This window comes from Eubalaena glacialis, chromosome 3, assembly GCF_028564815.1.
Source record: "Eubalaena glacialis isolate mEubGla1 chromosome 3, mEubGla1.1.hap2.+ XY, whole genome shotgun sequence".
Classification (NCBI taxonomy): domain Eukaryota; kingdom Metazoa; phylum Chordata; class Mammalia; order Artiodactyla; family Balaenidae; genus Eubalaena; species Eubalaena glacialis.
This window is the reverse complement of record NC_083718.1, coordinates 27,163,244-27,406,842: the sequence shown is the minus strand read 5'-3', so window position 1 is coordinate 27,406,842 and position 243,599 is coordinate 27,163,244. Positions and strand designations below refer to the sequence as shown.

The 243,599-nt window shown below is 39.4% G+C and overlaps 1 protein-coding gene, 1 non-coding gene and 2 pseudogenes across 5 annotated transcripts; 3 read left to right on the top strand and 1 right to left on the bottom strand.

Moving 5' to 3' along the window:
• Positions 1–3,357: 3,357 nt before the first annotated feature.
• On the top strand, positions 3,358–3,698 carry LOC133086938 (keratin-associated protein 3-3-like; annotated as a pseudogene).
• A 71,023-nt stretch (positions 3,699–74,721) lies between these two features.
• On the top strand, positions 74,722–201,371 carry EFCAB2 (EF-hand calcium binding domain 2). Of its 4 annotated transcripts, none has more exons than XM_061185388.1 (8): positions 74,722–74,872; positions 78,514–78,672; positions 144,007–144,091; positions 180,860–180,932; positions 195,863–195,942; positions 196,778–196,820; positions 196,930–196,996; positions 200,953–201,364. In XM_061185388.1, exons 2-8 carry the CDS (start codon positions 78,642–78,644, stop codon positions 201,066–201,068), a joined length of 495 nt encoding a protein of 164 aa, XP_061041371.1. In that variant the 5' UTR covers positions 74,722–74,872; positions 78,514–78,641; the 3' UTR covers positions 201,069–201,364. The 4 variants fall into 4 exon arrangements, with proteins under 4 accessions (XP_061041371.1, XP_061041369.1, XP_061041368.1 ...); XM_061185386.1 differs by lacking the exon at positions 74,722–74,872 and adding an exon at positions 78,168–78,306; XM_061185385.1 differs by lacking the exon at positions 74,722–74,872 and having other exon boundaries at positions 78,347–78,672.
• LOC133087774 (small ribosomal subunit protein uS8-like) lies at positions 131,731–132,190 on the bottom strand (annotated as a pseudogene).
• LOC133089233 (U6 spliceosomal RNA) lies at positions 171,489–171,594 on the top strand. Its single transcript, XR_009700614.1, has one exon. It is a non-coding gene; the product is annotated as a U6 spliceosomal RNA (small nuclear RNA).
• Positions 201,372–243,599: the final 42,228 nt, after the last annotated feature.

Here is a 243,599-nt window from a genome sequence, read left to right as displayed (position 1 = left end):
TTGAATTTTAAACTCGGGAAGGGCCTTCCTTTTGTCTTTCCCATGACCCCTGATGCAGGGTTTGGGAGATTAAAATGCTTGCTTTTGGAACGTGTACTCCACTCCATACTGCAAAGCGTATACTTTACAGGCCTTGTTATGGCACTTCTAGCCAAAGAAGTCATGTAAGCCTCAGAACTGCAATTCTGTGTTTTCTTTACCTACCAAAAAGATGGATCACCTTTAAGATTTATTCTGTCCAATTTAGGACCTGGTCATCCAGTTACGAAGTCCCCGTAGTTAACAATGAGGATGAGACCCAGCTAGGTCACACACTTTGATTCTATTACTTTTCCTATAGGAATACTTCTGGCCAAATTATGATGAAACCCTCATAAAAGCTCATGAAAAATAAAGGGCTGTGATTTTGTAAAAAGAAAACGATCACTCTCGAAAGAAATGTTATTTTGGTGTGTCTTAGAAGTTTAATTTTTCTCTTTACTAAGAGGTGTGTTATGTTCTTCAAGTTTTAGGTAGGAGTGCCAGAATTTAAATATGTGATAGAGGTGAACGTCTTAAACCCCAGAGAATCTGCACAGTGGCTTGCCAATGTTCCAGTCTAGTCTATCTCTGACTAAGGAGGTCAGCTATACCCACTGTTTGGTGCTTTAGCTGTCACAATAATGCTGCCCCAATTTTAATTCGAACTTTGGAAAAATAAGCATGTGAACTTTCTCCCATAGGTTAGTATGATTTAACTGATTAATAAATTTTATTTTTAAAGTTCTTTTCAACAGCTTTTAAGAATCATGTATTTTACCATGCAGTCATATATAAAGATGAAAGTTTAACATTTGCGAAATGATTTGAGTTGAAATTAATGAATTATGTATAGTACTAGTAATTCTCAGTTCAAGTTAATGAAGGTGGAAGGGATAGCACCCAAAATAGGAACTTCCTAATGGTGCCAAAAACTCATTTTAGCCCTTGGTTGTAATGTCCTTGGAGCTTATAAACAAGTGACAAACTGGAATTTGAGCTTTTCAAATTCTTTGCCCTTGTTCAAAATAGGAAGAGAACTACAGGGGGCTTAAATGTTCACAAACTGGATAATTAGTCCCCTAATGAATCAGAGTTAAATATAGTTATTATGATGGTCATTTAAGTTTATGTGTCCTTAGATATGATTTACAATTTTAAGTATTAGTGATATGAAAACAATTTCTATTTAACTGGAAAAAGCCTATGAAAAATGTATATCTAAATACCGATTTATAACAATTGTTCTTAAATCAGTTGTAATTATAAACATGAAATATAACTTTAGATGGGCATGAGAAAATTCCATGGCTTTGCCTCCAAGACCTTTGTAACCTGGAGATCATCTTCAGTCTGCTCATTTTATGGCCCAGGAAGCTGAGGTCCTCCCCCCACCCCAGGGTTCTTTCATCACAGTGGGCCTTCTTAGACCACATTTAACTGAGAAACAGTTTTTGTAAATGCTCAAACAGCCATCATCTTAACTGTTTGTCCTTTTTACAAACAGCTGAAATCTACCATTCAACATTTTATTTTACCACTTGAAAGTACAAATAGTGACTTCATTTTAATAATTGTTTTTTCTTCTTATACTTTTAATGCTGTTATGATAGTCCTGTTCTACGGAGACCAGTAAAAGTACAGATCACTTTCTCTAAATTGCTGAGGGACCTATAACGAACTTGAAATCCCCCCTTTTTGAAATCCTGGAGACTACCAAGAATACAGAGTGGAAAAGGGGGAAAATTAATTCTCAGTAGCAAAAAATGATTAGTGAATTACCCATGGGTAATAGACCTATGACAGGGCGTTAGAGAGTTACAGTGCTCAGAATATATAGCTAACATTTTGAGGTTGAAGCAAAGGCACATACCTGAATCTGTAGTTTGTCACATAATTCACTCAGCAAATATTTTTTAGCACCTTCTCTAAGACAGGCACTAGGAATACAGCAGTGAACTATGTAATTATGCCTTCATTCTCTTAGAGTTAGCCAATAAATAAAATAGAGACGGTAACAAGTACTGCAGGGAAATGTAAAACAGGAGAGGGGCAGGGTGTGCTGCAGCCGGGGGAGATTTTCAGTTATAAATGGGGTGGTCAGGAAAGCCTAAGAAGTCAGGTAACATTTGAGATGGAGGGAACAAAAAGTAGGCCTGAGGGGAAAGATAGACAGGGAGATCAGGCAGGTTAGGGAGAGGAGGGGAGATACAGATTGCCAGCAGCCTTGCCAGTGGTTTTGTAAGGACTTTGGCTTTTGCCTCCAGTGAGAAGGAAGAAACTGAAGGGTTGTTAGCAGTGAAGTGACATGAACTGACAAGAATGCTAAACTCAATGGACTCAAGATGCTCTTCCATTGATTCATTGTTTTTTGGTATACACAATCAATCCCAATTTAATAAAAGTAGCGTGAAACACACTGAGATATATTTTCCCATCTTCTTACGAAAATATGAGAAGTCACAAGTACCTCCAAATTATTAAGTATTAAAAGTACACTTTCATATAGACTAACAGGAAAGCATGATCAGAAGGGACGGTGTTTCAAATTCTGGTTAAAAGTACAAGGTTAAAAATCAGACAGACCTGGGTTGCAGGCCCAGCTAGACCACATAGTGGTTGTGTGATCTTGCACAATCTATTTATCTCTCTATACCTGAGAGTACTCATGTCTAAAATGATACCTGCCTCATGAGGTTGTTGGGAAAATTCAGCGAGATAATGTAAACTCTGAGTACAGGGCTGGAAGCACCGTAAGAGCTCAGTATATATTAGTCTTCATTAGCTATGTCGAGCCATTTAATGAACTTAAGAAAATCTAGAGTTGGATTGTTCAGTCTTATTTAGGAAATTATAACTACATATATTTTGTAAATTGTCAATGAATTGTTCACGGTGAGATGTCAGTCTGGGAAAAAGTGAAATGAAGTCTGGATAGGAGAGTGCAGGCTTCACTGCTAGGCCTGGCACTGTCACCAGCTGTGTGACCTTTGGCAAATTGCACCGTCTCCTCTGGATGTTCGTTTTCTCCTCTATAAATGAAGCAGAACAGACTAGAAGATTTGTAGAGCCTCTTCAGGGAGAACCTTCTATGAGTTTCCTCTTTGCTGACTCTAGACTGTCAATGGAGGAGCACTGTTGAACTTTGAAATATTGGCTATTCATATTCAGGTTTTTACTTGTTACATTAAAAACTTTGCATGAGAGTCTCAAAGCATTTTATAATTAATTAGTAGACATGAAATTTGAACTAGTGTATTACAGTTTTTGAATTTTAAATAGTACAAAATACTCCCATTTACTTTAGACTTGGATACCACAACAGGCTAAAATGTTTAAAGTAAATGGTGTCTCCAAAAGCAAACCAGAGTCCCAACGCCATGGCTTGCTGTGCTTCCGGTTACTGCCGCAGTGTCCACACCGGCCCTGCCACCACCATCTGCTCATCTGAAAAATGCTGCCGATGTGGAGTCTGCCTGCCCAGCATCTGCCCACACACGGTTTAGTTACTGGAGCCAACCTGCTATGACAGCTGTCCCCCAGTATGCCACATTCCTCGGCCCTGTGTGCCCACCTGCTTCGTGCTCAACTCCTCCCAGCCTACCCTAGGCCTGGAGACCCTCAACCTCACAACCTTCACTCAGCCCTGCTGTGAGCCCTGCATCCCAAGCTGCCGCTGACCGATGACTGCCTCGCTCAGTGCCTGGCGATAACACCGAAGCTATCTATTCAGCATTCACTTGCCTCAGTAGTTTATCAGATATTGAGGCAGACCAGATGGCCTAGATATGCACAACCTATCTTTCATCTTAATGGAAAGAAAATCAAGAAATTTTAATGGTTATTTGGCTGAGTAACTATTTGGTTCATTTGGGCAGGTGAATGTCATCTATTATCAAAAGTATTGATATCTATAAGACCTCAGACTGTTTGTTTGTTTGTTTGTTTTTTCTGGCTGCACAGCTTGTGGGATTTTAGTTTCCCGACCAGGGATGGAACCCAGGCCCTCAGCAGTGAGAGCGTAAAGTCATAACCACTGGACCGCCAGGGAATTCCCCAGACTGTATTTTGTTGGTCATGTTGCTTCCTAGATCCCATTTCTTATATTGAGTATTTTCATAGAGGAAAAATAATTTCTTGATGGGTTTTCCAATAAACTTTATTTCTGTGGCAATAAATAAATAAGTAAATGGTTACTGTTTGAATCATCTCGTCTTTGATGTTATGAATCTCTGTCTTCACATAAATTATATAGCTTCTGTAGAATAAGATGTGCCCATTAGAAAGCTGCAGGAAAACTAGAATAATGTAGTTAATAGTAAGATATCAGGGCTTTTCTGATAACTAAAATATTTACCAGGTTAAGACTAATTAACATTTACCAAAACTTATACCGAGGCAGGTTGAGCAATGAGGAGTTTATAGAAAGTGCACACTATCACACGTTACTGGTGGCTGGCCAGTATCACAGTACCTAATAAGAAAAGGTGAAGAAAATATTTAGACCATCCTGAGCCAAACCGCCAAGAATGAGATGAAAGACTAAAGGGATTATTACCTCATAAGCTCTCACCTTCTACTTGGGACATAATCATCTGTCTCAAAGTTAGTCTAAGTTCCTTGAGGGCAAGGAGAGGAACTTGACTTTTCCAGCACCTGTGCAGTGTCTTCCATCAACATTCACCGAGAGGGAATTCCCTGGCCATCCGGTGGTTAGGACTCCACGCTCTCACTGCCAAGGGCCCGGGTTCAATCCCTGGTCGGGGAACTAAGATCCCACAAGCCTGCAAGCTGTGCGGTGCAGCCAAAAAACAAACAAACAAACAACCCCAAAACATTCACCGAGAGCCTGGCACTGCACTGGGGAACAAGATGGGGGATCCGAAATGAAAATATCCTCTAAAAATGTGTGAACTATACTGCAACCCTGACTTGAACCAAAGGACTCTTGATTGTAAGAGAGAGTTATCAAAAAATCAAGCAGAGGCTGTAATAATAAATTTTATTCAGCAGAGTCTTCTTGGCATAACACCAGCAAAATAACTAAATAAATAACAAGTAAATTTCTTTGCAAGCTCGGCTTTCCACTTAGCTATTATTATTGTGGACACCATTAGTGAACACCACCAAGGTTCGTCAGTGATCCTAAACTAAACTCTCAGAACTACTGAACAGATTTTTTATGGCCCATAGATTTAATTACATGTCCAGGTCCTCCCCTCTACATTTATAGTGTACTGTACAATTGCTTCCATCTAGTGAAGCAGGATTGTGTTAAAAACGGATTTCATACTCATGTTTAGAGGAGCCAGGCCCAAGGCTGTGTAGTCTATTTCTCTATTTTAATGCTCCATCTTTCCTTATCCATTTCCTTGTTAGATAGTAGCAACACAAAGGTAGGGACTTCATATTCTCCATAACTCCAGCGGTATTGCCAAGCACCAGATGCTCAACAACTACTTTTTTACTTTATTTAGAAGGTGGTATTAGACTATTAAGAAAGTCTTCCAACTCCAGATATAAGTACCATGCAAAAGTATCATCCAGAATCTATCAGTTGACTATGATCTGGAAAAGCACATAGAGATGACACATAGGAGATTATTTACCAGCGTTAACCAATACAGTTGCCACAGGTAGCTATTTAAATTAAAATTAATTAAAATTAAATAAAATTAAAAATTCAATCCCTCAGTCACATAACCACATTCCAAATGTTTCGTAGCCATTGGTCTCATACTGGACAATGCAGAATAGAATGTTTCCATCATCACAGAAAGTTCTTTGGGACACTGCTGTTATAGACTGCTTTGAAAGTACAACTTACACCAAGGGACCAACCCTAGTCTATATGTGGCTCAACAGCCAGACTATATGGAAAGCTGGCCCCAGGAATTAGAGTAAAAGTGTGTGTGTGTGTGTGTGTGTGTGTGTGTGTGTGTGTGTATCATACATTTATAGATATATACACACAGAGTCAACTCCCAATTCATCCTTTTATCTACTTAACAAATATTTACTGAACACTTACTACGTACCAAGTAGTGTACTATGTTCAGGGAAAACAAATATGAATGACACGGTCCCAGACCTCCAGGAGCTTGCAGTTTGGACATAAATACAAGCTATAACCAGGATGCTATGGGACACTGGTACAGCTACATGGGAATCCAGCCATGTTGACCATTCGCTGAGCCACTGTCTATAGCGTTCCCATGGTATAGGTCTGTACACATGCTTGCCCACCCACAAACGTTCACACATGCGAAAACAAACCAGAACCTCACATACACCTTCAAGAAGTCAGTTGTATGACATTTGCAAGTAAGCAGTAATTAGCTAAGATTATCTTATATCATATTCACTATTCTATATACAGAGCTGCCTATCATTTGCAGACTTCTGCCAGATGACAATTAAATAAGTCTTTCATTAAAAGCTGTCAAGAAGGGACTTCCCTGGTGGTCCAGTGGTAAAGAATCTTCCTTACAATGCAGGGGGCGCAGGTTCGATCCCTGGTCAGGGAACTAGGATCCCATATGCCGCAGAGCAACTAAGCCCGCATGCCACAACTACTGAGCTTGCGCACCTCAACTAGAGAGCCCGAGTGCTGCAGAATACAGAGCCCATGCGCTCTGGAACCCATGCACCACAACTACAGAGCCCATGCACCCTGGAGCCTGTGCGCCACAACTAGAGAAGAGCCTGTGGGCCTCAACGAGGATCCCACGTGCCGCAACTAAGACCCCATGCAGCCAAAAATAAATGAAATAAATAAATAAATGATAAATAAATCTTTTTTTAAAAAAAAAGCTGTCAAGAAAATAAGTCCTGGGGATGTAATATATAGCATGGTGACTATAGTTAATAATACTGTATTATATATTTGAAAGTTGCTAAGAGAGTAGATCTTAAAAGTTCTCATGACAAGAAAAAAGATTTTTTTTAACTACGCATGGTGATGGATGTTAGCTAGACCTATTGTGGTGATAATTTTGCATACAAATATCAAATATATAAACTAATATCGAATCATTATGCTGTACATCTGAAACTAAGATAATGTTATATGTCAGTTATATCTCAATTTTTTAAAAAGCTGTCAGGTGTTTAGGGGAAAAATCAAACTAAAAGCACCTTCTGCGCTGTCTTAATTGCCTAGATACTGTGTGTATACTCTGTGTCTGTAAAACCTTTCCTTCTTTTCACTGCTTTCACTTTGGTCCACCCAAGCACACTTTATTTTTTTTAATTTGTTTAATTAATTTATTTATTTTTGGCTGGACTGGGTCTTTGTTGCTGTGCATGGGCTTTCTCTAGTTGTGGTGAGTGGGGGCTACTCTTTGTTGCGGTGCACGGGCTTCTCATTGCAGTGCCTTCTCTTACTGCAGAGCACGGGCTATAGGCGCGTAAGCTTCAGTAGTTGTGGCACATGGGCTCAGTAGTTGTGTCTCACGAGCTCAGTAGTTGTAGCGCACGGGCTTAGTTGCTCCCCAGCATGTGGGATCTTCCCGGACCAGGGCTCAAACCTGTGTCCCCTGCATTAGCAGGCAGATTCTTAACTACTGTGCCACCAGGGAAGCCCCCAAGCACACTTTAGTTGGGCTATCTTTTAAGGCTGCTGTATTTTGTCCTAATTCATTTATTTGTGATATCAACTGCCAGTTATTGAGTGCCTGCTATGTACCAGCCACTGTGCTAGGCATTTTATACAAAATATCTCTAATCCTCATAGTAATCTCATAAAGTGGGAATTATTAGTCTCAATTTATAGATATGGAAACTGAGAAACAGAGGGATTAAGGAACTTGTCAAGTTTAGTAAGTGGTAAAGCTGAGATATCAATTCAGGGCTGCCTGACTTCCATGCCCAGACTCTTTCCTACACCAGTGATAGAGTTTCAAAGTCACAACTGACATGTTCTAATTCCAGCAAGATTTCATAGTGTATAGTATAGGAGAAAGAGACAGCCAACAGTTATATTACAAGAGTAGTATATTATGAGAGTGCTACGATAGTGGTGTGTATTCACTTTGGGAAATGGGTTAGGGGGCTTCTTGGGAGAAAAGGCACTTGAAAAGGTTGACTCTTCAAAATTGAGGAGGTTGAGAGAGAAGGAAGGACACTCCAGGCAGTAGGAACAGCCTCTGCAAATGCACAGAGGTGAGAATCATTGCTATAGCTAGAATTCAGTATGGCTAGAGTATAAAGTTTGGGGGAAGGGGGCATGAGCAAGGGTAGGGGTGAAGGTAGGGAATGGTTATAGGGAACAAAGAGGCAGATTGAGAAGAACCCAGCCAAGCTAGAAGTTGGAGCTTCATCCACTGATAAAGAGGTGGGGAGTGAGGGCACTAAAGAATTTTAACCTGAGAAGTGGCATGATCGGGTCCAAATTTTAGAAAGATCATGTAAGGCAGAAGAGTATAGAAAACTCACATGCCTACAGGTTCTAGGCAGGATATATAAATGAATGAAGAGATCCAGGTGTAAGAAAAACTGCAGTCATGATGAGACACATAAGTGTCACTTGGTCTCAGGTCAGGGGCACCTTGGGAGTGATGAAGATTTCAGAGAACTAGAGCTAAGGACCCTATTTAAAGGGTCCCTATGACTCTATGACCATGTGGGAACAGGACTCAGGATTGCCAGGTTTTCCCATTTTTAAGGGACATGGGAAATCTTCATTTTTCTATGACATCCCCTGAATTTTGGAGGTGGCCAACACTATGCAGGCCAAAAAAAACTACATCTTTGTCCATCTGTTTGTAAGCCCTGGCTAGAGGGTCTTGAAGCGAGCATGGGCGAGAAGACCAGGTAGGAGGCTATTTCAAGTGAGAAAGGAGGAAGGCCACTCTGACAAGGTCAAATGGGTTTGTATAGTCTTGAGAAGGGTAAAGGAGCTGTGAAGAAAGATCACTTAAGATTCTGAGGGTTTTCTTAAATGACAGTGATGTTTATTTGGACTCTGACATGACCATGCAGTCTTGGTAAATATAACTATTGGGTTAATTTTCTAAACAGTGCTGACATTAGAATGGAGATGGAATATTTTGTGGGAGGGGGCACAGTCTTTACTAAGGGGGAGAAGTTGTGCAATGCCTAGCTTTGGGGGCTTTTGGGACAAGTATACATAAAGCATTCAACCTCTAACCCGTTCCTTTCATCCCACTCACTCCAAAAATGGTCACAAACAGATTAAGAGACACATGAATTAAGTCATAGAACCAAAGAAAACCTTAGCAACATGTCAGGCCTGGAAACTTGTTCCAATTCCCTCTACTTATTTATACCACTGAAACAGGGTTAAACTGAATACCCAGGAGAGTTCTGAAGAATACAGGATCACAACAGGAAATTTGTAATCCAAGGGGAGGTGATGTGTGGGAGGAAAGCAGGCAGCCTTGATAGGTAGAGCTTAACTGTCAAGAGGTAGACCAGTTACAGGACCACGTGGAGAGACAGAGACAGAGACAGAAAATGTATGTATGAGAGTCTTTACAACTTTTTGTTTCTTAGCAAAAAGTAATGATGCTGTATTTTCTACGGGTCATCTCCCTGAGTCACTGTCTAGCTGCATCATCGCATCATTTCTTAATTACTTATCATATATTACACATATAAATATTATATCATTATCTCACCCTCACAGTGATAATGAGATTGTATAAGGCTAGGACTTGCTTATTCTAATCTGTTTAAGATTCAGTATAGGTGTCACCTCCTCCAAGAAGATCTTCCTGATTGCCAGCACCAACCCCCCTCACCTTTTATTGTATTAGGTATGCCTCCCCGGAGCTTCCAAAATCTCCAGTGCTATTCTTGCCCCATGGTTTTATGATGATCTGTTTCTGTGTCTGTCTCCTACTGACTGACCTTCTCAAGGGGACACTGCTGTATGTCTAGTTCATTTTATGTTCTTAGATTAGCCTGAGAGGTAAGCATTCAGGACACATGACGTGTGGAATAAATGAGCCTTTGTAGATAGGCATAGCTCAGCAAATGGCTATATCCCTCACAAGCCAGGTACCTTAGGCAAAGTTGCTTCCTTCTTTCAACTTCAGTCTCTTAACCTATAAAATGATAATGTCCTTACAGATGGCCAGTAGACACATGAAAAGATGCCCAACATCACTAATTATTAGAGAAATGCAAATCAAAACCACAGTGAGGTACCACCTCACACCAGTCAGAATGGCCATCATTAAAAAGTCTACAAATAACAAATGCTGGAGAGGGTGTGGAGAAAAGGGAACGCTTCTACACTGTTGCTGGGAATATAAATTGGTACAGCTACTATGGAAAACAGTATGGAAGTTCCTCAGAAAACTAAAAATAGAATTACCATATGATCCAGCAATCCCGCTCCTGGGAGTATACCTAGACAAACCTATAATTCAAAAAGATACATGCACCCCTATGTTCATAGCAGCACTATTCACAATAGCCAAAACATGGAAACAACCTAAATGTCCATCGATGGAGGAATGGATAAAGATGTGGTACATTTATACAATGGAATACTACTCAGCCATAAAAAGAATGAAATAATGCCATTTGCAGCAACATGGATGGAACTAGAGATTATCATACTAAGTGAAGTAAGTCAGAAAGAGAAACACAAATACCATATGATATCACTTATATGTGGAATCTAAAATATGGCACAAATGAACCTATCTACAATACAGAAACAGACTCATAGACATAGAGAACAGACTTGTGATCGCCAAGGCGGGGGGGAAGGGAGGGAGGGACTGGGAGTTTGGGGTTGGTAGATGCAAACTATTACATTTAGAATGGATAAACAACAAGGTCCTAATGTATAGCACAGGGAACTATATTCAGTATCCTGTGATAAATCATAATGGAAAAGAATATAAAAAAGAATGTATGTATGTGTATTAACTGAGTCACTTTGCTGTATAGCAGAAATTAACACAACATTGTAAATCAACTATACTTCAATTAAAAATAAAATAAAATGATAATGTCCTATCTACCCCTGAGAGTACACGAAAATACTAAACTATAAAATGTCAATGTATGGTATACATGTAATTATTACTTACTTATGAAACATAGACTTTTGGGAAAAAAAGAAGGGGGAAGTTTTTATCTACCTATCTCAATCTGAAACTGAGTGGTAATAACATAATGTTTCTTGAGTCTTTACGATTTAAGTTTGATAGCTCTAGGAATAAGATCATGGTATTGGCTGGGTTAATAAGCTACCCCTCTTCTGATTGGGCGTTGAGACCACGCTCAGTTCATCTTTCTCCTGGAGTAAAGTCATATTTAAACAAATTGTCCAGAGAGATTCTTGACTCTTGGATGCTTATCTGTGCAAAGTTCACAAGCACCATTCTTGCTAAAGGAAAAAGATAACCAGGTGCCTTATTCACCTTACTTCTGCGGAAGCATTGTTATTATTGTAAAAAAATAAAATATTAAAACTGATAAGGCACTAAAAAAAAAGAGTGCAGTGCTTTAAAATGTGAAGACAAAGTCACTGACTGCCCATCCAGTGGTGATGAATGAGCTCGCCATCCACCTGGGATGGATATTGAGGCACTGTCGGCTGAGAGCTGCACAATCTAACAGTGCAGAATGGAGTTTCACCTCAGAGGCGCTTACCTTATCCACGTTTTCCCCTCCAGAAACTGAAATTCTGAACCTGGCCTTTATTACCTAAATAGTAGAGCAGGCCAGCAGTCCTACGACAGATGAGTTTGAAGCAAATTCACTCTCAAATTACGATTGATCATTTTGCCTAGGCAAGCTAATTAAGCACTTTGTAAACAGAATCTTAATTTACATTTGTCCAGGAGGAACTGAGGGAATTGACACAAATCCCCAAGTTGAGAGACGGCGGCCAGTTCTGTTTTAGGCTCACACTTTGTGTGTATCTGAAAGGTGATATGACTTTTTCCCAACCTAGGGGTGGTGTGTTGGGGTGCAAAATGAAACTAATTTCTAGTTTTATCTTTCATCAGACCTTGAGTCAGGTTATAGCGTTTACTTAAATGTGAATTCCCAGAACAGGAACTTTCAAACGCAAGTACAGAAAGATTTTACAATGTAAATACTAGTGGGTTTTCTATCACAGGTGTTCAAAGTTAGCAGTACTTGCCATCAGCATAATAAAAAAGAGCTGCAGGGAAGTGAATCACTCATTAACAATTCACAAGAATGGTGAATCTTTTTAAGGCACGGCTTAAAGCACTTGAACGGCTTACGGCTGCCCTGGAGATAGAGCGGGGAACCCTCCCGGGCCCTCCAGGAGGTGGCTCCTGCCGCCTCTGCAGTCTTACTTCGGGTTTCTCCGTACTTCATCGGCCTGGCGGGACCCATCTGTTCCCAGGGCCAGCCTCGGTGTCCTTCCCTGTGCTGGGAAAACTCTTGGCCTGGCTAACCCCCAACTCAAGTTTCAGGTCTCAACGTAATCCTGATGCCCTGACCAAGTTCTATCCTCCAGACTGAGCTTTATCCCCCATGGCGGTCGCACCTCCCTTGTCCTAACACTTGTTTGTAATACAGACCTACCTCAAAGGAGCACTGCCAATGCAAAGGGTCCGCCGAGTGGGGAGCGATGTTAGCCCCCCACCTGTCGTTACTGTCCTGCTAGTCTCCTTCCCTAGATTGTATCTGCGGGAGTGTAGAACACATCTGTCCTGTTCATTCTGTAACACAGACCTCCCACAATGAGGAGAATCGGGCTGAATTCTAGGTGCTCAATAAATATTTTTTGAATGAAGGAATACATAAAAATCTGTTGAATGGGGGGATGGGGAGTTATTGTTTAATGGGTACAGGGTTTATATTTGAGATGATGAAAAACTTCTGGGGATGGATGGGGGTGATGGTTGTACAACACTGTGAATTGTTTTTAATGTCACTGAACACTTAAAAACGGTCAACTGGTAAATTTTATGTTATGCATATTTAACCACAATAAAACATTTTGTTGAATGAATGCATCAGTAGTTAAGAATTTTGAAGCAGGTCCTATCCATCTCTAATATTTCAATTCGATAAATATTCATACAGTGCCTGCTACGGGTGACATAAAGGTGCACTCTTGGACTTATTTAATAGTCTGTGAAATACACTCAAAATTCAAACCAGCCACCCTTTGTATGTAAAACATGTTTTCACTAGATAGACTGGTCATATTTATCTTTGTATCCCAAGCAGCTAGCAGCACTTAATATGTGCTCAATTAATGTTTCCTAATTCAAAAATAGGACGTTGACAGTAACATAGTGTTTGTTTAGGGTTTTTCCCATGACCAAATGCTTCCACCAACAGAATCTCATATTATCATAGAGGCTCCTTCACTCTTACCCTTTCTTCTCTTTTCGCTTTCCTTCATAGCCTTCATGTTAACAGCCATCCCTTCCTGACTTTTTGTTGCCAGAATCAACACAGCTTTCTCAGTTTCTTTATCCTTGTTTTACCAACTATTTTCAACTGTTCATCTCTAGCTCTCATTCCCACATGTCCAAACAAATTTTGCTATTTTATACCTTCAACAAAGTCCAAGTCCTGGGAAAGAGTTACACTTGACTCTGGGGTAGAAGACACATTACTGGGATAAGGACAGCTTAGCAGAAGGTAGATTGGGCTCTGTACTCTAGAATCCTGAGAACCCCCTACCCATTAAAAAATCTTTTGAGCATCCTTGAGAGTAAATATTACATATTTCACTTCAAAAAGGAATCACACATTGTTTGTACATAATCTGAAATTTGCATGATGGTCATGTTTTCTGGTTTCCTCCATAGTTTTCCACTGAATAAATGTCAGTCTTTTTGTAATGTAAGGAAGTAGATAAGAAGATACTGTATAATGAAAGGAAACATTATAAAGAGAAGGGAACATCGAAAGTATGAGTTTAATCAGAGTAATAAATAATAATCTGGTTTTCAAGGTCTAATGTCAGTGTTACCACCAGGAGCAAAGTCTTGCATAGACCCTGGCTTTCGATAACAAACAAAATGGAAAGAAGTAGAGAGATGACAATAGTTGGATTAGAAGCTAGAGACCTCATTTGACTTCCGCCTACCTGATTCCTTTGACATGTGGGCAAAGTTTCCATCCTAATATTCCTAATAGATGCAATATAGCAGAGTGGTTCAGGGCACAGAATTGAGCCAGGCTGCTAGAGGTAGAACCCTTTTCCCTTTCTTACTAGCTTTATGCGGGGAAGCAAATTTCTTAACCTTTCCATGCCTGTTTCCTCATCTTTTTTTTTTTTTAGCCTCACAGCTTGCAGGATCTCTCCCCGACCAGGGATTGAACCCGGGCCACAGGAGTGAAAGCCCAGAATCCTAACCACTAAGCTACCAGGGAGCTCCCAGTTTCCTCATCGATGAAATGAGAATAAGAAGAGACACTTATAAAGTTGTCTTTCTTTCTTTCTTTGGCTGCGCCATGCAGCATGCGGGGATCTTAGTTCCCTGACCAGGGATCGAACCCGTGCCTCCTGCAACGGAAGCGCGGAGCCCTAACCACTGGCTCTCCAGGGAATTCCCTCATAGAGGTTTTATGAGCATTAGATAAACTAATATTTGCAAAGCACTTAAAACAATGGTAGGCTTGTATTAAGTATTATATCAATGTTTGATAAACAAAATCACAAATATAGTTAATTCACATCTCAGCACCTTATAGCTTGCAAAACAATTTTCATGTACATCATCTCATCAAATTCTCACATTCTGAGATAGTTATTATTACCTCCTTTTTATGGATGGGGAAATAAGTTTCCCTAAGTATTTTTTTCATTTGTTTTTTCCCTTAACTTAAAGGCTTTGACACAGAGTTGATCAAAAAGAAAAATGAGGGACTTCCCTGGTGGTCCAGTGGTTAAGAATCTGCCTTCCAGTGCAGGGGACATGGGTTTGAGCCCTGGTCGGGGAACTGGGATCCCACATGTCGCGGGGCAACTAAGCCCACGTGCTCTAGAGCCTGTGCGCCACAGCTAAAGACCTGACACAGCCAAATAAATAAAATTTAAAAAAAAAAGAAAAATGAGCATTTCATATCTTTTATTTCTTACCCTTTCTCCAAGGGAAAGGATCAGCTCTCTTCTTCCCTAATTCCACAGCAAAGGGAATGATGGTTAATCACTTAATTGTTATTTGATGGCTACGACAAAAAATAGAATAGTTATCATCAAAATAAAATATAGTTTGTATTCATGATATATGGCGTATTGCATGTCTAAGAACATTATCTATTGGTAAGTCCTTTGTTGCTTAAGGGAACAATATTAATTTTGTACATATTAGTCTTAATGATGTGTATTACACTTAGGCTCCTAGGTACAGTTCAGGCTATCAGCCTGTAGAGAGAAGGTCGCTGTACTTTGGATTGAGAGAACCTTCCTCTTCTTTTCCCAGTACACACCCATACCTGGAGTTATGTAAGAAGTTTATTTTCTGCTGTGCAGTTATTAGCATTTCCTACTTTTTTTTAATTTTTAAATTTTTTGGCCCTGCAGTGCAGGGCTTGCGGGATCTGAGTTCCCCAACCAGGGATCGAACCCTGGCCCTGGCAGTGTAAGCACGGAGTCCTAACCACTGGACCGCCAGGGAGTTCCCAGCATCAACTATTTTAAATAGGATACTATGCATGGGCAAAATTCTCAGGGTAGCAGGATGAAGAAGAAGGGCAAGATTGCCTTCCTTCTCATGCCCTGGGTGGCCCTAGACACAGCAGAATGGTGTTAAATATACAGACTTAGGAGCTAGGAACTGGCCCGTCTGATTTTAAATCCCAGCAATACCATTTTCTAGCTGTATGACTTTAGGCAAGACACTCAATCTCTCGCCATTTCCTCATTCACAGCATGGAGATAATGGAAGGATCTAGTGTATTGATAGTTGGAAAGATTACACAAGTTAATGAATGTTAAGACTTAGAATAGGTACACTCATGGCAAACATTCAATAAATGTTAGCGGTTAACATTATGTTCTATTTTGCTTAACATTCCTATCATCTTCTTGTCTAAGTCAATGGCTTTCAAACACTTTTGCCCATGACCCTCAGTAAGAAATACATTTTAAAGTAAGAGAGTAGCATTGACGTATATACACCACCAAATGTAAAATGCATGGCTAGTGGGAAGCAGCTGCACAGCACAGGGAGATCAGCTTGGTGCTTTGTGACCACCTAGAGGGGTAGGATAGGGAGGGTGGGAGGGAGGGAGATGCAAGAGCGAAGAGATATGGGGATATATGTATACATATAGCTGCTTCATTTTGTTGTACAGCAGAAACTAACACAACATTGTAAAGCATTTATACTCCAGTAAAGATGTGGGAAAAAAAAGAAAAAAAAAGAAATACATTTTATATCACAATCCAGTATACTCACACATAAAAAACTAAATTGAAGTTTCACGAAACGCTAATACTCTTAGTGTACACATTGTACTCTATTAATTTCTATTCCCCTTTAAAGTAAAAGTACTGGTAGTAGCCTATGAAATTCATTTCACAGCCCACTAATGGGTTCGTTTGAAAAGTTCTGCTCTTTGATACCTGTAATAGGCAGAATAATGTCTCCCTCACATGTCTACAACCTAATCCTGGGAACCTGTGAATAGGTTCCTTTAGGTGGCAAAGGGAACTCTGCCAATGTGATTAAGGTTACAGACTTTGAGATGGGAAGATTGGACTCTCCAGGTGGGCCCTGTCTAATCTCATGAGTCCTTAAAAAGTGGAGAATCTTTCCTGACTATGGTCAGAGAGAGATGTGATGATGGAAGGGTCAGATATGCAAAGAGAGAAGGACCCAGTGTGCCATTGCCAGATTTGAACACAGAAAAAGTGGCCATGAGCCTAGGGATGCAGGCATCCTGGAAAATGGGAAAGGCAAGGAAATAGATTCTTCCTTAGAGCCTCCAGAAACGAATGCAGCCCTATAACACCTTGATTTTAGCCAAATGAGACCCATGTCAGGCTTCTGACCTCCAGAACGGTAAGACAATAAATTTGTGTTGTTTAAGACACTAGATTTGTGATAATTTTTTAGAGCAATCATGGGAAACTTAAACACTACCTAATCCAGAAACCTTGACTTCACCTTTCACAACTCTCTCCTCCTAGCCCCACTCATTTCAACAAATCACCTATTCCTTCTGCTTTTACCTTTGAATATCTCTAAAATAATCCATCTGCTTTCCCAATTTTCATGGCCATTGCCCTCATTCAGGACCTATTCATCTCTCTCTTGGGCTGTAAAACCTCCTGTTTTCCCTACTTCTGGGCCCTAACCTGTCTCACAATCCCCTCCTTCTGGCTTTCATAGTTAACTTTTTTTTTTTTTTTTTGGCTGCGCTGCATGGCTTGTGGAATCTCAGTTCCCCGACCAGGGATTGAACCCGGGCCATGGCAGTGAAAGCCTGGAATCCTAACCTCTAGGCCACCAGGGAACTCCTCATAGTTAACTTTCTAAACTACCGATATGCTTACCTCTTTGCACTTTTGATGCCTCATCATGTCTACAAAATAAAATCTGAGGTCTTTAGAGTGATATTCAAAGCTCTTCAGATGACAAATCTGAAAGGAGACATTTCCCTATTACAATTTTCCCTATTCTGGCTCCTCAGAATATTATATTTATAAAGTTATTTTCCATCTCATTTTATTATAGTTGGTTGTTTAACTTTTTTTCTTTTTGTCTTAAAAAAATTCCTTCTTGGGAAACAAAGAAGGGAAAAGAAAGAGCCCTGCCAGTCAGCCAGCTCCTCCTGCATCCCAACTAAGACCTCAGAGTTTGTCATTTATATTATGGCTCTCCAACCACAATATGTTTTATTTTTTCAATTAGGGCATTGGTGGCATGGGGAACTGTCTTTGCTTGGGAAAAATAAACAAATTCACTAGGCATTATAGTCTTTACTTGCATCTTTTATTTTAACAAGTCTCATTAAAAATTTGTATCCATCTATGCATTAGAAAGGTCCTGCTGGACCTAACGTTAAAATGTGAACGATAAAGAAATGCATGATGTTGCCCCCTCCTGCCTCTGGGGCAAGAGTATGAAGAACTTCCTTTCAGTGCTATGGGTAAGAAGGAAGCCATTTCTCCAATGGAAACCAAATTCTTCTGTCTTGACCCTGTCCCTAAGGTTTCTCTGCTACTGTGCTTTTTCCAACGCAACCCTGTGGTTTAGCCAACAAAGTCAGATCAAGTACAGGGTTAAGTTTCACCACAGCCAGAGAGAATTTCAGATTACAAACTACACACCGTAGTAGTACGGTGTATTCATCTGCTAGGGCTGCCATAACAAATACCACAGACTGGGGGGCTAAGACAACAGAAATTTATTTTCTCAAGAGTTCTGGAGGTTAGAAGTCCAAGATCAGAATAGGTTCCTTCTGAGGCTTCTCTCCTCATCTTGCAGACGGCTGTCTTCTCCCTGTGTCCTCACATGTACCCCCTGGTGTCTCTCTGTGTGTCTGAACTCCCTCCTCTCATAAGGACACCAGTGAGATTGGATTAGGGCCCATCCTAATGGGCTTATTTTAACCTAATCACCTCTTTAATGTCCCTGTCTCCAAATACAGTCACATTCTGAGGTACTGGAGGTTAGGATTCCAACATATGAATTTGGTGGAGGTGCACACAGTTCAGCTCATAACAAAGAGCGTGGGTATTACTTCCTGACACTCAGCCTTGCATAGAGTTCTAACAAATTCCCTCTAGGTGCACCTCAAAGCCTCTGTTATGGCCCTTCTGTTTGCGTAGTACATCTCCATTTTCTAGTCTCAAGGCTGGGCTCTACGCCACAGCCCTGACTGGTCTCTCGAGGAATCACGTCTTTTCATGCGGAGCCTCACACGCCTACCCATGTTCTTTGGTTATAACTGCTTCACGGTCACAGCTACCCCATCATCAACTCAGCTTGCCTAGCACTGCCCTGGAACCCTGTTTTCTCTCCCTTCTTTCTGTCATTTTGACCTGGATTCTTTTGAAGGCTATCCTAAGCCCTTTTATTTGCAAAGGGCTTTCTGAGATTTGTGTTCCACTCTTTCCTGCTTTTTTTCTCTATACCTTTGTTTTCTTTAAAGCAGCTTTTAGAATTACTCAGTTCTCTGTCGTGCAGTCACTTAAATCCCACTCACCTTCACACAGCTTGAATCCAGATTCCCAGAAACATTTTCTTTCTAATCAGAAACTCATAAGGATCGTTTTCAATGAAGCAAGCAGCACTGACTTCCATTAAATATTTCAAGAATATAATTTGGGAACCCTTCCTCTTTTTCCTCCTGCTTCAATTTACAGCTCATGCTGCTTTGTTTTGTTTTGCACGAGGCACTCTTGCTTCATAGACCAGGTTCAAAATTGAGCAATATTCTTGGCTACCCAGGAGTGATGTCCTAGTCCTTGGCTGTGGTCTGGGAATAGCAGTAGCTCTTCAGAAGGAGTGACTCTGTGGCAGAGCAATGCAACATCCTGGCAATGGGAACAGATTTGGGCAATCACAGGCCCAAGTTCAATGTCTTCTCTCGGGAAATTTGTGGTTTGTGCAGGTAGATGTTTAGAGGCTGGACAAGGGTTGCATTACTGGCAGAGCCTATTTTAATATTTATTTTCTTTCTTTCTTTTTTTTTTTTGGCTGCGTTGGGTCTTAGTTGTGGCATGAGGGATCTTCATTGAGGCACGCGGGAATCTTCCACTGCGGCGCAGGCTTCTCTCTAGCTGTGGCGTGCGGATTTTCTCTCTCTAGTTGAGGTGCGTGGGCGCAGTAGTTGTGGCGCGTGGGCTTAGTTGCACCGCGGCATGTGGGATCTCAGCTCCCCCACCAGGGATCGAACCTGCGTCCCCTGCATTGGAAAGCGGATTCTTTACCACTGGACCACCAGGGAAGTCACAGCAGAGCCTTATTTAAAAGACTTTTGTTTTTGTTTTGTGTTCTAGCCTGGCAATTGTGTGTGTGTGTGTGTGTGTTTTAAGTGGGCATTGAAAAGTCCCAGCCTAAGGCAGAATCACGCTAAAGGACACTAAGTGTAACTCCAATTCCAGGGTCTATCCCCTGAAAAACCAAATTCAATTTTCAGGTGCCTGAAGCATCATGTTAAGCATCGTCAGTGCCTGCTTTGATCTTGCTTAGTTGAGAGCTGATAAATTGCGTTCAAAGTCCTACTAATATTCAGGTAAGGCTAAAATCGCTGAGGCTGGAGAGCCAGTGCACTTGTTAACTATTGTAATTGAGGTAGACTGTGATCATTAATATAAACAACAGTGACTCTCCTTGGTCATCTGGTTAGCAGTAAAGCGCTCTGAAGTAAGAGCGAGGGGTCCGGTTGAAACCCTAGCCCTGTCTCAGGAATTCTCTTCATCTCTCTGACAACATTTCCCTCATTTGCTAGAGGATAAGAGTATCCTCGACACTTAATTTGGATTTTTATAAAAATAACACACACACATTGTTTGAATAGTCAAGTAATACTACAAGGCTTATTACAAAAGACAGCAATTCCCTACCTGTGATGGATTGTATTTTCCAAAGATGGTCACAACGGTATCTCCTATCCCACAGTGCTCTTCTTCCAATGAGACCATGACATTCCCCCCAGAGAGTGGTGTCTATGCTTCCTGCCCTCTAACCTGGGTCGACCCTTGTGACTGCTTTGACTGGTAGAGCAGCACGGCAGAAGTGATGCTGTATTAGGGTTCTCCAGAGAAACAGACCAATAGGGGAGATATATATATATTTATAATAAGTCATGCATTTACAATAAGTCATTTATTTATAATAAGTCATGTATATGACTTATTATAAATTATGGAGGCTGGGAAGCGCCTCATCTGTTGTCCAAAAAATGGAGACACAGGACGGCCAGTGGTGTAGGTGTAGTTCAAAGGCCTGAGAACCAGGAGCTCTGAGAGCAAGAGAAGTTCAGGCCGTCAGGCAGAGAGCAAATTCATCTTTCCTTTGCCTTTTGTTCTATCCAGACCCTAAACGAATAGGATGATGCCCACCCACAATGGCGAGGATAATCGACATGACTCAGTTTACTGCTAATCTCTTCCAGGAACCCCCTCAACGACACGTACAGAAATAATGTTTAACTAGGTTTCTGGACATTCTGTGATCCAGTCAGATTGACTCAGAAAACTATCATAGGTGCCATGTGACATCTTGCTCTCTTGGGACACTCACCTCTGGAATCCTGAGCTGCCATATTAGCCGTCCAAGTGCCCTAAGGTCACCATGCTATGAAAAAGCCCAAATTAGCTGCCCTGGAGGGATCCTGTAGCGAAGCCGAGATGACAAGAAGGCAGAGAGAGATACCTGGCCAGGCCCCGCTGCCCCAGCTGCTCTAGCTCCAGCTCCAGCTCCATTTCCTGCCTCTGATAGCACAGCTCAGGCTTCATCCGCAACTGCCCAGCAGAGCCCTTACTGAAACCCCAACCCACAGAAACCGGGAGAGAGAATGCAGAAGAGGGTCATTACTGTTTAAAGCCACCAAACATGGGGGTGATCTGTTACCCACAATAGTAACCAGTAGACTTCCCAACCCTTCTAATCTTTCAGTTTCAGTCTTCTGAGAGAAAACTCTTTCCGTTCTTTTAGCTGGCTCTTCTCACTGTTTATAACTCCATAAGAATTAATATGCTTATACCGCTACACACCTCAGACGTATTACAATTGGACTTTATGATTTTGGAAGATGAAGGTACCATACTCTTATATTATCCCACCTTCCCTCATCTACTTCCAGAATCACCCAAACGTAATTATATAAATGTTCGTTAAGTCAATATTTTTTGCCTTATTATTACTGTGCAAGTCTTATTTACTGTTGAGCCAATTTATGCATAACCATTATATTCCCTTTCTTATACTACTTAATTTCTCATTTGCTCAATTTCCCATATTATTATTACTACTTCTTTCCACATTCTCCACCTGAATTGAAAAGCCCCAGAACAAGATTTTCTACGTGGTCAAATGCATCAAGTTAAGTCTACCTATTGGTGTCCCTTCTCCCCTGGATGTCATCCTGCTGGCGCCTCTGCCCCTGGGCTACATGGGCTGGGACTCCCCAGGGGCAGCTTCTGTCCTGAGGCTTTCTTCCTCCTCTCTCCTGTGATGGATTCCTTTTTTCCTGACTTTGTCTCCTACTCTTTCTTGGGTTATGCCCTCATTTCGGTGGATCTTATCCTCTAGCGGCTTCCTAAGGAAGGATGTGCAGGAACTAAAAGTGTTGAGATCTTGCTTGGCTGAAGACGTCTTTTTAAACAATTTTTTAAACGTTACATTGGAGCATAGATGATTCACAATGTTGTGTTGGTTTCAGACGTACAGCAAAGTGATTTAGTTATACATATTCATATATCTATTCTTTTTCAGATTCTTTTCCCATATAGGTTATTACTGAGTATTGAGTATAGTTCCGTGTTATACCGTAGGTCCTTGTTGATTATCTATTTTACATATAGTAGTGTGCATATGCCAATCCCAACCTCCCAATTCATCGCTCCCCCCCACATTTTCCCCTTGGTAACCACAAGCCCACTCTCTAAGTCTGAGTCTGTTTCATTTCTGTAAACAAGTTCACCTGCATCATTTTTTTAGATTCCACATATAAGTGATATCATATGATATTTGTCTTTCTCTGTCTGACATACTTCACTTAGTATGATAATCTCTTGGTTCATCCATGTTGCTGCAAATGGCATTATTTTGTTCCTTTTTATGGCTGAGTAATACTCCATTGTATATATGTACCACATCTTCTTTTTCCATTCCTCCATCGATGGACATTTAGGTTGCTTCCATGTCTTGGCTATTGTAAATAGTGCTGCAGTGAACACTGGGGTGCATGTATCATTTTTATTTAACATCTTTATTGGAGTATAATTGCTTTACAATGGTGTGTTAGTTTCTGCTGTACAAAAAAGTGAATCAGCTATACATATACATATATTCCCATTTCTCCTCCCTCTTGTGTCTCCCTCCCACCCTCCCTATCCCACCCCTCTAGGTGGACACAAAGCACCGAGCTGATCTCCCTGTGCTGTGCGGCTGCTTCCCACTAGCTATCTATTTTACATTTGGTAGTGTATATATGTCCATGTCACTCTCTCACTTCGTCCCAGCTTACCCTTCCCCTTCCCCGTGTCCTCAAGTCCATTCTCTACATCTGCGTCTTTATTCCTGTCCTGCCCCTAGGTTCTTCAGAACCTTTTTTTTTTTTTTTTTAGATTCCATATATATGTGTTAGCATACAGTATTTGTTTTTCTCTTTCTGACTTACTTCACTCTGTATGACAGTCTCCAGGTCTGTCCACCTCACTACAAATAACTCAATTTCATTTCTTTTTATGGCTGAGTAATATTCCATTGTATATATGTGCCACATCTTCTTTATCCATTCATCTGTCGATGGACACTTAGGTTGCTTCCATGTCCTGGCTATTGTAAATAGTGCTGCATTGAACATTGTGGTACATGACTCTTTTTGAATTATGGTTTTCTCCGGGTATATGCCCAGTAGTGGGATTGCTGGGTCATATGGTAGTTCTATTTTTAGTTTTTTAAGGAACCTCCATACTGTTCTCCATAGTGGCTGTACATTTCCACCAATGGTGTAAGAGGGTTCCCTTTTCTCCACACCCTCTCCAGCATTTACTGTTTGTAGACTTTTTGATGATGTCCATTCTGACTGGTGTGAGGTGATACCTCATTGTAGTTCTGATTTACATTTCTCTAATAATTCGTGATGTTGAGCATCTTTTCATGTGCTTTTTGGCCATCTGTATGTCTTCCTTGGAGAAATGTCTATTTAGATCTTCTGTCCATTTTTTGATTGAGTTGTTTGTTTTGTTATTGAACTGCATGAGCTGTTTGTATTTTTTGGAGATTAATCCCTTGTCGGTCGCTTCATTTGCAAATATTTTCTCCCAATCTGTTAGTTGTCTTTTTGTTTTGTTTACTGTTTTCTTTGCTGTGCGAAAGCTTTTAAGTTTCATTAGGTCCCATTTGTTTATTTTTGTTTTTATTTTCATTACTCTAGGAGTATCCAAAAAGATAGTGCTGTGATGTATGTCAAAGAGTGTTCTGCCTATGTTTTCTTCAAAAAGTTTTACAGTATCAGGTCTTACATTTAGGTCTTTAATCCATTTTAAGTTTATTTTTGTGTATGGTGTCAGAGAATGTTCTAATTTCATTCTTTTACATGTAGCTGTCCAGTTTTCCCAGCACCACTTATTGAAGAGACTGTCTTTTCTCCATTGTTTATTCTTGCCTCCTTTGTCACAGATTAATTGACTATAGGTACATGGCTTTCTATCCTGTTCATTGATTTATGTGTCTGTTTTTGTGCCAGTACCATACAGTTTTGATTGCTGTAGCTTTGCAGTATAGTGTGAAGTCAGGGAACATGATTCCTCCAGCTCTGTTTCTCTTTCTCAAGAAAGCTTTGGTTACTCAGGATCTTTTGTGTTTCCATACAAATTTTAAGATTTTTTTGTTCTAGATCTGCAAAAAATGCCATTGGTAATTTGATAGGGATTGCCCTGAATCTGTAGATTGCCTTGGGTAGTAAAGTCATTTTGACAATATTGATTCCTCCAATCCAAGAACATGGTATATCTTTCCATCTGTTTGTGTCAGAAGATGTCTTTATTCTATACTCTCACTTGAGTAAGAGTAGAGTAAGCGCGTTTGTTAACTATTGCACAAAGTTGAGAATTCTAGGTTGAAAGATCACTTTTCCTCAACATTTTGAAGGCATTGCTCAGTTGTGTTCCAGTTTTCAATGCTGTTCTTGAGAATTCCACTGCCATTCTGATTCCAGAATCTTTATTCTGAGATTTATTTTTGTTGTTGCTGTTCTATAGAGATTTTTACTATTTGTCTTTATCTTTGGTGTTCTGAAATATTACAAAGATATGACTTAGTGTAGATCTTTTTTTCATCCATTTTCCTGGATGGGCCCTTTGAATCTGGAGGCCTGCTCTCTTATTCTGCAAAATCCTTTTCTCTTATTTCTTTAATAATTTTCTCTTCTCTATGTTCTTTTTCTTAAATTCCTATTAGTTAGCCACTGGACTGTCTGAATTAATCCTCTAGTTTAAAAAATCATTTCTCTCTTATGGCCCATCTTTCTATGTTATGGGAAATTTCCTCATTTAAAAAAATTTGCTAACATTTTATCCTATATCTCTGAGGATACCAATTAGTTTCTGAGGGTTGTTTCCCGTTTCCTGCACTGCCTTTGTTTTCTCCAAGTTTTTTCCCCTGTTTGTTTGTTTGTTTTAGTTCCTGTCTTTAATGTGGGAGCCTTCACTCAAATGTCCAGGAATTCTTGCATGACCATTTGCATTAAACGTTGACGCACTAAAAAGGTGAAAGGAAACACAACTGAGGCTTGGTAATGTTGAGCTTTGCTAGAGGGTGATAGGACCGCCTCTCCCCACCAGCAATTTAGTATTTTAGCTGAACAGTTTCTCCAAGGAGGAGTCATTCTGCTACTGAGGATGAGGGTGAGGCTATTACACTCCTGGATGACAGCATTGTGGGAACAGGTGGGGGCAGGGCCTTGATGCACTGTCACATAACCCCCTCTTACTTTTAGCCCAGTGCCTCACTCCTGCTTTCCAGCATGTCAGCTAGTCCTGAGTCTGGACCTCTACAGTTCAATTCCCCAGAAATCAATCTCTGGACTCCTGGGCCTCGGGGCTGGGGCAGGGTAAGGAGTAGGATTTTTCACCCAGCTATGTGGAGTAGTGGAGGGGACATGACAGGAAATCTTTTACAGATTTTGAACCAGTTCCTCTGTTTTCCGCCCCACTCAGCAGATGCTGGTCTCTGCCAGTCCTGAGCCTTTCTGGATTCTGCAGAGCATATCAGTACCCTCCTCTGACCTAGTGCTGCTTTTCCCTTTTGATGTGAGTCACCTCCCTTCATCCAATTTCCATGTTCACAAGATGTATTGCCACCTCTCATTCACTGTTATTTTCTCTTCTGTTCTCTTTGACCCTATAGGTTTATGCTATTTTCATTTCTTTTCTGTCATTTAGCAGAGCTTCAGGAGGCAGCGAAGATGAACCCTTGTATTGACTGGGCTATGTTTAATCAGCAATCTCCCTACCTACTTTGTAAGATTATCGTGGGTACCAAATAGGACAATATATGCAATAGTGCTTCGCAAACTCTTAAAATGTCATACAAATGTGATTTATTATCATTTGGTTCCTAAGATACCTTGATAGATTTTTCTGTTGTGACTTTCTTCTCGCTACCTTTGACAAAATGAGCACTTTGGTAATGGTAGCCACCCATTTAGCAATAATCCTTAAAATCTTAATCAAGATGAAAATAAGTAAAATGCTCTCAATTATATGTGTTATACAAAATGACTTGAAAATACAATACTCATTTGTAACCTGAAGGAAATGCATCGTGCTGGGAGTTCCAGCAGAAGTCTCATAGACTCAGCTCAGGGCATCTGCTCCCAGGAGCCCACCTGAAGCCCTCAGGCGAGTGGACTGCTTCTCCCTGTACCTCATGGCCCCATGTGTACAGATTCCCTCACAGCACTTCCTGCCCTACTGAGCTTGCTTGTTTTCTTGTTTGTTTCAGCCTCCAGGTATGGAATGTGTCAGGTATGGAATGTGTCTCATTCATCCCTTTATCCCCAGCACCCAGCACAGGGCCTGACATACAGAGGTTCCTGAGTGTTTGATGAAGTGAAACACTGCAGACAAACTCATTCAAATATTACTTAGTCTTAGGGGAAATAGTTCCAAGGGTCTGACTAGATATTCCACTTTAAATATTAAGAAAGCAAAAGTCAGAAATTCTTCCTCCCTTATAAAGACAAAAAGGAAATTGTGGGTATGTCTAACAGATTGCTTCATCTCTTCATGCAATGGGAAAAGAAGGGTAGGGAAATAAACCTACAGCCCTGGCAGCACCAGACAGCCCAGACACAAGTGTTGAGCCCAAAGGGGGAGGCAGCGTGGATCCTGGCAGCTCTCGTGTTCCATGAAAAACACCTGCTCTGCTGGCAACCGGGAAAGAAAGACCCAGAATAGCACAGGCACACCCACTCGAAGAAACACAGGAACTCCCCTGTACTGTAGGCAAAGCGGGGATATCAGGAGAGAGGTCTCGCGAAGCTGACTTGAAAATTTTAACCAACACCATTAACAGGACTTGAATTTCCTCTACAATGTAGAAAAAATGAATTTCAACCCCTCTCTTTCTCAGAGTCAGCGAGGCAAGCTCGGGGCTCACAAAGTGGGTATGGCAAGCTTGTGGGACGTGTATAAGCATGCAAGTTACTCAGCTAGGACCAGCCACACATGAAGCACAGGGCCAGGAGGCCATTGAGGGAGGCTGTCGTCACCACACAGGGATGAAACTGCCATCCCTCTCTTGCAGACACCCCACGGTGAGCACTGCACTCTCAGTTCTAGGGGAACAGGCCAAAGTTTGGAGATGATGGTACTGGAGGCGATGAGAGCCGCAACCAAAACAAGCAAAAGCAAGGAGGCCACGAATAAGGAAACAAGGGGACAGAGGCAAAAGCTGAGCCTGAAGACCAGCTAGTTAGCCACCCTGAATGACTCTCCCATGTCTTCTGATTCGTGTCCAAAACAGTCCTTTCAGATGTCCCTTAAGAAAAGGGTCCTGTGGTCACGGAAGTTTGGGAGATGGCAGCAAACAGGAAACCCCCTTAGGGATTCACAAGGAACATTGGCATCTGCAAGGCCCGGAAGTGTTCTTCATGAAAGGAAAAATAACAACAACAGCAACAACAAAATGTTTTACTTTCTATCTCAGGGTTTCCCAAACACTCTCTTTCCAGTAAGACCTATTCACATCCTGCAGACCTACTGCTCCGTCAACCGCAGAAGGAGACCGCTGTTATACCCAGGCCTTGACACTTGAATCTTGCCTTTGGTACTGTCACACTTTTCAGAATGTTATAGTGAAAGATGGGTTTAGTTATAAAATTCACACTGTGAAGTTTTAAATCTCCATTCCTCAAATAACGTCAGAGTGGGAAATTCACCAAGTTTCTTAAATGTTGTTTTGTTTTTCCAATTAGCTTTTCCTTTAAAAAATAAATTTTATTTTTAAGGGCAGTTTTGGGTTCACAACAAAATTGAGCAGAAAGTACAGAGAGTTCCCATATACCCTCTGCCTCACCCACCATCAACATCCTGCACCGGGGTGGTACATTTGTTACAATCAGTGAACATTGACACATCATCAGCACCCAAAGTCCACAGTTTACATTAGGGTCACTCTTAGTGTTGTACATTCTATGGCTTTGGACAAATGTAAAATGACATGCATCTACCGTTGTAGCATCCTACAGAGTAGTTTCACCGTTCCCCTCCTCTTCATCCTTCCCTCCCACCAAACCCTTGGCAACCTCTGATCTTTTTACTGTCTCCGCAGTTTTGAATTTTCCAGAATGTCATAGAGTTGGAATCCTTGTAATTTTCTGTTGTTGTTAAATCTTATCATATTTCTAGGTAAAAGGACATTTTTTTTAAAAGGGGGAAATAAAACTTCTTCTATGGCTGGAAGATCACTGGCTTATTCTTTACCTTATAACAATCTTGACACAACTGACATCTTGGACAGATAATTCTTTGTTTTGAGGGGCTGTCCTGTGTATGTTTATGTTATATGTTTAGTAGCATGCCTGACCTCTACCCACTGTATGCCAGTACGATTACCCTCCCCAAGGTGTGACAATCAAAACTGTCTCAGACGTTGTCTAATGTCCCCTGGTGGGCAAAATCACCCTAACTGAGACCCACTGGCCTAAAGTGGACACCTACACTTCACCAGAAAATCTCAAAAGTATTTTATACCTGACTATTTACCTCTGGTAAGCATTTGGTCACCTATAATGTTTGGTAAGGAGAAGCAAGACTAGGTGTAAAGACCAAAGAGTTATGGAGTTTCCTCAAAAAATTAAAAATAGAACTACTGTATGATCCAGCAATTCCACTTCTGGATATTTATCCAAAGAAAATGAGAATACTAACTCAAAAAGATACCCCGATGTTCATTGCAGCATTATTTACAATAGCCAAGATATGGAAATAACATGTGTCTCCTGATGGATGAATGGATAAAGAAGATGTGGTATGTATATATATATATATATATATACACACACACATACACACACACACACACACACACAATGGAATATTACTTAGCTGTAAAAAATAATGAAATCTTGCCATTTGCAGCAACATGGATGGACCTTGAGGATATTATGCTAAGTGAAATAAGTCAAAGACAAATACCATATGATCTAACTTACATGTGAAATCTAAAAAAAACAAACTGAACACAGACAAACAAACCAAAAAACTAAGCTCATAGACAGATACAGAGAACAGATTGGTGGTTGCCAGGGATGGGAAGATGTTGTTGGGGGACGGGGGGAAAATAAGTGAAGGGGGTCGAGAGGTACAAACTTTCAGTTATAAAATAAATAAGTCATGGGGGTGTAATGTACAGCACAGTCACTATAGTTAATAACACTGTTTGAATATTTGAAAGTTGCTAAGAAAGTAGATTTTTAAAGTCCTCATCACAAGAAAAAAATTTTTTGTAACTATGTACGGTGATGAATGTGAAATAGACTTATTATGGCGATCATTTTGCAATATATACAAATATTGAATCATTATGTTGTATACCATATAATGTTTTATACCAATTATATCTCAAAAAAAAAGAAAAAAGATCAAAGAGTTGCTGCAGAAACCTACAGTCTGACCAAGAACATGGCTTTTTTAACTCACATAACAAACTGTATGAGCCTTTGCCTGGGACAGTACATTAGTAAGTCAGATTATAAGGTCAAAGGCAAAAGAAGAGACTGTTTTCTCCCTGGAGCTGTTAAATACTCGAACTCTTATTTTTGGGTTGTTTACATGTCTTCTCTTGATTTGAAAACAGTTTGGTTCTATTCAAGTGTTCTTTTAAATGTTCATAGAGGGGAAATATTTGCTCTCTTTAAGACTTAAGATGGCCAACAAACATGTGAACAGATGCTCAACATCACTAATTATTAGAGAAATGCAAATCAAAACTACAATGAGGTATCACCTCACACTGGTCAGAATGGCCCTCATCAAAAATTCTACAAAGAGTAAATGCTGAAGAGAGTGTGGAGAAAAGGGAACCCTCTTACACTGTTGGTGGGAATGTAAATTGGTACAGCCACTATGGAGAACAGTATGGAGGCTCCTTAAAAAACTAAAAACAGAGCTACCATATGACAAAACAATTCCATTCCTAGGCATATATCCAGAGAAAACCAGAATTCGAAAGGATTCATGCACCCCAATGTTCATTGCAGCACTATTTACAATAGCCAGGACATGGAAGCAATCTAAATGTCCATTGACAGAGGAATGGATAAAGAAGATGTGGTACATATATACAATGGAATATTACTCAGCCATAGAAAGGAATGAAATAGTGCCATTTGCAGAGACGTGGATGCACCTAGAGACTGTCATACAGAGTAAAGTAAGCCAGAAAGAGAAAAACAAATATTGCATAATATCACTTATATGTGGAATCTAGAAAAATGGTACAGATGAACTTTTTTTGTAAAGCAGAAATAGAGTCACAGATGTAGAGAACAAACTTATGCTTACCAAGGGGGGAAGGGGGAGTGGGATGAATTGAGAGATTGGGATTGACATATATACACTACTATGTATAAAATAGATAACTAATGAGAACCTACTGTAGAGCACAGGAAACTCTACTTAATGCTCTGTGATGACCTAAATGTGAAGCAAATCTCAAAAAGAGTGTATATATGTATACATATAACTGAGTCAGTTTGCCGCACAGCAGAAACTAACACAACATTGTAAAGCAACCGTACTCCAATAAAAATAAAAAATAAAAAAAATTGGGACTTCCTTGGCGGTCCAGTGGTTAAGACTCCATGCTTCCACTGCAGTGGGCAGGGGTTTGACCCCTGGTCAGGAAACTAAGGTCCTGCAAGCCATGCAGTGTGGCCAAAAGTTAAAAAAAAAAGAATTAAAAGCTAACACTTGGTATAACCATCTTAGACTATAAATTTAATCTGAAAAAAGTCTACTAAAAGAAAAAGAAACCTATTGGAAATTTTGGGTGAGATACTTCTGGTCTAATAAAGTGTAGTCAAGGGAGCGAGGGCATACACTAAAAAGTGGACAAACATCCAAGGGGAGTCTCACTATGCCACTCATCAAAAAAAAAACAAACAAAAATTTTTTTTTTCATGGTATCTCCTTGTTCTAAAAGTCCAAAATCCTTAACCCTTAACATGGCCTACCAGGCCCTGCATGACCTGACCCCTGCCCATCTTGCCAGCCTCTTTTCACATCCCTCCTCCCCACCCCCATCCCCGTTTTTCAGTCAGGTTGGACTTCACTCCACCTCAGGGCTTTTGCATATGCTATTCCCAATGCCTGGAACACACTTTCCTCCTCTCGTCCCTTTCCTGTTGCCTTGAGAATTCCTGCAGCTCCTTTAGCTCTCTGTTTAAATGTCACTTCCTTACCCCCAGTGTTTAGGTACATCTGTTATATTCTGGTAACACCTGTACTTCCTCATCACAGTAGTTTGTGTACTTGGAATTAACTAATCATTTAGTGATAATTTATTTAATTTTTTTATCTCCCTCACCCAACTTTAACCTCTGTGTATTAGTTGTAGTGTGTTCCCAGTGGCTAACAGTACCTGGCATATAGTAGGTGTTCATGATGCACCTGACTGATGACTTAGGTCATTCCTCTTTGGGCTTCTGGTTTTGATTTTGGCTAAAAATGTTACAAAAGTAGATTTTTCCCTTATTAATTCAACGTGTGTCTATCTAGCTTCTGACTCCAGATTCCTGATTTTTCTCTATTTCCTCACCTTCAACTTTTGCCAAGAAACTTCTTTCAGACCAAGGACTGTGTCCCTGGCCTCAGCCCTTAATTTTTTTTCAATCAGTACCTCTGAACATTTCCTACCTGGTTTTTGTACTCTCTTTGGCAATGGCAGCATAGTATTTCACCATGTGGATGGTTTATGTAACCATTCCCTATTGAGAAGCACTGGTGGTGTTTTCAACTTTCTAATCATACGAAAAATGCCACAATAAAGATCCTCATACATAAATTTTTCTATATCACTGATTATTTTCTCAGGATGAATTTCTAGAAATGGAACTAAGTCAAAGGGTATGAAAAATTTTTTAAGACTAAAGGCATATTTTGTCCAGTTTTATTCCATTATAGTAAGCTTGCTTTTCATACTTCACTCAGTGTTCATGACGGTTATCCTACTGACTCTCTACCCACCCTTTACTTTTTCTCATTAGGCAGCTCCTTCATCTGCCCAATTTCCTGGATTTTTTACTGCTTCCCAGTTGGCAGCCGCGTTGCTTGATTTCCATGTCTCATTATTTTTTTTTCTTTAATTTTATTTATTGATTGATTGATTTTTGGCTGCATTGGGTCTTCGTTGCTGCACGCAGGTTTTCTCTAGTTGTGGCGAGCGGGGGCTACTCTTCATTGTGGTGCTCGGGCTTCTTATTGCTGTGGCTTCTCTTGTTGCAGAACACGGGCTCTAGGTGCGCGGGCTTCAGTAGTTGCAGCAAGCGGGCTCATTCGTTGTGGCTCGTGGGCTCTAGAGCGCAGGCTCAGTAGTTGTAGTGCACAGGCTTAGTTGCTCTGCGGCATGTGGGATCTTCCTGGACCAGGGCTCGAACCCGTGTCCCTGCATTGGCAGGCGGATTCTTAACCACTGTGCCACCAGGGAAGTCCCCTCATTATTCTTTTGATTGATTTGTTCACTGAATAAATATTTACTGAACTCCTACTATGTGCCAGAAACTGTCCTTGACAAAGTGAAGTAAACAGCTAACCAAATAATAACAGAAAGTGGTAAGTGCTCTGAAGGACTTTAACAGAATGCTAGAACAATAAGAAAGAGAATAAACCTTCTGTCCTTAGATAGCTTGTTAGCAAAGTCCTTTCTGAGAAGATGAAACCTGAAGGACAACAAGTAACCAAGTAGCCAACAAGTACATGAAAAGATGCTCAACACCATTGGTCATTAGGGAAGTGCAAATCAAAACCACAATGAGAAACCACTTCATAGCCACTACGATGGCTACAGTAAAAATAAATGTGGGAAGGTGGATGGATAAGAAGTGTTGGCAAGGATCTGGAGAAATCAGAAACCTCATACACTCCTTGTGGGAATGCAAAATGGTACAGCTGCTGTGGAAAATAGTTGGGCATTTCCTCAAAAAGTTAAACCTAGAGTTACCATATGACCCAGTAATTCGACTCCTAGGTATACACCAAAGAGAACTGAAAACATACATTCACACAAAACTTGAACACGAATGTTCATAGCAGCATTATTCATAGTAGCCAAAAAGTAGAAACAACTCAAATGTCCATCCACTGATGAATAGGAAAACACAATATGGTCTATCCACACAATGGAATACTACTGAGCCATAAAAAGGAATGAAGCACTGACCCATGCTATGACGTAGATAAACCTTGAAAACATTATGCAAAGTGAAATAAGCTAGACATAAAAGGCCACATGTTGTGATTCCATTTATATGAAATGTTCAGAAGAGGCAAATTCATAAAGACAGAAAATAGATTATCAGTTGCCACAGGCTGGGGGAAGGGAAAATGGAAAATGACTACTTTTAATGGGCAAGGCATTTTTCAGAAGGTGATGAAATTGTTCTGTAAATAGATAGTGGTGATTGTTGTACAACATCGTGGATATGTTTTTAAAAACCACCAAATTGTACACTTTAAGATTGTTTAAATGATGAGTTTTATATTACAGAAATTATTTTTTATTGAGGTGAAATTCACATAACATAAAATTCACCATTTTAAAGTGTACAATTCAGTAGCATTTAAAACATTTATTAAAAAAAAATAAAAAATAAATAATAAAAATAAATATATAAATAAATAAACAAAACATTTACAAGGAATATGAGGGAAGACTATACTCACATGTAACATGTGGAAAGAATGTCAACCTTTCTGTTGCCATTTCACTCACTTTTTAAAAGAACTTTCTGAGAACGATATTACAAAAGATTATTGCCAGGATCTTAATTTTGCTTACATGTGGTAAAAATTGTGAAGTTGTAATACCAGTCCATTTGGAATTATGTTATGCTGTTATGAATGAAATGATCTTTTAGATATCAAAAGTGCAGAGTGGGTCACCGTCAATCAGAAACAGCACGGTACGTCCAGAGTGACAAGGGCTTTTTCACCACAGCTGAGCTGAGCATGGGTGATGCAGGAGAGTGAGGCAAATGGAAGGAGCAGGAGCCAATCGAATACCAGCATTCACAGGTGCACGTACATGGGGACTGATACTGCCTTGTACTTTTTCTTCCTTAATATGCTCAACATTTCCAATGTTACACTTTCCATTATGGTCTCCTAATTAAGTCAGTTTCTTTGCACCCAGAGACCATTCCTCTGGTGTATTCTGATGATTGACCCTTTGCTCAGATCAGTAGGAACACAATGAAAAATGAGGCTGTTCACCGTTCCATCCATCCCTCAAGCCATCCATGCAGGAAAGTACTATTGAGCAACAACTATATATGAGGCACATATCATTTAATATATGGAGAAATGGAAAATGGAAAAATGGCTAGGTTGATGGCTAGAGTGAAGAGTCACAGCAGCAACATCTGTGTGGAAATTCAATCACATGGCCGGGCAGAAAGACTTCGAAAAGCAACACTTGCATGAGCTTGGAACAAAGCCTCCGCTGTGAATTACTTGCAAAGATCATTCTCTAGGAGAAAAAAGAAACCTGACAAGATTTTTATATTTGTGTCACTTTGTTGATTTCCAATGAAATTCTTTTGGGTTTTTTGTTGTTGTTGTTGTTGAAACTGAGTTAAGTGTCTAGGTTAATTTGGGGAGAATTGACAGAGTTTTAACATTAAATCTTTCCTACCGGGAACAGGACATGCCTCTCCATTTATTCAAGTCTTTTGTGTGCTCCAGGAGAGATTTTCAGTTTCTTTCCATACCTAGACATTTTATACTCTTTGGTTGCTATTTTTTTTTTAAATTTATTTAATTAATTTATTTATTTTTGGCTGCGTTGGGTCTTCGTTGCTGCGCGCAGGCTTTCTCTAGTTGTGGTGAGCGGAGGCTACTCTTCGTTGTGGGGCGCAGGCTTCTCATTGCGGTGGCTTCTCTTGTTGCAGAGCACGGGCTCCAGGTGCGCGGGCTTCAGTAGTTGTGGCACGTGGGCTCAGTAGTTGTGGCTCATGGACTCTAGAGCACAGGCTCAGCAGTTGTGGCACACGGGCCCAGTTGCTCCGCGGCATGTGGGATCTTCCCGGACCAGGGCTCGAACCCGTGTCCCCTGCATTGGCAAGCAGATTCCTAACCACTGCGCCACCAGGAAAGCCCTGGTTGCTATTTTGAGTTGAACATTTTCCCATTATATTTTGTAACTGGCTTATAGGAAAGCTATTTTTTTTTAATACTGACTTTATAACCAGTCACTTTACTGAATTCTCTTATTCTTTCCAGCAGTAGTTCAGTTGACTCTCCTGGGATTTCTAACTACACAAACATAGCAACTACAAAAAAAGAGGAGAAAAGAAGAATAATCTCTTCCTTTCCAATAATTAAGCTCATTTTCCATTATCTCTTTGATTGGCTAAAACTGGCAGAACAACCTTGAATAACAGTGGTGACAGGGTACACACCTTACACATTTGTTTCAGATTTTTAAATGAATGTAGTGTTTACCACTAAGCACGATGTTAGTTGTTTATTTCAAATAGAAAAAATTGTATCACATGAAAGAAGATTCCTTTTATTTTTTCTTTACTAATGGTTTTCCAGTTTTGTACTTATTGCAGTTCCTCTTACCAAAAGTAGTTTCCATAAAGCCCCACATATCTCATTTTGAATTAATATATATTATTTAATATACATTACTGAATTTACTAGTTAGTAATCATAATTTGCATAATTATTAGGACCTGAAAATATGAAGCCCCTTTTTAATTAATATGGTGAAAATTAAATTCAGGAAAATAAGTATTATACGTAAGTGCCACGTGTAAGGCATTTTATTAGATGCTTCAGAGCAGTGTTTCTCAGAGATGGGTCCAAAATTCACTTGCGGTACTTATTTGAAGTACAAATTGAAGAACTGTACCCCAGATACATTGAAAGAGAATTTATGGGACTGGAGGCTGGGAAGCTGCATTTTCAAGGAGATCCCCAGGTGATTCTTATGCATCTTACTGTTTAAAACCCTGCCACAGAGAATCAAAGAACAAGCAAAACATACAGGAAAAAAATAAAGAGGATGAGTATATTTGAACTTGGCATCACAGAGTGGCATAGCTCAATTGATCATGCTGTAGTGAATAAACTGGTTGTGAGCCTGATGGCACAGCTCAGCCTCTGCCTACTCCAGTTACTGTTTGTGTAGGCTTAATTCTGACCATTTCCTTTAAATCACTGATTTTTCCAACAGTGCCATAGAGATTCCCATATGGAAACATAGAGGAGGGTGAACTGCTGGAACTCTCTTTTTCAACTTCAAGCAGAGCAACTCCACTTTTATCTGTTACATGTTTTAGAGTTCTGAGCAGTATTTTAAGACTAAAAGTTTGCGAATGACTGATTTATACCCTTTAGCAACATCTTAATTTTACTACAAAGTTTGATCATTTAATGTTGGTGCACGTGACTAAAATAGAAAGGCTCTATTTGAGCAAGTTTGACAAAGTCCCTTTTCTGTTTTTTCTTAGTTTATATATTTGTCTCAAAAAATGAAATCTCTTCTATACCAGGGACCATGAGTTTGGATATAATGTGTAAAATGCTTCTACAAATCTGAGGACATTCTAATAGCTGTTTATTATTATTATTAATCAGGAATTCTCTAAAACTTGTATTTTAAAGGTTTTGGAGAGGGAGAAGAAACCAATAAGATCAATAAGGGGTAATTAATGTAGGCTCTGCCCCAGTGAACTGGGCCCAAGACTAAGACAGGAGCTGGGGTTTCTGTCCGGGCCACTCTGATCACCTTCTGTCGGTTTTGGTGGATGTCCTCACACCCCTCTGGGTCTCAGTTCCTTCTTCGATAAATTAAAGATGCTGGAATGAGATTTCCAAGATTCCTTCCAGCACTAAAAGTTGATGACTTCTTTGCCTGTCAAAGAATTCAACATACTTAGATGAGTACACACTGCAGTATTGCAGGCTCTCTGTCATAAACAAGAAAAATTTTCTGGTTAATTATCAGGCATAGAGTAATGTCTTATACTGGTATATATTAGGACTAATTTAGTCTAAAATTGATTAATTCAGCACAATAAATACTTACATGTAATTAAAAGCAAATTATTTTAAGGGACCCTAAGATAATCTTTTTTTTTTTTTTTTAACAAAAGCACAATAAATTAACTTCTTATGTTCTTTAAGGTAACCAGTTCATCATGACAAGGATGCCACATTAAATCAAGCCCAGTACCTCATTTCTCCACTTTAGGCTTTAGTTCTCTTTACATTTTTATTTTTTTTTATTTTTTTTTATTTTTTAGAATGAATTTTTTTTTAAAAAATTTATTTATTTATTTTATGGCTGTGTTGGGTCTTCGTTTCTGTGCGAGGGCTTTCTCTAGTTGTGGCAAGCGGGGGCCACTCTTCATCGCGGTGCGCGGGCCTCTCACTATCGCGGCCTCTCTTGTTGCGGAGCACAGGCTCCAGACGCGCAAGCTCAGTAGTTGTGGCTCACGGGCTCAGTTGCTCCGCGGCATGTGGGATCTTCCCAGACCAGGGCTCGAACCCGTGTCCCCTGCACCCGCAGGCAGATTCTTAACCACTGCGCCACCAGGGAAGCCCCTACATTTATTTTTCAAGACAAGTTATTTTTCCAGGTAGCACTTTCCTCTCCTCCCACAGCCTCTGCAGAGCTGAACCTTTAAATGTTGTCTTTTCAGTTGTGCTCCATGATATTTCACCAGTGCCCACTACTTATAACAGAAATGAATTAAGCTGAATCGTGAACCTTTCATCTATTTAGCAAATATCCCCTGAGCACATCCTGCAGTCTTAGCAGTGTAAAGGACATTGGGGCAAGGAAGGAGAGGGGATGGCCATGGCCTTGAGCAGCTCACAGCCTTCCTGATTAAATGAAGAAGAAACCATATCCAGCATATTGATGTCATGACAAGGATGATCCTTAACAAATGATCATTTTACTTTTCAAACAAAAATTCCTTAGCAACCGTTGTATGTGAAATATACATTTGAAAATTTAACAATATGGTACTGGCCTGAAGGAGAGCCTTAGTAACATTTCTTTGTGGTTGCAGAAACAAATTCAAAGACAAGATAATGAATGGATTGAAGAATTAATAATATTTTGGTATAAGCACCACTAAAAAAGCTGTAAAGGCAAAAGCATGGAAATGACAACTGTTATACATAACTGTATTTTCCCTCACCCCCCCATCCTATTTTACTATTTTGTAAAGAGAACTATTGGGGTTAGCCATCTTAGAGAAAGGAAGAAAATATGCAGATACAACATACAAAAAGAATTTTTATCTTACTTTTCTCTTCATCCCAGTTTATTCTTTGCCTAGAGATTGTAGCATAGACACTGTTCCCAGGAGGTTGGGTCCCACAGGGTTGGGCAAAATAGCATACTTTAAGCAATTCTTCACAGTCAGACTTTCACATTGCATTTGGATGTGCAATGCACTTTGTAAGCCCATACTTATATGTATACATGCGGTTCTCTTTGCTGTTCTTTCCCTTGTGTTAAAAGAGATACTTGATAGTGTTTTGCAGTGTTTATCCTCATCTCTCAGCTCCCTCACTTTTGCAAATTAAAGTTAGACACTGCTGCAAGGTTCTTTGGTTCCTGCTTTGTTGGGAAAGCTTTCAGTGGCAATATCTGTGATCACTGGTGTATTAAATGTCAGGCTTGGAATAATCATTCTGCCCTGGGCTGATGGTAAACTAGGGGACTTATCCTTTACTTTTCATCCTGTGCAAGGAGAATTCCCTTCAGATTCAACATACACAAGTCAAAAAAGCTCAGGCTCAACTCCAATGTGTATCCCACTCTACCTCTCCCACCCCACCCACCAAAAATTGAATTCATAGAACCTAGGCTAAATACTACCGTTAAGAGGAAATTGCACTCACCACATTTCCACGAGAATGGCAAAGAGAACCAAGATAAATGCCAGAATACATCTTGGATCTTTTCTTACTGACGTGCCAGGTTGTGGCAGAACTTAGAAGAGCAGGAAAAGATGTCACTTCTGCTCTTCAGGATGAATTTTTTTTTTCAAAATTATTTTAAAAGTATCATTTGGTTATTTCTTTTGTGCATTTGAAAACGGAAGTAAATTGAAGAATCCAGTGGACTTTGAAATTTTCCTATACATTAAAATTGTTTATAGTCTCTGTAATGTAAGCATCTAGGGATCATTTTCGTATTGTAGTTTAATTCCTTGGGACTCATGTACTTTTCATGTGATCTCTGAAATAAAATTCAAGAAAAAGAGTATCAGCGTTCTTAAGCACAAAGTGGAGTACTAAACAATTCCAATTAAACGTGCAATACGGTAGGCACTGCCGGCCAGCTGGTCATGTTTAAGAGTTGTGGTTTTCAAAATATATGTAATTAAGTTATCTGTGAAAATGATATCCGAATCTGCCTGCCCTTATTCAGGAATACAAAATTTGACACTGGAGAATAGGAGGAAGCCTATGGCCGTTGGGTTTTCGCAGCCCGCATCAAAAACACGCTCAAGGAAATAATGAGGCAGGCAGCGCGCGATGGGCCCTGCCCTCCCTGGGAACCGCGCCGCCGGACCCAGGGGACAGGCAGGCACCCTCTTGCCCACTCCGCGCGCGCGCGCGCGCGCGCACGCCGCTCCCGCAGCTCCCGACGCGAACCCACGACCGCCTTCCTCGCGTGCCCCGGGACTGCAGAACTGGCCCCAGTGCTGTGGCTTTTCAGAAATACAGTTCCGTTTCTCCTTTCACACCGACGGGGAGTCTTTCTTTTTTTTAAAATTATTTTATTTATTTATTTATTTATTTATTTTATTTTTGGCTGCGTTGGGTCTTCGTTGCTGCACGCAGGCGTTCTCTAGTCGCGGTGAGCGGGGGCTACTCTTCATTGCAGTGTGCAGGCTTCTCATTGCGGTGGTTTCTCTTTGTTGCGGAGCACAGGCTCTAGGCACGCGGGCTTCAGTAGTTGTAGCACGCGGGCTCAATAGTTGTAGCTCGTGGGCTCTAGAGCACAGGTTCAGTAGTTGTGGCTCCTGGGCTTAGTTGCTCTGCGGCATGTGGGATCTTCCCGGACCAGGGCTCGAACCCTTGTCCCCTGCATTGGCAGGCGGATTCTTAACCACTGCGCCACCAGGGAAGCCCCGACGGGGATTCTTGACAGACGATTCGGCTGTCAGATGACAGCTTGCCAATATAACATCATTTTCTTGAACACGGTAACAATATATTTTAAAGGCATGGCATGTGTGAACACAAGTTCATCTTATATATCGGGGCCAAAAGGTCGTCCATGCACATCCCGAAGTCTAAAAGCCCTGTGTACTCTGCAGCGCTCACTTGTCATACGCAGAGCTATCCTAATCTCAGGAATGTAATGGTTCTGAAACTGGGGGGACTGCATTTACTTACTGGAACTGTTTTAGGTACCCACATTAGGAGGTGTCCGGTGTGACATGTGCCTTGTGATTTTTGTTGGGTTTTCATTTAGTATTTGCTCATTTGGGGAAAAAAAGAATAAATGTTAAGAGCACAAACTACATTTAAGGTAATAGTTGCCAAAAGAGGCTTAATCAGATTCGAATTTTTGGCATGAATACTTCACAGGCTGCACATTTCCTACTATGTCATATCAAGGGCACATAATACCTGGTGGCTTTTCTTTTTGCGATGACAGTGTTTGTTGACAGATACTATTTACCTGGTATGTCTGTTATAAAGTTCCCCACCAGCCCTTCACCTATGGTTTTAGCAGCCCTTGATAATCATTTCTTAGATACTTTATTCATTAAGGGTTGCAAAATGGCAATATTTTAACTGTATCATCCCTTCTTCATTTATCTGCAGGATCTCTTCTCATTAATTGCTTGATTACCCCAAGATACAGTTCATACAGGAAAGGCAAAATGAGTGCTTGATTCTTTATTTTTATCTACCCATTTTTGGAATAAAGAGTTGCTTCCTCCACAACCTTCAAAGGTGACCGATGAGTCTAGTTTTGGAGCATTACTATGAACCTGTGGATATTATCATACTTGATGTATCTCAATATGCTGCAGTTATTTATTTACTTATTTATTTGATGCTCAAAATATCTCAATTTCCTGCCAGTGCTCCTGTGTCTATCTGACACCACCCTAGACATCTTTGACAGCTTCCTTGCTTCCAGTACAACAAGATGTTCCAAGCGTCAGAGGAACACATTAAATGACATCATGGAAATGTTAGCAACATTGAGAATGAGAAACTCTCCAGGACAAACTATTCAGTGTCTTCAACAATAAATTGCAAAAGGGAAAGGAAGGAGGGCGTGAAACCCATAGATGAGAAGAGACTGGAAAAACCAGGTAAATGCGATGACTGGACCTTGTTTGGATCCCAATTTTTTTTTAAAAAAAGCTGCAAGGGACTTCCCTGGTGGCGCAGCGGTTAAGAATCCGCCTGCCAATGCAGGGGACACGGGTTCGAGCCCTGGTCTGGGAAGATCCCACATGCCACGGAGCAACTGAGCCTGTGCGCCACAACTACTGAGCCTGCGTTCTAGAGCCCGTGAGCCACAACTACTGAGCCCACATGCCAAACTACTGAAGCCCATGCACCTAGAGCCTGTGTTCCACAACAAGAGAAGCCATGGCAATGAGAAGTCTGTGCACCACAATGTAGAGTAGCCCCTGCTCGCCGCAACCAGAGGAAGCCTGCCCGTAGCAACGAAGACCCAATGCAGCCATAAATTAATTAATTAATTAATTAATTAATTTTTAAAAAAAAGTTGCAAAAGAGGTAATCAACAAGGACAAGGATAGCACAAGGAACTCCACTCAATATTCTGTAATAAGCTATATGGGAAAAGAATCTGAAAAAGAATAGATATATGTCTATGTATAACAGAATCACTTTGTTGTACACCTGAAACTAACACAACATTGTAAATCAACTATACTCCAATATAAAATAAAAATTAAATTTAAAAAAAAGCTGTAAAAGATAATGTATGAGAAAATCAAGGAAATTTTAATGCTGGTTGGCATTTTGGTGATACTAAGGAATCTTCATTAAAACTTTTAGATGTGGTAGTATGATTGTGATTATGTTTAAAAAAAGACGATATTTTAGAGATACATACAAAAGTATTTATGGGTAAAATTTTACAATATCTGACATTTGTTTCAAAAGAATCTAGTCAGAGAGGAGAGCAAATGTAGGTGTGATGTAGGTGGAGTAATCTTGGCCATGTGTTGATAACTATTGAAGCTGGGTAATGGATACACAGGGAGGCCCTGTGTTATTCTCTCTGGTTTTATATATGTTTGAAAATTGCATAACAACAAATTTAAAATTAATTTTAAAATAGAAACCACCCTAGAAGGAAGCCAAAGAGGAACTGATGATTGTAGAACGACACCAACTCCATAAAGTCTTGCCTCATTCAGAGATGTGCTAGCCACCTGCCAGCTATAGTAGCTGAGTAAGGGGAGAGACTAAGCAAGGAGAATGATGCTCTCATGTGTTACTGAGGTATGCCCCGGACCTGTGCGTGGTGCTTGGGGTGCATTTAACTCCATCCTCACAAAACTTCATGAGATTGGTGGTATTACTGTAATATCTATTTTACAAATGGAAAAACTGAGGTTTGGAGAGACTACTCACTTGATAAACAGAGATAGGCTTCAAACCACTTGGTCTGTCTCTAGAGCCCATAGTAATAAGAGTAATATAAATAGCTCTTAATAGATGCCATCCCTATTCACATAAGTGAATAAGTGCTTCACATCTATACATTCATTTAATGTTCACAACAATAACCCTCTGAGGAAGATATTTTCAATAGACCCTTTTCACAGATGAGAAGATTGAGATATAACAGGTGAAGTAACTGGCGGGCCACACAGCAGACCCTGTGAGACTCTGCTGCCGCTCACACCCTTAGCCGCCCGTCTACACTGAGAGCTATCTGTGCAGGGGTCCTTCCTTCCTGGTTTAACACACATCTGTTGAGTGCATGCAAGAGGCTGTCTCTGTCAGAGGTGCTGGGATATGGGGATGAACCTTTTGTGTGTGTGTGTGCCTTCTAGTAGCTTACAATCTCCTAGTCCCTGAGTCTCCGGGGAGCTACTTAGGAGATGATGGGGCTACAACTCAGAAGCTCATGCTACCTTGTCGACACCTCATTGTCTGAAGTTGAATTGGAAAGGGGACTGATCCAGCAGCCCCAGGAAGGCTTCTCCTGAACCTTAGAATTTCTGAGGTGAGGCTCTAAAGGAAGTTGCCTGTGAATCCTATTGCTTCATGCTAGGAACCTCCACTGCTGGGGGCAGCTGGTCCCCGGCTCCCAGGACACCATGCTCACTCCTGTCCTAGAGTCTTCTCTCTCCTGCTGGGTTCTGTTCACAGCTCACCTCATCTCTGCTTTGGCTCTCGGTAACCTCCCTTCTCTGAAATCTCAACACCCTTACTGGTTGCCCTAATCAATTTTGTACTTAATTATGTACAAACCTCAGTTGTTACCTAACAGTTTTACTGTGTATATCTTGCCTCTTTGCTTCAGTTGTAAATATTTGGAAGACAGAGAGTAGGTCTTACACTTTACTGATATTCCTCCAACAAGCCCCAAACCATGGAGTGAGCGCTCACTAACTATGATTTAAAGGGATATCTTTACAACAGTACAGTGTATGTTAGATAGCAATACACGTAGAATGGTCAAGAACACAAGCTCTCTCTCACTAGTTCTGTGTCCCAAGGCAAATTATTCACATCTTTTCTGCCTTAGTTCTCCTCTCTGTAAAATGGATATAGATAATAGTTTCTACTTCATGTGCGTAGGGTGCTTAGCACAGTGTCTGGCACATAACAAATGTTTAATATGTTAGCAGCTAGTATTTTTACTATTATTCTAACTGCTTAGCAAAGTAAGGTTTTATTAACCAACCAGAACATTTTTTTCCTACATGTAAAGTCATTAAATCAGAGGTTGCTTGGTATGCATGATTTAGTTGCCTGGGGAGGCTGTGGAGTGTAGTGGGAGAAGAATGGACACTGCATTCTTTGTGGAATTGGACCAGAAATCAAATCTCTCCTCTGACACTGGCTGTAAAACTTTGGCTTTTATGAGCCTCAGTTTGTTCATATGAAAAATGGAATTAATAATAGGTAGCCCACTGGGTTGCTGTATGGTTCAGAAAAATGAATATAAGGCACCTAGCCCAGAGTTTTACGCAAAATGGATCATAAACAAACCATTCCCTTAACGTCATGAAGCCTGTAGTGTTCCTCTCTGCAGAGATTATGTCTGCTTAGTAGATGAGGCATTTGTGGTCGTCTATTGACCCTTCTTTTCCAGAAAGTTCTAGCACTCTAGACTAACTGTAATATTTCTGTCCCTCTGAATTCTTGCTATTTAACTATACCACTTCCTGTTATATTCTCCCAGGAGTATACACTTGGTACATGCTAGGCACTTAATGAATTTATATTGAATGACTCAACATCCTACTTTTTATAAATGCATATAGACCATCCCTCTTCTGTTAACACAATCTTTCCCAGTTTATCAAGCTTTCAATCTACTGTTGACTGATCTCATCTATTGCATTTTGGTGCTTCTTCATGTTGTTCAGAGGATGACCTTCACTCTAGTGCTTCTTTGTTCCACCCACCAGTAAGATTTTAGGTCAGATAGGAGAGAGGACATCCCAGGCTGGGTGAATGATGTTTTAGAAGGGATTAAGGAATGCCAAGTGAATAGTGCTTGAGGGGAACCAAGAGTACAAGGTGGAAAAAAATTCAGAGATAAGAGAGGGTGGAGACAGATTGTGGAGACACTTCATGGTCAGGCTGAAGAATTTGACTTGACATATCAGGCAGCTGGCAAAGCCAAAGGGTTGTTTATATAAGTTATAATGATTTTTAAATTTAGTTTTATACAAAGAGTCAAAACTGCTATTAGACTTATAATTAAAACAGCAGTCTCCACACTACTATATATAAAATAGATAACTAATAAGAACCTACTGTATAGCACAGGGAACTCTACTCAGTACTCTGTAATGACCAATATGGGAATAGAATCTAAAAAAGAGTGGATATATGTATATGTATAATTGATTCACCTTGCTGTACAGCAGAAACTAACACAACGTTGTAAATCAACTATACGCCAATAAAAATTAATTTAAAAAAATAAATAAACAATGCAAATAATAAAGAAAAAAACCCAGCAATCTCTTGTTTCACCTTTCCTAATCCCCTGTTCCCACTCCCCAGAGGTAACCACATTGAATTCCTTTAACTGTTTCTTCTGGTTATTTGAATCTACTTGTTTTCTTTTGTGCAAGATGATCCCCAACTCTTGCTCTCCATCTTCCCAATACAGTCACATCATAATTTTTTGTTAAATCAATATTTGCAATTTATATTATTATGACTGTATAAATGTAGTTCACGACTAATTAAATTTTCTTTCCTACAAAGTTTTTCCTAGCGTTAGTTATTGCCTCATTGTTTTATTTACTTAATTTGCTGTGTACTTACCACTAATTGAACCCCAAACGCTTCAGCAAAGATATAAGCTGATCAAATACATTAAACAACCTATTGGATTTTTCTCAACGTGCCATGTGGAACGAAGATCACAGAAGTTAATATTTTGTAATTTTTATCATAGTATTTTCTCTAGGTTGTCTTCCTCCAACACTGAAAAAATAACCAAAAGGTGAAATGATTGAGTGAACCATCATTAAGGGATACTGATTAGGGCAAATCCTCAGCTAATTAAGTTGGTAAACAAACTAGGATGGTGAGTGCAAGGAGCCTATAGAAAGAAGGCAGGAGGTTGTGGCTGCTGAGGCAGTTCCGCAAATAATGCTAACCTGAAATGATGTTCCCCTAATTTAGTAGATTCATTTCTACAGTTTACCTGTTCTCATTCACCCCTGTATCCCCAGCACGTGGGCCACTATTTGATTCCTAATGGGCAATGGATATAGAGCTCTGGGAAGTGTCCCTGACACAGAGAAACTAGTGAATATTACCTCTGAATATGTGTAACACACATCATCCACTTAGAAACTTTGTTTGCATTCTAGTTTTCTAGTGACCTTTGTAATGGAAAGAATTTGTATGCAATTGCTAATTTACCCAAATATTTTCAAATTCATTATTTTCACTTGATCCTCAAAGCGTCCAAAGAATTAGACTGATTTTGAAACCTGGCTATAGTGCTTACTGGTTGTGTGCAAGTTATCTAATTTATTTTCTCGTTTTCCTTAAAGAAATTGGGGTAGTTGTAAGGATTAAATGAGATAATCTCCAAATATATATGTTAGCTATTTTTATTGAGGTAAAGCATTATTAACCTATTTGCTGATTAGACAAACCAGAACAAAGAAATGAAGTGACTTGTATTGTTTGCACGGTGTGTTAGGGCAGACCTGGGCTTAAAGATCAGCACTGACTGTATCAGAGTACAAGTGTCAGGGAAGAGCTTGATTTATGCTCTTGTTCACTGCTGCACCCCAGTGCCTAAAGTAGTATCTGGTAAATAATAGGCACTCACATATGTGATGAATAAATCAATGTAAACACAAAGTTTTAGACATGGAAATGGTCTCCAAAACTTGATTAAATGAACTGATTTTTCAAATAGGGAAACTGAGGCCCAAATACTTTTAAGTGAGCCTTGGGCATGTTTTTTGTGCTTTTGTTTTTGTTTTGTTTCTTTCTGTCTACATAGTGCTTTTTAAAAAATTAAAGTGGCTGCCAACTTAAGCTTGGCCATCTATGAATAGAAAACCCAATTTAGTGGCTTAAATAAGATAGAGGTTTATTTCTCTCTCATGTAAAAGAAAACTAATGGTGGGCAACTCAAGGTGGTAACTCCAGAGTCAGCAGGATCCTAGGCACTTACCCTTCTGCTCTACCTTTTTTTTTTTAAGTCTTTATTGAATTTGTTACAATATTGCTTCTGTTTTATGTTTTGGTTTTTTGGCCACGAGGCATGTGGGATCTTAGCTCCCCGACTAGGGATCAAACACGAACTCCCTTCATTGGAAGACGAAGTCTTAACCACTGGACCGCCAGGGAACTGAATTTTAAACGTCATTTATATTTTAATTAGCTTAAATTTGAAAACAAATGCTCAGTTCAGTTATTGGAAAAATTGTTAAGTATATTTGGGATAACTTGGGTATGTGAATGTACTTTTTCAGCTATAAATTTTGTACAATCTGAATACAGACCAAGTACTTCTGATGAAAATTTAGCATCTGAATTGAGATGTGCTGTAATGGTAGGTTCCCCAACCTACCGTTCTTTTTTGTTTGTTTGTTTTTAATTAATTAGTTTATTTATTTATTTATTTTTGGCTGAGTTGGGTCTTCTTTGCTGCGCACAGGCTTTCTCTAGTTGCGGTGAGCGGGGGCTACTCTGTGCTGCGGTGCATGGGCTTCTCACTGCGGTGGCTTCTGTTGTTGCAGAGCATGGGCTCTAGGCGCGCAGGCTTCAGTAGTTGTGGTGCATGGGCTCAGTAGTTGTGGCTCGGGGGCTCTAGAGCGCAGGCTCAGTAGTTGTGGCGCATGGGCTTAGTTGCTCCGTGGCATGTGGGATCTTCCCGGACCAGGGCTCAAACCCGTGTCCCCTGCATTGGCAGGCGGATTCTTAACTACTGCACCACCAGAGAAACCCATGCTCTACCATTCTTAACACATGGCTTCCATCATATATCTATATATATTGGCCACGCCACTCAGCTTGTGGGATCTTAGTTCCCCGACGAGGGATTGAACCCAGGCTCCAGCAGTGAAAGCACTGAGTCCTAACCACTGGAAGGCCAGAGAATTTCCTCCATCTTCTATATTGTGTTGTGGTAAAAAGTGGCTGCTGGGGCTCCAGCCATTTGCATTCTGTCGGGAAGGAGGAAGATGGGGAGGAAGAAAGGGGCACTTTCCCGCTGAGCTGGCCCAGGAGTTTACCTGGACTTCCCACACAACTTCCCTTTTTTATCTCATTATCCACCCACAGTGAAAAGGAAAATGGAAAATGTTATTATTATTATTATTTTTAATGTGGGAGACTTGCTGCCTGGGTTGAAGCAGGGTTCTGTTTTTTTTAAAAAAAAGAGGAAATCATTACTGGGTAGGAAGTTTCTGTCAGAGTTGTCAACACTTTAAAAATAAAAAAATTTCACATAGAAATTTGGATTTCTCTTGTAAAAATCAGAAGATGGAGCAGAGTTTTGGGCCAGGGAGAAGAGCAGGTTCAGCTGGATTGGAAGGGAGACCACATGACATGGAGGAGCCCCATGCAGCCTGGACTGAGGAGAAAGGAGCGAGTTAAAGTCCCAGAACATGATGAGTGATTTGGAGTTCATCATTCTGGTCTGATGAAATTAGTGTTTGGAGAGGATGAGTCTAGTAATGGTGTAGAGAATGGGATAAACAGGGGGAAGGTAGAAAGAATCTGTAGGGAGCTATTGCAGAGATCCAGGCATGAAGTGATGAGGACGTAGACCGACAATAGCAACAGAAATACAGTGCAAGCTACACACATAACTTAAAATGTTCTCTTGGCCACATTTTTTTTTTTTTTTTTTTGGCCGCATGGTGAGGCTTGTGGGATCTTAGCTCCCTGACCAGGGATTGAACCCCGGGTCCTCAGCAGTCAAAGTTCGGAGTCCTAACCACTGGACTGCCAGGAAATTCTCTTTATTGGCCACATTTTAAAAAGGAAAAAAAAATTTCAGGTGAAGTTGACTTTCATAATAGATTTTGCTTATCCAATATGTCTAAAATATTATTATTTGAACATGTAATCTATATAAAATTATCAATGGGCTGTTTTATATTGTTGGTTTTTGTATTGTCTTTGAAATCCAGTATATATTTTGCACTTATAGCACATCTCAATTCAGATGCTAAATTTTCATCAGAAGTACTTGGTCTGTCTTCAGACTGCACACAATTTATAGCTGAAAAAGTACATTTACATACCCAGGTTATCCCAAATATACTTAACGATTTTTCCAATAACTGAACTGAGCATTTGTTTTCAAATTTAAGCTAATTAAAATATAAATGAAGTTTAAAATTCAGTTCCTTGATCATACTCACCTCATTTCAAGTGCTCAATAGCCACACGTGGGCAGTGGCTTCTGTCAAACAGCACATCCCAGACAGGAAATGAAGACAGAGAGAAAGGATCCAATCTGAGACACACGGCTCATAAAAGATGCTCCTCAGATGAAGTATGTCTGACAATACTCGTACTAGCACTATCCTACAAGAGCACTAAACTTACCATTTTGCACATTCCCTAGACTTGTCAGATCATTTTACATATCCGGTCCCTTCACCCGAACTGCTTTCCCCCTTCTTTTTTTTTTTTCAGCCGCGCCACGTAGCATGCGGGATCTTAATTCCCCAACCAGGGATCAAACCCGTGCCCATTGCAGTGGAAGCTCGGAGTCCTAACCACTGGACCGCCAGGGAATTCCCTCCCCTTGTTTTTTTGCTTCTTTTAAAATTTTTATTGGAGTATAGTTCCCCCTTCTTTTTTGATCTGAAAAATACCTACTTACCTTTCAAGTCTCCATCCAGAGGTCATCTCTGTGAGATTTACCCCAGGTCTCTCAGGCCTTTTGCCCCATCTTATTTTATGCTTTCACAGATCTGTAATAGTCTTGAGGTAGAGAACCATCCTAATTGTCTCTGAATCCCTAGTACATAGCACAGGACCTTATAGGTTCTTAATAAAGGTTATTGAATGAAGACGACCTTCAGTTTAGCCTAGACCTTGCTTCTCTATTGGCACCTTAGCCTGCTACATTTTAAAAGGATATGTTCAGCTTTCTTAATTCAATTTTTGCTTTGTCTATTTTAATATCATTGGACACAAGTCCTTTCCAAATAGCATAATTCAAGGATGGCTTCTAACTTTATGCTTCCATGCATAAAATCTGCCTGGTGCAGTTTTGTATAAAACTTTCATCTTTTTTAGACTTAACCTCAGTTCACACTGCTGCACTAAATAATACATTTGAAATTAATGTGTGCCTTTTTGACTGTTGCCTTTTATGAGGACAAATCCCAGCTTATAACAGTTCTTGAATGACAATCGCAAGAACTTCTCAAAATGTACAAGGTACTCATTTCAGTGTAACCTACTTGAGCAAGGGTCTGTAAAACAGACTGACAGCATGACAAGACACACCTTCACTTCCCAGGTGATGAGGGATAGATTCCATTAGGTACTTTTAACTTGGGCACAATCAACTTGACTGTGATGGAGTTACTGACCTTCAGTGCAGCCAAATCCACATTGGTTACACATTGCCATGCTTTAAATGGCAAGAAACAGAGTGAGCCTTAGATGACCTCAACTGGTAGGGAGGCAGTTTGGCAACATCTATTAAAATTTTAAGTGTGCATTCCTTTGACTCTCCAAATTCTACTTTTAGGAATTTATGATACAGAAATATTTACATAAATACATAAACATGTGTGGGAAAGGGTGGCTTTTGTATTTGTATTGTGGTTTTTTGAAAATTTGAAACAGCCCCACAGCCATTGGTATCAGATTATTGTAGTTAATAAAAAAGTCAAGGGAATCCCCTGGCTGTCCAGTGGTTAGGACTCGGCACTCTCTCTGAGGGGGCCCAGGGTTTGATCTCTGGTCAGGGAACTAAGATCCCACAAGCCACGAGCCGCGGCCAAAAAAATAATAATAAAAAATAAAGGGACTTCCCTGGTGGCACAGTGGTTAAGAATTCGCCTGCCAATGCAGGGGACACAGGTTCGAGCCTTGGTCCAGGAAGATCCCACATGCCACGGAGCAACGAAGCCCATACACCACAATTACTGAGCCTGCGCTCTAGAGCCCCTGAGCCCCAACTACTGAGCCCGTGTGCCACAACTACTGAAGCCCACGCGCCTAGAGCCCGTGCTCTGCAACAAGAGAAGCCACCGCAGTGAGAAGCCCATGCACCACAGCGCAGAGTAGCCCCCGCTCACCGCAACTAGAGAAAGCCCGTGCGCAGCAAAGAAGACGCAACACAGCCATAAATAAATAAATAAATAAATAAATAAATTTTAAAAAAATAAGTAAAATATAGTATATGCATATGATGGAATACAATGCAGCTGTTGCAAAGAATAAGATCTGGATGGATAGATAGGTAGATTTTTTTTTTTTAACATGGAAAGGTGCTCATGATTTATTGCTGAGTAAAGAAAGCTAGTTACAGAACATGATTTATTAAAATAAATGTGCAAGGTTATCTTTGGGATCTTAAAATGGGAAAGCATGAGTTTTCATTTACACCAACATATATTTCTTTATTGTTTGAAGTTTGTTCAATGTACCATATTTTTAATTTTAAAAGGTTTTTTAAACATATAAGAATACCAGGAAAATAAAGAAACAAGGAAATGTCTCAGCAGCAGAAAATCCAAGCTTCATAGAGAACAGTAATTCTGAGTAATATCTTGTGGGAAACAATGGCAGCTCTAATGACATGGTCATCTTATTCTCTCCTCTGAAGGAGAAGCCTTTCGTACCTTGCTTTAGTGGCACGTCCATACTCATTTTCTCAGATTCGGTTTCCAATGCCTTGTCTCTGGTTCATATTCAAAGTTCCTCGAGATAAATGATCTGATTAGGTTGGCCAACCACTATGCAATCTGGAGTACTCCTATTGGGTAGGGTTCTTATACAGGCCACTTCATGGGCTTATATTCTCCCTTTATGGCTCACTGGCTTTGGCTAGAGTTGTCTCATGGTCAGTGGGACCAAAGTTACAGGGTTGTATGACACAAAGCAAGGTCACATGCACAAAGAACACCCACATCTTAGAAGAAGAATATGAGCAAGACACAAACGTAGCATTACATGGACCATCCACTATACGCTCTCTTTGGTTTTATACAACTAAAGAGAGAGAGGCTAAGTGGAATCAACGTCATAGTTGTTGCTCTGTCATTAGGAAAGCCAGTCAAGAACCCCTCTAAAGACATCCTTCTGAGTGGAGAGGAGGTTCATCTACACCGTGTTTCCCTGTGGGTCAGTTTGTGTTCCCCGGACTGCTGGTTTGCACCGTGCATGCATGCTTAAGATCAACAGAGTAGATTTCAAAAGTGACCTTCTTTCACCACTTGAAGTCTTCTTCTCATTGAAAGATTAATGGATTGATGAAGAGGGAAAAAAAACAACACTGCTAATGTTTTTGAAGGCATGACATAAGTCACAGTGTTTGTAGGGATGAAAATGCAGCTAAAATCTTTATAGAATCTGGGATTCACGTAATTCTGTACTCTTGAAATATTTCAAAGCCCAGTCTGGACACCTATTTTTAAACCTTAAAAGGCAGGTCATTCAAACCCTCCAGAATAAGGGAAAGAAAGCAAAAGAATAGGTGCATCCCAAAAGAATGTAGAGATGAACATTTTTCTTTATCCTCTTTAATTTAAAAATAGACAGCTTCAGACCATTAAGAATATTGTTAGTCTTTTCTTGATGGCAAAAGGGCCATCTGTCTTTGAAAACCCACATAAGATGCATATGTGTTTACAATACCTGGTAATGTCCCTATTTCCTGTGGAAGGTAGTGGCAATACGGAAGGAAAGCTATGACGTCATTCATTTTTCTACACCTCAAAGCAGGAAGACCAACTTGCCAAGGTATATCTGGTCGAACTGTTGGGTCAATGAAGTTTTATTATTATGCAAAGTCTGTCACATATTTTTTATTCTCAGTGTACCCCTCACCGTGTCTAATATGATTTTATATGAGGATTTCAGTTTATATTAAGCAAATGGATATTGAATATATCTATCTTGTACCAAGCACAGTGTTAGGCACTGGGATGCCAAAGTAAGTAAGATGTATTTCCTACCCTAAAGTTAATCATATCTAGCAGGGAAAGCAGCCCTTTTGACAATCAGCTGTAACGCAATGCAACGTGTGCTTATTAGAGATATGTGCAGCCTGCCACCTAAACCCAGGAAAGGGAGAGCTTACCTTATTTCACCGATTCCAAGGTGCACATTAACATCTCCGAAATTCAGATGCATCTTACAATTGATGGCATCTCACAGGTATTATTGGCAGGGGTTTTTTTTTTCCTTAATGACACACAAAACAATGGTGCATCTTACAATCAATGGCATCTTCAATGAAATACACTGTGTCCTAGGGTCACACAGAGATGAGAGAAGGTGATTCTTGAGCTGGGTCTCTGAAGAATGAGTAGGATTTTCGCTAGGTGGAAAAGCAATGTGCTATGGCAAAATCCACTGACTAAGCTTTAGAGTCGGAAATCCAAGTCCTAACTTCTAAGACTTTGGGCTATCTGTTGTTTAACAGTGAGAGTGTTGTGAGGACAACAAATAACAGCGAACCCACATTCAGTGTGTGCTGTGTGTCTGGCAATGTTCTGAAGGCTCTAAGTGTATTAACTCATTTCGTCCTCAAAACAAGCCTGGGAGGTAAGACGTTATTATTAACTCCTTTTTAAAGAGGAGGAACCTGGAGAGGTTAAATAAATTGCGCATGATTACAGAGCAAATAAGTGGTGAATTAAAACCCAGTCACTGGGCTTCCCTGGTGGCGCAGTGGTTGAGAGTCTGCCTGCCAATGCAGGGGACACGGGTTCGAGCCCTGGTCTGGGAAGATCCCACATGCCGCGGAGCAACTAGGCCCGTGAGCCACAACTACTGAGCCTGCGCGTCTGGAGCCTGTGCTCCGCAACAAGAGAGGCCGCGATAGTGAGAGGCCCGCGCACCGCGATGAAGAGTGGCCCCCGCTCGCCACAACTAGAGAAAGCCCTCGCACAGAAACGAAGACCCAACACAGCCAAAAATTAATTAATTAATTAATTAATTAAAAAAACAAACAAAACCCAGTCACTGAAATGAAGCTCTCAAATGAGTATTTATCAGAAAGCCTCTCTTCGTGAAGGACAATGTGTCATACAAATGTTAGTTATTATTTATTGCAAGGAAGAGGGCTTTTCAGGTTAAGGGCACAATCTGAGCGAAAGTCACAGTCTTTTAAAGCATTCAGGAATTTCTTTTGGCCAAAGGCTTTTGGGAGAGACAATGTTGGTATGGGCTGGAGTACCACTAGGCAGGAAGCTAGAAAGTTACATGTCAGATAATAAAGTGCATTGTAGTAGAGTATTTTGGCTTTTGGACTTTATCTATAGGCTATAGAGAAGTGTTAAATATTTTTGAGCTGGGGAGTGACTCAATCTGTCATTTAGAAAGATGATAGCAGTGGGGAAGATGGACTCAAGTGGAGCAGGACTGAAGGCGGGGAGACCAGTTAGGAAGCTGACTCTTTTGTGCAGCCCAGGCAATTAAGGCCCGAACTTGGGCTGCAGCAGTTCAGATGAAGGGTAGAGGGTCAGGGTGAGAAACATGACTAGATGGAGATCCTAGTCAATCCAGATGAAGACAAGATTACTTGTCCTTAAGCAGCTTGTGGGAGGGATGGATATGTATCATCAGAGGGCAGGCAAACTAGCCAATACAGGAGAACAGGGCAGGGATTTGGCATCCATGCACTGCCAGGTAAACCCAGCTGATTCACCAAGATGTCCCATAGAGATTGCTTTTTTGTTTGATTTCGTTTTGGTTTGGTTCTTAATTTGATATGCAGAGAACAATGCTCTAATCATGACCATGCATTACCTTATGTGTTCACAAGCTACCTAGAGTGGTCATGGTGATCTTGTGGCTATTAGGTGACCTGGAAGTAATGGAGTGGAGTGGCCTACATTGGTGGCAAAGACTTCAATTTCCAGAGGAGTCTGGTAAGAAGAGATTCCACTGATAGTCAAGAGTAATTGAGTGATCTTTATGCCCAGAACACCAGGGTAGAGACTAAACAACTAAGAAAGAAGATAGATAAGCTCTTTTGGTCATCTGGGAGGTCAGAAAGTGAACACCTGAAAAAGTACTTTGAATAGCAGATAAAAAAAATCAAATGAAAAAATGAACAATGCAGCACAAACTGAGTGGAGAGAAGCAGTTGCCTCTGCCACATGTGGGTGTGGTATGCACTCTGGTTGGCTTAAGCTGGATGGAGGCTTGAGTGGCCTTAGTGGAAGCACTGGGTATTCCAGGCAGGGTGCTGCAGGAGTGGATTGGGGCTGAAGCAGATTCCTGACAGTTCCCTCAATTGCCTCTGGTTCAATTTTCATAATCCAAAAACGGTTGCAAAAAAAAAAAAAAAAAGGTGTGGTTGGGGACAGACAATCTCACCAAGAATCTCTGAATTTGGGAGTGTAATATTTACAGCTCTATGATTCTATTCGTTAAGTTCTGGGCCACCACCCCATGAGCCATGGCTGGTTCCTCATTAAACTAGAGAGCGCTTCCTCCACCATCTGACCCCCACAGAGCAGTGGGATGGTATCATTCTGTGTCACCCTGAACATGTTCTTGACCTGTGATTACCCCCATGGTCCTAAAGGAGGTTCTAGGGATAGCAACGTGCCATTCACCACCATGGCAGGGTGGAAGCTGGGGCAGGCAGGTCTCCCCAACCCCCCACCTCAATTTTCCAAGCAGTTCTAAGCGCTTCCTGAAGCCACCTGAGCAAAGGAGAGGGAGGGTGTAGCATTTTCTGGAAAACTTGGTCTGCCTAGCCCAGCGCTGTCTAATAGAAATATAGTTTGAGCCACACATGTCATCAAACAAAACTTAGCAGCTACATTATAAAAAGTTAAACAGGTGAAAATATTATCATTTCAACATGTAACTAATATAAAATTTTATTAATGAGGTGTTCCACTTAGTTCTTCTGCACTAGTCTTGAGCTTCTAGTGTGTAATTTGTACTCACTTCTCAATTTGGAATAGCCACATTTTAAATGCTCAGTAGCCAGATGTGGACCTCCCCGCCCCCGCCCCGCCAGGTCTGGACACCTACACTTGGAGCAGCAAGCAAAACAGCCAGAAACTTTTTCTCTGGTTTCCCAGGGCAGAGGCTAGAGTTTTCTCTTCTGCACAGGGGCACCTTGAAGCCCCTCATCCTCTACTCTATACTGAGGACTGCACTGCATCCCTCTCACGTAATTTGCCAAACTCTGAAAACTTTCCTAAAAGATTGAAAGGGAAAAAATGTATTTGCGTTTCCAGATTTGTGATATCCAGGCCCTTCAGCACAGGGTTCTCTGGGCAGGGGCCCTTCTTGCTCTGGCCTAAGGCTAGTATTTGAGGCTGGCTTGGTAACATTATTTCAACTCCTAGATCAAGCCAAGCCAAAACCCAGTTCTGCCTTTGGACATTGCAGTTGTGTGTGTCCTCTTTTCTGCTTGAGGCAGATTATGAAAGTTTTCTTTCATATATACCTGAGGGCCTAATATTTCCTTTCATGGATCTGGGGCTGGACAATCACAGATGGCCTTGTCAAAATCCCTCTGCTGTTGGTGCTATGCAAACAAGTTACTTTCCGATTGTCAATTACCCTATAGATTTGTCTAATGGTAGGTAAACAGGTACTCACAAGTTTGTTGCATTCACAAGCCTTTTAGACGAATGTGTATGTTATGAAAATTCTCACTTCCATAGCATTCTTCACTCATTCCAAATGTATGTCAAGCCTGTAAAACATTTCCCCTGGAGCATCAGTAAAGAACAAAATCTCAGGAATATGAAAATTCCTGAACATAAAGAATATATTCCTGTTTTTTAAAATGGGATGTTTCTATACACTAACAGTGAACAATCAGAAAAGGAAAGTAAGCAAATAATTCCAATTTCAATAGCATCAAAAATATCAAAATAAACCTAACCAAGGATGTGAAAGACTTATACACTGAAAACTACAAAACATTGCTGAAAGAAATTAAAGAAGACACAAATAAATGGAAAGACATCCCATGTTCATAGATTGGAAGACTTAATATTGTTAAGATGTCAATACTACCCAAAGCAATCTACAAATTCAATGCAATTCCTATCAAAATCCCAATGGCATTTTTTCCAGAAATAGAAAAAACATCCTAAAATTCATATGGAATCTCAAGGGACCCTGAATAGCCAAAAGAGTTTTGAAAAAGAACAACATTTGAAGACTCACACTTCCTGATTTCAAACATATTACAAAGCTACATATTACAAATCAAAACAGTGTGTTACTGACATAAAGACAAACATAAAGACCAATGGAATAGAATAGAGAGCCCAGAAATAAACTTTAATATATACGGTCAAATGATCTTTAACAAGGGTGCCAAGACCACTTATGGAGAAAGGATAGTCTCTTCAACAAATGCTGTTGGGAAAACTGGATATCCATTTGCCAAAGAATGAAATTGGACCATTATCTTACACTATATACAAAAATTAACTCAAAATGGATTAAAGACCCAAAATTAAACTCCTCAAAGGAACATAGGAGAAGACTTTATGACATTGGATTTGGCAATCATTTCTTGGGTATGACAAAAGCACAGGCAACAAAAGCAAAAACAGACAAATGGAACTACATCAAACTTAAAGACTTTTATGCATTAAAGAACACAATCAGTAGAGTAAAAAGGCAACTAACAGAATGGGAGAAAAATATTTGTAAATTATATATCAGTTAAGGGGTTAAAATCCAGAATATATAAAGAAGTACAACTCAACAACAAAAAAATCAAATAGTCCAATTTAAAAATGGGCAAAGGGCTTGAATGGATATTTCTCCAAAGATGATATACAAATGGCCAACAGGCATATGAAAAGATGGTCAAAATCACTAATCATCAGAGAAATGCAAATCAAAACCACAATGAGATATCACTTCACACCCACTCTGATGGCTACTATTTTTTTTTTTTAATTGAAAATTATAAGTTTCGGCAGGGATGTGGAAATTTTGGATCCTTGTGCAGTGTTAGGATTATAAAATTGTGCAACCACCATGGAAAATAGTATGACAGTTCCTCAAAAAATTACAAAAAGAACTACTATATGATCCAGCAACCTCATTTCTGGGTATATACCCAGAAGAATTGAAACCAGGGTCTCAAAGAGATATTTGCACATTTATGTTGACAACAACATTATTCACAATAATCAAGAGGTAGAAGCAACCCAAATGTCCATTGATGAATGAATGGATAAACAGTATGTGGTATGCACACATGGAATATTATTCAGCCTTTAAAAAGGAAGGAAATCTTGTCACGTGTTTTAACATGGATGAATCTTGAGGACATTACACCAAGCAAAATATGCCAATCTCAATGTATAACTCTATTTATATGAGGTTTCTAAAGTAGTCAAATTCATAGGAACATAAAGTAGAATGGTGGTTACCAGGGACTGGAGGGAGGGGACAATGGGGAATTGCTGTTTCATGGGTATAGAGTTTCAGTTTTGCAAGATGAAAAATTTCTGGAGATCTGCTTCACAGCAATGTGAGTATACGTAACACTACTGAAATGTATTCTTAAAGTGATTAAGATGGTAAATTTCTTAAAAAAGAAAGGTAGTCTGGCTCTTTTCCTTTCTTAATGTGCCTGTGGTTCATTAAGATACACATCTTCCATGAACAATGTTACTTTCTATTAAGCAGTGGAGATACACATAATTATCAATTCATGGGCACATTCTGAGATATTTTAAGGCAAAATCTGTTTATAGGTAGGAAGACAGGCTGGTGCCTTTTTTTTTTTTTTGGTCCATTCATTATACACCACATGTCTTTTTTTGTAACCTAATTTCTCAGTGACTTCACACTCAAAAGGGAGGGAATACACAGGGTGCGAACACCAGGAGGAGGAGACCATTGAGTGCCACCTTAGAGGCTGCATAACATACTAGTGGACTATTGTTTTAAAGCTATAGCTTTAGGAACTTCCCTGGTGGTCCAGTGGTAAAGAATCCACCTTCCAAAGCAGGGGACGTGGGTTTGATCCCTGGTCGGGGAACTAAGATCCCACATGCCAAGGGGCAATTAAGCCTGCACGCCACAACTAGAGAGAAGCCTGTGCGCCACAACGAAAGATCCCGAGTGCCACAACTAAGACCTGACACAGCCAAATAAATAAATAAATAATTAATTAAAATAGTAAAAAAAAAAAAAACCCTCTCAGTTAAAAAAGCTACAGCTCTGTAGCACTTGTGCTTGTCATGTTCTTTACCATAGCCTTTATTAGGTACTTTAAATGACCATTTCTTGTAGTTCTTCCCATTCTACAGCTCAGTGTGTCCTGTAATTTGTTCAGGGTCACAGAGCAGTAACCATGATTAGATCTCATAGGTCTGAAACTATTAGGTGTTCTATTCCATAAGATATCTTTTTATTACTATTAAATGCAAATCATCTTCTTATTTAACATTTATGGAAAAATCAAAGGTGTGCTTTATGACACTATATAAATAACAGGTTTTGGAGAAATTGTTTTCTTTTTATTTGTTATCTGTAAATTTACTCTTCTTCATATGTCACAATTAGTTTATTTGAATCAGAAACCAGACAAGATGTACACACTACATTTGGCTGTTATACCTCCTAATTTTCTTTTCTTCTAGAGTGACCTCCTTCCCTCTTCCTTACTGATTTTTTTAATGTCATTGACTTATGGAAGAGACTAGATTAGTTGTCCTATACAATGTCCCATATTTTGGATTCACCTGTTTGCTTCCTCCTGGTGTCATTTAACTCATTCTTCCATTAACTCCCTCATTTCCTATAAATGAAAGCTCAAGAAGCTTGATTAGATTCAGTTTCAATTTCTTTGGTGAGACTATTTCAGAGGTGGTACAGCCATTGGTAATTTAATATGTTTCTACAGAATCAAGCAATGTTGGATTATTTCAGGAAGCATTTGGAATCTTTCCTAAAGATTCACTATGATAGGGCATAAAGAGCCCTATCCCGCCACTAGCTTCAACCTTTTTTTCTGCTCCTTGTTAATGTTGGATGGCAGTGATTACCTATTTTCATCTGAGTGCCTAGCTGATATGCAATGTGTGCTAAGAAAGAGAGGTAGGTATCCTTCTGGTTCTGGTAAGCAACAGAAACAAACTCTGCCTAACTTAGTACTGAATTAAAAGGATATAGGATGGATTATAGAATCTGTAGGTAGGCTGAAAAAGGGACAGGCTCAGAAAAGGGACAGAAACCCCAGAAAGCTAGGCAGAAACACCCAAAACCAAGGTCACCGCACAGAAACCTGTTGGATGCTCTGCTTCCACCACCAGCATCAGACCCTCCTGCCATCTGCTGCCCCTAGACCCTGCTCAGTGAATGAATTCTAAACCATCCCTTTGTCTTTGTGTTACTTGCTCAAGGTTAAGAGTTCCAGGCAGGAGCCACTAATTTGCCATTTTGGCTCACATGTCTATACCTTGTTCCCAGAGGATTGGAAGAGGGAATATCTGGACCCTTTGGCATCCACAGTGGGACACCTTTTCTACCCTTAAGACTCATAAAATGGAAGACCAATGCTAATAGAAAGGAGGTTTGGAAGCTGTGTAGCCAAAACCTGACAAATATCCATTGCACAGGATGAATTGGATTAATGGTTGGACCTGGTCAAAGGATAGATGAATAGGAATTACTGAGGGGAAGGTAGGTTTTCAAAAAAAACCTGCAATCAAGGTTTTTGGCTAAACACCTACATCTGATGATCTATAATGGTTCTCAAATATTATCGTGCATCAGAATCACCTGGAGAGCTTGTCAAAATACAGGATGCTGGGCCCCACCTCCAGAGTTTCTGATTCCATAGATCTAGGATGGGGGTACAAGAGTTTTATATTTCTGACAAGAACCCACGTAATGCTGGTGCTGCTGGTCTTGGGTCCACACTCTGAGTACCACTGATTTAGCTTCCAGGTCAACAACTCTGTTATGCTGTCGTTGAGATATGTGTAAAAGTTATAATCTGTGATTCAAGCTATAGATGGATAGGTGGGTGAGATAACCTCTGAGGATTCTTCAAACATGTGAGTCTATGGTCCAGTAATATCCTGTAAATATAGTTTCTTTTCCATATACCATTCAAGTTTTCAAAGATGACTATCGTGCTTTCCCAACTTATTTTTTTCTAAAGTCCTTAATACCATTACTATTCTTCTTATGTCACAGATTTAACTCTGTTCATCACCCTAGTCACTTTCCTATGGATTCTTTTCAGATGGCTATTGTTCCCATTAAAAGAGAGACCCAGAGTTTGCAACATTCTTGATGGGGTCTGACTATTGTAGAGCAAGCACAAGAAATACCCTCCTTATTTTGTTCCCTAATTGTCTGTTAATTTCATTCAGTAGCTATATCATATTATTAGCCTGATTTTAAGGTTCTTATTCACGAAAAGTACAATCCTCCCTCCCTCCTTCCCTTCTTTCCTCCCTTCCTTCCTTCTTTCCTTCCTTCCTTTTCTACTCTTCCTTTCTTTCACACTGAAAGCCTTGATACCCATATCTTCTCATTGTAAAATCAATTATAGAAGCCTAAGTTTAGGATTTAACATTTATCCTTATTAAATTTCATTGTTTTAGGCTTGACCTATCACATTTGCCTATAATGATACTTTAATTTTAAATTTCCTGTTTGATATAATTATTGCGACTTGAAATTTTGTGACAGCTAGATATATGATTAGCACAATCATTCATTCATTTATTCAATAGGTATTTATATGTCCTACCATACCATAGTCACTGCTCTGGTTCTAAGCATTAATAAAATGTTGATCAGAACAGGGCCAAGGATGGAGCCCTGTTGTACCGACTCCCAGAAATACATGGGCTGCTAATCAACACTCTGAAGGATATGGTTATTTTATTCATTATCACCTCACCTAAATCTATTTTCACCTAGTTTCCCTGACTCTACTTTGTTTACAAATGTGTCTTCAGGCTTCTGACACATGCCTGATGAAATGAGATCCACACTGTCAAGCATCACATCCTTTTTCTAGACCAGGAGATTTGTGTTTCAAATAACACTGTGGGTCATGTCTTGGGTCCTTAGAACTAGACGTGCACCCCAGCTTTGCACTTACTACTTGAACCTGTGGCAAGTCACTTCAGTTCTCAAAGCCTCAGTTTCTTCATCTCCAAAGAGGACAACAAATCCAATCTTGCAAGGTTGTTATGAGGATTAGACCTAATATATTTAAAATGTCCAGTACATTGTACTTTTTGATCTTGGCATATGAAAAAAATAGTAAGAAGAGCAGGATTCCCAGTGAGGGGAAACTAGATTTTTTCAAATCCTGTATAAATTCATGAAAAGCTTTGATTCAGGAATTTGAAAATTAGAAAATTAAACAGTATATACAAAAATGATTATCAAATAATTAAAAATTTTTTTTTCTGTTTTTGGCCTTGAGGCTTGCGGGATCTGAGTTTCCCAACCAGGGATCGAGCCCTGGCCCTGGAAGTGAAAGCGCCTAGTCCTAACCACTGGACTGCCAGGGAATTCCCTAAAATATTTTATTATAATCTTTAACTTCAATGCAACTAGTTTTCTATTTAGTTAAAATATACGATATGGTCATTTTGGTTATTTCCTTCATAATCTGTAGCAGAGTTTACTTTATTATCATTATTGCATTAATGTATAATAGAAGACTTTCCTAAGGGTCAGAGAAAATAAACAATTTTTATTTTCTCTGCACTTCATATGTAGAATAAGGGCTTTATATAGAATTCTGGAAGGATTATATGCTATGACATTTTTGGGCTTACTCAAAAAGGAAGGTTAAAAAGGCATTAATAAAAATGTATATATATTTGCATCTGGTTTTTTAAAAATAGAGAGAAACAAAAAAACTGGTAAGTGTATTTAGGGAGAGATATTAGGTTGGTGGAGGACAGGGAGGGAGGGAGACTGTTTTCCACTATTAAAGCCTTTGTACCTTTTGATTTTGTGCCATGCGCATATATTACTGATTCAAAAAATAGTTAGTCCTTTTTAAGCAGTGGAAAAAAGAATTTTTTTTCTGGCCACGCCATGCCGCTTGTGGGATCTTAGTTCCCTGACCAGGGATTGAACCCCTGGCCACAGCAGTGAAAGCGCCGAGGCCTAACCACCGGACCGCCAGGGAATTTCCAGAGAATTTTAAATTATACTATCCTTTTCACTGAGAGCTTCTTTTTATAAATTTTCAAAGCTTTGAAAACAAAAAATCCAAACTAAATTCCCTGAAAAGTCCCATTCAAGTCTGATAATATATATGAGTTAAACCAGTTAAATGACCGCATTAAAGCCAATTTACTTTATAACAACTGCTAAACTCTGCCTGCTGGGCATTCAAGTGAACAATACATTATTTCTGCAAAGATGCCTGATCCATTGCAAAAACTCTAATGAGAACATCGAATTTTTAAACATGGACACTTTTAAAATATAACGAGCAGGATAGTAAGCTTGATTTAGATGTGAAAATAATAAAATCTATTTTTTCAAAATTTTGAGTAACTATTACATTTACATATAAAATTCTTTTTGTGGTTATATACTTGATTTTTGCTGGCAAAATTGTATCATATGAACAATCAACCATTTACATAAATCCTGACTGCCTGTTTAAGGCAAATAAAACAACAGTTTTCCAAACAAGACTGTACACAAGAGAGAGAGATTTAAAATATCAACCATCTCCAAGGACTGCTTAGGTCATTTAGTTATTTATTTATTTGTTTGTTTGTTTGTTTGTTTATTTATGGCTGTGTTGGGTCTTCGTTTCTGTGCGAGGGCTTTCTCTAGTTGTGGCAAGTGGGGGTCCACTCTTCATCACGGTGCGCGGGCCTCTCACTATCGCGGCCTCTCTTATTGCGGAGCACAGGCTCCAGCCGCGCAGGCTCAGTAATTGTGGCTCACGGGCCTAGTTGCTCCGCGGCATGTGGAATCTTCCCAGACCAGGGCTCGAACCCGTGTCCCCTGCATTGGCAGGCAGATTCTCAACCACTGCGCCACCAGGGAAGCCCCAGATCATTTAGTTTTGTGAAACAAAGTGAGAGCCCTTCACTTTGTAAAATTCCATGCAAAAATACTTGGAAAAATGTTTATCTTGAGGTATTAGCATCATTGAAATTTTCATTGCCCTAGCAACTGCTATGAACCAGACACTATGACAGAGACCTATTTTAGGTGATTTGGGAAATGTCAAAGTTCTTGCACTTCAGGAGTAAATAAATACCTGAGGGTATAATAATCGCTTGAGAAAGTCCATTAGAACCTGTGAAGTATCGGAATCAGACTATCGAAATTACATTCTACAAATATTTCTTACAAGTATATTGTGTTGTAGAAGACATGGATTATCAGTGAACTTTCAGTGCAAGATGACTCTTTTTTTCATTTTGTTCAGATAACCAAAAGAAAATGATTTGTTTCTTGTAATAGTCATATAAATTTTGCTTTTAAACTACATGTGAAATTTCATGCTAAGCAAACAGTTGGAGGAAAAACTTCCCCCAATTTACCTGTTGCAGTGTTACCTTCATTGTGAAGTTTCTGTCACAATAGTAGGTATTCAGTAAATGTAAGACCTCTTGTCTCCTTCCTCACCAACTGCAGCAGCCCAGGTCTCCCAACTCCTGCCCCCAAATTAAAGGAACTATATCAAGTCCTCTTAAGAGGACAGTCCAATTGCAGACAGTAGAGAAGACCACACCAAGGGACCACTAGAGTAGGAGTAGGGGAACCAAACCTTCTTTTTCTGTTGGCATTCAGGGAAAACTCCAATTCACAAGGTGTAACCTCAGACCACCCAGAAAAGCTCTAGGTGCCCTTGATCCAGAGAGCATCTAGTACATATCCCAGAGAACATTTCAGGGGTTCTGAAATCTTCACCTGGTGGTGTCAACCCAGACCCAGTTGGATGTAGATGTGAGAGCCAACGATTTCCCCTGAAGGTGTGTGTAATGCATTGCTGCTCTTCAGTAAGCTGTGTCATGACCAAGCAGACAAAGACACACCCCTCAAAGCTAATATTCTGTTAAACAATTACCAGGACTCACTCATGGGGTTCCAGCAGATGTCTGAGCACTCCCAGGGGGCAAAAGGCCCCAATCAAAAGGTATGGCAGTTGTTCAGATGCCACATCAGGTTACTGCAGCACCTTCTAGCCATGCAAATTGAAACTGCTTGGGTCAAACAGTTCTAGGAGCAGCTTAGTGATCCTTTGACTAGCACGTGTCTTCCAAGCTCTTTCATCTTTTCTTTTTCAGGACAGAGAAACTCACTCAGAATAATAAAAAAGTAACAATAACTACCTTTTACTGTGTTGCTTTGTGCCAGACACTGTATAAGTGCCTAGTATCCTACACCAACCCAATATTTCTTCACAACAACTTATAAGGAAGTATTATTTTCATTTTGCAAATGAAAAAGCAGAGGCTCAGAGAGGTTAGGTAATTTGTCCAATTTCATATAGATAACAAGTGGCAAAGATAGGATTTGAGGACTTCCCTGGTGGCACAGTGGTTAAGAATCTGCCTGCCAATGCAGGGGACACGGGTTCGATCCCTGGTCCAGGAAGATCCCACATGCCGCAGAGCAACTAAGTCCGTGAGCCACAACTACTGAGCCTGCGCTCTAGAGCTCGCGAACCACAACTACTGAAGCCCACGCGCCTACAGCCCATGTACCTAGAGCCTGTGCTCCGCAACAAAAGAAGCTGCTGCAATGAGAAGCCCGCGCACTGCAACGAAGAGTAGCCCCCGCTTGTCACAACTAGAGAAAGCCCGTACGCAGCAACGAAGACCCAACGCAGCCATAAATAAATAAATATTGGCTAACGTTGTATTAGGGTCCCTACAGCCTAGATATCTTCTTTTTTCAAAAAAATTAATTAATTAACTTTTGGCTGTGTTGGGTCTTCATTGCTGCGTGCAGGCTTTTCATTGCGGTGGCTTCTCTTGTTGCGGAGCATGGGCTCTAGGCATGCGGGCTTCAGTAGTTGTGGCTCTCTGGCTTCAGTAGTTGTGGCTCGTGGCCTCCAGAGCGCAGGCTCAGCAGATATGGCACACAGGCTTAGTTGCTCCGTGGCATGTGGGATCTTCCCAGACCAGGGATCGAACCCGTGTCCCCTGCATTGGCAGGCAGATTCTTAACCACTGCGCTACCAGGGAAGCCCCCTAGATATCTTCTTAAAAAAAAAAAAAGATAGGATTTGAACTCAGGACTGACTGGAGTCAATACCCACGCTTATTCCACTCAGTACACAGCTTTATAATTACATGTAGAGTCACAATATGCTTGGTAAGGCAAGAAGTCTCTAGCAACACAGGCTTTTTTTGTTGTTGTTAGTAAATAAGAAAACATGAAAGTACACAGCCTGTTGCCTGGCATACAGTAGGAACTCAGTAAATGTTTATTTTTTAAAAATCATTATCTTACATCCTGGAACATGTGCAGTGGAGTGGGATAGGCACACAATAGTCTTCTACAGGGCTTTAAATGGGTTCTAGGGATGACTATTATATATTTAAAAATAGCAACACTCACATGGTTCCATATTAAGTCAGTTGGCCAAGATAAAAATAGTTTCTAAACATAGCAAGAGCAGAAATTCAATCTAAGATACCAAGTCATGGAAAGCAGTGACAGCAGTTGCAACAACAACAAGAAAAAGAAGAATATGCATAAACTGATTATGCATTTGTATAAAATTATCTATCTTCTGTTTCAGGTTCGGTACATCCTTTCTCTACAGCAGAAAATACATATATACATGCATATATCTACATGTGCAAATAAATAAACTAAGGTGATATATTCTTATTTATTTGTCTGCAATAGCATCAGTTACAAACCTATTAATTTTGAGGCTTCAGTACTTAACACATACTAATATGCATTTTCTTAAAATCTTTAGGTGGAGAAGAGAGGACAGTTGATGTTTCAAATGTTTGGGGGGCAGATGCACACATGGCTAGACTGGTAGATAACTAGAAAGGATGGGGGACAGAAGCTACGTTCATAACTATTCCCTCTGTGTTCAGTAGATTTACAATGGCAGACTTAGAAACTTGGGTTAACACTCTGTCATTGTCATTTGAAACCCTGGGAGCTGGTGTGCCAGATAAAAACTCTTGTCACTGTGCCCAGGACTCATTCCCCAGGACCACAGTGGCTTTCAGGAGAAGGGTTGCAGCTTAGGGCCTCCTTTAGTGCCCTACTTTTAAAATGTTGTCTGGAGCACACAATTAGTTGCTAGGGTGCCCCAGCTGTAGGCATGATTATTTAGGGAAGAAACCATGAATGTGTGTCCTTAAATCATATAATCTTATTCCATGAACATGAAGAAGAGAATGACAGACGGTTATTGTATTATAACTTGAAGTAATGGCACATCACATCAAGCAAATCTTTCCATAAGAATACAAATATAAAAACAGATACATTTTAGGAATGCATTTTTTGAGTACAATACAAAGGATTGAAAAAAACTCACAGAAAGACTCACCATAAAATTGGTTTATAAATTTAGGAACATTAACCTTTCTCCTTTGGAAAATAGTTTGAAAGGTTTATTTGTAAAACATGATGCAAAATAGGAGAATTAGGGACAAAACCATAGGAGAGTAGCAATAGCACAGGTTTTAGGGTCAGACTACCTAAGTTCATGTCTCAGTTTGGTCAAAAGACAAGGAATCTCACTTCTCTGGGCCACAGTTTTCTAAAACATCAAGTGGGAATAATCATAGCATATACCTCATAGGATCACTGTGAGTGTTAAAGTCCTGTATGCTAGCTGTGGGCCTAGCACCATAGGATTCTGAATATTAGCTATTGTCATTTACAGAAGTAACAGAGGCAATAGGTATTACTAAGTACCTGAAAAAAGTGGATTACTATAATCAAGGACTGATAGCTCCCAAGAGCTAAGGGAAAAAAAGACAGATTTTGCTTTCTGGCAAAGAAACAATAAACATTAATCAGTGAAGACTATCCAAACTTAATAGGAGGTTATTAAATGAACCTTTAAATACAGGACATTGCATGGAATAGCAGATATTTTCAACGGCAGCTTTGCACACCACAGAAATAATTATTCAAGTGAGGCACCTTCTGTCCACTCTCTAAAAGAGTACTATATTATAACTTATGGTTGGGAACTGAGACACAATCCAAGTTCTTTGCCTTCTGATTTATACCAGTAGAGCATGGAAAATCCAGAAAAATGGACAGATGAAAGAATTTCAGATGACTGATATTTTAAGTGTATCTTTAGCAGAACAGGATCATGGTTTATTCAAAATTAACTTATTTCAATTTTTGGCTCAACAAGTATTTGTTTCAGGCATTGGGCAAAGATACATGGGTTACGGAGATGAATAAAATGCATTACTCTTTTTGGCCTTATACGTTCCATGTGTGGATTAAAGAAAGAGTCACATGCTTTAGATACTTGAGGTGACAGAGGAAGCCTTATACTGATATAAAAATGAGAGTCAAATATCTCTTCTCCTCCCAAATAAAAAGCCAGTTAAGTTGGTGCCATGCAGAATGGAGTTGCCTACTGATAGAATCATGACAGCATTTTACTTGAGAAAGAGCTGTGAATTAACTCAAACACTAGGATAAATTCATGGCTAATTTATCAAATTACAAGCCATACAATGTGAGGAAATTGTTAGAGCCTGAAAAACTTTAAAATAGATTTAATTAGCCCTTCCCTTTATTCACAAATTGGCCCTGTAGATTTTGTCTAATTTCCAGAAATAGTGAAGGTATTTTGGGATTAGATTTAATTGCGCTGTGCTCCCTAACTTCTTGGCATTTCTCTAATAAAATACTTTTCTTATTGTATTGTCTTCCTCCTGTAAATTCTAAGTTTCATTAATTGAGCCAAATTATTTAGAGTATAGATCACAAAAAAGAGTTGTGGGACACAGCCCCACTTGAAACAATTTCTCAAATGGGTTAGTACATTAATTAATCCAGTGTTTCCCAAACCTTATTCAGTTACCCCGCCGCACCCTAGCCCTGCGCTGAGAGGCTTGTGGGATCTTAAGTCTCTGGGCCTTTGGCAGTGAAAGCGCAGCAGAGTCCTAACCACTGGATTGCCAGGGAATTCCATGCTCTTTACTTCTGGTTTTTGTCATATCCCTGTTACTTCTATAATTAGATACTTAACATTTTCCTTAATTTGACATAAATTAACTAATTTAAAAAACCAAAGACCAATCTCATCTTAAGCGATGACATTTGTGAAATCATGGGTCCAAGGTACTAGACTTTTTAATACACACTAAAATAAAAACAGAAGTAAAAAAAAAAAATACACACACATATTTGAGCCACTTAAAATAGTCTTCTACTCACTTTGGGAACAAGGGATTACGAAATTAATGAAAGAATGGAAAAGGACTGTTTTAGCTTTTTTAATCCATCCCAGAATTTCACAGAGGTGAAGAGACACAGCCAAAGCTTCTAACCAAGGGAAGTTAGGGGTAGAACCTCAGTCTATAGTTTAATGTTACAAGTTTAGTGCTTCCTTTATCATGTTTGGTTACAAACTGTGCCCCCAACTAGCTGAGTAGCTATTTAAATATGGGAATTCTTACTGAATAAAATAACTTTAGTCTGTGTGTAAATGGTGCCAAAGAAATTCTGTCAGTAGCCAGCAGGTCAAACTCCTTACGATCACGAGAATACTTATTTTCTTATTCACCAAAGCAATAGCTGTCTTCAACTATTTAAATGTAATAAAAAAGAATATATTAATGCATGATTTTAATAGTAGGGGAAACTGTGTGTAGAGGGAGCTAAAAAGAGGTATATGGGAACTCTACTTTTTGCTTAATTTTCCTGTAAACCTAAAACTGCTCTAAAAAATAAAGTCTATTGATAAAAGCAAAGAATGGTATTGAGGCCAGTTGTTTAAAACTAGGATTATATCTAGCTGATATCTTTCTCATTCACTTTATTTTAATAGTGATATTTTGCTATGGGGTATAAAGAAGTATTCATTGCCAGGATAGCTCAAGACCAGACAGAGATGAGAGTACAACATATTTGGACGGCATATAGGTGTACACACTCTGGATTGGATATAAAATTTGCTTTTCACATTATGAAGATAAGATAGTGATCTTATTCAACATGTTTGAGCCTCAAATTCTGTTTGTGGTGTTACTAGGCAAGTGATACTGAATGGAAGAGATCATAATTCTCATCCTAAGATTTCAGAGCATAAGTGGTAAAAATGTTATACCCATTTTAAAGAAATGGAGGCATAGAAGTCTAATAAATCCACAGAAATTCCAGCAGTAGATATTCCTAAATAACATTAGAGCAAAAATAGAAATAAAATTCAAGATTCTTGCGCCTGGCTATCCCATTACGCTGTTCCTTCTTAAAGTGATTATTCTTTAAAAATAACTAATGTAAAGAAAGAACACAGTCTACTGGACACTCATATCACTCACGTTTTAAAGAGAAGGCCATTAAAAAGAAGATACGCTTTAAGCCTTACTTCTGTATAGGCATAGTTATTTAAGATCATCCAGGGAGGGTTTTGTGTTTGTGGACATCAATTTTAAAAGTATTTATTACATTCTTGGTTGTATATTTTTTTTCCATGAAAAACATCATCGTATGATTACAATATACACTCCCGTATGAGATGTAAGCCATAGTTAGTACTAAATTTCTAGTTAACATTTTACTTAGTTAAAGGTCTATGAATTCAAAGGCCTTGGGACCCACTCCAGGCACTGGAATAAAACAACCTAGTGAGGGACTTCCCTGGCAGGCCAGCAGTTAGGACTCCACGCTCCCAATGCAGGGGCACAGGTTCAATCCCTGGTTGGGGAACTAAGATCCACAAGCTGCACAGAGCGGCCTAAACAAACAAACACACAAAAACAACCTAGTGGGCTTCCCTGGTGGTGCAGTGGTTAAGAATCTGCCTGCCAATGCCGGGGACACAGGTTCGAGCCCTGGCTGGGGAAGATCCCACATGCCGCAGAGCAACTAAGCTCATGCTCCACAACTACTGAGCCTGAGCTCTAGAGCCCGCGAGCCACAACTACTGAAGCCTGCACGCCTAAAGCCTGTGCTCCGCAACAAGAGAAGCCACTGCAATGAGAAGCCCGCGCACTGCAACGAAGAGTAGCCCCCGCTCACCGCAACTAGAGAAAGCCCACGCACAGCAACAAAGACCCAACACAGCCCAAAATAAACAAATAATAAATAAATAAATAAATAACTTTATTAAAAAAAAAACAACCTAGTAAATAGACTTAGTCAAATTAGTTAAATTTGCAACCACTTATCTCCTGGAGAAAAGACACCATTAGTTCAATCCAATGACACAGTTCTATGGTGTTCTGGATAACTAATAATTGATCACATACTGTAGATACAAACCATTGTTGGGTACGCTGAGACTATAGGAAGGGTATAGTACACACTATACATCATATGAAGGAGAAAGTAGCTTTGGTGGGTGGGTATTTGAGTTCTGTGGGCCAATAATTTAGTAAACTTCGGGACCAAGAGATTGGATGACAAAAAACCCAAAAACCCAAACCCCCAAAATTGCTAGTTTCTTTATTTTTTTTGGCCTGGCCACAAGGCTTGTGGGATCTTAGTTCCCTGACCAGGGATCAAACTTGTGCCCCGGCAGTGACAGCACCAAGTCCTAACCACTGGACCGCCAGGGAATTCCCAAAAGATTGCTAGTTTAACACTACCAGCTCTAAAAGTATCTCAGCAAAAGGAAAGCAGCTATCAGCTATCATGTTTGGGTACTCCCTCTTGTGCCTAACAGACCGTCCTGCACACAGGACATAAAATATTCATAAATATTTTCTGATAACTGAATGAAACTTCCTTCTCCAAGAATGGAGAGGGAGGCTAAAATGAACAAGGTCACGCCTCCCACCCAGGAGTTCGCAGCTGCGTTTCTTTCACTACTTGGTGAGGAAGAATTGTGAACGTGTAGGAAGAAACAAGAGGGACCAGAGGATTAAGTAAGCCCTTCCCCAGTTAACCAGCTTTCCCTTGGCTTAGCCTCCCTGCACCCACTCCCTGTATGTAATTGACTTTCCCTTCCCCTCCAAGCCTTCCTAAAAATAACTTCCTAACCTCTCTTTCTTGTCACCGCTATTCACTCCCAATCTCACACCTTCCCTTACCTTCTTAAAAATATAGCTGACTTGAAAAAGAAAAAAAAAAAAGTACAAAGAAAAAGCCAGCAAAACCTGTGAAGATTTAAAAATCTTTTTATGTTTGTATTGTTTTGCTTAGTGGTATTCTCTCTTGGGGAAGGGGTTGCAGATCTCTGTTCTAGGGCAGTTACTAGATAATGCGGAACTTTTTCAAGGAGTTAGCCTCCAATGCAGGAGAGTGGGCAGTCTCAACTGATTGCTATTCACAGGCATTTTATTAAGGGTAAGTGGCCATAATCACAGGCCAGGCCTACAAAGTCAAGATGAGGCACAGCACTGAGTCATTTTCTGCTCAATTCTAAAGCTGCAAACAGTATTGGAATTATCTATAATACAAAATAATAGTATGAACTTACTTTTCAGTATCTGAAATTTAAAAATCCATATGTCTCTCAAAGACAAATATCATATGATATCACTCATACGTGGAATCTAATTTTAAAAATGATACAAATGAGCTTATTTACAAAACAGAAACAGAGTTACAGATATCGAAAACAAACTTATGGTTACCAAAGGGGAAACATGGTGGGGGGGAGGGATAAATCAGGAGCTTGGGATTAACTACTATATATAAGATAGATAACCAACAAGGATCTACTGTGTAGCACAGGGAACACTACTCAATATTCTGTGATAACCTATATGAGAAGAGAATCTGGAAAAGAATGAACATAGGTATATGTATAACTGAATCACTTTGCTGTACACCTGAAACTAACACAACATTGTAAATCAACTATAATCCAATAAAATTTTTTTAAAAATCCATATGTCTATATAAAACTATCTATCTCCTAGGCTTTAAATTTATTTATTTATTTATTTATTTATGTCCTGCAAGAGCCACATGGACTATTGTTAATCTGTACAAACTCTGGGAAGGAAAATTAATTTCAGTAGTGGCAGTATTGGAATGGCAGAGTGAAGGAAGAGCCAGGTGTGCCAGGCACAGGCTCTTACCATCTCAGAGAGTGTCAAGAGCTTTATAGATCAGGAACCATGTCTGTAAAAGTTTTCAAAGTTTCCAGGACGTTTATAACCTCCCCATTTGTTAATTTTATTATCCTATCTCTTTCCCCATAGGTCAGTAGTGCAACCCTTAAGATTAAAAAAAAAAAATGTCTACATGGTCATACCAAAGGTAGCAGGGAAGGTGGAGCTAGAGAGATTGGGATGCTCCAGCCCCCTCACAGCCCGCCTCTTCACCTCGTTGACTGGACAATGCCTCCTTCAAGAGGCAGGAAAGCAGTCGTGTCCCAGTGGTTTGTTATAAGGAGGAAATGGAACATCCAGACTAAGGTTCTGAGGAGGCATCTCAGGAAAGGCTTTGGAGCTCAGCAGAGGAAAGCCACCTTTCCTCTCAGAGAAGAAATTTTGGGATCTTAACTCTGGCTTTCTTCATCTTTAAAAGGGAACCATATCAGTGTCTTTCTTATAAGGTTACTGGGATGATGTAAAATGCTGGGCATCGTTCCAAGAACACAGTAAATGCTCCAAATTTTATCACTATTGGCCCTAGAGTCAGCAGAGAGTTGCGTGGCCATAGTCTCAAGAAATTAAATCAGTCCAGAAGTCAAGGGAGAAGCAGAGGTGGCCTCCATGTCTCACCTGGTCAATCATCTCCTTACCTCTGTGTAACCTCAGATGTGGAAACCCAAAGTCATATAGCTAATGAACAGTGGACTGAGGTTCAATCCTGGGTCCATTTACCTCCTAAGGCTACGTGCTTAATTCTTCTATACAGTTCTATCTCCTAATGTAAACACGATAAGAAGTGAAAGTTAAGTTCAAAGATTTATTTTTGAAGCTGGAACTAAAAAAAATTATTCCAAAGTCAATCACCTGTATAATTCTAGCTTTTCCTCTATTTTCACACTTAAGGGGTAAGAGGTTGTATGAGAGATCATGAACATTTTTTGAATCTCTGGGTTAGCTACTACCCTTCCCCTTTCAGGTCTGATTTTCAATGAATAAAGAACAGGGACTCATCAAAAGTTGCTTAGCAATGAGTGTCCCTGAAAAGTGCTGCTTAGAACAGGAAATGCTTAAGCAATGAATTAAACAGTAACTTGTTGTGTCAATGTGTGTTCTTAAGGGAAATAGAAAGAAACATGTACTTTTGCCAGAAGTAGGGCCAGGAAGTTATTTTTCCAAATGCTTTAAGAGTTGTGGTTTCATGTAAGATTTACTTTCAAGCTGCCCCCAAGTGCTGCAGTTCCAGCTTCCTGCTCTGGGTCTCCCTGAAAAGCCCGAAGGAACTCTGGCACTGAATATGCTCTTGTCCAGAGCCAAGGATTTAACACAATTCTCCCTCATTACTGAGAGACCTGAAACCTCAATTTGCAGGAAGGTGGGAAGGAAAGAAAAGAAGGTGAGCAGACCACTGGGGCGCGGTAGCAGAGTGGGTTTCACTTCCTCTCCTGCCAGGCCTTTAGTTTAATTCTTTGTCCAGACAAGGACAACATGCATGCCATTATCCAGTTGCTTTAAAGTTCCTAAGAGTCTCTGCCAGTTGCTTTGGTTGATGTTTTGAAGCAGTAAAAAAAAAAGTGAGGGAGGAAGGTGACAAACTCCCCCCAGAATTTTTGCCCTTAACATTCCTCTCTAAATATTCAGGTTACTAAATAGAATATAACAATGATATCTTACATTTATAAAGAAGCAGTATAGCAGAGTGGCTCTGGAATCAGAACTAGATTCCTAGCCAGCTCTCTTACCAACCAGCTTTGAAACCTTAAACAGGCCATTAATGTGAATATATAGCTTTTTCATCTGTAAAACGGAGATACTATCAGCCTCATAAAGATTAAAAGAGATAATATACACAAAGTATTTAAAGAGTTATTTTTATTATTGTAACTGTAATGAAACTGTACTCTTATTCTGTTGTATTCTAATAAGTTTCTCCTTTTGAGATCACAGGGTAAGGTTACTTGCCTTATGGGTAGGGGTAGTGTAGGAGTAGTGTCTTCCTTGAAAGGCTGGACATTCTTGATGTTAATCATCCAGGGAAGGGATGCATCTTTCATTAGAAAACTGGAATTAGACCAGAGAAGTAACACCATGCCTCTCATTTTCCTGGGTCTAGAGCCCAAGGAAGCTAGATATGCTTAAGGCTGCTCATGCTTGGTAAGATTTAAAAATGGCAAGGTGGAAATCAGGAAGGGGCCACAAACTTAAGATGAAGCTCTATCATGTAAGCTAGATCACATCAGGCAGGCAGCGGATTCTAGTAGGAACCTGTGTAAGACCTGGAGTCAGACCACCTCCCGTGGTGTAGCTGAAGCACTGGAAAAGGAAACTCTCCAAGTGGAAGCTGAATCTCAGAAAAGAAGTTGGGGTTTGACCTCTAAGTACTCCTTCCTACATGGAAGTGGGGATTCCTCGCAAGTTCTCTAAAATTTTCAAAGCTTTCAGTTACATCTATTCAGTCTCATGAAAACTCTAAGGCAAGGAGCTTGGACATTGCTATCTCCATTTTTCTAAGTTAACTAGGTTTTAGGTTTCCTTGCCTAGGATGATGAGGTCAGTACAGGGCAATGGCTGAGGAAAATCCAGTTTAAAAAAAAATTATTCCTAGTCCAAGGAGATGTCAACGATCTCCATACTAGGACAGTAAAGGTGCTGTGAAGATTTTTTTACTGTCATTTTGCGTTATTCACACCACTTACCCTTTCCACTTTACCCACACCTTAGTTAAGTGAGTCAACTGTATTCAGAAGAAACATTTCTGTGTCCCTCATGGGCACAGAACAGATGCCTGTGAGAAGAAATTTAACACTATAAATTCAATCATGCAAAAAAGACATAACCTGTACACATCCCTCTGGCCCCACTGATTGGCAGAGTGGGCTTAAATTATCACTTGGATAACCATTTTTTTTCACTTTGTGGAAAGTTTTCCAGAATCATTACAGACTTTTATATCTAATTAGCCAATTAGTCAATTGGAAAGTACGTATTAAGCTCATAGTATGTGCCCCAAATTGGGATAGGTACTGTGGGTATACAAAAGGTGCATATATTAGGATCCAGTCTTCAAATCTAATTGGGGGGAGGAGTTAATTAACATAAATTTTTTTTACTCATCCAAATTTAGAGAGTGTTGTCTTAAATACGCTGTAGGAGTTCAGAGTAGAGATTAACATGGCTTGAAATAATCTAGACAATAAAAAGCTTTGTTTCTTAATAAGTCATTGAGAAGACTAAATTCTGTCCTAATTTTAAAAATGCACATTATTTTAGACATAAACATTGAAAAGCTGTTCTAGGCACTGGGGATATATGGACAAATAAAGCACTTCCTGTCCTCAAGAGCTTACAGTTTGTTAGGGAGAAACAAGTCACTGAAAATCAATGTGATTTGGGTCTACAGTATGGCTATGGTACCTCAGAGTAACGGGTTGACAGGGAAAGCTTCAAGGAGTGCATGACCTTTAAGGAGGTCACTGACAACAGGGAGGGGACATTTGTGTGTCTGTGGGAGGGTGAATGTTAGGGCAGAGAGGAGGGAAAGTCATTCCGTAAAAAGGAAACAGAAAGCAGCACATGAAAAGGCACAGTAGCCTTCACAGGCCTGAAGACTAAAGCTGGGGTTTCCCACGTTTATTTCAAAGGCCTTCATCGTCTATATGGAAAGAGGGGTCTTTAAAAAACCAATAGCTAGACCATGATGACTATGAAATTTAAATATACATGAGTGCTGATGACTACTTTCCCCTATTTTTCGGCATTAAGACCTTACTGTTCACGATTGTTTTCATTTTATGTAAGTATCTATCTTCTAATATGAGCCATTTTGTGAAGATTCAATTGTTTATAGTCAATTTCAGAGAGAATGCTGATCACAGCACCATGTATCTTCTACAGAAAAAATATTTTAATAAAGAATATTAGTTTTCTTTAGGGTTTACTGAGGTATTATAGAACCAGAATAATATGAGCATAAAAACTCAGTAAAACCATTAAATACCTTTTATTTTGAAGGCCTCTTAATATTTACAGTTGTTTATAATCGATTTTTACATAAAATCAAGTAATTTAAATTAGTACACACATGCATTTAAATAGCATCTAAAGCTCGTTTAAAAAATATATATTTGCTTGAACCATACCATTAGGCATATTACTCAAAAATCATTTTTAAAAGAAAATATTCTAGTATAGTGAACTTTTCCTTAAAATGAGACAAAAACTTAACATCATGCCACGGCTTCGAAGTTTCAGAAAAGCGAGATTTAAAACTTTCCTTCCCAGTAATTTTAACTGGAGGTCTTGTCAAATTTCACAAGAAATTTCATGTACGTAACAGTGAGCATAAGATGGGCCGTTTTTGTTGCTATGAGAACCTTCTATTTTGTATCAGAAATCGCAGCCTTGACGACGCAGTGTTTGCGCCGATTTTACACATGTTTTTCTACAGCGATTCCGCTCCTCCAGTAATAACAGTTTAATGGCTCTGGTTTCCTCCCGCGCCGGCCCAGTTTTCCGTCCCAGCTCCAGCTCTCGCCCGCCGTGCAGTCCCCGTCTCCGGGAGCCGGCGGCGAGCACTGGACGGGAGAAAACGGGGGGGGGGGGGGCCAGAGGTGGGGCAAGTCCGGCCTCTCCGCGGGGTGCGGACGGGAAGGAGAGGCGGTGGGATTGCCGGTTGGTTCTGTCACCCCGGAGCCGAGTTCTGCACCCATCTCTCCAATTACGTTTTAAAATATGCAGTAAAAAAAATCGAGCAACGCCACATCCTACAAACTGGAGGGGAGGAGGAGAGCATTGTGTCCCCAAATGGATCATAAACAAGGGAAAGGAGAGGTTCGGACCTTTATTATTAAATACTTCCTCCACGCCAGAAAAACCAGGGCTCAGGCCTCGGTACTGAAGGAATAGGCTGAAGCCCTGGCCCCGGCTCAGTGGTCGCGGGCTGCGGGTCCGGGCTTCCGGTTTCCCGGGCGCCAGAGGGTCATGGCGGGAAGGGGGAGGGCGCGCGCTCCAAGCTTTCCCTCCCCCACCCACGCCCAGGGTCTTCTTCCTTCGGGATTCGGAGCCGCCTATCCTCCAGGGCCGACTAGCCGCAGGGCTGCAGGGGGCCGGGACGCCGCCACCTAGCTTAGCGACAGGGCTCTCCCCGGCGACGGCGCCGCAACAAGATGGCGGACGACAGAAGCAAGGAAGGCACAGGTAAGAGGCGCCGCGGGAGCGCAGCCCTAGCCGCCCGCCGCGATCCCCGGCCGCACCGGGGAGCTCGGGACAGGGTGGGTCACCCTATCTCTGGACCCCACCCGCAGGGAGAGGACCGACCGAGCCAGGTCCCGCCGCCCGCCCTGCAGGGGAGGCCCCCTCCCCTGTTCCTGCCGCCTCGCCTCGCCCCGCCCCTCCGCTCCCGCCCGGCAGTCATTCCGCCCCTCCCGCCCCTCCCGCCCCTCCCGCTTCTCCCGCTTCTCCCGCTTCTCGGTTCCCGCCTGGCCCTGATTCTGACCCCCTTCCTCGTCCTTTTTTCCGAGCCCCGAGCCTCGCTTCCAGGGCGGCTTGCGGCCGAGGCGCTGGCAGGGGAGGGCCATAATGGCGTCCTTGTTCACGGTCTCGGGGACGCCGCCTCCAATCCCTCGACCGGGCTCTGGTTGCCGCAGGCGCCACGCCAGCAGCTTCTCGGGCTGTGGACCCCGGGGCGGGCCTGCGTGAGGACCGATCCGGCCGCCAGAGTCTGGCGGGCTCCTCCCCTGCCGCGCCGAAACCCCGCCCGGGCCAGCGGGCTGGCGTTCGCGGCCACCATTTTGCCTCCGTAATGGGGACGTAGGAGGATTGCCTCGAGGACACTGCCGCTACCTCCGAGCCTCCAGGCTCCGAAGTGCCTGCTCGGTGGCCGGCGCTATGCTACCCGCCTGGTGTCTTGTCTTAAACAAAAAAACAAAAACAACTTTAATAAAGACGGAAGAGCAAACTCCAGAGGGAACTCGTGGAGCCCCGTGCGCCGGCCTCGTCTGCTGCGGTACCAGCCGGACCAGCGCGCGCGGTCGCGGCGGCAGAGGCGGGACTGGGCCTCGGGGCTCCGGGTCGCCATATCGGGGGGATTGATGTGCTTCATGTGTGGGGAAGCGAAAACCCGGTTATCCATGTTTACTTGGAAGACACGTTGTTTTAATTCGGCGGTTTGCTTAAAAACTTGATCCTTGGTTACCATCCTACGTTAGTTACTCAAAAATAATTGTTTATTTTGGTAATTGGCGAACTCATCGCGAAAACAAAAAAGCCATGAAACTGTAGAGGTAAACATCTTAGAAATGAAAATAATACTCCACCTTTGTTCTTTTCTTGAGTGCTTGAAACATGAACATACCATTTTTCTCAGCATGGAACAAAGATGTAATCAGGTTAACAAGTAATATTTACAAGTGTAGAAGCCAGCCCTAGATACTTAGTCACTTGTCACGGTGATCACAGAAAATCAGCGGAGAAACCCACAAAACTGCAAAAGAGCTGCTTACTGATAGCAATAATACTATTTGATTTTTTTATGGTACCGTTCATCTAAAAGTCAGACTTATTTTTTACATGTTACCTTTCCTAAGATGTCCTTATAATTTTATCGTGGTGCTTTAAAAGTATAAGGTACATCCTAAGAAAATGATTACTTTTTTTTTGTATTAGTTTTAAAACCTCCAGAAAACCAGATGACTTACTTTGATTTATTAAATTATTATTTACCAAAAAATGGAAGAATCATTAGAAGATAATTTTAACAAGTTAATCGTGGATTTTTAAAAAAGATGATTAGGTCAGCCTGAGGAAAAAAAAGCGCTGTATTCTGCAAATACAATTTTTTTTCTTCATTTAAAAAAAGTAGATTGAAAGCTGTTTTGATTTCTCAGTTTTCAAAAACACTTTTCTATTTAAAATAAGCTAATTCAAAGAAGAAACAATTCTGTCTATAGCCATAGAAGAAGTATGAATGTCAAAGCTGGATGTCATTCATTCAGTTGGCATGTGTCTGATGCCTACCATATGGAAGGCATTCTGATTAGGTTAGAACTTCGGAGGATACAAATACTGAAAAAAATATTTTTTTCTCCCAAGGAAGGTGAGATCAGTAAGGGAGATAAGACATCCATAAATGGGAGGGAACAGTCAGCTGGACTGAGCAGCCTGTCCCCTCCTGCTGTGACCAGCAGCCTGGTATCCCTGGGAGCTTATCAGAAAGGAAGGAGCTCAGTCCCTGCCCCTGACCTACTGAATCAGAGTCTGCATTTAAGCACACCTGCAGGTGATCCACATGCACATTAGAGTTTGAGAAGCACTGTTGTATGGTATATCTCATTTACTCCTTTTTTTTGTTTGTTTTCTTTGAATTTTATTTTTTTATACAGCAGGTTCTTATTAGTTATCTATTTTATACATACTAGTGTATATATGTGAATCCCAATCTCCCAGTTCATCCCTCCCCCCACCCCCGCTTTTCCACCTTGGTGTCCATACGTTTGTTCTTTACATCCATGTCTCTATTTCTGCCTTGCAAACCAGTTCATCTGTGCCATTTTTCTAGATTCCACATATATGCATTAATATACGATATTTGTTTTTCTCTTTCTGACTACACTCTGTATGACAGTCTCTAGGTCCATCCACATCTCTACAAATGACCCAATATCGTTCCTTTTTATGGCTGAGTAATATTCTGTTGTATATATGTACCACATCTTCTTTATCCATTCATCTGTCGATGGGCATTTAGGTTGCTTCCATGACCTGGCTATTGTAAATAGTGCTGCAGTGAACATTGGGGTGCATGTGTCTTTTTGAATTATGGTTTTCTCTGGGTATATGCCAATCGTAGGATTGCTGGGTCATATGGTAATTCTGTTTTTAGTTTTTTAAGGAGCCGCCATACTGTCCATGGTGGCTGTATCAATTTACATTCCCACCAACAGAGCAAGAGGGTTCCCTTTTCTCCACACCCTCTCCAGCATTTGTTGTTTGTAGATTTTCTGATGATGCCCATTCTAACCAGTGTGAGGTGATATGTTATTGTAGTTTTGATTTGCATTTCTCTAATAATTAGTGATGTTGAGCAGCTTTTCATGTGCCTCTTCGCCATCTGTATGTCTTCTTTGGAGAAATGTCTATTTAGGTCTTCTGCATCATGAAGAATATTGAGCTGCATGAACTGTTTATATTGAGCTGCATGAACTGTTAAATATTGAGCTGCATGAACTGTTTATATATTTTGGAGATTAATCCTTTGCCCGTTGATTCGTTTGCAAATATTTTCTCCCATTCTGAGGGTTGTCTTTTAGTCTTGTTTATGGTTTCCTTTGCTATGCAGAAGCCTGTAAGTTTCATTAGGTCCCATTTGTTTAGTTTTGTCTTTATTTCCATTTCTCTAGGAGGTGGGTCAAAAATGATCTTGCTGTGATTTATGTCAAAGAGTGTTCTTCCTATGTTTTCCTCTAAGAGTTTTATAGTGTCCGGTCTTACATTTAGGTCTTTAATCCATTTTGAGTTTATTTTTGTGTATGGTGTTAGGAAGTGTTCTAATTTCATTCTTTTACATGTAGCTGTCCAGTTTTCCCAGCACCACTTATTGAAGAGACTGTCTTTTCTCCATTGTATATCCTTGCCTCCTTTGTCATAGATTAGTTGACCATAGGTGCGTGGGTTTATCTCTGGGCTTTGTCATAGATTAGTTGACCATAGGTGCGTGGGTTTATCTCTGGGCTTTCTATCTTGTTCCATTGATCTATGTTTCTGTTTTTGTGCCAGTACCATATTGTCTTGATTACTGTAGCTTTATAGTATAGTCTGAAGTCAGGGAGTCTGATTCCTCCAGCTCTGTTTTTTCCCCTCAAGACTGCTTTGGCTATTCAGGGGCTTTTGTGTCTCCATACAAATTTTAAGAATTTTTGTTCTAGTTCTGTAAAAAATGCCATTGGTAATTTGATAGGGATTGCACTGAGTCTGTAGATTGCTCTGGGTAGTACAGTCATTTTCACAATGTTGATTCTTCCAATCCAAGAACATGGCATATCTCTCCATCTGTTTGTATCACCTTTGATTTCTTTCATCAGTGTCTTACAGTTTTCTGCATACAGGTCTTTTGTCTCCTTAGGTAGGTTTATTCCTAGGTATTTTATTCTTTTTGTTGCAATGGTAAATGGGAGTGTTTCCTTAATTTCTCTTTCAGATTTTTCATTGTTAGTGTATAGGAATGCAAGAGATTTCTGTGCAGTAATTTTGTATCCTGCAACTTTACCAAATTCATTGATCAGCTCTAGAAGTTTTCTGGTGGCGTTTTTAGGAATATCTATGTATAGTATCATGTCATCTGCAAACAGTGACAGTTTTACTTCTTTTCCAATTTGTATTTCTTTTATTTCTTTTTTTTCTCTGATTGCCGTGGCTAGGACTTCCAAAACTATGTTGAATTATAGTGGCGAGAGTGGACATCCTTGTCTTGTTCCTGATCTTAGAGGAAATGCTTTCAGTTTTTCACCACTGAGAAGGATATTTGCTGTGGGTTTGTTGTATATGGCCTTTATTATGTTGAGGTAGGTTCCCTCTATGTCCACTTTCTGGAGAGTTTTTATCATAACTGGGTGTTGAATTTTGTCAAAAGCTTTTTCTACATGTATTGAGATGATCATATGGTTTTTAATTCTTCAATTTGTTAATATGGTGTTTCACTTAGATTATTTTGCATATATTGAAGAATCCTTGTATCCCTAGGATAAATCCCACTTGATCATGGTGTATGATCCTTTAAATGTGCTGTTGGATTCTGTTTGCTAGTATTTTGTTGAGGATTTTTGCATCTGTATTCATCAGTGATATTGGTCTGTACTTTTCTTTTTTTGTAGTATCTTTGTCTGGTTTTGGTATCAGGGTGATGGTGACCTCGTAGAGTGAGTTTGGGAGTGTTCCTTCCTCTGCAGTTTTTTGGAAGAGCTTGAGAAGTATGGTGTTAGCTCTTCTCTAAATGTTTGATAGAATTCACCTTTGAAGCCATCTGGTCCTGGACTTTTGTTTGTTGGAAGATTTTAAATCACAGTTTCAAGTTTAGTGCTTGTGATTGGTCTGTTCATATTTTCTATTTCTTCCTGGTTCAGTCTTGGAAGGTTATACCTTTCTAAGAATTTGTCCATTTCTTCCAGGTTGTCCATTTTATTGGCATAGAGTTGCTTATAGTAGTTTCTTATGATGCTTTGTATTTCTGTGGTGTCCATTGTAACTTCTCCTTTTTCATTTCTAATTTCATTGATTTAAGTCCTGTCCCTATTTTTCTTGATGAGTCTGGCTAAAGGTTTATCAATTTTGTTTATCTTCTCAAAGAACTAGCTTTTAGTTTTATTGATCTTTGGTATTGTTTTCTTTGTTTCTATTGCATTTGTTTCTACAATGATCTTTATGATTTCTTTCCTTCTACTAACTTTGGGTTTTGTTTGTTCTTCTTTCTAGTTTTTTAGGTATAAGGTTAGATGGCTTATTTGAGATGTTTCTTGTTTCTTGAGGTAGGCTTGTATTGCTGTAAACTTCCCTCTTAGAACTGCTTTTGCTGCATCCCATAGGTTTTGGATCGTTGTGTTTTGTTGTCATTTGTCTCTAGGTATTTTTTGATTTCCCCTTTGATTTCTTCAGTGATCTCTTGGTTATTTAGTAACATATTGTTTAGCCTCCGTGTGCTTGTGTTTTTTACGGTTTTTTTTCCGTGTAATTGATTTCTAATCTCATAGCATTGTGGTCTGAAAAGATGCTTGATATGATTTCAGTTTTCTTAACTTTACTGAGGGTTGATTTGTGACCTAAGATGTGATCTATCCTGGATAATGTTCCATGTGCACTTGAGAAGAAAGTGTAATCTGCTGTTTCTGGATGGAATGTCCTATGAGTATCAATTAAATCTGTCTGATCTGTTGTGTCATTTAAAGCTTGTGTTTCCTTATTAATTTTCTGTTTGGATGATCTGTCCATTGGTGTAAGTGAGGTGTTAAAATCCCTCACTATTACTGTGTTACTGTCGATTTCCTCTTTTATAGTTGTTAGCGGTTGCCTTATGTATTGAGGTGCTCCAATGTTGGGTGCATATACATTTAAAATTGATATATCTTCTTGGATTGATCCCTTGATCATTATGTAGTGTCCTTCCATGTCTCTTGTAACATTCTTCATTTTAAAGTCTATTTTTCTGATATGAGTATTGCTACTCCAGCTTTATTTTGATTTCCATTTGCATGGAATATCTTTTTCCATCCCCTCACTTTCAGTCTGTATGTGTCCCTAGGTCTGAAGTGGGTCTCTTGTGGACAGCATATATACGGCTCTTGTTTTTGTATCCATTCAGCGAGCCTCTGTCTTTTGGTTGGAGCATTTAATCCATTCACATTTAAGGTAATTAATCGATATGTGTGTTCCTATTACCATTTTCTTAATTGTTTTGGATTTTTTTTGTATGTCCTTTTTTTCTCTTGTGTTTCTCACTTAGAGAAGTTTCTTTAGCATTCATTGTAGAGCTGGTTTAGTGGTGCTGAATTCTCTTAGCTTTTGTCTGTAAAGCTTTGATTTCTCCGTCAAATGAATGAGATCCTTGGTGGGTAGAGAAATCTTGGTTGTAGTTTCTTCCCTTTCATCACTTTAAATATATCGTGCCACTCCCTTCTGGTTTGTAGAGTTTTTGCTGAGAAATCAGCTGTTAACGTTATGGGGTTCCCTTGTATGTTATTTGTTGTTTTTCCCTTGTTGCTTTTAATAATTTTTCTTTGTCTTTAATTTTTGTCAATTTGATTACTGTGTGTCTTGGAGTGTTTCTCCTTGGGTTTATTTTTCCTGGGACTCTCTGTGCTTCCTGGACTTGGGTGGCTATTTCCTTTCCTATGTTAGGGAAGTTTTCAACTATAATCACTTCAAATATTTTCTTGGGTCCTTTCTCTCTCTTCTCCTTCTGAGACCACTATAATGCAAATGTTGGTGCGTTTAATGTTGTCCCACAGTTCTTTTAGGCTTTCTTCATTTCTTTTCATACTTTTTTCTTTATTGTGTTCTGTGGCAGTGCTTTTCACCATTCTGTCTTCCAAGTCACTTATCCGTTCTTCTGCCTCAGTTATTCTGCTATTGATTCCTTCTAGTGTATTTTTCATTTCAGTTATTGTATTGTTCATCTCTGTTTGTTTGTTAATTCTTATAGGTTTTTGTTAAACATTTCTTGCATCTTCTTGATCTTTGCATCCATTCTTTTTCCAAGGTCCTGGATCATCTTCACTATCATTATTCTGAATTCTTTTTCTGGAAGGTTGCCTATCTCCACTACATTTAGTTGCTTTTCAGGGGTTTTATCTTGTTCCTTCATCTGGTACATAGTCCTCTGCCTTTTCATTTTGTCTTTCTTTTTGTGAATGTGGTTTTTGTTCTACATCCTGCAGGATTGTAGTTCTTCTTGCTTCTGCTGTCTGCCCTCTGGTGGATGAGGCTCTCTAAGAGGCTTGTGCAAGTTTCCTGATGGGAGGGACTGGTGGTGGGTAGAGCTGGGTGTTGCTCTGGTGGGCAGATCTCAGTAAAGCTTTAATCAGCTTGTCTGCTGATGGGTGGAACTGGGTTCCCTCCCTGTTGGTTGTTTGGCCTGAGGTGACCCGGCACTGGAGCCTACATTCTCTTTGGTGGGGTAATGGTGGACTCTGGGAGGGCTCAAGCCAATGAGTACTTCCCAGATTTCTGCTGCCAGTGTCCTTGTCCCTGTGGTGAGCCACAGCCGTCCCCCTCCCTCTGCAGGAGACCCTCCAACACTAGCAGGGAGGTCTGGTTCAGTCTCCTGTGGGGTCACTGCTCTTTCCCCCTAGGTCCTGACACGCAGACTACTTGGTGTGCGTCCTCCAAGAGCGGGGTCTCTGTTTCCCCCAGTCCTGTTGAAGTCCTGCATCAAATCCCACTAGGCTTCAAAGTCTGATTCTCTGGGAATTCCTCCTCCTGTTGCTGGACCCCCAGGTTGGGAGTGAACTCCAGTGGGTGGACTTATGTGGTATAAGTGTTATCCAGTCTGTGAGTCACCCACCCAGCAGTTATGGGATTTGATTTTATTGTGATTGCGCCTCTCTTACTGTCTCATTGTGACTTCTCCTTTGTCTTTGGATGTGGGGTATTTTTTTTGGTGAGTTCCAGTGTCTTTCTATTGATGATTGTTCAGCAGTTAGTTGTGACTCTGGTGCTCTCACAAGAGAGAGTCTCATTTACTCTTTACAACAGTTTTATGAGTTAACTAACTGCAGTTTGAAGGGCATGATGAAATAAAAGTATGTTGGCTGAGGATAAACTAGAGACTCATATGCTGATATCATCTTTGTATACACATATTCCACTCCTATATTTGATTTTCAACTCTTAAGCTTCAGAAATTACGTCTAACCAATTAATAAGAATAGACCTGGCTTTGAGGATTCACACAAGCTAGCTAAACTTGTGAAGAGTGATGTGCAAACCTGAATAATGATTTATTAATTTAAATAGGGGTATGTTGATACATTGATCAGAAAGCTGACCTCTGCAATATCATGTATCGTTTTATGTGTATTAAGCTTTTGGAGAGGGCAAATCTATATTTCTGAAGTTTCTTGATGAGCGTGGAATCACGCAAAAGAAAAAGGATAGTTTTGAAGGATATATCCATTACCTTATAAGCTCCAAGAGGGTGGGGAGATCAATTTTTTATATTCAGTGTCTTGCAGAGTATACAGCACATGGTAGGAATTCAAAAAATATTGTTGCATTCAGATCATTTGAATTAATTAAAAGTGTTTATGTTTTAATCAAAGCATTACTTACTGTTTCCCCAAAAATCTACAGCTAAAAGCACATAAAACTATTGTTAGGGGTTTTTTCCTTTTTCTTTCAGGTAAGCTATATGCTTTTATTTCATCTGGCTCAACAAACATTTTTTGAGAGCCATGGTATTCATTGGCATGTCTTTAAAAAATAAAAACATACATGTATTTTGAATTGTTCATATTTAATCTTGAATTTTTTTAAAGTTGTAAAGGAGGATTAAGTTTCTGGATAGCCATCACACCTAGCTCTTCTTCAACATTTAGGGATTAATCTTGATACAAGTAGTGAGAATATTGGTAAGGAAAAGTAACTAAATCTATGATGGGTTATTTTGCTCTATTTATACAGTTTTTCTGTAAGATTATATACATTGAAATCATGCTTATTTGTAGCATTTTTGTACTTTAACATAGTATAACTTATCTTTTTTCCTAGATTAGAAAATGTAACATAGTTATGTTAGCAAATAGAAGAATTAAAAATTTTATAATCAAGTTAAATTTTTTAAAAAGGACTTAATTTTATTTGTTTTACTGAAAGGGGAATTCTTGAAATGGGATAGGAAAAGTTAGTTTTGAATTTCTGTCATTTCTGTATAAGTTTCCTCAGCCAGAGCATTATTGTTTTTTTGGTTTTTTTTTTTTCTCTTCTGTTTTGTTTGTTTAAAATGGAGAATCAATGCAGTTGTTGATTCTTTGGATCTTTAAATCTTATTTTAATGTTTCTGTCTCCTAGAGAATTTTATATAGGACTGGAAGGATCTTCTACTTGTGATTAAAATCATGTCTAGGAAACAGACTGCTTAGGAATAACATTCTAATTTTTGGCAGACCAGTGAGCTTTGGAAGGTGTGTCAGTTTTTTTTTTTTAAACAAGCCTCAGATACTCAAAGTTCTTTCTAGGATTTACTATTTTTGTTTGTATTAAAATATTCTTTTGACTTTGCATGCTTTGATAATATTGCTTGGTAAAGTGCTTCCAATTCCTTATCAACTCCTAGATGTCTTCGAAGTTTTACAAGTTTTTTTTGTTTTGTTTTGTGTTTTGTTTTGTGTTTTGTTTCCCCATATTGTGTCATTCCTCTCAAAACCCAACATTTGGAAACCTAAGTAAAAAATAGAAATTACAGGTGAATATTACTTTTTAAAAAGTGAACTGTTGATAGTACAGAGCACAGTATGGAATAGTAGAAAACGTGAGCTTTGGAGTAAGATTTGAGTTTGAATTACAGCTTTCTCAAGCTGTATCTGATCTTAGCCAAGATGCTAAACCTAAGGATCTTCAGGTTCCTCAAATGTAAAGTGGGAATAATTGTATCTATTTCATAATATTGTTGTAATGTGGTCAGTATTTTCTTATTCATCCTTATATCCTCATCACCCCACAATGCCTGGCATTAAAGGAATGCTGAATAAATAGGAAGGAAAGTGGTTGGTGCATTCTAGGGAGTTAATAGCTGTTTAGATTGGTAGATTCTATATGTATGACACGGAATCTAAGGGTTAAGAAAAACTTTAAGTCTTACCAATTATTGCTCACACATGATGCATTCATGCATATTTGGGGGCCATTTAATAAGTTTTCTCCGTATTTTAGACAGATTAGCATTCAGGGAGAGACTAACTGAAGAAGAAAACTAACTTATAGAAACCTAATTTGCTTCCTCTAATTCAGAATTAATAAGTTTGGAGAGGAAATTCCCTGGTGGTCCAGTGGTTAGGACTCTGCGCTTCCACTGCTGACATCCTGGGTTCGATCCCTGGTCAGGGAATTAAGATCCTGCGAGCTGTGTGGCACAACCAAAAAAAAAAAAGAAAAGTTTGGAGAAAAATTGGACTGAAATTTATTTGTACTAACATATACAAATTTGTCAAGAAAATTTATAATTTAAAACATCAAATGGACATACCCGTTAGGATGGCTACTATAAAAAACAAGAGCAACAACAAAATAATGTATTAGTGAGAATGTAGAGGAATTGAAGCCCTTGTGGACATTTAACTGGGAATGCAAAAAGTAAAATGGTGCAGCTGCTGTGGAAAATAGTATGGTGGTTCCTCAAAAAATTAGAAATTGCATTGCCATATGATCCAGCAAATCCACATCTGGGTATATACCCCAAATAATTGAAAGCAGGAACTTGAACAGATATTTGTACACTTGTGTTCATAGCAGCATTATTAACAATAGCTGAAAGGTGGAAGCAACTCAAGTGTCCATCGGTGGATGAATGGATAAAGAAAGTGTGGCATATACATAAAACTAAATATTATTCAGCCTTAGAAAGGAAAGAAATTCTGATATATACACTGCATGGATGTATATGTTCACGCATATTTGAGGACATTTTGCTGAGTGAACTTATCCAGTCACAAAAAGACAAATACTGTATGATTCCACTTCTATGAGGTACCTAGAGTATTCAAATTCATAGTAGAATGGTGGTTGCCAGGGGAAGGATAAAAGGGAGGTTGTTGTTTAATGGGTATGATGCCAAAAACTCGGCCTTTGTACTCCAGTGCCAAATTGAATCTCGGAGACAGAGTTTTGGACAAAGTAGAAAAGAATAGCTTTGTTGCTTTGCAAGGCAAATGGGGACACAGCGGGCTTGTGCCCCTCAAAACTTTGTGTCCTTCCCCAGGAGGATTTGGTGAGGAGTTTTATAGCAGTGCTTCAAGGGTAGGGTTGCTGAGAAGGATTAGGGTGTGTGAAGGGCCTGCACTCCTTTAATCTGGCCTTAGGTGATCTGATGAGTTTCTGTGGTTCCTTTAATCTGGCCTCAGGTGTTCTCTTGAAGAACTTCTCTGGTTCCTTTAATCTAGAATGAAGAATGCTAACATCTTCCATTTATTGGGGGTTTTAGTTCTGTAAAGAGCTCAAAGATGTTATGTGTATCCCTTGAGGAGGAACCAAGACCCTGCTGCACCATTGTTTCTTGACTGCTCCTCCCTTGTCTCTGCATCCCCTCCCTTCCCTGATTAGCAACTGTTCACATCTGTCCTTTGGACCTCTAGGAAGGTTGTGGAGGCTGGAGTCTATTCCCTATGAACAAGAAATGGGGGACACAGAAAGGCTTCTGTGCCCAGGAGCCCCACAGAGTCCTGCTTGGTTTCTCTCCCCCCTTTTCTTTGATACTCCTCAATCTTGAGAACAGATGCTGGACAAGAAAAGGAATAATCATTTTGGATAGAAACAGTCATAAACTTGGCAGATGAACTTTGTTTTAGGGGGGATTCAGTTTTAATCCCCCTTTTCAGTTTTATCTTTCCCCAAATCTTTCAGGGAATGGGGTTACTGCCACTCTGGCTACTTACTGCTGAAATGGGGTGTAGTCCTGCCTAAATTTTGCGGAATGTCTACCAAATTAAAAATATTTGGGTTCCAAGTCCTGGATCCGAGTCTTGTATGCTTAAGATCTCATTCCCTTGGTCCACCATTTTGGTGCAGCAGACCCAGTTAGAAGTAGGAGGAGTGACAACTGGAACTTCCACAATGGTCACTTAGTTTTACCTTGGATATCTGAACCATAGTTATTCCATTTTGACCTTCAAATGTATTCTCCTCCTCAATGGCCAGAGCAGATGTACAATGCATGTCCAAAGGGCCACAAAATAGGCCACTTTTTAAACTTAAACCATGTAGAAGCCAGAGTGACTTCCCCATACCTCAATACATACAGATTTTTTTCTTTCATCATTTCCTCTTTTGATTGCAAGTCTTTCAGTAGAAAACATTGAGGATCAAAATATTTGTCCCTCGATGCTGGGGTGATTCAGCTGTTTGCTCTGGGTGTAGATGATGTCCCTCGGTGCTATGCCTCCTTTATATTTGCCTAGGTAGTCCACATTGGGGGAGAACTGATCAGGTATCGTGAATAAGCTCAGAGGTATGTTAATGAGGAAACACTTTGTAGACCATACACTTTATCGTTTATACCCAGTTGTTACACAAGCATTGTACATGTGCTTTTAGCAGTAGACCCAGTTCAGCAGTGTGATGTGAAATTTATCAGAGACCTGTATTTGTCAAAAGGGTCCTTCACATAAATCCTCTTGAAGATGAAGCACTTTGCAAAAGTATCAGAGTATAATAATAACTGTCTATAAATCACAGAAGGACTTAAAAAGTCATGGTTAAACATTTAGTCACAGTGATTGACAAAAGAAACTTAGTTATTGCTGTGACATACAACATTAACAAATAACTAGAATAATGACTGATAAAATTTTACCAGGACATACTACATTTTTAGGAATTACTCACTTGACAGTGCTTCCCATGTAATTTAACATGTTAATTTAGTATTTCTCTGAGATGCCTCAAGGTTCCTCTGAAGCACCTAAGTTGGCTGGAGGTCAGAAGAACTTTTAGAATCTGCCAAACAATACTTATTTACTTAACCAAAGTGAAAAGATTTCAAAGGCAAATACAGATCACTTAAAGGCAAAGAAACTCATAAGCTGTTATCAAAATATTCCCAGAAAACTTTGGAGGGAGAAACCAAATCTGGTCTTGCCCCAGCCCACTCCCAGCAAAATCCATTTACCCAAATAGATTTAATCCAATGTTAGAAAATCCTGATCATGCACAACTCTTCTCAGTGTCCCTTTTTCACACACTTTCCATCACATTCTGCATCCATATTATTTTGTCCCTTATTTTTTTCCCCATTCAGAAACGACCAGCTCTAGGACAAAATTATTTTCTTTGCTCTTTGTACCATCCTCCTATTACCTTACTGTTCACTTTCTTTATTATGTAGCTGCATGAATGCTTGAACATACGAAATTTCTCCTGTCTTTTCATTCCTGTGACGAAACAACTCTAGCTGGACGATAGTATGGTAATTTAGGCTACCATTCAAAGACCACCTTTCCTCATTTTCAAGAATGTATGTTGCCCAAACAGAATTACAATAGAACCTCATTCCTTTTTCTTAGTCATAGGTTTATAACTATAGGTCGACCAGTCTACCAGGATTTTCCCCAGGGGGCTATCAGATGGAATTTAAGAAGAAGCGCTTCCCATGTTTGACTGATAGAACACTCATGTGTGGACTAAGAACAAACCAAAATCCTTGCCAGCAACAGAAGCCTCGAACCAAAGAAACCAAAAACCAAACAGAAACTAAAAACCAAATAGCACAAGGCTCAAATTGGCTTCCAAGTCCCAACTTAGCCTGTGACCTCTGTCCAAGCAGTGTGCCTTCCAAATGGGATTTCCCAGAATAAAAAATCCCCCAAATGGGAACCAAGGTTCCTCTAAATGGACAGGGCCAAAGGGGCCTTGGACTGCATGCCAGGGGATGTACCACATGCTGGCTGAGGTATCACGACGTCCCAGACACTACTTTTCTCCTTCCCCAAAATAATTCCTTAGAGTAGGACATTCAGGCCGTCATGGGCAGGAAGAAGAGAGGAATGTTCTTGAGATGAAGATGGCCTCAGCAGCTGCTAGGATGGTCCCTCTTCCTCCATCTGCTCCTGCCTGGGAGTTCCAGCTGCCGGGATGGTGGAATGGGTATGACTGGTGCTCGGCCTTTCTAGGCAAGGGTCCCAGGTGATCTGGCCTTTAAAGGAATTCTCCAGTCCTTTGCTCTCTTGAAAGAGGCTGATGTGGAGAAAACCTTGGAGTGTCCGATCCAACCAGGGGACCCCCATGGGGCTGTCCGCAAGTCAGCCCCATGTTGGGTGCCAAATTTGATGCCGAAAACTCGGCCTCTGTGCACTGGTGCTGAATCAAATCTTGGAGACAGAGAACTGGGTGAAGTTCTCTGTCTTGGCGAAGAATAGCTTTATTGCTTTGCCAGGCAAAGGGGGATACAGCTGGCTTGTGCCCTGAAAGACTGTGTGTCCCAACCCGGTGGGATTTGGTGAGGAGTTTTATAGCAGTGGTTCAAGGGTGGGTTGCTAATAATGATCAGGGTGTGTGCAGGGCCTGCATTCCTTTAATCTGGCCTCAGGTGATCTCCTGATAAGCTTCTTGAGGTTATCAAACTGTGACCTTCTCTCTGGAACATCTTCCATTTGGTGGTGGTTTTAGTTCTGCAGAAGAGCTTAAAGATACAGTAAGTCCCCTACATACAAACAAGTTCTATTCTGAGAGACCGTTTGTATGTCCAATTTGTAAGTCCAACAAAGTTAGCCTAGGTACCCAACTAACACAATTGGCTACGTAGTACTGTACTGTAATAGGTTCATAATACTTTCCACACAAATATATAAAAAGCAAACAAATATGAAAAATGAAGACATTTTTAACCTTACAGTACAGTACATTGAAAAGTACAGTAGTACAGTAAAACAGCTGACATACAGGCTCTGGCATCGAGTGAACAGACAAGAAGAGTTACTGACTGGAGGAGGGAGAGGAGGTGGGAGATGGTAGACCTGAAGGATCGTCAACAATAGGAGACAGAGGGCAAGCTGCAATTTCACTCATGCCTGATGTTGATGGAGTGCACATTCGCATCTTTGAAAGTTTGCAACTTGAAGGTTCATATGTAGAGGACTTACTGTATGGTTATGTGTATCCCTTGAAGGGGAACCAGGACCCTGTCCCAAGGCTGCGCTATTGTTTCTTGACTGCTCCTCCCTTGTCTCTGCATCCCCTCCCTTCCCTGATTAGCAACTGTTCGAATCTGCCCTTTGTGACTCAGGAAAGGTCATGGAGGCTGGAGTCTGTTCCCTACAAACAAGAAATGGGGAACACAGAAAGGCTTCCATGCCCAGGAGCTCCACAGAGTCCTGCTAGGTTTCAGGTATAGTGTTCAGTTTTGCAAGATAAGAGTTCTGGAGATTGTTTGCACAACAGTGTGAATATCCTTAATGCTACTGAATGGTTAAGATGGTTAAAATGGTTAAGAAGGTTAATTTTTTGTTATGTCTATTTTACTTAAAAAACGTCAAATGGAAATGTTTCATCCAAAAAAAAAATTGTCATTGTTTTTGGAAGGCACTTTGGAAATTTGTATTATTTAAAGTTTTTTATAAATTTGGAGACATTGATAAAATCTACTTGTCTGACAAATGGGGATACAAAGTAAATTGTTATGTATTGACTTGTTGGATTGTAGCCATTTAAAACCATATAAAAATTATGTGTGTAAATGTGTAAGAATGACAGGGGAAAACAGAAGAAGATGATATCAGGGTGGTCAGATTTTTCCAGGGGCATTTATTTTTAAAGAGTCTCATACTAATGTCATTTCTACAAAATTTTAAGACCCACTTAGCAACTATTTTTATATTTTAAAATCTGAATGCTAATTATAAATTATTCTTACCCATTTGTGAAAACATATTTACCAAGTCCAATACTTCACAATGCTTTATAAACCTCTAGTATGGATTTTTTTAGATATTAAGAGTGTAATAAAATAACTTATTTTAAAAATGTAGCATTAGGACTTCTCTGGTGGCACAGTGGTTAAGAATCTGCCTGCCAATGCAGGGGACACGGGTTCGAGCCCTGGTCCGGGAAGGTCCCACATGCCGTGGAGCAACTAAGCCCATGTGCCACAACTACTGAGCCTGCGCTCTAGAGCCCGCGAGCCACAACTACGGAGCCTGCATGCCACAACTACTGAAGCCCGCGCGCCTAGAGCCCGTGCTCCACAACAAGAGAATCCACTGCAATGAGAAGCCCGTGCACTGCAACAAAGAGTAGCCCCCGTTCGCCACAACTAGAGAAAGCCTGCGCGCAGCAATGAAGACCCGAGGCAGCCAAAAATAAATAAATTCATTAAAAAAAATAAAATAAAATGTAGCAATAAATTTGGAGCCTAAGACCTGGGCTTGAATTTGGATACTGCTTTTTTTCAGATTTTACTTGGGCATGTCACTTAATTTCTTTAAACTTCAGTTCAAAGAGTTCTCAGTCTAATGAGCACTTTGAAGTAGGCACTGGGCTAAATATTTTACATGAATTATGTTATTTAATCCTTCCAACAAACTTATGTGGGAGATACCTCTTTTATCCCCTCTCTACAAATAACAGGGGCTTGGATGGTAAAGTGGAATTCCAGTTTCAGCTCCAACAGGTAAGAGCTTGGAAGTCATCACCCCTGTTGCCATAAACTGGAAGAAATACTTGGTAATTTTGGTGAATAGCTGATGGCTGTGTGGAGGCTGTGTAAATGAGAAACTTCTGGGAGCCTACAGTCTTGGGAGGTCCCTCACACTTCCTTGGGTTTTACTTCCAGGAATCCCACAAGGCTATCTGGTAAAGTGTCAAGAAAGACCTCCTTGTTGCTCTAGCAGGGAGGAGGGAGAAATTAACCATTTTGAAATCTCCAGAACATTCTTCATAGCAAAGATCTGCTCTCCAGGAGGAGAAAACCTTACCAGAGCTTTGTCTTACCTATCTTTATTTAACCAACTCCAGTGCCCTGTAGCCTTCTTGTCTCATCTAAGAGGATGGGGATAAGCTAAAAAACACTTGTGAATGTCACAATTAAGAGACCCGGGTCCATTAAAAAACTGAAATTTAATCATGAGACTATAGAATGCTTTTCTTCACTTACAACTTATCACCACATCAACAGGGCTACAGTACAATAACACTGGATTACAACTGAAAGATGTGTGAGATGCAAACTGTGTTTAAGGAGGAATTCTCAGAGCAATCTGGCACCTACAGCTACAGCAAACATTAAACACACCCTATTCCTAGTCAAATTGACATAAAGCCTCACACTAATGATCTTCTGTCTCAGTTCCTGTTACCTGATTCATCACGTGTGGTTTTTAACCAAAAGTTACAAGGCATGCTAAAAGGCAAGAAAAACAACCTGAAGAGAAAGCAAGCATCAGAACCAGACTCAGATATATTATACAGATTTTGGAATTATCAGATAAAAAATTTAAGAGCTATGACTGATATGTTAAGGGCTGTAATGGAAAAAGTAGACAAAATGCAAGAACAGATGAGTATTGTAAGCAGAGAGATGAAAACTCTAAGAAAGAGAAGGAAATGTTAGAGACCAAATGCAGTGTAATGGAAATGAAGAATGCCTTTGATGGGCCTATCAGTAGATTCAACATGGTTGAGGAAAGAATCATTGAGCTTGAAAATGATGTCAATAGAAACTTCCCAAACTGAAATGCAGGGAGAAAAAATGAAAAGCCAAAGCAAAACCCAGAGCATCCAAGAACTGGGACAATTAAAAAAGGTGTAAAATACACATAATTGGAATTACCAGAAGGAAAGGAATCAAAGAATGGAGCACAAGAAATATTTGAAGTAATAATGGCCAAGAATTTTCCAAAATTAATGACAGACAGACACCAAACCAGATCCAGGAAGCTAAGGGAACACCATCAGAATAAATAGCAAAAAGCTATGCCTTGGTATATTGTATTCAAACAGCAGAAAACCAAAGATAACAAGAAAATCCTGAAAGAAGCCAGAAAAAAAAACACGTTACCTAGGCTTCTTGTCAGAAACCATGTAAAGCAGGATAGAGTGGACTGAAATATTTAAAATGTTGAAAGACAGGTAAAGCAATGTGACCAAGGCCACTTAGCTAAGTGTTGAAGCAAGGACTCCAAAGCCAGTGCTCTTAGCCTCTATACCCCATATAGAGAAGTCAAGGGGAATTTTATATAAAAGGAAGGGAAAATTGGCCCATGATCTCATTATCTAGAGCAGTAGTTCTCAAACTTCAGTGTACATCAGCATCACCTGGGCTAGTTAAACCATAGGCTGCTGGGCGCCATTCCCAGAGTTTCTGAACCAGTTAAGTCTCGGACGGCTGAGGTGGGATTGGGGGCCTGAGAATTTGCATTTCTAACAAGTTACCGTAGGATGAGGATGCTATTAAAAAACCATTGATCTAGAATCTAGAGTAAAATTTGCCATTTTAATATATTTCCTTCCAGGTTTTTTCTAGGCAGATTTGTATTTTTTTTGTTTTACAGATTTGAGATTACCTTGTGTATAGTTTTATGTCCAGCTTTTCCACTTACTATTATAAACACTTTTTCATATCATAAGTATTTTTCAAACATTATTTTTAATACCTGGCATTCATTATATTTATGAAATATATTTAAGCTTTCCCTGACTGTTGGATGTTTACATTGTTTCCAAATTTTCTGTGCTATAAATAATGCTGCAGTGAATATTCAATGAATGCCTTGTGTCAAGAATCTTTTGACACAGCTTTGATCCCCACCCTCTATCCCCTTTGGAAAAATGATTTCATTCAATCTTGTCTTTGTTGGTTCTTACTAGTTATAATACTTATGAGTTACAGAAGATAATCTAATTTCTAAATTCTGTGAGTACCTTGTTGTGATTCTTTTGTACTACTTACATTATTTTCTTTTAAAAATGTTTAATCAAAGATACATAATTATCAGTCAGCTTATGATCAGGGTAAGATACATCTTTTTGCTTATTGTTTGTCTGTCCTTTTATAGTGGAAACTCCATGAAGTCAGAGACTTTATTTCACTTACTGTTTAATCCCTGGAATTTAGAACAATTGTAGGAGGTAGTAGTCAGCCTGTAAATATTTGTTGAAGGAATGAATAAACCAGGAGTAACACATTGAGTAAAGAAGTTTAATGTCACCCTGCATGGTCTTATTATGGGTAAATGTATTTTTCTGTTAACCTTCTAAAAATATTGAAAATAGCTCAGAGTTACCCTCATTACGTTTGCAGAGGCACTCAGATTGGAAATTACATATTTAATCCAACCTCATCATTTAAACAGCTAGAATGGCACTTCCACTTCAACATGATGATTGAGCACCCCTTTATTTTTACCCTTTCTGAAACCCCACTAGAATGACAGTAAAGGAAAAAAAAAAAGGCATAGACTTACAAAGATAAAGAGAATAGGAGAGGAGATAATAGGGGTTTGTAAAAAGACATTACTAGAAGAGGTAATAAATTATTAAATTGATGGATGAGTGGCCACTAACTTAGCAGAACCAAAGAAAATAAACGTAAGCCTATAGAGGAGGGAGCCTAAAAGAAACAAACCAAGTGGAGCTGTAAAATCCTGGAAGGGCTTAGGATTGGAGGCAGCAGCCGTCTCTGATGGCCTGTGTGTGGAGTAAGGCTAAATTTGGGAGGTTTGGATGAAAGTCATAAGGCAAATGGTTGGATCTGTCATCCCTTGGAGTAACCAGCTGATAACTTCCCTTCCATCCATGCAGAAGACTGGAAGTTTACTTTAAATCAGAGAGATTTAGGACTTACGGATACCTGGCACAGTTGATGGTAGGGGGTGATGTGCCATGATTTTTACCAACTTTGATATAGTAGCTGAAATACTAACATTTGTATTCAATTTGATATTACCACATAGATTAAGTACTTCTGAGTAGGACCCAAGATAATAAATCTGAAAAGTGGTAGTATGTCTAATAGGATGTCAAAGAGATGGGGATTTGAAATTCTTTTAAGATCTTCATTAGTAATGAGGAAGAGGAGCTATGTACCTCTTTAATTGGTTGGTAGATTTGCATTGGTAACTACATTATAAAATAGTATAAGCACTAAAAGCTTCAAAAGAAACGTGAAAGGGAATTTAGAGATTAAAAAACTTCAGGTGAAATCAGTAAATGAAATTTCATAGAAACTGTGCAATAATAATGAAATGAGAGGGAAACTTTCAAATGTGACTTCAGTTTCAGTGACTTTTTAATCTCCATTATACTTCAGCTGCCCACTCTCATGGCCAAACTGTATATTGCATCATCTAGAATTGTACCGCCTCTGACATCTTAAATTCAGATATTTTATTCTTGAACTACCTTCTTATTCAGCACTGATTATTTTAAAAAATAATTTTGTATAATAATTCTGTGAAATAATTTCAAATTTACAGAAAAATTATAAGAATAGTATAGATATTCCCACATTCCCTTTACCCAAATTAACTAATTTCAACATTTTGTCACATTTTTATCACTCTCTTTATCATATACATATATTAAAAATACATATTATGTATCTATAATATATGTATTTTTTGCTTGAAACATTTGAGAGTATGTTACATACAATTGTGTCACTTTATTCCTTAATACTTTTGTATGTATTTCATAAGAAAAAAGATAATCTCTTATGTAAAATCTCTATGAAGTTTAACTTAGATACACTTTTTAAAAAAAATTGAAGTATTTACAATATTGTGTTAGTTTCAGGTGTACAGCAGTAATTCAGTTTTATATATATATATATATATTCAGATTATTTTCCATTGTAGGTTATTACAAGATATTGAATATAGTGCCCTGTTCTATACAGTAAATCCTTGTTGCTTATCTATTTTATGTATAGTAGTTTGTATCTGTTAATCCCATACTCCTAATTTATTCCTCCCCCCTTCTCTTTCCCCTTTGGTAACCATTAGTTTGTTTTCTATGCCTGTGAGTCTGTTTCTGTTTTATATATAGATTCATTTGTATTACTTTTTAGATTCCACATATAAGTGATATTATATAATATTTATCTTTCTCTGTCTGACTGACTTCACTTAGTCTAATATTCTCTAGGCATTCTTTTTTATGGCTGAGTAATATTCCTGTGTGTGTTTGTGTGTGTGTGATTCTATTTTTAGTTTTTTAAGGAACCTGCATACTGTTTCCCATAGTGGCTGCACCAATTTACATTCCCACCAACAGTGTAGGAGGATTCCCTTTCCTTCATACCCTCTCTAGCATTTATTATCTGTAGACTTTTTGATGATAGCCATTGTGACCAGTGTGAGGTGATACCTCATTGTGGTTTTGATTTGCATTTCTTTGATAATTAGTGATGTTGAGCATCTTTTCATGTGCCTGTTGGCCATCTGTATGTCTTCTTTGGAGAAATGTCTTTTTAGACCGTCTGCCCATTTTTTGATTGGGTTGTTTGTTTTTTTGATAGTGAGTTGTACGAACTGTTTGTAGTTTTGGATATTCCCCTTGTCGATCACTTTGTTTGCAAATATTTTCTCCCAGTCCATAGGTTGTCTTTTTGTTTTGTTGATGGTTTCCTTGTGCAAAAGCTTTTAAGTTTGATTAGGTCCCATTTGTTTATTTTTGCTTCTATTTCTTTTGCCTTGGGAGACTGAGAAGAAAATATTACTAAGATTTATGTCCAAGAATGTTTTGCCTGTGTTCCCTTCTAGGAGTTTTATGGTGTCATATCTTATATTTAGGTCTTTAAACCATTTTGAGTTTATTTTTGTATATGATGTGAGGGAGTGTTCTAATTTCATTGATATATAGGCAGCTGTCCAGCTTTCCCAACACCACTTGCTGAAGAGATTGTATTTTCCCCATTGTATTTTATTGCCTTCTTTGTCATATATTAATTGACTGTAGGTGTGTGGGTTTATTTCTGGGCTCTGTTCTGTTCCATTGATCTATATGTCTTTTTGTGCCAATAACAGGCTGTTTTGATTACTGTAGCTTTGTAGCATTGTCTGAGGTCTGGAAGGGTTATGCCTTCAGCTTTGTTCTTTTTCTTCAGGATTGCTGTGGCAATTCTGGGTCTTTTGTGGTTCCATATACATTTTAGGATTATTTGTTCTAGTTCTGTGAAAAATGTCTTGGGTATTTTGATAGCGATTGTATTAAATCTGAAGATTGCTTTGTGTAGTATGGCCATTTTAACAATATTAATTCTTCTAATCCAAGAGCATGTGGTATCTTTCCATTCTTTGAATAATTTTCAGTTTCCCTTGTCAATGTTTTATAGTTTTCAGCATATAGGTCTTTCACCTCCTTGTTTAAGTTTATTCCTAGAGTTTTTTTTTGACACAATTTTAAATGGGAATATATTTTTACTTTTTCTTTCTGGTATTTCATTGTTCGTGTAAAGAAATGCAACAAATTTCTGTTTATTAATCTTCATCTTGCTCCTTGCTGAATTCATTTATTAGTTCTAATAGTTTTTGTGTGGAGACTTTAGGGTCTGTGTGTAGAGTATCTTGTCATCTGCAAATAGTGACAGTTTTACCTCTTCCCTTTCGACTTGGATACCTTTTATTCTTCTTGTCTGACTGCTGTGGCTAGGATTTCCAGTACTATGTTGAATAGAAGTGGTGAGAGTGGGCACCCTTGTCTTTTTCCAGAATTTAGTGGGAAGACTTTCAGCCGTTGAGTATGATGTTAGCGGTGGGTTTGTCATAAATGGTTTTTATTATGTTGAGATATGCTACCTCTATACCCCCTTCAGTGAGAGTTTTTATCATGTATGGATGTTGAATTTTGTCAAATGCTTTTTCTGTGTGTCTGGAGATGATCATGTAATTTTTGTCTTTCGTTTTGTTAATGTGGTGTAGATACACCATTTTAATTTAATTCAGTGGTCCATATTCCAATTTTGTCAGTTGTCCCAGTTGTCAGTGATGCCTATTATAGCATTTTCCCCTTCTAGTACAGATTTCAGTCCAGGATCACATATTGTATTTAGTGTCATGTCTCTTTAGTCCCCTTTAATCTAGAGCAGTACTTTAGTCTTTGTTATCTATCATGACATTGATAAACGTTAACTGATTCAAAAAGAGTTTGGGTCATCTATATCAATTCATGATCTCATATCTCTAATTCCCTCATTACCCTATTCACTGTTTCACTGATATGACAGGGAAAATACAAGCCATAAAATAGAAACTCCCTCAATTTCCTGACACATACACATTTACCTGCATCTACTGGATTATTGCAAAAGCCTCTTAATTGTTTTAATTATTTTCATTTACTGTGTTGAAAATCTGGTTATCTGGTGATGTATTCTCTGTTTAAAACCTTTTAATGTTTTCCCATTGCCTTAGGACGGTCTCAACTCTAGCAGAGCAGACTATGATGTTTTATTTCTCCAGGTTTTTCTCTAATCACAAGTCTGGTAGGTACCATCCTCCATGCGTTCTATACTTCACCATAATGAACAGTTTGAAAGTTCCTGTAATGAAAGTACTAAGCCTGTGCATATATTGTTTTCTCATCCTGGGCTTCATTGAATAAATGGTATTGCTTAGTGGTTAAGAACATGAAATCTATAGTAACTCTTTATGAGTTCAAATTCCAGCTCTGCCACTTAAGAGCTGGGTAACTTCAGGCTAGGTACATAACTATTCTAACTTCCTCACATGTCGCGTGAGGAGTATAGTAGAACCTACCTCATACGGTGGTAAAGCATGTAGCAGAGAGCTTCACATGTAGTAAGAGCTCCATACATGTTACCACTCATTACTTATTGTGTCAGGCACTATGTTGGACATTGGAGAATAGAACATATTTGGGCCTTACCCTCTTAGAGATTATATACTGTAGAGGAGAGAACCATACTTACATAACATTTAATGATATTTGGGATAAGTTCAAAAAGTTCTAGAAGAGGGACTCCTGACTTAATTTTTTCTTACTTCAGGGGCTTTGAGTGTGGCATTCCCTATACTGAAAAACCTACTAGTTTTCAGCTAAAGGAACTGCAGATTTAAAAGCCCAAATAAATAAAGGAGCATGGCTTATTAGAGGCATTGAATATAAGGGCCAGTGTAGCTGGAGTGGAGAGGTGAGGGTGGGTAAGACTGTAAGACTGTGAAATGAGGTTTATAAGTAGACAGAGGCCATACCTATTAGATGACCAGGTCAGGGGTGCTGACCTCTATCCAAGAGCAAGAGGAAGTCATTAAAGCCTTTTAATTAGGGAGATAATACAGTTCAGTTTGTGTTTTTAAGACGTCACTTGCCTGCACTGTGGCAGATTGGACCAGGGCAAGAGCAGATGATGATGGTGGTATCTTGGACTAGGTGGCAGCAGAGGAAATAGACAAGGTTTTAGAGTCTGGAGATTCTAAATTTCTTTGTGACTGCATGTTGAGATTTGGAGGAGAGGGTTATGGACGAATTAACACCTCTCCATTTCAATTTCTGACTATTTCTTCTGGTCTCTACCTAAGTCCCACCCTCAAAACTGAGTTGGGTGCCACTCTTGTGCTCCTATAGTACTGTCTGCATACTTTGCTGAGTTTTAGCACATCTGCTGTTACAGTTTACTATAGCTGGTTTGTTTCCCTTTTAAATTAAAATGTATTTGTGGTAGATGATCAATAAATATTTGATAAATGAAAGTGTGTGTTAACATAAAGCTAGATGATGAGTGAATACAGTATTTTATTTTATTTATTTTTATAAATTTATTTATTTATTTATATTTTTTATTTTTTGGCTGTGTTGGGTCTTCGTTTCTGTGCGAGGGCTTTCTCCAGTTGCCGCGAGCAGGGGCCACTCCTCATCGCGGTGCGCGGGCCTCCCACTGCCGCGGCCTCTCTTGTTGCGGAGCACAGGCTCCAGACGCGCAGGCTCAGTGGTTGTGGCCCACGGGCCCAGTGGCTCTGCGGCATGTGGGATCTTCCCAGACCAGGGCTCGAACCCGTGTCCCCTGCATTGGCAGGCAGATTCTCAACCACTGCGCCACCAGGGAAGCCCCGGTATTTTATTTTTAAGCCAGGTGTTTTGGTGGTATATTGTTTTTGGATCAAGTCGTTTATAAAATAAGAATTCATTTAGAACTCCTTCTCCTCCCCCAAAAACAGCTTAATTGGGTCTTGACTTTTTTTTTCTTCTAAACAGCATGTCTCTGGAAAAGATATTGGCATTACTTGGGTCAAATAGAACAACAACATTATTTGTACTTCTAGTTAATTAACCTGGAATGCATTTCTTTACCTTCTTTGTTCTGTGTTTTAAACAGTTCTCATGGTAAGGATTCCTCCTGGGGCTTATTATTTTCTCTTCATTTCTGTACGTGGGGTTTTGAGTACCTAGTTAAATATTTAAATATGTATACAGACATCTTAGCTTTAGAAAAAAACCCAGCTGCACTGTTTAAAACCTCTCTATTTTCTTAGGCAGTTTGACATATATTTTGGTTAAGACAGCTCCCTCTGTATTTATTATCATTAATTTCTTCTTTTGAAATTAAATGTTAAATTGTTTTGGTTTTTTCTTTGTATGGTTTGATTTTAACTTGGTATAATAGATAGTTTTTAGCCTTAGCGTTTCCATTGCTGAAAAACAAATACAATGTCAAATTGTTGGCTTTGGTAGTGCCTAATATGGTAAGAAGGAAAAAGGAATTACTGTGTAATGATATAACTTGCCTCTGAGATTTCACCAATTAAAAAGCATTGTATTATGATATATTAATTTAGTTACATTTACTTTATAATAAAGAAGTCTGCTGTATGCTTTTGTGACCTAGAAGAGTAGGAACAACTAAGAATAATGTAAAGATATATTTTTAACAGAGTATGAAATATATAGTTTTATTTAGTATTTTAGAAAAGATGATTTACATATCTAACCTGATATAATAATTATAGTAATTACTAGTTCGAAAAATATTATTAGTGAAATACCAACAGATTCTAGTAAGGTTTATGACTTCATGAAAATTAATGCTAATAATCCTGGGTGTGAAATTAGATTTTTGCCTTTTTTCTCTTTCTTTATATGTTTCATGTAAATGAGTACAGTTTACCCTTGAACAATGTGAGGTTAGGGGTTAGATATTTGAATATCTGCATATAATTTATAGTTGGTCCTCCTTCCAGACGCGGTTCCCCCATGGCCACGGTTCTGCATCTCAGATTCAACCAACCATGGACCATGTAGTACTGTAGTATTTACTGTTGAAAAAAATTTGCATGTAAGTGGACCTGTGCAGTTCAAACTTCTGTTGTTCAAGGGTCAACGGTAACAGAAAACTTAATTTCTCTCAATCAAATCTATGTAACTTACTTTCCTGAGATACTAAGCAACTTCCCCCAAATTAGAAAAAATTAGACTAATAGTGGGTAACTTTTATTGAATATTACCGTAGTTCAGGTAGTAGCTTTCAAAACAACCTTGTGACGTTAAGATAGCGTTGATACCTTTTTACGGATGAGAGAAACTGAATAACTGAGCATACCTGTCCAAAACGTTATAGAGCTAATAATTGGTGGATCTGATCTTTAAACCCAGGTAGTCTGGTACGAGAATCTGTGATCTTAACCATTATACTGTGCTGCAACCTAGAAATGGTGGCAAAACTTTTTCAAAGTAAGATGTTAATAAAGTAATTTTTTTTATTACCTAAAGCCATACTTTATTCAGATTTTCTTAATTTTTACCTAATACCCTTTTCTGTTCCAAGATCCCATCTCCGATAGTACATTACATTTAGTTGTCATGTCTCCTTACACTCCTCTTGGCCCTGGCAGTTTCTCAGACTTTCCTTGTTTTTCATGACCACTTTGACAGTTTTGAGGATTAATGGTCAGCTGTTTTGTGCAATGCCCCTCTGTTGGAATTTGTACGATGTTTTTCTCATGATTAAACAAGGGTTATGGAATGTGGGGAGGGAGACTACAGAGGTAAAGTGCCATTTTCCTCACATCACATCCAGGGTACATACTATCAGTATAATTTATATCACTGTTGAAGTTTACCTGAATCACCTGACTTAAGGTAGTATTTGTTAGGTTTCTCCACTGTAAGACTCTTTTTCCCCCTTTCCATACTCTACTATTTGGAAAGAAGTCACTATGCACAGACCATACTTAAGGAGTGGGGAGTAATGCTCTGCCTTCTTAAGGGCAGAAAATCTACATAAATTACTTGGAATTCTTCTGCACAGGAGATTTGTCTCTTCTCTCCTTTTTATTTGTTTAATCAATCATTCATTTGTGTCAGTATAGCCTCATGGATATTTATTTTATACTTTGGGTTATAATCCACTACTACTTTATTTATCTTGTTGCTCAAATTCTTCCAGCTTTGGTCATTGGGAGCTCTTCAGTTGAATCCTGTGTCCCTTTGATGCAGTCCCATCAATGTGAGGGTTTTTTTTTTTTTTAATTAAAAAAAAAAAATTAAAGCACAACCTTACTTTCTGACAACAAGATACTCTGGGCTCATCCTTTATATTTCTTGCCCCAGTCCTAGAATCAGCCATTTCTCCAAAGAACCCTGGTTCCTTTTATTGGAGAATGGTATTAGAAACCAAGATCTAGGTTCTAGGTGTGCTCACTGCTACTGGGGTGTTGTTGCTTCTAGGTGCTCCTGGCTGACAGAGCAAGGAAATATATGTGTTTACACTAACGTGTGTGTGTGTGTGTATATATATACACACACACATATAGAGGTATATATATGTGTGTGTGTGTGTTTGTGTGTGTGTAACTATCAGTATCAATATTAAGCTGAACATGAGTTCATGTTGATATTTCCAACTCTAATCCATTATTACATGGATCATTCCAACATCCTACTATTGCTTATCAGTAAATTTCCACTCTGACAGTGAGAAACCTGGCTCCCACCATACACTATGCATTTACTTTATTGTTCAGTTTCAGCATACATGTATAGCAGTGTCAGATTGTTAATTCATATCCCCGTGGGAAACAACTTTGTCAGCTGGGGGACAGTGCTTATGTGCCGTTTGTTACTTTTGTCTTTAGTCTTACAGATCCCACTCATTTCTGAAATTACTTAGGTCAGCATCTTTCCTCCCCCGTTTCCTTCAGTGAGATTGTTTCATACATTTATAGTACAGTTTCTTTTGTCACAATCTGCATCCCATCCTGGGATTGTCTCCACCGCCTAAATGTTTTTCTTTGTAATTGGCATACATTAAGGTTCATACTTTGTGTTATATAAAGTTCTGTGGCTTTTAACAAATGCAATGTCATGTATCCATTGTTATAGTATGCTACAGAATAGTTTTACCACCCTAAAAAATTCCATCACTTATTCAACCATCTCCCACTCTCTTTCTTTGTGTTCTTTTTTTAATTGTTTCTTTTTTAATTTTACCCACCCTCTTTAAAACCCCTGACAACTGATCTTTTTCCTGCCTCTATAGTTTTGATTTTCCAGAATCTCACATTATTGGAATAATATTGTATGTAGCCTTTTTAGACTGGTTTCTTAGTAATATGCAAGGTCACTACATGTCTTTTCATGGCTTGAAAGTTTATTTCTTTTTTATCACTGAATAATATTCCAATATATGTATGTGCCACAGTTTATTTTATCTATTCACCTATTGAAAGACATCGTGGTTGCTCCCAATCCTTGGCAATTATGAGTAAAGCTTTTGTAAACATTCAAGTACAGGTTTTTGTGAGGACATAAGTTTTCAACTCATTTGGGTAAATATCAAGGTGTGTAATTGATGGATCATGTATGTAAGGCTATGTTTACCATTGTAAGAAACTACCAAACTGTCTTCCAAAGTGACTGTGCAATTTTGCATTCCCACTGGCAATGAATGACACTTCCTACTGCTCCACGTCTTTGTCACCATTTGGTATTCTTAGTTTTTTGAATTTTAGCCATTCAAATAGGTGAGTAGTGGTGTCTCACTGTTGTTTTTTTTTTATATCTTTATTACAGTATAATTGCTTTACAATGTTGTGTTAGTTTCTGCTGTATAACCAAGTGAATCAGCTATATGTATACATATATCCCCATATCCTCTCCCTCTTGCGCCTCCCTCCCACCCTCCATCCCACCCCTCTAGGTGGTCACAAAGCACAGAACTGATCTTCCTGTGCTATGCAGCTGCTTCCCACTAGCTATCTATTTTACATTTGGTAGTGTATATATGTCAATGCTACTCTCTCACTTTGTCCCAGCTTACCCATCCCCCGCCCCGTGTCCTCAAGTCCATTCTCTACATCTGTGTCTTTATTCCTGTCCTGCCCCTAGGTTCATCAGAACCTTTTTTTTTTTTTTTTAGATTCCACATATATGCGTTAGCATACGGTATTTGTTTTTCTCTTTCTGACTTACTTCACTCTGTATGACAAACTCTTGGTCCATCCACCTCACTACAAATAAATCAATTTTGTTTCTTTTTATGGCTGAGTAATATTCCATTGTATATATGTGCCACATCTTCTTTATGCATTCATCTGTCAATGGACACTTAGGTTGCTTCCATGTCCTGGCTATTGTAAATAGTGCTGCAATGAACATTGTGGTACATGACTCTTTTTGAATTATGGTTTTCTCAGGGTATATGCCCAGTAGTGGGATTGCTGGGTCGTATGGTAGTTCTATTTTTAGTTTTTTAAGGAACCTCCATACTGTTCTCCATAGTGGCTGTATCAATTTACATTCCCACCAACAGTGCAAGAGGTTTCCCTTTTCTCCACACCCTCTCCAGCATTTATTGTTTGTAGATTTTTTGATGATGGCCATTCTGACTGGTATGAGGTGACACCTCATTGTAGTTTTGATTTGCATTTCTCTAATGATTAGTGATGTTGAGCATCCTTTCATATGTTTGTTGGCAATCTGTATATCGTTGGAGAAATGTCTATTTGGGTCTTCTGCGCATTTTGGGACTGGGTTGTTTGTTTTTTTAATATTGAGCTGCATGAGCTGCTTGTAAATTTTGCAGATTAATCCTTTGTCAGTTGCTTCATTTGCAAATATTTTCTCCCATTCTGAGGGTTGTCTTATTGTCTTGTTTATGGTTTCCTTTGCTGTGCAAAAGCTTGTAAGTTTAATTAGGTCCCATTTTTGTTTTTATTTCCATTTCTCTAGGAGGTGGGTCAAAAAGGATCTTGCCGTGATTTATGTCAAAGAGTGTTCTTCCTATGTTTTCCTCTAAGAGTTTTATAGTGTCTGGTCTGACATTAGGTCTTTAATCCATTTTGAGTTTATTTTTGTGTATGGTGTTAGGGAGTGTTCTAATTTCGTTCTTTTACATGTAGCTGTCCAGTTTTCCCAGCACCACTTACTGAAGAGGCTGTCTTTTCTCCACTGTGTATTCTTGCCTCCTTTATCAAAGATAAGGTGACCATATGTGCGTAGGTTTATCTCTGGGCTTTCTATCCTGTTCCACTGATCTATATTTCTGGTTTTGTGCCAGTACCATACTGGCTTGATTACTGTAGCTTTGTAGTAGAGTCTGAAGTCTGGGAGCAGATTCCTCCAGCTCTGATTTTCTTTCTCATGACTGCTTTGTCTATTTGGGGTCTTCTGTGTTTCCATATAAATTGTGAAATTTTTTGTTCTAGTTCTGTGAAAAATGCCATTGGTAGTTTGATAGGGATTGCATTGAATCTGTAGATTGCTTTGGGTGGTATAGTCATTTTCATAGTGTTGATTCTTCCAATCCAAGAACATGGTATATCTCTCCATCTGTTTGTATCATATTTAATTTCTTTCATCAGTGTCTTACAGTTTTCTGCATACAGGTCTTTTGTCTCCTTAGGTAGGTTTATTCCTAGGTATTTTATTCTTTTTGTTGCAATGGTAAATGGGAGTGTTTCCTTAATTTCTCTTTCAGATTTTTCATCATTAGTGTATGGGAATGCAAGAGGTTTCTGTGCATTAAACTTGTATCCTGCTACTTTACCAAATTCATTGATTAGCTCTAGTAGTTTTCTGGTAACATCTTTAGGATTCTCTGTGTATAGTGTCACGTCATCTGCAAACAGTGACAGTTTTACTTCTTTTCCAATTTGGATTCCTTTTATTTCTTTTTCTTCTCTGATTGCTGTGGGTAAAACTTCCAAAACTATGTTGAATAATAGTGGTGAGAGTGGGAACCTGTCAAGACAAGAGAGTTGTCTTGTTCCTGATCTTAGAGGAAATGGTTTCAGTTTTCACCATTGAGAACGATTTTGGCTGTGGGTTGGTCATATATGGCCTTTATTATGTTGAGGTAAATTTCTTCTATGCCTGTTTTCTGGAGGATTTTTATCCTAAATGGGCGTTGAATTTTGTTGAAAGTTTTTTCTGCATCTATTGAGATGATCATATGGTTTTTCTCCTTCAATTTGTTAATATGGTGTATCACATTGATTGATTTGCATATATCGAAGAATCCTTGAATTCCTGGGATAAATCCCATTTGATCATGGTGTATGATCCTTTTAATGTGCTGTTGGATTCTGTTTGCTAGTATTTTGTTGAGAATTTTTGCATCTATGTTCATCAGTGATATTGGCCTGTAGTTTTCTTTTCCTGTGATATCTTTGTCTGGTTTTGGTATCAGGGTGATGGTGGCCTCGTAGAATGAGTTTGGAAGTGTTCCTCCCTCTGCTGTATATTGGAAGAGTTTGAGAAGAATAGGTGTTAGGTCTTCTGTAAATGTTTGGTAGAATTCACCTTTGAAGCCATCTGGTCCTGGGCTTTTGTTTGTTGGAAGATTTTTAATCACAGTCTCAATTTCAGTGCTTGTGATTGGTCTGTTTATATTTTCTATTTCTTCCTGGTTCAGTCTCAGAAGGTTGTCCTTTTCTTAGAATTTGTCCATTTCTTACAGGTTGTCCATTTTATTGGCATACAGTTGCTTGTAGTAGTCTCTCATGATCCTTTGTATTTCTGCAGTGTCAGTTGTTACTTCTCCTTTTTCATTTCTAATTCTGTTGATTTGAGTCTTCTCCCTTTTTTTCTTGATGAGTATGGCTAATGGTTTATCAATTTTGTGTATCTTCTCAAAGAACCAGCTTTTAGTTTTATTTATCTTTGCTATTTCCTTCATTTCTTTTTCATTTATTTCTGATGTGATCTTTGATATCTTTCCTTCTGCTAACTTTGGGGTTTTTTGTTGTTGTTGTTGTTCTTCTTCTTCTTTCTCTAATTACTTTAGGTGTAAGGTTAGGTTTTTTATTTTCAGATTTTTCTTGTTTCTTGAGGTAGGATTGTATTGCTATAAATTTCCCTCTCAGAACTGCTTTTGCTGCATGCCATAGGTTTTGGGTTGCCGTGTTTTCATTGTCATTTGTTACTAGGTATTTTTTGATTTCCTCTTTGATTTCTTAAGGGATCTCTTGGTTATTTAGTAGCCTATTGTTTAGCTGCCATGTGTGTGTATTTTTTACAGTTTTTTTCCTGCTGTAATTGATATCTAGTCTCATAGCGTTGTGTTTGGAAAAGATACTTGATATGATTTCAATTTTCTTGAATTTACCAAGGCTTCATTTCTGACCCAAGATCTATCCTGGAGAATGGGCACTTGAGAAGAAAGTGTATTCTGTTGTTTTTGGATGGAATGGCGTATAAATATCAATTAAGTCCGTTCGGTTTTATGTGTCATTTAAAGCTTATGTTTCCTTATTTACGTTCATGTTGGATGATCTGTCCACTGGTGAAAGTGGCGTGTTAAAGGTGTGTTAAAGTCCCCTACTATTATTGTGTTACTGTCGATTTCCCCTTTTATGGCTGTTAGCATTTGCCTTATATATTGGGTGCATAAATATTTACAATTGTTATATCTTCTTGAATTGATTCCTTGATCATTATATAGTGTTCTTCTTTGCCTATTGTAATACTCTTTATTTTGAAGTCTCTTTTGTCTGATATGAGTATTGCTACTCCAACTTTAAAAAAATAAATAAATAAATAAATAAATAAATATATTTATTTATTTATTTATTTATTTATTTTGGCTGCCTTGGTTCTTCGTTGCTGCGTGTGGGCTTTTTCTAGTTGCAGCTAGTGGGGGCTACTCTTCGTTGCAGTGCGCAGGCTTCTCATTGCAGTGGCTTCTCTTGTTGCGGAGCACGGGCTCTAGGCGTGCTGGCTCAGTAGTTGTGGCACATGGGCTCTAGAGCACAGGCTCAGTAGTTGTGGAGCACGAGCTTAGTTGCTCCGCGGCATGTGGGATCGTCCCAGCCCAGGGCTCGAACCTGTGTCCCCTGCATTTTCAGGTGGATTCTTAACCACTGCGCCACCAGGGAAACCCTCTAGCTTTCTTTTGATTTCCATTTGCATTGAATATCTTTTTCCGTCCCCTCACTTTCAGTCTGTATGTGTCCCTAGGTATGAAGTGGGTCTCTTGTAGACAGCATATATATGGGTCCTGTTTTTGTATCCATTCAACCAGTCTGTGTCTTTTGGTTGGAACATTTAATCCATTTACATTTAAGGTAGTTATCATTATGTATGGTCCTAGTACCATATTCTTAATTGTTTTGGGTTTGTTATTGTAGGTCTTTTCCTTTTCTTGTGTTTCCTGCCTAGAGAAGTTCCTGTAGCATTTGTTGTAAAGCTGGTTTCGTGGTGCTGAATTCTCTTAACTTTTGCTTGTCTGTAAAGGTTTTATTTTCTCCTTCGAATCTGAATGAGATCCTTGCTGGGTAGAGTAATCTTGGTTGTAGATTTTTGCCTTTCATCACTTAAAATATGTGCTGCCACTCCCTTCTGGCTTGCAGAGTTTCTGCTGAAAGATCAGCTGTTAACCTTATGGGGATTCCCTTGTATGTTATTTGTTGCTTTTCCCTTGCTGCTTTTAATATTTTTTCTTTATATTTAATTTTTGATAGTTTGATTAATATGTGTCTTGACATGTTTCTCCTTAGATTTATCCTGTATGGGACTCTCTGTGCCTCCTGGATTTGACTATTTCCTTTCCCATATTAGAGAAGTTTTCAACTATAATCTCTTCAAATATTTTCTCAGACCCTTTCTTTTTCTCTTCTTCTGGGACCCCTATAATTCGAATGTTGTTGTGTTTAATGTTGTCCCAGAGGTCTCTGAGACTGTCCTCAATTCTTTTCATTCTTTTTTCTTTATCCTGCTCTGTGGTAGTTATTTCCATTATTTTATCTTCCAGTCACTTATTCGTTCTTCTGCCTCAGTTATTCTGCTATTGATTCCTTCGAGAGTATTTTTAATTTCATTTATTGTGCTGTTCATCATTGTTTGTTTGCTCTTTAGTTCTTCTACGTCCTTGTTAAACATTTCTTGTATTTTCTCCATCCTGTTTCCGAGATTTTGGATCATCTTTACTATCATTACTCTGAATTCTTTTTTAGGTAGACTGCCTGTTTTCTCTTCATTTGTTTGGTCTGGTGGGTTTTCACCTTGCTCCGTCATCTGCTGCATATTTCTCTGTCTTCTCATTTTGCTTAACTTACTGTGTTTGGATCTCCTTTTTGCAGGCTGCAGGTTTGCAGTTCCCGTTATTTTTGGTGTCTTCCCCCAGTGGGTGAGGTTGGTTCAGTGATTTGTGTAGGCTTCCTGGTGGAGAGGACTGGTGCCTGTGCTCTGGTGCGTGAGGCTTTATCTTGTCCTTCTGGTGGGCAGGGCCGCGTATGGTGGTGTGTTTTGGGGAGTCTTTGAACTTAGTATGACTCTAGGCAGCCTCTGTGCTATTGGGTGGGGCTGGTTTCCTGTCTTGCTAGTTGTTTGGCATAGGGCATCCAGCACTGGAGGTTGCTGGGCATTGGGTGGAGCTGGGTCTTAGTGTTGAGATGGCGATCTCTGGAAGAGCTCTTGCTGATTGATATTACGTGGGGCCAGGAGGTCTATGGTGGTCCAATGTCCTGGAGTCAGCTCTCCCACCTTGGAGGCTCAGGCCCAACATCCAGCCAGAGGACCAACACCCTGCCAGCCACACAGATTGGAAGAAAAGGAAGGAAAAAAAAAACAAAAAACGAATAGACAGAACCCTAGGACAAATGGTAAAAGCAAACCTAAACAGACATAATCACAGAAAGAAACATACACACTCACAAAAAGAGAAAAAGGAAAAAAAAAAAAAGAATAGAGCAACCAAACAAATAAAGAAATCCACCAGTGATAACAAGCACTAAAAACTAAACTAAGATAAACATAAAACCAAAAACAAATCAGACACAGAAAGCAAACCCCAAGTCTACAGTTGCTCCCAAAGTACACTGCCTCAATTTTGGGAACATTCGTTGTCTATTCAGGTATTCCACAGATGCAGGGTTTATCATGTTGATTGTAGGAATTTAATCCAAATTCCTACAGGCTGAGGAGAAATTTCCCTTTCTCTTCTTTGTTTGCACAGCTCCTCGGGTTCAGCTTTGGTTTTGGCCCTGCCTCTGTGTGTAGGCCACCCTTAGGTGTCTGTTCTCCGCCCAGACAGGAGAGGGTTGAAGCAGCATCTGATTAGGGCCGTCTTGGTCACTCAAGCTGGGGAGAGGGAGGGGTAACGTAGCCATAATTGGAATGCAGGGTAAGCCTGCGGCAACAGAGGCCAGCATGACATTGCAACAGCCTGAGGCACGCTGTGTGTTCTCCCAGGGAAGTTGTCCCTGGATCACGTGACCCTGGCAGTGGTGTGCTGCGCAGGCTTCCGGGGGGGTGTGGGTGGTGACCTGCGCTTGCACACAGGATTCCCTCCCAGAGGTGCAGGTCCTGTCCCTATTCTTTTGTCTCTGTTTTTTCTTTTTTCTTTTGCCCTATCCAGGTATGTGGGAAGTTTCTTGCCTTTTGGGAAGTCTGAGGTCTTCTGCCAGCGTTCAGTAGGTGTTCTCTAGGAGTTGTTCCACATGTGGATGTATTTCTGATGCATTTGTGGGGAGGAAGGTGATCTCCACATCTTAGTCCTCTGCCATCTTGAAGCAGGTTCTCATTGTTTTAATTTTTAATTTTTTCTGCTGTTATTTATTTACTTATTTTTATTGAAGTAGAGTTGATTTACAATGTTGTGCTAATCTCTGCTGTATGGCAAAGTGACTCAGTTATACACATAGAGACATTCTTTTTTTAATATTTTCCATTTATGCCTTATCACAGGATACTGAATATAGTTCCTTGTGCTATACATTAGGACCTTGTTGTTTATCCATTCTAAATGTAATAGTTTGCATCTACCAACCCCAAACTCCCAGTCCACCCCCTCCCTTCCCCACTCCCCTTTGGCAGCTACAAGTCTGTTCTCTATGTCTATGAGTCTGTTTCTGTTTTGTAGATAGGTTCATTTGTGCCATATTTTAGAATCTACATATAAGTGATAACATGTGGCATTTGTCTTTCTCTTTCTGACTTACTTCACTTAGCATGATAATCTCTAGTTGTATCCATGTTGCTGCAAGTGGCATTATTTCATTCTTTTTTTATGGCTGAGTAGTATTCCATTGTATATATGTACCACATCTTTTTTATCCGGTCATCTTTCAATGGACATTTAGATGGTTTCCATGTTTTGGCTGTTGTGAACAGTGCTGCTATGAACATAGGGGTGCATGTATCCTTTTGAATTATAGTTTTGTCTGGGTATATTCCCAGGAGTGGGATTGCTGGATCATATGGTAATTCTATTTTTAGTTTTCTGAGGAACCTCCGTACTGTTTTCCATAGTGGCTGTTCCAACTTACGTTCCCTAAGGGCGCCACACAAAAACTACTAGATCTAATAAATGAATTCAGCAAAGTAGCAGGATACAAGGTTAACATTCAGAAATCTGTTGCATTCCTTTACACTAACAATGAAGTATTAGAAAAAGAATGTACAACAACAATACCTTTTAAAATTGCACCAAAAAAAAACACAAAAAAGAAAAAAAAAAACCTAGGAATTAACCTGACCAAGAAGGTGAAAGACTTATATGCTGAGAACTATAAAACATTAATAAAGAAAATAAAAGAGCATTCAAAGAAATGGAAAGATATCCCATGCTCTTGGATTGGAAGAATTAATATTGTTAAAATGGCAGTACTGTCATTGTTATAATTTTTAACTCTCTGATGGCACATGGTATTGAGCATCTTTTCATATATATGTACATGTAGAGAGAGAGAGAGAGATGAAAATGCCCATTTTTGCCCATTTTGGGTTATTTTTTTTCTTGTTTAGTTAATAAAATAAATTTTAGTGGACATTTTTCTGTTTGGTATTAGTCTTCCTGATTATTATTCTGGGTACATTATTGAGAGCTTGTTTACTATGAGCCAACTTCAGTATTTATCTCTTTATATACATTATTATACTTAATCTTCATAACCACTCGATGAGGTATTATTCTCGCTTTATAGATAAAGAAATAGGCTAGTAGGAGGCAGGACCTGTTTGATCAAATATATAGTTAGTAATAGGCAGGACTTATGCTATTATCTGCTATTTTAAACTTTTATATTAATGCTCCAAATTTTTAGAAAATCATGTAAATAAACATCTTGACATTTATTTAAAATCAGGAAATGAGTATCTGTAAGGAAACTATGTTTTTTTGGTCACTCTGGTTTTCATAGTGCAGAAAGTAAAGAAAGCTGTTAAAATTGACCAATTAATTCAAGAAAAAAATCAGTTGAATTTTATAGAAGGCGTTTTACATTTTGTGACTGTGTGTTTTAAACCACTCCAAAAAACAGAGATAGGAATAGCTGATGGGAACTGAAAACTACAATAAGCTTTCTTCTAAACCATAAAGTACAGTTGATAGACATCTTTTTATAGATATGCCTGTGATTGCACACTGTTTTTAGGCTTGAAAAGTTTTTCATCAAGGAAAACCTTTCCTTAAAATTTGTAAAAGCTGTTTACAATAAAATAGCAAACTATGAAAAGATAGAAACCTATCCAGCTCATTTTAAAGCTAAGTTGGACCCTATTTTCCTTAAAATGCAGACCACAGCAGCAGTGGAGCACAATTTAGTATACGTTTAATGAGTAAAAGTTTTTTAACACTACTTCCAAAATAATTTTTCAAACTTTAAATTCTTTGTAAGATTTAGATAATGACAAACCCAGATGCGAGAGGGAAGGGAAAATAAAACTAATCAGATTTAGCAAAATTTGTGAAGCAACTAGGATTACAGAAATAAAGGAATGAATTCAACATAGTCCCAGTATTAGTTAATTATTGCTGTGCAACCAATTACTTCCCCAAACTACCAGCTTAAAACAACTCACACAATTTCCAGATGTAGCTTTACTGGGGGACTCTGGCTCAGAGTGTCTCACAAATCTTGGGCTCGCTTACATGGCTTTTGGCAGGAGGCCTCAGTTCCTTACTGGTTGTTGGCCAGAGGCCTCAGTTTCTTGATGCATGGGAGTCTTCTTAGGCCATCTGAGTGTCCTTATAACCTGGCATCTGCCATCCCTCAGAGTGAGTCATCCAAGAGACAGATAGAAAGACAGATCAAGACAGAAGCCACAATAGCCTGTATAACCTAACCTCTGAAATGACGTACCATTATTTTTGCCATATTCTATTGGTGACATCACTGGAATAATGGTGGAGACAGCTACACAATGGTGTGACTGCCAAGAGGTGGGGATATTTGGGAACCATCTTGGAAACTACCATAGTCTTCCCTCTGGTCCCCAATGATTCACATTCTTCCCACATATAGAATATTTTTACCCTCTTCCAAGACCCACCAAAGCCTCATCCCATTATAGCATTAGGTAAAAATCCAAAATGTCATATCTAAATCAAGCCCAGGTGTGGACGAGGTTCTACAGTACAGCTCTTCAAGTATAATTTCTGTCCATCTGTAGACTTATGAACTAAAGAAACAAGTTATTTGCCGCTTACCACCTGACATGAAATGGTAGAATGGGTAAAGGATAACCTCCATAGACACTTCTCTTTAAAAAAGATGAAAATAGGAGGCACACAGGAGTTACTGGTCCATAAAATCCAGCAGGGCAAATTTTGGTAGGTTCTTGATTAGGACCTGGCCCTATTGACCAGAAATGATTCTAGGTGGCTTTTAGCTCAGCCCTCTGGGCTCTTGGTTATATTCTCTTGTCATCCTTAATTTTATGAGAGATGGTAAATGTTTTCAGCTAGTCAGTTTTCTAAACCTGTTTTCTGTCAATAGAATTTTTGGGAGTTAAAGACTTTTTTCATTTTGTACTGTCTTTATCCCCTTTTATTCCAAGATGGAGGTGTTTCTGCAAATATAATTCTCTTAAAATCTTCATGGGCCGCCTATGAATCTTATTGTCCATTAGATAAAAGCCACATACACAAATTTGAGATAAGCCATTTTTTAAAAAAATTATTTATTTATTTATTTATGGCTGTGTTGGGTCTTTGTTGCTGTGCGTGGGCTTTCTCTAGTTGTGGTGAGCAGGGGCTACTCTTCGTCGCGGTGCACGGGCTTCTCATTGCTGTGGCTTCTCTTGTTGCAGAGCACAGGCTCTAGGCGCATGGGCTTCAGTAGTTGTGGCACGCGGGCTTCAGTAGTCATGGCTCGCGGACTCTAGAGCACAGGCTCAGTAGTTGTGGCGCGTGGACTTAGTTGCTCTGCGGCATGTGAGATCTTCCCCGACCAGGGATCGAACCCGTGTCCCCTGCATTGGCAGGCAGATTCTTTACCACTGCACCACCAGGGCAGCCCAGAGATAAGTCATTTTTTTACCTTGAGCTTCTGCTGAGAGAGCTGAGAGACATTAAGCTTCTTTCAAAACCCTATTGTTTGATTGAAAGGGTCTGTGACACCCTCAGACTCTTTAGAGGTTGTTTTGCTAGTTCGAATGGTGCCCTGAGGTCAAATATTTGATCATTCTGAGGTCTTAACAAAGGATTTTACAGCCACGTAGTTTGTTTTATGTTTAGACTGTGTTTTCCTGGCAGCTCTCCAAATTTGATCTTTGCCCAGAAGCCATTTCTTATCTTTAGGGGCGGGGGGGGGGGGGAGAGGGAGAGGGAGAGTGGGAGAGAAAGAGAGAGAAAAAAGAGAAAGAGAGAGAGAGAGAGGGAGGGAGAGAGAGACTACAATAAAAGCCTAATAATGGAAGTGACATACTGTTATTTCTGCCATGTTCTATTGGTTACACCATCAACGCTGGTATAATGTGAAAGGGGACTATACATATGAGTGAAAATCAAGAGGCAGGAATCATTGGGAGCCATCTGGAGGTTGTTTACCATGTTTGTGCCTTTAAGAATTTCATAGTGTAGTGAGCGTTTATTAGTGCCTACAGGTTCTAAGCACTGTGTTAGATAGCCACATGTTCATTTGGTATTTACAGTCCTGAAAGGAACTGCTACCCCCTATTAAAGCTTAAAGAGATCAAGTAAGTTGTTCAAGAACTCAATAGAGAACATAGATTTTGAACCTAAGTTTGGGAAAAAAAGACTTGGGAGCCTAGGCCTTAGATAAAAGAGTAGGTAAATAGCCCATAGGATTATTGTCTTTGTATTTAAATATGAATTTTCTTCAGTATACTTATGTTCAGCAGTTGGTATTTGACTTTCATTTCATATGTGGACATCTCTGATCAGTTATCCTTTTTTGTATTCCCTTCTCTATATAGCTCTGACCTTATCCTTCTGACTTCTTCTCACCACATTCCATGGAGTCCTTTGAAGCCTCAGACTTATTCTTTTTTTTTTCCTGCCTTTTTACTTTTATTTATTATTATTTTTTATTGGAGTATAGCTGTTCCACAGTGTTGTATCAGTTTCTGCTGTACAGTGAAGTGAATCAGCTATATGGGTACATACATTCCCTCCCTTTTGGACCTCCCTCTCACCCGCCTCCATCCCACCCATCTAGGTCATCACAGAGCACCAAGCTGAGCTCCCTATGCTGTACAGCAGGTTTTTTGGAGCCTCAGACTAATTCTAAAGTAAATAAACATCCTTCACATCTCTTACTTAAATTAACCCTGGCTTTTTTTTTTTTTTTTTTCTGGAATACCACTTCTTTTGGGGCCATCTTGAGTAAGGGCTATTCATTCCCCTGTGTCTTTTTGTCTTCAAGTAGTAAGTTGAATCAGCCCACTTCCAGTTCCAATTCTCATTTATTGTTGTATAAAAATTCTTCTTCCTTTGAAATTTGTTCCACATTATTCAGCTTCTCTCTTTGTCACTGTCATTTATCAATTTCCCTCAAGTTTACTCTTTGTTGATCAAAGCCTTTGGCACTCTTTACCAGTTTTCTCTCCATTCCAAATTCTACCGTCATTCTGGGTAACTTCAGTGACAAGGTTCATTCATCTAACACACTAGTTTCATAATTTCTTGTTATTTTCAACTTCAGTGACCTTCTACCCCTTTTCAACATCCTATTTTCATGGCTAAACCCTGTGAGACACTTTGAAATCTTTACTTTTTCATTATATTGGCCAGCTACAATCTCCTAGATTTCCAGTGGTGTTCTGCTTCCTTACATATAAAATACCTGCTGTTGGATCTTATCAAGACCTCTAGTTTTCTTGATTCTTCTCTCCCCTTCCCTCCTCTCAGTTTATTAATCAAACAAAACTGATTCTGGCTAATGTAAGTAGAAAAGGAATTTATTAGAAGATAGTAAAGAGTTCACAAAATCAACAGGAAAGCTGGGAAACCAGCTTGGACAAAAGCACAAGAACCAAGGAGGCTCAGCAGCCTATACCACAGCTAAAGTCATGCTATAAGGACAATCTGGTTAATGTGCCACTGCCCCGGACCACTGGTACTAAATTCTTGCTGTTATTGCTTCTGCCATTCCCATAAATAATTTAAAAATTATCTCTACATTTTTGTATTACTTCCTTAAGATTCAAAAATCCTGCACAAGAACATCTGATTGGCTGAGCCTAGGTCACATGCCTGTTCCTTTGTCACCAGAAGACTAGGAGAGGGAAGATCTATCCTTTTTGACTTACTTAGTGAGAGAGAGAACATTGTATTCTGCTAATACTATATACAAAGGGATTCTCTCCAAGCAGGAAGAATTTTTGGATTCTGGGTGTGAAAAAAAATGAAGAGGAAAAGGAGAGGAAGAACAGGAGAAAAAAAGATGGAGAAGGGGGAAAGGGAAGGAGGAGGAGGAAAAGGAGGAGATGGCAGCATCCACAAAGTCTACTTTAGCCTAATACTGGCTTGGGGATTGGGGAAGTATGCCTTTAAGCCATCTGATCCAACTTCAGCCTCTTTATTCTCCGTAGATGATCTTGCTTGTATTTAAAAAATGGTAGCCATCAGACCTGAACTCTCTTTAACTTGTTGCCTCTACCTATAAACACACTTTCATCATCACTCTCCTTTCCCACCTTCCTTTAGTTATCCTAATAGAAGAGCTGTTCCTACTCTTGTTCAAGGCTAATTTTCTCATTTGTATTCATGATCTCATCATGAATGAGGTACTCCAGGACCTTCCTTCATTAATTAAGCCTTGCTCCCCTTTAGTTAGATTATTTATTAATACCTCTTTCATGCCAGACATTGTTGAATGCCAGAAGATATAAAGATGAATTTGATATAGCTTTGAAGGACTTCGTATTTAGTGGGGGAAAGACAGGCACAAACAATTGATTGCAGTGCAATGATTTAATCACAATTATTTGTGTAGTTTGTTTACTACTAATTTTCCATTAGAGTATGAGCATGTTTGTTTTGTTCTACACTGTGTCTTCAGCATCTAGTACATAGTAGGAGCTCAATGAATGAAGAGAAGGAAGTAAGTACAGGATGCCATGGAATCACTGAGGATGTGTTCTTGGCTCAACATAGAGAATGAAGGAAGGAAGATTTGCTTTCTGCATCTAATTGGTTCCCGGTTTTATGTTTATCTTAGTTTAGTATTTAGAGTTTATTATCATTGTTAGAGTTGTTTATTGATTTGGTTACTCTCTTCCTTTTTTTATATATATATAGATATATATATTTTTTCCTTTTTCTCTTTTTGTGAGTGTGTATGTGTATGCTTCTTTGTGTGATTTTTGTCTGTATAGCTTTGCTTTTACCATTTGTCTTAGGGTTCTGTCTGGTTTTTTTTTGGTTTTTTTTAAGTATAGTTTTTAGTGCTTGTTATCATTGGATTTGTTTTTTGGTTTGGTTGCTCTCTTCCTTCTTTCTTTTTTTAATTACTTTTTAATTTTTCTAATTTTAATACTTTTTAAAATTTTTTTATTTTAATAACTTTATTTTATTTTATTTTCTCCCTCCCTCCCTCCCTCCCTTGCTTCCTTTCTACCTTTTCTTCTGAGCCCTGTGGCAGACAGGGTCTTGGTGTTCTGGCCAGGTGTCAGGCCTGTGCCTCTGAGATGGGAGAGCCAAGTTCAGGACATTGGTCTACCAGAAACCTCTCGGCTCCACGTAATATCAAACGGTGAAAACTCTCCCAGAGATCTCCATCTCAATGCTAAGACCCAGCTCCACTCAACGAACAGCAAGCTACACTGCTGGACACCCTATGCCAAACAACTAGCAAGACAGGAACACAACCCCACCCATTAGCAGAGAGGCTGCCTAAAATCATAATAAGTTCACAGACACCCCAAAACACACCACTGGACGTGGTCCTGCCCACCAGGAAGACAAGATCCAGCCTCATCCACCAGAACACAAGCACCAGTCCCCTCCACCAGGAAGCCTACACAACCCGCTAAACCAACCTTAGCCACTGGGGGCAGACACCTAAAACAATGGGAACTATGAACCTGCAGGCTGCGAAAAGGAGACCACAAACACAGTAAGTTAAGCAAAATGAGAAGACAGAGAAACACACAGCACATGAAGGAGCAAGGTAAAACCCACCAGACCAAACAAATGAAGAGGAAATAGGCAGTCTACCTGAAGCAGAATTCAGAGTAATGACAGTAAAGATGATCCAAAATCTTGGAAATAGAATGGAGAAAATACAAGAAACGTTTAACAAGGACCTAGAAGAACTAAAGAGCAAACAAACAATGATGAACAACACAATAAATGAAATTAAAAATTCTCTGGAAGGAATCAATAGCAGAATAACTGAGGCAGAAGAATGGATAAGTGATCTGGAAGATAAAATAGTGGAAATAACTACCTCAGAGCAGAATAAAGAAAAAAAGAATGAAAAGAATTGAGGACAGTCTTAGAAACGTCTGGGACAACATTAAATGCACCAACATTCGAATTATACGGGTCCCAGAAGAAGAAGAGAAAAAGAAAGGGACTGAGAAAATATTTGAATAGATTATGATTGAAAACTTCCCTAATATGGGAAAGGAAATAGTTAATCAAGTCCAGAAAGTGCAGAGAGTCCCATACAGAATAAATCCAAGGAGAAACAAGCCAAAACACATATTAATCAAACTATCAAAACTTAAACATGAAGAAAAAATATTAAAAGCAGCAAGGGAAAAACAGCAAATAACATGCAAGGGAGTCCCCATAAGGTTAACAGCTGATCTTTCAGCAGAAACTCTGCAAGCCAGAAGGAAGTGGCAGGACATATTTAAAGTGATGAAAGGGAAAAACCTACAACCAAGATTACTCTACCCAGCAAGGATCTCATTCAGATTCGACGGAGAAATTAAAACTTTTACAGACAAGAAAAGCTAACAGAATTCAGCACCACAAAACCAGCTTTACAACAAATGCTAAAGGAAATTCTCTAGGCAGGAAACACAAGAGAAGGAAAAGACCTACAATAACAAACGCAAAACAATTAAGAAAATGGTAATAGGAACATACATATCAATAATTGCCTTAAATGTAAATGGATTAAATGCTCCCACCAAAAGACATAGACTGGCTGAATGGATAGAAAAGCAAGACCTGTATATATGCTGTCTGTAAGAGACCCACTTCAGACCTAGGGACACATACAGACTGAAAGTGAGGGGATGGAAAAAGATATTCCATGCAAATGGAAATCAAAACAAAGCTGGAGTAGCAATTCTCATATCAGACAAAATAGACTTTAAAATAAAGACTATTACAGGAGACAAAGAAGGACACTACATAATGATCAAGGGATCAATCCAACAAGAAGATATAACAATTGTAAATATTCATGCACCCAACATAAGAACACCTCAATACATAAGGCAAATGCTAACAGCCATAAAAGGGGAAATCGACAGTAACACAATCATAGTAGGGGACTTTAACATCTCACCCTCACCAATGGACAGATAATCCAAAATGAAAATAAATAAGGAAACACAAGCTTTAAAGATACATTAAACAAGATGGACTTAATTGATATTTATAGGACATTCCATCCAAAAACAGAGGAATATACTTTCTCCTCAAGTGCCCATGGAACATTCTCCAGGATAGACCATATCTTAGGTCACAAATCAAGCCTTGGTAAAGTTAAGAAAATTGAAATCATATCAAGTATCTTTTCTGACCACAACGCTATGAGAGTAGATATCAATTACAGGAAAAAATCTGTAAAAAATACAAACACATGGAGGCTAAACAATATACTACTTAATAACCAAGAGATCACTGAAGAAATCAAAGAGGAAAACAAAAAATACCTAGAAACAAATGACAGTGAAAACATAACCACCCAAAACCTATGGGATGCAGCAAATGCAGTTCTAAGGGGGAAGTTTATAGCAATACAATCCTACTTCAAGAAACAAGAAACATCTCAAATAAACAACCTAACCTTACACGTAAAGCAATTAGAGAAAGAAGAACAAAAAAACCCCAAAGTTAGCAGAAGGAAAGAAATCATAAAGATCAGATCAGAAATAAATGAAAAAGAAATGAAGGAAACGATAGCAAAGATCAATAATACTAAAAGCTGGTTCTTTGAGAGGATAAACAAAATTGATAAACCGTTAGCCAAACTCATCAAGAAAAAAAGGGAGAAGACTCAAATCAACAGAATTAGAAATGAAAAAGGAGAAGTAACAACTGACACTGCAGAAATACAAAGGATCATGAGAGATTACTACAAGCAACTCTATGCCAATAAAATGGACAACCTGGAAGAAATGGGCACATTCTTAGAAAAGCACAACCTTCTGAGACTGAACCAGGAAGAAATAGAAAATATAAACAGACCAATCACAAGCACTGAAACTGAGACTGTGATTAATAATCTTCCAACAAATAATAGCCCAGGACCAGAAGGCTTCACAGGCAAATTCTATCAAACATTTAGAGAAGAGCTAACACCTATCCTTCTCAAACTCTTCCAAAATACAGCAGAGGGAGGAACACTCCCAAACTCATTCTACGAGGCCACCATCACCCTGATGCCAAAACCAGAGAAAGATGTCACAAACAAAGAAAACTACAGGCCAATATCACTGATGAACACAGATGCAAAAATCCTCAACAAAATACTAGCACACAGAATCCAACAGCATATTAAAAGGATCATACACCATGATCAAGTGGGGTTTATCCCAGGAATGCAAGGATTCTTCAACATACACAAATCAATCAGTGTTATAAACCATATTTAAAAAGTGAATGAGAAAAACCATATGATCATCTCAATAGATGCAGAAAAAGGTTTCAACGAAATTCAACACCCATTTATGATAAAATTCCTCCAGAAAGTAGGCATAGAATAAACTTACCTCAACATAATAAAGGCCATATATGACAAACCCACAGCCAACTTCGTTCTCAATGGTGAAAAACTGAAACCATTTCCTCTAAGATCAGGAACAAGACAAGGTTTCCCACTCTCACCACTATTATTCAACATAGTTTTGGAAGTTTTAGCCACTGCATTCAGAGAAGAAAAAGAAATAAACGGAATCCAAATCGGAAAAGAAGAAGTAAAGCTGTCACTGTTTGCAGATGACATGATACTATACATAGAGGATCCTAAAGATGCTACCAGAAAACTACCAGAGCTAATCAATGAATTTGGTAAAGTAGCAGGAGCAAAATTAATGCACAGAAATATCTTGCATTCCTATATACTAATGATGAAAAATCTGAAAGAGAAATTAAGGAAACACTCCCACTTACCATTGCAACAAAAAGAATAAAATACCTAGGAATAAACCTACCTAAGGAGACAAAAGACCTGTACTCAGAAAACTATAAGACACTGATGAAAGAAATTAAAGATGATACCAACAGATGGAGAGATATACCATGTTCTTGGATTGGAAGAATCAACATTGTGAAAATGACTATACCACTCAAAGCAATCTACAGATTCAATGCAATCCGTATCAAACTATGAATGGCATTTTCCACAGAACTAGAACAAAAAATTTCACAATTTGTATGGAAACACAAAAGACCCAGAATAGCCAAAGCCGTCTTGAGAAAAAAAATGGAGCTGGAGGAATCAGACTCCTGGACTTCAGACTATACTACAAAGCTACAGTAATCAAGCCAGTATGGTACTGGCACAAAACCAGAAATATAGATCAGTGGAACAGGATAGAAAGCCCAGAGATCAACCCATGCACATATGGCCACTTTATCTTTGATAAAGGAGGCAAGAATATACAATGGAGAAAAGACAGCCTCTTCAATAAGTGGTGCTGGGAAAACTGGACAGCTGCATGTAGAAGAATGAAATTAGAACACTCCCTAACACCATACACAAAAATGAACTCCAAATGTATTAAAGACCTAAATATAAAGCCAGACACTATAAAACTCTTAGAGGAAAACATAGGCAGAACACTCTATGACATAAATCACAGCAAGATCCTTTTTGACCCACCTCCTAGAGAAATGGAAATAAAAACAAAAACAAACAAATGGGACCTCGTGAAACTTACAAGCTTTTGCACAGCAAAGGAAACCATAAACAAGATGAAAAGACAACCCTTAGAATGGGAGAAAATATTTGCAAATGAAGCAACTGACAAAGGATTAATCTCCAAAATTTACAAGCAGCTCATGCAGCTCAATATCAAAAAACAAACAACCCAATCCAGAAATGGGCAGAAGACCTAAATAGACATTTCTACAAAGAAGATATACAGGTTGCCAACAAACACATGAAAGGATGCTCAACATCAGTAATCATTAGAGGAATGCAAACCGAAACTACAATGAGGTGGCACCTTACACCAGTCAGAATGGCCATCATCAAGAAATCTACCAACAATAAATGCTGGAGAGGGTGTGGAGTAAAGGGAACCCTCTTGCACTGTTGTTGGTAATGTAAATTGATACAGCCACTATGGAGAACAGTATGGAGGTTCCTTAAAAAACTGAAAATAGAACTACAATACGACCCAGCAATCCCACTACTGGGCATATACCCTGAGAAAACCATAATTCAAAAAGAGTCATGTACCATAATGTTCATTGCAGTTCTACTTACTGTAGCCAGGACATGGCAGCAACCTAAGTTTCCATCGACAGATGAATGGATAACGAAGATGTGACACATATATACAATGGAATGTTACTCAGCCATAAAAGGAAACGCAGTTGAGTCATTTGTAGTGAGGTGGATGGACTGAGAGTTTGTCATACAGAGTGAAGTAAGTCAGAAAGAGAAAAACAAATACTGTATGCTAACACATATATATGGAATCTAAAAAAAAAAAAAAAAAGGTTCTGAAGAATGTAGGGGCAGGACAGAAATAAAGACACAGACATAGAGAATGGACTTGAGGACATGGGGAGGGGGAAGGGTAAGCTGAGATGAAGTGAGAGAGTGGCATGGACTTATATATACTACGAAATGTAAAATAGATCATGGGAAGCAGCCACATAGCACAGGGAGATCAGCTCGGTGCTTTGTGACCACCTAGAGGGGTGGGATAGGGAGGGTGGGAAGGAGACACAAGAGGAAGGAGATATGGGGATATATGTATATGTATAGCTGAATCACTTTGTTATAAAGCAGAAACTAACACACCATTGTAAAGCGATTATACTCCAGTAAAGATGTTATAAAAAATAAAAAATAGAATAAAGGAGTAGGGCTTCCCTGGTGGTGCAGTGGTTGAGAATCTGCCTGCCAATGCAGGGGACACGGGTTCGAGCCCTGGTCTGGGAAGATCCCACATGCCGCGGAGCAGCTAGTCCCGTGAGCCACAACTACTGAGCTTGCGCGTCTGGAGCCTGTGCTCGGCAACAAGAGAGGCTCCGATAGTGAGAGGCCCGCGCACCGCGATGAAGAGTGGCCGCTGCTTGCCGCAACTGGAGAAAGCCCTCGCACATAAACGAAGACCCAACACAACCAAAAATAAATAAATAAATAAATTTTAAAAAATAATAATCTGTTAAAAAAATAAATAAATATAATAAAGGAGTAGACTGAATTGGCCAGTAGTGGAGAAATCACACTAGCCTGTTTAAGAAGTGGTGGTATGAGCAAATGGCCCATAGGCAATTATAATTCATAGGGCCTTCCATCTGTAGATGGATAGAAGTTCTGATAGAAAATCAGTTTGGTTTTGGATAGGTTGAGTTTCAGGAGGTGAGATACGTAGTAGAAATATAGGACTGTCACTTGGGTGAGAGAGGGCTTAAAGTTAAACAAATAGATGTGCTAGTCCACAACATGAAGTCTTCAGACTCTGAGAGTGTGTAATTAATGCATTAAATTTATGAAATATTTTTGTAATAATTCATATATTTGTAGTTCTTTATTTTTGAAAACAAATTCTTCCACTAGAGGTATGACAAGTATATCATGAGAAGTTTAGTTTATCATGACATATTATAATTTAAAATTATATAAGGGGGAAATCCCTAGTGGTCCAGTGTTTAGGACCTTGTGCTTTCACTGCCAGGGCCTTGGGTTCCGTCCCTGGGTGGGGAACTAAGATCCTGCAAGGCACATGGTGTGGCGAAAAAAAAAAAAAGATTCAGTTTGACTTTGGTTTGGATCATAATTATATGAGACCCTCCCATATGGTTGCATTTTACTAAAATAAAAAGCACTAAGTCCCTTTGTATATTTTCTGTAATCCTTCCATTTTCTGTATGTTTTCTATTCAAGCTGTATTTTCCTCAGTTTAGTTTTTCTATTCATTCTAATTTTCTTTTCATTGCTTTATTCCCTACTAAGTTGTCTCTATTAAAGAATGAGAACCAACCTAATTCTGTTTTTTAAAATTTTGGGTTGGGAATTCCCTGGTGGACCAGTGGTTAGGACTGCATGCTTTCAGTGCCTAGGGTGCCAGCGTGGCGTAGCCAAAAGATAAATAATATTTTGGGTTAAGTTTTTACTGTTTTTCTTTGTTGGTTTGCTTGCTTTCTTTTTGTTGTTATGAAATGTTCCCTGAAGCTGGGTAAGCAGAAATATAATAAGATAAAACTTGCTTACAATCTTTCATGTCTGGCTAGAACCCCCATTGTAGTATGTACGTGACCTGTAACTTTTAAGACCCTATGATGGAATCATGTTAAAAATAGGCTATACTCTATTTACAATAGCCAGGACATGAAAGCAACCTAAGTGTCCATCAACAGATGAATGGATAAAGAAGATGTGGCACATATATACAGTGGAATATTACTCAGCCATAAAAAAGAAATGAAATTGAGTTATTTGTAGTGAGGTGGATAGACCTAGAGTTTGTCATACAGAGTGAAGTAAGTCAGAAAGAGGAAAAAAATACCGCGTGCCAACACATATATATGGAATCTAAAAAAAAAGACCTAGGTGCAGGACAGGAATAAAGACGCAGACATAGAGAATGGACTTGAGGACATGGGGAGGGGGAAGGGTAAGCTGGGACGAAGTGAGAGTGTGGCATGGACATATGTATACTACCAAATGTAAAATAGATAGCTAGTGGGAAGCAGCCGCATAGCACAGGGAGATCAGCTCTGTGCTTTGTGTCCATCTAGAGGGGTGGGATAGCGACGGTGGGAGGGAATACGCAAGAGGGAGGAGATATGGGGATGTATGTATATGTATAGCTGATTCACTTTGTTATAAAGGAGAAACTAACACACCATTGTAAAGCAATTATACTCCAATAAAGATGTTAAAAAAAAATAGGATATAAAAGTGGTCACAGTTGGAACAGTTATCTTCAGTAGGAAACAAAAACTTAGGACCCCTAAGTCCTATTTCATTGTGCCATATATTAATGTAAAATTATACAATTTGTTGTATCTTTTTTTTACAACTATTACAAGCATTATAAAACTTACACATGAAAACATTTCAGAGATTCAAAGCTTCCTATTATGCAGAATTACAGATATATCAATCTTAAATGCCAGCTCTTGTATATGATAATATTTATTTATAACCTAAGCAAGTTTTTAAAAGCAATGAGAAGAAGAGTAATGTAGCTAAAAGAATAGAATCTTTGAAGCCATACAGACTTAGGCTTGAATCTTTAATTTCTCATTTACTAGATATTTGTCCTCAAGTCACTTATTTAACTTTTTAAGCCTCAGTAACATCATCTTTTAGATAAGGATATTAATGCCTAATCCAGATGATTTTTGTGGGAAATAATTATAGCAGCTCACACTTAAGAAGCACTGTTGTGTGCCGGAGTCTCTATATACATTGTTCCCTTTAATCCTCACAGCAGTGTTGCAAGGTAGTTGTCGTCATCGTCATCATGATCATCACCATCGCCCCCACTTTATATATGAGGAAACTGAGCCTTAGGGAAATTTGGTAATTTGCTGTAGCTAGTATGACCTTGTGGATTCAAGCCAGTTCTTTCTGATTCCAGAGCTCTAGCTTTTAAATAAAATCATGTATATAAAACCCTTGGATCTGATATATAGTACATGTATAAGATTTGTTCAAACCTATTCTCCATACCCATCCTGCAAATGAAGCTAAAATGTTCCATATTTCACATTTTAGGATACAAAGTAAAGGCAATCCCCAAGTTACAAATTCCCAATGTAACAGAATAAAAATAGCTTATGTTTTTGAGTGCTTACTGTGTGCCCAACACTTTACATAAAGCATTTAATGACATGGTGGCTCTGTGGAATAGGTAACTCTCATGAGCTCCATTGTACAGATTGAGGACTAGGGCACAGAGAGGTTAAGTGACTTGTGCAAGGTTACATACTACTTTGGCAAAGATGGGATCGGAGTAGTGAGTCCAGAGTGTATGGACTACATTATTTATAAATATTTTAAAGAATACAGTGCCTAGTATATAAGGGATGTTCAACAAATATTTGTTGAGTAAATGAATAAACTAATGAATGAAGCAAACATGGGCTCTCCTTTACCCTTTTCACTCTAAGCCTCCAGTTAGTAACTAACTTATTCTGGAAACATCATCTGAAATGATCTGAACTACTGTTTCTTTCCCATCATCTTCTTCATTCTTTCAAGAATTATATAATTGCTGTATTTAAGTTCTCAAATGTGGCTAAATATGGTGGTGTATATCTGTAGTCATAGGTGATTAGGAGAGCAAGGCTAGAAGCTTGTCTGAACTATAGAATGCAATGCTTATTGGGTGTTTGCGTTAAGTTTAGCATCTATGTGGTTATTCTTTTTTTTTAAATCACTTAATCATTCATATAACAACTTCTATTGAGCACTAAGTACCCACTATGTGTCTGCTTTGTGCTGTGGCCTGGGGATATAAACGTGATGAGAACAGATGAAGCCTCTGACTTTACGGAGTTTACAGTCTAATGGGTGTCGGCGTCTGGGGGGGGGGACAGCCAAACAATTACAAAGTTATGGGGAAGCATAGGGCACAGTGAGGATACGTTCATCATCTCTTCTCTGGATCACTGTATGAATCTTCTAACCATTTCTTTGCTTCCAGTTGGGTTTTCCTCCTAGCAGCAAGAGTGATCTTCCTTGATTATAAATCTAGTCTGATACTCCCTACTTTATAAATCCTAACTTGATACCTATTGCCCTTAGAACAAAATCCAAATTCCTTTAATACGTCTTACTAAAAACCACCCTTAATAATGTCGAGTTTGTCCCCACCTTGCACTCTCTCTTCTAGTTACATCCAGTTATAAGGAAGTAAAGGAGCAAAAACTTGAACTTTTCCTTATGCTTTTTAGTTTCTTTTCTGAAACTGTAGTACAATTTTGTTTCTTGTTACTTTGAATTACTTTTTAAGGAAGAGAAAAATAATTGACCAAAGTTAACATAAAGGATATGATTTTTTTTTTTTTTTGTCCTCTGAGGCATTTTATTTGCACGTATGTATTACATCCCTAGAAAAAGAATCCAAGGATTTTCCCTCCTGTGTGTTTTCGTCTTCTTCATGGTCCATGATGCCAGCTGAGGTTGTCAGTACACTGAAACCAAACTGATGGGATGGGAGCAGGTTATTCTGCCATTTTTCTGGATCTTTGAGTTGCACATCAAACCTGGGGCTGATCACACTTACTTAGCCTGCCTGTGAGGTTCACAACAATTTTCCCAGCCCTGTGATCATCGATGATTTCAAATTCGCCAATGTAACCATGCTTCATCATCACAGTTAGAAACCTGACGATGACTTTGGAGCATGACCTAATAAGGACTTGTTGTTTGCCTCTCTTTTCGGCATTGTTGATACTCTTGAGAGCATCAGCCAGGACATTCATGCGCACCATTATGGCGGCATGGAAAGATGGCGGGAAGAACAAGGATATGATTTTTAAAAGCACAGTTAATTAGTATTAAGAATTCATGGGAAATGGAGGGTACACAACAATTGAAAAAAGTATTCCTGTTTGTTGACACTCTTAGAAATACTGCTAAGATTCTTATTTTATCAAAATAGATAAACCTTCCATCAGTATACAATATATTTAAAAATATATAAGATACTCTGACATATATTACAGTTGTTCTGTTATAAAAATGTGCTTACTAACTAGTATTTCTGATATTATTTCATCATCTGACCATGTTGTAAAACTGCTTATTTCCACATATGGTCATTCCATATTTTGCTAAATGGGCACTGTTTAAAAAGTAACATTTTTTAGAACACCTGCTGAACATGACATTTCTGTGAAATTAAATATATTCTTGCTAATATTTTCCCCAAGCTTCACAAAATTGCATATACCTTACTGAAAAGTTACATATTATATTTTAGCTTTATTTAATTTTTGAGATAACGTTTATGATATTGAATTAGATGTAACCATGAATTAAATAGACAGAATTACTTGGATTATCAACCAAGCTTTTTTTTTTTTTTTTTTTCCTGGCTGTGCCACACAGGGGATCTTAGTTCTCAATCAGGGATCAAACCCGGGCCACGACAGTGAAAGCACCAAGTGCTAACCACTGGACCGCCAGGGAATTCCCAAGCATTTTTTGACATATGTTAAAGTTATAGTTTAAACATATTCTATAGCAAGAGATTTGTTATTTCCAGAGCACATTTATGAATTATGACTTTACTTTTCTATTGATATGACTAATAAAGAGTTAAGTTTAAATGAGACTTTGTGCCTTATGAAGGAGAACTGTGTATGGATCTTTTTTTGTTTCTTTTTTAAGACCTATGTAAACACATTTTCCATTAATGGTAGCCTTGGTCAATGCAATGCTTCTTAAAAACAAAAACAAAAATAAGTGATTAGTCGACAGTACAGAACAATAAACCAAACCCTGATCCATGACCACATAAACACATTTCAGAGCGTATTTTCCCATTAGTTGAAAGGGCTACATGACTTCTAAATTTTCTTTCCATTCTACATTCTGAGGTTTTTAATTGATTTTTTTTTCTCTAATGACCTAAATATGTCATCAGCCAAACACTTCATGGAAGTTTCTCAAAAATTTGCCTAAAATCTTAATCTGGTGTGTTAATAACTAATGAGCACATAATGGGCCAACTTAAGTTAAATTAGTACCAACTTACAATAATGTTACATACACACAAATTTATAGAGAGAAGTACTTTGATTACCAAGATATTTTTAAAAATTCGTGATAACACACTTGATCACGTTACATTTAATTTTAATAAACTTACAGGTAAAAAAAATCTATTTCTTAAAACATAATCATTTCCTTAAGTACCTTATTTGTTATATTCTAATAATCCTAAAGATTTTTTTCCTGATAAAAGTTATTTTTCCATAAAATATTTTAAAATCAGAGACATTATTTCCATTGTTGTTTTGAAATATTGATTTGAACAATGTAAGTTGCCAAATATTTTTGGCAAACATTCACATCCATTGTTGCAAAGACACATTGTTGTACTTTCATTTAATTTGAATAGTTTAAATATATTTTTTCTGACAACAGTAAAACTTTTTAAAGCTTCCATTAGGCTGTTAACATGAAAATAGTTTAATAGCTTTCTGACTTGTTACCATGGTATTTTAGCCCTATATGATGAGGCCAGATCTTATATTTTGGCAATAATATACACAGTCTGGCTTTTTTTATTTTCAAGATGAAAAATCTAAATAAATAAAAGAAGTCAGGGATACTTAAAAAAAAGATCACTAGTCAGAAAAGGGCAAGAAAGGGAAAGTGATGCTTTCGTTTTAGGTTGTCGGTTGGCTTAACTACCTGGAACCTTGGATAATAGTATTCAGAAGGAGTATTAGAATTGTTAAACCCACTTTATTCTCTAAAATATGTATGCCCTTTAATTTTATAACCAACAAGACATTTGAATTAGAATGAAGTGTATTATTTACTGTGGTGTCTACTGTATTTAAGATCTGTTTTTCTTACTTGTTTTGAAATACCATAGGTGCTATTTTCTTCTTGAGCTCTGGGTTTACTCTTTCAGGTAGCATTGTCAGCTACCAACAATATATAAAAAGAATTATACATCACAACCAAGTGGGATTTATCCCAGGTATGCAAGGCTGCTTCAACATTCAAAAGTCAGTTAATGTAATTCATCACATCAACAGACCAAAAAAGAACAATCACACATTCATATCAATAGATGCAGAAAAAACATTTGACAAAATCCTACACCCATTCATGTTAAAAACTCTCAGTAAGCTAGGAATAGAGGGGAACTTCCTCCACTTGATAAAGAACATCTACAAAAATCTACAGCTAACATCAGACTTAATGGTGAGAAACTTGAAGCTTTCCCACTAAGAACAGGAACAAGGCAAGGATGTCCCATCTCACCACACCTTTTCAACAAGATACTGTAAGTGCTAGTGCTATGGTCTGAATTTTTGTGTCCCCCACCAGATTCATATGTTGAAATCCTAACTCCCAAAGGTGATGGTATTAGTAGTTGGGGCCTTTGGCAAGTGATTAGGTCACTCATGTGTGGGATTAGTGCTCTTATAAAAAAGATCCCACAGAACTCCCTAGCACCTTCCACCATGTGAAGCTACAATGATAAGTCTGCAACCTGAAAGAGAACCCTCACCGAACCATGCTGACGCCCTGATTTCAGACTTTCAAACTCCAGAATTGTGAGAAATAAGCTTCTGTTATTTATAAAATACCAAATCTGTGATACTTTGTTACAGCAGCCCAAGTAGACTAAGACAGCTAGCTAATGGAACGATACAAGAAGAGGAAATAAAAGTTTAGATTGGGAAGGAAGAAATAAAATGGGCTGCCTTCACAAAATTGTTAAAAATTGCATTAATTGGCATATATATATTTTTTAATATTTAATTTTAGTAACTTAAAAAAATACACACATTATTTATTAGAATAAGAGAAATGTTTACTTACATAATTATCTTCCCTGTGAGTGTAAGAATTATAATATCCCTTCCATCTTTTTTAATAGCAGCTTTATTAAGATGTAATTCACATACCATGCAGTTCATGCTTTCGAAGTGTACAATTCATTTGTTTTTAATATATTCACAGATATGTGCACCCATTACCACGATCAATTTTAGAACAATTTCATTAGAATGGTGGGTTCTTTTTTCTTTCTAACTTTGATTTTTAGGATTTTTAAAAAACCATTCTAACCATTTAAAAATGCACAATTCAGTGACATTAAGTACATTCACAGTGCTGTGCAACTATCACCACTATCCATTTCCCAAACTTTTCCTCATTCCAAGCAAAAACTTTGTACCCATTTGACAATAACTCCCCATTCCTCCCAGCTCCTGGCAAATTCCTCCCAGCTCCTTGCAACCACCATTCTACTTTCTGTTTTTATGAGTTTGACTATTCTGGGTTCCTCATATAATTGGAATCATACAGTATTTGTTCTTTTATATCTGGCTTATATCACTTAGCATAACATCTTCAAAGTTCATCCATGTTGTAGTACGTGTCATAGTTTCATTTCAAGACTGAGTGATATTCCACTTGTATATATATGCCACATTTCATTTATGCATCTATCTGTCAATGGCTATTTGGGTTGTTTACACCTTTGGGCTACTGTGGATAATGCTGCTATGAACATTGGTGTACAAATACCTGCTGAGACACTGCTTTCAATTCTTTTGGATGTATACCCAGAAGTGGAATTGCTGGGTTGTATGGTAATTAGATTTTAATTTTTTGAGGAACTACTGTACTGTCTTCCACAACAGCAGCTGTACCATTTTTTTTTTTTTTTTGGCTGCACGCGGGCTTTCTCTAGTTGTGGAGAGTGGGGGCTACTCTTCATTGCGGTGCGTGGGCTTCTCACTGTGGTGGCTTCTCTTGTTGCAGAGCACAGACTCTAGGCGTGCGGGCTTCAGTAGTTGCAGCATGCGGGCTTCAGTAGTTGTGGCTTGTGGGCTCTAGAGCATAGGCTCAGTAGTTGTGGCGCACGGGCTTAGTTGCTCCACGGCACGTGGGATCTTCCCGGACCAGGGATCGAACCCGTGTCTCCTGCATTGGCAGGCGGATTCTTAACCACTGAGCCACCAGGGAAGTCCCTAGCTGTACCATTTTATATTTCCATCAGCAATGCACAATAGTTCCAGTTTTTCCACATCCTCACCAAGACTTGTTATTTTCTGTTTTTATAATAGACATCCTAATGAGCATGAAGTATTATCTCATTGTGGTTTTGATTTGCATTTGATGACTAGTGATGTTGAGCATTTTTTCAGGTACTAATAAGCCATTTGTATAACTTCTTTTGAGAAATGGCTATTCAAAGTTTTCATATTTTTTAACTGGGTTGGTTTTTCTGTTGTTGTTTAGTTATAGGAGTTCTTTGTATATTCTGGATATTAATTCCTTATCAGATAAATGCTTTACAAATGTTTTCTCTCATTCTGTGGGTTGTCTTTTCACTCTTTTGGTAGTGTCCTTTGATTCACATAAGTTTTAATTTTGATGATGTCCAACTTATGTATTTTTGGGGTTGATATTTTTGTGATATTACAAATGGAATTTTAAAAACTCCTTTTCAGATTGTTTGTTTTTATTGTATTGAAATTTTTATTGTATTGAAATGTGACTGATTTTTGTGTGTTGATTTTATATCCTGCAACTTTGCTGAATGTGTTTATTAGCTCTATCAGGTTTTGTTTGTTTTTTTGTTTTTTGGTTTTTTTGGCAGAGTCAGGGTTTTCTACATATGAGATTATATCATCTGTGAACAGAGATGATTTTACTTCTTCCTTTCCAACTTGGATGCCTTTTATTTCTTTTTCTTGCCCAGATCATCTGGCTAGAACATCCAATACTATGTTGAATAGAAGAGGCAAAAGAGAGCATCTTTGTCTTATTCCTGATCTTACAGGAAAAGCTTTGTCTTTCAGCATTGAAAATGATGTTAGCTGTGGGTTTTTCATATAAGGCCTTTATCATGTTGAGGAAGTTTCCTTCTGTTCCTAGTTTTCTGAATATTATTATCATGAAAGGGTGTTGAATTTTTTCAAATGCTTTTTCTATATCAATTGTCCTAATCATGTGGCTTTTCTGCCTTCATTCTATTAAAGTGGTATGTAACTTTGATTGATTTTTGTATGTTGAACCAATCTTGTGTCCCTGGAATAAATCCCACTTGGTCATGATGTGTTATCCTTTTAATATATTGCTGAATTTGTCAACCACTGCATTTTACTGTCTGTCATTTTGTTATACTACCTTAATTCTTTCCTTGCCAATTTCTTACCCAACAGATAATTCTCTTGTTATACAAATTGTTCTATAACATAGAAAAAAATTAAACGTTACCTAGTTTCATTATATGAAGGAAATAAATATAATTCTGTTAATACCCAACAAAACACCAAAAAGGGAAATTGTGAATTGTCATCACCAAATGGGATATGGATTATCTCACATGCAATTATTAACTATTTAGTAAGCATTTATTGAGATTTTAGTATGTTCCAGGCAGTGTCAAAGTTGTTCTCAAGGTGTTTACAAGTATGGAAGGGGAGACAAATAAGTAAACCACTGATTACAACATAATTTGATATAATATTATAATAGAGATATCCATGGATGCTACATGATTACATAGGAGGGTACCTAATTGAAAAAGAGGATGAGGGTAGCCTTCAGAAAGGTGTGTGTTACTCTTAAACTGCCTTGAATGATGAGTAGAATTAGCCCGGAAAAAGGAGAGGACTGTTCCATACAGAAGGACTATCAATCACAATGACAATGAAAAAGCATATTAATTGAAAAACTACAAAGATTTTCAAAGTGGAGAATCTGTATGGGAATGTGCTGAGAAATGACATTTTTGAGATAAAAAGGGGGCAAGGTTGTAAAGGGATTTGTGTACCTGATTAAGGAGACTGAATGTTTTTTTTTTTAAAAGAACTTGGGAACCATTGAAAGATTTTAAACCAGGAAGTCATATGAGCAAAGTTTTGTTTTAGAAAGATCATCCTAGCAAAATGTGGACTGTGGTTTCAAGGATGGAATGGGAATGGAGGGAAAGGAGACTGAAGGCAAAAAGACAGGAAGTGACTGTATTAATCCAGTTCAGAAGTGATGAAGGTCTAAACTTAAGCAATGGCAGTGGAAATGGAAGGAGGGAGACAGATTTTAAAAGACTTTAATAAGTGGAATCAAAAGGTGTTGATGATCAAATAGAACTGTGAGGATGGGTTGTTGGAAACTGAATTAGTTGGGGTGATAAATTTGGAGGAAAGTGATCAGAGAATCCGTAAAAGACAGCAATGACAAGGCGTAGCAGGTGATATGTCCTGAAGGAATGAAACTTAATGGAGAAGTAGTTTTTTAACATGAAGGTGAAACAAGAACTGCTATCAGACAAGTCCAGAATGTAGGACATTTTATAAGACATTGCATAGCCTGGTCTCTTCCACAAGCTAATTTCACAGGGGGATAGGAGACTAGGGAAGGATGAAGGACTGTTGTAGTTTAAAAGAGACCAAAAAATGTTAAAACCAAATGTAGTACATAAACTTTAATTGGAGTGTAAGTTGAAAAAAACAACTATAAAAAAGACATTTCGGTACAATTTAGAAATTTATATATTGAATAGATATTAGATGATCTTAGTGAATTTTTGTTAATTTTTAAGGATGTCATAATTGGGGTTACGTAGGAGGATGTCCTTATTTTTAGGAGATGCGTGTTGAAGTGTTTAGGGATGAATAATTGTAATGTCTGCAATTTACTTAGAGACAGAGACATAGGGAAGAAGCAAAAAACGGCAAAATATTAGTCATAGTTTGATACAGGTGATGGGTATAGAGTTGTTTACAATACGAAGCTTTCAATTTCAGATTCCAACTTGAATTTGCAGTGTGCCCAGCAACTATTTATATAGCATTTACATTGTATTAGATATTATAAGTAATCTAGAGGTGATTTAGCATATATGGGAGGATGTGTGTAGGTTATATGCAAATACTACGCCATTTTATATAAGGAACTTGAGTGTCCTCGGATTTTGGTATCCGTGGGTCCTGGAACCAATCTCCCCGTGGATTCGAGGGATGACTTTTTTCAATTCCTGATCAGATTTTTAAATATAAGCTCCTCAATTTTTGATAGTTTATTACCAATGGGAAACTTTATGTAAAAATGTAAAAGTATTTTTCTCAACCACTAAAAAATTTAAAACAGTTGAAATTATATTTATAATCTCAAAAATGTATCCTTTTTAGATTGAAGTGTAGTTGATTTAAAATATTACATTAGTTTCAGGTGTACAACATAGTGATTCAGTGTTTATAGATTATACTCCATTTAAAGTTATTACAAAATAATGGCATATTTCCCTGTGCTGTATAATATATCCTTGTTGCTTATTTATTTTATACATAGTAGTTTGTGTCTCTCAATCCCATAGCCCTATCTCTACCCCTCACCCTTTCCCTCTCCCCACTGATAACCACTGGTTACTAGTTTGTTCTCTATATCTGTGAGTTTGTTTCTGTCAAAAACTCCTCCTTTAATTAATAAATATAACTTAGAAAATTTTGTGATATAATGCAAATGGTATTTCAATCCAGTTGAACTTTCTCATATCAGTTATTTAAAAATAATGGTGAAGATTTAATTTATATAACATGTATGTGTTGTTAGAGCCATGAAGCAGGCTTGGCTGATACTAAAAGGGCACATCAGCTGCACAGGGATAGAATTAGCCAATATATGTGAAGATAAGGATTGGGGGCTGTTTCTTAGAGCCACAAGCCTCCTCAGTCCCAACACTGGATTGCATATTATGTTCCATGGGCATGTGGAACACGAACTATTCCAGTGGCTCCATGGGTTCCTTGTCCATGGTGAGCAGTGGTGCATTTGATTTCTGGCTTCTGAAATAGGAGCCCATGTGGTAGATCACCTTCATGGCAAGTGTGGAGCAGAGGGTACCTGATAGCATTTGTTGTGCTTGCCACCTGTGTGACCAAGGGGCTTGCCAACAGATCCTGTACTGCTTTGAGCCTCCTGCTAGGAAGCCCTGGAATAGTTGCGTTTTGCTGCCCAACCTTGACCTGGCCACACTGAGAAATGAGAGGATCAGTATTTTCAGATGCCCCTGTAATCCATTCACATCATACCTGTGTCCAGTGGGTGAGGATTCCTGAGTTAGGGAAGTTCCAAATGTCAATTAAAGCATTATTTATTCCTGACAGATGACAACTGGAAAAAGGAGATTCCATGATCCAGTAAATTTGGAAAATGCTGCATTAAAGTTAACAAGTTTCTTTAGAATATCTCAAAGACTTTTTAAATTTTTATTTGTTTTAATTTTTGGATGCGTTGGGTCTTTGTTGCTGCGCACGGGCTTTCTCTAGTTGTGGCGAGCGGGGGCTACTCTTTGCTGTGGTGCACGGGCCTCCCACCACGGTGGCCTCTCCTGCTGTGGAGCACGGGCTCCAGGCGCTCAGGCTTCAGCAGTTGTGGCACGCGGGCTCAGTAGTTGTGGCACGCGGGCTCCAGAGCACAGGCTCAGTAGTTGTGGCTCACGGGCTTAGTTGCTCCATGGCATGTGGGATCTTCCCGGACCAGGGTTCGAACCCGTGTCCCCTGCATTGGCCGGCGGATTCTTAACCACTGCACCACCAGGGAAGTCTGAAAACTATTTTAAAATGTTAATTCTTTCTCAGCATATAGCTTCATTGTAATAGCAATAAAAATCCCAATGGTGTTTTATTTGGAATTTCTAAATTTTATTTGGATTTCTAAATTTCATTCAGAAGAATACACGGGTGAGAATATTAAAGAACATTCCTAAAAAGAAGACCAATAACAGTGGTAATAAGTAAAATAGGATGGTAATGGTGTAAACTAGAAATGCAATTCAGAATGGAATTGATAGAATAGACAATCAATAGAACTAGTCTCCATCACATAAAGGATTATAACACATTATAAAGTAGGAGGAAAGAACTCAAGTGCTTAGTAAATTAGAAATTACTAAAATAAGATTAGAAATTAATCTTTCACTTTGAATCATGACAAAATAACTTTCAGATGGATTTAAGAGTAAGTTTTTTTTTAAATTGTAGAAAAAAATAGAATTGAGTATTCACCAAACCTATAGAAAAAGGATGATTTTCTCCCTCTTTTGGTGGTCCGTTCAAAGGATATGTTTCTAAACTTTAAAGGATGAGAAGAAATCTTAACCGATGTGACTAAAATAAAAATAAAAGATAATGTACTTTAAAAAATAATCTTAAATTTAAAAAGCAAACATCAGCTTTGTGCAATGGCAGTATTATAACCAGTGAGATTTTCCCAAGGTACTATGAAGACTAATAAGAGCCTTCCCAATATCTAACACAAATTCAACTTATTGTATTTCAGCGAGATAATAAGACAAATGCACAAAGACGAATTGGGAAGAATGGTTCACTCAAGAATTATTGTAAAAACAAAAAAATTGGGAACTACCTCAATGTCTACAATTAGGGAGTTGGTTTAATAAATTATGATAAAGTTCTATAATGGAATATCAGACACTAAAAATGATAATGTAATAAATTTTTTTTGAGAATAAAAAGATGCTCACAGTTTATTGTTGAGTGAAAAATTAGATTAGAGGACAACATTAAGAGTAGTTAACTCTGCATGGTAGGATTTGAAGTGGTTTTTACTTAGTCTAAACTTTCATTTTTTTTTTTCTTCAGTAATCATGTGTGATTTTGGTGATCATAAAGGAGATGGAACTGTTTTCATTTTAGGAAAACAAATGAAAACAACTGACCTGGAAAATTGTTTTCAGTAATCATGACATAGGGTTAAGTCTTTATTATTTAAAGAGCTCGTACAAATTGTTAAGAAAAAACAGAAGATTGCAGTAGGGATGAGCAGAGAACATGAACAGACAATTCATAACATAGAAAATAGAGGTGGTAAACAAGCATAAAGGATCATTATTTAGACTTACTTGTAAGCAAAGAGCTGTAAATTTAAATAATGAGATAACATTTATTTGCTTATTAAACTAGTAGAAGTTTGCTGCCATGTTATTTATTATAATAAAGAAAAATTAACACTATCAATAAATTATTACGTTCCTCTGGTACTGTTCAGAATTGAAGGTTATGTTGCAACCTGGAAAAATAAAACATATCAGTGAAGTAGTTAGGAGAATGAATGGTAGTTATAAAAGGTTGTGTACGAAGAAAGGAAAATACAGCAAAATGTTGTTAGTGGTTATGTTAGGGTAAAGGGAATATATTTATAATTAAAATAATTATCTAAACTCATACTTAATCTCTCCCTTTCCACTTTTTCTAGAAAAACTATTTGTTTTTCAAATAGTAAGTACAATATTCTCTCATCTAGAATATAGCAATATCCTCCTAACTGGTCTCTTTTCTTCTATCCTTGTTCCTTTCCAGGGTATTCTTAACATAATAGCCAAAGTGAATAGAAGCCAGACCATGTCACTTCGCTGCTTAGAACTCTCCAGTGGTTTCTCACCTCTTTCAAAGTACAAGACACCATCCTTAAAGTAGCCTGCAGAGCCCTTATAGAATCTGTCCCCACCCCCAAACTCATACCTTTCTGACCTTATTTCCTACCATTCTGCCTTTCTTGTTCTCTCTGGCTAAAAACTCTTCCTGCAGATATTTACAAGGCTGGCTCTTTCTCCTCCTTCTGGTCTGTGCAGATGTCACCTTATCACTTAGGTAGGCCTTCCCAAACCACCATCCCATCCCATTCTCCCCTACCCACATTGCCAGCGCCCATGTCCCTTCCCTGCTTTATTTTTTCTAGCACCATTTGACTTACTGTGTATTTTACCAAGTGTGTATAAGCTTATGTATCTCCCCCACCACGCACAAAATAGCTCCATGGAGGCAGGAATTTTTGTCTATTTTGTTCCTTGCTCTAACCGTAGCACTTAGAATAGTGTGTAGTACATAGTAGGTACTCAATCAATATTTACTGAATAAATGACGTTTTAATTGTTTCATCCAAGTAAGTTTTAGTCTCAAAACTAGTCTGAAAGTTTTTTGAGCGAGTGTAACATTTTGCTTTTGTATGCCTCCCACTCCCCAATTTCCATCCTCCTCAAGCATAGAGTAAACCAAGACAGGTGGACACACTAGAGAAACACAATATCTGTGGCGTTGGATTCATTCTGCTTCTCAGGCTAGGATCTACCCAAACTGAGATGGAAGATAGGCTGGTGCTGGAAATGTTCTATATCTTGATCTGGGTGGTAGTTCAGCTCTACGACTATATACATATATAAAAACTCAGTAAGCTGTGTACTTGAGATCAGTGCACCTTTGGTACTTTCTTGTTTGTGTATTATGCCTCAGTAAAAAAGTTTAAAAAAAGGCTCCATTCTTTGAGATCTCTAGAGGAAGTTAAACGTGCCAAATGATACATTAAGAATATTGGGAAGGGGGCAGAAAAGTAAATTGCAAACATCATTAACATTTCACTCTTAAAGAGTTCGGCATGCCTCTCTTAAGCGTAAAGACATTCTCCTACATAGCCTCTCCCCCAGCCCAATAAAAAATATTAGGAAGGAGTTCTGCCATGTTCTTCCTTCCTAGAATTTCTAGTTATTGAAATTTTTGTTTTGAATTTAAAGTTAAAATAAAATAATTTTTATTTACTTTTTCTCTTGCAGAGATCGCAGTAGCAGAATTTCACAAAAAAATCAAAGAAGCTTTTGAAGTATTTGACCATGAGTCAAATAATACAGTGGATGTGAGGTTTGGAAATGTTTTCTTCTAATTCTAAATTGCTGATACAACTTGTAAAGTAGAAGAGGGTTCATTCTCTTCTTTTTACATTCTTTGGATTTATTATGCTATTCAAAGTACTTATTTTTCTGTGCCCTGTAAAAGGTCTTTTCTATCTGTTGCTTCGGATCAATACTGTTTCTTATTCTTCATAATCTGGTGGAAAGAATATATATCCACATTGCCTATTCTAACCTATAGACTAAATTCTGTGAATGAGGCCAACTCTACTATAGCTTTAGTACTAGACACATAGTTGGCACTCAGTATATTTTTGTTGAGTGAATGAATAGAATTTGTTTTTAAAATACATAGGTATGGGGACTTCCCTGGTGGCTCAGTGGTTAAGGATCCACATGCCATTGCAAGGGACATGGGTTCGATCCCTGGTCCGGGAAGATCCCACATGCTGCAGAGCAGCTAAGCCTGTGTGCCACAACTACTGAGCCTGCGCTGTAGAGCCTGCGAGCCACAACTACTGAAGCCCGCATGCCTAGAGCCCATGCTCTGCAACAAGAGAAGCCACCGCAGTGAGAAGCACACGCACCGCAAGGAAGAGTAGCCCCTGCTTGCCACAACTAGAGAAAGCCCACGCGCAGCAATGAAGACCCAACACAGCCAAAAATAAATAAATAAAATAAATAAATTTTAAAAAATAAAAAATAAAATAAAATACATAGGTATGTATAATCAAGCTATGAATGGGATATTACAAAGAAGGATTAATAATACTTAAACATGATATACTCCTCAAGTAAAATAACCAAAAGAACCAAAACAAAAGAACATAAAAAGATGAGAAAAAGACATGAATACTGGTAGATCTAGAATGGAGGACAGGAGACAAAGAATAGTGTGAAAAAAGAAGAGGCAAAAGATAGAGGAGATTATACATGCATATAACAGAAGCTGTAGAATCTATGCCACATATGTACATCAAAGAAAGGCAATGAAACCATTGTTCCAGGAGACCAAGCTGGATGAGGAGTGTTTGATGGGATCACAATCTCAAGAGTTAGAAACTAGTAGTACAGAGGCCAACAAAACAGTGGGAAGTGACTAAGTGCTTTTTTCTCCCCCTGCGTGGCTTGTGGGATCTTAGTTGTCAGACCAGGGATTGAACCCAGCCCCTCGGCAGTGAAAGCGCGGAGTCATAACCACTGGACTGCCAGGGAACTCCCAGGACTAAGTGCTTTAAATTTGAGCTAAACTGAATGAGCAGTAGGAGATTTTATGTATGACAAATTGTAACTACAGTCGTCCCTCGGTATCTACAAGGGATTGGTTCCAAGGCACACCCCGACTCCTCCCCGACTCACCCCCAACCCCTCACCCCTCAAGGATACCAAAATCTAGGGATGCTCAAATCCCTTATAAAAAGTGGCATTGAATTTGCATATTACCTACCTACATCCTCCTGTATATTTTATTTTTTTATATATAAATTTATTTATTTATTTATTTATTATTTATTTTTGGCTGCATTGGGTCTTCGTTGCTGCGTGCGGGCTTTCTCTAGTTGCGGTGAGCGGGGGCTACTCTTCGTTGTGGTGCGTGGGCTTCTCATTGTGGTGGCTTCTCTTGTTGCAGAGCATGGGCTCTAGGTGTGTGGGCTTCAGTAGCTGTGGCACGCAGGGTCAGTAGTTGTGGCTCACGGGCTTTAGAGCGCAGGCTCAGTAGTTGTGGCTCTCGGGCTTAGCTGCTCCGCGGCATGTGGGATCTTCCCGGACCAGGGTGCGAACCTGTGTACCCTGCAATGGCAGGCGGACTCTTAACCACTGCACCACCAGGAAGTCCCTCCTGTATATTTTAAATCATCTCTGATTACGTACAGTACCTAATACAGTGTAAATGCTATGTAAATAGTTGCCTGTGGCATGTGGCAAATTCAGATATTGCTTTTGGAACTTTCTGGGGTTTTTTCCCCCAGTATTTTAGATCTGTGGATGGTTGAATCTTCGGATGTGGAACCCACGGATACGGAGGGCTGACTGTATATGTATTCCTTAGTTTCTCACACCTGAAGGTACAAGGTGTGATTGCAGGAAAGGAGAGTGATAAGTGCAGTCAGTTTCATTACTTTATAGTAACACCTTACAAAGTTTTGTTTGGTACCTCAACTATGTTTATGGGCTTTACTGCAGTGGATAAGGTAGAGAATGGAGTTAACTTCCGGCACTGCAACTGTAGTCGGCCTTGTGGGAGGCTTGGCTCAGCCGTTGTCAAGGAAGTGTGAGGGTAAAGTGCAGGGCTGAGCACTGCACAGCTCCAAGTGGCACCAGCCTCGCTGCGTGCATTGTGAATGACACTCCATAGTGTGAGTATCCTAGCGGGAAACTGGGTGGGACAGTAGTGGTGGTTGATAGGGTTTGGGATGGGGTGGGGAGCTTGCGACTCTTGCCTGCAATTTGAATAACTAAATATATGGATGGCACGTGCCTTTACCTCAGACCTCTCACTGGAGCGGAAGGGTTCTCCTGGGGAAGGAGAGGAGAGGTATTGTCAGAGAAGTCAGGGAAAGTGCAAGAAGAACCAGGATAGCTTTATGAAAGAGAGGGGGAACAGAGAAGGGAAATCAGCATTTACTCAAGCCTTGCTCTCTGACGTCTACCTATAGTTGGGTGCTAAGGGTTTTTGTGTACATTACCTCATTTTAGTCTTTTTTATTTGTACGGTGAGGGTTGGCATCTCCAGTTTTTGGAGACTAGGAGAAGGTAAATAGTTTGCTCAAGGTCACGTCAGCGTTTCTCTAATTTGGTGTCTTGCTGGGCTATGTCACCCCCTCCCTCCCTGCTCCCCTCCACCCCACCCTTCATGGACTTCATGGGCTCGTCTCCTGCTCTGAGGCTTCCTGAAAGTAGCAGTGAAGAGAAACTTTCCCAAATCCCTTGGAGCAGTGATGCCAGGCCTTTTTTTGATAGAAGGGCCAATTCAGGGGAAATAAACATGTTTAGGGGATGCATCTTTTACCCATTCAGAATTAAAATAATAGTACTGAGGCCCTGAGGAAAAGTGTATGTTCTTAAAATGTCTACTTTGTAAAATAAAGTTACTAAGAAAATTGGCATTGTTTTTAGCAGTAAAATATTAATGCTAAGCATATCTGAGTGGTAGGAACATGGATGAATGCAGTTTCTAGTCTATACCCCTTCTGCTAATTTGTGTAGCACTTTCAAGTTTACAGTGAGTGTTCTCAGGCTGCAGGTATCATTCCTATCCACTCTTTATAAATCAGAAATTAAGGACCAAGAAGCAAAATGACTTGCCCAAGATCGAATAATAGGCCAGCCACAGAGCTGAAACTCAAATTAGTTTCCTCTGTTTGGGGCAGCTGTGCCGCAGCCCTGGAAGAGGCCTGGGGATGCAGTGCTGAATAAGGTCTGGTCCTGCCTTGCCCAGCCTCAGCAGGCTCCTGTATTTGTAAAAGCAGTTCATCTAGCTAGAATTTATTTTGGCATATGATTAAAAGTGAAGGTCTAAATAGATTTTTTTTTTCAAATTGCTAAACAGTTCAGTTTATTTACTTCTTGAATTATTAGATCCACTTTATAATGTACTGCATTTTCTATAATTGAGTCTAATTTAGGCTATGTATTCTGATCTATTGCCTTACCTCCTGATCATATATACTAGGACAATCCTATATTAATTGCTATCAATTTATAGTATGCTTTACTATCTGATAGAACTAGTCTCTTTATTACTCTTCTTTTTGAACATTTAAATTAAGAATTGAAGGCAGTATTCTGTGTAGATTGAATGGTGTAAGGAAGGGTCTGAATGGAGTAAGAGTTCCAGAGACAGACATAATAGCTCGGTTTGGAAGAGACAGCTGTTTCTTGAGAGGCTTCCAGGGCATTTGGCTATTCCTGCCCTAATGTGCTTGATCCCTCAGTGATGCTGTTTCCCTTGTAGGGCAGACCAGCACCCCTTACCTCTGCTTTGCATGAATTAAAAGATTTAATTTGAAATTTTAGCACATTAGGTGGAGTGGAGGTCTGGTATTGTGACTGCCAGGCAGCCAGTGGGTTTTTTTTTTTTTTTTTTTTTTTTTTAAACATCTTTATTGAAGTATAATTGCTTTACAATGGTGTGCTAGCTTCTGCTTTACAACAAAGTGAATCAGTTACACATATACATATGTTGCCATATCTCTTCCCTCTTGCATCTCCCTCCCTCCCACCCTCCCTATCCCATCCCTCTAGGTGGTCACAAAGCACCGAGCTGATCTCCCTGTGCTATGCGGCTGCTTCCCACTAGTTATCTATTTTACATTTGGTAGTGTATATATGTCCATGACACTCTCTCACCCTGTCACATCTCACCCCTCCCCCTCCCCATATCCTCAAGTCCATTCTCTAGTAGGTCTGTGTCTTTATTCCCATCTTGCCACTAGGTTCTTCATGACCTCTTTTTTTTTTTTTTTTTTTTTTTCCCTTAGATTCCATATATATGTGTTAGCATACTGTATTTGTTTTTCTCTTTCTGACTTACTTCACTCTGTATGACAGACTCTAACTCCATCCACCTCATTACAAACACCTCCATTTCATTTCTTTTTATGGCTGAGTAATATTCCATTGTATATATGTGCCACATCTTCTTTATCCATTCATCCGATGATGGACACCTAGGTTGCTTCCATGTCCTGGCTATTGTAAACAGAGCTGCAGTGAATATTTTGGTACATGACTCTTTCTGAATTATGGTTTTCTCAGGGTATATGCCCAGTAGTGGGATTGCTGGGTCATATGGTAGTTCTATTTTTAGTTTTTTAAGGAACCTCCATACTGTTCTCCATAGTGGCTGTATCAATTTACATTCCCACCAACAGTGCAAGAGTGTTCCCTTTTCTCCACACCCTCTCCAGCATTTATTGTTTCTAGATTTTTTGATGATGGCCATTCTGACCGGTGTGAGATGATACCTCATTGTAGTTTTGATTTGCATTTCTCTAATGATTAATGATGTTGAGCATTCTTTCATGTGTCTGTTGGCAATCTGTATCTCTTCTTTGGCAGTGGGTTTTTTTTAATCATTATGTAAAACATTATGAAATGGGCCCCTGCTGCTTTCCTCCTGGCTCTGAGGGGCAACCCTGGGGATTGGAATCAGACTTTCTGGGTTCATTCCTAGCTTTGTGACTGTAATTTATTTATTCTCGCTGTGCCTCAGTTTTTACATTTGTCACATAGGATTGATGTAAGTAAGTAGTTCTCAAAATGGTTTGGAGACCCCTGTGTATCCGCAGGACTCTTTCAGGGGTCTGTGAAATCAAAACTATTTTCATAAAAAATCTGAGACTGTATTTGCTATTTTCATTCTCATTTTTCACAAGTGTATATGGGAATTTTTCAAAAGCTACATGTGTGACATTGTAACAGATTGAATGCAGAACCAGATATGAGAATCCAGCTGCCTTCTGTTAAGCCAGACATTAAAGAGATTTGCAAACAGTGCCATTTTTCTAATTAAATTTATATTTTGTTTTGGAAATATAGTTATTTTTCATAAAAATTTTATTTATGTAGGCATATAATGGGTTTATCATTATTTCTAAATGAATTAGTAAATAAATATTTTTAAATATTTTTAAACTTTGAGGTTTACTTTTTAGTATGGTAAATATAGATAAAAAAGTTATATAAATATAACTCACACAAACAAAAGCTCTTTGTGGGTCTGAATAATTTTTAAGCATGTAAAAGGGGTTCTGAGACCAAAAAGTTTGAGAACAACTGTTGTCAGTGGACATTTTTAAAGCTCTTAGAACAATATTAGCTTGGAACGAATTAGTTTGGGATTTAAAGCTTAGAACAATATTAGCTAGTATTATTATTCTACTTTATATTCTTGAAGTACATAATTTAGGTTTGTTTTTCCTCTATTTAATCTGGATTAGCAATTTATATTTTACTCTCATAAGAACTTTTTACTTATATCTGGGTGTTCTGTTTTGATCTTTTAAGTTCTGAAGCAGTTCATTTTATTTTCCATTTTCCTTGTTAAATAGTTTTTGAAGGTTGTATCTTGAAAAACATTGAGGCAAGTTTTCAGTAGCATTAATTAGGGGCATTTTTATTTTGCCTCATACAAAACATAGACCATAATACGTTTTGACTTATATACATTTTCCTGCTCTATGTTCAGATTTCAATCAGTAAGTGTGATTGAAAATTATATTTTTGAATAGATAATATATACACATGGGGTAAAATTCTAAAGGTACAGAGAATATATAGTGATAGGTAAATCTCTTCACTTAGCTATCTGATTCCCCTTTCTAAAGGCAAGATTTATTATAAGTTTCTCTAATTCTTCCAGAGATAGTCCATGCAAGTACAAGTGTGTGTATGTATGTATGTATTTTTTATTGTGGTAAATATACATAACATAAAATTTACTGTTTTAACCATTTTTAAGTGTATAGTTCAGTGGTATTGAGTACATTCACATTATTTCCATCCATCTCCAGAACTTTTTTATTTTCCCAAACTGAAACTCCATACCCTTTAAACAATAACTCCCCATTCTCCCCTCTCCTAAGCTCCTGGCAACCACCTTTCTACTTTCTATTTTTATGAGTTCGAGTATACTAGGTACCTCATGTAAATGGAATCATACAGTATTTGTCCTTTTGTGTCTGGCTTGTTTGACTTAGCATAATGTCTTCAAGGTTCATCCATGTTGTAGCATGTATCAGAATTCCATCCCTTAAGGCTGAATAATATTCCACTGTGTGTATATAACACATTTTGTTTATCCATCCATCTGTCCATGGACATTTGGGTTGTTTCCACCTTTTGGCTATTTGAATAATGTTGCCATGAACACTGATGTACAACTGTCTTTTCAAGTCCCTGCTTTTAATTCTTTGGTTGTGTAACCAGATGTAGAATTGCTAGATCATGTGGTAGTTCTATGTTTAATTTTTTGAGAAACCACTGTACTGTTTTCCACAGTGGCTGTTCCATTTTACCTTCCCACCAGCGAAGCACAAGGCTCCAGTTTCTCCACATACTTGCCAATACATTTTGTTTTTTAAAATAACCATCCCAATGGGTATAAAGTGGAATCTTGTGGTTCTGATTTGCATTTCCCTAATGATTATGATATTGAACATATTTTCATGTACTTATTGGCCATTTGTACATCTTCTTTGGAGAAATGTCTACTCAAGTCCTTTTCCCATTTTTAAACTGGATTGTTTGTTTTTTTGACATTGAGTTGCAGGATGTGTGTGTATTTTTACCATAAGTGGTGAGATATTATATAAATCACTATGCACTTTGCTTTTTTCACCTATAAATATATTTTGGTGACTATTCTTTATTAGTACATAAAGAGCTTCCTCATTTCATTGTATGGATGAACCATAATATATTGAATTAATCTACCCTTGATGGATATTTAGGTTGTTTCTAGGCTTTTGCTATAACAGTCCATGTTGCAAAGAATATCTGAGTATGCATGTCATTTTGCAAAATTGAGACTTTTTCTCTAGGATAAATTCTTGGAAATATGTCAAATTGCATGAATATTTTTGGTAGGTGTTGCTATCTTGACAATATATTCTCTCGCATCATTATACAAGCATGCCTATTTCCCCACTCCCTCTTAAAGTTTAATTATCAAACTTTAGAACTTTTGCCAATCTGATATGTGAAAATTAGAAACTCAGTGTTAATTTTCATTTCCCTAATTATAGACATCTTTTTGCATGTCTAAAGACAATTTGTATTTCCCTTTGTTTGAACTGGCAGTTCATGACCTTTCCCCATTTTTCCATTTAGTGATTTATCTTTTAATACATGAAAGATCTTAGCCTTAGGCTGTGAAATGTATGCCATCTATTTTTTGACTATTTCTACTTTCATGTATTCAGAAATTTTAGAAAAATTAATCATATGACACACCTTGTGAGTATGGATTTAAGTTTTGGAAACAAACAAAAGTCATTAGAGTAGTTTTAATAGAATAAATTTAATTTACCCTGAATAAAGCTAGTTTGGTAAAGAATAAGACACACTCCACAAGGAGAGTTTGAGAGAGTTTCCTGGTGGTCCAGTGGTTAGGATTTGGTGCTTTCACTGCCATGGCCCAGGTTCAATCCCTGGTTGGGGAACTGAGATCCTGTAAGCTGTGCAGCGCAACCAAAAAAAAAGGAGTAAGGAAGCTAATTTTTCCATGTAGCTGATAAATTTAATTTGAAAGTAGCTCTAATCTTGTTCACAAACATATCTAGTTTTTTTTTTTTTTCATTTATTTATTTATTTTTGGCTGTGTTGGGTCTTCGTTTCTGTGCGAGGGCTTTCTCCAGTTGCGGCAAGCGGCGGCCACGTTCATCGAGGTGCGCGGGCTTCTCACTATCGCGGCCTCTCTTGTTGCGGAGCACAGGCTCCAGACGCGCAGGCTCAGTAGTTGTGGCTCACGGGCCCAGTTGCTCCGCGGCATGTGGGATCTTCCCAGACCAGGGCTCGAACCCGTGTCCCCTGCACCCGCAGGCAGATTCTCAACCACTGCGCCACCAGGGAAGCCCCATGTCTAGTTTTTTATAATCTATGTTCTTTTCATCTTTGATTCTAGCAATAAAAGTACACTAGAAGTCAATAGAGTCAGTTGCTGGCTCTATCAGTGTTTTTTACAATAGGCCACCTCTTTTTATTTCATTTTGCTTATTTATAAAATTGAAATAATAATACCTGCATGACTTAAGCCACAAGAATATTGAGTATCAAGTGAAAAAATATGACTTTTGAAAAGTATATAAAGTTAGATCAACATATATTTTTAAACACTCAATTTTAATCAATTCTGGAACAGATTGATACTCAAGAATTTGGTGAACAAAAGTGAGGTAGGGTCCAATGCTGGTTTTAAAAGTTCTAGTCTTTCCGTTTTCTCCAACCAGATCCATCTGAGCCATTCCTAAGCTTCAGTGCTTTTGCAGAGTGACCTTATTATTAGTATTCCACACTATTTTGTGTTTATTTTATACCTGCCACATCTATAAGAGATTCTTCCTAATACTTCCTTGTTTTTTTAGTCTTTAGGCAAACTTATGCAGTCTAGCAGCCTCAGGTATCCTTTTGCTAATGCAGAGAGTTTTTTTTCACAGCTTTCATCTCAACTCAGCATGAGTCTCTGGGGGCATGCAACACCCAGTATTCACTTGTTTTACTGATAAGGAGACAGGTTTCTTAAGCAGTTGGCAAGAACCTTAAGTGTATTAGATCTTGTCTAAAATTCAATAAGATATAGGTAATAAGAACCTTTTTGTAATGATTTAGAAATAACTCTTCCTAAGAGGACTGGAGGTGCCATAAATATTACTTCTACTTCTTCACTTTTTAAAATTTATTAATTAATTTATTTTTGGCTGCGTTGGGTCTTTGTTGCTGTGCACGGGCTTCTCATTGTGGTGGCTTCTCTTGTTGTGGAGCATGGGCTTCCGTAGTTGTGGAACACGGGCTCAGTAGTTGTGGCTCACGGGCTCTAGAGCTCAGGCTCAGTAGTTGTGGCGCACAGGCTTAGTTGCTCCGCGGCATGTGGGCTCTTCCTGGACCAGGGCTCGAATCCGTATCCCCTGCCTTGGCAGGCGGATTCCTAACCACTGTGCCACCAGGGAAGTCCAACTTCTTCACTTTTAATACTACTTTTGAAGAGAAGTTAATACAACATTTCACAATTCATTTTTATCAGGTAGTAACAAGTGTGAGCAGTGTGGAGAAATGGCATGGACAGTTTCCCCAAGCAATTATTACCTGAGAAAGCTTGGGGCCACTCAAAGAGCTTTTGAAAAACTGCATAGGTAAATGGGCCTGCATTTTGTGGAATGGAAAAGTATATTTTAAAAGAGGAATGGGATTGGACCCACAGACCCCTTGATAGGGGATGAATTTTTATAATTTTATTCATACAATGATAATTCACATACATGAATAAAATAAATGATGAAATAAGACTACGTGAGTAACTTGGATAAATTTCAAAAATAATGTTGAGTTTAAAATACTGCAAAAGGAAGTGAACATTATGATAACCGCATAATGTAAATTTTAAATGTACAAAGTGATAGTCTATTGTTTATGAAGACAAATACATGCATGAGAGTGATAAACATTATCCTTAGAATAGTGGTTGCACCTGAAGATGGAGGGAGAGGGATGAAGAGTGGAATTTTAGTTGTTTCTGCAATGTTTTATTGTTAGGGAACAAAATCTGAAGCAAATAAATGTGGCAAAATGTTAACTTCTGTTAAATCTTGGTATTGGATATAAGGCTGTCTGTAATTTTTTTTGGGGGGGCGGGTGGGGGCACACCACGCAGCTTGTGGGATCTTAGTTCTCCGACCCGGGATTGAACCCAGGCCCTTGGCAGTGAAAGCGCAGAGCCCTAACCACTGGACCGCCAGGGAATTCCCTGTAATATTTTTTTCTGTACTTTTCTCTGAAATAGTTCACAATTATACATAAAAATAAATATTTTTAAAGAGTGGTTTATATCTTATTTCACCGTCTCACTTTGAAGTCGCTTTGTAAAAAACTGGTTTGCTTGTAATAGTCCTTCTGATGAACTGTGATTAAAGAATCACTTAAAGAAAGTTTAAAAAAATTATCCCGAATTCTACCTCTTGAAATAGCAATTATTAATGTCAGAGAACTATATTCTAGATCTTTTTTATCCATGTGTAATAGGATAAATGGATAAAAGGGTGGGGAGTTAATAAGAAAGAAGGAAGGAGGAAAGGGAAGGAAGGAAAAAGAAAGAAATTATGGAAGAAAAAAGTCTAGCGTATAATCTCCACAAGGACAGGGGTTTCTGTCTGTTTTGTTCACTGCTGTATTTCAGCACCTAGAACTGTGTTTGGCACGTAGTAGATCACCGATAAAACTTATTAAATAAATGAAGGAAGAGACTATTCCTATAAAAATAAGATCACAATAATCATGGTCTTTAAAAATAAAAGTATTAATTTTACTTGAATGTAACACAAGAAAAAAATTAATTTAAATTGAAGAAATTGTGTAACCTCAAATGTTTGTTAGCCATGAGAGACATTATGTTAAATTCAGAAAAGATAACAAGAAAAACATTAAGAGGTTGTAGTCACTGTGTTTTTTAAAAAAACTACCCATTTCAAATATAAAAGTATCAGCTGACTTCCTGCTGTAGAAGATGAGGGTGTTAGTACTTTCAAAATTCCTTCTACTTTTTCTCCCTCAAGCCCCCCCCACCCCAGTTTATCTTAGGTATGTTATTATTAATATTTTTACATTGACAAGGTAGAATGTTCACACTTTAGTATTCATGCAGTCTTTTAGTATATTTTTCCCACAGTTCAATGGAATTTCTGCTAACCACCATTTCCTCCTCCATCCTTGAATTCTTTGATTTATTTCTGTTGTCTAGATTCTCTTGTTTTTTTTTTTTCTTTTTTTCAGAAAGTGCTCATGGGTATTTTTCCCTGAGTTCTTTCATCTTTATTTTATTTTTTAAATTTTTATTTTATATTGGAGTATAGTTGATTTACAATGTTATGTTAGTTTCAGGTATATGGCAAAGTGATTCAGTTATACATATACATATATCTATTTTTTTTCAGATTCTTTTCCCATATAGGTAATTACAGAGTATTGAGTAGAGTTCCCTGTGCTATACAGTAGGTCCTTGTTGATTATCTATTTTATATATAGTAGTGTGTATATGTTAATCCCAAGAGTTCTTTCATCTTTAAAACATTTGCTTATACTTGAATACTTTGTATTTAAATGACATTTTATAAATTTATATTATTATTTTTAATGGCTGCAAGGCATTTCATAATTTTTCATTCTCCTAATTTTGGAAATTTGGGTTATTTGTGATATTACATTACCATTGTATCAAGGCTAAAATTATTCATGTGGAATTGTTCAAAGATTTTATCCCTTTCCTAGAATGCCAAAAAATAAATCCTGTAAGCCCAAGTTATTTTTTACCTTTTCCTAAAGAGGAAGATTTTTATTATTGTTGCTGGGAGATAGGGTATTTTGATCTACATAATTAAATTTTGACAGTAGGATGGTGGAGAGGGTAAATAAGAAACTGCTATGGTCTGAATGTTTGTGTTCGCCCAAGTTTCATATGTTGAAATCCTACCCCCCAGTGTGATAGTGTTTGGAGGTGGGGCCTTTGGGAGGTGATTATGTCATGAGGGTGGAGCCCTCATGATTGGGATTAGTGCCATATAAAAGAGACCAGAGAACTAGTTCATCCCTTCCACCATGTGAGGTTACAGCAAAAAGATGGCTAACTAGGAAGCAGGTTCTCACCAGACACCAAATCTGCCTGTGCCATGATCTTGAACTTCCTAGCCTCCAACTGTGAGAAATAAATATATGTTGTTTATAAGCACTCAGTTTGTGGTGTGTTGTTATAGAAGTCTGAACAAAGACAGAAACTCACTCTGTGAGACTGAAAGAAGAGTTTGTTAAAGATGTTAAAGGAGAAAGTAAGATTTGAGGGAGAGCAGTGGATCTTAAACAGTTACAGGATATGAAGAGAATAATCAGGAAAGGGAGTTAAAATTTGTTTTGAAAAATATTTTTGAATAGATAATATATTCACATGGTTAAAAATTGAAAGAGAACAAAGTACAGAGAAAAGTCCCTCTAAGCCCCTTCCACCAGCCATTCAAAACCCCTCCAAACTATATTAACAATGAAAGTACTAGTTTCTAGGGATCACCCCAGAAATATGCTATGCATATACAAGGAAATGCATATATATTATTTTCTTGCCCCCCCGTTTTTTTTTTACTCATATGGTTACATTCATAGTATGATAATGTTCTCATGGGATGGGGTCAAACCTGTGCTGAAGTTTATTTTTATGGCTTCTCAGTGGCATTCAGGAGTCTGGAATGGATGTAGTTCTCCAGTTAATCTTAGGCTGAGTGCATAAATGTATTGGAGGGCATCAGAAAGGGTGTGGGGTTCTAGGTATCCCAGTAAACTATGTCTCAGGCTTTATAGATGAAAGTTGATTAATATGATGGCATTGTGACATAAAAATAACACTTGGGTTCGGGCTATCCTGTTCAGGGTACTTAATTGCCTGTTTTTATAAAGAAGACTCTTTTTGTATTTTATCTTTGGAGGTCAACTTTTCTTGACTCTGGATTGTAGGTATCTGTCTGTTGTACTTATTGTTATTATCTAGATCAGGTGCAGGGTTTGCTGTGTGTCTACAAAAATTGGGAGCCAGAGGCTCTCTGAGTATTGGTGGTCTCAGGAAGTGTACTTCCTGGGGCCTCTGGGCATATAATTCCTGTGGCCTCTGGGTGTGTACCCTCTGTGGCTTCCAAGTTCATACGTCTGTGGCCTCAACCTGTTCTCTTTAACATCGAAATAAAATATTGGTTTCCATTTGAAAACTGTCAGCATTATTAAATGTGGAAGACTTGATGCAAATGCATAACAAAGGACAGTTCATGGCAGTATCTTCATTAGCTTTGAAAATTAGAGGGGACACACCCAAGAAGCATTACTGTCTGCTCAGATAGCCACAGGCATGTTTGGAAATCTGGCTCCCTGTCATCATTCTGTTGGTTGCACTCTTTCAGGTTGCATGGGACCAGATAATCTTTTAAGTTTTCTTAGTTACTGAAGGGTATTGTAAGGATCTATTTGGAAATAGGTGATATAAGAAGTAATTATTTCTTATAATCATAAGGAATAAGCGAAAAACTGACTGCAGTGCATTCAATCCTCTTAGCTCAGTGGAGCAACATTTGTTGCTGTTAAGGGAACACAGGGCACTAGTGTTTCAGCAGTCGCTCTGTGACTCCACTTAAACTCCACTTCTGGCAGCCTAACATGCTGGTGATTTGACACATACACTTCTTCTTTTTAAAATTTTTATTTTATACTGGAGTATAGTTGATTTACAATGTTGTGTTAGTTTCAGGTGCTAGTTTCAGCAAAGTGATTCAGTTATACATATACATATATCTATTCTTTTTCAGATTCTTTTCCCATATAAGTTATTACAGAATATCGAGTAGAGTTCCCTGTGCTATGCAGTAGGTCCTTGTTGATTATTTTATATATAGTAGTGTGTATATGTTAATCCCAAACTCCTAATTTAGTGCCCCCCACACCTTTCCCCTTTGTTTACTCATATACTTCTATTCCCTCTCTTCCAGATTCTTCTTCCTACTTTGCTACTGACTAATTTAACCTCCGCTGTGTGTCTCCTGTCCCTTTGCTTCTACTTACTCATGGCTTCTGATGCCTTCTGATTCTGCTGTTTTCTCTCTCTCTGTTATTCCTCTTCCATCTCTCTTTCATCTATATCTCTCTCTGTTTTTCTTCCTTTAAAACTCCCAAGGAAGAAGAGAGAAAAGTCCGCTTTGGCTATTTGTCAGTATTGAGTAGAGAGTGCTTTTGTTGAGCAGTGCTCTTACAGTAGACAACTTCATAGGCCTCTCTTTTGTAGGCCTATAGAGAGAGAGGTCATTTTTTGGTTAAGTAGCCATTTCTGGTTAAAGCAGCTGTGCCTAAGGAGGCGGATCAAATGGTACAAAACATAACAATATATACATTAAGAAACTCTCAGGAAGACTGTGGATCTGTCACATACCTTATTGCCTGTGTGGTATGGTGACCCCCAAATCCTGATGAGGTTGTATAAGCCTAATATTAGGCCATTCCAACCCAATTTCTAGGCCACTTGGAACTCTGTGATAAACTCACTGGTTTCTTAACACCCCCTTTCCCTGGTAGTGCTAGTGATTCATGTCATTTTGGTCAACTGTGGTAGAGATTGGGTGGTCTAATTCTGTTTGCTCTCTTCCTGAACATGGACTAAACTATAATTCCTGGAATCTCTTGCAGATAGAGGGAGGCTGGGAATTACGACTGAGTTTTGGCCAATGGGATGTGGGTGGAAGTGATGTGTGCCACTTCTAGGCCTGATCCATAAAAACCTCCACGTGTGATCTTTCAGGCTTTTTCCCCTTCTAGCTTGATACAGGCAAGCAGAGTGACGTTGGAAGTCATGTATTGAAAATGATAGAACCAGAAGATAGAAGGAGCTGGGTCCCTGAATGATTTTTTGGAGGAAAGCCACCTATTGATCAGGAAAACTCATTTTGAATTTAATATAAGCCACTTCTGTGACAATAGTATTATGCCACTGGATGTTGGTGTTTGTTATAACAATGACCATTATCCTCACAGATTGTCCTTATTGAATTTTCTTCACAGGAACTCAAGGAAGGCTTTGGGGCCCCTAGGTATCTTACTAAGCTATGTCCTAGGCTGAATGAAGTTGGTTGATGGGGTGACCCCTTCAGAGGGGGCTGCTGGGGTAGAGAAGAAGAGCCATCATTGTTTTGCTACTCCAGTCAAGCATGACATGAAGAATGTCTCCCTTTAAGACTTCTTCCACAAATCACAAGTTATGGATATCAGATACATTGTTTGAAATTGCCGCAAATTTAGTTGGAGGGCAGTAGGTGTAACTAGTGGTTCCACCTTGAACACAGAGCAAGTAACTTTGTCTAAACTGTAGTCAATTGCAGCAGTGAAGTTGAGTGTTCTATGTATTCTAGATAGAGTGAATGACAGAAAGTGCATCCATTTCATCTACAGAGATAATAAGGCAAGATGTCTAAATCTGTTCTTTCCCTGGGGGGAGGTGAGAAAGACTGGACAGGTATGGGTTCTATTCAGGTGGCTATGAAAGGGAGAAGATTCGGTTACAGTAGCAGGGTTCCAAGGAGCATGGGAATTCATTATTTTTGTCTTTGAAGGATTCAGAAACAAGTGTTTAGAGGTGCCACTGTATAATGCAGTAATGAAACCAGGCCAGAAGCCAGGCCGTAAGCACTGTAATTCATGGCAGCTCTTGGTTTATTTAAAGGCATGGTAGCCACACCAGCTCCTAACCCATTGCCTTCTTCTATTTTAGTTTTTGAATTACTGAGAAGTGGCACTCAAATGTCTACTTTTTTCTGAAAACTAGTGATGCATTTTGTAAGAGTTTCTAACCTTGAGAGCTCATTTTAGGCTTTCCTTTGCTAATTTAACTCTAGAAGTATTTATATTTTTAACTGAAAGCTTATAGTCTTGTCTCTCCTAAGTTATAAACTTACTAAAGACAAACCTATTTAATATTTGGGTTCTGTAACGTGTGCAGCATTGTCTGTCTATATACAGCAGCAGGTATGTAACTAGTTGTGAGGAGTTATTAGGAAATGCATGTGTAAAGGTGGGTTAGGGGCCAGAGAGTGATTGTTTGCTGCCCTAAGGCGACTGGATTCAGTTGTGTAGGCAAGATAAATCCATAAATGTAGAGAATTGATAAGACTAGACTCGGGTTTTTAGAAAGGAAATTAGCTACAGGATGGTGGGTAGGTTGGCATGTGGACTACAGCAGTAGTTCCTAGTGCTGGGTGCACATTAGAATCACCTGGGGAGCTAAAAACCTGGGAAGCTAAAAAGCCACAGAAAAATGAACAGATTTGAACCAGAGACTTGAAGAACAAACTTCAATGCTCGGAAGTCTCACAGTAGCAGGTATAGACAGGGGTATATGGAGCAAGAGGGATTCCCATACTGTGCTCAAAGGAATCTTAATTAGAGCTTGGGAAAATTTTTGGATGACCGTGTCTGTGCGGTGGCCTTACAGAGCTGTCCATAATAAGCCCCGGTTGTTAGGACTGCAAGCGAAAGAGCAGCATAGAGCTGGCGCTGAGAGCTCTCCAAGCTAACAAGGCCTGGTGGCTCTGCTGAGCACATGGCCTAAAGCCAGGCAGAAACAAGGATGTCGCCACAGGGGCAGGCATGGATAGTGTAAGTGCCTTAGCCACAGTCTCACAAGTAATGATCCCTTTCCATAATTAAGCTTTCTTTGGCATTCACCTTGATCTCTGTATTCTGCTGAGTTATCCTCTCCCTGAGGCAGTGAACTTGGAATGCTGTAGCTGCCTAGGTTGGGGGAAGGGTACAAAGAATTATGGATGGAAAAGCCTCCATTATTATTCTAAACTACCCCACTGCACAAATGTCTCCCATATAAAACAAAAACAACAGTTAAAACTTCTATCCAGTAACCCCCACCCCAGCTTATGTTCGTTCGTTGTCTTTCTCTTCATAGCTAAGAATCTTAATAAAAAAAGGAGTTTGCTTTAGTGATAACCTTCACTCTGTTCATTCTTCAACATGCAGTTTGTAATTTGACTTCTATCTACCAACCCCATTCCCATTCTAATTGTGTACCCTGAGGTCACCAATTGTCTTGTCCCTTGTTTTCCATGACATCACCTTTTGTTTTCGTCCAACATCTCCAACTCGACTCTTCTTCTTAGCTCCTTTTGGGGACAACTATCCCTCTATTTGGCTTATTAATGTCCACCAGAGTTTCATCTCCGTCCATCTTTTTACTTTACCCCCTTTCCTGGGAGATCTCATTCACACCCAAATTTGGAGCTCAACCTAGAAAAAATTTAAAGTCTATACACAATTCTTAGGTCAAAGGGGAAATTTTAGGACCATGAAATTGAAAACTTCTTGAAAATAACTATAATGGAAATGAGGTATGAAAATGGAAATGACATCAGAATCTATGCGATATAACCAAATCAAAACTCATTAAATGCCTATATCAAGAAAAATAAAGGCATAAAAAAATGAATAGGACATTCAACTCAAAAAGCTAGGGAAAAAGCGTAAACTGAGAGAAAGCAAAAGGGAGGAATGAGAGAAGATAAAAACAGAATTAATGGGGCTGGAAATCAGGGAAATAGTAGGAACTAATAAATAAAATGAAAAGCTGTTTTTTGGTAAAAGGCTAAAAAAAAGATAAACCAATGGCAATTTTTTTTTAAAGGAGACACAAATGCACAGATGACTTTGTGGAAATAACCATCAAAACAGAGGAAATTTTAAAATATCATAAGAGAGTGGTTTGTACAACTTTATAAGCAAATTTGAAAATCTAGCTGAAAAAGGCAACTTTCTAGTTAAATATAATTTGTCAAAGCTTATCCTAGTCTTGTGTACCTGGATTGGAACACTTAATATTGTCAAGATGGCAATACTCCCCAAATTAATCACCAGATTCAACACAATCCCTATCAAAATCCCAGCTGCCTTTTTTTTTCTTTCAGTAATTGACAGGCTGATCCTAAAATTCATATGGAATTGCAAGGGACCTAGAATAGCCAAAAACAATCTTGAAAAAGAAGTTGATCTCACACTTCTTATTTCAAAATCCACTTCAAAGCTACAGTAATGAAGACTCTGTGATACTGGCATATGGCATAAGGCTAGACATGTAGATCAGTGGAACAGCATTGAGAGTCTAGAAATAAACCCTTACATTTATGGTCAATTGATCTTCAGCAAAGTTGGCAAGTCAATTCAATGGAGAAAGTATAGGCTTTGCAACAAATGGTACTGGTACAACTGGATATCCACATGCAAATGAATGAAGCATACAAAACTTAACTCAAAATAGAGGAAGAAACATAAACTCTTGGAAGAAAACATAGGTGTAAATCTTTGTGACCAAGGATTAGGCAGTGGTTTCTTAGATATGACACGTGAAGCATAAGCAACCAAGGGAGAAAAAATAGGTAAGTTGGATTTCATCAGAATTCAAAACTTCTGTGCTTCAGTGGACACCATAAAGAAAACAAAAAGACAGCCACAGAATGGGAGAAAATATTTGCAAATTATATATCTGATAAGGGTCCAGCATCCAGAATATATAAGAACTCTTATATCTCAATAATAAAAATACAAATAACCCATTTATAAAGTCGGTAAAAGATTGGAATAGATATCTCTGCAAAGAACACATTTAATGGCTAATACACACATAAATATGTGCCAAACATCATTAGTTGTTAGGGAAATGGAAGTCAAAACCACAATGAAATACTACTTCAGATCTACTAGGATAATTTTAAAAAGTAAAGTAACAAATGTTGGTGAGGATGGGGAGAAATTACACCCCTCATGCTCTCCTGGTGGGAGTCTAAAATGGTGCAGCCACTTTAGAAAACAGTTTTGTAGTTCTTCAAAAATATAAACATAGAGTTACCATATGAGCCAGGAATTTCATTCCTAAGTATATACCCAAGAGAAATGAAAAAATATGTCCACATAAAAACTTGTGTATGAATGTTCATAGCAGCATTATTCATAATACTCCCAAAGTAGAAACAATTCAAATTTCCGTCAACTGATGAATGGATAAAGAAATGTGGTATATCCACATAATGGATATTATTCAGCCATAAAAAGTGAATGAAGTACTCATACGTGCTACAGCATGGATGAACCTTGAAAGCATTATGCTAAGTGAAAGAAGCCAGACAAAAAGGCCATATATTGTATGACACTTATATGAAATGTCCATAATAGGCAAATCCATAGAGACAGACAGTAGATTAATGATGGCGAGGAGGTAGGGGGAGAGGAGAATGAGAAGTGACTGCTAACAGGTATGGGGATACTTTTGGAGGTGATGAAAATGTTCTAGGATTAGTAGTGGTAATGGCTGTTCACCATTGTGAATATACTGAAAACCACTGAATTATACACTTTAAAAAAAGTCAATTGCCGAAAATAAAAAGCAAAACAAAACAAACAGAGAAACTGATCCCAGTAATGGTAGAAAATCTAAACACACTAAATTACATAGAATCAGTAGGCAAGTTTTCAAAAAGCTCTTTCACAAAAAGGCTTCAATCCAGATGGTTTCATAGAATTTTTTCAAACCTAAAAATATTTTACTCCCAATGGTACTTAATCTCTTCTGGAAAATAAGAAAAGAAGGAAAACTTCCAAATTATTTTTCTGAAGTGACTATAATATTGATACCCAAAACTTAATAAAGATTGCATTAAAAAACCCTACAAAACAATCTTACTTATGAACATCTATACAAAAATTATAAATAAAATACTTGCAACAAAATGCAATAGCATATTAAAGCAAAATGGGATTTATATCAGGAATGAAAGAATAGTTCTATGTTGGGAAGTGTATTAATGTATTTCATCATATTAGTAGACCTGAGAAGAAATAGCATAGGATCATATTTATAGATACTTAAGAGCATTTGACAGAATTCAGCACACATTCATAATTTTAAAGACATGTATATCTTTAAAATAGAGAGAGAAGGAAAGAGAAAGAGAAGAGGAGATTTATTTTAGGAATTGGCTCATGTAATTATGTAGGCCAAGAAGTTCCATGATCTGCCATCTGCAAGCTGGAGAATCAAAAAGCCAGTGGTGTAATTCATTCTGAGCCTGAAGGCCTGAGGACCAGGAGGATGGTTGTCCAAGGACAGGAGAAGATGCATGTCTCAGCTCAAGCAAAGAGAACAAATTTGCCCTTCTTCTGCTTTTTTGTTCTATTCAGGACCTCAACAGATTGAATGATGCCCACTTAAGTTGGGGAGGGCAATCTTCTTTACTAGGTCTACAAATTCAAATGCTAGATTCTGGAGACACCCTGACAGATACACTCAGAAATAATGTTTTACCAGCCAACTGGGCATCCCTTAAGCCCAATCAAGTTGACACATAAAATTAGCCATCACACTCAATGAAATAGATTTTGAGGAAATAGTTCCGTAACATGAAATATGTATATGTCAGCCTAAAATCCAGTTTCTTACTTAATGAGGACACACAATCAGCATTTCCATTAAATTCAGGAACAAAATAAGAATATCCATATTCCCCATTATTACTTAGTATTAGAGGCTTTAGCCAGCAGTTAGACAAGTAATAACAGAGGCATAAATATTGGACACAAAATGGTAGAATGTAGAAAAGGTAGAAGAAAGAGAACTGTCTCTATTTGCAGATACGAAATCATGAAATATCTAGAAAACCCAAAAGATCAGTGGAAAAATTACTGCACAGAAAAAGAAAGTTTAATGAAGTTGTAGGAAATGAATTTAATATACAGAAAGCAAAAGATTTCAATTATACCAATAATGACCAGTTAGGTGATATAATGAAAGGTAAGACCCATTTACAATAGCACCAAAAAAGTTAAAATGTATAGACATAAATATAACAAAAAAATACAGTGCTGCATTAGGAAAACCTGAAAAATATATAAAAATAGACTTGAACAAATGGAAAGACGTACCGTGTTTTTGGATAGGAATACTTGAAATCACAAAGATGTCAAGTAGTCCTAAATCAACTTATAAACTTAATATAAACACAGTTAAAATACCAACAAATTCTTTTCTGGAGCTAGACAAGTGAATTTAATGTTCATATGAAAAAACAGATAAGCAGAATGGCCAAGAAAATGCAGATAAAGGAGAGCAAGGAGGTAAATTTAGCTTTATTTGATATTAAAACATATTCTAAATCCTTTACAATTAAAAGAGTATGGCATAACAGACCAATGAAATAGAATAGAAAATTCAGAAATAGTCCCAAGTGCCAATGGAAAGGTAATACATGATATAGGTGACATCTCCAGTAAATGGGGAAAAGATAGACTTAACAACTAGATAGCCATTTAAAAAAATATAAAATTAGGTCTGTACTTCAGGTTGTATACCAAGGTAAAGTCTATATGCAACAAAAATCTAAGTGTAAAACATAAAATCTTACAAGTGTTAAAAAAATATGTGGATGAATTCCTTTATGAACTTGGAGTAGAGAAAATGACTCAAAATAAATTCCAGAAGTAAAAAGATTGACACATTCTGCTTAAAAGTTTTTTTCAAGCTAAAAACACATTGAAAAATCAAGAAATAAATGACAACTTGAGAGAATGTTATATTGCAAATGGCTAATATCCCTAATATATAAAAGTGGTAACTCTTTAAAAATATCTGATTAACCAGAAATCTCCATTCTTTGCCCATAGAGAAAAAAGGAACTTAGTATGCCATTATTTTAAAATTTAATCTTTTTGATGTTTTTAAAAACATTTTATTTTGAAATTAATTTTAGAGTTACAGAAATGCAAAAATAGTACAGTTTTCCTGTGTATCCTTCAACCAGCTTCTTCTAATGGTCATATCTTATATAACCATAGCACAGTTATCAAAATCAAGAAATTAACATTTGTTCAAAACCATGAACTCCACCTATAGATCTTACTGATTTGTACCAGCTTTTCCACTAATCTCCTTTCTCTCTTCCAGGATCCAATGCAGAATCCTCTGTTGTATTTGGTTATTGTATCTCTTTAGGTCCTCCATTCTGTGACAGTTCTTCAATCTTTCTGTCTTTCATGACCTTGATACTTGTGAAAAGTCTTGCTCAGTGATTTTGTAGAATATCCCTCAGTTTGGGTATGTCAGATGTTTTGTCATGCATAGATTGAGGTAATGCATTTTTGGCAAGAATACCATAGAAGTGATTTTGTATTTTTCTCAGAGCACCGTGGCTGGGGTACTTGATGTTGATATATCTCAGTGCTGATGTTAACCTTGCTCTCTTGGTTAAGGTAGCGTCTGCCAGGTTTTCCCCACTATAAGGTTGTTATTTTCCCCTTTGTAATTAGTAAATATCCTGGGGAGATATTTCAAGGCCATGCAAACATCCTATTTCTCCTCAATATTTGCCCACTAATTTTAGCATGCATTGGTTGATCTTATCCATAACAATGATTACTGTAGTGTTTGCCCAATGGTGTTTCAGTGTTATTTCTTAAGCTTTTTATTTGTTTGCTTTGTTTGGGCAGTGAGCAGCCATTTGGCAATGTTGAATTTGGAATTATTTAGCCCTTTTACAACAATGAAAAATGTTTTAGTCAATTAATTTAGTAAACATTTATTAAACCCTTGTTATAACCAGAACATCCATGAGAAAAATGCAGAAGGCATAGTGATTCAGATCTGCATCTGAGTCTTTTTCTCTGTCACTACTTTTCATCCCAAATTACACTAACCACCGTGATTTGTTCTAAGAAGGTGTTATTGCCAAGAATGCTGAGAGACAGAATCTCAGGAGTCAGAGGAGGGGGACCAGCCTCCAGTTCTGCTCCATACTAGTCATGTGCCTACAGTGGGTCAAGTGGCTTCTCTGAGTTCCAGTTTCCTTATTTTTAAAGTGGGTATTATAATATGGATTGACGTGAGAATTAAATGAGTGAATGTATAGAAGAGTATTCATTTATTATTCAACATATATTTACTGAGTCCCTGGGAGGTGTGAGCTCCTTCTGAGCGTTGAAATGCAGCAGTGAAAGGCTTCTGTCCTTATGGAACTTGTATTTTAGAAAGAAGAGACAGACAGTATACAAGCAAACAGATAAATAGATGTAATTTCACATAGTAATAAGTGCTATAAAGTAATTAAAACAGGATGAGGTAATAAAATGTGCTATAAATTAAAAATAGGATGATGTATTAGAGAAGGAGGGGTGATTAGGTGGGATGGAACAGTTTAAACATTCTGGTCGGGGAAAGTTTCTCTGGAGGTAATTTTTGAGTTAAGATCTTTAAGATTAGGAGACAGCCATGTGATGAACTGGGGGAGAGCAAATATGAAGGCCCTATGAAGAGAAGGGGTTTGTGTGTTGGAGAAAAGCGAAAAAAAACAATGTAGCTGTGAGGAGAGTGGTATAAGATCAAGTCAGAAAGGTCAGCAGGGGCCAAATTATGTGGAGCCTTGTAGGTCATGAAAGTGAGTTTAGATTATCAGTGCATTGGGGAGCCACTGGAGGGTCTTAAGCAGAGGAAATGCATGCTGTGGTTTTCACTTTTAAAAGATTGTTCCGGCTGCCGTGAGGAGAATGGGTTGAGGTGGTTGGTAAGAGCAGAAGCCGAATGACTTCCTGAGGGCTATGGCAGCAGTCCAGGCAAGAATGGTGGTCAGAGAATGACGGAGGGAGTACGAGTATAGTAATAATTATTATTATTGCTACGGGCTGAATTGTGTTCCCCCACAAGTTATGTCTCCAGTGCCCAGCACCTCAGGATATCATCTTATTTGGAGATAAGGTCTTTAAAGAAGTGATTAAGTTAAAATGAGTGCATTAGGGCAGGCCCTAATCTAATCTGATTTGTGGCCTTACAAGAAGAAATTTGAACACACAGAGAGATGCCAGGGATGCAGGCACACAGAGGAAAGACCATGTGAGGACACAGCAAGAGGACAGGTATGTGCGAGGCAAGGAGAGAGGCCTCAGAGGAAACTAAACCAGCCAGCACCTTGATGTTGGACTTCTAACCTCCAGAACTGTGAGAAAATAAATTTCTGTTCTTTAAGCCACCCAGTCATGGTATTTTGTTATGGCAGCTCTAGTAAACTAATACAGTTATGATAATGATGATGACGATGATGATGATGATGGTGGTGGTGATGGTGATTTCTTTTTTTTTTTAAACAAATTTATTTATTTATTTATTTTTGGCTGCGTTGGGTCTTCGCTGCGGCGTGCGGGCTTTCTCTAGTTGCAGTGAGCGGGGGCTACTCTTCATTGTGGCGCGTGGGCTTCTCGTTGTGGTGGCTTCTCTTGTTGCAGAGCACGGGCTCTAGGTGTGCGGGCTTCAGTAGTTGTGGCGCATGGGCTCAATAGTCGTGGCTCGCGGGCTCTAGAGTGCAGGCTCAGTAGTTGTGGCGCACGGGCTTAGTTGCTCCATGGCATGTGGGATCTTCCCGGACCAGGGCTCAAACCTGTGTCCCCTGCATTGGCAGGCGGATTCTTAACCACTGTGCCACCAGGGAAGTCTGTGATTTCTTGATAGTATTTATCACTGCCTAAAATTATCTCATACTTATTTGTGTGTGTGTGTGTGTGTGTGTGTGTGTGTGTGTGTGTGTACTTTCTCCTACCTGATTGTGAGTTCCATGGTTAGATCAGGGACCTAGTCTATTTAATTCATGACAGTAACCACAGTGCTTAGGGCAGTGTCTGAGCCATAGCATATGTAAAAGTAAAGATGTCATTAACTTATTTATTTATTATATCTCTCTCTATAATGTCCAATATTTTATAGAGCCTTTTTTTAATGAATACTCAGTAGATCCAGAGTTCCTCATTTGGAGGCTGTGAACTGTAGCTCATAGGAAAATATAAGAAATAACAGAAGGTTTTCAGAAAGCATATTTTAGCAGTGGAAAAATGATCCTCACTTATTTATTATAGGGAACTTTGGAGAAAGAGGCCTTTTCTTTTTTCTCTTTTTTTTGGCCGTGCTGTGCAGCATGCTGAATCTTAGTTTCCGACCAGGGATCGAACCTGCGCCCCCTGAAGTGGAAGCGCAGAGTCTTTTTTTTTTTTTAATTCAAGTATTTTATTCACAGCAAAGTGATTCAGTTATACATATATACATTCTTTTTCGTATTCTTTTCTATTATGGTTTATCATAGGATATTGAATATAGTTCCCTGTATATATATACTAGGACCTTGTTGTTTATCCATCCTATATACAATAGTTTGCATCCGCTAGTCCCAAACTCCCAATCCATCCCTCCTCCCCCCTCCCCCAGACAACCACGAGTCTGTTTTCTGTGTCTGTGAGTCTGTTTCATAGATAAGTTCATTTGTGTCATATTTTGGATTCCACATATAAGTGGTATCATATGGTATTTGTCTTTCTGACTTACTTTGCTTACTATGATAATCTCTAAGTCCATCCGTGTTGCTGCAAATGGCATTATTTCATTCTTTTTATGACTGAGTAGTATTCTATTGTATAAATGTATCACATCTTCTTTATCCATTCATCTGTCGTTGGACGTTTAGGTTGTTTCCATGTCTTGGCTATTGTGAATAGTGCTGCGCGAAGTCTTAACCACTGGACTGCCAGGGAAGTCCCGAGGCCTTTCTTTGAACAGAGTAGTTCTGTTAAATAAGGAGATGAGGCATTATTTCAGCTTCATGTCATGGCTTTGCCAAAATAAGCTTAGTCTGTGAAAAAATGCCTTCCACAAGGCCAAGGTCTTTGTTTTGTTTTCTATTCTACCTGACACATAGTAGTGTTCAAAAATATTTATTGAATAAATAAAAATCATTTTCAAATCCTACTTTGTTCCTTCTTATACATTTTTGAATTGCTTTAAACATTTTCTCATACTTAGCCTAGTGTCAGCTATTTCATAGAGGAGGTACAATATTTTGCCTATTCTTTTCTTCCTTAGAATTGCAGTTATCCTGAATCAGGTTTTCACTTTTTGACCTTAGACTGCCCTTAAGCTGAAGACTCACAACCTAGCTCAATGCCACTGGCTCCACCTTGTGTCAGGAACATGATACTGCACTCACCAAAACGCAGCCTACCAAGAGCCAGCCTGCCCCTGGCCAAACATTTTAAGTGGTCCAATTGCCGTATGTAAATTAAATGATGATGCTACTATTGGACAACCTTACTGTGACTCATTTGTTGTGGAATGATTTCACCTCCATATCTACTACTCTGTATATAGTGCAGCTATGGAAACAAATTCTTAACCAAAGTTAAACCAGTATTTAACCAAAAAGGCTTTTGGAGTTAGTTTGCAGTTCTTATCAATGTAAGAGAAATCTACTCTGATAAATGTCTCTGCAGACTTTAAGGACTTTATTTTTTATAAATGTATTTATTTATTTTTTCAGCTGCGTTGGGTCTTCGTTGCTGTGCACGGGCTTTCTCTAGTTGTGGCGAGAGGGGGCTACTCTTCGTTGTGGTGCGCAGGCTTCTCATTGCAGTGGCTTCTCTTGTTGCGGAGCACGGGCTCTAGGCACATGGGCTTCAGTAGTTGTGGCTCGCGGGCTCTAGAGCGCAGGCTCAGTAGTTTCGGTGCACGGGCTTAGTTGCTCCGCGGCATGTGGGATCTTCCCGGACCAGGGCTCGGACCCGTGTCCCCTGCCTTGGCAGGCGGATTCTTAACCACTGCGCCACCAGGGAAGTCCCTCATGGAATTTTTAAAAAATTACCAACACCTCAATTTTGGTAGGGCTTTCAGAGAAAATGAAAATCAGTTGTTTCACTTCAAGTCCTTAAAATTGGACTTCCCTGATAAAAGTCCATGAAATTGATTTAGAAGGAAGAAAAATTTTTTTCCAAAGGAAAAAGTTTTTTTTTTTTTTTTTTACATAGGTTGTATTCGTTTCTGGTTTGTGTATATGGTAGAACACTAAGTGAGTTGGTCCTAACCATGCTGGTTGTTCAGGAGATGCACCTGTCTAGAGATGGCAGGGCAGAAGTCACTTGACCTGTTGAATGACGTGGTTGGGACTCACAGGATCAGTGGTGTGCTGGAGTGAAATCATGTTGACTTGTACCAGCTCACAAGAACTGATGAGTAAGTTTTCAGGAATCCTGCAAGCCACTGTCAAAACCTAACTTATAAAAAATAAGTTATATAAACTTACAAGTAAATGACACGAAAAGCAAATGTGCTCGCGTGGGCAGCACTTAGGCTAAAATTGGAATGGTACAGAGAAATTAGTGTGGCTCCTGCACAAGGGTGACACACAAACTTATAAAGCATTCTATACTTTTCCAAGTTGTTCTATGTAAAATGTAAAATAAATATTTTTATTACCAGTGAAAAATAACAAAAGTAACAAATACTCAAAACTTACCACTTCCTAATTAGTCTACTATGTTTTTGTCTTATTTATGCTCTGGAGATGATTTATGTCTCCTGTATGGTGAGGGTACCATGTGATGGTGTGCATCTCTTCCCAACTCCGCCTTGAGTGACATCAGATTGGCATCTTTAAACTGACCAATAGAGATGCAAATGCTCCTGATCAGGGCTTTTCCTCCTGAGGAACCAGTTGACCACATGCACACTCCTGTACACAGATGAGTTTGTTTATGCCTTCTCTCTCTCTCTACTCTTCCAAAAGCCTAAAAGAAAGACTTTAGAAGAAATTATTAAAATTTAAAAAGTGTTTTAATTTTATTTTACTACTTTGACGTCAATATATTTTTTAAATAGTTTTTTTAAAGGTGACTTTAATAATTTTAAGTACTTTAATAATTTTAATAATATTAAAATAATTTTAAAAGGTTACTTTAAAATAATTTTCAATCAATTCACTTGATTCAAAATCTCATTCAGTAGAAGTTAAATAGGTTAATCAGCCTTAATATTATATATAATTCTATCAATTACTTTCTTATTTCATATTTTTATTTCATTTTCTAGTTCCTGTCTACTGTCTTATTTCCTCTTATTTCTGAACTTCTTTCTTTTATTTTCATTAAGCTTTGACATTTCTATTCCTTGTCTCCTAAAACTATATTTTCACCTCTTTCAGTGTTTTCTTATGTTTTCCTTTTTAGATCTCTTCCTTTTCACACCTCTCTCTTCCTAAAAAATTAATGGCCTGGTCTTTTTCTGGCCTCTGTTCTTTCTTTCATTTCTCTTTTTTTCTTAGCTCACCTTTAGGAGCCTTACAACACATGGGGCTGAATGTTCACAACATGGTTTTCTTCAGAATAGCCAGGATCTCAGCCCCACCCAGATCCATCTTGAGTTCCTCAGAGCCCACCTGACCCCTTCTGCTGCGTCCCGTGTTCTTGGCACTAGGATTATAATGTGAGAGGAGCCCAGGGGATCATTTGGTCTTTGGTGCCTCAGGACCTGCGAGAAAAAGAGAAGCTCCGAGTTACCTTTGCTTCTGCTGTCATTTCCCTTTACTGTCCTCTCGAGGACTCTATTTAGGAACCCGGGAGGCCTCGTGAAATATGATATCTCATCCAGTATCATTTGAAGAAAGAGCACACAAGAGAGGAAGGGGCTATGAGTATTTAAACATCACCTCCCTTCACCTCACTTGCCTTTGCATTATTTTCTTCTCGGTCGCCCTCTCTGTGGCTTTTACAGGGCGGTGCAGTCAACCAATGGCCACAGAAAGCCACCTCCCATTGAGCTGCCTTATGGGTCAGAGGCTGATCTGACTGTTCCGCTGGGATGTGCTACTCATCTTTAGAGAGCTTGAGCCCAGTGCTTGTTAGAGTCACTCACAAGGGGCAGGACAGGAATAAAGACACAGACGTAGAAAATGGACTTGAGGACACGGGGAGGGGGAAGGGTAAGCTGGGACGAAGTGAGAGAGTGGCATGGACGTATATACACTACCAAGCGTACAACAGATAGCTAGTGGGAAGCAGCTGCATAGTACAGGGAGATCAGCTCGGTGCTTTGTGACCACCTAGAGGGGTGGGATAGGGAGGGTGGGAGGGAGATGCAAGAGGGAGGGGATATGGGGATACATGTATACATATAGCTGATTCACTTTGTTATACAGCAGAAACTAACACAACATTGTAAGGCAGTTATATTCCAATAAAGATGTTAAAAAAACAAAACAAAACAGCCCTTTTCCTGCAGCAGCAGGAACGGTTCCCCGTGATGCCTTCTCATTGTTTGGTCGAGGGATGAAAAGGGCTCCATCCTTTTCATACGCTTTTCTTTTACCTGAAAGAATGGTAGACTGGTATCCAGCTTCACCTCTACTTGTACTTCATGAAACAGAATATTTTAGATCTATCATCTTGCTAAGTTTTCAATATTAAATTCTAAAATACTGAGGAAAAATGTTGTAACTAATATATTTTATTGTGAAACTGAGGGCGAAGACATCCTTAATAATCAGCTTTTCAAGCCAAAATGGTAAAAATAGTATAACATGGAAGAACAAATTGTTTTATGAATAGTTTATACAAGGCAGAATTTCTTACTACTTTGGTTTTGATTATGAGAATGAAATGAAGTTTAAAAAACTTCAGACTTATGGACGAATAGTAAATGGTACACTGAACCCTTGTGTACTTTCACTTAGATTCGCCAGTTTTTAACATTTTGCCACACTTGCTTTTGATTGTGTGCACTTTCTCCATATATATGTACATATATATTAATATGTATGTACATGTATATATTTATATGTATGTATTTATGCATTTTATTATTATTTTCATTTTGCTGGGCTCTTTGAGAGTAAGTTGTAGGCACTGGGACCTTTTCCCTTAAATACTCCAGTGTGTGTCCTCTGAGAACAAGAGCATTCTCTTTTATAAGCCACAGGTTTTGTGTGTCTGTGTTTTTAAAAATAATCTTAGAGTCAGACTACTTGGGGAGAACTCTAAGAAGCCATTTGGCTCCTTCCCCTGCTTCTTGCAGGTGAATTCCTAAACAGTACAAAATTGATATTTTCCAGGAGTGATGAACACAGATTCCTACATAGACCGGGCCTGTAATATAAGTGTGTGAATCAGAAGTGTAGGACAGTTCTCATGATATTTATGTATGTCCCCTCTAAACAAAGAAGCAAACCAATGCTATGCTAAACAAAACCTTATCTGAGGGCCACATTTGTTCTTTGGGTCATCAGTTTGTGATCCCTGGATCAATCTTCAAGGCTCTCATAGGGTGGCATATCCACAGCTTTCTTTAGAAGCACCTTATTATAGTCAAGAAGTTCTCCTTTAAGCCTAACTAAATGCTCAGTTGAGATATATGAGAGACAGCAGTGCGCAGTGGTTAAGAGTATAGATTCTAGCTTGTGTATGTCTGAATCCCATTTCCACTATTTACTAGGATCTTGGGAAATTTACCTGATGTTTCTGTGGTTCAGTTTTCCTCATTTGTAAAACAACAGTACCTACCACACAGAGCTATTGTGAGGAGATATTTTTTCTCACATCCGTACAAATCATGATCATGGTATAAGGGAGGTGAGTGAGATGTGAAGTCTGTTCTTTCTAGAAGTCTTAGAGGAGATGTCCATTCCTAAGCCAGAAAGCTAATTCATCTAGTTTTCTCACATCGTGAGAGATCTTGTTTCTGTTCTCATCCCCATTCTCTACTTAGCCCTCTTGTCAGACTTCTCCACAGCTGCCGAGATTTCCCTACTCCTGAGGAAGTCGTTGCTTTAACATATTGGCTATATGTGACCTCAGGCAAGTTCTTTAACACCTTTGGGATTTAATTTCTTCATCTGTAAAATGGAGATAATAGTAGTACCTACCTCATAGGGTGATGAGGATTAAATGAGCTAATATATGCCCTGTGCTAGAATGTGCCTGGCACAGAGTAAGTGCTGTGGAGCTGTGCCATTAGGTGTGACATGCATTCTTTTCAGTAGGCATCCTCCTCAACTGTGCATTCTGTACTTGTGGTCTAGATTTTCTTACCACCAGCACTCTTGGGGGCGGGGTGGGGGTGGGTGGCCGGTTCTCTTCCTCTCTCCTCTGTAAGTACTGTTATTAAGATACCAGTGGTCTTCTTTTTGTCCAAATCTAAGATACTTCTTATTCTCTTAGCCTTCTGTAATATTTTTAACAGTAGAGATCATCTTGCAAATAAGGGTACTGGGCAGGGGGCACTTAAGGGGGCTATAGGAAGAAGAGAGGGTCAGATGAAGATAAGGAAGGGAACATGGGAGTGAGAGAGAGACATGGACTGATTGATGGGTTGAGACCCAGTGATGGCAGGATTTTGCAGAGGGGTTAGGTGTGGAGTGGATGAGTGGGAAATGGAATCGACAGTTACAAGATAAGTAATTTAGAAGAAGTATTGTGATAGCAAAAAGAAGCTGAGAAATAGAATGGTTGGAGGTGGTAGGGCACCTATCAGAAATTTTTTCAGGATAAGGAAGATATGTGAATGTTTTACAGCAAAAGAGGAAGCAACTAATAAAGGAAAAGAGTGAAGATGGTGAGAGAGGCAGGTGTGTCAAGAATAAGAGCCAAGACTGGAACTAAGAAAAACGGAGCGGGGTTAGCTTTATTAGGAAGAGCACTTTTTATTCCTCCAAGGTTGAGAGCGTAAGGAAGGGGGTATGTACATACTTCTAAAGTGGTGTGAGGGAAGTGCCTGGAAAGGGGGTGGTATGAACTGAATGTTTGAGTCCTTCTCAAATTCATATTCATATGTTGAGGCCCTATCCCCCAATGTGATGGCATTTGGAGGTGGGGCCTTTGGGAGGTGATTAGGTTTAGATGAGGTCATGAGAGTGGAGCCCCCATAATGGGATCAGGGCCCCCAGAAGAAGAGGGAGACCAGAGCCTGCTCTCCTCTCCTCCCACCCTGTGAGGACACAGCATGAAAGTGGTTGTCTGCAAGCCTGGAAGAGGGCTGTCACCAGACCCCGAATCCGCTGGTGCCTTGATCTCAGACTTCAAGCCTCCAGAACTATGAGAAATAAATGTTTGTGGTTTAGGCCACCTAGTCTGTGGTGTGTTGTTAGAGCAGCCTGAGCTGACTGAGCAGGTGGTCGGAGGGTTGGTGATGGTGCCAGCCTTAGCAGTTTTCATCTGTTCAGTGAAGGAGGTGACAGCGTTTTCTGCTGAGATTAAGGGGGTCAGTGCTTTGGAGCTTGAGGCAAGAGAGGCTTCAAAAGAGCTGTTTTGGGAGGCGTTTTCTAGGGAATCAACAGGCGATGAAAGCAAGGATTGTCAGGTGATGTCCAGGATACTTGATGCTGGATGGCATGAATTTGTAGTGGGCCATGGTTGATTTGTTTTATTTTTTGTTAATTATTTTCTTCCAGCAGTGCTTTGCAGGAACAGGAAAGTAAAAGTTAGAGCTGCTCAGGGTTATGGATCATTAGAGCAGGCAGGATGGAAGTTAAGGGGCCCGGAATCCAGGATGGTGGTAATGGCAATTTTGAATGGTTGACTATAGAATATTGAACAACCATATGTGTAGATTAATTAATTGCTAAACACAGCTGCGTGAGTGAGCCCAGGGGAAACCAGTGGAGGAACCGTCCAGCCAACCCACAGAATTATGAAAAATAAGAACTCATTGTTGTTTAAGCCCCTACGTTTTGGGCAGCATGTGACCCAGCAACGGAAACCTGCAATGCTCTGCCTTGAGTTGGACAGCTGCAGCCGGAAGCCTGGGGCCAAGGGAGCCGGTGCAGTAGGAGGTCAGGCCCTCAGGGAGTGGAGGAGGAGAAGAATGGAGAGGGGTTCTGGAGGGGCACCCAGAGAATATGCAGTAGAGCAGGTGAAGCACAGGCTTTAGAGTGTGAGAGCGAGGGCCGGGCTCGCCGTCTGGAAAATGGGTGCCTAGAGAGGCAGGTCGTGGTGGTGATTGGCAGATGAGAGCCCATGCCTCCCCATTCACTCTTGGCAGAGGACCTTGCCTTTCCACACAGAGGCGAGACAGGCCTTCATATCCCACTCCCAACCACAAACTAGGCTTACAGATATGAAGTGCATGATAGACTAGAGGAAAAAGATGTGTCACATTTCTGTATTTTTCTAAATCTCATCAAATTCCATTTTCCCATGTGCCAAGACCAGGCAAAGTTCAACATCAGCAGTTCGTTGGCCCCTCCTCCTCCTCTCTCATATTGTACTGTGATCCCAAGGCTAATGCAGTCTTTAGGAAAAACAAGGACAGGGAAAATCACTGTACTGCTGAGATGTCAAGGCCGGAAGGCGGGGGTAGCATCACCTTCCTCTGTGCCAAGTTCAGCCGAAGGGATCCCGACCACAGCTTCCAGAGCCCCGGAGCACAGAGGAAGAGGTTAGCTTTCCACAGGAGGCAGGGTGGGTGAGCTAGCAGACCTGTTGTTTGTGTACAGGCGAGCTCTTGAGTTTTGTATTGTTCTTTAGGCCACTGTGGACTCATCAGCTTAAGGGTCTTTGCCCTTTTCTCTTATATCATCAGACCTTTGTGTTTCAGGACTAGAGAGAAAGAAGTTTCTTGATGCTTAGAGGACATCATTAGGCTTTGTTTTCTGTGTTCTGCGTAGGCAAAGTGTGACAATCTAGCTAGATGCACTCAGAAGAACAGAAGATGGTGATAGGTTCTTCAAAGGGAAGTAGAAAGAGGGATAGAGTAAAATTTTCTAAGACTGCGAGGAGGATCCTGCCACCCTCTCACAGGTAGCAACTTGCTGGTGGCAGGACCTCAGGTCGGATGGCTGTGTGGACACAACACTAAGCACCTGGCCCAGCCCTTCCCACCTCCTCTGGAAGCCCACCTGCTCAGTTGACGGTGCCCTCCTCAGCCTTCTACTTTGCACTGGCTCATTCCCATTGGTATTAAAACATGGTCACCTCTTTCTGGTCTTAAATTAAAAAAAAAAAATCTTCCTTGACACCATGTCCCCCTCCAGACATCTCTTCTTCCCCTTCACTTTATAGATCCATCTACCTCAACCCAGTGCAATCTGATTTCTCCCCCACTTTCAAGTGAAACATCCTTGATCAAAAATCAGAACTGATTTCCTTCTTTACTAAATCCAGTGGACATTTCTGAGAACTTGTCTTACTCGACCTCTCAGCAGCATTTGACACCAAAGATGACTCAATCTTTCCATCTCTTTCCTTAGCTTCCATGACACCACCGTGTCCTGAATTTCTGCTTACCCCCTGGCTCCTCTTCCCTGTGTCTAGCGCAGGTACTAGACCATTGTGTCAGTGTAGGTGCTCCTCTGAGCTCTTCCTGGCTCGTCGTCTCTTCCAGCCGGGATACTCTTCTTAGAGGAGGTCTTCTGCTCCCGTGGCTTTGTTACCAGATCTGTGTTTCCAGCCCAGATTTGCTCCTGTGCATCCTTATACATGTCAAGTCTATGGTTTGCTTTTATCCCCCTTGAAAGCTAGTAAGTTAGTCTGTTACTCTTTCATAGATGTTGGCAAAAGACATGAGACCTGGGTCAGCGACAAAGGACTTCATTTAAGTGTGGTTGAGGGACTTCCCTGGTGGTCCAGTGGTTAAGACTCCACGCTTCCACTGCAGGGGGCACGGGTTCAACCCCTGGTCGGGGAACTAAAATCCCACATGCTGCGAGGTGCGGCCAATAAATAAAGAAATAAGGTTGAAAGTTTCTCAGAGCAGCACAAGGAGGGGATTGATTATGTTGCTGACACAGCACAATGTAATTCTAATTTTCTCTTTAGGTACCGTACTTGTCTTTGCCAAGTGTGAATCATGATGGCAGCTATTGCCTAGAAAAGTACCATCAAAAGGAGTATTACACATATAATTTAAAATTTTCTAGTAACCATATTTTAAAGAAGTAAAAGAAAGGGCATTTTAACAATATGTTTTATTTAACTGATATGTCTAAAATATTATGATTTCAACATGTAATCAATTAAAAATTATTAATGAGATATTTTAATTTTTTTCACACTAAGTTTTTGAAGTCCATGTATATTTTTTACTTAGAGCCCATTTCAGTCTGGATTAGTCACATTGCCAGTGCCCCAGAGCCAGATGGAGGTAGTAGCTACGGTACTGCACGGCTCAGGCCTGAAATTTCTCTTTTTCCCCATCCCACCTCCCTGAGATTTCTAACCTGCAAGGGTGTTCAGCCCTTTCCCTCCTCCCTTCCCTACCCTCCCTTTGTTTCTGTGAGTTAAGGAAGCCTTTATTCTTGTCCTGCTGAGTCTGGAGTTGAAGCAGTTCTCTGATTCGAAGAACAGAAGGCCTAGAAGGTTACGGAGGGGATAAATCTGTGAATACTTCTCAAATTATATTTTTTGTCCCTGCCTCATTAACTGTTTGTTCTAATGTATGCAATAGCCCCGTCTGATGTTACAAGAACATTACTACATTGGTGTTAGCCAGTTTCATGGGTCATCTTTAGGGGCTTCTTGAGAGAAAGTATAATCTCATACAATATTTTTAGTGTCCAGTAGTAGCATCATGTTCAGATCCTGCCTCAATGAGGGCTGTGGGCAGGAAAAGCAGTGCAGAGGTGTTGAGCCTAAGGTGCTCAGGGAGATGTGAAATAGAGTTGGCGTGAAGACCTTACATGTTTAGCTGGCCTTCAGATCAATCAGTGAACGTCGAGAATCCTGTCTTCCACAGTTACTGACTTTAGGTTTTTCTCTTAAGTTGATACTCATCCTGCAGCCTCCTTAAGTGAGGAACTTAAAAATTCTTATTTAAAATATTTTCTCAGTAAAATAGAGAGTAAATATAACACCACCAATATTAGCCAGAATGGTAAAGAAGCTAAATATTCTAGTTAAGGGAATATTTGTGAAATTAACATTCAAAATGTCACAACTTTTTAATCATTTTAAGTGGAAATATTTAACAATCTATTATAAATCCTCTGTCTCAGTACCCAGGGAGTACTGAATATAATTCCTACTTTCCTTAGGCCATTTGTTGAATTGAATTAAATTACCATGGGGCGGGGTGGGGAGTAGCTGATATTTACTGGGTGGCTGCTCTGCCGAAAGCTGTGCTTATGTTACGATGGCTCTTTGCCCTTAGACTGCTCCCGGTCTAGTTCTGAGTATTTCAAGGGAGATACTGGGTTTTACCTACCAGGCAGGATTATGTGCACAGGGATTAACCTGCCCAGTCTAGCAAATTGCAGGGCTGGAGTTTGAACCCTGGCAGTCTGCCACTAGAGCTCATGCTTTTAGGTTCTCTGCCACTAATGTAGACTTCACCACATTACAAATTATCATCCCCATTTTACAGATGTGGAAACTGAGACTCAAAAGAATTAACTAACACTTAAAGCCAGTTAGTAAGTGGCTGACCTTTCTTTTTCTTATTTCTCCCTCCTTTCTTTTCCTTTTCTAGAACTTTTTGATTTTGGCCCAGGCAGGGCTTGCACTTGCCAGTCAACACAAACACTTCTTTCTTCTCTCTTGGATTCACTTGTCTGCCTTTTCCTTTCCTCAGAAAGTATCTTCCATCCTCTTGAGGCAATATTTATTGTATGCCTTTGTTTGCTATGCTACATCTGCTCTGAAATAATTTAGAGAAATGTAGCACTTGTCTTTTCAGAGTTTATATTCTAAAGCAATTGACTGCTTTTTTCCCCAGAGAGATCGGAACAATTATCAGGTCATTAGGATGCTGCCCTAGTGAAGGAGAGCTACATGATCTGATTGCAGAGGTAAGTAGGGCTAAGAAAGTTCCATTCAGCAGACTCTCTGCGTGACTCCATCTTCTTGTAATTAAAAAAAAAAAAAATCCTTACCTGAAGTGAAAAATGCCCTAAACTACCAAATGTGCTCAGTGAAGACATTAGGACAGCTATATGAATTAGCAAATCAACAGGATCTGCAAGAATTAATATCAGATCTTGAAGAAATGTTTATGACCAGGTAATGCAATGGATCAAGTAAGGACCTCACTTTAGATATTACACACTTTATAATTAGTTGAAGAAAGGCCGGTAGACACAGGGGACTGACTATATGCAGAGGGAATATTGACAGATGAAGGAATATAGTAAATAACGTCAGTTCAAAGGGGATAGAAGCAGTAGAGACTACAGAATATATTTGGGGAAATATAACTAACTTTCAGAAGCAGTAGTAAATAAAATAATAACTACCTTGACATTGAATTTTGAAAATGCTTATTTGTAATAGTGTAGATGAGTTGCTGGAGGGAATTATCTCATAAAGCGGTGATGAACAGCCCAAGACCAGAGAGCTTCATGCCCTGTTTGGTTTTCCAGAAAAGTGTCCAATCTGATTTCAAGTACAGCTTTCAGTTCAACAAGGCAGAGGCCTGAAGGGAAAAAAAACCTACCTGGGCAACCACCAGGAGAAGAATCTTTTCAGAATTGCTTATCTAGGTATGTGGGTTTTGGTGGAGGCCAGGGATCAACAAAGAGGGTAAGGAGAAAGGCAAGGAAGTGTGATTTTATTTATCTCCTTCTTCCTTGCACCCAGCACAGTACTTGCTTGTTCAGTGTTACACAGAAGAGAAGGAGTTGTGACTCTGGGTGAGTCGCTTAACCTCTGTGAATATCAGTTTCTCCATAATGACACCTACTTCAGAGTTTGCTTCAAAGATAAATGAAATAATGTATAAGAAGACATGTTTTGAATCCTAAAGCACATAGAAGATTAGAAAGATGGCTCTGTTGCTCCATGTTAACATTTTGATAACTAAAAAGAAGTACCAATTTTTCATTAGCATTTAAAAGTATTCAGTAAAGCAGGAAATTGTTTTTTCATTTTGGGATCCAGTAGAGGTATTATTACTGAGCAGAGGGGGAAAAAAAAATCTGTTTTCCTTCATTGGTCCTCACCGTTTAAAAAAAAAGGTTTTGATCACTCCCGTAAAGTGATTATCATCAAAGCTAGAATTTGTGTTAGGGAGAGGAAAGTTGGCACTGTGGAAGACCTAGGAACTGGAAGATGAATTTACAGTGAAATCATAATTATTGTGTGTAATTGAGTAGAGTAAGGGAGCAGTAATGAAAATGTCTCTGAAAGTCAGTAGATGAGAAACTTTAGAGACTAATTCTTTTATGGTTTGCTTGTATGTTTTAATCTGTAGCAGGGATCAGCAAACCACAACCCCTGGGCCAGAGCCCCTGGGCCACAACCCCTGGACCAGTCCACCACCTGTTTTTGTAAATAAAGTTTTATTGGAACACAGCTAGACTCATTTACTTACATATTATCTATGGCTGTTTACTTACTACAAGAACGGAGTTAAGAGACCATATGGTTTGCAAAGCTTAAAGGATCTGGCCCTTTACAGAAAAAGTTTGCCAACTCCTGATCTATAGGTTTCTCTGGCAAAGTAGAGCAAATACCACATCTAGTGTCAGGAGATCTAGGTTCAAATCCCATAGCTACCACTTACGGCCATGTCGCCTTTGGTGAGCCACTTAATCTTTCAAAGCCTGGTTCCACATCTGCAAAAGGAATGCAACAATACCATAGTGTTTTTATGAGGATTAAATTTAATAACTGTGAGGAATCAGCTGTTACTTTGTGGGCACTCAGTGCATATTTGGGTTTGCTTGCTCTGTAGGTGGCTCGCTACCAAAATGCCCCCATGGGTTTGGGCAGTTAACCACAGTAGGTGCTCAGGTCCCAATGTTTTATTTTGTCTTTACCATTTTCTTAGGTACATTGACACAACGTTTGAAAATTACAGATATTTAGAACAGTTATGGACCAGTAGGGATCACTGAGCTGTCTAAGCCCATAAATCTTTTTCTATACTTGCTCACAACACAGTTTATTCAGATTAAATTCTAGCCAAATGCTTAAAAAGCTTTGGGTGTGACTACCCTTTTTGAAGTTTCCCAAATAACTGAGAGGAAAAAAGCATGTAGATATTTGTATGATTCAAATACATTTAGAAAATCGAAACTACATAATAGTAAACATCTAGGGGTAAATGTCATATTGCTAAATGCTCTGTCATAGTTTCAGAACTGACACTGTTTCTGCCTCATTTGCTCTGAAATGAAATAATGACTATGCTTTAAAATTCTTCTGTAAAAAATTGAAATCTGTGTGTGGTTCTCTAGTTGTCATTTACTTGAATTTTAGTGTTGATGCATACTAACTTTCAGCCCTCCACTTCCTGGAGATCAACTTGAAATCCGATGTATCTATTGAAATAGATCATTTAAAAAATCACTCAGCATTGATCCCTCCACTTAATATTCTGTAGTTAGCCACTTGCCCCAAATAATCTCTGCCTGTTTGGAATATCACAAAACCCAGCAACTGTGAGAAAGGTTAATAAAAATTTTGCCAACATAGAGGTTACTAAACAATTCTTCCTTTAATATTAATTTAGAGCTATCTAGGATCTTCAGTGTGCAAGAGCTGGGAGGAGATAATGGCATTTTAGTACAAGTGGAAAGGATATTTAGAGGTCTATATCCTCTAAAGTTCAAACCTAAGTGGTATTATGGAGAATTTAAAGTAATTACAAAGGAGAACTAAAAGATATTTGGAAAATAATACCATTGTTGGTGAGATTATTACATTGCACAGTGATTTAAAAAAAGGTCAATTCATCAGGAAGTTTTAAAAATCATAAATGGCTATGTACCTAATAACAGAGCTTTAGTATACAGGAAGCAGAAATGGACAGATTAGAGGGAAAAACAGACAATTCCACAATCACAGATGAAGATTTCAGTAACCCTCTCTAAGTAATTGATAGAACAGCTACATAAAATACCAGCAAAGATATAGAAGATACAAACAACACCATCAACCATTCTGACCTAATTGATATGTATAGAACACTACCCCCAACAACCACAAAATACATGTTCTTTCCAAGTGTACATGGGATGTTCATTAAGATAGATTAAGTACTGGGCCATAAAACAAGTCATAACAGATTTTTAAAAATTAAAATCATACAGGATATGTTTTCTGATACCAAAAAAAAAAAAAAAGAATTAAATAGAGATCAACTGAGAATAATATCACTAGGAAATCCTCAAATACTTGGAATTAAGCAACATACTTTTTTTTTTTTTAATATTTTTTTAATGTGGACCGCTTTTAAAGCAATACTGTGCTACAGTATTGCTTCTGTTTTATGTTTTGGTCCTTTGGCCCTGAGGCATGTGGGATCCTAGCTCCCCGACCAGGGATTGAACCCGCATCCCCGGCATTGGAAGGTGAAGTCTTAACCACTGGACCGCCAGGGAAGTCCCTAAGCAGCATACTTCTAAATAACTCACGAATCGAAGAAGAAATCACAAGGGGAATTAGAAAATATTTTTCCCTGAACAATAATGAAGATACAGTGTGTCAAACTTTGTGTCATGCAGGTAAAGCAGCACTTAGGTGACAGTTTACCACTTTAAGTGTTTATATTAGAAAAGACAAAAAGATCTAAAAGTAATTATCTAAATTCTCATCTTAAGAAACCAGAAAAAGAAGAGCAACGTAAACCCAATATAAATAGAAGGAAGAAAATTATAAAGAGCAGAAATCAGTGAAATACAAGATGAACAGAGAAAATCACTGAAAGCAAAATACTGGTCTTTTCAAATACAATTGATAAACTTATAGCTAAGGACATCAAGATACAAATTACCAATGTCAAGATTAAAGGAAAGCACAGGGAGCTATACTCAATATCTTGTAATAACCTATAATGGAGAAGAATCTGAAAAAGAGTGTATATATATCTATCTATCACTTTTCTATATACCTGAAACTAATACAACATTGTAAATCAATTATACTTCTATAAAAATTAAAAAATAATCTTTCAGTTTAATTATGAAATTTCCCTTCTACCAATTCTTAATAGTATGAGATCTGTAGTCACTGATCCCTGCTTCTTGAAGCAAAAATTAAAGAGTAACTTCTGTGTAAAAAAAAAAAAAAAAAGATGAAGGAGGGGTTATCATTATCCTTCAAACATTTTAAGAGGATAATAAGGAAACATTATGAAAAACTTTATGCCAGTAAATCTGGCAACTTAGATAACTGGACCGATTCCCTGACAGACAAAAATTACCAAAACTGACCCAAGAAAAACTGGAGAATTTGAATAGTCTCATATCAATGACCAAAATTAAATTTATAATTAAAAATTTCCCACAAAGAAAGCTAGAGATTCAGATGACTTCACTGGTGAATTCTCTCAAACATTTATGGAAGTAGTACCAATTCTATACAAAAATCTTTCTGAAAATATTATAAGAAAGAACACTTTTCCAGCTCATTTTCTGAGGCTAGTATTACTCTGATACCAAAATCAGGCAATCATATTACAAGAAAACTATAGACCTGATTAACATAGATGCAAAAAATCCTTAATAAAGTTTTACCAAATCAATTTCAACAATATGTTAAAAAGGATAATACATCTTGAGCAGGTGGGGTTTATCCCAGAAATTTAAGGTTGGCTTAACATCAATCAATGTAATTTACTACATTAACAGGACAAAGTAGATAAACCATATGATCATTTCAATAAATACAGAAAAAAACACTGAAAAAATTCAACACCCATTGAAGATAAAAATATCCAGCAAACTAAGAATAAAGGAATCTTCTCAACCTGGCTGAGGGCCTCTACAAAAAAACCTAAGGCTGACATCTTACTCAGTGGTAAAAGCTCAATGCTTTTTACCTGAAATCAGGAATGTCTATGTTCGTCACTCCTATTCATCATAGTACTTGAAGTCTTAGCCAGTGCAACAAGGCAAGAAACAATAAAAAATACACAGTTTGGAAAATAAGAAGTAAAACTGTCTTTATTTCAAACAACACGATTGTTCATCTAGAAGATCCTAAGAAATTTACTAAAAGCCATTAGAACTAATATATGAATTTAGCCAGGTCACAGGCTACAAAGTCAACATACAAAATTAATTATATTTCTATAAACTAGAAATTAACAATTAGAAAAATGAAGTTAAGCAAGCAGTTCCATTTACAATAGCATAAAAAGTGAAATAATGAAATTTAACAAAGGCAAGACTTATACACTGAAAACAGCAAACATAGAGGGAAATTAAGATCTAAATAAATGCATAGATATACCTGTTTGTGAATTAGAAAGCTCAGTATTTTTAAGACGGCAGTTCTTCTCAGATTGATCTATAGATTCAGTACATTTTCAGCCAAATCACAGCAAGCTTTTTTGAAGAAATTTACAAGCTGATTCTAAAATTTGAATGGAAAAGTGAAAGACCTAGAACAACTGAAATAATTTTGACAAGAAAGGGCAAAGTTGGACTTACACTACCTCATTGCAAGATTTACATGAAGCTGCAGTAATCAAGACAGTATTTTATTTGTACACATATTGTGTGGTATTGTGCACAGTGTGATATTGTGTACACTGGTCCGATTGCTGTGGCTAGGACTTCCAATATTATGTTGAATAAAAGTGGCAGGGGTAGGCATTCTTGTCTTGTTCCTGATCTTAGAAGAAATACTTTCAGCTTTTTACCATTGAGTATGATGTTGGCTGTGGGTTTGTCATAGATGGCCTTTCTTATGTTGAGGTATATTCCCTCTATACCCATTTTATTGAAAGTTTGTATCATAAATGGATGTTGAATTTTGTCAAAAGCTTTTTCTGCATCTATTGATATGATATGATTTTTATTCTTCAGTTTTTAAATGTGGTGTATCAAATTGCAAATTGATTGATTTGCAAATAGTGAACCATCCTTGCATCCCTGGGATAAATCCCACTTGATCATGGTGTATGATCCTTTTAATGTATTGTTAATTTGGTTTGCTGACATTTTGTTGAGAATTTTTGTGTCTATGTTCATTAGTGATACTGGCCTGTAATTTTCTCTTTTTGTGGTATCTTTGTCTGGTTATGGTATTAAGGTGATTCTGTCCTCATGGAATGTTCCTTTCTATTCAATTTTTTTGGACTAGTTTGAGAAGGATAAATGTTAACTCCTCTTTAAATGTTTTGTAGAATTCACCCGTGAACCTTCTGATCCTGGACATTTGTTTGTTGGGAGTTTTTAAATTACTGATTCGATTTCATTACTGGTAATTGGTCTGTTCATATTTTCTGTTTCTTCCTGATTCAGTCTTGGGAGATTGTATGTTTCTAGGAATTTATCCATTTTTCCTAGATTGTTTATTTTACTGGTGTAAAATTGTAATCTCTCATGATTATTTGTATTTCTGTGTGCAGTTGTAACTTCTCTTTCATTTCTGATTTTATTTATTTGGGCCCTCTCGTTTCTTCTTGATGAGTCTGGCGAAAGGTTTATCAATTTTTTTTATCTTTTCAAAGAACCAGCTTTTAGTTTCATTGATTTTTTTTTTTTTTTTTACTCTATTTCATTTATTTCTGCTCTGGTCTTTATGATTTCTTTCCTTCTACTAACTTGGGGTTTTGTTTGTTCTTCTTTCTCTAGTTGCTTTAGGTGTAAGGTTAGATTGTTTATTTGAGATTTTTCTTGTTTCCTAAGGTAACCTTGTATCAGTATAAACTTACCTCTTAGAACTGCTTTTGCTGAGCCCATAGGTTTTGGATCATCATGTTTACACTTTCATTTGTCTCTAGGTGTTTTTTTATTTCCTCTTTGATTTCTTCAGTGATCCACTGGTTGTTTAGTAGCATATTGTTTAGCCTCCATATGTTTGTGGTTTTTTGCAGATTTTTTCTTGTAATTGATTTCTAGCCTCATAGCATTGTGGTTGGAAAAGATGCTTGATATGATTTCAATTTTCGTAAATTTACCAAGGCTTGTTTTGTGGCCTAGCATGTGATCTATCCTGGAGAATGTTCCATGTGCCCTTGAAAAGAATGTATTCTGCTGCTTTGGGGTGGAAAGCTCTATAAATATCAATTAAGTCCATTTGGTCTTATGTGTTATTTAAGGTCTGTATTTCCTTATTGATTTTCTGTCTAGATGATCTGTCCATTGATGAAAGTGGGGTGTTAATGTCCCCTACTATTGTATTACTGTTGATTTCTCTTTTTATGTCTGTTAATATTTGCTTTATGTATTTAGGTGCTCCTGCGTTTGGTGAATATATATTTACAGTTGTTATATCTTCTTGTTGGGTTGATCCTTTTATCATTATATAATGTCCTTTGTCTCTTGTTACAGTCTCTTCATTTTGCCTAATTCTCTTTGTTTATTTCTATGTATTAGGTAGGCCAGTTTTGTTTCCCAATCTTGGAGTAGTGGCCTTATGTAGGAGAGTCCCATGGGGCCCAGCAGCACACTCCCCTCTGGTCACCAGAGCTATATGCCCCCCTGTGTGGGCTGTGTGTGCCCTTCTACTGTGGCAGGGCTGACTACTGTGGGCATGCTGGTAAGCGGGGCTGGTCCCCAGCCCAGTTGGCTGCAAAGCCCTGCCTCCTGCAGTGGCTGTGGTCCTGCTGGAGGGTGGGGTAGGCTTCCTGTGTGGTTGGCTGAGCAGCCTGGTGAGGGGAGGCAACCACTGCCGGCCCACTGGAGGGCAGGGCTTGGTCCATCCGAGGCTGTCTGTATGGCCTGGGGAGGGGCGTTAGGGAGGGGCTGCTGCCAGCTCACTGGTGGGTGGATAAGCCCCCAGCACGAGGGAGGATTCCAAATGGCACTTGCCAGTGCTGGTGTCATTGTGGTAGAAGAAGCTCCCAGAAATGGCTGCTGCCAGTGTCTTCATCCCTTGGAGGTCCAGCTGCTTCCTGCCTCTTTGGGAGGCTCTCCAAGATTAGCAGGTGGGTCTGACCCAGGCTTCTCTCAAACTACTGCCTCTGTGCTAGGATTCGGAGTGTGTGAGATTTTATGTGTGCCCTTTAAGAGTGGAGTCTCTGTTTCCTACAGCCCTCCAGCTCTCTTATACACAAAGTCAGACATTCTGGGGTCTCATCTTCTGATGCAGGACCCCTGAGCTAGGGAGCCCAACATGGGGCTTGAACCTTTTGCTCCTTGGGGGGAACCTCTGCAATTGTGAATATCCTCCTGTTTGTGGGCTACCTACCTAGGGGTATGGGTTCTGGCAACACAGTGTCTCCAGCCCTCCTACCTGTCTTGTTACGGTTACTTCTTTATATCTTTAGTTGTGAAAAGTCTTTCCTGATAGTCTTCAAATAATTCTCATAGGGAGCTGCTTTGTAAGTAGTTGTAATTTTGGTGTGCCTGTGGGAAGGTGTGAGCTTAGGGTCTTCCTACTCTGCCATCTTGGCCACACCCCCAATCCATCACCTTAATATAATCCTTGTTAGTATTTCAGTGTGCTTCCTCCCATATTATTTTCCTGTACATGGTTTTAACATGACAGTAATCTTATAGTACAGTTCGGTATATACAATTTTGAACCTTGCTTTTTTCCCTAATTATATCACAACGATTTTCCATGTTCTTACAAAAATTTCATTATTTAAAAAAATACATGCTGATTAAAATTGGACAAGAGAAAAGTAGGGGAGTGATCTGTCTTGTATCCATCACTCAAACACAACCAGAATATTTTACCTTTTTTACTCAATATTACATCAAGATGACTCTTCCATACTATTATCTAATTTTTAAAAAGTAACATTTTAAGAAGGAAATCCTGTCATATACAGTAACATGAATGAAACTTGGAGATATTATGATATGTGAAAATGCTAGTCACAAAAGAGACAAATACTTCATGATTCCACTTACATGAGGCATCTAAAGTAGTCAAACTCTTAGAAACAGAAAGTCTAGGGACTTCCCTGTGGTCCAGTGGCTAAGACACCATGTTCCCAATGCAGGGGGCCCGGGTTCAATCCCTGGTCAAGGAACTAGATCCCACATGCCGCAACTAAGTGTTCATGTACCGCAACTAAAGATCCCGCATGCCGCAACGAAGATCCCACATGCCGCAACGAAGACCTGGCACAGTCAAATAAATTAATTAATTAAATAAATAAATATTTTAAAAATCCAGAAAGTCTGTTGTTGAAGATACATAGAGAGTTTGAGTAAAATTGCTTCATAAAATATAAAAACAGTGATATTTTTAAATTAACATGTTGTTATAAATGTGATTTTAAATATATCTGTGGACCTAATAAAGTTTATACAGTATTTGCATATTTATTGTGCTAACCAAATCTTAACCAAATCTCAACCCAGGATAGAGCTTTTCCTCCAGTCTTATTGCAACACAATTTTAAACAATTGCTTTTGATATAAATGGGTAGGGGATTACCTTAGTGGTAATTGCTTCAATACTTACTGCCTCTGTCAAATAGGAGAGGGCTCTACTAGGAGTAGGGAGGGACAGTCAATGCCTCCGTGGAGAGAAAATGAAACTGAAGGGTGTGAAACAATTAGTGTAGCTGGAGCCTCTTACCCTCCCCACCCCAACCCTGACCTGAGGATAAAATGGGGAAATTAATGGCTTGACAGCCACTGAACTCCCCCCATTGCTTCAAATTATAGAAACTTACAGTTGGAAGGAACCTTACTGATTACATGGTTTAGCCACCTGTTGTTTCTTAGACTCTCTGATAGTCCAGCCAAAAGATGATTCAGTCTTTTTTGATACTTCCAGTACTAAGAAAGAGACTTATAACCCAAAAGAAGTACATATCCCAATTTTTACACAACAGTCTCTGGAATGTTTGGAGTAAATAATTTTTCTAAAGTAGGTAGCTTTAAGATTTTTTATTTGTAAAGACAATATAACTGGCAAATGCCAATGAATTTTTGTTATTATTTTATTCTATCCAAAGTAGAGAAATATTTTCTGAATTGTATTTGTGTTTTGGTTTTGAAACATGATTTATGTCCAAATTTGTATATGTGGTATTCAAGTCGAACTTGAAGTATCTCCTTATCTCCTTGTTTTTATATTTTTTACTATAAGTAGTTTTAAAAAATCATATGTGTATCTTATTTGGTGACCTGGAGCTAGATGAAATGTAGGTGCTTTATAAACCATCTTAACTACTGGTATTATCTTGCTTTCTTGAAGCATGAAATAGTTCAGTTTATTGACTGATTGTATGTCACTGGGGAGAAATGAATTTTCACTGTGTTTTATTATACCTATCAGTGAGTTCAGCATTAAAATAAATAATGCTTTAATGAGAAAAGAGATGGCCTGATGATTTCACTATGGGAATGGGAGAAAGAACCCTGGGCTATGATCCCATCAGAACACCTGACCGACTTTGAGGACCAAGATAGGCACTTAACTTCCCTGTGCCCGAATTTCCTCAGAAGCAAAACAGATTAAGAAAATTGACTTTTACCAAAGTAGAGTGAGAAACAGTATTTGCCTCATGCTTTGAAACTTAGATAAATGTCGCTTTTAAAAAAATATCCCACAGTATTTACATATTTATTGAGACTTCTCTGTATTGGGCACAAGGATGCAAAGAGACTATGGACTTTCTGAAGGCACTGTGCTAGCCTTGTGGAGGTGGCCCCTTTGTGTGGCAAGGAAGCAGTGTCTTCAGGTCACCTCTACCACCATAGTTCTTTGGAGGAGGAGAAGCCAGGTGTATCAGGGCGGACACCTGCTGGCAGGCTATTAAGATGAATTCACTATAAATGGTACTTGAAGGCTAAGCTGAGGATCTTCCTGCAAAGAGGTTTTATTTCCTTTGCATTCATAAATGCTACTGAGGTTACTTTCTAATTATTACCTCCTTTCAAGCTCATAAGCCTTTCTCTTAGATGAAACAGACTAGATAACTTACTTTGCCTCATTCATGTTTGTAGTAACAAGATATATTTGTTTTGTTTGTTTTTGTCTTTTGAAGAGGAGGGAGGTGTTTGGTGGCTGTCTATTATTCTCCCTCTCCTATCAGTCCAAGAAGCATGTAGGGGAACAGCAAAGGTGGAGACATCACTGCTGCTAATCCACATACCCTGTCGTCTAGGCAGGGATCCAGGGCTAGAGGGACAAGATATTAGCCTAGCAGTTTAATACATTCACGTCACATTCCATGTGACATTTTACAGATAGGAGGCAAGATCAAACTTCTGTAAAAAGTTAGGTCCATATGGTGGGTCAAGGAGGATGTGTCTAAAATTTTAGCACCAGAGATTGATTCTTTTCGGAGGAGGTATCATTGCATGATATAGAATCAGAAGTGCGTACACTATTGATTGAAATAATGATAATCATAATAATTCAAGGTTCACAAAGAACCTTTATGTCATATCTCATGTAAGCTTCACAACAATGTGCGTGTGTGTGTGTTTGTGTGTGTGTGTATAAAGTTTGCTAGAGCTGCTGTAACAAAGTACCACAAACAGTGGCTTAAACAACAGAAGTTTATTGTCTCACAGTTCTGGAGGTTAGAAGTACAGAATTAAGTTGTTGGCAGGGTTGGTTCCTTCTGTTGGCTATGAGAGAAGGATCTGTTCCAGGCCTTTCTCCTTGGCTTGTAGATGGCTTGTCTTCATGTTCACATGACGTTCTCCCTGTGTGCTTGTCTCTGTGTCCAAATTTCTCCTTTTTATAACGACATCAGTCATATTTGATTAGGGCCCACCCTAATGACCTCATTTTAACTTGATTACCTCAGTGAGTACCCTCTCTCCAAATAAGTCACATTCCGAGGTACTAGGGGTTGGGACTCCAACATACGAATTTTGGGAAGATACAACTCAACCCATAACTCTACCTATCTATATATGTATATATACAATATACTATAAAGAATGGTTCAATATTTGATATATTTCTATTAAATCTTAAAGGCATTTTAATATGTGGATTTAAATAATCATTGAGCCATCATTGCATAACATTTCTAGAAAGTAGTGTTTTTGTCCTGTCTTACTCATGGCCTCATAAAGTTAACTAGTTTGTCCTGCACCAGAAATAATAGAACCACCTGTTATCCTCCCTCTACCCACTCATTTCCAGATTGCCAGGAGTGGTATTCTACCCTACTCTTCTTGTTTCTCTTTTATGGTAGAGGAAGGTACCAGATTTTTTTAAATGCCTTTTATTTTTTATTTATTTTTTTAAACTTAACTTATTTATTTTATTTTTACTTTTTGGCCATGCTGCACAGCTTGTAAGATCTTAGTTCCCTGACCAGGGATTGGACCCAGGCCCTCGGCAGCGAGAGCACAGAGTCCTAACCACTGGACCGCCAGGGAATTCCCTAAAATGCCTTTTAGAAAACCAATGGAATCCAAATAAAGCATAAAGTTTAGTAAATAATAATGTGTCAGTATTGGTTCATTAGTTGTGACAATGAACCAAGTATAGTTGTCCCGTAGTAAGGAAAGGGTAAACGATAGAGGAAACTGGGGCGGGGTGGGGTGGTATATGGGAACTCTCTACTATCTTTGCAAGTTTTCTGTAAATCTAGAACTATTCAAAAATAAATTTATTTAAAGAATAAAAAACTTTTTATAATATAAAGTAGTATATAGTATATATTATACAGTTCATTAATGCTGTATTTAGAAATATCATATAATTGTATTGTTTTTATGCCATTGCTTGTACGTCTTTTAGTACAAAAGAACAGATTAGATGTGGCCTCTAGAGGACAGTGTTGAGTCATAGAAAGATTTTCACAATCTGCCCAAGTTGAAGATGGACTTATATATTTTTTCTTCTTACTTTTTTTAACCCCAAGGCCCCTGTTTGTTCATTATCCCTCTTTAAAAAAAAAAAAAAAAAAAAGCTAAGGAAAATGTATGCCTCATCTGCTATCCTGATTTATTGGAGATTTGCTTTAACTTATTATTTTTGTGGAGTTTTGGGTCTACACAGATCTATCAGGCCAGAATGACCTGCAACATTTTCACCCATGTTCAGAGCACCAAGGGCTTGTGGAAGTTGTGCAGGAGTGTGGCGATGGGGGGGAAGCATTATGAGGGACATAGTATGTGTTTGTGAATTCTCATGTGATGGAGAGAGTGCTGTAGAGTTGAACTCCCTTTAGAAAAACTAAAAACAGTTTGTAGATTAATGAGGATGCTCAGAAATTAAAGAGGAGCTTTGATCTTTCAAGGTCAAGACTTTGCTCTGCAGTGGTTTGTTGCGGGTAGGGAAAGGGAAACAAACCATTGCTCTAGCTTCTGGAACAGATTTCTGGATTAATCAGAATAGAAACTCAACATTATAATTTAAAAATTATCCCTCCAGAGGCAGTCTCATGAGATGGACATTTTATTTTTAAGAGGCTTGTGGGGTTGGGAGTTACAGAGTGCTACTCAAGCACATCGGAGCCACATGAACCTTAATTTGCAAAAAGCTTGCCTTGGATCTAGAGGCAACTGAAAATGATTGTTCATGTATTGGTGGGCTCAGAAGTTCTGAAACACGTCATTCTGTCATTAGATGGATGACATTTTTTGCTAATAGTGGAGTCCAAGGGCTTCACTCATACTAGGTAAGAATCTAGTATAAACATTCAAAAATAGTTGTCATTTGATGACAGTGTGTTCCACTTAGCAGCACCTATAGATTTCTTATCTTTTGCTCAAAGAATAAATCTTTAAAAATCTCCACTGTTGAACTGGGATGTGTGAGCCTTTTAATAGAATTTTTGAAAGGGAGTGGAAAATTTACAGCCCCTCATAAATAGCGTGACATGAAAGTTAAAATCAATAGCGTATTGTTAGCCACACCATCCAAGTTGAACCTTGTGGGCATGAGTCTTCCTCATTCTCATCTAATGGTGCTGGGTACCAAAAATTCTTTCTTAGGTGTTGTCTTCTCTTAATTAGTGGTGATATAACAATGTTCCACAGGCCATCTGGCTATTTAATACATATTACAATGATTCGATAGATGTTTTAGTCCTTGAGATTGAGATTGGTCCCCTAACCTGGTCTCTTACCCAGTGTTCCTTATCTGAGGCAAAAACATTACTCCATCCCATTTGTGCAAGTCAGAATCCGGGAGTTGTCCTTGACTCCTCTTTTTTTCTTATCCTTGCACATAATAGATGCTGCGCCAGGTTTTATTGGTTTTACTTCTTAAAAATTTCTTGAAAGCACCCACTTCTCTCTCCATGGCCACCACTCTAATCCAAGCCCTTGTCATATCTGCTTAGACTACAGCAGAAGCTGCCTCACCTACAACCAGTGTGATCTTTCAGACACACATCTATGAGACCTTCAGTGATTTAGGGTAACAGTGTCTTAGGATAATAACCAAAGTCACTTTCAAGGATGGTAGCGCCCTGCACGTTCTGGTCCCTGTTTCTCTCTCCAGCCTCATCTGAAAATATTCTCCTCCTCGCTCCCTGTGCTCCAGCCTCCTGGCCTCCAGCGCATCCCACAGGGTCTTGTAATCTCATCTACCTGGGAGCGTCTTCCCTGATGTCTTTGTCTGATTATCTTCTACCCTCCTTTATAAGTGACCTCAAGTGTGATTTCTTCATGAATGCCTTTCCTGATGATTTGGCCCAGAAAAGTTTTCTTTATTCTATGCTCCTTTACTTCATTGTACTTAACATAAACTTATAATTAGACACTCAGCTTTGTTGTTTGTTGATGGATATATGTCTCTACTCCCAGCATATAAATTCGGTCAGTGGGGACCATGCCCAAGGATGCTCATTATCAAATCCCCAGCACTTGGCACAGTGCTTGGAAAAAAGTAGTTGTTCAATACATTTGTTGAATGAATAAGTGGCTATTTTTTATTGAATGTTTAGGTGGAGGAAGAAGAACCCACTGGATACATTCGATTTGAAAAATTTCTTCCAGTGATGACTGAAGTACTACTGGAAAGAAGGTAAGAAAATAAGTGCAATTGTTAAGGTAAGGTAATGATTGGACTTGCATTAATTTCAAAACACTTGGCTTTTTCACTTTATATGTTATACTCAACCAATATTTATCATAAGATAGCTTCCTTCTAATTTTTCTCTATACTTCTGAACTGCTGGATGGTATGTGCTCCGAAGTATCAACCACTTCAGTATTAATCTAATGAGCAAAGTGTAATTAAAGGGCAAATAAGCTGCAAAAAGCATAAATCAACAACATTCTTATTATCTTCTGTTTTGAATTATCAATGATAAATAAGAATTAACGCTAATTACTTTTCTGGAGAAGGTGTAGCATTAGCTTACCATAGTTGGTTTACTGTAGAAATTTTGTTCCCAAATAAACAAAAATAACCAAAGTCACTTTCATGGATGGTGGCGCCCTGCACGTTCTGGTCCCTGTTTCTCTCCCCAGCATCATCTGAAAATATTCTCCTCCTCGCTCCCTGTGCTCCAGCCTCCTGGCCTCCAGCGCATCCCACAGGGTCTCAGTGCATGTAATTTCATCTACCTGGGAGTAGATAATAATGGGAACAAGTTTTGTTCGGATTACTTTCCACAATAATGAAAAAGCTAATAGATAACATCAAACATGCCAGTGATTTTTAACTAAGTATTCCTTGTGGGTGTGGAGTACTTTCAACTTTATCATCTAGATATCCAAAAATATTTCAGTGCGGGAAGTATTATTAAATATCCTAGTATGTTAGCAGCGTTTTTTTTTTCTTTTTAATGTGATCATTTGTTACGTAGAGACTGAGCTAAATACTGTGGCATTTACTCCTTTTATTGCATAATTAGATATAGACCAATTCCGGAAGATATCCTTCTTCGAGCTTTTGAGGTGTGTAAATTCCAGATTTTATATACATTTATATTTACATGAAAAATTCATCATGTAGAACTTATTCACCAAACAAAAAATATAATATCTATCTTTTCTTTCCCCCTAGGTGTTAGATCCAGCTAAACGTGGGTTCCTTTCTAAGGAGGAATTGATCAAGTATATGACTGAAGAAGGTGAGAGTGATTTATTACTTACCTTATAACAGTAAGTTATTTAAGTGATTAATAATTTAAAAACAATTAGGCAAAAATTCTAGGGGATACTTTAAAATCAGTCATTCCAGTTAAAAGGAGTTATTTACTCTTCTTATTATTTTGGTTTTGGTGTGGCTTCTGTTTTATAGGGGGTAAGAGGACAAAGAGTAAGTTAAGGGGAGATGGATTATTGCCTCATAGGATTTTGTAAAGTATAATGATACTTCTATAAATTGAAGTCATTCCGTTCACTTAGAGTATTTCCAGAATAAAGGGTATGCCACCAGGAAAACATGAACTATCAATCACTATAAATCAATGCTTGTTGCTAGATTGAAGATTTGAATTGGAGTCTATAAAAATTCCTTTTTAAAAAAACTTTTCAGTTGGTGAAGTTAGGGATCATACAGCCTCAAATAAATATGAATTCACATAAAATTTTTGAGTTTTTTATGCTAATGGTACCATATATATTTGCTTTGCACTTGAACTGTACACACATGCATGCATACACACACACACACACACACATACACATACATACATATATATGCACACCTATATATGCCAACATATTTCCTTTAGGAATTCTCTCTGCTTAGGCTGATGTGTAAATTTGTTTTCCCTGAATGTCAGTAGCCTAATGGACATTCTTTTGAAGCCATTCTCATATTGGTCACTTCCCCTCTTCCTATATAAAGTTAGAGCTCTGTCTCTGTTCAGTTCACTAGTTCACAGATGAGTCCTGAATGATTCAGAGTTGCTAATCACTTGAGACAATCAGAAGTGCAGGGAATTTTGAGTCGGGAAGATTAAGACTGCATCTCCATGTGCCACTGATTGGACCATTTTTGACTTGATCCCCCATTAGGTGAGAATACAGGGGGTGAGAGTAAGAGTGGCATGATCGTCATAACTGCCATCCAAGAACTCATGACCTTGTTAAAATTATCGTAGGGGTTAACTTTGATGGAAATGTTATGTTTCAAAGCACCAGCCTAGGAATTACTTTAAGGGAAGTAAATCCTAGGTTATATTAGGCAATATGGATTTCGCCAAAACAGTTCAATGTCATTAGTATGATATGCCCACTGTGTAGGTGAGGGATACTAAGCACAGCAAGAGGTAATGATACTAAAATCGGCTCCCTTTCTCAAGGAAATTATAGTCTTATTGGAGGAAATAAAACCAACTTATAAAACAATTCAAAATATAAGACAGTAGAAAAAAGTGAGTATCAGAAGATCAATGTGGGCTGGACCAGCCTGGAAAGCTTGGTCTGGGAAGACTTAAAGAGAAAATAGGTTTGTTAAGATGGTAGAATTCCCTGGGTGGGTTATTGAGAGCAGGGGTAAAATCTTCCGCATTGTAGCACCTCCCACGCATAGTAAGTCTCAGCGAATGTTGGTTGAATTAATGAATGAGTGAGGAGGTGAATGTAGAATGGGTGAAGGGGCTGAAGAGGGGGAGACATAGACTGATAAAAAGTATGAACAAAAACTGGGAGGTGGGAATGAGCACGATATTTCGGGAGCCTGTGAGAAGACAGGGCCCAGAGGGTCTTGTTGGCAAACGGTAGGAAATGAATCTAGGTCGATTGACTGGGACTAGATTGCGGAGGCCGGGGCTCAGGAGCATTCATCCTGCGGGCAATGGAGAAGCATTGTAGGGTTCTGAGCAGGTGAATCACACAATGCAGGAGAGATTGTGGGAAGGTTAATCTGGTGCTGGTAGGTTTGTGAGATGAGCGAGAAAGAGGAGAGACTGGGGAGACCAGTTAGGAGGCTAGTTCAGCATTTTGAAGGGCCGTATCTGGCAGTGGCAATGGGAATGGAAAGAAGGGACTGATACAATAGGAGTGTCTACAGAAGGATCCACAGGTCGTGATGAGTAACAGTGCCGGGGACGAAGATGGGAGCGGAGTCAAAAGTAACAAGGCTTTGGCCTGGACGACGGGTATTACGGTAGTGCTACTGACTGAAACAGAGGAATCAGAAACAGACTGCAGTGGATACAGAGACAGTGCAACTTTTCACAGTGTCCACAGAATATTAATCACTTTGAGAATATGCATTCTAAATGCCCAGGATGTTGTATGGTGAACATAATAAATCACATAGAATCAAGTTCCTACAAGATAGAAGTCCACATGTGTCCAGGTATGTGTATTGTGTCAGACAGCATTTAGCAGCAGGGAAGATCTTGAAAAAAACTTTTTGAACAAACACATATTGCTGCCTATGTGCCAGGCAATGTTCTAAGTGCTATTCAAATAATAACACTTAATTCTCATAACAAGCCTATGAGATAGGTAGTATTATTATCATCTGCATTTTATAGACAGGAAAACTGAGACACAGAGAGGTTAAGTGACTTGCCTGGGATCTTAAAGCTAATGAGACAGTAGAGCATTTGAACCCAGGCAGTCTGGCTCCCAAACTTGTGCTTTTAATCCTTAAGCTATTTTCCTCCCATCCTTAATCAAATACTACATATCTCTTTCCTTGCCTGAGGATGCAGTGACCACCTTCCGTATTTCACTGTGAGCAAAACCTTGTCCCAAGCAGTCAAGTGTGGTTCCTGGACCTCGAGTTGGACTGCTGGCATGCAGATCCAGTTCCACCACTCACTGGCTGGGGCTGCCTGCTTGTTTTCTTTGTGTGCTGGTGTCCTCAGCTGTAAGTGGGGATAATAGTTCTTACCTCTCATGAGGTGGTTGGGAGATTAACTTAGTTAATATCTGTGAAGCACTAAGATTAGTGCCTGGCACACAGTAGTTCTCGATAAATGTTTATTGTCAGTATTTTCATAAGGACTTACATGCCCAGCAAAGTTCATTGGCAGTGGATTTACTATTTAACAATCAGGTTATAAGAAAGATTCAGAAATTTTCTTTTTAGGCATTTTAGGCATTCTTTCTTTCCTTAGGATGTAAACATGATTTCAGAAGAACTCAAGCACGTTCCCATTGTTTGGTAATACTATCATCATTGTCATAAAAATCCCCACTTGAATAATTTCGGTACTATTAACTGAGTTCCACCTTAGAAAGCGTTGTTTGTAGTGGCAGGTGACAAACTCAGAAGGTAGGTAATTCTCAGGCCTTAGTAATTTACCTGCTTGGATTAAGACTCTTTAGGGGTGAGGTGGCGATTTGGATGTTTCTGTATTTTTGTTTAATATCAGCACAAAGTTCTATCTTAAATAAATGACAGTGTTTCCAATGTTCTTCCTGAATTTGCTTTTCATCTTGGTGAAACCAATATCCAAGGTGGCCTTCAGCTATTATCTGAATCCAACTAAAGCCCACAGATTTTCTCTCCAACTTGTGGTTTCATTTGACAGCAGCACTGGACCAAACTATAACAAAGAGGACTGTTTTGAAATGGCTGATGAATGCATCTGTCTCCCTGGGTGCAGCTGGATCACTAAATTGACCTACCCTGGTTAGAGAATATTCGTAGACATTGTTATAGCTTAAACCTCTGTTATCTCTTCTTCAGCATTTCTGCACAGCAACCAGTTAATCCTTTCTTCATACCCTTACTAAATATAATGATTAGACTCCCTGTAAAACTATGACTTCAGGTTAATCCTTGGGCAATTTTAGTGGTTTTAATTTAAGTAAGTAAACAACCTTATTTATGATGTTTTCATGTCCTCCTGCTGTTTTGGCTGAAACGATTGATTCTATAGGTTGCTTGAGATACGATACCTGCAAGGTAAAATAACTCCAGAATTTGCCAGGGGTCCAACAGCGTGCTCTTTGAATCTCTGGACTGTCATGATGTGCTGGCTTTATGGCCCCAGGGAGAGTAACTAGAGACACAATGGGGGATGGTGGGGCTCCACGGCAATTAAGTGGGCTAGTGGAAAGAGAAAGAAAAAAAATCAGAGGATTGTAAATGATGAGTTTCCCTTCTTGTTCCTCCCAGGTGAGCCTTTTTCTCAGGAGGAAATGGAAGAAATGTTGTCTGCTGCAATTGATCCAGAATCGAATTCAATTCATTACAAGGACTATATAACAATGATGGTGATAGATGAAAATTAAACACTCTACAGACTTCATTTCTAATTGAAAGATCATTTTAAGAATTGCTTGTCCTTGTTAATTTCACATTTTATTTTATAATTCCTACATATTGCTAATTAATGCCTTGTGACAACTATTTTAAGATATTTTGTTTTTTAAAGGTGATCATAACAGTTTAAAACACAAATTTATTTAGTATGTCTAGCCCTATGGAATGACAAACTGCTAATTATTTTAAAACTATTCTTAAAATATTTAACATTATCCATGGATTGTTACTAATTTTCTACAATAAAACCCAGGTTACTTTCAAATTAATTAAGCTGACAAAATGAAGAATGATTAGAATGACCCAAAGTTTTGCATATAAAGATCTTGGGTTGGGGCAGAATGACCATAAATTGAAAATGAGTAGTAATGTGATGACAGCTTCTTTTTAAAACAGCAAACACTTCAGCAATCAGATTGTGGAAGGAAAGTCATTGAAACGGATATTAATAATTAATTTCTTATGAGTGCCAATTACAAATCTCATTTGAGATGATAATAACTTAGCATAAAAATTTAAATTTGCTGATCTAGCATGTTACCTACCATTTATGGAATAGCTAAAGGAGTTGAGATAATTGAAGCTTGAGAAAAGAAGACTGAATGGAAATTTGTAATGTAAGGAAGTGGCAGTTCTCTTGTGGTCTTCAGAATTCTTAACCTATTCAGAATACCTGTCATGAGAATATTGTCCTGAATACTGAGTAAGAAAATTGAGAAATTTTCTGGGGTGCAGGAGGTACAGCTGTTGAAAGAGCGGGATAAAGTTATCCGAGCACAAAGAATCACAATGGAAAAGCAAAGGGGAAAGTAAGATAAAGGAAAACGAATAATCTTCCATAACCTGTATCATTCTTTCATACACACACACACAGTGATCTCTATTTAAAGATGCTTCACCACTACATGTGCCTATATATACATATAAACATTTAATGCTGCTTGTGATTCTTCCTCCTAGGCATGCAGGGGGCTGCTCCTTAAGAGACTCTATCATTGTTCGTTCATTCATTCATGAAACATTTGCTGAGAATTATTAGATAATGTACTAGGAACTGGAGTTGCACGGTGAATCAGTCCCTAACTAGTCGAGATCACAGTTTAGTGAGGGAAACCTGCAAGTCAATCAGCAACGACATTTCAGACAGGGCACGTCAGGGCCTCTAGTTGCTTTCTGAGTGAAGAGGACGGTGGTAGGTTACAGAGCTTGAGGAGAATGGTAAAATTTGGAAATATCTCTTGTGGGAAATGGGAGAAAGAGTTGAGAAAGAGCCCATGTAAGAACTTCAAGAAATCCTGGAGGATTTTGTTCAGTAACTCGGGCCCAGGAGCAAAAATGATGGATTGTTGTATTGACTCAGGGTTAAGGTTTGTCATCTGAGTGAGATGGAGGCAACCAAAGGTCAAGGGAGTAGAGGAATTCACAAGAAAGCAGTTGTAACAACACTCTCTGGAGTCTGAGTATTAGAGATACATACAGGTAGGAGTGGGCTCTCAGACTGAGAGACGGAGGCAGGGCCTCAGGACCTCCAAAGGGGCAAACAGCTGTGCAGCGGGAGCGAGAGATGATGGGCTTTCCTGCCATTCCTGAGTAATTACATGCTTTGCTTGAAATTTGACTTCACTGTGTTTTTAGAGTGTTCCTTCATTCTCCTACGTTATTATTATAATTAATAATAATAGCTAACATCTGGGGACTGCTCACTATGTGCCGGGCACTGATCTACGTGCTTTTTATATATTAGCTGATTTAATCCTCCCAGCCACCCAGCGATATGGGTCACAGCTATAAGGGGTTGTATTCATCAGTTTGTGCTAGGTTATGCTGTGATACCAAACAACTCAAGAGCTCAGGGATTACTACGATAAGAGTTCTTTTTTGTTCATGTTTTGTGTCACCTGGGGTTGGCTGGGACTCTGCTTCATGTGTCGTCTTCGTGCAGCTCAACTACTTCCTAAGCAGGGTGACCATGTGTCTTGGGTTACCCAGGGTGGTCTCAGCCTACATTTGTTGTCCCAGTGTAGTTTTTAATAGATCTCCCTCTTAGAAGTGTCCTGGTTTAAATGATTAATATGTGGTCATCCCATTTGAAAAATAGTGAATAAAAATGATGCTGAGGAATCATCATTTATAGAAGGTTTTATGAAAAATAACCACAGAAGTGTAGTAATGGGAGGCATTTCTTCCTTCACTAGTGTCCCGAGATTATGCCAGGGTGAGAGCCAAGTGGAGGCCTGATGTGCCACTCACTCAGCCGTGCTTGTCAGAATCACCACCCAGAGATGAACATGAGCCACATGCCCTTAGGCCAGGGCAGAGAAGTATGAGGAAGGGGGTGTGGTGACCCCCAGAGCTTTAGCAGACAGGTGGCTTATGATAGGCGACACACTGCAGCCGGAAAGGAGGGTGCCAGAGACATGAACACCCTTGAAGGTGGAAGTATACCCAGGGGCATATCATTTGGCAGCAGGGGCCGGCACCAACATGTAGCGTGAAAGCGTGTGCTGGTGCCCGACACATAAGCCCAGGCACGGACTTGTTCGGAGCCCACAAGGCAGCTCTGAGTTGTCTTCTCTAAGCCCATTACCCTGCATGACCCTGGCCATACCAGAGAAATACAGGCTGGTGAATTAGCCCCAGTCTCTTCATAAATGGTGATATCATATTCTTTTCTCGGGAAGGATGCCTCAGGATTGGGTACCCCCAAGTCTCACCTTCTAGAATTCTTTCAAAAGTTCTGACTGATGTCAAACTTCACACCCCGTCTCAAGGAAATACTATCTCTTCGGTAGTCATAAGAGTTAGCTTTATGGAATATGATTCACTCTAACACAAATTTGTTTTTATAAGGCCATGAAAAAGTACAACAGGCTTCCCACAGAAATCTCATCTTTATCTCCTAGCTGCAGAATAAATGTGGCATATTTGCAAAAGGAACACTCTTCTTTATACTCTAACCATTTTGATTCATATTTTACCTCTTTTCACTCATCTTAGCCCTCAACATCCAATTTAAATCACAATGGCATTTTCCTGGCAAGAAGAGTGCTCTGTCTCCTGTGTAGATAGTTTGCTTGTCCTTATGACTCTGGGCTTCTGCAAAGCCTGCCATACCAGGCCCTGTGGAAAGACAGGTCCGTTCTCACAGCTCTGGGCTGGGGAAGCTGCATGACTCAGGGTCCGGGGTGCAGGCCTGGCAGTCTGGAGAGCCTTGCACCCTGATCTAGGCTTTGCTTGTGACTCGCTCTGGATCAGGTGCTTCCCTCCTGTGCATCTGTCTGGAAAATAAAGAGCCCGCCTCTAGTTCTTCCACCTTCCAAAAGCAGGGCAGATGCAGTCCCCTTTGCAGGTACCAAATGTCCAAGTGTCCAATGGTAAGAGATTAAGAAGAATGTCTGAGACGACAGGCTGGTTGGGATTTTCACGGGCAGGATTATTTTCTGTGGAATGAGGTGCATTTAGGGCTTTCTCTCCTTCCTTCCTGCTTTCCTTTCTTTCCCTTTTCTAACTGCTTCCAGTTAAGAAAGGACCTTGTTTATATAGCCAGTTCCCTATAGAAGATCCATGTCACTCCATTGCCCCTTCTGGGCAGGTTAAATAAGCAGAGATCCTCATGGTCACATGTGCCCTGCCTGTGCCAGGCGTGGCTGTCTCCGAGGCCTGCACCTAGTGAAAGTGTAGGTTACTAATCACCTGCTTAGATGCACCTGGGAGGGGGTGCGTGTTAGAAATTCAGACTCTTGGGTCCCATTCCAGACCCCGAGAATAGACTCTCTGGAGGTGGGACCCAGGAACCCACATTTTCACAGATATTCCCAGGGGAGTCTTATGCATGCTCCAGTGTAAGAACCGCTGCCTGGGGCAGTGTTGTATTGTGAAAGTGTGGGATTTGGAACTGGGCTCTGCCACTTAGTGATTAGGTGATTGGTGCACATGTTTAATACTGCTGGGTCTCTGCGTCTTATTCGTAAAGTGGAAAGAACACCTACCTTACAGGGCTGGTGTGTAAATGAGATAATGAAAGTGAAAATTCTTTAAAGATTAAAGTGTGACAGAAATGATTATTTACAGGAAAACAGCAAGGGAGGGAGAGAGGAAGGGAAGGAACAAAAGGAGAAAGAGAAGGGGTGGGAAGGAAGGGAGAGACAGACAGATAGGCCAACCTGCTGCCTGGGTATAGACAGAGAGTGTGGGACTGTAGGTAGGTAATACTATGATCTATGGGGTGAAGGTGATGAGCCACCGGAGGTACTGGTGGAGATACCAGGAGATTCGCTATCGTGGTGTTATTAGTTATAAGCGGTCATGTTTCTTTCTAGAATGTGCAATTAGGGGATTTTAGGAGGTGGTTTGTCCTTTTTTTTTTAAATTGTAGTAAAACCCAGCTGGCGTAAAATTTACCATCTTAGCCATATTTAAGTGCACAGTTCAATAGTGTTAAGTATATTCACATTGTTGTAAAATAGATCTCCAGAACTTTCTCATCTTACAAATCTGAAATACTACACCCATCAACCAACTCCCCTTTCTCCCTGCCCCCAGCTCCTGACAACCACCATTCTACTTTGTTTCTATGAGTTTGACTACTCTGGGTATCTCATATAAGTGGAATCATACAGTATTTGTCCTTCTGTGACTGGCTTATTTCACTTAGCATAATGTGCTCAAGGTTCAACCATGATGTAGCATGTGACAGAGTTTCCTTCCTTTTAAAAGCTGAATAATATTCCCTTATTTGTACATACCACATTTTGTTTATGCATTCATCCATTGGTGGACACTTGAGTTGCTTTCACCTCTTGCCTATTGTGAATAATACTGCTGTGAATATGAGTGTGCAGGTATCTTTCTGAGACCCTACTTTCAATTCTTTTGGATATATATCGGTAAGCGAGATTGCTGGATCTTTCTTCTTTTAAGAAAAAAAAATTGCTATCAGTCATAGTGCTTTTAGAGCAACATGAATTATTCATCTCACCTACTGGAGAAAATGCTCTTATTCATTTGAGGAAAGGTGTTTTATTTTTCTGAAAAAAATATTCACAAAGTTGAAAACTTGGGGCCAACTCTAGTTCTTTGGAGAAAGAGATAAGATAAAGCGGCACATTCTGAAATTCAGGACATAGTTTTATATGAGTGACTGTACAAAGTGCCAAATATCTCTTGGTACTTTCCTAGTAAGTCTTCAGCTACTCAGTAAGAAATCTTGAAAGAGGCTTCTAACCATTTATCGCTGATTATGAAATTTATTAAAGTATGGATTGAGTATCACCTGACTCTAAGTATAGCTTTAAAAATGTCTAGGTTTATTTTTGTGTTCTGAACGCTTAGTTTCTAAATGTCTTGCTAATTATGATGGCTCCATTCTGAACCTGGTTACCTGCTCAAGGCATGATATTTATTTACTTAGGCAGAGTTCATTGTTAGTGATAGTAAAGGTAACTCTATTTTACAACCATTCTTCTTGATAATTTACAATATTTCTTAGTTACTTCTCATCAAATCGGATTAGACTGTCATAGTTTTTACCTTGGAGGAGAATTGTAGCTCTGCCATTTTCTTGAAGTTCACTTCTGTTTAGAGTATTAGTAGTATTTTCAATTCAAGGTTACTTTGTAGGAAACTATTTTAGCCTCTTACCAGTTTATTAGGGCTAGTTTTGTTAAAACTAGATAACACCTGTGAATCCTCCACTTACCTGACACCCATAAAATTAGTAAGACCACTGCACTGAGCAAGGTGAAAGTGTGTGTGGGAGTGAAGGCACCCACATGCTGCCCTTGGGACACCTGCCTGCGTTCCTGATATGTGATTGCCTCACACACATCCAGTGATAATGTTAGTGTCCATCCGTATTACATGTTGGTGAGCTCTCATTCTGATTTTGAAGATAGCGTATAAATTAAAATAGAAATTCTAATTTTCTTGCTGCACCCTAATCAGTTATCTCACTTTCAATGTAAAATGTAAAATACTCTAAAAATTATTACGGTATTTTTAAAGCAAATTGGAAAATACCAGTAAGCAAAAAGAAGAGAAAACCCAAGAATATGTATCTCTGTATAACTTCTTCGGAGTATCACTATGGAAGCCATCAGTTGGAGTTCTTGGACTATAAGGACAGAAACAAGCCTGCTTAACTGAAGCAAAAGGGGATTCACAGGCTGGTACCTTGGCTGAGGAAGGGGTGTTCACAGAGCCCACAGGAGCCAGGGGAGCCAGGCTCAGGGCAGACAGGAGCCAAGCAAGATTCCGGAGGCAAAGAAGCAGAGAGCAAGACATAGCAACCATCTTGTAACTGGCACAGCCTGTCAGGGGCCGCTGCTACAGGGGTGGCCTTGCACTGACTCAGGTCAGGGTCCTGGGAGAGACAGCCCAGGGAGCTGAGGAGGCGGGGGTCATCCTGAGAATCATCCAACAAACAGCTACACTCAGTGAGGGGGAGAAAACACTCCAGTAAGAAGTCAGGTTGCTATTGGAGAAATAAATAAACACCATGAATATTTATTATAGGTTCATATTACACATGCTGTTATGTAATCTGCACTTTAATACCTCATGAACAATCTTTCTCTGTTATGTATATTCACCTAAAATATAAATTTTAATCACTGAATAGTATCTAATTGTTGGGACGTACCTTAATTTATTTAACTAATTCCTTATTCCTGGTTATTTAAATAATTTTCAAATTTTCTCTCTTATAATAAATTGTTACGTACATCCCGGCAGTTAAATCTTAATTTAATTATTTGCTTAGAACATACTGCTAGAAATGGAACTGTTGGGTCAACTTTAAAGAGCTGGGAACCTTTTAAAAAGCCTATTGTTAATGTGTTTTCAGGCTCTCCCAGAGGAAGATTGTTCTCATATCCGAAACCCTCATCAGCATTTTTTTGTTTGTTTTTAATTTTGCCAATTTGATAGGCAAACAATAATCTCATTGATTTTTTGAAATTTGCATTCTGTTGATTACTTGAGCTTTCTAAAGCCTCACGACCATGTATACTGAAGAATTCAATTGGATTAGCTCAAGGAGGCACCAAATTTGAACCTCACAGATTGTTTTGTGTCAGAAAGAAGAAGCCCTCTGGTCGCTGTGAAATGGATCCCACAAAGCACAGCACTACAGACAGAATCTGAATTCAAGAGGTACTCTTTCATTCTGAACGATTTTCACTTGGAGGGGGTGATTGGTGAGAATGAGCCACTGTCGCACAGAACAGTTAGCAGGAGATGTCACAGATATCCAAGCAAAGAAATAGCACCTGGGGAAATCAACATGCAAATGAGAAGTGAGGGACGATCACCAAAGCGAGAACGAGACCCCCACTGGCCATCTGCTCCACTACCCGCTTCTTGGGATGGGAATGTGTTTCCCGGTGTAGTTCATTTGCTCATTCAGTCAACATTTATTGAATTCCCACTACATGCCAGACACTGTTCTGGGCACCAGAGGTGCCGAGATGAATAGGCGACACAGTCCTTGCCCTTGAGAGGTTTCAGTCTTATGGGAGAGACAGCGAGACAAGTAATTACAGCAAGGAATAGTTGTTCAGCAATGCTAGCAAAGTGCTTTGGCATCAGCGCAGAGAGCAGCCAGCTCTGCTGGTGGCACTCACAGAGTACTTCATAGAGGAAGTGATAAGATGAACCACAGATGGTTTTTGTGCTCATATTGGCAATATTGCTGCCTGTCCAGGGTGGGAGAGAATGTTCCAGAATGGGATGGCTCGAGGCTCCTGCTAAAATAGAATTATAGCATGGCTTAGGGTGAAAAATGGGCCTGCTTTTGGATTACAGCTGTGCCAGGTACAGGATGTGTGACCTGGGAAAAGTCATTGATGTTTCTGTACCTCTGTTGCCCAGCTATGAAATGCCAGTAACCATATCTACCTTATAGGGTTATTCTGAGCATTCAGGGCTACCTGCACAGGAGTTGATAATGGTATCTACAGCACTCAGTAAATATCTGTTGAATGATGAATATATTTTCTCTATATTCTAAATCTTTTAAAATTATATAATGAGGTTGGGTCCAGATACTTGTAGGATTTCTGGGAATAAGAAAAGCTGTTTTCCTAATCTAGTGACCTCAGGGATTTCATGGAAAGGATTTCCATGGATTTCATGTCATTTTAACTTCATTCATCTCATAAACATTTATTTAGTGATATTCCATGCTAGGAGCTGCTCTAGTAAACAAAACAAAGTCCCTGCCCTTATGGAACTTAAATTCTCTTTGGGGAGATCAACAATAAATCAATAGATATATCTGTCACGTGGGGATAAGCACTGTGGAGAAAAACAAAGCAAGGTAAGAGGTAAGAGAGTGATGGGGTATTGTTCTGGCTAGAGTGCTGTGGACGTCCTCTCCAAAGAGGTGACGTGTGAACAGAGACCTGGAAGACAGGAGGGAGTACTGGGGATGAGCATTCCCTGCAGAGAGGACATCAAGTGCCAAGCGTTTGGCAGCCTGAAGGGACAGCAAGGAGGCCCCCGAGGCTGTGGTAGCCTGATTGAAGAGAGAGGTAGGAGCTGGGGATGGAGAGGTAGGCAGGGCCCAGACCCTGTGTGGGCAGGGAAAAGGCCTGGATATTTGCTAAATGTGAAGAGAAGCCATTGAGTGCTATGGAATGAGCTAGTGGGCTGTCACGTGGGAGGTTGTGTCTCAGACCTGGGTGATAATGGTAGATGCGGTGAGAAGTGGTTGGATTTGGGATCCATTTGAAAAGCAGAATCAAAAGAATTTCCTGGCAGATTAGATGTGAGTGGAGAAAGAAATGTCAAGGAAGACTACAAGGTTTTGGCCCGAGTGACGGGGTGCCGTTAGTTAAGGTTTAGGGGGGAGATGGAGAGTGTGGCGGGGGTCATGTTAACACTGAGAGGCCAATTAAACATCCGGGTTGACTGTCCAAGCCTGGAGCCCAGGGGAGAGGCTAGGCTTGGAGCAGTCAATAGATAGATGACGTTTAAAGCCATGGGTTGGATGGGATCCCCTAAGGAGGGAGCGTGGGTAGGGAAGAGGAGGGCTCTGAGCACTGAGCCTGGGGGCAGTCCACATTTAGAGGTAGGGAAGAGGAGCAAGATGAGGAAAAGAGACACAGGCGATCCCAGAGCCTACTGTGTCCCTACCCACCAGTGCCACGGAGGGCCTCTGTTTAGACTCTTACCCAGTTCTTTCTGTTCAGTGGTCCTTCAGATTCCCTGGGACAAACTGGACTTACCTGGATTAGAAAATACTACAAGTATTTTATGTCCAACTCATTGACAGCTCCAGTTTTTTTACTTGCTTGTGAAATCTATTAAATCTCCTTTTATCTCATTCTGAGTGAACTATCCTGATCCCCATGATTGCCTGAATTTCTTTTAAACTCTTGATCTTCGGTGCCAATCACCATTCTTATCCGAGTGGAAGCGGGTTGAGGCAGGGCCTGATTGGCATTATTTTGGGGCTGTGTTAGAAATTAAAGGGGCTAGATCTCAATGAGCCAGTGTGGTACCAAAAGTAAGCCATTAACAAAAACTTTGTGTCTAAAGGTAAGTGGGAAGAGATTGGGGGTTCTTAATTTTATAATAATTCAGGAAGGAAGGAATGGATAATATGTGACTCTCAGGTGTGACAGGCAACCATCACACTCTTGTGCCTGAAACATGACTTTGTTTTCCTAAATCAGGTCTGGCCCCAAGCCCCTACTGGCCAATCATGTTAGGAAGAGCCCTCAGTTGACCTTGTGTCACACAAGAATCTGATCACTTACATGGTACCTCTAAAATCTAAATTTTTGCCAAGAACATGACAATCATTGAACTTCAAAACTGACTTCAATCATTGTCATCACCACCTATCACCACCTGACAAGTCCTGTCACCTTCTCAGGAAAACTAGAATGACCCTTGTGAAAAAACCGATGGGTACCTGAGCACATTCTTTAAAAATAGGGCTTGGGACTTCCCTGGCGGTCTAGTGGTTAAGACTCCGAGTTTCCACTGCAGTGGGCACGGGTTCGGTCCCTGATCAGGGAGCTAAGATCCAGCATGCCGCATGGCACAGCCAATAGAAAGAAAAAAAACATAGGGCTTTTTCGACAGACTTTTAAAAGGAATATTTATTATTTATTTTTATTGAAGTATAGTTGATTTACAATGTTGTGTTAATTTCTTCTCTACAGCAAAGTGATTCAATTATATATATACACACACACACACACACACATTCTTTTTTTATATTCTTTTCCATCACGGTTTATCACAGGATATTGAATAAAGTTCCCTGTGCTGTACAGTAGGACCTTGTTGTTTATCCACTCTATATATAATAGCTTACATCTGCTAATCCCAGCCTCCCACTCGATCCCTCCCCTATCTCTCCTTCCCCTTGGCAACCACAAGTCTGTTCTCTATGCCTGTGAGCCTGTTTCTGTTTCGTAGATAGGTTCATTTGTGTCATATTTTAGATTCCACATCTAAGTGATATCATATGGTATTTGTCTTTCTCTTTCTGACTTAGTTCACTTAGTATGATAATCTCTAGTTGCATCCGTGTTGCTGCACATGGCATTATCTCATTCTTTTTTATGGCTGAGCCCTATCCCACTGTAAGTATGTACCACATCTTCTTTATCCATCAAGGGAGTATGTTGACGTGAGGGTTGTTAAGACTATAGTGAAACTGTAGCAGAGAAGGCTGTGTGAAAGCCAAACCATGGAGAATGGGAAGTTCATTTCCCTCCCGACTGCCCACCAGCCAACAGCAGAGCCCCGGCAGCACATACCTCCTGACGTTAGAACCTGACGGGGGTCATAGGTCTACCTCTCCTGCCTTCCCGCTTCCCAGGCCCGGAGACCGCCTGCATTCTCCAGACAGGTCAGCTGTTTGTTTGTTTGTGTAGAGGCTTTGATTCTGCCATGTTTGCAAAGGAAGCCCAGTTCTCTGGGACTCAAAGCACAGTTTGCCCCCTTGAGGGAGTGGGCGGCGTGGAGGAGAGGACGAATTCTTTTTCTTTTTTAACAGCAGTAATAACAACAACAAAATAATAACTCTGTAAATTGTCCTGCTAGGCAGAGAGGATCCTCCCACTTTCAAAAAGACTCCGATACGCATGTTTTTGTGGTGTTTTATCCTGGAGAGTCAGCAGGCAAAGGTACGATGAACCCCACATAGGATCTCCTTCCTCGGCAGCCGTCGGCTCAGGGCTGATCCTGTCTCCATCTGCTGGTATCACCTCCCCCTCATTATTCTGCAACAAATGTGAGACATCATTTCATTTCATCCATAATTTTTCAGCATGTATATTTAAAAGATAAGGATTCTTAAAAAAAAAAAAAAACAGCCACAATACTATTATCACCCCTAAAGAATTATAATTGCTTAATATTATCAATTATCCAGTGTTCAAATGATCAGTTTTCCCACAAATGTGATGAGTGGCTTTTAAAAAAACAGTTTATTTGAATTAGAAGTCAAATGAGATTGATTGCATTGTGATTGGCTGGTATGTTTTTAAAGTTTCCTTTGACATTTAGTTTTCACCTCCAAACTTCTTTTTTCTTGACACTTAATTATTGAAGGAACCAAGTTGTCCTTTAGAGTTTCCCACAGCCTGGATTTTGCTGGTTGCACCCTCTGGTATACACGTAGTTGAACGTGTTCCTCTGATTTCTGCAGTTGGTAAATTGGCCGTTGGATCTAGGCTTGATCAAATTCAGCTTTGATGGGGGGGTGGGTGCGGGGCAAGATGACTTTTTAGGTGTTATGTCCTTCCATCAGGAAGTACGTGGTATCTGGTTGTCTGTCTATGATGTCAGTGCTGTTATTGATGAATGCTGGGTTTATTAATACATCAGGGGCTGTGAAATGGTGATAATCTAATTCTGTCATTCTTTCTTCACTTATCAGTTGAAATTGTTCTTTAAAGAAAGATATTTCTCATCTACTATTCAGTTACCCTGTGGTACAGTCCTATAAGAAAAGGCAGGATAAATGTTTGAATATTTTACTTTATTTACCAATTTTCAAAATAATGATTTGGCCTCCTAGCATTCTCTAACAGTGATCAGTTTTTTTAGTATCATTGTAAACTTATGACTATTTGGTATGTTTCAATCCATTATAGTTATTTTTCTTACTGATGCTCACAGTCTTTGGTTAGTGAAAGCCTCTCAGGTTGGCTTCTGAGCGCTTCCTAGGTGTATGATATAATGATGTTTTAAGTTGATCTTGTATAGTATTTAGTTTTTAATGACATGTTGTCAATCTTTAGTGACCTGAAATCAAGGCCAACAGTGGCCTTTTCTAATGATGTGTTATTAGACAATAAGTAGAGGAAGAAGAGTTTGGTTTGTGTTAGAGATTTGCAGGTCCCCTTACCTGCTTTTCCATCACAGTTCTACATAATAGTACACAGGCACAAAACTCACTGGGTAAATGGGGATCAAAGACATCTCCAGGACAGTTTATGAGCAGCCTAATAGTTTCTGATTCTAGAAGATAGATTGGAGAACGTAGCTGGAACCTGAGGCCAAAGTGTGGGCCTCTTTCTCAAATCAAGATAGGATTCATCTATGGGGTAAGCAGTGCACGTAGAACCTCTGAATCCATTGTTATGATCCGTGTAATAAATGACTTTTACATCCCAGTGGCAGAAGGATTTACTGGTTGCCTTAATTTCCTGTTTGTTGGTAGAACAAAAAATACAGGAGAGGCAGGCCCAGTACAGACTTTTCAAAAAAGTGGTAAAAAGCAGTATAAGCAAAGCTCAACACATACCCTTGTCTGGGACCAATCAGATTTGTCTTCTTCATAAGGGAAGGACCACGTTAGCAGTTGGAGACAGCCAGGGTTGTTACTGTAGTACTCGACCTCCGTAACGAGGAGGAGGATCGCAGGTGTTCCTCTCCACAGGTAGGAGGGTGAGACCAGACTGAGGAGGTCTGTGGACCACCGCTTGGCTCGGAACTCCCTGGTACCAGGAGCAAGACCCATTGAAGAAATGTGGACAGAAGAAGAGTGGCTATGTGTAGAGTGGGCTGTTAGAGGCTGGCCAGAGGGTGATGGCAAAAGAAGTCATGTTCATGGTCTAAAATCCATAAAAATAGACCTAAGGAGGGAGGGTGGGTTCGGGGATAGGACAGAGTAAAAAGAGGCAGGGGGCAGTAGACTGAATATACAGAGCCAGAGACAATGACCAATTGGTTTCAAGGGCCTTTATGGGGACATTGGAAATAAGAGGGGGTGCTTGCTTTGATGGAGAAGGTGGGGACATGAGGGAAGAGTCTGTGGATGGAGCACAACCAAGTTTAAGTTGCTTTGGAACTACCTTTGCAACAGACTCAGCAGCAGTTTAGGTGATTAAAAAAGGACTTCTGTTAAGAAATTTCAACACAGAAAGAATGGGGTAAATGGACCCCCATGTATCCATTACCCATTAATCTTGCTTTATCTACTCACCCTCCACAGTTTCCCTCACCTCCACCCTCAGTCCTGCTGGATTATTTCAAAACAAATTCCAGACATCACATCTGTAAGGGCTTTGATATTACCGTTAGCAGATAAGGATCTCCTCCTCTTTTTTCCACACAACCATGAAACCATTATCATAACAAAAAATTTAACATTGATTCTTTAATATCATCTGATACACAATCATTGTTCAAATTTTCACAGTTGTCTCATAAATGTCTTTTTACTACTGGTTTATTCCAGTCAGGATCCAAACAAGGTCCATACATTGAGTTTGGTTGCTGTGTCTTTTAGTCTTTAACACTCCTGTCCACTTTTGTTCTTGCTCTTTATTTGTTGAAAACCCTGGCCGTTGGTTCTGTTCTATTTCCCACATTTTGGGTTTGTCTGATTGCATTTCTGTGGTGGTATTTGACATGTCCCTCTCTTCCCTGTATTTTCTATTAGACCCATTGTTATATCTAGAGGCTTGATCAAATTCAGGGTCAGTTTTGTTTTTGTTTTTGCTTTTTTGTAAATCAACTTCATCGGAGGTGGCATATTTTTATCGCCTTCCCACAGGTGGCATGTAATGTCTGAGTTGTCTCTCTTATCATCACTTGCTCAGGTTCAGTTGCTGTCAGTGTGATCCAGCCAGTATAACGTTCCCCATTAACCTTTCCCTAATGCTTGCCTATAAATATGATTTAGTAAGAGTTGTGAAATGGTGATTTTTAAAAAAATTCTATCATTCTTTTTGCATTTATATGCTGGAATTACTCTATTTAGGATAATTTTCCTTCAAGGGCCATTTGGTTTCTTTGAAATGCAGTATGTACAAGCAAGGATATAGCAGTTCCTTTCATTGTTTTGTTTAATTTTTCAAAAGAAATATTTCTTGATTTCTTTTAAAAACATGCACTTTATTTTTATAATTGTGTGTGTTACAGCTGGGGCTTGAAATTGCCTGTGTTCTTATCAGAAGTGTAAGCCCCCATTTGGCACCTATGCCAGCCAAGGCTACACTGGGTAACATTCTTACCTTATTATTTTCTGGCATTTACAGTGTTTGCGTTAGCATTTACACTGCTGTTTCTGTCACGGTGAATCTGTCTTTTCTTGAATGTAGGTGGAAGTGAAGTGTTTGGGTTTAACTTGCTTTAATAAAGCTGTTGCAGTTTGATAAAACAGGTTTCAAAGATCATAGGGTTATAGGGAAAAAGATGACTTAAAATAACTATGTAAATAATAGCACAGCAAGAATTCATAATAATTCTGAATATAATTCTTCCCCAACTAAACACATTAAATAATCAACTAACACACACATATATTTTTGTGTATTTTGATATTTAATATATTTAAGTTATATGTCAAAATAATATATACTGAAAAATAAGAAAATCACTCACACAACTCATTTGCAACTTTTTATTACTGTTTCTTCCACTTTAAATTTGGTCATTCAACAACACACATTGGTTACCACTGAATTTGGAGTTGTAAGCCAGGTAGAAATTTGGGTTAATTTCTGCAATAATCAGGATTAACCAGATAATTTTAAAATTCTCTTTACCTAGCTATTAAGAATTCATATGACATAGGAAATAGAACTATTTCCAAACAGTGATAACCTAACTCCAAAGAAAGATTGCATTTCTAATTCCTTGATGGACATTATCCAAATACATGGCTAAGATCCAGGCCTCTGCGTCCTGAGAGCAGTGAAGCAATAGTGGGGGTGAGTGGGCAGGGGTCAGCACTACCTACAGAGAGAAGTGGGAACCATGGGCCTAAAAGGGAGACACGAGGCACAATCAGTAACAGTTGAAAACCATGCTGGGAGGAAGGTGATTGGGGAGTCATTCCACCAAGTGGATATGGACACCGTGAGACCTACAGGGCGCCATGCCGGGGAAGGTCAGCACCGGGAGTTTTTTGGCTTTAGGTGTTTGCAAGTTGCAAAAGTGGAGGTGGAGCCAAGAGTCAAGATGTGGAAAAGGAAATGTGTGTGCATTCGGGTAACAGACTTTACAGAGCCAAGTGGGCATCAAGCTGTTCACTGGCCCAGGCCCTCTGAGACTGCACACTGCATCCCATCATTGACCTCCTTAATCAACACGAAGTCAAAGGCTGCTCCCGATCTTTGCAACTCTTCTCCAAGTTCCTCCCCCACCCCTGGGCCTTCTGATCGGAGGACCTGGCCTCTTATTTCACAGAGAATGTACACCCTTAGGCTTGCACGCTCTCCAGTCTCACTCATCTAAGACCAAATGGCACCTTTAAGATCCGGGGCCAGAAGGTGCAGATGCCAGGCACGGGTTTTCCCGGGAGTGTCTGCTCCTTGGGTTTGGTCCCAGTACCTGCCTCCACGTTGCCCTCTCCTGGTGCTCAGGTCCCTTAGTTCACAGGCCTTTGGAGTTCTCACTGCCCCCCGCTCCACCACTGCCCAAGCACCTAAAGCAGCCCTTTAATTCCTGACACTCTCCATTACCAACCCGCGCCAGCCCAGATTCCCTCTATGTGCAATTGTGCAGCGTGCAGTCCTCTTAATCTCTAAATTTACCTTTGTTTTTACTCATCCCTACCTCCTAACCTCATTCTCAGAAGCCCTCACACTCTCTTCAAAGCCAGCTTCCTCCTATTCAGTTGTCCCCACTCCCCGGTTGCATCAGTGCTGACCTTCCTCTATCAAATATTCTCTGTGTCCTTTTCGCTTTATCTTTATCCACGTGCTTATTTCTCTCAGACCATAATCTTATTCAGGTCTACGCCATCTTTTAAAAGACACCTTCCCTTCCCTTAGATGTGTTCCCCTCGCCCCCGCCACGTCCATGGTCCCTCTGTCTCCCTCCGGTCACCGCCCAGCAGTTTGAAAGAGAGTTCCATCCTCTCTGAGCTCACACCCGCACCTCCCTCTGTCTCTCCGGCTCCCGCAGTCTGCCTTCCGCCTTCATCACTCTACTCAAGCTGCAGTGGAGGTCACCCCCGACATAGCAGTTGCCAATGCCAGTAACCTTGTTCTAGGCCTTAATCTGTTTGAATCCACTACAGCATTTCCTGCTTTTTGGATTCAAAGACATACTCATTCCAGTTTCTCTCCTTTCTTGTTGATAACTACTTCTTACCTCTGACCGATGCCTCTTTTTATTACTATCCTTAAATATTTAGTGTCCCCAGGATGCTAATCTTAGCTTTTCTTCCTTAATCCTCTCTCCACGTGGCCTCACTCATCCCTATGATCCCATTTACCACTTACAAGCCAAGAACTTCTTTACGTAAACCTGGAGATCCAACCTTTTGCTGAGGTTTTCACCAGTGAATGTCCTGCAAGTCCCTCATATGCAGCAAAACCTACAAGAGGAGGCTCTTCCTCAACTATCTTGTTTGCCTAACCTAGACCACATGCGTCAGTCACTCAGGACCTGCCTCACTGTCTCTGGAGTGTCCCTTCCACTCTACTCCTGTAATACAATATGGTTCAAGCCCTCATCATCTCCCTCCTAGATTATTGCAGTGGTCTCCTAATTCTGCCTCTAGCTCCACCAAGTCCAATCCATTCTTCATCTGCTTCAAGAAGTATCTTTCTAAACAGGTAAGGTCATGGCACACGTCTTAGTATGGGTTTTGTCAAAAGTGGCCCTGAGGGCTTCTCTGGTGGCACAGTGGTTAAGAATCCGCCTGCCAATGCAGGGGACACGGGTTCGAGCCCTGGTCCGGGAGGATCCCACATGCCGCGGAGCAACTAAGCCTGCATGCCACAACTACAGAAGCCTGCGTGCCTAGAGCCCGTGCTCCACAACAAGAGAAGCTGCTGCAATGAGAAGCCTGCACACCGCAACGAAGAGGAGCCCCCGCTTGCTGCAACTAGAGAAAGCCCACGGACAGCAACGAAGACCCAATGCAGCCAAAAATAAAATTAATTAATTAAAAAAAAAAAAAAGTGGCCCTGAGACAAGGATTCTGGTCCTTGATTTATTTGGGAGGTGATCCCAGGAAATGATACCGTGGGAGTAGGGAAGTGAGATGGGGAAGGGAAGCCAGCCAGTAAGGGATGTGTTATCAAGCCAGATACCAATGTGAGTAACTGGAGCTGAGTGCTGCTGGGGAACCAGTGGAGTCACTGTGGAATATATGCCTCAGATTTATCCCCCCTGAGGGGTGAGAGAGCTGGGGTATTTATACTCCAGCTCTCATCAGGCATTGGTTGGGGTGGGGGAGAGGTGCCAATTCTGCAGCAGTTCATGGCCCTCCTGCAGTGCTTGGAGGCAGGGAGCCTGTGAAGCCCTCAGACATGGAAATCAGACCAGCTATTAAAATGGTAAGGCCCAAGGGACTATGTGAGGGGCACAGATAATGTCTCCTCATCACCCTCCTGCTTAAACCCTCCACAGGTCCCCACTGCCCAAAGACTGCCTTCCCAGCCTCCTCTCCTGCTTCCTCCCTGCAAGCCTTCCCCTCCATGCACACGGGCTCTCAGGGTCTTCCCAAAGAACACAAGAGCTCTCGTGCCTCCACCTTCATGCCTTTGCACATGTTCTTGTCTCTGTGTCACCTTTCTCTTTTAGGTTAACTGATAACACTACACTGTTAACATATATTGAGCATGTGCTACAAGCAGGTCATTTATTTATGTTAGTTTATTTAAGGTAACCCTTATAATAACTTTATACATTGACTTTTTAAAAATTACTGTCCCCATTCTACAGGTAAGGAAATTGAGGCTCAGAGAGGTTAACTAATATGCTTCTGGCACAAAGCTAGCAGTGGCAGGGCCATGTTTTGACATCCAGGACCCCTCTGCTCCAAAGTCTGTGTTGTGGGTTAACCACTAAGATGGACTGCCTCATGCTTCTGGACTCAGCTCAGTGGTGACCTGTCCTTACTCTTTCTATCTCCACTAGATATTCTCTCCTTGTCTTCCCATACTGTGCTGTACCTTTTTATACGTATGCGTTTTTTTTTTAGCAGGAGTCATTTTGTAGCACAGTTATTTATTCATTCACCTGACTTCCCTTTTAAACTGTAAGTCCCTCGTGTTTCATCTTGAATGCCTGGCCCATTGCGTACCTTGGACTAAGGCCTTCATTAACTTTTAAAATTAAAATTAAGCTGAATTAATATTAAAATTTGACTTTTGTTTTAATATCATGCACACAAACACTGAGGAATGAAACTTCTTAAAAAAGATAGGGACCTGTTTTGACTTTTCCAGACATACTTGCTGGGCAGGAAAGAAAGATGTACAATAACTCTAATGGTGCACGGTTTCCATCCTCTGGAAAGTCACCTGAAATATTAGGTGGCTTTCCATCTACACAGTGTTTCCCACAAGGGACAGAGGCAAGACCCTTACTCAAATCAAGGGAGAGTCTATCTGTTTTCTTCTTAGTTTGTGCACAGAAGACCAAAACATTAAAAAAAAAATTCCTTAAATCTCTTAAGTCTCTATGTGATTTGGAGCGCGTTTTTAAAAATTGTGGTAAAAAACACATAACATAAAATTTACCGTCTTAACCATTTTTAAGTGTACAGTTGTTATATTTACATGGTTATAAAACATCTCCAAAACTTTTTAATCTTTCAAATCTGAAATGGTATACACCCTTTAAACAACAACTCCCCTTTCTCCCTGCTCCAGCCACTGGTAACCACCATTCTCCTTTTGTGTCTATAAATTTGGCTACTCTAGATAACTCACATAAGTAGAATCATACAGTATTTGTCTTTTTGTGACTGGATTATTTCACTTAGCATAATGTCCTCGAGGTTTATCCATGTCGTAGCATATGTCAGAATTTCCTTCCTTTTTCAGGCTGAATAATACTCCATTGTAGGTACATATATTTTGTTTATCTGTTCATCTTGGTTGCTTCCACCTTTTGTCTGTTGTGAATCGTACCGCTAACAATGCGTGCGTGCAAATGTTTCTTCAAGAGTGTTTTCAGACAGTTCTGGGTGTACTCTGATGCTTTCGCAAAAATGTTCCTATGAAAGGGTTTCATCTTCAAGAAATTCATGGAAAAGACTGACAAGTACAGGTTTCTGGTAACTGACTATACTGCTGAACTGAATGAAAAAGCATTTTCAGAACTCTAATGGAAAACTGATGAATTCATAAAAATGCTAACAAAAGATCAAGATGAAAAAAAATTAATTATGTGGGACTGAGTGAACTGATGAGGATGATTATAATTTTTGTGACTTTCTGTTTGAATTAAAAAAAAAAAATCCCACAAGGACTCAGAGGCAAAAAATATACAAATCAATTTTCACTGCAAAGTAAAGGAGCTGTTACAGTGGAGGATTACTGGACTGAATGTCAATATTATGACATAGTATGAGTGTGTTTCATGTTTGGTAATTGCAATCATTGTTGCTTTTGTTGTGGTCATCCATTTACAATGCTTGGTGTCAGTTTATCTCTTGTAAAAATAAAATACAGTGTGTGTGTGTGAGTTGTGAAGAAAAAAAAGAAAAAACAAGGAAACTTTTAAATTCCTGAAAAAGAAAAAAAAAAAAGAGTCTGTTTTCCGTCCTTTTAGGTATATACCCAGAAATGGGACCTCTGGATGATATGATAGTTCTATCTGTAATTTTTTGAGGAACTGCCATAACGTTTTCCATAGTGGTTACACCATTTTACAATCCCACCAATAGTGCACAAGGCTTCCAGTTTTTTTCACATCCTTGTCAACACGTTATTTTCTGGTTTTTTGATAGTAGCCATTCTAGTGAGTGTTTTGATTTGCAATTCTCTGATGATTAGTGATGTTGACCATCTTCCCGTATCCTTGTTGGCTACTTGTATATTGTCTTTTGGAGAAATGTCTATTCAAGTCCTTTGCTCATTTTAAAATTGGATTATTTGATTTTTTTGTTGTTGAGTTGTAGGAGTTCTTTGTATAGTCTGGATATTAACCCCTTATCAAATATGAGATTTGCAAATATTTTCTCCCATTTTGTAGGTTGCCTTTCACTCTGTTAATTTTTATGCACAAAAGTTTTTAAATTTGATGTAGTTGTACTTGTCTGTTTTTGCTTTTGTCGCCTGTCCTGGGCATGTTGATAGGACATGTTTGAGTCATGCTGGCAGTGGCTTGTGGCCACAGAAAGGCAATAAGAGGAAATGTCAGTGGACGACTCCCCCTCCAGAGCCCTGCCATCTTTGCTCCTTAAAAGGCTATTGAACTGACATAGCCAAAGGTGTTTAAGGTTTCAGTGTGGACTTATCCACCCTAAAATGGGAGGGAGAAAGCTTCTTACTGGGAAGAAACTTCCACCCAGGTCCAGTGTAATAGACTAACTTACAGAGTGTTGAGGAAAAGGATACTTTTCTCTTTAATAAAAACAACAGAAAAGAACTGCATGTGCAAACTTGTAAAAACCCGACTACACAATCATATACTGAACCGGCTAATAAATATATCCTAGGAAAACAAAGACCAAAAAACACAGACTTTGCTGCTAAAAATTAACTTTATAATTTACTTTCTGGCGATAGGGGATAATGAGAAAGAGCAGCAAAGACATAAGAAAGACAGGAGAGACAGCCTTCCCCCTCTTTCTTCACCCTTTCCCGGGTGGGTGTTTGGCACGCGAGCGCACTGTGCTGAGAGCACCAAGCGCATGTGGGTGGGTTGGTGCCAGGAACTGAGGGTGACCTGCAGAGGACAGCGGTGCCCAAGCCCCTGCCCGCTTGCTGACTGCAGGGCAGAGTGACTGTAAAAGAAAAGTATGGCTCTCTCACCCCCTCGGTCTCCCACGAGTCATTTGCAGAAAAAGATGGAGCTATGAACAATTTCCTTGCAGTGCACTTGGACTTTTCTAGGGCTGCAAAAAGTAAGACTAATGAAGGTGACATGAATCTTTTAGTTTCATGATTTCTATGGATTTTGGCTTTCTTACCTCTTGAAAGTATTTCCAGTGCCTACTTTCTTTGTCTCTCTTCTCTTCACTTTCATAAAAGACAGCTTTTTCCTTCTGACTTTGAAATTTCCTGTATAAACAACATGCTACCTCTTGTACCAGAGCCCATTTAAGGGAACACAGCAAGAAGCCTGGGGACCTCCTGAAAGCCCTGTGGTCCACCAGCTGATTTGAAGGATTTGACTATGATTGTTTTATATGAATGATCCTTATTACTTTAATTATTTCATTTAAGGTCATCCTTAAGATTATTGGAGTTTAAAAGAGATATCTGTAGCTGAGTGAGACAAGGTCAGTGCAAATTTTATATATGTGTGTTCATATGTTTAGAGAGATGTGTGAAAGCATGTGATTTTCAAACTTCTTTATACTCTTTTTTTTTTTTACTGTGGTAAAATATACATAACACAAAATTTACCACTTTAACCAGTTTATGCATACAGTTCAGTGGCACTAGGTACATTGACAGTGTTGTGCAGCCATCACCATTGCCCATCTCCAGAAGTTTATTATTCTAGACTGAAGCTCTGTTCCCATGAAACAGTAACTCCCTATCCCTGCTTTATACTTTGAGTGTGATTTTTATAATAAAGGCTTATATTTTGAAAAACAGAACACATTTAACCTTGTTCCTTAAATAACGTTTGCTCATTACGCTGTGTTTCCAAGATTATTTTTTCTGTGAAGTCTCTCCCCACCCCTCCGCCGGCCTTGAAAAGCTCATCACAGTGTCTTATAAGCAAGTCACCCAAATGAGACACAATTGAAGCAAGTCAGCCAGATGATACACAGTTGAAATGCTAGTTTTATGAGGTTTCCAGGTACTTCTCCATAAAGCTTCTGAGAAAGCTATTAAGAATGTACCTAAAAAAAAAAAAAAAAAAGGGCATGAAGAACCTAGTGGCAAGACGGGAATAAAGACACAGACCTACTAGAGAATGGACTTGAGGATATGGGGAGGGGGAAGGGTAAGATGTGACAGAGTGAGAGAGTGGCATGGACATATATACACTACCAAACGTAAAATAGATAGCTAGTGGGAAGCAACCGCATAGCACAGGGAGATCAGCTCTGTGCTTTGTGACCACCTAGAGGGGTGGGATAGGGAGGGCGGGAGGGAGGGAGATGCAAGAGGGAAGAGATATGGGAACATATGTATATGTATAACTGATTCACTTTGTTATAAAGCAGAAACTAACACACCATTGTAAAGCAATTATACTCCAATAAAGATGTTAAAAAAAAAATGGGCATCATAACACTTAACTGAAGATAGGCATTTACGTTGTTTTAAAACTCAATTAATAAAAATAAATTTCCAAAGGGGGAAAAAAAAAAAAGAATGTACCTAGAGCTACTTTCTTTGATCTTTACTCAATTAGTGTCTAGGTTGTTGATCGCAGGTCATGTCTGCTGCATGGACTATATCCTCGCATTACTCTGTTGTCTTCTCACTTTTTTTTTGGCCACGTGGCATGTGGGATCTTAGTTCCCCAACCAGGGATCGAGCCTGTGCCCCCTGCAATGGAAGCGCAGAGTCTTAACCACTGGATCAGTGGTTAAGTCCCTCTTTTCACTTTCTTATATTTGGTTCAGTACCATTTTATAAGGCCCACTGTTTGCTCTGCTGTGTACCAGGTACCATGGGAAATATAAAAGTTGAAAATGTGATTACCACTTGGTACAATAATGCAGTTCCTTGGGGAAAAATGCAATAGAAGGAGGACATTCATTTAGAGCTGGCCACCAAAAACATGGTGATTTCCAGTCTAAAATTAATATGCCACTTACGAACATACAACGTGAACATTAATATGTTCCGATATGAAGACAGAACTGAATTCTGAAATATTAGCATACTAAGGATAATAACGGTGTTAACACTTAACAGTCTGAGCATTAACCACGTGTCAGACACCACACTAGGCACTTTACTCATGAAACTTCACAATTGGTTAGTGTTATTATCCCCATTTTACAGTGGAAAAGGCTGACACACAAAGAGCTTAAGGGCATGGTACTAAGAAGTGATGAAATGGGGATTCCAGATCTGACTCCAGGGACCAAGCTTATGTCCATCACTGTTGTTGTTAGGCCAACCATTGGTACACCATTTCATCATATGGGATGTCTGGTTTGGGAAGAAAAGACAATTGATTTTGCACTTCATATTTTATTTTTCATTGAAGTGAAAAAGAAAAGGGAGCAATTTATTAAAAGAGCATCCAAAAAGATGACATAAGGTTTTTTATAATATAATCCTTGGTCTCACCTGCCAAGTCCCTCATTAGTCTCCATGCCAAGTTTCTTTTTTTAAAACTGTCTTCCTAGGCTGTCTCTAGATCCCTTCATGTATACCTTTCCCGTGGAAGTCACCATGCAGAGCTCAGTGGTTGGCCAGAGGCTCATTTCTGCCGTTTTGTTCAAGAGGATATTCAGTGATGCTTGAAGAGCATGCCTGATTGTATGGTAAAATATGGTGGCGTTTTCATGTCTTAAAAGTGAATTAAAGGGAGATGCTATCAATCAAGTAATTTAAATTATTATTTAAAAAAATTATTGCCCACTCTTTATCAGTGGGAAGGAGGAGAGTTACTTTGTGGATCCTCAAGAGGGGCTGTTACATCTGGGAAGGCAGTTCTCACAAGTGATAGCAGAGGTGTGCTCTTAAGTGGAGTAGTACAGCTGGCGGGACCTGGCAGCTGGGGACAACTGATTTATCTTCCCCCAGCCAGCTGTTTGCCACCTTTGACGTGTGTATCTCATTCAGTCTTTCAGTCACTCATTCATTTATTTGTTCATGAGTAAGCTCCTTCCTTGAGTGAGGCACACCAAACTGTGTAGTGGGCCTTAACGATTAATCCACAGAGCCTGTCCTCACAGGGCTTGCTGTGTAGTGAGGGAGACAGTCGTGTGAATGAGTGAATCACAACACCCATGGCCAATGCCCTGGTCGAGTGATGGTAAAAAGTGTGGCTGGAGCACAGAAGATAGAGCAGCAACCCTGGCTTGGGGAGTCTAAAAATTAGGAGGTGACATCTGAGCTGTGTCTTAAAGGATGAGTAGGAAGTTTCCAGACAAGTGGTGGAGGGGGGAGGTTGTTTCAGGTGGAGATAGCACTTGCAAGGGCACAACCTTCCGGAACCAGGTAGCTTAGGCCTCTTCAAACAGGTGCAAGCGTCAAAAACGAGAAATCTACTAGGGGCAGAAGAAAGTGCCTGGGTTTCTTGTTTCTATTTTGTACTAAAGTACAGAATCTTTATTTATATTTTTCTAAAGCTTTCGGACACCTTGAGTATCTGGCTAAAACCTTTCTTTGTCTTAATCTATAGACACGAAGATTAATGTTGTCAAAATAGCATGAAAGCTGGTCTTGTAGAAATATTTTATCAACTAAATACATGGATGAACTGTATAATAATATCCTGGCTCTTTAGCTGTGTGCCATGTGGTACAAACTATTTTGTTTTTGTCTCTCTTCTTGTGGCTAATACTTATAAAGGCAGCAATGATCTTATCTGACATTCAGAAATATCAATGGAAAAGCCTCTAAACCCTGTAAAGAAAATTGCTGTTTTTCTTCATTCTTTTCACCAGTTTTGAGAAGCTCCCAAAGATATCCAGTGTTAAGCAATTTGCAGAGAGCTTGTTGTCACTGAATCTGGCTTCCTTTTATTGGTAAATGATAACAGCGAGACTAAAGCACATCCACTTAGTTTTTAAATATGCCTCAAATGGGAAATAATGACTGCCAGGCAGGGGGATGTTTACTCAAGCAGATGCCGCAGTTATGGCACACGAGGATGAGCAAAATTTGAATAATTTTGAGGCTATGGGGTGGGCTGCTCTGCTCCGTATTTAATTATATTGGCAAATATATTGGCAAATGAAAGATCCTAGAGTCCAAAATATCCAAGATCTGCCACGAGACATAGATGAGAAGGGAATTAGAACAAACTATGACACCTATACTGCATTTTTTTGAGATTGAAATTGCAGACCAGTCTCTTCCGGGAAACCATTAGTAAATCTTGAAGGAAAGGGGCTAAGAATAATGTGAGGGCAGGTGGACTGAGCAGAGCTGGTGAGGAAGGTTGTGAGGTTTCCTGCTTCGCCTTGAAGTTCACCCTCCAGCTTCCTCTGGAGAACTGGGAAAACCCTACTTACCAGCTCCCAGGGCTTTTTAGAAAGCTTTGATTGTAGCAGACATTATATAAAGAAAAGATTGTGTCTACCCGGGGACAGCTGACCAGGTCCTCAGCTGGGAGAGGGGCATGATTCACTCACTCAGTGAGGAGTTGGGCCCAGGTGGCAGAGAACTGGGTGCTCTCGGGTTACTGATGGCTATGAGGTGTTGGCCGAGCCTGACGCATGCCTCTGGTTAGTGTGTGGGGTTGGGAATATTTGAGTTTGCTAAAACCATTAACCTTCCAGTGACCTACTGGTAGCAAGAAGAGAAATTACGGGTAGGTTTACAGTCTGCTATAGTAAGTGCTTCTAATTAACAAGTAGGAAAAATGAATGAAGGAATAAATGAATGAGTAAATAAATAATGTGGATTATTGACCAAGGTATAGTCATGATTGTCAGGTAAAATTATTTCTCACTTCCGATGACTTTAATAATAATGACCAGCCACAAACTTAAATGTAACATTTAAGGGCTTATTAACCCAAATTTCCTCCATTAGAAAGAAAAATATAGGCAATTGAAGAGGTGATTTCTTTTTCATACTGCAAGTGACCATTATGAGTAAGGAACTGATCCCAGTGTGTATGCTGGGGCCTTAGAGGGGCCTTAGAGAGGCTGTTCACCATTTAGTTAAGGAAATATGGATGATCATAACCTGAGGAGGTAAAAATAATAAATTATCTAATTTATTTTTTGAATGAATAAAAATGCACTTGGTACAAAACTCAAAATGTGTGAAGGCTCAGAGGGTAAAAATGAATTCTTTCTTAGAAACTTTTCCCTCAACCACTCAGTTCCCTTTCCCCTGTGTTCACCAGTTTGGGGGAGTTTGTGTAAGTGTGTAGGCAGGTAGCATGCTTTATGCATCTTTATACATCACACTTTTTTTACTAAGCAAGAGATCCTCTACGTTCAGTTCATAAATATCGTGGGATCCCAGCTTTTTCCTTATTTCATTTGCCTGGTAGTTTTTTGCTCATACTTTATTTTCAACATTGCTTAAGCATTTTGTTTTGGGTGCATCTCTTGCATACTCAAGCGATTATGGTGACATTTCCAGCAATTGGTATAATTTTCCATTTTAGATACAGAGACATCTGTCACTTAGAACATCGCATGAAAAGCTTCCAAGCTAGTTCCTGGGATGGGAAGGCCCCTAGAAGCTGATACATGAACTGTGTAATGCAATCTGGGTGGATTACAGGTAAAGAGCGATGCTGGGCATGGCCAACTTTGACTTGCAGCCCACTAAACTCCAAAACAACATGGCACCTGGCCTCCTACAGAAACCAAATGGTGGACATGTTGACAGGATTGGTGTTAATCCAGCTCTAACTTGGGTTTGCCAAGCTTAGACTTCTATTTTCAAAATATTTAAGGCAAACACAAATCAAAATTAATTTTGTCAGTTACATTTTTCTTCAGTTTTGAAACATTTATGGATTTGTATTAATTATCATGAAACCCAGACAAATATTTCATAAGCAGAATTTTCAGGAGGTTTTATGCCCCTTTTTATAAACCTCTGATAACGAAACTAGTAACATAGTAGGGGGATAGTAAGGTGTATTTTGGATAGTCTGTGTACTCTTAAACATTATCACCTGACCATAGATGTGATCTTTGCTGCTCCAAGTAACAGAAAGCTCAACCCATAAAAAGGAATTAATTGGCTCATACAATTGAATTGTCCAATAGTAGACAGAGCTTTAGATGCAGCTTGATCCAGGGCTCATGTCAGAATTAGTATCTTGGGTTGGTTCTATTTTTCAAACCACCTCTTCCCTCATGTTCTCAAGATGGCTGAAGGCAGTTCCTGGACTTTCCCTCGCAGAGATATATCACCAGGAAACACTGTTTCCATCCCCAGTCATGGAACAATAGTCTTGGACTTTATTCTGACTTGACACACTAAGTCCTTCTTGGGACCATCACTGATTAGCTTGGTTCTGAGGCAGTGCCCCGCCCCTATAACCGAAGACTTTCCATGCAGTGTATGAGCTGGGTCAGGGAGAGGTACATATCTGAACATAACTAAGGATGGGAGGCTGGGAAGAAATTAGCAAATATCTCTACAGTCCCCATGCCTCTAACGGGAGGAAAACCAGCAGGTCGTGCCTTCTGGCACCCCTGCCACAGATACCTCCAGGAGCCTCACAGCTCTCAGGCTTCTCCTAGTTACTTCTTGATGTAATTTTTTGCTTCCTTAATTCTTGATCTCCTCTCTGCATCTCACCTTGTGTGGCTGTCTGCTTTTCTCCATATTCACCCAAACACAGGACGTCACTCTTTTCCCTCAATTGGCTTTAAAGTGTTCTAACAGAGACAGTGTATGTAGCAGTCCTTAACTGAAGGTTGGAGTAATGAGAATGAGTTACTTAGTAACACATTACAGCAAACAATTTAAATTTGAATATTAGCTCATAAAAATAGCTTTATAGATGTAGTTCATACACCATAAAATTCACCCTTATAAAGTGTACAAGTCAGTGGTTTTTAGTATATTCATGGCGTTGTTCAACCATCACTACTATCTAATTGCATATCATTTTCATCATCCCAGAAAGAAACCCTGTACCCGTTAGTGTTCCCCTTCATTTCCCCCTCCCTCCATCCCCTGGCAACCAGTAGTCTGCTTTCCACCTCTATGGATTTGCCTATTCTGGACATTTTATGCAAATGGAATCATACAACATGTGGCCTTTTGTGTCTGGCTTCCTTCACTTAGCGTAAGGTTTTCAAGATTCATCCATATTCGAGTATTTATCAACCTCATTCCTTTTATGGCAGAATAATATTCCATTGTATGGATATATCACATCTTGTTTACCCATTCATCTGTTGATGGACACTTATGTATTTCCCACTTTTCGGTTGCTATGAATAATGCTGCTATGAATGTTGGTGATAGTAGCTTGTTTTAAAGATGTCTTCACCACATCTGCTGTGGGGAATTTCTCACTGGCTCTGTCTTCTCTTTGTACCGCAGCCTCCCCCCAGGTTTTGTACCTGTGCGACTGTGATGATAGATCTGCCATCACAGAGATGATGAAGTCGGCAGGGGGAGCAGCCTTTGGAATGATCAGCCAGAGTGGGTGTGAGATGTGTTAAGTGTGGGACGACTACTAGCCGTCTAAGTGGAGATGTCAAGAAGAGAGTCAGACATAAGGGTCTGGGGTCAGGGCAGGAGTCATCAAGAAATGGAGATACTCAGAGCCATGAGCTTGGATGAGACCACCAAGCAGGGGAGAGTAGATGGTGAAGAAGAGAGGACCGGGTTGAGACCTGCGTGCTCCATCCTGAAGAGGGCAGGGAGAAGGGAAGGAGCTGGCAAAAGTGACCAAGGGAGTGGTTGGTAAGGCGGGAGGAGCCAGAGGGAGTGTGGGGCCCTGGGAGCCACCGTGTGTCCGGGAGGAAAGGGTGACCAGCCGTGCCAAAACAGAACAGTGCCCAGCACCCAGCAAGGGCCCCATAATTAGGAGCCTGTTCTGGTTTTTATTAATATCGTAGGTGGGAGGAAGCAGAGAGAAGAGGGCTAAAATTCCATGCATCACGACACAGAGTGAAGAGCCAGTGTCTAAAATGGATAAATCAAGAAGTGGAAGAAATAACAGTATAAGCATCTTTTAAAAAATGGAGATAACTGCCTCAAGAAGTTCAAAATTGGCGCCCCAGGGGAGAGGGGCACAGGTGGGGAATGGGGCAGAGGAATTGTAAAAGTACCTTTGGATATTTGATTTTAAACTATTTTACATACATTTCTTTGACAGAGAAAATTTAAAGGATGCAAAAAGAGGACTTTTGCATGTGTGCGTGCACACACACACACACACACACAAACACAAAAGGTGACTTATGAGTGGTGTTTCACCAGGTGAGCCCTGCTGTGCTGGGGGCCTCCAGCCCTGGTTTGATGACTTCCTACACTCATCCTACGCAGCTAGGACATTTTACTCTTCATTCACTAAGCTCTTTTCTGGCTCAGTGAGAGAAATGCAGAGCCCCAGAAGCGTAGGAATAACACAGGCTCCGGGGAAGAACCCAGGAAGGAAGTAATTAGAAATCTCTCCTTTCTCCCAGGTGCTGTCTGCTCTGTTTACTCCCTTCTGCTGAGGGTCGGCAGAAAGTGGGGTGATGCCATCTTGCCCCCATCCCTGTCACCCTGTAACCTCCCCCAGCACACCAACCTCCTGCACCACCCAGGCTCACCAAAGACGATGAGGCCTTTCTATTCTGGAAAATGAGAATTCTCAGAAGACCAACAGAAACGCATGTAGAAAATGACTGAAATTACTGGTTATCAGGAGAGATGATGACCTGAAAAAGAAAGAAGATGTGGGAGGCGAGTGGATAGGTAGAGGCCTAAGATTCTCTACTGACATGATGAGTAGCTTCTTGCTTATTTCCTGTGGCTTTTGCTCCAAATGAGAGGTTTCAGCTCCCACACTGTGAAGTGTGCAGTATAAACCCAGCATTCATCACGGGGGACTTTCAGGGGGGAGGTCCAGAGGTGCCACTGGCATGATGAAGCGAGGTTAGGAATAGTGGGACCCAAACCAGAAAGAAACAGTAAGAAGCAGAAAGAAAACAGAAAGGCAGAAAGGGGACTGTTATGGACTGAATGTTTATGTAACCCACTCTCCCCTGTGTAATGGTATTTGCAGGTGGGGCCTTTGGGAGATCATTAGTCATGAAGGTGGAGCCCTCAGGAACGGATTACTGCCCTTATATGAGGCCAGAGAGCTAGCTTGCCCTCTTTCCACCATGTGAGGACACAAGGAGAAGTCGGCAGTCTGCAACCTGGAAGAAGTCACGAGAACCCGACGTGCCGGCACCCTGATCTCGGACTTCAGCTTCCAGAACGTGAGAAATAAATGTTTATTGTTTAAGCCACCCAGTCTGTAGCATTTTTTATGGCAGCCCACACTGAGACAGGGACTGAAAGGTGAAGGTGGGAGAGAGGAAAGCCAAGTAAGATGGGGAAAGGGAGATGATTTTTTTTAAAAAGACATAATAGGAAGAGAGGAGACTGGCTGAAGAACTGGGTTTGGGTGTCATTTGGGGACTGATACAATGAGTATTAGTATTAGTTTCCTGTGGCTGCCATAATAAATTACAAACTCGATGGCTCCAAACAGCAGAAATTTATTCTCTCACAGTTCTGCCATTAGTCCAAAATCAAGGTGTTAACAGAGCCATGCTCCCTCCAAAGGTTCTGGGGGGTGGGGATCCTTCCTTGCGTCTTCCAGCTTCTGGTGGCTCCAGGAGTTCCTTGGCTTGTTGCAGCATCACTCCAATCTCTGCCGCCATCTTCACATGGCCCTCTCCCCCATTTCTCCTCTGTGTCTGTGTGTCTCAGATCCCCCACCAGTCATTGGATTTAGGGCTCACTCCACGTCCAGGATGATCTCATCTTGAAATCCTTTACTTAATTACATCTGCAAAAGCTCTATTTCCAAATTAAGTCACATTCACAAGTGATGGGGGAGCGTTAGGTCTTGGATGTATCTCATTGGGTGCCGAAACTCAACCTACTATAGTTACCCTTGTTTTGACTTAAGTGGGAGGGAGGATTTCTCAGGAGTATTGGACAAAATTTAAATTTCTTTTTTTGTTTTTGTTTCATTTGGTAAAGAAGTAAAATGAATGGATCAATAATAAGATATTAAAACTATGGAATAGGACTGAGAAAAAACAGGGCAATTGAGAACCTGAAAGTTAATACAAACCTACGATAAAAGTTGACGTGTTTTTTCTGTTGTCTCATTGGATTTTGTGTGTGATAATACAAATGATATGTAGCAGGCATAGAGCAAGGAAACGAATATGATACTGACATTTCCAGGAGTCCCTGTGCTGAGTGATTTTCTAGTTATATATTTGACTCACATAAATGATTGTCTTATCTGTTCATTGATTTAACCAACTTTGAACCCTAAAGAAACACGTCAGGCCCTGTGAGAGGAACCAATAAGAATGTGACTGAACGGTGCCCTTAAAGAGTTCATGGTCTGATAGGAGAGAAGGACCTTCTCACAGGAAAGGAGTCCACAGCAGACAGTCATGGGGATTTGGAGAAGATAGTGCATCCGGGTGGAGAGATCAAAGAAGGGCTTCCTGGAGGAAGTGGCATTGAAGCTGGACGTTGTAGGAGGGAGGACTGAATATGTGGTGATAGGACGAAGGCCATTCTAGGCAAAGGCAAAAACAGATGCATGGGTGAGAGGTTGCACAGCGTGTGTGTTGGGGGGAATAATGAGGGGCTCAGCTTGGTTGGACATTAGAGTGTGTGGAAGAAAGTAGTTGAGATTAAGTGTGGAGAGGTTAGGTTGGGGCCTGCTCAGGGAGGGCCTTGAATGTCACGCAAAGGAGTTTGTTGTGCAGATCCATCCTTCCCAGATTAGGAGGGAACACACAGCCCCAGGAGGGTGGTTTGAGAGTCTCCAGGAGTGGAGGTAGTTGGAAATAGCCCCTCCAAAAGGTGTCATATGTCCACTGAGCCATCCCTCCTACCCAAGGACTGATGCCCTAGAAAAAGGGGACCATTAAACCTCTGAGCAGGGGGTGATTCGTCTGCATCTCCTTGTAAGACTTACTGGGGTGGGGCAAGACCAGAGGCAGAATCCTGTGGGGACACCACCACCAACACCCTAGTTATGAGGAAATGAGTGCTGACCAAGGAGAATGGTCATGGGAAGAGAAAAGAGGAAAGCAACTGGCTCTGAGACCTTCTCTGTGAACAGGGACTGAACTGTCAGGCTCCAGGGCCGGATTCGGTGGGAAAGCTTTCCTTGCTGACGTTCACTCTTTATTTAGGTTGAGATAATGTGTACAAGATTCTCTCAGCATCTTATCTTGTAGCATTTTAGTTGGTGAATTGCTGACTCTGAGGGTGTGTAGATCGGTGACTGAGATGCTCGTTTGTTCTCTGATGGTGTTCTTAGACTCTTGAGTTGTTTTCTGTTTCACTGACATTGGGGGAGGGCAGGATGAAGGTCCAGATCCTCCTTGTTTCTTTCATCTGGATGATGGGAAGATTTAAATGTTTCACCAGTCCCTTGTTGACACGCCAGCTGTAGTGAGGCCCGTGAGGTGCTGAGGGCAGGAGTGGGAGGGGTGAATGGGATGGGAGAACATGCCGGAAGGGAGACACTGCTGTGGGCTGATGTATTAGCTCAGCTTTCCACAAAGTATTCCCTTCATCCAGCTCAGGTCAAAAAATCTAGGAATCGTTCTTGCCTCCTCTTGCTCTCTCTTCCTCATTCAGTCTGCCAAATCCTACCTTCAAAATATGGCAGCCAACAAGGAGAACCTTAAGGACATTACGCTAAGTGAAAAAAGACAGTCACAAAAAGGCAAATACTGTGTGATTTCATGTGGATGAGGCATCTAGAGTAGTCAAATCATAGAGACAGAAGGTAGAATGGTGGTTGCCAGGAGCTGGGGGGAATAGGGAGTTAGGTGGGTACAGAGTTTCAGTTTGGGAAGACGAAAAAATTCTAGAGGTAGATGGTGATGATGGTTTTCAACATTGTGAATGCACTTAGTGCCACTGAACCGCACACTTAAAAGTGGTTAAGATGGTAAATTTTATGTTATGTATATTTTACCACATTTTATGTTATGTATATTTTACTTTTTTAAGAAAGTGCACCTACACATAGATTCCAAGAAGATAGGAAACATGGTCAGCACTGACCACATCCACGGCTACCAGCCTGGTCCAGGCTGCCTTTATCTCTCATCTGGGCTATGGCAACAACGTTCTACCTGGTCTCCGCTTCTGCCTTGGCCCCCAACTCTCTATTCCCAACGTGGTAGTCAGAGCGATCTGAATGAAACATAAATCAGATTGTGTCACTCCTCTGTTTAAAGACCTCCAAATGGCTCCTCTTCTCACTTGGAGATGCTGGGCTAGCTCCCTGTACCCCTCTGCGGTCACTTCTTACTGTTCTCCTTTGCTCTGATTTTGCAGCCACAGTGAGGCTTGACTCTGCTATTCCCTCAATAGGCCAGGCACCTCAGGGCCTTTGTTCCTGCCATCTCCTCTGCCTGAAGTACTCTGCCCCAGATAGCTGCATGCCTGTTCCCTCATTTCCTTCAGGTCTCAGCTCAAATTTCACCTTAGCAAGGAGCCTTCCAGGGCTACCCTATAATAGTGCCCCTTACCCCATCCCACACTGTCTGTCCTCCTTGCCCTGAACTTATCAACCCCTGCCATATTTGTTTGTTTACTCATTTATTTCCAGTACGTTGCCCCACAAAAATGTAAGTTCCAGGAGGGCAGGTCTTTTTTGGTTTGGTTTGCTGCTGTTTTCCTAACACCCGGAACAGTGCCTTGACTGTCTTAGGTACTCAATAAATAACTGTTGAATGAATGAGTATGTTGAGACTTCTCACTCCTTAGGCAATGAACCAATCAGGAAAACAGAAACCACTCTAGGTATTTCAAGCAGTAAGAGACTTAATACAAGGAATAGAGGGCTTGCAAAATCTCTGGAAGAGTGGAGGTATAAAGGTGAGGGAAAAACCATCATGAACGCTCAGGCCCACCACTAGCTTATGGACAATCAGGAAATTTCAGAACCTGCAGGAACAATTGCCAGTGTCACATTTGCCTGCAGCACGGAGGCGGGCCTTTACTGGGGAAATGTGTGAAGGCAAAGCTCATGTTTGTGGGTCATGTTTGCCTGTTCCTGATGGGGGAGCAACGAGATTGCTTCCTTCTCCCAAATATCACACAAGCTAACCTGGAATCCTCCTGGTTGGTATGGTGGAAAATGTAGTCCCCAGGTTTCTAGCCCCTGCTAAGGGGGAATATACAAGAGTAGAGAATGCGGCTGAAATTCCATCAAAGGCAGAATATGTCCACCTTCTTTTCTCTTCTTGCTTTTCCCCCAGTTATACTCTTTTAGTGGAAGAATTTCTCCAAGAAAGAGATCATTGAAGCAGACTGAGTGATTTCAGGGATTGAGGTCTGTCAGACTTTGCTGTCCCATGTGATAGGAATGTTCTGCCTCAAATTATCAAAAGGTAATGATTATAATCTAAAATTTATGCAGCTTGTAAATCCACTATATGTCAATAAAAAATTAAAAAGAAATTTGTGGAGCTATCTGCATCAAGCACTGTACTAAGCCTCTCATAGACATCACTTAATTGAGCCCTCATGAGGTAAGCATTGTTATTCATCCCCATTTTATAGATGAGGAAAGAGGCTAAGCAACTTGCCCCAGGTTGCGTAGCTAGAATTTGAGTCCAGGTCATTTGACTTTGGAGCCTGAGTTTTTAACCATTTGATCACTCCTCCCCGCCCCCCCCGTGCCCTGCCCTAAGGAGTGTGAACACTAGTTCTGAGGCTCTCAGCTGTATGAAGGTGCATGAGGAGGGAACAATTTTATAAGTCTGGGTAGATTTGTCAGTAACATAAAAATAAAGACTATTCGAATGTAACGCCTGGGAGTTTGAAACATGAGCTAGGAGCAGGTCTCAGGAAGCATGTCCTCTGGGTCAGGGAATCCTGGAACAGCATCGCTTGCTCACTGTAGCAAAGAGGGGGTAAGTAGAGAAGGATGGTTTGTGATTTGGAAGGCTAATCCCTTCTTTGCTACTTTAACTTCTTTTGTGATGTTGGGCATATCATTTAGCCTTCTTGTGTTTTTGGGCATCTCACCAGTGTAAGTGAAATAACTATGCCAACGTTCCTCGTAGAAGAATAAGGGGTGAGGGGGATACTAATCACTTGGTATAAATTATTCTGAAAACCCAGCTGCTAAAGAGTAATGTTCTGTGCTGGCATAGAACTGAGTATTGGACTAGAGGATCATCCAGGTGTCACTGAAAATTCAACAGTGAAGGGCTTGCCTCCAGTAGCTGAGGGAGATGATTACACAGTCTGCTGGATTTTTCAGTCATTATTTTTGCCTTGAAAGCCTGCACTTTCTTAGCTCTAATCTAAACCCATCACTCCTAAATCTTAATCTCCTAGAACGAGGTATATTCCTGTCCTTGTTCTCACCCCTGGAAATGGACTTACTGAAAATGGTCTTGTTTTACCATAGTTATTTTTATAATTACTTGTGATTGGTCACTACGTTTGTCTTTTGGGCTATAAGACGTTCGGAACAGATGCAGTGTTCAAGGTAAATTTCAAGTGACCTATTTCACATGAAAAGCGCAGGACTCAGATAGCGGTACACATTCATTTCCACCATACACATGTATTAAGAGCCACACCCAGCACCGTGCTGAGTGTTAGGGACATAGAGATTTAGGATGTGTCCACTGGTCTTAAGAAGCTCATAATCCAACAGGCGTTGTGCACACAATTTTGAAATATTAAATGGATGCCTCACATCTTGAGTTGGAGCTCTGTAGTTAGCAATCATGTTGCACCTTAGCGCTGCACTGTGGCTTTAGAACTCTTTAGGAGTAATCCATTTAATAGAGAAAAAATGGCAACTGAAAACAGATACATGGATAGCTCATGCGTAGTTATACTGTTATACAGCTATCTGCTTAATGCTTAGTAATTAGGGGTATTGGGAGGATAAGACTGCAGTCCCAGAGAGGCTGTAGAGAATGTAAGTTGGACTAATTGGGAAAAGCTTCCTGCAGGAGGTGGGTCTGCTTTAATATAGCAAAAGTTTATATTAATTCTGAGCCTATTATCTCTTGCTTGTTTTTTAGGGAAAACTTCTAATTGTCTACCATTCAGAATCTGGATTCAAAATCTATCTCCTTGATGTAGGAAGTTTGCCGTTTTGGGCTTGCCTTTGTGCTTTTTATTTTCTCACACTTTTGAGACTCTGCATTTTCACACGTTATTTCACTTTTTTCAGGACTGTTGGCAACACCTCTCAATTTAGCACAGCTCTGCATTTCCCTAGTCCTCGTTTACTCCTCCTTAAAGATCACTCATTACGATGACAACTAAGGCCTCAGGCCTCCCTGCCTTAGGACTGTGGGCCACACGTCACATTTTGCAGCTCAGAACCCTGGGTTGTACTTTCAATCCATGCGCCAGGGTGCGTCTGAGAGATGAGATTTGCTAGGATTTGCTTCAGTAAAAGCTTTATCAAGGTAAATACCTGTCACCTCTTGTGGGGTCTCTTCATCTGTCAAACAAGTGGAACTCTCCAAAGGCAATCTTGTGTGCTAGGCTTGGCTTCTGTTCTGTAAGACCTAGGTGTTTATTGCCCCTCATTTTTTTGAACCACTGGAGGAATATTTTTCTTTCTTTAGTATATGTTCAGAGTTCTGGACAGGTAGTGAAGTTGGTCATATGAGAGACCCATTGAACCGAGGCTACACAGTATTTCTTCGTATCCCCTCCACTAGGAACACTGAGGCCTCTGGTTTTTCTTATTGCTTCATTAGTTGCCTGTTGCTCTGTCCTCATTGTCAGGGGCCTGAAAAACACACTAGCAGGACCCAGCGTGCAGGAGGCATGAACTGATGACTGGTCTTCCTCATGTACTCGAGGCAGCCCTGGGACTGACCTTTCACCCTGCTGCCTGCTGTTCCGTGGACAGTCAGATTAGTCAGTTAGCCAGACGGCCACGGTTTCTCTGGGCACATTATTATTATTCTCCTGGGACTTGGTTTCCTCATCCTTAATGTGGGACTGAGAAGGCTGCCTCTTGCACAGGTGGCTGCAAGGAATTAGAAACCAATAAAGGGATTGCTTAGCATATGGCTGAATGTCAAGGGCAATAGAGATGCTTAATTTCATTTATTTAATAGTAGTTGGATGGCCACGTGAAAGTTGCTGTGGAAACCATAATTCCTGAATTCTCTGACACTTATCTGTGTTTTGCTTTTAAGTGAGGCTTTACATTTAAATCCTGTGGTTTTTTTTAATATTAGGAAAGTAGCGGGAAGGATCACAGCTTGATCTCAATCACAACCTTTTTATAAGAAACAGTGTGGGCTGCCACTGCTTCCCCACCAAGGAGCATCTGTTGTCCAGTTACTCTCACCTGATCACTCTTTTTTTTTCAAGGTCATGTCTCCATCCATCCATCTATCCATTCATCCATCTATCCATCCATCCATCCCTCACACTGCATTTCCAACTCATGAGTTGAATGGGGCAAATGCAAGTAGATCAGAACTATTGATTTTCTAGCAGGTATAGAACGGAGAGGGTGTCTTTGGTGATGCAGATGTGTGATGGCAGATCTCGTAGAAGGTGAGATCACCTGGTGAGATCAAGGGGGGTGGGGGGCAACAGAGGGCGTGGTTGCAGTGAAAGTGGAGGCTTCAGCAGTTCAGAGGACCAGAGGCTCCTCAGGCTCGTGCCCAGGGCTCAGGCAACACATAGCTGGGAGATGACCATCTAGGGTGTGGGCGACAACAGCACTGGTTAGAAAAATTGGTCTTGATTCTAAGCTCTCATTGGAGGAACTTGTGGAATCCCACATCTCCTGCAAGTGCCTCTCTCCCTCAAGCAGGAGCCTCGTGTGGCCACCTGTCCTCCACCATGGGCTGTGAAGCCCTCCCCTGGGCTGCGTGTGCCTCTCTGCCCATCACCTCCTGCGGCTGACTGTGGAGCTCGTTCCCAGCGCCTGCTCCCAGCCACTCCTGCCCCTGCCGACGCTCGCTCACTCCCTCCTCCCAGCCACAGTGACCCTCATCTGGCAGTTCCTTACAGAGATCCTAATATCACAACTGTTTTTCTTAAGCACATATTCTCAGTTTTTTTCATGGCTCTTCTATTCCCACCAGTGGTCAGCCAGGGTCTCTTGATGTTCTTCCCAGTGCTGGTCAATGTGAAGAGAGACCCTATGGGATTCCAGCTGGAGCTGCTGGAATTCCTGAAGTGGGCACACAGGTCAACCCTCCCTCTGGGAATTTTGCTTCAGAGGGAAAATGCAATTGGATTATTGTGGCTGTATCTTTTCTAAATCAAACACATATTTCTCCCATTTTCCTTGTTGTCGAAAATGCTATTTCAGCTCACATGCCTGAAAATCACCCTTGACTGCTCAAGTTTCCTCCTTCTATTCGTTTGGTCTCTAAGCTTAGCTGATTGAGTGCTGATAGCCCTGAAACTAATCCCTCATTTCCATCCTATTTTACCTCTCCCATCACTTTTTTTTTTTAACAGTTAATGCTTAATATTTATTTATTTGGCTGCATCAGGTCTTAGTTGTGGGCTCTAGAGCACACGGTAGCCCCGTGGCACGTCGGATCTTAGTTCCCCGACCGGGGATCAAACCCACATTCCCTGCATTGGAAGGTGGATTCTTAACCACTGGACCACCAAGGAAGTCCCTCCCATCACTTTTTAAAAACAGCTTTAGTGAGATGTATTTTACATATAATAAAATTTACCTTACACAAGTGCACTTTTTTTGGATAAATTTACCGAGTAGTGCAGCCATCACCATAAATCAGTTTCAGAACATTTTCATCACTCCAATAAGATCCCTCATGCCCACAGTTAATCCCTGTTCCTAACCCCAGCCCCAGGCAACCACTAATCTGCTTTCTGTCTCTATAGATTTGCCTTTTCTGAAAATTTCATATAAATGGAATCATAAGATATATGATTTCTCATGTCTGGTTTCTTTCACTTAGCCTAATGCTTTTGAGGTCCGTCCACGTTGTAGCATGTATCAACACTTCCTTCCCTTTTATTGCTAAATAATATTCCATTGTATGGATATACTACATTTTGTCTATCCCTTCACCAATTGACGGACATTTAGGTTGTCTCTACATTTTGGCTATTATGAATAATTCCGCTATGAACTTCTGTATGCAAGTCTTTGTGTGGGTGTATGTTTTTATTTCTCTTGGGCAGATACTTAGGAGTGGAATTGATGGGTAATACAGTAATTTTATACTTAACTTTTTGCGAAACTGCCAAACTCTTTTCCAAAGTGGCCACATCATTTTACATCCCACCAGCAATTGTATGAGGGTTCCCATTCCTCCATATCCTCAGCAAGAGTTGTTATTGTCTGCCTTTGTGATTATACTCATTCCAGTGAGTATGAAGTGGTATCTCATTGTGGTTTTTAATTTTCATTTCCATAATGACTAAGGATGTTAAGCATTGTTTCATGCGGCTTATTAGCCATTTATATAGCTTTGATGAAACACTGTCCACATCTTTTGTCTTTAGGTTGGTTGTTTCCTAATCATTGAATTCTAACACCTCCCATCACCTTTTACCTCCTAACTGGTATGCCTGCTTCCATGTACTTTTTTTTACAAAGTGCTACCAGATTAATGTTATGTGTGGCCTAGGCACTGTTCCTCACTTACTCGAAACCCCTCAGTGTTCTCCACTGCCTGAAGTTCAAACTCCTAAACTTGACATTCAAACTGTTACACAATGTGGTTGCATCTCTCCATACTCCCACAGGCACTCTGAGTTCTGGAAAAATAGCTCACTTGTGACCTCCCTGACCTTTCCTTCTGGGTGTTTGTCTCGTGTCTGATGTCTTTCCCACCCTCCCTAATCTCTGACCCACCCTGCAAGGCCCAGTCAAGTCACTTTCCCAAGGGTCCCCTCACTGACTCCTCCTGGGGGACTCTCCCACCTTTCTCTGACTACCCTGACTCCTTGTTTCCTTTGTCCTGCTGACCTGCTTACCTGGCCTGCCTCTAAACTGAGTGCTGTTTCAGAACTTTTAAATAAAAATGTTTCCCAGCACCCAACACATAATGATATTCTGCTCCAGCTCTGTTACAAGTTCATTGGAACAGTCATCAAATAGATAGGCAGTGGTTCTGTTTTACTTTATGTCCTGGACTTCACAGCCTTTTATTTATTTATTTTTGGCTGCATTGGGTCTTCGTTGCTGCACATGGGCTTTCTCTAGTTGCAGCGAGCGGGGGCTACTCTTTGTTGTGGTGCACAAGCCTCTCATTGCGGTGGCTTCTCTTGTTGCAAAGCATGGGCTCTATGCATGCAGGCTTCAGTAGTCATGGCACACGGGCTCAGTAGTTGTGGCACACGGGCTCTAGAGCACAGTCTCAGTAGTTGTGGCACACGGGCTTAGTTGCTCCACGGCATGTGGGATCTTCCCGGACCAGGGATCAAGCCTGTGTCCCTTGCATTGGCAGGCGGATTCTTAACCACTGCACCACCAGGGAAGTCCCTTCACAGTCTTTTAAAGTCTCACCTGTCACCAACATGTGCTGCACCTCTGATCCTGCGACTGTGTGTGGCTCCCGGTTGGGGACCAAAGAAGGGCCTGTGTTTCCTCCCTGGTGCTCCGCCAGCTGGATCTCTGTCTTGGGCAAGTCACCTCACCTCTAAAGGGCTCTAGGGTCCCCCTCTTATATTCCTAACTCCAAATTTAGTAAGTTGTAAAAGATAAATGTTGTATGATTATTTTTTCCTTTTTTTTGGTAAAGTGCTCTGAAGTCTTATTTTGTTGTAAAATATTTACTTTTTATTTTTTTAAATTTATTTATTTATTTATTTTTGGCTGCATTGGGTCTTTGTTGCTGAGTGCGGGCTTTTCTCTAGTTGCGGCGAGCGGGGGCTACTCTTCGTTGCGGTGCGCGAGCTTCTCATTGCGGTGGCTTGTCTTGTTGTGGAGCACGGGCTCTAGGCAAGCGGGCTTCAGTAGTTGTGGCACGTGAGCTCAGTAGTTGTGGCTCGCGGGCTCTAGAGCACAGGCTCAGTAGTTGCGGCGCACAGGCTTAGTTGCTCCGCGGCATGTGGGATCTTCCCGGACCAGGGCTCGAACCCGTGTCCCCTGCATTGGCAGGCGGATTCTTAACCACTGTGCCACCAGGGAAGTCCCAAAATATTTATTTTTAGTCACCGATATTCTCTACCCATCTCTCTCTCCATCTATGGTGGTTTTTTTGTTGTTGTTGTTTGTTTTTGTATCCTGGCTTTGACTAGGGATGCAGGTACGTGTATGTGTGTGTTTGTGTGTGTGTGTGTGTGTGTGTCTGAACAGTTATGGCCATGGATGTTCATGGGGCACCCACATCCTTTGCCCTCTAGCTCCTTGTGATTACTTTTCTAAAAATTGAAACTTGCTTTAATTTCCTTTTTTTATTTTAGTAACTTTTCTTATAATAATAATAATAATGATGTTAAACTTCTCTCAGAAAACATAGAATTGGAAACTCCCAGAAAGAGCTGTTATACTCTTAATATTTTGATGTTAGATTCTAGTCTCTTTTTTTCTGTTGCATATATAATTTTCTTTTGGTTTCACTGAATTATCATTATACTGTACATACTTAACTTTTTAAAATACTTAGCACTATGATATCATCAACATCTTTCCATTTTTTCCAAAAAATTATTCTTTTATGAAAACATTTTTAATGGCTGCATGGTATTCCATGGTCTGACTACTGTAAGTTATTAAACCTATCCCCTACTGATACACACGTAAGTTGTTTCTCTTCCTTCACTGTTATAAACAGTGATGCATAGGATGCTGTGATCTCTTTCCAAAGCAGGCTACTTCTTGTGATAAGTGGCAGCACATTCCATGGTCATCACATCTGGTGCCCAGTGTCAGTGGGCAAGCACTCATTGTCTGATCTTCCTCTCTGTTTTTAATAATTGGTCTTTTCTCCCCCCGCCCCCACACAAACCAAACCAAAAAAAAAACTCTAGCCACACAAATTTGTTTCACACCATTTCTCTTTCTATACCTTTACTTTCTGAACTGTCTGAACTTTGGACAGGAATCATACTTGGAATTTAGCATGAAAGGAATTCATGAGCATAAAATGATTAATGATTGAAATGATCATCCAAGAGTGGAAAGCCTTCCTTAGCTCGCAGGATAACAACCCTTCTCTTGCAGTGGCCAAGTACACAAATTAAAGTTATCAGCTTGCTGATGACTCTTTGGCAGCCCACACATGGTCATATGGTTCCCCAGAACACCAGTAGATCATATGCAAATATTGTTTGCATATTCATCAAGATACCACATGGACGGTG

Coding starts and splice junctions, on each gene's coding strand:
- EFCAB2 (XM_061185388.1), top strand. CDS start 78,642: ATGGCGGACGACAGAAGCAAGGAAGGCACAG. Junction 196,821..196,929: donor TCCTTCTTCGAGCTTTTGAG/GTGTGTAAATTC, acceptor CTTTCCCCCTAG/GTGTTAGATCCAGCTAAACG. Junction 196,997..200,952: donor CAAGTATATGACTGAAGAAG/GTGAGAGTGATT, acceptor TGTTCCTCCCAG/GTGAGCCTTTTTCTCAGGAG.